Source organism: Podarcis gaigeae (genome assembly GCF_964106915.1).
Source record: "Podarcis gaigeae genome assembly, chromosome: 13".
NCBI lineage: Eukaryota > Metazoa > Chordata > Lepidosauria > Squamata > Lacertidae > Podarcis > Podarcis gaigeae.
This window is the reverse complement of record NC_139689.1, coordinates 56210845-56499202: the sequence shown is the minus strand read 5'-3', so window position 1 is coordinate 56499202 and position 288358 is coordinate 56210845. Positions and strand designations below refer to the sequence as shown.

General features: G+C 48.3%; 1 protein-coding gene and 1 pseudogene across 6 annotated transcripts; both read right to left on the bottom strand.

Moving 5' to 3' along the window:
• Positions 1–107808: 107808 nt before the first annotated feature.
• LOC310830577 (tubulin polyglutamylase complex subunit 2 pseudogene) lies at positions 107809–111969 on the bottom strand (annotated as a pseudogene). The gene is made up of 3 exons: positions 111955–111969; positions 108796–108906; positions 107809–108027 (listed from the first exon to the last, which is right to left on the bottom strand). The product of its transcript is annotated as a tubulin polyglutamylase complex subunit 2 pseudogene (transcript).
• Positions 111970–113508: 1539 nt separating this feature from the next.
• On the bottom strand, positions 113509–275020 carry GRK3 (G protein-coupled receptor kinase 3). 5 transcript variants are annotated; one of them, XM_083710120.1, is made up of 23 exons: positions 273777–273808; positions 244641–244717; positions 241979–242094; positions 203151–203224; positions 188284–188385; positions 187642–187716; positions 175575–175636; positions 174043–174094; positions 172578–172669; positions 170182–170281; positions 150971–151049; positions 139516–139646; positions 138452–138546; positions 136400–136507; positions 131369–131435; positions 128125–128225; positions 126989–127055; positions 126650–126745; positions 125882–126044; positions 121960–122096; positions 121760–121795; positions 119707–119820; positions 113509–117864 (listed from the first exon to the last, which is right to left on the bottom strand). In XM_083710120.1, the coding sequence occupies exons 4-23, from the start codon at positions 203193–203195 to the stop codon at positions 117703–117705; spliced, it is 1884 nt and encodes a 627-aa protein (XP_083566246.1). In that variant the 5' UTR covers positions 203196–203224; positions 241979–242094; positions 244641–244717; positions 273777–273808; the 3' UTR covers positions 113509–117702. The 5 variants fall into 5 exon arrangements, with proteins under 5 accessions (XP_083566246.1, XP_083566243.1, XP_083566244.1 ...); XM_083710117.1 differs by lacking the exon at positions 241979–242094 and having other exon boundaries at positions 273777–275020; XM_083710118.1 differs by lacking the exons at positions 121760–121795; positions 241979–242094 and having other exon boundaries at positions 273777–275020.
• Between the last annotated feature and the right edge of the window lie 13338 nt (positions 275021–288358).

The window sequence follows — 288358 nt, the reverse complement described above, 5'->3', positions numbered from 1 at the left end:
GAAAAGACGGTTTTGTGTTATTTGGGACTCATTACACATACTTTGCGATTTCTGGGTTAATGAGCATTAACACCACGGAACACGATCTGAAATAAGCCAAATCCAAAATTCTTCTTTCTACGTAGCTGGAACGCAAAACAACCTGTTTGGGGAGGTTTAGGCTCAGTACACTTCGCTTTGCTATTTGTGGGTGGAAAGAACATGGAAAGAACAATCCAAACTTTTTCGTCTGCCTTCTATTGACATGGAACCAAAACACCTATGCTTGATTACGGCTGTTAAGAAACATTTCACTCTGAGATTTTTCGGTGAATGTGCATTCTAACCCCAAAAACACCAATTTGCAACAAAACCAATCAGAGCTTTATCGTCTTTCTTTTTAAGTGGATGGAACCCAAAAGACCTTTTTCTTTGGTTGGTGATTCTGGTGCACACCCATAAAACACCATGCGAATTGAAATAAGCCCTATCAATGCTTATTCGTCTTCTTTCTACGCATATGGAAGCGAAAAGACGGTTTTGTGTTATTTGGGACTCATTACACATACTTTGCGATTTCTGGGTTAATGAGCATTAACACCACGGAACACGATCTGAAATAAGCGAAATCCAAAATTCTTCTTTCTATGTAGCTGGAACGCAAAACAACCTGTTTGGGGAGGTTTAGGCTCAGTACACTTCGCTTTGCTATTTGTGGGTGGAAAGAACATGGAAAGAACAATCCAAACTTTTTCGTCTGCTTTCTATTGACACGGAACCAAAACAGCTATGCTTGATTACGGCTGTTAAGAAACATTTCACTCTGAGATTTTTGGGTGAATGTGCATTCTAACCCCAAAAACACCAATTTGCAACAAAACCAATCAGAGCTTTATCGTCTTTCTTTTTAAGTGGATGGAACCCAAAACACCTTTTTGCTTTGGTTGGAGGTGATTCTGGTGCACACCCATAAAACACCATGCGAATTGAAATAAGCCCTATCAATGCTTATTCGTCTTCTTTCTACGCATATGGAAGCGAAAAGACGGTTTTGTGTTATTTGGGACTCATTACACATACTTTGCGATTTCTGCGTTAATGAGCATTAACACCACGGAACACGATCTGAAATAAGCGAAATCCAAAATTCTTCTTTCTATGTAGCTGGAACGCAAAACAACCTGGGGAGGTTTAGGCTCAGTACACTTCGCTTTGCTATATGTGGGTGGAAAGAACAGTCCAAACTTTTTCGTCTGCTTTCTATTGACATGGGACCAAAACACCTATGCTTGATTACGGCTGTTAAGAAACATTTCCCTCTGAGATTTTTGGGTGTTGTGCATTCTAATCCCCAAAACACCAATTTGCAACAAAACCAGTCAGAGCTTTATTGTCTTTCTTTTTAAGTGGATGGAACCCAAAACACCTTTTTGCTTTGGTTGGAGGTGATTCTGGTGCACACCCATAAAACACCATGCGAATTGAAATAAGCCCTATCAATGCTTATTCGTCTTCTTTCTACGCATATGGAAGCGAAAAGACGGTTTTGTGTTATTTGGGACTCATTACACATACTTTGCGATTTCTGGGTTAATGAGCATTAACACCACGGAACACGATCTGAAATAAGCCAAATCCAAAATTCTTCTTTCTATGTAGCTGGAACGCAAAACAACCTGTTTGGGGAGGTTTAGGCTCAGTACACTTCGCTTTGCTATATGTGGGTGGAAAGAACAATCCAAACCTTTTCGTCTGCTTTCTATTGACATGGAACCAAAACACCTATGCTTGATTACGGCTGTTAAGAAACATTTCACTCTGAGATTTTTGGGTGTTGTGCATTCTAATCCCCAAAACACCAATTTGCAACAAAACCAGTCAGAGCTTTATTGTCTATCTTTTTAAGTGGATGGAACCCAAAACACCTTTTTGCTTTGGTTGGAGGTGATTCTGGTGCACACCCATAAAACACCATGCGAATTGAAATAAGCCCTATCAATGCTTATTCGTCTTCTTTCTACGCATATGGAAGCGAAAAGACGGTTTTGTGTTATTTGGGACTCATTACACATACTTTGCGATTTCTGGGTTAATGAGCATTAGCACCACGGAACACGATCTGAAATAAGCGAAATCCAAAATTCTTCTTTCTATGTAGCTGGAACGCAAAACAACCTGTTTGGGGAGGTTTAGGCTCAGTACACTTCGCTTTGCTATTTGTGGGTGGAAAGAACATGGAAAGAACAATCCAAACCTTTTCGTCTGCTTTCTATTGACATGGAACCAAAACACCTATGCTTGATTACGGCTGTTAAGAAACATTTCACTCTGAGATTTTTGGGTGTTGTGCATTCTAATCCCCAAAACACCAGTTTGCAACAAAACCAGTCAGAGCTTTATTGTCTTTCTTTTTAAGTGGATGGAACCCAAAACACCTTTTTGCTTTGGTTGGAGGTGATTCTGGTGCACACCCATAAAACACCATGCGAATTGAAATAAGCCCTATCAATGCTTATTCGTCTTCTTTCTACGCATATGGAAGCGAAAAGACGGTTTTGTGTTATTTGGGACTCATTACACATACTTTGCGATTTCTGGGTTAATGAGCATTAACACCACGGAACACGATCTGAAATAAGCCAAATCCAAAATTCTTCTTTCTACGTAGCTGGAACGCAAAACAACCTGTTTGGGGAGGTTTAGGCTCAGTACACTTCGCTTTGCTATTTGTGGGTGGAAAGAACATGGAAAGAACAATCCAAACTTTTTCGTCTGCCTTCTATTGACATGGAACCAAAACACCTATGCTTGATTACGGCTGTTAAGAAACATTTCACTCTGAGATTTTTCGGTGAATGTGCATTCTAACCCCAAAAACACCAATTTGCAACAAAACCAATCAGAGCTTTATCGTCTTTCTTTTTAAGTGGATGGAACCCAAAACACCTTTTTGCTTTGGTTGGAGGTGATTCTGGTGCACACCCATAAAACACCATGCGAATTGAAATAAGCCCTATCAATGCTTATTCGTCTTCTTTCTACGCATATGGAAGCGAAAAGACGGTTTTGTGTTATTTGGGACTCATTACACATACTTTGCGATTTCTGGGTTAATGAGCATTAACACCACGGAACACGATCTGAAATAAGCGAAATCCAAAATTCTTCTTTCTATGTAGCTGGAACGCAAAACAACCTGTTTGGGGAGGTTTAGGCTCAGTACACTTCGCTTTGCTATTTGTGGGTGGAAAGAACATGGAAAGAACAATCCAAACTTTTTCGTCTGCTTTCTATTGACACGGAACCAAAACAGCTATGCTTGATTACGGCTGTTAAGAAACATTTCACTCTGAGATTTTTGGGTGAATGTGCATTCTAACCCCAAAAACACCAATTTGCAACAAAACCAATCAGAGCTTTATCGTCTTTCTTTTTAAGTGGATGGAACCCAAAACACCTTTTTGCTTTGGTTGGAGGTGATTCTGGTGCACACCCATAAAACACCATGCGAATTGAAATAAGCCCTATCAATGCTTATTCGTCTTCTTTCTACGCATATGGAAGCGAAAAGACGGTTTTGTGTTATTTGGGACTCATTACACATACTTTGCGATTTCTGCGTTAATGAGCATTAACACCACGGAACACGATCTGAAATAAGCGAAATCCAAAATTCTTCTTTCTATGTAGCTGGAACGCAAAACAACCTGGGGAGGTTTAGGCTCAGTACACTTCGCTTTGCTATATGTGGGTGGAAAGAACAGTCCAAACTTTTTCGTCTGCTTTCTATTGACATGGAACCAAAACACCTATGCTTGATTACGGCTGTTAAGAAACATTTCACTCTGAGATTTTTGGGTGTTGTGCATTCTAATCCCCAAAACACCAATTTGCAACAAAACCAGTCAGAGCTTTATTGTCTTTCTTTTTAAGTGGATGGAACCCAAAACACCTTTTTGCTTTGGTTGGAGGTGATTCTGGTGCACACCCATAAAACACCATGCGAATTGAAATAAGCCTAATCAATGCTTATTCTTCTTCCTACGCATATGGAAGCGAAAAGACGGTTTTGTGTTATTTGGGACTCATTACACATACTTTGCGATTTCTGGGTTAATGAGCATTAACACCACGGAACACGATCTGAAATAAGCGAAATCCAAAATTCTTCTTTCTATGTAGCTGGAACGCAAAACAACCTGTTTGGGGAGGTTTAGGCTCAGTACACTCCGCTTTGCTATTTGTGGGTGGAAAGAACATTCCAAACTTTTTCGTCTGCTTTCTATTGACATGGGACCAAAACACCTATGCTTGATTACGGCTGTTAAGAAACATTTCCCTCTGAGATTTTTGGGTGTTGTGCATTCTAATCCCCAAAACACCAATTTGCAACAAAACCAGTCAGAGCTTTATTGTCTTTCTTTTTAAGTGGATGGAACCCAAAACACCTTTTTGCTTTGGTTGGAGGTGATTCTGGTGCACACCCATAAAACACCATGCGAATTGAAATAAGCCCTATCAATGCTTATTCGTCTTCTTTCTACGCATATGGAAGCGAAAAGACGGTTTTGTGTTATTTGGGACTCATTACACATACTTTGCGATTTCTGGGTTAATGAGCATTAACACCACGGAACACGATCTGAAATAAGCCAAATCCAAAATTCTTCTTTCTATGTAGCTGGAACGCAAAACAACCTGTTTGGGGAGGTTTAGGCTCAGTACACTTCGCTTTGCTATATGTGGGTGGAAAGAACAATCCAAACCTTTTCGTCTGCTTTCTATTGACATGGAACCAAAACACCTATGCTTGATTACGGCTGTTAAGAAACATTTCACTCTGAGATTTTTGGGTGTTGTGCATTCTAATCCCCAAAACACCAATTTGCAACAAAACCAGTCAGAGCTTTATTGTCTATCTTTTTAAGTGGATGGAACCCAAAACACCTTTTTGCTTTGGTTGGAGGTGATTCTGGTGCACACCCATAAAACACCATGCGAATTGAAATAAGCCCTATCAATGCTTATTCGTCTTCTTTCTACGCATATGGAAGCGAAAAGACGGTTTTGTGTTATTTGGGACTCATTACACATACTTTGCGATTTCTGGGTTAATGAGCATTAGCACCACGGAACACGATCTGAAATAAGCGAAATCCAAAATTCTTCTTTCTATGTAGCTGGAACGCAAAACAACCTGTTTGGGGAGGTTTAGGCTCAGTACACTTCGCTTTGCTATTTGTGGGTGGAAAGAACATGGAAAGAACAATCCAAACCTTTTCGTCTGCTTTCTATTGACATGGAACCAAAACACCTATGCTTGATTACGGCTGTTAAGAAACATTTCACTCTGAGATTTTTGGGTGTTGTGCATTCTAATCCCCAAAACACCAGTTTGCAACAAAACCAGTCAGAGCTTTATTGTCTTTCTTTTTAAGTGGATGGAACCCAAAACACCTTTTTGCTTTGGTTGGAGGTGATTCTGGTGCACACCCATAAAACACCATGCGAATTGAAATAAGCCCTATCAATGCTTATTCGTCTTCTTTCTACGCATATGGAAGCGAAAAGACGGTTTTGTGTTATTTGGGACTCATTACACATACTTTGCGATTTCTGGGTTAATGAGCATTAACACCACGGAACACGATCTGAAATAAGCCAAATCCAAAATTCTTCTTTCTACGTAGCTGGAACGCAAAACAACCTGTTTGGGGAGGTTTAGGCTCAGTACACTTCGCTTTGCTATTTGTGGGTGGAAAGAACATGGAAAGAACAATCCAAACTTTTTCGTCTGCCTTCTATTGACATGGAACCAAAACACCTATGCTTGATTACGGCTGTTAAGAAACATTTCACTCTGAGATTTTTCGGTGAATGTGCATTCTAACCCCAAAAACACCAATTTGCAACAAAACCAATCAGAGCTTTATCGTCTTTCTTTTTAAGTGGATGGAACCCAAAACACCTTTTTGCTTTGGTTGGAGGTGATTCTGGTGCACACCCATAAAACACCATGCGAATTGAAATAAGCCCTATCAATGCTTATTCGTCTTCTTTCTACGCATATGGAAGCGAAAAGACGGTTTTGTGTTATTTGGGACTCATTACACATACTTTGCGATTTCTGGGTTAATGAGCATTAACACCACGGAACACGATCTGAAATAAGCGAAATCCAAAATTCTTCTTTCTATGTAGCTGGAACGCAAAACAACCTGTTTGGGGAGGTTTAGGCTCAGTACACTTCGCTTTGCTATTTGTGGGTGGAAAGAACATTCCAAACTTTTTCGTCTGCTTTCTATTGACATGGGACCAAAACACCTATGCTTGATTACGGCTGTTAAGAAACATTTCACTCTGAGATTTTTGGGTGTTGTGCATTCTAATCCCCAAAACACCAATTTGCAACAAAACCAGTCAGAGCTTTATTGTCTTTCTTTTTAAGTGGATGGAACCCAAAAGACCTTTTTGCTTTGGTTGGAGGTGATTCTGGTGCACACCCATAAAACACCATGCGAATTGAAATAAGCCCTATCAATGCTTATTCGTCTTCTTTCTACGCATATGGAAGCGAAAAGACGGTTTTGTGTTATTTGGGACTCATTACACATACTTTGCGATTTCTGGGTTAATGAGCATTAACACCACGGAACACGATCTGAAATAAGCCAAATCCAAAATTCTTCTTTCTATGTAGCTGGAACGCAAAACAACCTGTTTGGGAAGGTACACTTCGCTTTGCTATTTGTGGGTGGAAAGAACATGGAAAGAACAATCCAAACTTTTTCGTCTGCTTTCTATTGACATGGAACCAAAACAGCTATGCTTGATTACGGCTGTTAAGAAACATTTCACTCTGAGATTTTTGGGTGAATGTGCATTCTAACCCCAAAAACACCAATTTGCAACAAAACCAATCAGAGCTTTATCGTCTTTCTTTTTAAGTGGATGGAACCCAAAACACCTTTTTGCTTTGGTTGGAGGTGATTCTGGTGCACACCCATAAAACACCATGCGAATTGAAATAAGCCCTATCAATGCTTATTCGTCTTCTTTCTACGCATATGGAAGCGAAAAGACGGTTTTGTGTTATTTGGGACTCATTACACATACTTTGCGATTTCTGGGTTAATGAGCATTAACACCACGGAACACGATCTGAAATAAGCGAAATCCAAAATTCTTCTTTCTATGTAGCTGGAACGCAAAACAACCTGTTTGGGGAGGTTTAGGCTCAGTACACTTCGCTTTGCTATATGTGGGTGGAAAGAACATTCCAAACTTTTTCGTCTGCTTTCTATTGACATGGAACCAAAACACCTATGCTTGATTACGGCTGTTAAGAAACATTTCACTCTGAGATTTTTGGGTGTTGTGCATTCTAATCCCCAAAACACCAATTTGCAACAAAACCAGTCAGAGCTTTATTGTCTTTCTTTTTAAGTGGATGGAACCCAAAACACCTTTTTGCTTTGGTTGGAGGTGATTCTGGTGCACACCCATAAAACACCATGCGAATTGAAATAAGCCCTATGTCAGGGGTTCAGAAGGAGAGACACAGGAGGGGGAGCAAATGGAGAGTGAGGAGGAGGAGTACGAGGGGGGCGCAGGCAGTGACAGTGGCCAGAGTTATTCCACAAGCCTCTCTAGCGAATCGGAGGACTCACAGAAGGGAGCGCCGGTGGCCAGAGCAAGGGAGATTCCAAGGGAGAAACCTCAAGAGGGAGGGGCCAGCGGGGAGTCTCTGAACAGCAGCTGGAGATCAGGGCCAGCGTCTCCACCAGAGCGCAGTGGGGAGGGGGAGTCCCAGGAGTCGGGACCAGTGTCCTCACCACCAGAGGGAGGAGAGGAGTCAGGTTTGGCAACACCCACATCAGGAAGCGGGGAAACGGTCAGAAGGAAAGTCACCGGCTGGGCGCGCGCGCCAAGTTCAAATGTACAGGAGCGCGGCACAGCGGGGAGCCCGGGAAGGGAGCCAGGTCCTAAAGCCCGCCGGAGGGAGGGGCAAGACTCAGGAGGCTCCGCGTCAGAGGAGTCCAGGAAGGAGGGAACCCCAGAGGGCAGAAGGACCCAACGCAGGAAAGAGCAGCGCAAGAGGTGGAGCCGGGCTAGAATCTTAAACTGGTGTGGGTGGAGCAGTGAGTCAGAGGGGACTTAGCCGGTCTAGCGTTAAGACGTGGGCCTGCACGCCCAGAGCTTGGAAATGGAAACTAAACTTCAATAAAGACTTTTGTATATAATATCCACTGGGCGTTGGTCCTCTGTGAGCTGGGACCTAGCGGCAGTCCTGACAGTAAGTCCCCTCTGACCATTTTCACCAATTTTGCAACCTCGTGGAGTGCGGGAAAGCAGCGATGGGTGAAGATTGGTGCTTCGCGAGCTCACGAAAAACAGGGAAATGACTACCGAAGAGAGGATAGCGAGTTTGCAAAACGCAGTGACGCAGTTGACTGCAGAAATTGCGGCTTCCAGAAAGAAAGAACAGGAAGCAGCTGCTGCCTGCCAGGATCTGCGAACCAGGTTAGAAGTGCTAAGTACACAGAGGCTACCCGCCACCAGACCAGAAGGGATTGGGCTGGTGTCAGGGGTTCAGAAGGAGAGACACAGGAGGGGGAGCAAATGGAGAGTGAGGAGGAGGAGTACGAGGGGGGCGCAGGCAGTGACAGTGGCCAGAGTTATTCCACAAGCCTCTCTAGCGAATCGGAGGACTCACAGAAGGGAGCGCCGGTGGCCAGAGCAAGGGAGATTCCAAGGGAGAAACCTCAAGAGGGAGGGGCCAGCGGGGAGTCTCTGAACAGCAGCTGGAGATCAGGGCCAGCGTCTCCACCAGAGCGCAGTGGGGAGGGGGAGTCCCAGGAGTCGGGACCAGTGTCCTCACCACCAGAGGGAGGAGAGGAGTCAGGTTTGGCAACACCCACATCAGGAAGCGGGGAAACGGTCAGAAGGAAAGTCACCGGCTGGGCGCGCGCGCCAAGTTCAAATGTACAGGAGCGCGGCACAGCGGGGAGCCCGGGAAGGGAGCCAGGTCCTAAAGCCCGCCGGAGGGAGGGGCAAGACTCAGGAGGCTCCGCGTCAGAGGAGTCCAGGAAGGAGGGAACCCCAGAGGGCAGAAGGACCCAACGCAGGAAAGAGCAGCGCAAGAGGTGGAGCCGGGCTAGAATCTTAAACTGGTGTGGGTGGAGCAGTGAGTCAGAGGGGACTTAGCCGGTCTAGCGTTAAGACGTGGGCCTGCGCGCCCAGAGCTTGGAAATGGAAACTAAACTTCAATAAAGACTTTTGTATATAATATCCACTGGGCGTTGGTCCTCTGTGAGCTGGGACCTAGCGGCAGTCCTGACAGTAAGTCCCCTCTGACCATTTTCACCAATTTTGCAACCTCGTGGAGTGCGGGAAAGCAGCGAGGGGTGAAGATTGGTGCTTCGCGAGCTCACGAAAAACAGGGAAATGACTACCGAAGAGAGGATAGCGAGTTTGCAAAACGCAGTGACGCAGTTGACTGCAGAAATTGCGGCTTCCAGAAAGAAAGAACAGGAAGCAGCTGCTGCCTGCCAGGATCTGCGAACCAGGTTAGAAGTGCTAAGTACACAGAGGCTACCCGCCACCAGACCAGAAGGGATTGGGCTGGTGTCAGGGGTTCAGAAGGAGAGACACAGGAGGGGGAGCAAATGGAGAGTGAGGAGGAGGAGTACGAGGGGGGCGCAGGCAGTGACAGTGGCCAGAGTTATTCCACAAGCCTCTCTAGCGAATCGGAGGACTCACAGAAGGGAGCGCCGGTGGCCAGAGCAAGGGAGATTCCAAGGGAGAAACCTCAAGAGGGAGGGGCCAGCGGGGAGTCTCTGAACAGCAGCTGGAGATCAGGGCCAGCGTCTCCACCAGAGCACAGTGGGGAGGGGGAGTCCCAGGAGTCGGGACCAGTGTCCTCACCACCAGAGGGAGGAGAGGAGTCAGGTTTGGCAACACCCACATCAGGAAGCGGGGAAACGGTCAGAAGGAAAGTCACCGGCTGGGCGCGCGCGCCAAGTTCAAATGTACAGGAGCGCGGCACAGCGGGGAGCCCGGGAAGGGAGCCAGGTCCTAAAGCCCGCCGGAGGGAGGGGCAAGACTCAGGAGGCTCCGCGTCAGAGGAGTCCAGGAAGGAGGGAACCCCAGAGGGCAGAAGGACCCAACGCAGGAAAGAGCAGCGCAAGAGGTGGAGCCGGGCTAGAATCTTAAACTGGTGTGGGTGGAGCAGTGAGTCAGAGGGGACTTAGCCGGTCTAGCGTTAAGACGTGGGCCTGCGCGCCCAGAGCTTGGAAATGGAAACTAAACTTCAATAAAGACTTTTGTATATAATATCCACTGGGCGTTGGTCCTCTGTGAGCTGGGACCTAGCGGCAGTCCTGACAGTAAGTCCCCTCTCCATTTTCACCAATTTTGCAACCTCGTGGAGTGCGGGAAAGCAGCGAGGGGTGAAGATTGGTGCTTCGCGAGCTCACGAAAAACAGGGAAATGACTACCGAAGAGAGGATAGCGAGTTTGCAAAACGCAGTGACGCAGTTGACTGCAGAAATTGCGGCTTCCAGAAAGAAAGAACAGGAAGCAGCTGCTGCCTGCCAGGATCTGCGAACCAGGTTAGAAGTGCTAAGTACACAGAGGCTACCAGCCACCAGACCAGAAGGGATTGGGCTGGGAAACAGAGGAGGGAGCCTGGTATCTCACTTCAATGGGGACCTGCAGGAGTATCCTAACTTCAGAGCAGATGTGATTTATACATTGCAGCTGCTTGACAAAGACTTTAAAAATGAGGGAGAGAAAGTGGGATTTATTATTTCGCATTTGCGGGGGGAGGCAAAATCGTGGCTGCGCAATCTATGGAGAGACAAGGATCCAGCCCTCCAAAATGCGGCTGCCTTCATTAAAGTGATGGATGCGTGTTTTTTATCTGAGATTGATGTGGATATCGCTAGGAGGGAGATTCACGGACTAAGACAAGGTAAAGCCACTGTGAGGCAATATCATTCACGTTTTTTCGGATTGGTGAATGTACTAGCCTGGGAGAAAGAATCGCCTGCCGTCAGAGACCTGTTCTGGGAGGGGTTGAGCGGAGCTGTGAAAGATGAGATCGCAAGGGGGGGAAGACCCCAAACCACCAAGGAAGTGGTGGAACGGGCACTCTCCATTGGGGTTCGGTTGGAAGGACGCCCTTGGGACAGGGAGGAAGGGCATTTGGGACGCACGCCAGCGAGAGGACTGCCTCCCTTCCCCAAGGAGGCGGCGCGCGCTCGATCCATGCCTCCGCTGGGAGGGGGAGAGGAGCCGATGGAGATAGGTGGTGCTAAGGCTCACTCCACAGTCGGAGCCCTAACTCCGGGAGCAGTCAAGATGAAGCCTCCTAGAGGAACCAGGAAGTGCTACATCTGCGACAGTGCTCAGCATATGGCAAAAGAGTGTCCCCAGCGGTTTCACAAGCATACTGCAGCCGCAGCGACAGTAACAGACGCAATTCAGCAGAGGGAGTCGCAGCAGGAAAACTCCACTGTCTGGCTGGAGATGGCGTCTCTGGGGACCAGCCAGACAAGTCAGTGAAGCAATCCCCAGGGATCTTACAGCCCACCGACCCCCTCCCACCCAAACCAGTAGTGCAGCTCACCGCATCCCTTCAGCTCCCCAATGGGCTACTTGTGGAAATTCCCATCACCGTCGACTCGGGGAGCAATGCAGATTTTATAGACATGCAGTTCCTCCAGCAACATGGCATAGCCCTTCTGCCAGCGGCGGTACCTCTGAAAGTCGTCACAGTGGACGGCAGGGAGCTACTGGGAGGGCAAGTGCTACAGCAGACGCCACCAATGGTGATGCGCATTGGAAACCACCGTGAGGTCATCAGCTTCAACGTCACCCGCCTGTCAGACACGCCCATAGTGTTGGGAATGAGTTGGCTGGATAGGCACAGCCCGGCATTAGCTTGGTACCAGCGGCAACTGACCTTCGGCTCCTCTTACTGCGCAGAACACTGCATCCTGGCGGACTTGGAAGATGAGGGGCACGAGGATGGACCACAGCTGAACTTGGGCATGTTGCAAGCGGTGCCTAACAAATACAAGGAGTTTTTGGAGGTCTTCTGCGAGAAAGAGGCGGATAAGCTGCCACCCCACAGACCCTACGACTGCAAGATCGACCTCCTGCCCGGGGCGACGCTCCCGACGGGGAAACTGTACTCCATGTCTGAGGATGAATTGCAAGAGCTCAGGGAGTTCATAGATCACAACCTGAAGCGGGGATTCATCCGGGAGTCCAAGGCGGCAGGAGGCAGTCCCGTGTTCTTTGTAAAGAAGCGGGACACGCCCCAAAAGAGGCTGGTCGTTGATTTCCGCTTCTTGAACCTCAAGACCAAGCCCTCAGCCTTCCCTATGCCCAAGATCGATGACCTGCTGGCGACGGTGAGGAAGGGTCGCATCTTTACCAAGTTGGATCTGCGCGGAGCGTACAATCTCATTCGCGTACGGGAAGGCGACGAGTGGAAAACAACCATGTTTACGCCGCTGGGCACTTATGAATACAGAGTTATGCCTTTTGGATTAAAAAATGGTTCCCACTGCTTTCAAGCCTTCATGCATCATGTCTTGGCGGGTCTCCTCTACAAGAAGTGCGTCTGCTTCCTGGATGACATCCTAATCTTCTCGGAATCGCCGGAGGCTCACGAGAGAGATGTTAGGGAAGTTCTGCAGAGGCTGCGGGAGCACAGGCTGTACGCCAAGCTGGAGAAGTGCCAGTTCGACAAGACGGAGGTGGATTTCTTGGGCTACAAACTGTCCGACAAGGGACTGGCTATGGACGGTGCCAAGGTACGTGCAGTACTGGATTGGAAGAGCCCACGCAATAGGAAGGAAGTACAGAGGTTTGTCGGTTTTGCCAACTTTTATCGCAAGTTCATCAAGGGTTTCGCCATGCAGACAGCGGCCATCACCGACACCCTCAGTTCCAAGAAGAAGAGGTTCATCTGGACGGAGCAGGCAGAGCAGTCCTTTCAGAAGCTCAAGCAGCTCTTCGCTTCCGAAGAGAACCTACTGCACGTAAATCCCAGCAGGCCCATGAGAGTGGAGACGGACGCCTCAGACAGGGCCGTGGGAGCCGTTCTGTTGCAGCAAGACCACCAGGGGGACTGGAGGCCGTGCGCTTTCTACTCCAGAAAACTCAGCAAAGCGGAGCAGAACTACACCATTTGGGACTGGGAGTTGCTGGCCATACATGCAGCCTTCAAGGCGTGGCGGCACTTCCTCGTCGGAGCCAAGCACACGGTGCAGGTCCGCACAGACCATAAGAACTTGGAGTACTGGCGCACGGCGAGGTTCCTGAACCAGCGACACATCCGCTGGGCGGAGTTCTTTGCAGATTTCGACTTCAGAATTGAGTACATCCCAGGAAACAGCAACGTCTTGGCGGACGCGCTGTCCAGAAAACCGCAGTATCTGGAGGCAGAGGGACCGGCGGCGGCCAAGCACATTTTCACACCACAGGCGTGGGCATGCGCGTCAGCCACGGTGGACCTGGACGCGGTGCGCCGCGCGCTGCAAACGGACTCGTTCGCCCGAGCCAAGATGGAGGAGGTGTGCAGTGGCAAGGCGAGGGGCGACGAATTCCAAGTGCGCGACAGCCTGCTCCTACGCAAGGGAGTCCTCTACGTACCAGGAGACAGCCTCCGCGCGAAGGTCCTGCAACAGCTGCACAACGCGCCCAGCGCGGGGCACTTCGGCAAGGAGAAGACGGTGGACTTAGTAGCCAGAGACTTTTGGTGGCCTAAGATGCGGGGGGATGTCGCGGACTATGTCAATAGGTGCGACACCTGCCAAAGGGCTAAGCCTGTGCACCAGCCGCCGGCGGGCCTGTTGGAACCGCTACAGACACCGTTCGTACCGTGGGAGAGGGTAGCCCTGGACTTTGTCACAGATCTACCCAGCTCAAGGGGCAAGACGGCAGTGCTCGTGGTAGTGGACCTGTTCACCAAGATGGCCCACTTCATTCCGTGCGCTAAGGTGGCCACGGCCGAGCAGACCGCTAAGATGTTCATAGACCACGTGTTCAAGGTGCACGGCCTACCACGGTCTATTTTGTCCGACCGGGGGCGCCAGTTCATCTCCAACTTCTGGCAAAAGCTGATGGGATTCCTGAACGTCAAGGTCAGCCTGGCGTCGGCGAGACACCCGCAAACTAACGGGCAGGCGGAAAGGGTCAACGCCATCATGCAGCAGTACCTGAGATGCTACGCGAACCAGCAGCCATCGACCTGGGTGGACTATCTACCGTTGGCCGAGTTTGCCTACAACAACACGAAGCACGGGTCCACGGGGGTGACCCCATTTTTTGCCAACTACGGGAGGCATCCCAGAACCTTCCCGGGTCTGGACACAGTGCGGGAGGGGGAGCCACAGGGAGCAGAGGAAGTGGCAGCGGAGTTGCAGGAGATCCACGAGCAGCTCAGGAGGCAGTTAGAGTTGGCAAAACAGGCTTACAAAGTGCAGGCAGATCGACACAGGAGGGTTGGGGAGGACATCCAGGTGGGAGACTGGGTCTGGTTGGCAGCACAAGCAGTTCCAGCCAGATCGTTAGCCAAGAAGAAACTAGGGCACAAGCAGCTAGGGCCTTACCAAGTAGAGGCGCAGATCAACCCAGTGGCCTTCCGGTTGACACTCCCGGAGGGTTCCAGAATGCACCCGGTCTTTCATAGATCAGTGCTCACGCCCTACAGAGAGCCCCACAGGTTTCAAGCACCGGGGAAGGCGCCAGACCCGCTCAGAGAAGCGCCCAAGAAAGGGGGGTCGCCGAAAGGGGAGCCACTTAATGAAGCCACTGAGATTTTAGACTCAAGGTGGGGGGAGGACGGGATTGAATATCTTCTCGCCACGGAGGACACCCCGGCCAGCGCCAACAGGTGGGTGCCGGATTACGCAGTGGAAGAGCAGTTGCTCAAGGAAGAATTCCACACACTTTTCCCGCACAAGCCTATGCCGGCGGGCTTTTTCGAGGATTGTTTGTTCACACCCACACTCTCGGCCAGCACTTTCCGGGGTTTCTCGTCAGCTGAGGACTCGGCTCCGGGAGGCAGCTCTCCGGAGGGATCACTTTCAGGTTTTGGCACGGGGGGATCTTATTGGTGGGAGGACCAACCCGAAGTGGGCTGGCCCAGAGACATGCCGAAGGGGCCCTGGGAGGTGGACCCCCATCACACAACAGGGGGAGGAGGGCTCTTGGGTGATTTGGGGTCGAGCGCAGATTTCGAGCACACCGCGCAGGAGATGGAAGCGGAGGAGGTCGTCGTCGACGAGCCCATGGGGGACTTCCCGGACTTATCTCGATGGTTGCAAGCCTCAGGGGACGAGCTGTATCCTGGACTCACCCCTACAACAATGGAGCACCCGGAACCCGCACCGGAAGAGGGGGAGGGGGGAAGGGGGGGCTTCGAGGGAGGGATGGATGTCAGGGGTTCAGAAGGAGAGACACAGGAGGGGGAGCAAATGGAGAGTGAGGAGGAGGAGTACGAGGGGGGCGCAGGCAGTGACAGTGGCCAGAGTTATTCCACAAGCCTCTCTAGCGAATCGGAGGACTCACAGAAGGGAGCGCCGGTGGCCAGAGCAAGGGAGATTCCAAGGGAGAAACCTCAAGAGGGAGGGGCCAGCGGGGAGTCTCTGAACAGCAGCTGGAGATCAGGGCCAGCGTCTCCACGAGAGCGCAGTGGGGAGGGGGAGTCCCAGGAGTCGGGACCAGTGTCCTCACCACCAGAGGGAGGAGAGGAGTCAGGTTTGGCAACACCCACATCAGGAAGCGGGGAAACGGTCAGAAGGAAAGTCACCGGCTGGGCGCGCGCGCCAAGTTCAAATGTACAGGAGCGCGGCACAGCGGGGAGCCCGGGAAGGGAGCCAGGTCCTAAAGCCCGCCGGAGGGAGGGGCAAGACTCAGGATGCTCCGCGTCAGAGGAGTCCAGGAAGGAGGGAACCCCAGAGGGCAGAAGGACCCAACGCAGGAAAGAGCAGCGCAAGAGGTGGAGCCGGGCTAGAATCTTAAACTGGTGTGGGTGGAGCAGTGAGTCAGAGGGGACTTAGCCGGTCTAGCGTTAAGACGTGGGTCTGCGCGCCCAGAGCTTGGAAATGGAAACTAAACTTCAATAAAGACTTTTGTATATAATATCCACTGGGCGTTGGTCCTCTGTGAGCTGGGACCTAGCGGCAGTCCTGACACTTGATTACGGCTGTTAAGAAACATTTCACTCTGAGATTTTTGGGTGAATTTGCATTCTAACCCCAAAAACACCAATTTGCAACAAAACCAATCAGAGCTTTATCGTCTTTCTTTTTCAGTGGATGGAACCCAAAACACCTTTTTGCTTTGGATGGTGATTCTGGTGCACACCCATAAAACACCATGCGAATTGAAATAAGCCCTATCAATGCTTATTCGTCTTCTTTCTACGCATATGGAAGCGAAAAGACGGTTTTGTGTTATTTGCGACATTACACATACTTTGCGATTTCTGGGTTAATGAGCATTAACACCACGGAACACGATCTCAAATAAGCGAAATCCGAAATTCTTCTTTCTATGTAGCTGGAACGCAAAACAACCTGTTTGGGGAGGTTTCGGCTCAGTACACTTCGCTTTGCTATTTGTGGGTGGAAAGAACAATCCAAACTTTTTCGTCTGCTTTCTATTGACATGGAACCAAAACAGCCATGCTTGATTACGGCTGTTAAGAAACATTTCTGAGATTTTTGGGTGAATGTGCATTCTAACCCCAAAAATACCAATTTGCAACAAAACCAATCAGATCTTTATCGTCTTTCTTTTTAAGTGGATGGAACCCAAAACACCTTTTTGCTTTGGTTGGAGGTGATTCTGGTGCACACCCATAAAACACCATGCGAATTGAAATAAGCCCTATCAATGCTTATTCGTCTTCTTTCTACGCATGTGGAAGCGAAAAGACGGTTTTGTGTTATTTGGGACTCATTACACATACTTTGCGATTTCTGGGTTAATGAGCATTAACACCACGGAACACGATCTGAAATAAGCCAAATCCAAAATTCTTCTTTCTATGTAGCTGGAACGCAAAACAACCTGTTTGGGGAGGTTTAGGCTCAGTACACTTCGCTTTGCTATTTGTGGGTGGAAAGAACATGGAAAGAACAATCCAAACTTTTTCGTCTGGTTTCTATTGACATGGAACCAAAACAGCTATGCTTGATTACGGCTGTTAAGAAACATTTCACTCTGAGATTTTTGGGTGTTGTGCATTCTAATCCCCAAAACACCAGTTTGCAACAAAACCAGTCAGAGCTTTATTGTCTTTCTTTTTAAGTGGATGGAACCCAAAACACCTTTTTGCTTTGGTTGGAGGTGATTCTGGTGCACACCCATAAAACACCATGCGAATTGAAATAAGCCCTATCAATGCTTATTCGTCTTCTTTCTACGCATATGGAAGCGAAAAGACGGTTTTGTGTTATTTGGGACTCATTACACATACTTTGCGATTTCTGGGTTAATGAGCATTAACACCACGGAACACGATCTGAAATAAGCCAAATCCAAAATTCTTCTTTCTACGTAGCTGGAACGCAAAACAACCTGTTTGGGGAGGTTTAGGCTCAGTACACTTCGCTTTGCTATTTGTGGGTGGAAAGAACATGGAAAGAACAATCCAAACTTTTTCGTCTGCCTTCTATTGACATGGAACCAAAACACCTATGCTTGATTACGGCTGTTAAGAAACATTTCACTCTGAGATTTTTCGGTGAATGTGCATTCTAACCCCAAAAACACCAATTTGCAACAAAACCAATCAGAGCTTTATCGTCTTTCTTTTTAAGTGGATGGAACCCAAAACACCTTTTTGCTTTGGTTGGAGGTGATTCTGGTGCACACCCATAAAACACCATGCGAATTGAAATAAGCCCTATCAATGCTTATTCGTCTTCTTTCTACGCATATGGAAGCGAAAAGACGGTTTTGTGTTATTTGGGACTCATTACACATACTTTGCGATTTCTGGGTTAATGAGCATTAACACCACGGAACACGATCTGAAATAAGCGAAATCCAAAATTCTTCTTTCTATGTAGCTGGAACGCAAAACAACCTGTTTGGGGAGGTTTAGGCTCAGTACACTTCGCTTTGCTATTTGTGGGTGGAAAGAACATTCCAAACTTTTTCGTCTGCTTTCTATTGACATGGGACCAAAACACCTATGCTTGATTACGGCTGTTAAGAAACATTTCACTCTGAGATTTTTGGGTGTTGTGCATTCTAATCCCCAAAACACCAATTTGCAACAAAACCAGTCAGAGCTTTATTGTCTTTCTTTTTAAGTGGATGGAACCCAAAAGACCTTTTTGCTTTGGTTGGAGGTGATTCTGGTGCACACCCATAAAACACCATGCGAATTGAAATAAGCCCTATCAATGCTTATTCGTCTTCTTTCTACGCATATGGAAGCGAAAAGACGGTTTTGTGTTATTTGGGACTCATTACACATACTTTGCGATTTCTGGGTTAATGAGCATTAACACCACGGAACACGATCTGAAATAAGCCAAATCCAAAATTCTTCTTTCTACGTAGCTGGAACGCAAAACAACCTGTTTGGGGAGGTTTAGGCTCAGTACACTTCGCTTTGCTATTTGTGGGTGGAAAGAACATGGAAAGAACAATCCAAACTTTTTCGTCTGCCTTCTATTGACATGGAACCAAAACACCTATGCTTGATTACGGCTGTTAAGAAACATTTCACTCTGAGATTTTTCGGTGAATGTGCATTCTAACCCCAAAAACACCAATTTGCAACAAAACCAATCAGAGCTTTATCGTCTTTCTTTTTAAGTGGATGGAACCCAAAACACCTTTTTGCTTTGGTTGGAGGTGATTCTGGTGCACACCCATAAAACACCATGCGAATTGAAATAAGCCCTATCAATGCTTATTCGTCTTCTTTCTACGCATATGGAAGCGAAAAGACGGTTTTGTGTTATTTGGGACTCATTACACATACTTTGCGATTTCTGGGTTAATGAGCATTAACACCACGGAACACGATCTGAAATAAGCGAAATCCAAAATTCTTCTTTCTATGTAGCTGGAACGCAAAACAACCTGTTTGGGGAGGTTTAGGCTCAGTACACTTCGCTTTGCTATTTGTGGGTGGAAAGAACATTCCAAACTTTTTCGTCTGCTTTCTATTGACATGGGACCAAAACACCTATGCTTGATTACGGCTGTTAAGAAACATTTCACTCTGAGATTTTTGGGTGTTGTGCATTCTAATCCCCAAAACACCAATTTGCAACAAAACCAGTCAGAGCTTTATTGTCTTTCTTTTTAAGTGGATGGAACCCAAAAGACCTTTTTGCTTTGGTTGGAGGTGATTCTGGTGCACACCCATAAAACACCATGCGAATTGAAATAAGCCCTATCAATGCTTATTCGTCTTCTTTCTACGCATATGGAAGCGAAAAGACGGTTTTGTGTTATTTGGGACTCATTACACATACTTTGCGATTTCTGGGTTAATGAGCATTAACACCACGGAACACGATCTGAAATAAGCCAAATCCAAAATTCTTCTTTCTATGTAGCTGGAACGCAAAACAACCTGTTTGGGAAGGTACACTTCGCTTTGCTATTTGTGGGTGGAAAGAACATGGAAAGAACAATCCAAACTTTTTCGTCTGCTTTCTATTGACATGGAACCAAAACAGCTATGCTTGATTACGGCTGTTAAGAAACATTTCACTCTGAGATTTTTGGGTGAATGTGCATTCTAACCCCAAAAACACCAATTTGCAACAAAACCAATCAGAGCTTTATCGTCTTTCTTTTTAAGTGGATGGAACCCAAAACACCTTTTTGCTTTGGTTGGAGGTGATTCTGGTGCACACCCATAAAACACCATGCGAATTGAAATAAGCCCTATCAATGCTTATTCGTCTTCTTTCTACGCATATGGAAGCGAAAAGACGGTTTTGTGTTATTTGGGACTCATTACACATACTTTGCGATTTCTGGGTTAATGAGCATTAACACCACGGAACACGATCTGAAATAAGCGAAATCCAAAATTCTTCTTTCTATGTAGCTGGAACGCAAAACAACCTGTTTGGGGAGGTTTAGGCTCAGTACACTTCGCTTTGCTATATGTGGGTGGAAAGAACATTCCAAACTTTTTCGTCTGCTTTCTATTGACATGGAACCAAAACACCTATGCTTGATTACGGCTGTTAAGAAACATTTCACTCTGAGATTTTTGGGTGTTGTGCATTCTAATCCCCAAAACACCAATTTGCAACAAAACCAGTCAGAGCTTTATTGTCTTTCTTTTTAAGTGGATGGAACCCAAAACACCTTTTTGCTTTGGTTGGAGGTGATTCTGGTGCACACCCATAAAACACCATGCGAATTGAAATAAGCCCTATGTCAGGGGTTCAGAAGGAGAGACACAGGAGGGGGAGCAAATGGAGAGTGAGGAGGAGGAGTACGAGGGGGGCGCAGGCAGTGACAGTGGCCAGAGTTATTCCACAAGCCTCTCTAGCGAATCGGAGGACTCACAGAAGGGAGCGCCGGTGGCCAGAGCAAGGGAGATTCCAAGGGAGAAACCTCAAGAGGGAGGGGCCAGCGGGGAGTCTCTGAACAGCAGCTGGAGATCAGGGCCAGCGTCTCCACCAGAGCGCAGTGGGGAGGGGGAGTCCCAGGAGTCGGGACCAGTGTCCTCACCACCAGAGGGAGGAGAGGAGTCAGGTTTGGCAACACCCACATCAGGAAGCGGGGAAACGGTCAGAAGGAAAGTCACCGGCTGGGCGCGCGCGCCAAGTTCAAATGTACAGGAGCGCGGCACAGCGGGGAGCCCGGGAAGGGAGCCAGGTCCTAAAGCCCGCCGGAGGGAGGGGCAAGACTCAGGAGGCTCCGCGTCAGAGGAGTCCAGGAAGGAGGGAACCCCAGAGGGCAGAAGGACCCAACGCAGGAAAGAGCAGCGCAAGAGGTGGAGCCGGGCTAGAATCTTAAACTGGTGTGGGTGGAGCAGTGAGTCAGAGGGGACTTAGCCGGTCTAGCGTTAAGACGTGGGCCTGCACGCCCAGAGCTTGGAAATGGAAACTAAACTTCAATAAAGACTTTTGTATATAATATCCACTGGGCGTTGGTCCTCTGTGAGCTGGGACCTAGCGGCAGTCCTGACAGTAAGTCCCCTCTGACCATTTTCACCAATTTTGCAACCTCGTGGAGTGCGGGAAAGCAGCGATGGGTGAAGATTGGTGCTTCGCGAGCTCACGAAAAACAGGGAAATGACTACCGAAGAGAGGATAGCGAGTTTGCAAAACGCAGTGACGCAGTTGACTGCAGAAATTGCGGCTTCCAGAAAGAAAGAACAGGAAGCAGCTGCTGCCTGCCAGGATCTGCGAACCAGGTTAGAAGTGCTAAGTACACAGAGGCTACCCGCCACCAGACCAGAAGGGATTGGGCTGGTGTCAGGGGTTCAGAAGGAGAGACACAGGAGGGGGAGCAAATGGAGAGTGAGGAGGAGGAGTACGAGGGGGGCGCAGGCAGTGACAGTGGCCAGAGTTATTCCACAAGCCTCTCTAGCGAATCGGAGGACTCACAGAAGGGAGCGCCGGTGGCCAGAGCAAGGGAGATTCCAAGGGAGAAACCTCAAGAGGGAGGGGCCAGCGGGGAGTCTCTGAACAGCAGCTGGAGATCAGGGCCAGCGTCTCCACCAGAGCGCAGTGGGGAGGGGGAGTCCCAGGAGTCGGGACCAGTGTCCTCACCACCAGAGGGAGGAGAGGAGTCAGGTTTGGCAACACCCACATCAGGAAGCGGGGAAACGGTCAGAAGGAAAGTCACCGGCTGGGCGCGCGCGCCAAGTTCAAATGTACAGGAGCGCGGCACAGCGGGGAGCCCGGGAAGGGAGCCAGGTCCTAAAGCCCGCCGGAGGGAGGGGCAAGACTCAGGAGGCTCCGCGTCAGAGGAGTCCAGGAAGGAGGGAACCCCAGAGGGCAGAAGGACCCAACGCAGGAAAGAGCAGCGCAAGAGGTGGAGCCGGGCTAGAATCTTAAACTGGTGTGGGTGGAGCAGTGAGTCAGAGGGGACTTAGCCGGTCTAGCGTTAAGACGTGGGCCTGCGCGCCCAGAGCTTGGAAATGGAAACTAAACTTCAATAAAGACTTTTGTATATAATATCCACTGGGCGTTGGTCCTCTGTGAGCTGGGACCTAGCGGCAGTCCTGACAGTAAGTCCCCTCTGACCATTTTCACCAATTTTGCAACCTCGTGGAGTGCGGGAAAGCAGCGAGGGGTGAAGATTGGTGCTTCGCGAGCTCACGAAAAACAGGGAAATGACTACCGAAGAGAGGATAGCGAGTTTGCAAAACGCAGTGACGCAGTTGACTGCAGAAATTGCGGCTTCCAGAAAGAAAGAACAGGAAGCAGCTGCTGCCTGCCAGGATCTGCGAACCAGGTTAGAAGTGCTAAGTACACAGAGGCTACCCGCCACCAGACCAGAAGGGATTGGGCTGGTGTCAGGGGTTCAGAAGGAGAGACACAGGAGGGGGAGCAAATGGAGAGTGAGGAGGAGGAGTACGAGGGGGGCGCAGGCAGTGACAGTGGCCAGAGTTATTCCACAAGCCTCTCTAGCGAATCGGAGGACTCACAGAAGGGAGCGCCGGTGGCCAGAGCAAGGGAGATTCCAAGGGAGAAACCTCAAGAGGGAGGGGCCAGCGGGGAGTCTCTGAACAGCAGCTGGAGATCAGGGCCAGCGTCTCCACCAGAGCGCAGTGGGGAGGGGGAGTCCCAGGAGTCGGGACCAGTGTCCTCACCACCAGAGGGAGGAGAGGAGTCAGGTTTGGCAACACCCACATCAGGAAGCGGGGAAACGGTCAGAAGGAAAGTCACCGGCTGGGCGCGCGCGCCAAGTTCAAATGTACAGGAGCGCGGCACAGCGGGGAGCCCGGGAAGGGAGCCAGGTCCTAAAGCCCGCCGGAGGGAGGGGCAAGACTCAGGAGGCTCCGCGTCAGAGGAGTCCAGGAAGGAGGGAACCCCAGAGGGCAGAAGGACCCAACGCAGGAAAGAGCAGCGCAAGAGGTGGAGCCGGGCTAGAATCTTAAACTGGTGTGGGTGGAGCAGTGAGTCAGAGGGGACTTAGCCGGTCTAGCGTTAAGACGTGGGCCTGCGCGCCCAGAGCTTGGAAATGGAAACTAAACTTCAATAAAGACTTTTGTATATAATATCCACTGGGCGTTGGTCCTCTGTGAGCTGGGACCTAGCGGCAGTCCTGACAGTAAGTCCCCTCTCCATTTTCACCAATTTTGCAACCTCGTGGAGTGCGGGAAAGCAGCGAGGGGTGAAGATTGGTGCTTCGCGAGCTCACGAAAAACAGGGAAATGACTACCGAAGAGAGGATAGCGAGTTTGCAAAACGCAGTGACGCAGTTGACTGCAGAAATTGCGGCTTCCAGAAAGAAAGAACAGGAAGCAGCTGCTGCCTGCCAGGATCTGCGAACCAGGTTAGAAGTGCTAAGTACACAGAGGCTACCAGCCACCAGACCAGAAGGGATTGGGCTGGGAAACAGAGGAGGGAGCCTGGTATCTCACTTCAATGGGGACCTGCAGGAGTATCCTAACTTCAGAGCAGATGTGATTTATACATTGCAGCTGCTTGACAAAGACTTTAAAAATGAGGGAGAGAAAGTGGGATTTATTATTTCGCATTTGCGGGGGGAGGCAAAATCGTGGCTGCGCAATCTATGGAGAGACAAGGATCCAGCCCTCCAAAATGCGGCTGCCTTCATTAAAGTGATGGATGCGTGTTTTTTATCTGAGATTGATGTGGATATCGCTAGGAGGGAGATTCACGGACTAAGACAAGGTAAAGCCACTGTGAGGCAATATCATTCACGTTTTTTCGGATTGGTGAATGTACTAGCCTGGGAGAAAGAATCGCCTGCCGTCAGAGACCTGTTCTGGGAGGGGTTGAGCGGAGCTGTGAAAGATGAGATCGCAAGGGGGGGAAGACCCCAAACCACCAAGGAAGTGGTGGAACGGGCACTCTCCATTGGGGTTCGGTTGGAAGGACGCCCTTGGGACAGGGAGGAAGGGCATTTGGGACGCACGCCAGCGAGAGGACTGCCTCCCTTCCCCAAGGAGGCGGCGCGCGCTCGATCCATGCCTCCGCTGGGAGGGGGAGAGGAGCCGATGGAGATAGGTGGTGCTAAGGCTCACTCCACAGTCGGAGCCCTAACTCCGGGAGCAGTCAAGATGAAGCCTCCTAGAGGAACCAGGAAGTGCTACATCTGCGACAGTGCTCAGCATATGGCAAAAGAGTGTCCCCAGCGGTTTCACAAGCATACTGCAGCCGCAGCGACAGTAACAGACGCAATTCAGCAGAGGGAGTCGCAGCAGGAAAACTCCACTGTCTGGCTGGAGATGGCGTCTCTGGGGACCAGCCAGACAAGTCAGTGAAGCAATCCCCAGGGATCTTACAGCCCACCGACCCCCTCCCACCCAAACCAGTAGTGCAGCTCACCGCATCCCTTCAGCTCCCCAATGGGCTACTTGTGGAAATTCCCATCACCGTCGACTCGGGGAGCAATGCAGATTTTATAGACATGCAGTTCCTCCAGCAACATGGCATAGCCCTTCTGCCAGCGGCGGTACCTCTGAAAGTCGTCACAGTGGACGGCAGGGAGCTACTGGGAGGGCAAGTGCTACAGCAGACGCCGCCAATGGTGATGCGCATTGGAAACCACCGTGAGGTCATCAGCTTCAACGTCACCCGCCTGTCAGACACGCCCATAGTGTTGGGAATGAGTTGGCTGGATAGGCACAGCCCGGCATTAGCTTGGTACCAGCGGCAACTGACCTTCGGCTCCTCTTACTGCGCAGAACACTGCATCCTGGCGGACTTGGAAGATGAGGGGCACGAGGATGGACCACAGCTGAACTTGGGCATGTTGCAAGCGGTGCCTAACAAATACAAGGAGTTTTTGGAGGTCTTCTGCGAGAAAGAGGCGGATAAGCTGCCACCCCACAGACCCTACGACTGCAAGATCGACCTCCTGCCCGGGGCGACGCTCCCGACGGGGAAACTGTACTCCATGTCTGAGGATGAATTGCAAGAGCTCAGGGAGTTCATAGATCACAACCTGAAGCGGGGATTCATCCGGGAGTCCAAGGCGGCAGGAGGCAGTCCCGTGTTCTTTGTAAAGAAGCGGGACACGCCCCAAAAGAGGCTGGTCGTTGATTTCCGCTTCTTGAACCTCAAGACCAAGCCCTCAGCCTTCCCTATGCCCAAGATCGATGACCTGCTGGCGACGGTGAGGAAGGGTCGCATCTTTACCAAGTTGGATCTGCGCGGAGCGTACAATCTCATTCGCGTACGGGAAGGCGACGAGTGGAAAACAACCATGTTTACGCCGCTGGGCACTTATGAATACAGAGTTATGCCTTTTGGATTAAAAAATGGTTCCCACTGCTTTCAAGCCTTCATGCATCATGTCTTGGCGGGTCTCCTCTACAAGAAGTGCGTCTGCTTCCTGGATGACATCCTAATCTTCTCGGAATCGCCGGAGGCTCACGAGAGAGATGTTAGGGAAGTTCTGCAGAGGCTGCGGGAGCACAGGCTGTACGCCAAGCTGGAGAAGTGCCAGTTCGACAAGACGGAGGTGGATTTCTTGGGCTACAAACTGTCCGACAAGGGACTGGCTATGGACGGTGCCAAGGTACGTGCAGTACTGGATTGGAAGAGCCCACGCAATAGGAAGGAAGTACAGAGGTTTGTCGGTTTTGCCAACTTTTATCGCAAGTTCATCAAGGGTTTCGCCATGCAGACAGCGGCCATCACCGACACCCTCAGTTCCAAGAAGAAGAGGTTCATCTGGACGGAGCAGGCAGAGCAGTCCTTTCAGAAGCTCAAGCAGCTCTTCGCTTCCGAAGAGAACCTACTGCACGTAAATCCCAGCAGGCCCATGAGAGTGGAGACGGACGCCTCAGACAGGGCCGTGGGAGCCGTTCTGTTGCAGCAAGACCACCAGGGGGACTGGAGGCCGTGCGCTTTCTACTCCAGAAAACTCAGCAAAGCGGAGCAGAACTACACCATTTGGGACAGGGAGTTGCTGGCCATACATGCAGCCTTCAAGGCGTGGCGGCACTTCCTCGTCGGAGCCAAGCACACGGTGCAGGTCCGCACAGACCATAAGAACTTGGAGTACTGGCGCACGGCGAGGTTCCTGAACCAGCGACACATCCGCTGGGCGGAGTTCTTTGCAGATTTCGACTTCAGAATTGAGTACATCCCAGGAAACAGCAACGTCTTGGCGGACGCGCTGTCCAGAAAACCGCAGTATCTGGAGGCAGAGGGACCGGCGGCGGCCAAGCACATTTTCACACCACAGGCGTGGGCATGCGCGTCAGCCACGGTGGACCTGGACGCGGTGCGCCGCGCGCTGCAAACGGACTCGTTCGCCCGAGCCAAGATGGAGGAGGTGTGCAGTGGCAAGGCGAGGGGCGACGAATTCCAAGTGCGCGACAGCCTGCTCCTACGCAAGGGAGTCCTCTACGTACCAGGAGACAGCCTCCGCGCGAAGGTCCTGCAACAGCTGCACAACGCGCCCAGCGCGGGGCACTTCGGCAAGGAGAAGACGGTGGACTTAGTAGCCAGAGACTTTTGGTGGCCTAAGATGCGGGGGGATGTCGCGGACTATGTCAATAGGTGCGACACCTGCCAAAGGGCTAAGCCTGTGCACCAGCCGCCGGCGGGCCTGTTGGAACCGCTACAGACACCGTTCGTACCGTGGGAGAGGGTAGCCCTGGACTTTGTCACAGATCTACCCAGCTCAAGGGGCAAGACGGCAGTGCTCGTGGTAGTGGACCTGTTCACCAAGATGGCCCACTTCATTCCGTGCGCTAAGGTGGCCACGGCCGAGCAGACCGCTAAGATGTTCATAGACCACGTGTTCAAGGTGCACGGCCTACCACGGTCTATTTTGTCCGACCGGGGGCGCCAGTTCATCTCCAACTTCTGGCAAAAGCTGATGGGATTCCTGAACGTCAAGGTCAGCCTGGCGTCGGCGAGACACCCGCAAACTAACGGGCAGGCGGAAAGGGTCAACGCCATCATGCAGCAGTACCTGAGATGCTACGCGAACCAGCAGCCATCGACCTGGGTGGACTATCTACCGTTGGCCGAGTTTGCCTACAACAACACGAAGCACGGGTCCACGGGGGTGACCCCATTTTTTGCCAACTACGGGAGGCATCCCAGAACCTTCCCGGGTCTGGACACAGTGCGGGAGGGGGAGCCACAGGGAGCAGAGGAAGTGGCAGCGGAGTTGCAGGAGATCCACGAGCAGCTCAGGAGGCAGTTAGAGTTGGCAAAACAGGCTTACAAAGTGCAGGCAGATCGACACAGGAGGGTTGGGGAGGACATCCAGGTGGGAGACTGGGTCTGGTTGGCAGCACAAGCAGTTCCAGCCAGATCGTTAGCCAAGAAGAAACTAGGGCACAAGCAGCTAGGGCCTTACCAAGTAGAGGCGCAGATCAACCCAGTGGCCTTCCGGTTGACACTCCCGGAGGGTTCCAGAATGCACCCGGTCTTTCATAGATCAGTGCTCACGCCCTACAGAGAGCCCCACAGGTTTCAAGCACCGGGGAAGGCGCCAGACCCGCTCAGAGAAGCGCCCAAGAAAGGGGGGTCGCCGAAAGGGGAGCCACTTAATGAAGCCACTGAGATTTTAGACTCAAGGTGGGGGGAGGACGGGATTGAATATCTTCTCGCCACGGAGGACACCCCGGCCAGCGCCAACAGGTGGGTGCCGGATTACGCAGTGGAAGAGCAGTTGCTCAAGGAAGAATTCCACACACTTTTCCCGCACAAGCCTATGCCGGCGGGCTTTTTCGAGGATTGTTTGTTCACACCCACACTCTCGGCCAGCACTTTCCGGGGTTTCTCGTCAGCTGAGGACTCGGCTCCGGGAGGCAGCTCTCCGGAGGGATCACTTTCAGGTTTTGGCACGGGGGGATCTTATTGGTGGGAGGACCAACCCGAAGTGGGCTGGCCCAGAGACATGCCGAAGGGGCCCTGGGAGGTGGACCCCCATCACACAACAGGGGGAGGAGGGCTCTTGGGTGATTTGGGGTCGAGCGCAGATTTCGAGCACACCGCGCAGGAGATGGAAGCGGAGGAGGTCGTCGTCGACGAGCCCATGGGGGACTTCCCGGACTTATCTCGATGGTTGCAAGCCTCAGGGGACGAGCTGTATCCTGGACTCACCCCTACAACAATGGAGCACCCGGAACCCGCACCGGAAGAGGGGGAGGGGGGAAGGGGGGGCTTCGAGGGAGGGATGGATGTCAGGGGTTCAGAAGGAGAGACACAGGAGGGGGAGCAAATGGAGAGTGAGGAGGAGGAGTACGAGGGGGGCGCAGGCAGTGACAGTGGCCAGAGTTATTCCACAAGCCTCTCTAGCGAATCGGAGGACTCACAGAAGGGAGCGCCGGTGGCCAGAGCAAGGGAGATTCCAAGGGAGAAACCTCAAGAGGGAGGGGCCAGCGGGGAGTCTCTGAACAGCAGCTGGAGATCAGGGCCAGCGTCTCCACGAGAGCGCAGTGGGGAGGGGGAGTCCCAGGAGTCGGGACCAGTGTCCTCACCACCAGAGGGAGGAGAGGAGTCAGGTTTGGCAACACCCACATCAGGAAGCGGGGAAACGGTCAGAAGGAAAGTCACCGGCTGGGCGCGCGCGCCAAGTTCAAATGTACAGGAGCGCGGCACAGCGGGGAGCCCGGGAAGGGAGCCAGGTCCTAAAGCCCGCCGGAGGGAGGGGCAAGACTCAGGATGCTCCGCGTCAGAGGAGTCCAGGAAGGAGGGAACCCCAGAGGGCAGAAGGACCCAACGCAGGAAAGAGCAGCGCAAGAGGTGGAGCCGGGCTAGAATCTTAAACTGGTGTGGGTGGAGCAGTGAGTCAGAGGGGACTTAGCCGGTCTAGCGTTAAGACGTGGGTCTGCGCGCCCAGAGCTTGGAAATGGAAACTAAACTTCAATAAAGACTTTTGTATATAATATCCACTGGGCGTTGGTCCTCTGTGAGCTGGGACCTAGCGGCAGTCCTGACACTTGATTACGGCTGTTAAGAAACATTTCACTCTGAGATTTTTGGGTGAATTTGCATTCTAACCCCAAAAACACCAATTTGCAACAAAACCAATCAGAGCTTTATCGTCTTTCTTTTTCAGTGGATGGAACCCAAAACACCTTTTTGCTTTGGATGGTGATTCTGGTGCACACCCATAAAACACCATGCGAATTGAAATAAGCCCTATCAATGCTTATTCGTCTTCTTTCTACGCATATGGAAGCGAAAAGACGGTTTTGTGTTATTTGCGACATTACACATACTTTGCGATTTCTGGGTTAATGAGCATTAACACCACGGAACACGATCTCAAATAAGCGAAATCCGAAATTCTTCTTTCTATGTAGCTGGAACGCAAAACAACCTGTTTGGGGAGGTTTCGGCTCAGTACACTTCGCTTTGCTATTTGTGGGTGGAAAGAACAATCCAAACTTTTTCGTCTGCTTTCTATTGACATGGAACCAAAACAGCCATGCTTGATTACGGCTGTTAAGAAACATTTCTGAGATTTTTGGGTGAATGTCCATTCTAAGCCCAAAAATACCAATTTGCAACAAAACCAATCAGATCTTTATCGTCTTTCTTTTTAAGTGGATGGAACCCAAAACACCTTTTTGCTTTGGTTGGAGGTGATTCTGGTGCACACCCATAAAACACCATGCGAATTGAAATAAGCCCTATCAATGCTTATTCGTCTTCTTTCTACGCATGTGGAAGCGAAAAGACGGTTTTGTGTTATTTGGGACTCATTACACATACTTTGCGATTTCTGGGTTAATGAGCATTAACACCACGGAACACGATCTGAAATAAGCCAAATCCAAAATTCTTCTTTCTATGTAGCTGGAACGCAAAACAACCTGTTTGGGGAGGTTTAGGCTCAGTACACTTCGCTTTGCTATTTGTGGGTGGAAAGAACATGGAAAGAACAATCCAAACTTTTTCGTCTGGTTTCTATTGACATGGAACCAAAACAGCTATGCTTGATTACGGCTGTTAAGAAACATTTCTGAGATTTTTGGGTGAATGTGCATTCTAACCCCAAAAACAGCAATTTGCAACAAAACCAATCAGAGCTTTATCGTCTTTCTTTTTAAGTGGATGGAACCCAAAACACATTTTGGCTTTGGTTGGACGTGATTCTGGTGCAGAAACATTAAGAAACATTTCTGTCAGGACTGCCGCTAGGTCCCAGCTCACAGAGGACCCACGCCCAGTGGATATTATATATATACAAAAGTCTTTATTGAAGTTTATTTTCCATTTCCAAGCTCTGGGCGCGCAGACCCACGTCTTAACGCTAGACCGGCTAAGTCCCCTCTGACTCACTGCTCCACCCACACCAGTTTAAGATTCTAGCCCGGCTCCGCCTCTTGCGCTGCTCTTTCCTGCGCTGGGTCCTTCTGCCCTCTGGGGTTCCCTCCTTCCTGGACTCCTCTGACGCTGAGCCTCCTGAGTCTTGCCCCTCCCTCCGGCGGGCTTTAGGACCTGGCTCCCTTCCCGGGCTCCCCGCTGTGCCGCGCTCCTGTACATTTGAACTTGGCGCGCGCGCCCAGCCAGTGACTTTCCTTCTGACCGTTTCCCCGCTTCCTGATGTGGGTGTTGCCAAACCTGACTCCTCTCCTCCCTCCGGTGGTGAGGACACTGGTCCCGACTCCTGGGACTCCCCCTCCCCACTGTGCTCTGGTGGAGATGCTGGTCCTGATCTCCAGCTGCTGCTCAGGGACTCCCCGCTGGCCCCTCCCTCTTGAGGTTTCTCCCCTGGAATCTCCCTTGCTCTGGCCACCGGCGCTCCCTTCTGTGAGTCCTCCGATTCGCTAGAGAGGCTTGTGGAATAACTCTGGCCACTGTCACTGCCTGCGCCCCCCTCGTACTCCTCCTCCTCACTCTCCATTTGCTCCCCCTCCTGTGTCTCTCCTTCTGAACCCCTGACAACCAGAATGACCTCCAACCAAAGCAAAAAGGTCTTTTGGGTTCCATCCGCTTGAAAAGAAAGACGATAAAGCTCTGATTGGTTTTGTTGCAAATTGGTGTTTTTGGGGTTAGAATGCACATTCACCCAAAAATCTCAGAGTGAAATTGTTAGCGACACATCCGCTGGGCGGAGTTCTTTGCAGATTTCGACTTCAGAATTGAGTACATCCCAGGAAACAGCAACGTCTTGGCGGACGCGCTGTCCAGAAAACCGCAGTATCTGGAGGCAGAGGCACCGGCGGCGGCCAAGCACATTTTCACACCACAGGCGTGGGCATGCGCGTCAGCCACGGTGGACCTGGACGCGGTGCGCCGCGCGCTGCAAACGGACTCGTTCGCCCGAGCCAAGATGGAGGAGGTGTGCAGTGGCAAGGCGAGGGGCGACGAATTCCAAGTGCTGCACGACGCGCCCAGCGCGGGGCACTTCGGCAAGGAGAAGACGGTGGACTTAGCCAGAGACTTTTGGTGGCCTAAGATGCGGGGGGATGTCGCGGACTATGTCAATAGGTGCGACACCTGCCAAAGGGCTAAGCCTGTGCACCAGCTGCCGGCGGGCCTGTTGGAACCGCTACAGACACCGTTCGTACCGTGGGAGAGGGTGGCCCTGGACTTTGTCACAGATCTACCGAGCTCGAGGGGCAAGACGGCAGTGCTTGTGGTAGTAGACCTGTTCACCAAGATGGCCCACTTCATTCCGTGCGCGAAGGTGGCCACGGCCGAGCAGACCGCTAAGATGTTCATAGACCACGTGTTCAAGGTGCACGGCCTACCACGGTCTATTTTGTCCGACCGGGGGCGCCAGTTCATCTCCAACTTCTGGCAAAAGCTGATGGGATTCCTGAACGTCAAGGTCAGCCTGGCGTCGGCGAGACACCCGCAAACTAACGGGCAGGCAGAAAGGGTCAACGCCATCATGCAGCAGTACCTGAGATGCTACGCGAACCAGCAGCCATCGACCTGGGTGGACTATCTACCGTTGGCCGAGTTTGCCTACAACAACACGAAGCACGGGTCCACGGGGGTGACACCATTTTTCGCCAACTACGGGAGGCATCCCAGAACCTTCCCGGGTCTGGACACAGTGCGGGAGGGGGAGCCACAGGGAGCAGAGGACGTGGCAGCGGAGTTGCAGGAGATCCACGAGCAGCTCAGGAGGCAGTTAGAGTTGGCAAAACAGGCTTACAAAGTGCAGGCAGATCGACACAGGAGGGTTGGGGAGGACATCCAGGTGGGAGGCTGGGTCTGGTTGGCAGCACAAGCAGTTCCAGCCAGATCGTTAGCCAAGAAGAAACTAGGGCACAAGCAGCTAGGGCCTTACCAAGTAGAGGCGCAGATCAACCCAGTGGCCTTCCGGTTAACACTCCCGGAGGGGTCCAGAATGCACCCGGTCTTTCATAGATCAGTGCTCACGCCCTACAGAGAGCCCCACAGGTTTCAAGCACCGGGAAAGGCGCCAGACCCGCTCAGAGAAGCGCCCAAAAAAGGGGGGTCACCGAAAGGGGAGCCACTTAATGAAGCCACTGAGATTTTAGACTCAAGGTGGGGGGAGGACGGGATTGAATATCTTCTCGCCACAGAGGACACCCCGGCCAGCGCCAACAGGTGGGTGCCGGATTACGCAGTGGAAGAGCAGTTGCTCAAGGAAGAATTCCACACACTTTTCCCGCACAAGCCTATGCCGGCGGGCTTTTTCGAGGATTGTTTGTTCACACCCACACTCTCGGCCAGCACTTTCCGGGGTTTCTCGTCAGCTGAGGACTCGGCTCCGGGAGGCAGCTCCCCGGAGGGATCACTTTCAGGTTTTGGCACGCGGGGATCTTATTGGTGGGAGGACCAACCCGAAGTGGGCTGGCGCAGAGACATGCCGAAGGGGCCCTGGGAGGTGGACCCCCATCAAGCAACAGGGGGAGGAGGGCTCTTGGGTGATCTGGGGTCGAGCTCAGATTTCGAGCACACCGCGCAGGAGATGGAAGCGGAGGAGGTCGTCGTCGACGAGCCCATGGGGGACTTCCCGGACTTATCTCGATGGTTGCAAGCCTCAGGGGACGAGCTGTATCCTGGACTCACCCCTACAACAATGGAGCACCCGGAACCCGCACCGGAAGAGGGGGAGGGGGGAAGGGGGGGCTTCGAGGGGGGGATGGATGTCAGGGGTTCAGAAGGAGAGACACAGTAAGTCCCCTCTCTATTTTCACCAATTTTGCAACCTCGTGGAGTGCGGGAAAGCAGCGAGGGGTGAAGATTGGTGCTTCGCGAGCTCACGAAAAACAGGGAAATGACTACCGAAGAGAAGATAGCGAGTTTGCAAAACGCAGTGACGCAGTTGACTGCAGAAATTGCGGCTTCCAGAAAGAAAGAACAGGAAGCAGCTGCTGCCTGCCAGGATCTGCGAACCAGGTTAGAAGTGCTAACTACACAGAGGCTACCGGCCACCAGACCAGAAGGGATTGGGCTGGGGAACAGAGGAGGGAGCCTGGTATCTCACTTCAATGGGGACCTGCAGGAGTATCCTAACTTCAGAGCAGATGTAATTTATGCACTGCAGCTGCTTGACAAAGACTTTAAAAATGAGGAAGACAGAGTGGGATTTATTGTTTCGCATTTACGGGGGGAGGCGAAATCGTGGCTGCGCAATCTCTGGAGAGACAAGGCTGGAGATGGCGTCTCTGGGGACCAGCCAGACAAGTCAGTGAAGCAATCCCCAGGGATCTTACAGCCCACCGACCCCCTCCCACCCAAACCAGTAGTGCAGCTCACCGCATCCCTGCAGCTCCCCAATGGGCTACTTGTGGAAATTCCCATCACCATCGACTCGGGGAGCAATGCAGATTTTATAGACATGCAGTTCATCCAGCAACATGGCATAGCCCTTCTGCCAGCGGCGGTACCTCTGAAAGTCGTCACAGTGGACGGCAGGGAGCTACTGGGAGGGCAAGTGCTACAGCAGACGCCGCCAATGGTGATGCGCATTGGAAACCACCGTGAGGTCATCAGCTTCAACGTCACCCGCCTGTCAGACACGCCCATAGTGTTGGGAATGAGTTGGCTGGATAGGCACAGCCCGGCATTAGCTTGGTACCAGCGGCAACTGACCTTCGGCTCCTCTTACTGCGCAGAACACTGCATCCTGGCGGACTTGGAAGATGAGGGGCGCGAGGATGGACCACAGCTGAACTTGGGCATGTTGCAAGCGGTGCCTAACAAATACAAGGAGTTTTTGGAGGTCTTCTGCGAGAAAGAAGCGGATAAGCTGCCTCTCCACAGACCCTACGACTGCAAGATCGACCTCCTGCCCGGGGCGACGCTCCCGACGGGGAAACTGTACTCCATGTCTGAGGATGAATTGCAAGAGCTCAGGGAGTTCATAGATCACAACCTGAAGCGGGGATTCATCCGGGAGTCCAAGGCGGCAGGAGGCAGTCCCGTGTTCTTTGTAAAGAAGAGGGATACGCCCCAGAAGAGGCTGGTCGTTGATTTCCGCGTCTTGAACCTCAAGACCAAGCCCTCAGCCTTCCCTATGCCCAAGATCGATGACCTGCTGGCGACGGTGAGGAAGGGTCGCATCTTTACCAAGTTGGATCTACGCGGAGCGTACAATCTCATACGAGTGAGGGAGGGTGACGAGTGGAAGACGGCCATGTTTACGCCGCTGGGCACCTATGAATATAGAGTTATGCCTTTTGGATTACAAAATGGCTCCCACTGTTTTCAAGCATTCATGCATCATGTCTTGGCGGGTCTTCTCTACAAGAAGTGCGTCTGTTTCCTGGACGACATCCTCATCTTCTCGGAGTCGCCGGAGGCTCACGAGAGAGATGTCAGGGAAGTACTGCAGCGGCTGCGGGAGCACCGGCTTTACGCCAAGCTGGAGAAGTGCCAGTTCGACAAGACGGAGGTGGACTTCCTGGGCTACAAACTGTCCGACAAGGGACTCGCCATGGACAGTACCAAGGTACGGGCAGTGCTGGACTGGAAGAGCCCACGCAATCGAAAGGAAGTCCAGAGGTTTGTCGGCTTTGCCAACTTTTATCGCAAGTTCATCAAAGGTTTCGCCATGCAGACAGCGGCCATCACTGACACCCTCAGTTCCAAGAAGAAGAAGTTCATCTGGACGGAGCAGGCAGAGCAGTCCTTTCGGAAGCTCAAGCACCTCTTCGCGTCCGAGGAACACCTGCTACACGTGAACCCCAGCAGGCCCATGAGAGTGGAGACGGACGCGTCAGACAGGGCCGTGGGGGCCGTCCTGTTGCAGCAAGACCACCAGGGGGACTGGAGGCCGTGCGCTTTCTACTCCAGGAAACTCAGCAAGTCGGAGCAGAACTACACCATCTGGGACAGGGAGTTACTGGCCATACATGCAGCCTTCAAGGCGTGGCGACATTTCCTCGTCGGGGCCAAACACACGGTGCAGGTCCGCACGGACCATAAGAACTTGGAGTACTGGCGCACGGCGAGGTTCCTGAACCAGAGACACATCTGCTGGGCGGAGTTCTTTGCAGATTTCGACTTCAGAATAGAATACATCCCTGGAAACAACAACATCATGGCGGACGTGCTGTCCAGGAAACCGCAGTATCTCGAAGAAGAGGCGCCGGCGGCGGCCAAGCATATTTTCGCACCAAAGGCGTGGGCATGCGCATCAGCCACGGTGGACCTGGACGCGGTGCGTCGCGCGCTGCAGACGGACTCCTTCGCGCGAGCCAAGATGGAGGAGGTGCGTAGCGGCACGGCGAGGGACGACGACTTCCAAATACGCGACGGCCTGCTCATCCGAAAAGGAGCCCTCTACGTGCCGGGAGACAACCTCCGCGCGAGGGTCCTGCAACAGCTGCACGACGCGCCCAGCGCGGGACACTTCGGCAAGGAGAAGACGGTGGACCTGGTAGCCAGAGACTTTTGGTGGCCCAAGATGAGGGGGGATGTCGCGGAATACGTCAAGAGGTGCGACACCTGCCAAAGGGCCAAACCAGTACACCAGCCGCCGGCGGGCCTGTTGGAACCGCTACAGACACCGTTCGAACCGTGGGAGAGGGTGGCCCTAGACTTTGTCACGGATCTGCCCAGCTCGAGAGGCAAGACGGCAGTACTCGTGGTAGTAGACTTGTTCACCAAGATGGCCCACTTCATTCCTTGCGCGAAGGTGGCCACAGCCGAGCAGACCGCCAAGCTGTTTATAGACCACGTGTTCAAGGTGCACGGCCTACCACGGTCCATCCTGTCCGACCGGGGGCGCCAGTTCATATCCAACTTCTGGCAAAAGCTGATGGGTTTCCTGAACGTCAAGGTCAGCCTGGCGTCGGCGCGACACCCGCAGACTAACGGACAGGCGGAGAGAGTCAACGCCATCATGCAGCAGTACCTGAGATGCTACGCGAACCAGCAGCCCTCGACCTGGGTGGACTACCTACCGCTAGCCGAGTTTGCCTACAACAACACGAAACATGTGTCCACGGGGGTGACACCGTTTTTCGCCAACAATGGGCGGCATCCCAGATCCTTCCCGGGTTTAGAGAAAGTGAGGGAGGGGGAGCCGCAGGGAGCAGAGGCCGTGGCAGTGGAGTTGCAGGAGATCCACGAGCAGCTCAGGAGGCAGTTAGAGATGGCGAAACAGGCTTACAAAGTGCAGGCAGACCGACACAGGAGGGTTGGGGAAGACATCCGGGTAGGAGACTGGGTCTGGTTAGCAGCCCAGGCAGTTCCGGCCAGATCGTTGGCCAAGAAGAAGCTCGGGCACAAGCAGTTAGGGCCTTACCAAGTAGAGGCGCAGATCAACCCAGTGGCCTTCCGGTTAACACTCCCGGAGGGGTCCAGAATGCACCCGGTCTTTCATAGATCAGTGCTCACACCCTACAGAGAGTCCCACAGGTTTCAGGCAACAGGGACAGCGCCAGACCCGCTCAGGGAAGCGCCCAGAAAGGTGGGGTCGCCGAGAAGGGGGCCACTCAACGAAGCCACAGAGATTTTGGACTCAAGGTGGGGGGAGGACGGGATTGAATATCTTCTCGCCACAGAGGACACCCCGGCCAGCGCCAACAGGTGGGTGCCGGATTACGCAGTGGAGGAGCAGTTGCTCAAGGAAGAATTCCATACACTTTTCCCGCACAAGCCTATGCCGGCGGGCTTTTTCGATGATTGTCTGTTCACACCCACACTCTCGGCCAGCACTTTCCGGGGTTTCTCGTCAGCGGAGGACTCGGCTCCGGGAGGCAGCTCCCCAGAGGGCTCGCTCTCAGGTTTTGGCACGGGGGGATCTTATTGGTGGGAGGACCAACCCGAAGTGGGATGGCGCAGAGACATGCCGGAGGGACCCTGGGAAGTGGCGTCACCTCAGGCGACAGGGGGAAAAGGGGTCGTGAGTGATTTGGGGGCGGCCTCAGATTTCGAACACACCGCCCAGGAGATGGAAGCGGAGGGAATCGCAGTCGACGAGCCCATGGAGGACTTTCCGGACTTATCACGATGGCTGCACGCCTCGGGGGATGAACTGTATCCTGAACTCACCCCAACAACTCTAGAGCGCCCGGAACCCGCACCTGAAGAGGGGGAGGGGGGAAGGGGGGGCTTCGAGTGGGGGATGGATGTCAGGGGTTCAGAAGGAGAGACACAGGAGGGGGAGCAAATGGAGAGTGAGGAGGAGGAGTACGAGGGGGGCGCAGGCAGTGACAGTGGCCAGAGTTATTCCACAAGCCTCTCTAGCGAATCGGAGGATTCACAGAAGGGAGCGCCGGTGGCCAGAGCGAAGGGGGCTCCAGGGGGGAAGCCCCAGGAGGAAGCGGCTAGCGGGGAGTCCCTGAGCAGCAGTTGGAAATCAGGACCAGCTTCTCCACCAGAGCGCAGTGGGGAGGGGGAGTCCCAGGAGTCGGGACCAGTGTCCTCACCACCAGAGGGAGGAGAGGAGTCAGGTTTGGCAACGCCCACATCAGGAAGCGGGGAAAATCTTAAACTGGTGTGGGTGGAGCAGTGAGTCAGAGGGGACTTAGCCGGTCTAGCGTCGAGACGTGGGTCTGCGCGCCCAGAGCTTGGAAATGGAAACTAAACTTTAATAAAGGCTTTTGTATATAACATCCACTGGGCGTTGGTCCTCTGTGAGCAGGGACCTAGCGGCAGTCCTGACAACGGTTTTATGTTATTTTGGCCTCAATACACACACTTTGCGATTTCTGGGTGCATTAACACCTAAGAACACAACTTGAAATAAGCGAAATCCAAGATTCATCTTTCTATGTAGCTGGAACGCAAAACAACCTGTTTGGGGAGGTTTAGGATCATTACACTTCGCTTTGCTATTTGTGGGTGGAAAGAACATGGAAAGAACAATCCAAACTTTTTCGTCTGTTTCTATTGACATGGAAACAAAACTCCTCTGCTTGATTAGGGCTGTTAAGAAAAATTTCACTCTGAGATTTTTGAGCGAATGTGCATTCTAACCCCAAAAACACCAGTTTGCAACAAAACCAATCAGAGCTTTATCTTCTTTCTTTTTAAGTGGATGGAACCCAAAACACCTTTTTGTTTTGGTTGGTGATTCTGGTGCACACCCATAAAACACCATGCGAATTGAAATAAGCCCTATCAAAGCTTATTCGTCTTCTTTCTACGCATATGGAAGCGAAAAGACGGTTTTGTGTTATTTGGGACTCATTACACATATTTGCGATTTCTGGGTTAATGAGCATTAACACCACGGAACACGATTTGAAATAAGCCAAATCCAAAATTCATCTTTCTATGTAGCTGGAACGCAAAACAACCTGTTTGGGGAGGTTTAGGCTCATTACACTTCGCTTTGCTATTTGTGGGTGGAAAGAACATGGAAAGAACAATCCAAACTTTTTCGTCCGCTTTCTATTGACATGGAACCAAAACACCTGTCAGGGGTTCAGAAGGAGAGACACGGGAGGGGGAGCAAATGGAGAGTGAGGAGGAGGAGTACGAGGGGGGCACAGGCAGTGACAGTGGCCAGAGTTATTCCACAAGCCTCTCTAGCGAATCGGAGGACTCACAGAAGGGAGCGCCGGTGGCCAGAGCAAGGGAGATTCCAGGGGAGAAACCTCAAGAGGGAGGGGCCAGCGGGGAGTCCCTGAGCAGCAGCTGGAGATCAGGACCAGCGTCTCCACCAGAGCGCAGTGGGGAGGGGGAGTTCCAGGAGTCGGGACCAGTGTCCTCACCACCAGAGGGAGGAGAGGAGTCAGGTTTGGCAACACCCACATCAGGAAGCGAGGAAACGGTCAGAAGGAAAGTCACCGGCTGGGCGCGCGCGCCAAGTTCAAATGTACAGGAGCGCGGCACAGCGGGGAGCCCGGGAAGGGAGCCAGGTCCTAAAGCCCGCCGGAGGGAGGGGCAAGACTCAGGAGGTTCAGCGTCAGAGGAGTCCAGGAAGGAAGGAACCCCAGAGGGCAGAAGGACCCAGCGCAGGAAAGAGCAGCGCAAGAGGTGGAGCCGGGCTAGAATCTTAAACTGGTGTGGGTGGAGCAGTGAGTCAGAGGGGACTTAGCCGGTCTAGCGTTAAGACGTGGGTCTGCGCGCCCAGAGCTTGGAAATGGAAACTAAACTTCAATAAAGACTTTTGTATATAATATCCACTGGGCGTTGGTCCTCTGTGAGCTGGGACCTAGCGGCAGTCCTGACAGTAAGTCCCCTCTCATTTTCACCAATTTTGCAACCTCGTGGAGTGCGGGAAAGCAGCGAGGGGTGAAGATTGGTGCTTCGCGAGCTCACGAAAAACAGGGAAATGACTACCGAAGAGAAGATAGCGAGTTTGCAAAACTCAGTGACGCAGTTGACTGCAGAAATTGCGGCTTCCAGAAAGAAAGAACAGGAAGCAGCTGCTGCCTGCCAGGATCTGCGAACCAGGTTAGAAGTGCTAACTACACAGAGGCTACCGGCCACCAGACCAGAAGGGATTGGGCTGGGGAACAGAGGAGGGAGCCTGGTATCTCACTTCAATGGGGACCTGCAGGAGTATCCTAACTTCAGAGCAGATGTAATTTATGCACTGCAGCTGCTTGACAAAGACTTTAAAAATGAGGAAGAGAGAGTGGGATTTATTGTTTCGCATTTACGGGGGGAGGCGAAATCGTGGCTGCGCAATCTCTGGAGAGACAAGGATCCAGCCCTCCAAAATGCGGCTGCCTTCATTAAAGTGATGGATGCGTGTTTTTTATCTGAGATTGATGTGGATATCGCTAGGAAGGAGATTCACGGACTAAGACAAGGTAGAGCCACTGTGAGGCAATATCATTCACGTTTTTTCGCATTGGTGAATGTGCTAGCCTGGGAGAAAGAATCGCCTGCCGTCAGAGACCTGTTCTGTGAGGGGTTGAGCGGAGCTGTGAAAGACGAGATCGCAAGGGGGGGGAGACCCCAAACCACCAAGGACGTTGTGGAACGGGCACTCTCCATTGGGGTTCGGTTGGAAGGACGCCCTTGGGGCAAGGAGGAAGGGCATTTGGGACGCATGCCAGCGAGAGGACTGCCTCCCTTCCCCAAGGAGGCGGCGCGCGCTCGATCCATGCCTCCGCTGGGAGGGGGAGAGGAGCCGATGGAGATAGGTGGTGCTAAGGCTCACTCCACAGTCGGAGCCCTAACTCCGGGAGCAGTCAAGATGAAGCCTCCTAGAGGAACCAGGAAGTGCTACATCTGCGACAGTGCTCAGCATATGGCAAAAGAGTGTCCCCAGCGGTTTCACAAGCATACTGCAGCCGCAGCGACAGTAACAGACGCAATTCAGCAGAGGGAGTCGCAGCAGGAAAACTCCACTGTCTGGCTGGAGATGGCGTCTCTGGGGACCAGCCAGACAAGTCAGTGAAGCAATCCCCAGGGATCTTACAGCCCACCGACCCCCTCCCACCCAAACCAGTAGTGCAGCTCACCGCATCCCTGCAGCTCCCCAATGGGCTACTTGTGGAAATTCCCATCACCATCGACTCGGGGAGCAATGCAGACTTTATAGACATGCAGTTCATCCAGCAACATGGCATAGCCCTTCTGCCAGCGGCGGTACCTCTGAAAGTCGTCACAGTGGACGGCAGGGAGCTACTGGGAGGGCAAGTGCTACAGCAGACGCCGCCAATGGTGATGCGCATTGGAAACCACCGTGAGGTCATCAGCTTCAACGTCACCCGCCTGTCAGACACGCCCATAGTGTTGGGAATGAGTTGGCTGGATAGGCACAGCCCGGCATTAGCTTGGTACCAGCGGCAACTGACCTTCGGCTCCTCTTACTGCGCAGAACACTGCATCCTGGCGGACTTGGAAGATGAGGGGCGCGAGGATGGACCACAGCTGAACTTGGGCATGTTGCAAGCGGTGCCTAACAAATACAAGGAGTTTTTGGAGGTCTTCTGCGAGAAAGAAGCGGATAAGCTGCCTCCCCACAGACCCTACGACTGCAAGATCGACCTCCTGCCCGGGGCGACGCTCCCGACGGGGAAACTGTACTCCATGTCTGAGGATGAATTGCAAGAGCTCAGGGAGTTCATAGATCACAACCTGAAGCGGGGATTCATCCGGGAGTCCAAGGCGGCAGGAGGCAGTCCCGTGTTCTTTGTAAAGAAGAGGGATACGCCCCAGAAGAGGCTGGTCGTTGATTTCCGCGTCTTGAACCTCAAGACCAAGCCCTCAGCCTTCCCTATGCCCAAGATCGATGACCTGCTGGCGACGGTGAGAAAGGGTCGCATCTTTACCAAGTTGGATCTGCGCGGAGCGTACAATCTCATTCGCGTGCGGGAAGGCGACGAGTGGAAAACGACCATGTTTACGCCGCTGGGCACTTATGAATACAGAGTTATGCCTTTTGGATTAAAAAATGGTTCCCACTGCTTTCAAGCCTTCATGCATCATGTCTTGGCGGGTCTCCTCTACAAGAAGTGCGTCTGCTTCCTGGACGACATACTGATCTTCTCGGAATCGCCGGAGGCTCACGAGAGAGATGTCAGGGAAGTTCTGCAGAGGCTGCGGGAGCACAGGCTGTACGCCAAGCTGGAGAAGTGCCAGTTCAACAAGACGGAGGTGGATTTCTTGGGCTACAAACTGTCCGACAAGGGACTGGCTATGGACGGTGCCAAGGTACGTGCAGTACTGGACTGGAAGAGCCCACGCAATAGGAAGGAAGTACAGAGGTTTGTCGGTTTTGCCAACTTTTATCGCAAGTTCATCAAGGGTTTCGCCATGCAGACAGCGGCCATCACCGACACCCTCAGTTCCAAGAAGAAGAGGTTCATCTGGACGGAGCAGGCGGAGCAGTCCTTTCAGAAGCTCAAGCAGCTCTTCGCTTCTGAGGAGAACCTTCTGCACGTAAATCCCAGCAGGCCCATGACAGTGGAGACGGACGCCTCAGACAGGGCCGTGGGAGCCGTTCTGTTGCAGCAAGACCACCAGGGGGACTGGAGGCCGTGCGCTTTCTACTCCAGAAAACTCAGCAAAGCGGAGCAGAACTACACCATCTGGGACAGGGAGTTGCTGGCCATACATGCAGCCTTCAAGGCGTGGCGGCACTTCCTCGTCGGAGCCAAGCACACGGTGCAGGTCCGCACAGACCATAAGAACTTGGAGTACTGGCGCACGGCGAGGTTCCTGAACCAGCGACACATCCGCTGGGCGGAGTTCTTTGCAGATTTCGACTTCAGAATTGAGTACATCCCAGGAAACAGCAACGTCTTGGCGGACGCGCTGTCCAGAAAACCGCAGTATCTGGAGGCAGAGGCACCGGCGGCGGCCAAGCACATTTTCACACCACAGGCGTGGGCATGCGCGTCGGCCACGGTGGACCTGGACGCGGTGCGCCGCACGCTGCAAACGGACTCGTTCGCCCGAGCCAAGATGGAGGAGGTGTGCAGCGGCAAGGCGAGGGGTGACGAATTCCCAGTGCGCGACGGTCTGCTCCTACACAAGGGAGTCCTCTACGTACCAGGAGACAGCCTCCACGCGAAGGTCCTGCAATAGCTGCACGACGCGCCCAGCGCGGGGCACTTCGGCAAGGAGAAGACGGTGGACTTAGTAGCCAGAGACTTTTGGTGGCCTAAGATGCGGGGGGATGTCGCGGACTATGTCAATAGGTGCGACACCTGCCAAAGGGCTAAGCCTGTGCACCAGCCGCCGGCGGGCCTGTTGGAACCGCTACAGATACCGTTCGTACCGTGGGAGAGGGTGGCCCTGGACTTTGTCACAGATCTACCCAGCTCAAGGGGCAAGACGGCAGTGCTCGTGGTAGTGGACCTGTTCACCAAGATGGCCCACTTCATTCCGTGCGCGAAGGTGGCCACGGCCAAGCAGACCGCTAAGATGTTTATAGACCACGTGTTCAAGGTGCACGGCCTACCACGGTCTATTTTGTCCGACCGGGGGCGCCAGTTCATCTCCAACTTCTGGCAAAAGCTGATGGGATTCCTGAACGTCAAGGTCAGCCTGGCGTCGGCGAGACACCCGCAAACTAATGGGCAGGCGGAAAGGGTCAACGCCATCATGCAGCAGTACCTGAGATGCTACGCGAACCAGCAGCCATCGACCTGGGTGGACTATCTACCGTTGGCTGAGTTTGCCTACAACAACACGAAGCACGGGTCCACGGGGGTGACACCATTTATCGCCAACTACGGGAGGCATCCCAGAACCTTCCCGGGTTTGGACACAGTGCGGGAGGGGGAGCCACAGGAAGCAGAGGACGTGGCAGCGGAGTTGCAGGAGATCCACGAGCAGCTCAGGAGGCAGTTAGAGTTGGCAAAACAGGCTTACAAAGTGCAGGCAGATCGACACAGGAGGGTTGGGGAGGACATCCAGGTGGGAGACTGGGTCTGGTTGGCAGCACAAGCAGTTCCAGCCAGATCGTTAGCCAAGAAGAAACTAGGGCACAAGCAGCCAAGGCCTTACCAAGTAGAGGCGCAGATCAACCCAGTGGCCTTCCGGTTGACACTCCCGGAGGGTTCCAGAATGCACCCGGTCTTTCATAGATCAGTGCTCACGCCCTACAGAGAGCCCCACAGGTTTCAAGCACCGGGGAAGGCGCCAGACCCGCTCAGAGAAGCGCCCAAAAAAGGGGGGTCGCCGAAAGGGGAGCCACTTAATGAAGCCACTGAGATTTTAGACTCAAGGTGGGGGGAGGACGGGATTCAATATGTTCTCGCCACAGAGGACACCCTGGCCAGCGCCAACAGGTGGACGAGCAGTTGCTCAAGGAAGAATTCCACACACTTTTCCCGCACAAGCCTATGCCGGCGGGCTTTTTCGAGGATTGTTTGTTCACACCCACACTCTCGGCCAGCACTTTCCGGGGTTTCTCGTCAGCTGAGGACTCGGCTCCGGGAGGCAGCTCCCCGGAGGGATCGCTTTCAGGTTTTGGCACGGGGGGATCTTATTGGTGGGAGGACCAACCCGAAGTGGGCTGGCACAGAGACATGCCGAAGGGGCCCTGGGAGGTGGTCCCCCATCAAGCAACAGGGGGAGGAGGGCTCTTGGGTGATTTGGGGTCGAGCTCAGATTTCGAGCACACCGCGCAGGAGATGGAAGCGGAGGAGGTCGTCGTCGACGAGCCCATGGGGGACTTCCCGGACTTATCTCGATGGTTGCAAGCCTCAGGGGACGAGCTGTATCCTGGACTCACCCCTACAACAATGGAGCACCCGGAACCCGCACCGGAAGAGGGGGAGGGGGGAAGGGGGGCTTCGAGGGGGGGATGGATGTCAGGGGTTCAGAAGGAGAGACACAGGAGGGGGAGCAAATGGAGAGTGAGGAGGAGGAGTACAAGGGGTGCGCAGGCAGTGACAGTGGCCAGAGTTATTCCACAAGCCTCTCTAGCGAATCGGAGGACTCACAGAAGGGAGCGCCGGTGGCCAGAGCAAGGGAGATTCCAGGGGAGAAACCTCAAGAGGGAGGGGCCAGCGGGGAGTCCCTGAGCAGCAGCTGGAGATCAGGACCAGTGTCTCCACCAGAGCGCAGTGGGGAGGGGGAGTCCCAGGAGTCGGGACCAGTGTCCTCACCACCAGAGGGAGGAGAGGAGTCAGGTTTGGCAACACCCACATCAGGAAGCGAGGAAACGGTCAGAAGGAAAGTCACCGGCTGGGCGGGCGCGCCAAGTTCAAATGTACAGGAGCGCGGCACAGCGGGGAGCCCGGGAAGGGAGCCAGGTCCTAAAGCCCGCCGGAGGGAGGGGCAAGACTCAGGAGGCTCCGCGTCAGAGGAGTCCAGGAAGGAGGGAACCCCAGAGGGCAGAAGGACCCAGCGCAGGAAAGAGCAGCGCAAGAGGTGGAGCCGGGCTAGAATCCTAAACTGGTGTGGGTGGAGCAGTGAGTCAGAGGGGACTTAGCCGGTCTAGCGTTAAGACGTGGGTCTGCGCGCCCAGAGCTTGGAAATGGAAACTAAACTTCAATAAAGACTTTTGTATATAATATCCACTGGGCGTTGGTCCTCTGTGAACTGGGACCTAGCGGCAGTCCTGACAACACCTATGCTTGATTACGGCTGTTAAGAAACATTTGACTCTGAGATTTTTGATTGAATGTGCATTCTAACCCCAAAAACACCAATTTGCAACAAAACCAATCAGAGCTTTATCGTCTTTCTTTTTAAGTGGATGGAACCCAAAACACCTTTTTGCTTTGGTTGGAGGTGATTCTGGTGCACACCCATAAAACACCATGAGAATTGAAATAAAGCTTTTTCGTCGTCTTTCTACGCATGTGGAAGAAAAAAGACGGTTTTATGTTATTTTGGCCTCATTACACACACTTTGCGATTTCTGGGTTAATGTGCATTAACACCTAAGAACACAACTTGAAATAAGCGAAATCCAAGATTCTTCATTCTATGTAGCGTGAACGCAAAACAACCTGTTTGGGGAGGTTCAGGCTCATTACACTTCGCTTTGCTATTTGTGGGTGGAAAGAACATGGAAAGAACAATCCAAACTTTTTCGTCCGCTTTCTATTGACATGGAACCAAAACACCTGTCAGGGGTTCAGAAGGAGAGACACGGGAGGGGGAGCAAATGGAGAGTGAGGAGGAGGAGTACGAGGGGGGCACAGGCAGTGACAGTGGCCAGAGTTATTCCACAAGCCTCTCTAGCGAATCGGAGGACTCACAGAAGGGAGCGCCGGTGGCCAGAGCAAGGGAGATTCCAGGGGAGAAACCTCAAGAGGGAGGGGCCAGCGGGGAGTCCCTGAGCAGCAGCTGGAGATCAGGACCAGCGTCTCCACCAGAGCGCAGTGGGGAGGGGGAGTTCCAGGAGTCGGGACCAGTGTCCTCACCACCAGAGGGAGGAGAGGAGTCAGGTTTGGCAACACCCACATCAGGAAGCGAGGAAACGGTCAGAAGGAAAGTCACCGGCTGGGCGCGCGCGCCAAGTTCAAATGTACAGGAGCGCGGCACAGCGGGGAGCCCGGGAAGGGAGCCAGGTCCTAAAGCCCGCCGGAGGGAGGGGCAAGACTCAGGAGGTTCAGCGTCAGAGGAGTCCAGGAAGGAAGGAACCCCAGAGGGCAGAAGGACCCAGCGCAGGAAAGAGCAGCGCAAGAGGTGGAGCCGGGCTAGAATCTTAAACTGGTGTGGGTGGAGCAGTGAGTCAGAGGGGACTTAGCCGGTCTAGCGTTAAGACGTGGGTCTGCGCGCCCAGAGCTTGGAAATGGAAACTAAACTTCAATAAAGACTTTTGTATATAATATCCACTGGGCGTTGGTCCTCTGTGAGCTGGGACCTAGCGGCAGTCCTGACAGTAAGTCCCCTCTCATTTTCACCAATTTTGCAACCTCGTGGAGTGCGGGAAAGCAGCGAGGGGTGAAGATTGGTGCTTCGCGAGCTCACGAAAAACAGGGAAATGACTACCGAAGAGAAGATAGCGAGTTTGCAAAACTCAGTGACGCAGTTGACTGCAGAAATTGCGGCTTCCAGAAAGAAAGAACAGGAAGCAGCTGCTGCCTGCCAGGATCTGCGAACCAGGTTAGAAGTGCTAACTACACAGAGGCTACCGGCCACCAGACCAGAAGGGATTGGGCTGGGGAACAGAGGAGGGAGCCTGGTATCTCACTTCAATGGGGACCTGCAGGAGTATCCTAACTTCAGAGCAGATGTAATTTATGCACTGCAGCTGCTTGACAAAGACTTTAAAAATGAGGAAGAGAGAGTGGGATTTATTGTTTCGCATTTACGGGGGGAGGCGAAATCGTGGCTGCGCAATCTCTGGAGAGACAAGGATCCAGCCCTCCAAAATGCGGCTGCCTTCATTAAAGTGATGGATGCGTGTTTTTTATCTGAGATTGATGTGGATATCGCTAGGAAGGAGATTCACGGACTAAGACAAGGTAGAGCCACTGTGAGGCAATATCATTCACGTTTTTTCGCATTGGTGAATGTGCTAGCCTGGGAGAAAGAATCGCCTGCCGTCAGAGACCTGTTCTGTGAGGGGTTGAGCGGAGCTGTGAAAGACGAGATCGCAAGGGGGGGGAGACCCCAAACCACCAAGGACGTTGTGGAACGGGCACTCTCCATTGGGGTTCGGTTGGAAGGACGCCCTTGGGGCAAGGAGGAAGGGCATTTGGGACGCATGCCAGCGAGAGGACTGCCTCCCTTCCCCAAGGAGGCGGCGCGCGCTCGATCCATGCCTCCGCTGGGAGGGGGAGAGGAGCCGATGGAGATAGGTGGTGCTAAGGCTCACTCCACAGTCGGAGCCCTAACTCCGGGAGCAGTCAAGATGAAGCCTCCTAGAGGAACCAGGAAGTGCTACATCTGCGACAGTGCTCAGCATATGGCAAAAGAGTGTCCCCAGCGGTTTCACAAGCATACTGCAGCCGCAGCGACAGTAACAGACGCAATTCAGCAGAGGGAGTCGCAGCAGGAAAACTCCACTGTCTGGCTGGAGATGGCGTCTCTGGGGACCAGCCAGACAAGTCAGTGAAGCAATCCCCAGGGATCTTACAGCCCACCGACCCCCTCCCACCCAAACCAGTAGTGCAGCTCACCGCATCCCTGCAGCTCCCCAATGGGCTACTTGTGGAAATTCCCATCACCATCGACTCGGGGAGCAATGCAGACTTTATAGACATGCAGTTCATCCAGCAACATGGCATAGCCCTTCTGCCAGCGGCGGTACCTCTGAAAGTCGTCACAGTGGACGGCAGGGAGCTACTGGGAGGGCAAGTGCTACAGCAGACGCCGCCAATGGTGATGCGCATTGGAAACCACCGTGAGGTCATCAGCTTCAACGTCACCCGCCTGTCAGACACGCCCATAGTGTTGGGAATGAGTTGGCTGGATAGGCACAGCCCGGCATTAGCTTGGTACCAGCGGCAACTGACCTTCGGCTCCTCTTACTGCGCAGAACACTGCATCCTGGCGGACTTGGAAGATGAGGGGCGCGAGGATGGACCACAGCTGAACTTGGGCATGTTGCAAGCGGTGCCTAACAAATACAAGGAGTTTTTGGAGGTCTTCTGCGAGAAAGAAGCGGATAAGCTGCCTCCCCACAGACCCTACGACTGCAAGATCGACCTCCTGCCCGGGGCGACGCTCCCGACGGGGAAACTGTACTCCATGTCTGAGGATGAATTGCAAGAGCTCAGGGAGTTCATAGATCACAACCTGAAGCGGGGATTCATCCGGGAGTCCAAGGCGGCAGGAGGCAGTCCCGTGTTCTTTGTAAAGAAGAGGGATACGCCCCAGAAGAGGCTGGTCGTTGATTTCCGCGTCTTGAACCTCAAGACCAAGCCCTCAGCCTTCCCTATGCCCAAGATCGATGACCTGCTGGCGACGGTGAGAAAGGGTCGCATCTTTACCAAGTTGGATCTGCGCGGAGCGTACAATCTCATTCGCGTGCGGGAAGGCGACGAGTGGAAAACGACCATGTTTACGCCGCTGGGCACTTATGAATACAGAGTTATGCCTTTTGGATTAAAAAATGGTTCCCACTGCTTTCAAGCCTTCATGCATCATGTCTTGGCGGGTCTCCTCTACAAGAAGTGCGTCTGCTTCCTGGACGACATACTGATCTTCTCGGAATCGCCGGAGGCTCACGAGAGAGATGTCAGGGAAGTTCTGCAGAGGCTGCGGGAGCACAGGCTGTACGCCAAGCTGGAGAAGTGCCAGTTCAACAAGACGGAGGTGGATTTCTTGGGCTACAAACTGTCCGACAAGGGACTGGCTATGGACGGTGCCAAGGTACGTGCAGTACTGGACTGGAAGAGCCCACGCAATAGGAAGGAAGTACAGAGGTTTGTCGGTTTTGCCAACTTTTATCGCAAGTTCATCAAGGGTTTCGCCATGCAGACAGCGGCCATCACCGACACCCTCAGTTCCAAGAAGAAGAGGTTCATCTGGACGGAGCAGGCGGAGCAGTCCTTTCAGAAGCTCAAGCAGCTCTTCGCTTCTGAGGAGAACCTTCTGCACGTAAATCCCAGCAGGCCCATGACAGTGGAGACGGACGCCTCAGACAGGGCCGTGGGAGCCGTTCTGTTGCAGCAAGACCACCAGGGGGACTGGAGGCCGTGCGCTTTCTACTCCAGAAAACTCAGCAAAGCGGAGCAGAACTACACCATCTGGGACAGGGAGTTGCTGGCCATACATGCAGCCTTCAAGGCGTGGCGGCACTTCCTCGTCGGAGCCAAGCACACGGTGCAGGTCCGCACAGACCATAAGAACTTGGAGTACTGGCGCACGGCGAGGTTCCTGAACCAGCGACACATCCGCTGGGCGGAGTTCTTTGCAGATTTCGACTTCAGAATTGAGTACATCCCAGGAAACAGCAACGTCTTGGCGGACGCGCTGTCCAGAAAACCGCAGTATCTGGAGGCAGAGGCACCGGCGGCGGCCAAGCACATTTTCACACCACAGGCGTGGGCATGCGCGTCGGCCACGGTGGACCTGGACGCGGTGCGCCGCACGCTGCAAACGGACTCGTTCGCCCGAGCCAAGATGGAGGAGGTGTGCAGCGGCAAGGCGAGGGGTGACGAATTCCCAGTGCGCGACGGTCTGCTCCTACACAAGGGAGTCCTCTACGTACCAGGAGACAGCCTCCACGCGAAGGTCCTGCAATAGCTGCACGACGCGCCCAGCGCGGGGCACTTCGGCAAGGAGAAGACGGTGGACTTAGTAGCCAGAGACTTTTGGTGGCCTAAGATGCGGGGGGATGTCGCGGACTATGTCAATAGGTGCGACACCTGCCAAAGGGCTAAGCCTGTGCACCAGCCGCCGGCGGGCCTGTTGGAACCGCTACAGATACCGTTCGTACCGTGGGAGAGGGTGGCCCTGGACTTTGTCACAGATCTACCCAGCTCAAGGGGCAAGACGGCAGTGCTCGTGGTAGTGGACCTGTTCACCAAGATGGCCCACTTCATTCCGTGCGCGAAGGTGGCCACGGCCAAGCAGACCGCTAAGATGTTTATAGACCACGTGTTCAAGGTGCACGGCCTACCACGGTCTATTTTGTCCGACCGGGGGCGCCAGTTCATCTCCAACTTCTGGCAAAAGCTGATGGGATTCCTGAACGTCAAGGTCAGCCTGGCGTCGGCGAGACACCCGCAAACTAATGGGCAGGCGGAAAGGGTCAACGCCATCATGCAGCAGTACCTGAGATGCTACGCGAACCAGCAGCCATCGACCTGGGTGGACTATCTACCGTTGGCTGAGTTTGCCTACAACAACACGAAGCACGGGTCCACGGGGGTCACACCATTTATCGCCAACTACGGGAGGCATCCCAGAACCTTCCCGGGTTTGGACACAGTGCGGGAGGGGGAGCCACAGGAAGCAGAGGACGTGGCAGCGGAGTTGCAGGAGATCCACGAGCAGCTCAGGAGGCAGTTAGAGTTGGCAAAACAGGCTTACAAAGTGCAGGCAGATCGACACAGGAGGGTTGGGGAGGACATCCAGGTGGGAGACTGGGTCTGGTTGGCAGCACAAGCAGTTCCAGCCAGATCGTTAGCCAAGAAGAAACTAGGGCACAAGCAGCCAAGGCCTTACCAAGTAGAGGCGCAGATCAACCCAGTGGCCTTCCGGTTGACACTCCCGGAGGGTTCCAGAATGCACCCGGTCTTTCATAGATCAGTGCTCACGCCCTACAGAGAGCCCCACAGGTTTCAAGCACCGGGGAAGGCGCCAGACCCGCTCAGAGAAGCGCCCAAAAAAGGGGGGTCGCCGAAAGGGGAGCCACTTAATGAAGCCACTGAGATTTTAGACTCAAGGTGGGGGGAGGACGGGATTCAATATGTTCTCGCCACAGAGGACACCCTGGCCAGCGCCAACAGGTGGACGAGCAGTTGCTCAAGGAAGAATTCCACACACTTTTCCCGCACAAGCCTATGCCGGCGGGCTTTTTCGAGGATTGTTTGTTCACACCCACACTCTCGGCCAGCACTTTCCGGGGTTTCTCGTCAGCTGAGGACTCGGCTCCGGGAGGCAGCTCCCCGGAGGGATCGCTTTCAGGTTTTGGCACGGGGGGATCTTATTGGTGGGAGGACCAACCCGAAGTGGGCTGGCACAGAGACATGCCGAAGGGGCCCTGGGAGGTGGTCCCCCATCAAGCAACAGGGGGAGGAGGGCTCTTGGGTGATTTGGGGTCGAGCTCAGATTTCGAGCACACCGCGCAGGAGATGGAAGCGGAGGAGGTCGTCGTCGACGAGCCCATGGGGGACTTCCCGGACTTATCTCGATGGTTGCAAGCCTCAGGGGACGAGCTGTATCCTGGACTCACCCCTACAACAATGGAGCACCCGGAACCCGCACCGGAAGAGGGGGAGGGGGGAAGGGGGGCTTCGAGGGGGGGATGGATGTCAGGGGTTCAGAAGGAGAGACACAGGAGGGGGAGCAAATGGAGAGTGAGGAGGAGGAGTACGAGGGGTGCGCAGGCAGTGACAGTGGCCAGAGTTATTCCACAAGCCTCTCTAGCGAATCGGAGGACTCACAGAAGGGAGCGCCGGTGGCCAGAGCAAGGGAGATTCCAGGGGAGAAACCTCAAGAGGGAGGGGCCAGCGGGGAGTCCCTGAGCAGCAGCTGGAGATCAGGACCAGTGTCTCCACCAGAGCGCAGTGGGGAGGGGGAGTCCCAGGAGTCGGGACCAGTGTCCTCACCACCAGAGGGAGGAGAGGAGTCAGGTTTGGCAACACCCACATCAGGAAGCGAGGAAACGGTCAGAAGGAAAGTCACCGGCTGGGCGGGCGCGCCAAGTTCAAATGTACAGGAGCGCGGCACAGCGGGGAGCCCGGGAAGGGAGCCAGGTCCTAAAGCCCGCCGGAGGGAGGGGCAAGACTCAGGAGGCTCCGCGTCAGAGGAGTCCAGGAAGGAGGGAACCCCAGAGGGCAGAAGGACCCAGCGCAGGAAAGAGCAGCGCAAGAGGTGGAGCCGGGCTAGAATCCTAAACTGGTGTGGGTGGAGCAGTGAGTCAGAGGGGACTTAGCCGGTCTAGCGTTAAGACGTGGGTCTGCGCGCCCAGAGCTTGGAAATGGAAACTAAACTTCAATAAAGACTTTTGTATATAATATCCACTGGGCGTTGGTCCTCTGTGAACTGGGACCTAGCGGCAGTCCTGACAACACCTATGCTTGATTACGGCTGTTAAGAAACATTTGACTCTGAGATTTTTGATTGAATGTGCATTCTAACCCCAAAAACACCAATTTGCAACAAAACCAATCAGAGCTTTATCGTCTTTCTTTTTAAGTGGATGGAACCCAAAACACCTTTTTGCTTTGGTTGGAGGTGATTCTGGTGCACACCCATAAAACACCATGAGAATTGAAATAAAGCTTTTTCGTCGTCTTTCTACGCATGTGGAAGAAAAAAGACGGTTTTATGTTATTTTGGCCTCATTACACACACTTTGCGATTTCTGGGTTAATGTGCATTAACACCTAAGAACACAACTTGAAATAAGCGAAATCCAAGATTCTTCATTCTATGTAGCGTGAACGCAAAACAACCTGTTTGGGGAGGTTTAGGATCATTACACTTCGCTTTGCTATTTGTGGGTGGAAAGAACATGGAAAGAACAATCCAAACTTTTTCGTCTGCTTTCTATTGACTTGGAACCAAAACACCTATGCTTGATTAGGGCTGTTAAGAAAAATTTCACTGTGAGATTTTTGAGCGAATGTGCATTTTAACCCCAAAAACACCAATTTGCAACAAAACCAATCAGAGCTTTATCTTCTTTCTTTTTAAGTGGATGGAACCCAAAACACCTTTTTGTTTTGGTTGGTGATTCTGGTGCACACCCATAAAACACCATGTGAATTGAAATAAGCCCTATCAAAGCTTATTCGTCTTCTTTCTACGCATATGGAAGCGAAAAGACGGTTTTGTGTTATTTGGGACTCATTACACATATTTGCGATTTCTGGGTTAATGAGCATTAACACCACGGAACACGATTTGAAATAAGCCAAATCCAAAATTCATCTTTCTATGTAGCTGGAACGCAAAACAACCTGTTTGGGGAGGTTTAGGCTCATTACACTTCGCTTTGCTATTTGTGGGTGGAAAGAACATGGAAAGAACAATCCAAACTTTTTCGTCCGCTTTCTATTGACATGGAACCAATACACCTATGCTTGATTAGGGCTGTTAAGAAACATTTCACTCTGAGATTTTTGATTGAATGTGCATTCTATACCCAAAAACACCAATTTGCAACAAATCCAATCAGAGCTTTATCGTCTTTCTTTTTAAGTGGATGGAACCCAAAACACCTTTTTGCTTTGGTTGGAGGTGATTCTGGTGCACACCCATAAAACACCATGAGAATTGAAATAAGCCCTATCAAAGCTTATTCGTCTTCTTTCTACGCATATGGAAGCGAAAAGACGGTTTTGTGTTATTTGGGACTCATTACACATATTTGCGATTTCTGGGTTAATGAGCATTAACACCACGGAACACGATTTGAAATAAGCCAAATCCAAAATTCTTCTTTCTATGTAGCTGGAACGCAAAACAACCTGTTTGGGGAGGTTTAGGCTCATTACACTTCGCTTTGCTATTTGTGGGTGAAAAGAACATGGAAAGAACAATCCAAACTTTTCGTCCGCTTTCTATTGACATGGAACCAAAACACCTATGCTTGATTATGACTGTTAAGAAACATTTCACTCTGAGATTTTTGATTGAATGTGCATTCTAACCCCAAAAACACCAATTTGCAACAAAACCAATCAGAGCTTTATCGTCTTTCTTTTTAAGTGGATGGAACCCAAAACACCTTTTTGCTTTGGTTGGAGGTGATTCTGGTGCACACCCATAAAACACCATGAGAATTGAAATAAAGCTTTTTCGTCGTCTTTCTACGCATGTGGAAGAAAAAAGACGGTTTTATGTTTTTTTGGCCTCATTACACACACTTTGCGATTTCTGGGTTAATGTGCATTAACACCTAAGAACACAACTTGAAATAAGCGAAATCCAAGTGTCAGGACTGCCGCTAGGTCCCAGCTCACAGAGGACCAACGCCCAGTGGATGTTATATACAAAAGTCTTTATTAAAGTTTATTTTCCATTTCCAAGCTCTGGGCGCGCAGACCCACGTCTCGACGCTAGACCGGCTAAGTCCCCTCTGACTCACTGCTCCACCCACACCAGTTTAAGATTCTAGCCCGGCTCCACCTCCTACGCTGTTCTTTCCTTCGCTGGGTCCTTCTGCCCTCTGGGGTTCCCTCCTTCCTGGACTCCTCTGACGCTGACCCTCCTGAGTCTTGCCCCTCCCTCCGGCGGGCTTTAGGACCTGGCTCCCTTTCCGGGCTCCCTGCTGTGCCGCGCTCCTGTACATTTGAACTTGGCGCACGAGCCCAGCCGGTGACTTTCCTTCTGACCGTTTCCCCGCTTCCTGATGTGGGCGTTGCCAAACCTGACTCCTCTCCTCCCTCTGGTGGTGAGGACACTGGTCCCGACTCCTGGGACTCCCCCTCCCCACTGCGCTCTGGTGGAGAAGCTGGTCCTGATTTCCAACTGCTGCTCAGGGACTCCCCGCTAGCCCCTTCCTCCTGGGGCTTCCCCCCTGGAGCCCCCTTCGCTCTGGCCACCGGCGCTCCCTTCTGTGAGTCCTCCGATTTGCTAGAGAGGCTTGTGGAATAACTCTGGCCACTGTCACTGCCTGCGCCCCCCTCGTACTCCTCCTCCTCACTCTCCATTTGCTCCCCCTCCTGTGTCTCTCCTTCTGAACCCCTGATATCCATCCCCCCCTCGAAGCCCCCCTTCCCCCCTCCCCCTCTTCAGGTGCGGGTTCCGGGCGCTCTAGAGTTGTCGGCGTGAGTTCAGGATACATTTCGTCCCCCGAGGCGTGCAGCCATCATGATAAGTCCGGAAAGTCCTCCATGGGCTCGTCGACTGCGATTCCCTCCGCTTCCATCTCCTGGGCGGTGTGTTCGAAATCTGAGGCCGCCCCCAAATCACTCACGACCCCTTCTCCCCCTGTCGCCTGAGGTGACGCCACTTCCCAGGGTCCCTCCGGCATGTCTCTGCGCCATCCCACTTCGGGTTGGTCCTCCCACCAATAAGATCCCCCCGTGCCAAAACCTGAGAGCGAGCCCTCTGGGGAGCTGCCTCCCGGAGCCGAGTCCTCCGCTGACGAGAAACCCCGGAAAGTGCTGGCCGAGAGTGTGGGTGTGAACAGACAATCATCGAAAAAGCCCGCCGGCATAGGCTTGTGCGGGAAAAGTGTATGGAATTCTTCCTTGAGCAACTGCTCCTCCACTGCGTAATCCGGCACCCACCTGTTGGCGCTGGCCGGGGTGTCCTCTGTGGCGAGAAGATATTCAATCCCGTCCTCCCCCCACCTTGAGTCTAAAATCTCTGTGGCTTCGTTGAGTGGCCCCCTTCTCGGCGACCCCACCTTTCTGGGCGCTTCCCTGAGCGGGTCTGGCGCTGTCCCTGGTGCCTAAACCTGTGGGGCTCTTTGTAGGGTGTGAGCACTGATCTATGAAAGACCGGGTGCATTCTGGACCCCTCCGGGAGTGTTAACCGGAAGGCCACTGGGTTGATCTGCGCCTCTACTTGGTAAGGCCCTAGCTGCTTGTGCCCGAGCTTCTTCTTGGCCAACGATCTGGCCGGAACTGCCTGGGCTGCTAACCAGACCCAGTCTCCTACCCGGATATCTTCCCCAACCCTCCTGTGTCGGTCTGCCTGCACTTTGTAAGCCTGTTTCGCCATCTCTAACTGCCTCCTGAGCTGCTCGTGGATCTCCAGCAACTTCGCTGCCACTGCCTCTGCTCCCTGCGGCTCCCCCACCCTCACTTTCTCCAAACCCGGGAAGGTTCTGGGATGCCGCCCATTGTTGGCGAAAAACGGTGTCACCCCCGTGGACACGTGTTTCGTGTTGTTGTAGGCAAACTCGGCTAGCGGTAGGTAGTCCACCCAGGTCGAGGGCTGCTGGTTCGCGTAGCATCTCAGGTACTGCTGCATGATGGCGTTGACTCTCTCTGCCTGTCCGTTAGTCTGCGGGTGTCGCGCCGACGCCAGGCTGACCTTGACGTTCAGGAAACCCATCAGCTTTTGCCAGAAGTTGGATATGAACGGACCGTGTCGGACAGGATGGACCGTGGTAGGCCGTGCACCTTGAACACCTGGTCTATAAACAGCTTGGCGGTCTGCTCGGCTGTGGCCACCTTCGCGCAAGGAATGAAGTGGGCCATCTTGGTGAACAAGTCTACTACCACGAGTACTGCTGTCTTGCCTCTCGAGCTGGGCAGATCCGTGACAAAGTCCAGGGCCACCCTCTCCCACGGTTCCAACGGTGTCTGTAGCGGTTCCAAGAGGCCCGCCGGCAGCTGGTGTACTGGTTTGGCCCTTTGGCAGGTGTCGCACCTCCTGACGTATTCCGCGACATCCCCCCTCATCTTGGGCCACCAAAATTCTCTGGCTACTAGGTCCACCATCTTCTCCTTGCCGAAGTGTCCCGCGCTGGGCGCGTCGTGCAGCTGTTGCAGGACCCTCGCGTGTAGGTTTCCTCCCGGCACGTAGAGGGCTCCTTTGCGGATGAGCAGGCCGTCGCGTATTTGGAAGTCGTCGTCCCTCGCCGTGCCGCTACGCACCTCCTCCATCTTGGCTCGCGCGAAGGAGTCCGTCTGCAGCGCGCGACGCACCGCGTCCAGGTCCACCGTGGCTGACGCGCATGCCCACGCCTTGGGTGCGAAAATATGCTTGGCCGCCGCCGGCGCCTCTTCTTCGAGATACTGCGGTTTCCTGGACAGCGCGTCCGCCATGATGTTGTTGTTTCTAGGGATGTATTCTATTCTGAAGTCGAAATCTGCAAAGAACTCCGCCCAGCGGATGTGTCTCTGGTTCAGGAACCTCGCCGTGCGCCAGTACTCCAAGTTCTTATGGTCTGTACGGACCTGCACCGTGTGTTTGGCCCCGACGAGGAAATGCCGCCACGCCTTGAAGGCTGCATGTATGGCCAGTAACTCCCTGTCCCAGATGGTGTAGTTCTGCTCCGACTTGCTGAGTTTCCTGGAGTAGAAAGCGCACGGCCTCCAGTCCCCCTGGTGGTCTTGCTGCAACAGGACGGCCCCCACGGCCCTGTCTGACGCGTCCATCTCCACTCTCATGGGCCTGCTGGGGTTCACGTGTAGCAGGTGTTCCTCGGACGCGAAGAGGTGCTTGAGCTTCCGAAAGGACTGCTCTGCCTGCTCCGTCCAGATGAACTTCTTCTTCTTGGAACTGAGGGTGTCAGTGATGGCCGCTGTCTGCATGGCGAAACCTTTGATGAACTTGCGATAAAAGTTGGCAAAGCCGACAAACCTCTGGACTTCCTTTTGATTGCGTGGGCTTTTCCAGTCCAGCACTGCACGTACCTTGGTACTGTCCATGGCGAGTCCCTTGTCGGACAGTTTGTAGCCCAGGAAGTCCACCTCCGTCTTGTCGAACTGGCACTTCTCCAGCTTGGCGTAAAGCCGGTGCTCCCGCAGCCGCTGCAGTACTTCCCTGACATCTCTCTCGTGAGCCTCCGGCGACTCCGAGAAGATGAGGATGCCGTCCAGGAAGCAGACGCACTTCTTGTAGAGAAGACCCGCCAAGACATGATGCATGAATGCTTGAAAACAGTGGGAGCCATTTTGTAATCCAAAAGGCATAACTCTATATTCATAGGTGCCCAGCGGCGTAAACATGGCCGTCTTCCACTCGTCACCCTCCCTCACTCGTATGAGATTGTACGCTCCGCGTAGATCCAACTTGGTAAAGATGCGCCCCTTCCGCACCGTCGCCAGCAGGTCATCGATCTTGGGCATGGGGAAGGCTGTGGGCTTGGTTTTTGAATTCAAAATTCTGAAATCAACTACAAGCCTCTTTTGGGGCGTGTCCTGCTTCTTCACAAAAAACACAGGACTGCCCCCCCACTGCTTTGGATTCTCGGATGAACCCCCGCTTCAAGTTGTGATCTATGAACTCCCTGAGTTCCTGCAGTTCATCCTCAGACATGGAATACAGTTTCCCAGTCGGCAGCGTCGCCCCCGGCAGGAGCTCAATCTTGCAGTCGTAGGGTCTGTGGGTAGGCAGCTTGTCCGCTTCCTTCTCGCAGAAGACCTCCAAAAACTCTTTGTACTTGTTGGGTACCGCTTGCAACATGCCTAAGTGCAGCTGTGGTCCGTCTTCGTGCCCCTCATCTTCTTGGTTAGCGAGGATGCAGTGTTCTGCGCAGTAGGAGGAGCAGAAGGTCAGTTGACGCTGGTACCATGCCACTGCCGGGCTGTGCTTGTCCAGCCAACTCATGCCCAACACAATGGGCATGTCTGACAGGCGGGTGACGTTGAAGCTGATGACTTCGCGGTGATTACCAATGTGCATCACCATTGGCGGCGTCTGCTGCAACACTTGCCCTCCCAGTAGCTCCCTGCCGTCCACCGTGACGACGTTCAGAGGTACCGTCGCTGGCAGAAGGGCTATGCCATGTTGCTGGATGAAGTCCATGCCTATAAAATCTGCGTTGCTGCCAGAGTCAATCGTAATGGGGATTTCCACAGTGAGCCCATTGGGAAGTTGAAGGGATGCAGTGAGCTGCACTACTGGTTTGGGTGGGAGGGGGTCTGTGGGCTGTAACATTACTGGGGATTGCTTCACTGACTTGTCTGGCTGGCCCCCAGTGACTCCATTTCCAGCCAGACAGTGGAGTTTTCCTGCTGTGATTCACTCTGCTGAACTGCTTCTGTTACTGTCGCTGCGGCTGCAGTGTGCTTGTGAAACCGCTGGGGACACTCTTTCGCCATGTGCTGAGCACTGTCGCAGATGTAGCACTTCCTGGTCCCTCTAGGAGGCTTCATTTTGACTGCTCCCGGCGTTAGGGCTCCGGCTATGGACTGAGCCTTAGCACCACCTATCTCCATCGGCTCCTCTCCTCCTCCCAGCGGAGGCATGGATCAAGCGCGCACCGCTTCCTTGGGAAAGGGGGGTGGTGCTTTCGTTGGCGTGCGGCCCCAATGCCCTTCCTCTTTGTCCCAAGAGCGGCCTTCCAGCCTAACCCCAATGGTGAGTGCCCTCTCCACAATGTCCTTGGTGGTTTGGGTTCTCTCCCCCCTTGCAATTTCGTCTTTCACAGCTCCGTTCAGCCCCTCCCAGAACAGATCTCTGACGGCAGGCGATTCTCTCTCCCACCCCAGTGCGTGCACCAATGCGAAAAAACGTGAATGATATTGCCTTACAGTGGCTCTACCTTGTCTTAGTCCGTGAATCTGTTTCCTAGCGATATCCACATCAATATCAGACAAAAAACACGCATCCATCACTTTAAGGAAGGCACCCGCATCTTGGAGGGCTGGATCCTTATCTCTCCAGAGATTGCGCAGCCACGTTTTCGCCTCTCCCCGTAAATGCGAAACAATAAATCCCACTCTTTCTTCCTCATTTTTAAAGTCCTTGTCAAGCAGCTGCAGTGCATATAGTACATCTGCTCTGAAGTTAGGATACTCCTGCAGGTCCCCATTGAAGTGAGACACAAGGCTCCCTCCTCTGATCCCCAGCCCAATCCCTTCTGGTCTGGTGGCCGGTAGCCTCTGTGTAGTTAGCACTTCTAACCTGGTTCGCAGATCCTGGCAGGTAACAGCTGCTTCCTGCTCCTTCTTTCTGGACGCCGCAATTTCTGCAGTCAGCTGCGTCACTGCGTTTTGCAGAATCGCTATCTTCTCTTCGGTAGTCATTTCCCTGGTTTTTGTGAGCTCGCGAAGCACCAATCTTCACCCCTCGCTGCTTTCCCACACTCCACGAGGTTTTATAATTGCTGGAAAATGGTCAGAGGGGACTTACTGTCAGGACTGCCGCTAGGTCCCAGCTCACAGAGGACCAACGCCCAGTGGATGTTATATACAAAAGTCTTTATTAAAGTTTAGTTTCCATTTCCAAGCTCTGGGCGCGCAGACCCACGTCTCGACGCTATACCGGCTAAGTCCCCTCTGACTCACTGCTCCACCCACACCAGTTTAAGATTCTAGCCCGGCTCCACCTCCTACGCTGTTCTTTCCTTCGCTGGGTCCTTCTGCCCTCTGGGGTTCCCTCCTTCCTGGACTCCTCTGACGCTGAGCCTCCTGAGTCTTGCCCCTCCCTCCGGCGGGCTTTAGGACCTGGTTCCCTTTCCGGGCTACCTCCTGTACATTTGAACTTGGCGCGCGCACCCAGCCGGTGACTTTCCTTCTTACCGTTTCCCCGCTTCCTGATGTGGGCGTTGCCAAACCTGACTCCTCTCCTCCCTCTGGTGGTGAGGACACTGGTCCCGACTCCTGGGACTCCCCCTCCCCACTGCACTCTGGTGGAGAAGCTGGTCCTGATTTCCAACTGCTGCTCAGGGACTCCCCGCTAGCCGCTTCCTCCTGGGGCTTCCCCCCTGGAGCCCCCTTCGCTCTGGCCACCGGCGCTCCCTTCTGTGAGTCCTCCGATTCGCTAGAGAGGCTTGTGGAATAACTCTGGCCACTGTCACTGCCTGCGCCCCCCTCATATTCCTCCTCCTCACTCTCCATTTGCTCCCCCTCCTGTGTCTCTCCTTCTGAACCCCTGACACCAAGATTCTTCATTCTATGTAGCGTGAACGCAAAACAACCTGTTTGGGGAGGTTTAGGATCATTACACTTCACTTTGATATTTGTGGGTGGAAAGAACATGGAAAGAACAATCCAAACTTTTTCGTCTGCTTTCTATTGACATGGAACCAACACACCTATGCTTGATTAGGGCTGTTAAGAAAAATTTCACTCTGAGATTTTTAAGCGAATGTGCATTCTAACCCCAAAAACACTAATTTGCAACAAAACCAATCAGAGCTTTATCTTCTTTCTTTTTAAGTGGATGGAACCCAAAACACCTTTTTGTTTTGGTTGGTGATTCTGGTGCACACCCATATAACACCATGCGAATTGAAATAAGCCCTATCAAAGCTTATTCGTCTTCTTTCTACGCATATGGAAGCAAAAAGACGGTTTTGTGTTATTTGGGACTCATTACACATATTTGCGATTTCTGGGTTAATGAGCATTAACACCACGGAACACGATTTGAAATAAGCCAAATCCAAAATTCATCTTTCTATGTAGCTGGAACGCAAAACAACCTGTTTGGGGAGGTTTAGGCTCATTACACTTCGCTTTGCTATTTGTGGGTGGAAAGAACATGGAAAGAACAATCCAAACTTTTTCGTCCGCTTTCTATTGACATGGAACCAAAAAACATATGCTTGATTACGGCTGTTAAGAAACATTTCACTCTGAGATTTTTGATTGAATGTGCATTCTAACCCCAAAAACACCAATTTGCAACAAAACCAATCAGAGCTTTATCGTCTTTCTTTTTAAGTGGATGGAACCCAAAACACCTTTTTGCTTTGGTTGGAGGTGATTCTGGTGCACACCCATAAAACACCATGAGAATTGAAATAAAGCTTTTTCGTCGTCTTTCTACGCATGTGGAAGAAAAAAGACGGTTTTATGTTATTTTGGCATCATTCACACACTTTGCGATTTCTGGGTTAATGTACATTAACACCTAAGAACACAACTTCAAATAAGCGAAATCCAAGATTCTTCATTCTATGTAGCGTGAACGCAAAACAACCTGTTTGGGGAGGTTTAGGATCATTACATTTCGCTTTGCTATTTGTGGGTGGAAAGAACATGGAAAGAACAATACAAACTTTTTCGTCTGCTTTCTATTGACCTGGAACCAAAACACCTATTGTCAGGACTGCCGCTAGGTCCCAGCTCACAGAGGACCAACGCCCAGTGGATGTTATATACAAAAGTCTTTATTAAAGTTTAGTTTCCATTTCCAAGCTCTGGGCGCGCAGACCCATGTCTCAACGCTAGACCGGCTAAGTCCCCTCTGACTCAATGCTCCGCCCACACCAGTTTAGGATTCTAGCCCGACTCCACCTCTTACGCTGTTCTTTCCTTCGCTGGGTCCTTCTGCCCTCTGGGGTTCCCTCCTTCCTGGACTCCTCTGACGCTGAGCCTCCTGAGTCTTGCCCCTCCCTCCGGCGGGCTTTAGGACCCGGCTCCCTTCCCGGGCTCCCCGCTGTGCCGCGCTCCTGTACATTTGAACTTGGCGCGCGCGCCCAGCCGGTGACTTTCCTTCTGACCGTTTCCCCGCTTCCTGATGTGGGCGTTGCCAAACCTGACTCCTCTCCTCCCTCTGGTGGTGAGGACACTGGTCCCGACTCCTGGGACTCCCCCTCCCCACTGCACTCTGGTGGAGACGCTGGTCCTGATCTCCAACTGCTGCTCAGGGACTCCCCGCTGGCCCCTTCCTCCTGGGGCTTCCCCCCTGGAGCCCCCCTCGCTCTGGCCACCAGCGCTCCCTTCTGTGAGTCCTCCGATTCGCTATAGAGGCTTGTGGAATAACTCTGGCCACTGTCACTGCCTGCGCCCCCCTCGTACTCCTCCTCCTCACTCTCCATTTGCTCACCCTCCTGTGTCTCTCCTTCTGAACCCCTGACATCATTCTAACCCCAAAAACACCAATTTGCAACAAAACCAATCAGAGCTTTGTCTTCTTTCTTTTTAAGTGGATGGAACCCAAAACACCTTTTTGTTTTGGTTGGTGATTCTGGTGCACACCCATAAAACACCATGCGAATTGAAATAAGCCCTATCAAAGCTTATTCTTCTTTCTACGCATATGGAAGCGAAAAGACGGTTTTGTGTTATTTGGGACTCATTACACATATTTGTGATTTCTGGGTTAATTAGCATTAACACCTAAGAACACAACTTGAAATAAGCCAAATCCAAAATTCATCTTTCTATTTAGCTGGAACGCAAAACAACCTGTTTGGGGAGGTTTAGGCTCATTACACTTCTTTTTGCTATTTGTGGGTGGAAAGAACATGGAAAGAACAATCCAAACTTTTTCGTCTGTTTCTATTGACATGGAACCAAAACACCTATGCTTGATTACGGCTGTTAAGAAACATTTCACTCTGAGATTTTTGGGTGAATGTGCATTCTAACCCCAAAAACACCAATTTGCAACAAAACCAATCAGAGCTTTATCGTCTTTCTTTTTAAGTGGATGGAACCCAAAAGACCTTTTTGCTTTGGTTGGAGGTGATTCTGGTGCACACCCATAAAACACCATGTGAATTGAAATAAGCCCTATCAAAGCTTATTCATCTTCTTTCTACGCATATGGAAGCGAAAAGACGGTTTTATGTTATTTGGGACTCATTACACATATTTGGGATTTCTGGGTTAATGAGCATTAACACCACGGAACACGATTTGAAATAAGCCAAATCCAAAATTCATCTTTCTATGTAGCTGGAACGCAAAACAACCTGTTTGGGGAGGTTTAGGCTCATTACACTTCGCTTTGCTATTTGTGGGTGGAAAGAACATGGAAAGAACAATCCAAACTTTTTCGTCCGCTTTCTATTGACATGGAACCAAAACACCTATGCTTGATTAGGGCTGTTAAGAAAAAATTCACTCTGAGATTTTTGGGCGAATGTGCATTCTAACCCCAAAAACACCAATTTGCAACAAAACCAATCAGAGCTTTATCGTCTTTCTTTTTAAGTGGATGGAACCCAAAACACCTTTTTGCTTTGGTTGGAGGTGATTCTGGAGCACACCCATAAAACAACATCAGAATTGAAATAAAGCTTTTTCGTCGTCTTTCTACGCATATGGAAGCAAAAAGACGGTTTTGTGTTATTTGGGACTCATTACACATATTTGCGATTTCTGGGTTAATGAGCATTAACACCACGGAACACGATTTGAAATAAGCCAAATCCAAAATTCATCTTTCTATGTAGCTGGAACGCAAAACAACCTGTTTGGGGAGGTTTAGGATCATTACACTTCGCTTTGCTATTTGTGGGTGGAAAGAACATGGAAAGAACAATCCAAACTTTTTTCGTCTGTTTCTATTGACATGGAACCAAAACACCTATGCTTGATTAGGGCTGTTAAGACAAATTTCACTCTGAGATTTTTGAGCGAATGTGCATTCTAACCCCAAAAACACCAATTTGCAACAAAACCAATCAGAGCTTTATCTTCTTTCTTTTTAAGTGGATGGAACCCAAAACACCTTTTTGTTTTGGTTGGTGATTCTGGTGTACACCCATAAAACACCATGTGAATTGAAATAAGCCCTATCAAAGCTTATTCGTCTTCTTTCTACGCATATGGAAGCGAAAAGACGGTTTTGTGTTATTTGGGACTCATTACACATATTTGCGATTTCTGGGTTAATGAGCATTAACACCACGGAACACGATTTGAAATAAGCGAAATCCAAAATTCATCTTTCTATGTAGCTGGAACGCAAAACAACCTGTTTGGGGAGGTTTAGGCTCATTACACTTCGCTTTGCTATTTGTGGGTGGAAAGAACATGGAAAGAACAATCCAAACTTTTTCGTCCGCTTTCTATTGACATGGAACCAAAACACCTATGCTTGATTACGGCTGTTAAGAAACATTTCACTCTGAGATTTTTGATTGAATGTGCATTCTAACCCCCAAAACACAAATTTGCAACAAAACCAATCAGAGCTTTATTGTCTTTCTTTTTAAGTGGATGGAACCCAAAACACCTTTTTGCTTTGGTTGGAGGTGATTCTGGTGCACACCCATAAAACAACATGAGAATTGAAATAAAGCTTTTTCGTCGTTTTTCTACGAATGTGGAAGCAAAAAGACGGTTTTATGTTATTTTGGCCTCATTACACACACTTTGCGATTTCTGGGTTAATGAGCATTAACACCACGGAACACGATTTGAAATAAGCTGTCAGGGGTTCAGGAGCAGAGACACAGGAGATGGAGCAAATGGAGAGCGAGGAGGAGGAATCCGAGGGGGGTGTAGGCAGTGACAGTGGGCAGAGAGATTCCACCATTCTCTCCAGCGAATCGGAATATTCACAGAAAGGAGCACCGATGGCCAGGGCAAGGGGGGTGCCAAGGGGGAAACCCCAGAAGGAAGGGGCCAGCGGGGACTCCCTGAGCAGCAGTTGGAAATCAGGACCAGCTTCCCCACCAGAGCGCAGTGGGGGGGAGGAGTCCCAGGCATCGGGACCAGTGTTCTCACCACCAGAGAGAGGAGATGAGTCAGGATTGACCACGCCTCCATCGGAGAGCGGGCAAACGGTCAAGAGGAAAGTCACAGGCTGGGCGCGCGCGCCAAGTTCAAATGTACAGGCGAGCGGCACAGCAGGTAGCCCGGATAGGGAGCCAGGTCCTAAAGCCCGCCGGAAGGAAGGGCAAGACTCAGGGGGGTCAGCATCAGAAGAGTGCAGGAAGGAGGAAACCCCAGGGGGCAGAAGGACCCAGAGGAGGAAGGAACAGCGCAGGAGGTGGAGCCGGACTAGGATCTTAAACTGGTGCGGAAGGGATAGTGACTCAGAGGGGACTTCGCCGATCTAGAGTCAAGACGTAGGGCTGCACGCTCTGGGGTTTGAAATGGAAACTAAACATCAATAAAGACTTTTGTACATTACATCAACCGGGCGTTGGTCCTCTGTGAGCTGGGACCTAGAGGCAGCTCTGACAGTAAGTCCCCTCCACTCACTTTTTAAAACCTCGCAATGTGAGGGAACGCAGCGAGGGGCGAAGATTGGTGCTTCGCGAGCTCACGAAAAGGAGGCAAAATGACTACCGAAGAACACATAGCCAGTCTGCGGAACGAAGTATCACAACTGAACGCGGAAATTTTGGCATCCAGGAAAAAGGAGGCGGAAGCAGCGGCTGCCTGCCAGGATCTGTGAGCCAGGTTAGAAGCATTGACTACACAGGGGCTGCCGGGACCCAGACCAGAGGGGATTGGCCTGGGGAAGAGAGGAGCCTGGTGTCTCATTTCGATGGGAATCTGCAGCAGTATCCTAACTTCAGAGCAGACGTGATTTATGCGCTAAAGTTGCTGGAGAAGGACTTTAGAGATGAGGAGGAGAAAGTAGGCTTCCTAGTCAGTCATCTCCATGGAGAAGCTAAAGCATGGTTGCGCAATCTCTGGAGAGATAAGGATCCAGCCCTCCAGAAGGCGGATGCCTTCATTAAAGCGATGGATGCGTGTTTTTTGTCAGAGATTGATGTAGATATCGCCAGGAAAGAGGTGCATGGACTGAGACAAGGCAGAGCCACTGTGAGACAATATCACTCCCGTTTTTTCGCATTGGTCAACGCACTGGGGTGGGAGAAAGAGTCAGCTGCCGTCAGGGACCTGTTCTGGGAGGGGCTGAACGGTGCTGTGAAAGACGAAATTGCAAGGGGGGAGAGACCCCAGACCACCAAAGATGTGGTGCAGAGGGCGCTAACGATTGGGGTGCGCCTGGAGGAACGCCCTTGGAGCAAGGAGGAAGGGCATTGGGGACGCACGCCAGCAAGAGCACCGCCCTCCTTTCCCAGGGAAACAGCGCGCGCTCAATCCACGCCTCCGCTGGGATGGGGAGAAGAGCCGATGGAGATAGGCGGTGCTAAGGCTCAGTCAGCAGCCGGAGCCCTAACGCCGTGAGCAGTCAAAACGAAGCCTCCTAGAGGGAACAGGAAATGTTACATCTGCGACAGTGCTCAGCACATGGCGAAAGAGTGTCCCCGGAGGATTCACAAGCACACTGCAGCCTCAGCAACAGTAACAGAATCAGTTCAGCAGAATGCACCACAGCAGGGAAACGTCATGGTCTGGCTGGAATCGGAGGCACTGGGGCCCAGCCAGACAAGTCAGTGAAGCAGTCCCCAGGAATTTTACAGCCCACAGACCCCCTCCCACCCAAACCAGTGGTGCAGCTCAACGCATCATTCCAGCTTCCCAATGGGCTCACCATGGAAGTCCCCATTACCATTGACTCTGGCAGCAATGCAGACTTTATCGGAGTGGATTTTCTCAAGCAACACAACGTGGCGCTCCTGCCGGCCGCGATGCCCGTGAAAGTAGTCACGGTGGACGGCAGAGAGCTACTGGGAGGGCAAGTGCTGCAGCAGACACCTCCAATGGTGATGCGAATTGGTAATCACCGCGAAGTCATCAGCTTCAATGTCACCCACCTGTCAGACACGCCCATAGTGTTGGGCATGAGTTGGCTGGACAGGCACAGCCCGGCATTAGCATGGTACCTGCGTCAACTGACCTTCGGCTCCTCCTACTGCGCAGAACACTGCATCCTCGCTAACGCAGAAGAGGAGGGGCACGAGGATGGACCACAGCTACACTTAGGCATGTTGCATGCAATACCCAACAAGTACAAAGAGTTTTTGGAGGTTTTCTGCAAGAAGGAAGCGGACAAGCTGCCTCCCCACAGACCCTACGACTGCAAGATTGACCTCCTGCCGGGGGCGACGCTGCCGACGGGGAAACTGTATTCCATGTCTGAGGATGAGCTGCAGGAACTCAGGGAGTTCATAGATCACAATTTGAAGCGGGGATTCATCCGAGAATCCAAGGCGGTAGGGGGCAGTCCCGTGTTTTTTGTGAAGAAGCGGGACACGCCCCAAAAGAGGCTGGTAGTTGATTACAGAATCTTGAACTCGAAAACCAAGCCCTCAGCCTTCCCCATGCCCAAGATCGACGACCTGCTGGCGACGGTGAGGAAGGGTCACATCTTTACTAAGTTAGATCTACGCGGAGCGTACAATCTCATACGAGTGAGGGAAGGTGACGAGTGGAAAACGACCATGTTTACGCCGCTGGGCACCTATGAATATAGAGTTATGCCTTTTGGATTGCAGAATGGTTCCCACTGTTTTCAGGCCTTCTTGGACCACGTCTTAGCGGGCCTCCTCTACAAGAAGTGCGTCTGCTTCCTGGACGACATCCTGATCTTCTCGGAGTCGCAAGAGGCCCACGAAAGAGATGTCAGGGAAGTTCTGCAGCGGCTGAGGGACCACAGGCTTTATGCCAAGCTGGAGAAGTGCCAGTTCGACAGGACGGAGGTGGATTTCCTGGGCTACAAGCTGTCCGACAAGGGACTCGCCATGGACAGCGCCAAGGTCCGCTTAGTGCTGGACTGGAACAGCCCGCGCAATCGGAAGGAGGTCCAGAGGTTTGTCGGCTTTGCCAACTTCTATCGCAAATTCATCAAGGGTTTCGCTATGCAGACGGCGGCCATCACCGACACCCTCAGTTCCAAGAAGAAGAAGTTCATCTGGACTGAGCAGGTGGAGCAGTCCTTTCAGAAGCTCAAGCAGCTCTTCGCTTCCGAGGAGAACCTTCTGCACGTAAATCCCAGCAGGCCCATGAGAGTGGAGACAGACGCCTCAGACAGGGCCGTGGGAGCCGTTCTGTTGCAGCAAGACCACCAGGGGGACTGGAGGCCGTGCGCTTTCTACTCCAGGAAACTCAGCAAGTCGGAACAGAACTACACCATCTGGGACAGGGAGTTGCTGGCCATTCATGCAGCCTTCAAGGCGTGGCGGCACTTCCTCATCGGAGCCAAACACACGGTGCAGGTCTGCACGGACCATAAGAACTTGGAGTACTGGCGCACGGCGAGGTTCCTGAACCAGAGGCACATCCGCTGGGCGGAGTTCTTTGCAGATTTCGACTTCAGGATAGAATACATCCCGGGAGACAGCAACATCATGGCGGATGCGCTATCCAGGAAACCGCAGTATCTAGAGGAAGAGGCACCGGTGGCGGCCCAGCACATTTTCGCACCGGAAGCGTGGGCATGCGCCTCAGCCACGGTGGACCTGGACGCGGTACGTCGCGCGCTGCAGACGGACCCCTTCGCTCGAGCCAAGATGGAGGAGGTGCGCAGCGGCACAGCGAGGGGCGACGAGTTCCAGATAAGTGACGGACTGCTCATCCGCAAAGGGGCCCTCTACGTGCCGGGAGACGACCTCCGAGCGAGAGTACTGCAACAGTTGCACGACACGCCCAGTGCTGGGCACTTCAGCAAAGAGAAGACGGTGGAATTGGTAGCCAGAGACTTTTGGTGGCCCAAGATGCGGGGGGAAGTCGCGGATTATGTCAATAGGTGCGACACCTGCCAAAGGGCCAAGCCGGTACACAAGCCACCGGCGGGACTGTTGGAACCGCTACAGACACCGTTCGAACCGTGGGAGAGGGTGGCTCTGGACTTTGTCACGGATCTGCCCAGCTCGAGGGGGAAGACAGCGGTACTCGTGGTAGTAGACCTGTTCACCAAGATGGCCCACTTCATTCCTTGCACGAAGGTGGCCACAGCGGAACAGACAGCCAAGCTGTTCATAGACCACGTGTTCAAGGTGCACGGCCTACCACGGTCTATCCTGTCCGACCGGGGGCGCCAGTTCATCTCCAACTTCTGGCAGAAGCTGATGGGCATCCTGAACGTCAAGGTCAACCTGGCGTCGGCGAGACACCCGCAGACCAACGGACAGGCAGAAAGGGTCAACGCCGTCATGCAGCAGTACCTGAGATGCTACACGAACCAGCAGCCATCGACCTGGGTGGACTACCTACTGCTGGCCGAGTTTGCCTACAACAACACGAAGCACGTGTCCACGGGGGTGACACCGTTTTTCGCCAACAATGGGCGGCATCCCAGAACCTTCCCGGGTTTAGAGAAGGTGAGCGAGGGGGAGCCGCAGGAAGCAGAGGCCGTGGCAGCGGAGTTACAAGAGGTCCACGAGCAGCTCAGGAGGCAGTTGGAGTTAGCAAAACAAGCTTACAAAGTGCAGGTAGACCGACACAGGAGAGTTGGGGAGGACATCCGGGTGGGGGAATGGGTCTGGTTAGCAGCCCAGGCAGTCCCGGCCAGATCGTTAGCCAAGAAGAAGCTCGGACACAAGCAGCTAGGGCCTTACCAAGTCGAGGCACAGATCAACCCAGTGGCCTTCCGATTGACACTCCCGGAGGGATCCAGAATGCACCCGGTCTTTCATAGATCAGTGCTAATGCCCTACAAGGCACCTCACAGGTTTCAGGCGCTAGGGACAGCACCAGAACGGCTCAGGGGGGCACCTGAGAAGGGGGGGGGTCGCCGGGAAAGGAGCCACTCAATGAAGCCACAGAGATTTTAGACTTGAGGTGGGGGGAGGAAGGGATAGAATATCTCCTCGCCACAGAAGACACCCCAGCCAGCGCCAACAGGTGGGTGCCGGAGTATGCAGTGGAGGAGCAGTGGCTCAAGGAAGAATTCCATACCATTTTCCCGCACAAACCCATGCCAGCGGATTATTTCGATGAATATCTTTTCACGCCCACACTCTCAGCCAGCACTTTCCAGGGTTTCTCATCAGCGGAGGAGACGACTCCGGGGACTAGTTCCCCAGAGGGATCGTTCTCAGGGTTTGGCACGGGAGGGTCTTATTGGTGGGAGGATCAACCCGAAGTGGGCTGCCGAAGGGACCTTGGCACGCAGTGTCGTCCCAGGAACCAGGGGAAGAGGGGGTCTTGGGTGATTTGGGGTCGAGCTCAGATTTCGAGCACACCGCGCAGGAGATGGAAGCGGAGGAGATCGCCGTCGACGAGCCCATGCAGGACTTCCCGGACTTATCCCGATGGCGGCACGCCACGGGGGACGAACTGTATCCAGCGCTCACCCCCACAACACTGGAGCTCCCGGAACCCGCACCTGAAGAGGGGGAGGGGGGAAGGGGGGCTTCGAGGGGGGATGGATGTCAGGGGTTCAGGAGCAGAGACACAGGAGATGGAGCAAATGGAGAGCGAGGAGGAGGAATCCGAGGGGGGTGTAAGCAGTGACAGTGGGCAGAGAGATTCCACGAGTCTCTCCAGCGAATCGGAAGATTCACAGAAAGGAGCGCCGATGGCCAGGGTAAGGGGGGTGCCAAGGGGGAAACCCCAGAAGGAAGGGGCCAGCGGGGACTCCCTGAGCAGCAGTTGGAAATCAGGACCAGCTTCCCCACCAGAGCGCAGTGGGGGGGAGGAGTCCCAGGCATCGGGACCAGTGTTCTCACCACCAGAGAGAGGAGATGAGTCAGGTTTGACCACGCCTCCATCGGAGAGCGGGGAAACTGTCAAGAGGAAAGTCACAGGCTGGGCGCGCGCGCCAAGTTCAAATGTACAGGCGAGCGGCACAGCAGGGAGCCCGGATAGGGAGCCAGGTCCTAAAGCCCGCCGGAAGGAAGGGCAAGACTCAGGGGGGTCAGCATCATCAGAAGAGTCCAGGAAGGAGGAAACCCCAGGTGGCAGAAGGACCCAGAGGAGGAAGGAACAGCGCAGGAGGTGGAGCCGGGCTAGGATCTTGAACTTGTGCGGAAGGGATAGTGACTCAGAGGGGACTTCGCCGATCTAGAGTCAAGACATGGGGCGGCACGCCCAGAGCTTTGAAATGGAAACTAAACTTCAATAAAGACTTTTGTACATTACATCAACCGGGCGTTGGTCCTCTGTGAGCTGGGACCTAGAGGCAGTCCTGACAGTAAGTCCCCTCTCACTTTTACAACCTCGCGACGTGAGGGAACGCAGCGAGGGGCGAAGATTGGTGCTTCGCGAGCTCACGAATACCAGGCAAAATGACTACCGAAGAGCAAATAGCAAGCCTGCAAAATGCAGTGACACGACTGACCGCAGAAGTTTTGGCATCCAAAAAGAAGGAAGAGGAAGCAGCTGCTGCCTGCCAGGATATGCGAACCAGGTTAGACGTGTTGACTACACAGGGGCTACCGGCACCCAGACCAGAGGGCATTGGGCTGGGGAAGAGAGGAGGGATCCTTGTGTCTCATTTCGATGGGAACCTGCAGCAGTATCCTAACTTCAGAGCAGACGTGATTTATTCACTACAGTTGCTGGAGAAGGACTTTAGAAGGGAGGAGGAGAAAGTGGGCTTTATAGTATCTCATCTCCATGGAGAAGCTAAAGCATGGCTGCGCAATCTTTGGAGAGATAAGGATCCAGCCCTCCAAAATGCGGCTGCCTTCATTAAAGCGATGGATGCGTGTTTTTTGTCAGAGATTGATGTGGATATCGCCAGGAGGGAGGTTCACGGACTAAGACAAGGCAGAGCCACTGTAAGACAATATCACTCCCGCTTTTTTGCACTGGTGAACGCGCTGGGGTGGGAGAGAGAGTCAGCTGTCGTCAGAGACCTGTTCTGGGAGGGGCTGAACGGAGCTGTGAAAGACGAAATTGCAAGGGGGGAGAGACCCCAAACCACCGGAGACGTGGTGGAGAGGGCGCTCACAATTGGGGTGAGGCTGGAAGAACGCCCTTGGGGCAAGGAGGAAGGGCGTTGGGGACGCACGCCAGCAAGAGCACCGCCCCACTTTCCCAAGGAAGCGGCGCGCGCTCAATCCATGCCTCCGCTGGGAGGAGGTGAGGAGCCGATGGAGATAGGTGGTGCCAAGGCTCAGTCAGCAGCCAGAGCCCTAACGCCGGGAGCAGTCAAAATGAAGCCTCCTAGAGGGAACAGGAAGTGCTACATCTGCGACAGTGCTCAGCACATGGCGAAAGAGTGTCCCCAGAGGATTCACAAGCACACTGCAGCCTCAGCGACAGTAACAGGAGCAGTTCAGCAGAGTGCATCACAGCAGGGAAACGACAATGTCTGGCTGGAATCGGAGGCACTGGGGCCCAGCCAGACAAGTCAGTGAAGCAGTCCCCAGGAATATTGCAGCCCACGGACCCCCTCCCACCCAAACCAGTGGTGCAGCTCACCGCATCCCTCCAACTTCCCAATGGGCTCACCATGGAAGTCCCCATTACCATTGATTCTGGAAGCAATGCAGATTTTATAGGCGTGGATTTCATCCAGCAACATAGCATAGCGCTTCTGCCAGCGGCGGTGCCCCTGAACGTCGTCACGGTGGACGGCAAAGAGCTACTGGGAGGGCAGGTGCTGCAGCAGACGCCGCCAATGGTGATGCGAATTGGTAATCACCGCGAAGTCATCAGCTTCAACGTCACCCGCCTGTCAGACACGCCCATTGTGTTGGGCATGAGTTGGCTGGACAGGCACAGCCCGGCATTAGCATGGTACCAGCGTCAACTGACCTTCTGCTCCTCCTACTGCGCAGAACACTGCATCCTAGCTAACCAGGAAGATGAGGGGCGTGAGGATGGACCACAGCTAAACTTGGGCATGTTGCAAGCGGTACCCAACAAGTACAAAGAGTTTTTGGAGGTCTTCTGCGAGAAGGAAGCGGACAAGCTGCCTCCCCACAGACCCTACGACTGCAAGATTGACCTCCTGCCGGGGGCGACGCTGCCAATGGGGAAACTGTATTCCATGTCTGAGGATGAACTGCAGGAACTCAGGGAGTTCATAGATCACAACTTGAAGCGGGGTTTCATCTGAGAGTCCAAGGCGGTAGGGGGCAGTCCCGTGTTTTTTGTGAAGAAGCGGGACACGCCCCAGAAGAGGCTGGTGGTTGATTATAGAATTTTGAATTCGAAAACCAAGCCCTCAGCCTTCCCCATGCCCAAGATCGATGACCTGCTGGCGACGGTGAGGAAGGGTCGCATCTTTACCAAGTTGGATCTGCGCGGAGCGTACAATCTCATACGCGTGTGGGAAGGCGATGAGTGGAAGACGGCCATGTTTACGCCGCTAGGCACCTATGAATATAGAGTTATGCCTTTTGGATTACAAAATGGTTCCCACTGTTTTGAAGCCTTCATGCACCACGTCTTAGCGGGTCTCCTCTATAAGAAGTGCGTCTGCTTCCTGGATGACATCCTGATCTTCTCGGAGTCGCAAGAGGCCCACGAGAGAGCTGTCAAGGAAGTCCTGCAGAGGCTGAGAGAGCACAGGCTTTATGCCAAGCTGGAGAAGTGCCAGTTCGACATGACGGAGGTGGATTTCCTGGGCTACAAGCTGTCCGACAAGGGGCTCGCCATGGACAGCGCCAAAGTCCGCTCGGTGCTGGACTGGAAAAGTCCGCGCAATCGGAAGGAGGTCCAGAAGTTTGTCGGCTTTGCCAACTTCTATCGCAAGTTCATCAAGGGTTTCGCTATGCAGACGGCGGCCATCACCGACACCCTCAGCTCCAAGAAGAAGAGGTTCATCTGGATGGAGCAGGCGGAGCAGTCCTTTCAGAAGCTCAAGCGTCTCTTCGCGTCCGAAGAACAACTACTACATGTGAACCCCAGCAAACCCATGAGGGTTGAGACGGACGCCTCAGACAGAGCCGTGGGGGCGGTTCTGTTGCAGTGAGACCACCAAGGGGACTGGAGGCCGTGCACTTTCTACTCCAGGAAGCTCAGCAAATCGGAGCAGAACTACACCATCTGGGACAGGGAGTTGCTGGCCATTCATGCAGCCTTCAAGGCGTGGCGGCACTTTCTCATCGGAGCCAAACACACATTGCAGGTCCGCACGGACCATAAAAACTTGGAGTACTGGCGCACGGCGAGGTTCCTGAACCAGAGACACATCCGCTGGGCGGAGTTCTTTGCAGATTTCGACTTCAGGATAGAATACATCCCGGGAGAGAGCAACATAATGGCGGATGCGCTATCCAGGAAACTGCAGTATCTCGAGGAAGAGGCACCGGCGGCGGCCAAGCACATTTTCGCACCGAAAGCGTGGGCATGCGCCTTAGCCACGGTGGACCTGGACGCGGTGCGTCGCGCGCTGCAGACGGACCCCTTTGCGCGAGCCAAAATGGAGAAGGTACGCAGCGGCACAGCGAGGGACGACGAGTTCCAGATACGCGACGGACTGTTCATCCGCTAAGGGGCCCTCTACGTGCCGGGAGACGACCTCCGCGCGAGAGTACTGCAACAGTTACACGACGCGCCCAGCGCTGGGCACTTCGGCAAAGAGAAGAGGGTGGAATTAGTAGCCAGAGACTTTTGGTGGCCCAAGATGCGGGGGGTAGTCGCGGATTACGTCAATAGGTGCGACACCTGCCAAAGGGCCAAGCCAGTACACAGGCCGCCGGCGGGACTGTTGGAACCGCTACAGACCCCGCTCGAACCGTGGGAGAGGGTGGCCCTGGACTTTGTCACTGATCTGCCCAGCTCAAGGGGCAAAACAGCAGTACTCGTGGTAGTAGACTTGTTCACCAAGATGGCCCACTTCATTCCTTGCACGAAGGTGGCCACAGCGGAGCAGACCGCCAAGCTGTTCATAGACCATGTGTTCAAGGTGCACGGCTTACCACGGTCTATCCTGTCCGACCGGGGGCGCCAGTTCATCTCGAGTTTCTGGCAAAAGCTGATGGGCATCCTGAACGTCAAGGTCAACCTAGCGTCGGCAAGACATCCGCAGACCAACGGACAAGCGGAGACGGTCAACGCCATCATGCAGCAGTACCTGAGATGCTACGCGAACCAGCAGCCCTCGACCTGGGTGGACTACCTGCCGCTGGCCGAGTTTGCCTACAACAACACGAAACACATGTCCACGGGGGTGACACCGTTTTTTGCCAACAATGGCGGCATCCCAGAAACTTCCCGGGTTTAGAGAAAGTGGGGGAGGGGGAGCCGCAGGGAGCAGAGGCCTTGGCAGCGGAGTTACAGGAGGTCCACGAGCAGCTCCGAATGCAGTTAGAGCTAGCAAAACACGCCTACAAAGTGCAGGCAGACTGACACAGGAGAGTTGGGGAGGACATCCAGGTGGGGGACTGGGTCTGGTTAGCAGCCCAGGCAGTGCCGGCCAGATCGTTAGCTAAGAAGAAGCTCGGACACAAGCAGCTAAGTCCTTACCAAGTCGAGGCACAGATCAACCCAGTGGCCTTCAGGTTGACACTCCCAGAGGGATCTAGGATGCACCCGGTCTTTCATAGATCAGTGCTCACGCCCTACAAGGCACCTCAAGGTTCCAGGCGCCAGGGACAGCTCCTAGCCCGCTCAGAGACGCACCCACGAAGGGGGGCTCGCCGAGGTCACGGAGATTTTGGACTCGAGATGGGGGGAAGAGGGGGTTGAATATCTCCTCGCCAGGGAGGGTACCCCTGTCAGCACCAACAGCTGGGTACCGTACTATGCGGTGGAGGAGCACTTCCTCAAAGACGAGTTCCACGCTCTTTTCCCACACAGGCCCATGCCGGCAGATTATTTCGACGAATATCTTTTCACACCCACACTCTCAGCCGTTTCAGGGGTTCTCTTCAGCTGAGGACACGACGCTAGAGACTAGCTCTCCAGAGGGATCGCTCTCGGGATTTGGTACAGGGGGATCCTATTGGTGGGGGGATCAACCGGAAGTGGGGTGGCGCAGAGAACTGCCGAGCGGGCCACTGCACGCAGCATTACCCCAGGCGATAGGGGAAGAGGGGGTCACGGGCGAGTTGGGGGAAGATCCCGGGTTCGAACAGGTCGCCCAGGAGATGGACGTAGAGGAGATCGCCGTCGACGAGACCATGGAGGACCTCCCGGACTTATCCAGCTGGCTGCACGCCACGGGGGACGAACTGTATCCTGCACTCACCCCCACAACACTGGAGCACCCAGAACCCGCGCCTGAAGAGAGGAAGGGGGGAAGGGGGGCTTCGAGGGGGGATGGATGTCAGGGGTTCAGGAGCAGAGGCACAGGAGAGGGAGGAAATGGAGAGCGAGGGGGAGGAATCCGAGGGGGGCATAGGCAGTGACAGTGGTCAGAGGGATTCCACGAGCCTCTCCAGCGAATCGGAAGATTCACAGAAGGGAGCGCCGATGGCCAGGGCAAGGGGGGTGCCAAGGGGGAAACCCCAGAAGGAAGGGGCCAGCGGGGACTCCCAGAGCAGCAGTTGGAAATCAGGACCAGCTTCCCCACCAGAGCGCAGTGGGGGGGGAGGAGTCCCAGGAATCAGGACCAGTGTTCTCACTACCAGCGAGAGGAGATGAGTCAGGATTGACCACGCCTCCATTGGAGAGCGGGGAAACGGTCAAGAGGAAGGTTACCGGCTGGGCGCGCGCGCCAAGTTCAAATGTACAGGTGAGCGGCACAGCAGGCAGCCCGGATAGGGAGCCAGGTCCTAAAGCCCGCCGGAAGGAGGGGGAAGACTCAGGGGGGTGAGCGTCAGAAGAGTCCAGAAAGGAGGAAACCCCAGGGAGCAGAAGGACCCAGAGGAGGAAGGAACAACGGAAGAGGTGGAGTAAGGCTAGAGTCTTAAACTGGGGTCTAGGAGGCGGAGACTCAGATGGAGCTTCGCCGGTCTAAGGTCTAGGACGTAGAGTGGCACGCTGCAGTTTGGAAATGGAAACTAATCTTCAATAAAGACTTTTATATGTTATTACTGACGAGCGTTGGTCCTCTGTGAGCTGGGACCTGGAGGCAACTCTGACAATTGTATTAATATTGAAAATTCTAATAAATATCTTTAAAAAAAAACATACAGTGGTGCCTTGCAAGATGAAAAGAATCCGTTCCGCAAGTCTGTTCGTCTTGCGGTTTTTTTGTCTTGCGAAGCAAGCCCATTTGCGGCTTAGCGGATTAGCGCTCTTAGCGGGCTTAGCGGATCAGCTGTTAAGCGGCTTAGCGGATCAGCTGTTAAGCGGCTTAGCGGATCAGCTGTTAAGCGGCTTAGTGGCTTAGCGGATCAGCTGTTAAGCGGCTTAGCGGATCAGCTGTTAAGTGGCTTAGCGGCTTAGCGGATCAGCTGATAAGCGGCTTAGCGGCTTGGGGAAAAGGGGTGAAAAAGGAAAAAAAAACCCGCAGGAACTCGCAAGACATTTTCATCTTGCGAAGCAAGCCCATAGGAAATTAGTTTTGCGAAGTACCTCCAAAACGGAAAACCCTTTCGTCTAGCGGGTTTTCCGTCTTGCGAGGCATTCGTCTTGCGGGGCACCACTGTAATTCAAAAGCATCAATTCTTCGGCAATCAGCCTTTATTGTCCAGTTCTCACTTCCATACATCACTACTGGGAAAACCATAGCTCTTACTATACAGACCTTTGTTGGCAAGGTGATGTCTCTACTTTTTGAGATGCTGTCTAGGTTTGTCATTACTTTTCTCCCAAGAAGCAGGCGTCTTTTAATTTCGTGGCTGCTGTCACCATCTGCAGTAATCATGGAGCCCAAGAAAGTAACATCTCTCACTGCCTCCATTTCTTCCCCTTCTATTTGCCAGGAGGTGATGGGACCAGTGGCCATGATCTTCTTTTTTTGATGTTGAGCTTCAGACCATATTTTGCACTCTCCTCTTTCACCCTCAATAAAAGGTTTTTAATTCCTCCTCACTTTCTGCCATCAAGGTTGTGTCATCTGCATATCTGAGGTTGTTGATATTTCTTCCGCCAATCTTAATTCTGGTTTGGGATTCATCCAGCACCAGCCTTTGGCATGATGAATTCTGCAAATAAGTTAAATAAGCAGGGAGACAATATACAGCCTTGTCGTACTCCTTTCCCAATTTTGAACCATTCAGTTGTTCCATATCTAGTTCTTATTGTAACTTTTTGTCCCACATAGAGATTTCTCAGGAGACAGATGAGGTGATCAGGCACTCCCATTTCTTTAAGAACTTGCCATAGGCTTTTGCATAGTCAATGAAGCAGAAGTAGATGTCTTTCTGGAACTCTCTAGCTTTCTCCATAATCCAGTGCATGTTTGCAATTTGGTCTCTGGTTCTTCTGCCTCTTCTAAATCCAGCTTGCACTTCTGGGAGTTCTACTGCTTGAGCCTTCCTTGTAAAATATTAAGCATAACCTTGCTAGTGTGTGAAATGAGTGCAATTGTGCGGTAGTTGGAGCATTCTTTGGCACTGCCCTTCTTTGGGATTGGGATGTAGACTGATCTTCTCCAATCCTCTGGCCACTGTTGAGTTTTCCAAACTTGCTGGCATATTGAGTGTAGCACCTTAACAGCATCATCTTTTAAAATTTTGAATAGTTCGGACTTCCGGAGGCAATGGCTGCCCTCTTCTAGTTGTGAAGGGGGAGCTCCGCGGAAACGGGTCGTCCGCTACGGCGAAGCGGAGACCCGCATCAGAAACCCACAGACAGCGAAAGCCTGTGGTCGTGGGGACTCGGCGGGCACCAGAAGCGCCCCCCGAAACGGAGAAGAGACCCCGTAAGGGGTTTTGGAGCGTGGAAGGGCTGGCACGGTGCTGTGAGTCGATCGCTCTTTCTGCGGAGTGGAGCCGCATAGCCGCTGTCGGTGAGCGCTGACCTTTTTTCCTGGGAACATTCGATTCGAAAAGCAGCAACCCGTGAGTAAGAAAAGACAGAAAGAATTGGAGGCTAAATTACTGTTAATTCGGCTAAAAGCGGGAGATGCAACCAGGAAGTCCGTCTCCCGCCTCTGCTTAAGATCTAAAGCAAAGGACTTTGATGCTTGGAGCCTTTGAAGAGGCGTTAAAAGCAATCAATCTGTGCATCTACTGGAGCTCTTTCTATGGAGATTTAGGACTTAATTGTTTAAGTGATTTACTTTTTAGTATGGACTGTGCTCTACCTCTTCTTTTGGAATTACAACTCTACAGAGAAACCCAGGAAGTCGGACTGCCTGTTTAACAGAACTTTGACACTTTGTTACTTTGGTTTGCTACAAGCTGAGTGTTATTGGAACTGTTATATTGAATCATCTTTTCTGGCACTTGCTAGAGACATTGTTGTGCTTTTAAGACCAACTCTGCTAACTACAGGAAAACTGAAGGTTCTTTGGAAATTAATGGCTGTTTGGACACTGTTTTAGAAGTATTGGAACTTCGAAATGATTGGAGTTTTCAACAACTGATTTTAACAATTTGGCTTCTTCCCTCAAAATATATTCGAACTCCCTCTAGAGGATTTTGGATTTACAATTCTATGTGACTCTGCTTTCTCTTTCCTTTCCTCCTATTTGGTTGTTTACCCTCTGGGCTGGTGGATTCCCATGGGAACATACTCAGTTTGACCTTGACTAGTAGACAGAATTGGAATGAGTGGCACTGGGAAAACAAGAAGCGAAAGCTAAAGCGAAAGCTAAACAAACAACTTTGACTCTAACTTCACAGCCGCGTAGATCATCTGTCCCTGCTGTTTTGGAAGGGGAAGAAGGAATTGAGCAACCTTTGCTGGAAGATATGGCAGCAGGAGGATCCACCTCAGTATTAGATAAAATCTTTGAAAAACTGGAAGCTTTGGATAAAAAAGCGGATGAGCAAACGGCTAAGATTGACCAAAATACAGCCAGTGTTAATAAACTAACTGAACAAGTTACTTTGAATGCACAATCAATTGGCAAATTATTTGAAGCCACCGCAGAAAACCGAAAATTGGCAGAGGAAGCCAACCAAAAAGCTGAAGAATTAAAGCAGGAGGTAAAACCATTGCATAAGCAGATTGGAGAACAGCAGGCCTATCTGTCTATGATAGAATTACGGGCTCGGGAAAATAATTTGAGATTGAGGTCAATATTAGAACTTGAACAAGGGAATTTAATTGAGTTCCTGACAAAAGAATTTACCAAGTTTTGGCCTTTGGAGGAAGAAAAGGACTTTAAAATTGTGACTGCTTTTAGACTTGGAAAATTAACAAGGAAAGACAGGCCCAGAGACTGCTTGATTACCTTGAGATCGAAGGAGGAAAGAGACAAAATACTAGGCCTACATTACGAAAAGTCACTTGAAATTTTGGATAGAAGAGCAGAGATCTATAAAGATATCCCAAAACAACTTTTGGACCTCAGATCCACCTACACTGAGTTAGTAAGATTGCTGAGGAGCAACTCAATTGTCTTTAGGTGGGAATTTCCCCAAGGATTATCTTTTACATTCAGAGGGAAGAAGGTGAAAATTAAAACAGCCGAGGATAAAGAAATTTTTTTGAGTGCCTACGGAGAGGACCTTCAGAAAGGGATTGAAAGACCTTCAGGGTCTGGACCATCGCCTGCACCTATACCTACACCTTCGGGGTCTGAAGATCAGGAGAAAAAGACACCACCAGCAGAGGAATAACAGATTTGTCCAGGATGTTTCTGCAACTTCTGAGTTGGAACATCAATGGCGCCAACTCCCCGGAAAAAAGGAGAAGAATATTTCATGTATTGAAAAAAGAACAATTGGACATTATTTGCTTGCAAGAAACACATGTGACTAGGCTCCACAGAAAAGTGTTAATAAACAAAAGATTAGGCCAAGAATTTATCTCTTCGGACCGAGTTAAGAAAAGAGGAGTGGTGATATATGCAAAGGAGAGCCTGTCACCAAAATTTTTATTTAAAGATGAGCAAGGAAGAATTCTGGCAATTGAGATACAAAACCAAGGAGAAAAGTTTTTGATATTAGGAATCTATGCACCAAATGAGGGGAAATCGGAATTTTATAAGAAGCTGCATGAGATAATGCTGGACTATCTGAACTATGACAACATCATTATGATGGGAGACATGAATGGGGTGGCATCAACCAACATGGATAAGTCATATAGCCAAAACGTGACAAAAGATGGCAGACTACCTAAAACATTTTTTGAACTGACTGACAATATGGACTTGATTGATATTTGGAGGACAAAGAACCCCTTGGGAAGAGAAGGAACATTCTTTTCTGAAGCCCAACTGACATGGACAAGAATCGACCAAATATGGATAACTAGAGGTCTGGCACCCAAGACAAGAAAAGTGGAAATCTGCCCAAAGACCTGCTCCGACCATAATGCCGTAAAGATGGATCTGAGACTAACTCCAACCGGCTCCTTCAGATGGAAGATGAATGACAATTTGTTTAGAGATCAGGAGATTACTAAAAAGGCCCAAAAAGCTTTGAAGGACTGAGATAAACTTGAACACTACGGTGGAAAAAAGAATCATCTGGGACGCAGGTAAAGCGGTTATGAGGGGGTTTCTGATACAACAGAACACCATAAAGAAAAGAGCACAGAATGAGAAAAAAGACAAGATCTTGGAGAAAATTAAAGAATGTGAGAAGAAGTTAAGATCGAGACCGAAGTCAAAGGAGATTTTGAGAGAAATTAAACTTTATCAAGCACAATATTCTAAATTGATAAATCAGGAAGTGGAGTGGAAAGTTAAGCTAATGAAACAAAGATCATTTGAATCGGCAAATAAATGTGGAAAACTGTTAGCATGGCAGTTGAAAAAGAGACAAAAACTAAATACGGTCACAAACCCAGAGATTGAAGGAAGAAATATTCAGAATCCAGTGGAGATCAGAAAGTGTTTCCAGAGATACTTCAAACAATTATACACTCGAGGGCCGCAAAATGAGGTTGAGATAGAACAATTTTTGATAAAGAATGGTCTACCAAAGCTGTCTCAAGAAAATAGAACAATCCTGAATTATAAAATAACACAACAAGAGATTGAAGAAGCCATTCAGAATATGCAACTGGGCAAGTCTCCAGGGCCAGATGGGCTTACCTCCAAATATTATAAGACATTGAAAGACTACCTGATACATCCATTAATGGAGGTTTGCAATGAAATTATGGAGGGGAAGAAGGCACCGGAGTCGTGGAAAGAAGCTTTCATCACATTGATACCTAAACTAGAAACTGAAAAGACACAACTTAAGAACTACCGCCCCATCTCCCTCCTAAATGTGGATTATAAAATATTTGCAGACATTTTAGCAAGCAGGTTTAAAAATTTTTTAAATGAAGTAATTCATAAGGACCAGGCAGGCTTTCTCCCAGGTAGACATTTGTTTGCTAACACAAGGAACATTATTGATATTTTGGAACTTTTGCAAACAAATATTAATACAAAAGCAGTGTTAATATTTATAGATGCGGAGAAGGCCTTTGATAATATTTCATGGAAGTTTATGAAGAAAAACTTGGAAGGGATGCGAGTGGGACGGGATTTGAGAATGGGATAGATGCAATTTATTCAGAACAAAAGGCTAAATTGATAGTGAACAATGTGGTGACGGAAGAGTTCAAAATTGAAAAAGGAACACGACAAGGTTGCCCTATCTCTCCTTTGTTATTCATTTCGGTCCTGGAGGTGCTCTTGAACATGATTAGAGGGGACCGGTCGGTGGAAGGAATTCAGGTCGGAGCGAAACAGTATAAACTAAAAGCTTTTGCAGATGACCTGGTTTTGACCCTACAGGAGCCAGAATCTAGTACGAAAAGGGTATTACAATTGATTCAGGAGTTTGGTCAGGTGGCAGGATTTAAACTTAACAAGCAGAAAACTAAGGTATTGGAAAAAAATTTGACACCTTCAGAATCAGAAAGGTTTCAGAAAGAGACAGAGTTAAACGTGGTTAAAAAAGTAAGATACCTAGGGGTAAACATAACAGCTAAGAATTTGAGTCTATTTAAGGATAACTATGAAAAGTGTTGGTCAGAAATTAAAAGGGATTTAGAAGGTTGGTCAAGATTGAAGCTTTCCTTGTCGGGCCGAATTGCTGCTATAAAGATGAATGTATTGCCAAAAATGCTGTTTTTGTTTCAGACTTTACAGATTGTGGATAAAATGGAGTGTTTTGGGAGGTGGCAAAGAGACATTTCTAAATTTGTCTGGCAGGGCAAAAAGCCCAGAATTAAGTTTAAGATATTAATTGATGCTAAAGAAAGAGGGGGCTTTGCCCTGCCAGACTTAAAGTTGTACTATGAATCAGCAGCTTTCTGCTGGTTGAAAGATTGGCTGCTTCTTGAAAACACTGATATTTGGGATTTGGAAGGTTTTAACAATGCTTATGGATGGCATGCATATTTGTGGTATGACAAGGTTAAAAGTCACAAGGCTTTCAAGAACCATATTGTCAGAAAAGCAGTGTTTAATGTCTGGACAAAATATAAAGACTTATTGGAAAACAAGACCCCAAGGTGGTTATCACCAATGGAAGCTAAGGCCCGGAAAAGACTCAATATGGAGGCCAAATGGCCGAAATATTGGGAAATATTAGAAAAAGATGGAGATAATTGGAGGTTGCAGAGTTTGGAGAAACTAAAAGATAAAGTGCGAGATTGGTTACATTATGCTCAGATCAAAGAGGTTTTTAAGTTGGATAAAAAGATAGGATTCCAGGTGGAAAAATCAAAATTGGAAACGGAATTGCTAGAACCTAAGACTAAGGTACTTTCAAGAATGTATAATTTGCTGTTAAAATGGAATACACAAGATGAAACGGTCAAATCGGCTATGATAAAATGGGCACAGGACATTGGGTACAATATCATGTTTGCTGACTGGGAAAGGTTATGGACCACCGGTCTGAAATTCACGGCATGTAATGCCTTGAAAGAAAATATTATGAAAATGATATATAGGTGGTACATGACCCCAGTCAAGCTCACAAAAATATATCTGTCAGGGGCTCAGGAGCAGAGGCACAGGGAAGATGGGAGATGGAGAGCGAGGGGGAGGAATCCGAGGGGAGCGTAGGAGGGGACAGTGGTCCGAGGGATTCCATGAGCCTCTCCAGCGAATCAGAAGATTCACAGAAGGGGGCGCCAGTGGCCAGGGGCAGGGGGTTCCCAAGGGGAACGCCCCAGGAGCAAGGGGGCAGCAGGGACTCCCAGAGCAGTAGTTGGAAATCTGGACCAGCTTCCCCACCAGAGCAGATTGGGGGGGGGGGGAAGAGTCCCAGGTATTGGGGCCAGTGCTTTCCCCACCAGGGAGAGAAGACGAGGCAGAGCTGACCACGCCTCCATCGGAGAGTCGGACAACGGAGGGGAGGTCAGATCCGGCCAGTGTCACGGAAGAGGGAAGCAGTGATAGAAGTAGTGTAACGGTTAGGAGAAAGGTCACTGGGTTGGCGCGAGAAGCAAGTTCAAATGTACAGGAGCGCGGGACAGCAGAGAATGAGGATTGGGAACCGGGTCCTAAAGCCCGCCGGAGGCAGGGGGAGGAGCTAAGCGACTCAGCGTCGGAAGAGTCCAGAAAGGGCAATGCCCCAGCGGGCAGGAGGACCCAGAGGAGGAGAGAGCAACGCAGAAGGTGGAGCAGGGCTAGGATCTTAAACTGGTGCGGAAGGGGAGGAGATTCAGACGGGACTTCGCCGATCTAGGGTTTAAGACGTAGGGCTGCACGCTCTGGTTTTGAAATGGAAACTAAACTTCAATAAAGACTTTTGTACATTACATCAGCCTGGCGTTGGTCCTCTGTGAGCTGGGACCTAGAGGCAGCTCTGACAATATCATTTGCCTGACAACAAATGTTGGAAATGTAAAGAAACTGAAGGAACGTTCTTTCACCTCTGGTGGACCTGCCCTAGAGTCAAGGCTTTCTGGGAAATGATATATAATGAGTTGAAAAAGGTATTTAAGTATACCTTCCCTAAGAAACCAGAGGCCTTTCTTTTAGGCATCGTCGGCCAGAGGGTGTTAAAGAAGGACCGAACATTTTTTATGTATGCAACAACAGCAGCAAGGATATTTGTCGCCAAGCACTGGAAAACCCAAGATTTGCCCACACTGGAAGAATGGCAGATGCAACTGATAGATTATATGGAGCTAGCAGATCAGGCCGGAGCGAAACAATACAAACTTAAAGCATTTGCAGATGACCTAGTTTTGACACTGCAGGAGCCAGAATCTAGTACAAAAAGAGTATTGCAACTGATACAAAACTTTGGTCGGGTGGCGGGATTTAAACTAAATAAACAGAAAACTAAGGTGTTGGGGAAAAATTTGACAGATACAGAGTCAGAACGGTTTCAGAGAGAAACAGAACTAACTGTGGTTAAAAAAGTAAAGTACCTAGGGGTAAATATAACAGTAAAAAATCTGAGTCTTTTTAAGGATAACTATGAAAAATGTTGGTCTGAAATTAAGAGAGACTTGGACAGTTGGACAAAACTGAAGCTTTCTTTGTTAGGCCGAATTGCTGCTATTAAGATGAATGTATTACCAAAGATGTTGTTTTTGTTTCAAACACTACAGATTGTGGACAAGACGGAGTGCTTCCAGAAGTGGCAGAGAGATATCTCTAAATTTGTCTGGCAGGGCAAAAAGCCCAGAATTAAGTTTAAGATATTAACTGATGCGAAAGAAAGAGGGAGCTTTGCCCTGCCAGACCTAAAGCTGTACTATGAAGCCGCAGCTTTCTGCTGGCTAAAAGACTGGCTACTTCTGGAAGACACTGACGTACTGGACCTGGAAGGCTTTAACAATGCTTTTGGTTGGCATGCATACTTATGGTATGACAAGGTTAAGATCAATAAGGCCTTTAAGAACCATATTGTCAGGAAAGCAGTATTTAATGTCTGGACAAAATACAAAGACTTATTGGAAAACAAAACTCCGAGGTGGCTTTCACCTCTGGAAGCTAAGGCCCGAAAAAGACCCAATATGGAGGTCAAATGGCCAAAATATTGGGAAATATTAGAAAAAGATGGTGACAATTGGAAATTGCAGAGTTTGGAGAAAATGAAGGATAAAGTGCGAGACTGGTTACATTATGCTCAGATTAAAGAAGTCTTTAAAAACGACAAAAAGTTAGGGTTCCAGGTGGAGAAATCGAAGTTGGAAACAGAACTGTTAGAACCTAAGACTAAGGTACTTTCAAGAATGTATAACTTGCTGTTGAAATGGAATACACAAGACGAAATGGTTAAATCGGCTATGATAAAGTGGGCACAAGACATTGGGCATAATATTATGTTTGAGGAGTGGGAAAGGTTGTGGACCGCTGGGCTGAACTTCACTGCATGTAATGCTCTGAAGGAAAATGTAATGAAAATGATATATAGATGGTACATGACCCCAGTTAAACTTGCCAAAATATACCATTCGTCTGATAATAAATGTTGGAAATTGTCAGGGGTTCAGAAGGAGAGACACAGGAGGGGGAGCAAATGGAGAGTGAGGAGGAGGAGTACGAGGGGGGCGCAGGCAGTGACAGTGCCCAGAGTTATTCCACAAGCCTCTCTAGCGAATCGGAGGACTCACAGAAGGGAGCGCCGGTGGCCAGAGCAAGGGAGATTCCAAGGGAGAAACCTCAAGAGGGAGGGGCCAGCGGGGAGTCCCTGAACAGCAGCTGGAGATCAGGGCCAGCGTCTCCACCAGAGCGCAGTGGGGAGGGGGAGTCCCAGGAGTCGGGACCAGTGTCCTCACCACCAGAGGGAGGAGAGGAGTCAGGTTTGGCAACACCCACATCAGGAAGCGGGGAAACGGTCAGAAGGAAAGTCACCGGCTGGGCGCGCGCGCCAAGTTCAAATGTACAGGAGCGCGGCACAGCGGGGAGCCCGGGAAGGGAGCCAGGTCCTAAAGCCCGCCGGAGGGAGGGGCAAGACTCAGGAGGCTCCGCGTCAGAGGAGTCCAGGAAGGAGGGAACCCCAGAGGGCAGAAGGACCCAACGCAGGAAAGAGCAGCGCAAGAGGTGGAGCCGGGCTAGAATCTTAAACTGGTGTGGGTGGAGCAGTGAGTCAGAGGGGACTTAGCCGGTCTAGCGTTAAGACGTGGGCCTGCGCGCCCAGAGCTTGGAAATGGAAACTAAACTTCAATAAAGACTTTTGTATATAATATCCACTGGGCGTTGGTCCTCTGTGAGCTGGGACCTAGCGGCAGTCCTGACAGTAAGTCCCCTCTCCATTTCACCAATTTTGCAACCTCGTGGAGTGCGGGAAAGCAGCGAGGGGTGAAGATTGGTGCTTCGCGAGCTCACGAAAAACAGGGAAATGACTACCGAAGAGAGGATAGCGAGTTTGCAAAACGCAGTGACGCAGTTGACTGCAGAAATTGCGGCTTCCAGAAAGAAAGAACAGGAAGCAGCTGCTGCCTGCCAGGATCTGCGAACCAGGTTAGAAGTGCTAAGTACACAGAGGCTACCCGCCACCAGACCAGAAGGGATTGGGCTGGGAAACAGAGGAGGGAGCCTGGTATCTCACTTCAATGGGGACCTGCAGGAGTATCCTAACTTCAGAGCAGATGTGATTTATGCATTGCTGCTGCTTGACAAAGACTTTAAAAATGAGGAAGAGAGAGTGGGATTTATTATTTCGCATTTACGGGGGGAGGCAAAATCGTGGCTGCGCAATCTATGGAGAGACAAGGATCCAGCCCTCCAAAATGCGGCTGCCTTCATTAAAGTGATGGATGCGTGTTTTTTATCTGAGATTGATGTGGATATCGCTAGGAGGGAGATTCACGGACTAAGACAAGGTAAAGCCACTGTGAGGCAATATCATTCACGTTTTTTCGGATTGGTGAATGTACTAGCCTGGGAGAAAGAATCGCCTGCCGTCAGAGACCTGTTCTGGGAGGGGTTGAGCGGAGCTGTGAAAGACGAGATCGCAAGGGGGGGAAGACCCCAAACCACCAAGGAAGTGGTGGAACGGGCACTCTCCATTGGGGTTCGGTTGGAAGGACGCCCTTGGGGCAGGGAGGAAGGGCATTTGGGACGCACGCCAGCGAGAGGACTGCCTCCCTTCCCCAAGGAGGCGGCGCGCGCTCGATCCATGCCTCCGCTGGGAGGGGGAGAGGAGCCGATGGAGATAGGTGGTGCTAAGGCTCACTCCACAGTCGGAGCCCTAACTCCGGGAGCAGTCAAGATGAAGCCTCCTAGAGGAACCAGGAAGTGCTACATCTGCGACAGTGCTCAGCATATGGCAAAAGAGTGTCCCCAGCGGTTTCACAAGCATACTGCAGCCGCAGCGACAGTAACAGACGCAATTCAGCAGAGGGAGTCGCAGCAGGAAAACTCCACTGTCTGGCTGGAGATGGCGTCTCTGGGGACCAGCCAGACAAGTCAGTGAAGCAATCCCCAGGGATCTTACAGCCCACCGACCCCCTCCCACCCAAACCAGTAGTGCAGCTCACCGCATCCCTTCAGCTCCCCAATGGGCTACTTGTGGAAATTCCCATCACCATCGACTCGGGGAGCAATGCAGATTTTATAGACATGCAGTTCCTCCAGCAACAGTTCCTCCAGCGGCGGTACCTCTGAAAGTCGTCACAGTGGACGGCAGGGAGCTACTGGGAGGGCAAGTGCTACAGCAGACGCCGCCAATGGTGATGCGCATTGGAAACCACCGTGAGGTCATCAGCTTCAACGTCACCCGCCTGTCAGACACGCCCATAGTGTTGGGAATGAGTTGGCTGGATAGGCACAGCCCGGCATTAGCTTGGTACCAGCGGCAACTGACCTTCGGCTCCTCTTACTGCGCAGAACACTGCATCCTGGCGGACTTGGAAGATGAGGGGCACGAGGAGGGACCACAGCTGAACTTGGGCATGTTGCAAGCGGTGCCTAACAAATACAAGGAGTTTTTGGAGGTCTTCTGCGAGAAAGAGGCGGATAAGCTGCCACCCCACAGACCCTACGACTGCAAGATCGACCTCCTGCCCGGGGCGACGCTCCCGACGGGGAAACTGTACTCCATGTCTGAGGATGAATTGCAAGAGCTCAGGGAGTTCATAGATCACAACCTGAAGCGGGGATTCATCCGGGAGTCCAAGGCGGCAGGAGGCAGTCCCGTGTTCTTTGTAAAGAAGCGGGACACGCCCCAAAAGAGGCTGGTCGTTGATTTCCGCTTCTTGAACCTCAAGACCAAGCCCTCAGCATTCCCTATGCCCAAGATCGATGACCTGCTGGCGACGGTGAGGAAGGGTCGCATCTTTACCAAGTTGGATCTGCGCGGAGCGTACAATCTCATTCGCGTACGGGAAGGCGACGAGTGGAAAACAACCATGTTTACGCCGCTGGGCACTTATGAATACAGAGTTATGCCTTTTGGATTAAAAAATGGTTCCCACTGCTTTCAAGCCTTCATGCATCATGTCTTGGCGGGTCTCCTCTACAAGAAGTGCGTCTGCTTCCTGGATGACATCCTAATCTTCTCGGAATCGCCGGAGGCTCACGAGAGAGATGTTAGGGAAGTTCTGCAGAGGCTGCGGGAGCACAGGCTGTACGCCAAGCTGGCGAAGTGCCAGTTCGACAAGACGGAGGTGGATTTCTTGGGCTACAAACTGTCCGACAAGGGACTGGCTATGGACGGTGCCAAGGTACGTGCAGTACTGGATTGGAAGAGCCCACGCAATAGGAAGGAAGTACAGAGGTTTGTCGGTTTTGCCAACTTTTATCGCAAGTTCATCAAGGGTTTCGCCATGCAGACAGCGGCCATCACCGACACCCTCAGTTCCAAGAAGAAGAGGTTCATCTGGACGGAGCAGGCAGAGCAGTCCTTTCAGAAGCTCAAGCAGCTCTTCGCTTCCGAAGAGAACCTACTGCACGTAAATCCCAGCAGGCCCATGAGAGTGGAGACGGACGCCTCAGACAGGGCCGTGGGAGCCGTTCTGTTGCAGCAAGACCACCAGGGGGACTGGAGGCCGTGCGCTTTCTACTCCAGAAAACTCAGCAAAGCGGAGCAGAACTACACCATTTGGGACTGGGAGTTGCTGGCCATACATGCAGCCTTCAAGGCGTGGCGGCACTTCCTCGTCGGAGCCAAGCACACGGTGCAGGTCCGCACAGACCATAAGAACTTGGAGTACTGGCGCACGGCGAGGTTCCTGAACCAGCGACACATCCGCTGGGCGGAGTTCTTTGCAGATTTCGACTTCAGAATTGAGTACATCCCAGGAAACAGCAACGTCTTGGCGGACGCGCTGTCCAGAAAACCGCAGTATCTGGAGGCAGAGGGACCGGCGGCGGCCAAGCACATTTTCACACCACAGGCGTGGGCATGCGCGTCAGCCACGGTGGACCTGGACGCGGTGCGCCGCGCGCTGCAAACGGACTCGTTCGCCCGAGCCAAGATGGAGGAGGTGTGCAGTGGCAAGGCGAGGGGCGACGAATTCCAAGTGCGCGACAGCCTGCTCCTACGCAAGGGAGTCCTCTACGTACCAGGAGACAGCCTCCGCGCGAAGGTCCTGCAACAGCTGCACGACGCGCCCAGCGCGGGGCACTTCGGCAAGGAGAAGACGGTGGACTTAGTAGCCAGAGACTTTTGGTGGCCTAAGATGCGGGGGGATGTCGCGGACTATGTCAATAGGTGCGACACCTGCCAAAGGGCTAAGCCTGTGCACCAGCCGCCGGCGGGCCTGTTGGAACCGCTACAGACACCGTTCGTACCGTGGGAGAGGGTGGCCCTGGACTTTGTCACAGATCTACCCAGCTCAAGGGGCAAGACGGCAGTGCTCGTGGTAGTGGACCTGTTCACCAAGATGGCCCACTTCATTCCGTGCGCGAAGGTGGCCACGGCCGAGCAGACCGCTAAGATGTTCATAGACCACGTGTTCAAGGTGCACGGCCTACCACGGTCTATTTTGTCCGACCGGGGGCGCCAGTTCATCTCCAACTTCTGGCAAAAGCTGATGGGATTCCTGAACGTCAAGGTCAGCCTGGCGTCGGCGAGACACCCGCAAACTAACGGGCAGGCGGAAAGGGTCAACGCCATCATGCAGCAGTACCTGAGATGCTACGCGAACCAGCAGCCATCGACCTGGGTGGACTATCTACCGTTGGCCGAGTTTGCCTACAACAACACGAAGCATGGGTCCACGGGGGTGACACCATTTTTTGCCAACTACGGGAGGCATCCCAGAACCTTCCCGGGTCTGGACACAGTGCGGGAGGGGGAGCCACAGGGAGCAGAGGACGTGGCAGCGGAGTTGCAGGAGATCCACGAGCAGCTCAGGAGGCAGTTAGAGTTGGCAAAACAGGCTTACAAACTGCAGGCAGATCGACACAGGAGGGTTGGGGAGGACATCCAGGTGGGAGACTGGGTCTGGTTGGCAGCACAAGCAGTTCCAGCCAGATCGTTAGCCAAGAAGAAACTAGGGCACAAGCAGCTAGGGCCTTACCAAGTAGAGGCGCAGATCAACCCAGTGGCCTTCCGGTTGACACTCCCGGAGGGTTCCAGAATGCACCCGGTCTTTCATAGATCAGTGCTCACGCCCTACAGAGAGCCCCACAGGTTTCAAGCACCGGGGAAGGCGCCAGACCCGCTCAGAGAAGCGCCCAAAAAAGGGGGGTCGCCGAAAGGGGAGCCACTTAATGAAGCCACTGAGATTTTAGACTCAAGGTGGGGGGAGGACGGGATTGAATATCTTCTCGCCACAGAGGACACCCCGGCCAGCGCCAACAGGTGGGTGCCGGATTACGCAGTGGAAGAGCAGTTGCTCAAGGAAGAATTCCACACACTTTTCCCGCACAAGCCTATGCCGGCGGGCTTTTTCGAGGATTGTTTGTTCACACCCACACTCTCGGCCAGCACTTTCCGGGGTTTCTCGTCAGCTGAGGACTCGGCTCCGGGAGGCAGCTCTCCGGAGGGATCACTTTCAGGTTTTGGCACGGGGGGATCTTATTGGTGGGAGGACCAACCCGAAGTGGGCTGGCGCAGAGACATGCCGAAGGGGCCCTGGGAGGTGGACCCCCATCAAGCAACAGGGGGAGGAGGGCTCTTGGGTGATTTGGGGTCGAGCGCAGATTTCGAGCACACCGCGCAGGAGATGGAAGCGGAGGAGGTCGTCGTCGACGAGCCCATGGGGGACTTCCCGGACTTATCTCGATGGTTGCAAGCCTCAGGGGACGAGCTGTATCCTGGACTCACCCCTACAACAATGGAGCACCCGGAACCCGCACCGGAAGAGGGGGAGGGGGGACTTCGAGGGGGGATGGATGTCAGGGGTTCAGAAGGAGAGACACAGGAGGGGGAGCAAATGGAGAGTGAGGAGGAGGAGTACGAGGGGGGCGCAGGCAGTGACAGTGGCCAGAGTTATTCCACAAGCCTCTCTAGCGAATCGGAGGACTCACAGAAGGGAGCGCCGGTGGCCAGAGCAAGGGAGATTCCAAGGGAGAAACCTCAAGAGGGAGGGGCCAGCGGGGAGTCCCTGAACAGCAGCTGGAGATCAGGGCCAGCGTCTCCACCAGAGCGCAGTGGGGAGGGGGAGTCCCAGGAGTCGGGACCAGTGTCCTCACCACCAGAGGGAGGAGAGGAGTCAGGTTTGGCAACACCCCCATCAGGAAGCGGGGAAACGGTCAGAAGGAAAGTCACCGGCTGGGCGCGCGCGCCAAGTTCAAATGTACAGGAGCGTGGCACAGCGGGGAGCCCGGGAAGGGAGCCAGGTCCTAAAGCCCGCCGGAGGGAGGGGCAAGACTCAGGAGGCTCCGCGTCAGAGGAGTCCAGGAAGGAGGGAACCCCAGAGGGCAGAAGGACCCAACGCAGGAAAGAGCAGCGCAAGAGGTGGAGCCGGGCTAGAATCTTAAACTGGTGTGGGTGGAGCAGTGAGTCAGAGGGGAATTAGCCGGTCTAGCGTTAAGACGTGGGCCTGCGCGCCCAGAGCTTGGAAATGGAAACTAAACTTCAATAAAGACTTTTGTATATAATATCCACTGGGCGTTGGTCCTCTGTGAGCTGGGACCTAGCGGCAGTCCTGACAGAAATGTAAAGAAAATGAAGGAACATTCTTTCACCTCTGGTGGACTTGCCCTAAAGTGAAGGCCTTCTGGGAAATGATATATAATGAGTTGAAAAAGGTATTTAAGTATACTTTCACCAAGAAACCAGAGGCCTTCCTTCTGGGTATTGTCGGCCAGAAGGTGCTAAGGAAGGACCGAACATTTTTTATGTATGCAACAACGGCAGCAAGGATACTCATTGCTAAGAACTGGAAAACTCAAGATCTACCCACACTGGAAGAGTGGCAGATGCAGCTGATGGACTACATGGAACTGGCCGAGATGACTGGCAGAATCCGAGACCTGGGGGAAGAGAGGGTTGAAGAAGACTGGAAGAAATTTAAGATTTACTTACAAAAACATTTTAATCTGGTTGAATGATAAGAAGGATGCTAGATCATAAATAACTGCCTACAACTGAATTAGATTTGAACTTGATGATAAGTGAGACTAAGGAAAATATGAATTTTCTGGAGAACTGCTAGATTTTATTTAAATGAGTGGATATAAGGTTGTAAAGAAGATGATAATTTGCTTGAAAAAAATTTATAAAGATGTAAGTGGGAGCGGGAGACGCGAGGGAGTCCAAAGAAGTGATGAAACTATGTCATGATATAAGTAATGTTGTTTATTATTTATGCATTGTATTCAAAAAATTTCAATAAATATTTATAATAAAAAAAAAATATGGAGCTAGCAGAAATGACTGGCAGAATCCGAGACCTGGGAGAAGAGGCTGTGGAGGAGGACTGGAAGAAATTTAAGGACTATTTACAAAAATATTGTAAATTGTATGAGTGTTAAGAAAGATGCAAGATTATAAATAACATGGCACCATTAAGTTAGTCGAAAGGAATATGAAGATAAGTGAAAATATAAGAAAAGATAAATTTTGGATAAATATTATGCTAAAATTAAGCTTTTAAGGTTTGGGTAAAATTATCTAAAATTAGGGGCACAATATTGGAAAATTATAAAATAAGAATTGAAACAAGGTGATAAATTGCTGGGTAAAGTTTGATAAACTTGGAATGCAGGAACGAGAGACGCGAGGAAGTCCAATGAAGCGAAGAAAATATGGCTATTGTAAAGTTACATGTTATTTTGTTTGTTTTTTCTATTGTATTAAGAAAATCTTTAATAAATATCTTATAAAAAAATAAAAATAAAATTTTGAATAGTTCAGCTGGCCTTGTTATTAGCAGTGCTTTCTATTTGACTTCACTCTCCAGGATGACTGGCTCAAGATCAGCAACCACACTACCTGGGGTGTACGAGCCCTTCCATATCTTTCTGGTATAATTCCTCTGTGTATTATTGCCACCTCTTCTTGATGTCTTCTGCTTCTCTTAGGTCCTTACCACTTTTGTCCTTTACAGTGGTGCCTCGCAAGACGAAATTAATCCGTTCCGTGATTTTCTTCGTCTAGCGGTTTTTTCGTCTTGCGAAGCAAGCCCATTGACAGCTTAGCAGATTAGCGTTATTAGCGGTCTAGCGGCTTTTAGCGATCAGCTGAGAAGTGGCTTATCAGCGGAACAGCTGATAAGCGGCTTAGCGCTTAGGGAAAGGGCGGAAAAAAGCGGGGGGGAAAGCGGGAACTCGCAAGATTTTTTCGTCTTGCGAAGCAACCCCATAGAGAAATTCGTTTAGCGAAGCGCCTCCAAAAATGGAAAACCCTTTCGTCTAGCGGGTTTTTCGTCTTGCGAGGCGTTCGTCTTGCGGGGCACCACTGTATTATGGTAATCTTTGTACGAAATATTCCTTTCATATCTCCAATTTTCTTGAACAGATCTCTGGTTCTCCCCATTCTGTTGTTTTCCTCTATTTCTTTGCATTGCTCATTTAAGAAGGCCTTCTTGTCTCTCCTTGCTATTTTTTGCAAATCTGCATTCAATTTCCTCTATCTTTCACTATCTCCCTCGCATTTTGCTTGCCTTCTCTCCCCTGCTATTTGTAAGGCCTTATTGGACATTCACTTTGCTTTCTTGCATTTCCTTTTCATTGGGATGGTTTTTGTTGCTGCCTCCTGTATAATGTTGCGAGCCTCCATCCATAGTTCTTCAGGCATTCTGTCCACCAAATCTAAATCCTTAAACCTGTTCCTCACTTCCACTGTGTATTCATAAGGGATTTGGTTTAGATTGTATCTTACCGGCTCAATGGTTTTTCCTACTTTCTTCAGTTTAAGCTTAAATTTTGCTAGAAAAAGCTGATGATCTGAGCCACAGTCAGCTCCAGGTCTTGTTTTTGCTGACTGTATAGAGCTTCTCCATCTTTGGCTACAGAGAACATAATCAATCTGATTTTGATGCTGCCCATCTGGTGATGTCCATGTGTAGAGTCGTCTCTTGTGTTGTTGGAAAAGCGTGTTTGTGATGACCAGCTTGTTCTCTTAACAGAACTCTATTAGCCTTTGCCCTGCTTCGTTTTGATCTCCAAGGCCGAACTTGCCAGTTGTTCCTTTTATCTCTTGATTCCTTACTTTAGCATTCCAGTCCCCTATAATGAGAAGAACATCGGCTGTGGTGAGGACTGCAGGGCCTGCTCCCTTCCAGGGCCTTTTCCATCTGGCCCAGGGGGCGTGGCCCAGGCCCTCACTCTCCCAGCTACAAAGGGACCCCTGCTGTGGTGAGACATTGGACCATCAGCTGTGGTGAGGACTGCAGGGCCTGATCCATTCCAGGGCCTTTTCCACCTGGCCCAGGCCCTCACTCTCCTAGCTACAAAGGTGAGACCTTGGACCATCGGCTGTGGTCCCTGTAGGGCCTGCTCCCTTCCAAGGCCTTTCCAACTGGCTCAGGGGGCGAGGCCCAGGCCCTTATTTGGAACAAACTTTTGGGGAAGTGTGGGAAGTTGTTCTGCTATTGCTTCCCTGTTCCAAGTGGTTAATGTATTTTAAAATGTCCTCAAGTAGTCGGTGGCATTTTAAATTTTTATTTCCTTTTTTCCTTTTTTGCTTTATTGGGGGTGGGTGGGTGAGTGGGATGGATATTTGGTTGGGGATTAATTTGAGTATAATTGTTCTGTTTTTGTTTTTTGTTGTTTTATTGGTTGTGTATAGTTTGTGTTTTGTTTTTAAGGGGCGGGATCAGGGCTGCCTGGGAGTGGGGCCCCAGCCAACACAATGGCTGGAACAAGTTCCACGGGGGGGGGGGGAGCTCTGGGACATCCGATCTCGGTGATCATGGGCAGGAGGAGGAGTTACACTAAGACCAGACCATGTCATTACCGAGGAGGCAGGTTTAATCATTGTTTGAAGACTATCCCTGCCTCCGGGTCTGGCTGGAGGGATACTGGAATCAACAGGGGAAACCCACATGACCTGAAGGTGTTGCTGTGTAATGCCAGGTCAATGATAAATAAAACAACTGCCATCCACGACCTGATTGTGGATGGAGGATTTGACCTGGCACGTGTAACAGAGACTTGGTTGGATGAAGCAGATGGGCCTGTCCTTGCTGCTGCTTGTCCACCAGGTTTCTCTTATGCGCAGCAACCCAGGTCATGTGGATGGGGAGGGGGGGTTGCAGTGATTTTTAGGAAGTCATTAGCTTGCATGAGGCATCCTACTGGGAAGACCCAGTTCTCTGAGTGCATGTTCTGGAAGTTGGGCAATAGGGGCAGTACAGGATTCCTTTTGGTGTACCGACCTCCCCGCTGCACCAAGGATTCCCTGTCCGAGCTGCTTCAGGTCATGGCGGATGTTCTCCTGGAGACACCTAGTTTGGTTGTCCTAGTGGATTTTAACATCCATGCCAACACGACCTTATAAGGGGCCGCTTGGGACTTCGTGGAAAGCATGGCCTCCATGGGGCTGTACCTGAATAAGTTTGGTCATGGACATGCCTTAGACCTGGTGTTCACCTCTAGTGACGTGAGCGATCTGACACTAAGTAAAAGTGAAACAAAAGAAGTGCCATGGTCAGATCACTTCCTGGTGCAACTGGACTTCTCCGTGACCCTTCCCATCTGCAGGGAGGTAGAACCAATTCGGATGGTCTGCCCCCGCCACTTAATGGATCCAAATGGTTTCCAGAGAGTGGTAGGGGATGCTTTATCCCATGTTGATGGCCTTTCAGCTGATTCCCTGGTGGCCCGCTGGAATGCAGAGTTAACCAGGGCTATCGACTGTCTGGCTCCGAAGCGCCCTCTCTGATTGCATGGAGCCCAGACAGCCCTGTGGTTTTCTTTGAAGCTGAGGGCGATGAAACAATCGTGGAGATGGCTAGAGCGTCGGTGGCAGAAAACTCACTCCGAATCTGACCAGACATAGGTTAGAGCTCAACGTCAAGCCTACCAAGTAGCGATAGCAACAGCGAAAAAGACTTTCTTCACCCACCTCTATTGCATCTGCAGAAAATAGTAGCAGGAGACTCTTGCAGGTGGTCCACAATTTAACAGAACCACCTTTACCACCGGGGCCTTGTAAAGACCCCAAGATCTCCTGCAACGATTTTGCAAAGTTTTTTGCAGATAAAATCACTCATATTTGGAAGGAGCTAGATACCACCGTGGGCGAAGGGCTGGGCCGGGAGAGTGCTAGAGCCCTGTCTGGTCAAGTTGCATGGAATCAATTTCAATCCGTTACCCCCGAGGATGTGGACAGGCTGCTTGGACGAGTGAAACCAACCACCTGTCTCCTTGATCGTTGCCCATCCTGGCTAATAAAAGCAAGCTGGGAAGGGCTGGGCGATGGGCTCTGCGGGGTGGTGAATGCTTCCCTCTGTGAGGGAACATTCCCAGATCCGCTGAAAGAGGCGGTCATTAAACCGCTTCTTTAAAAAACATCTTTAGACCCAGCCACTATGGCCAACTATCGCCCAGTCTCAAATCTTCCATTCTTGGGCAAGGTGATTGAGCGGGTGGTTGCTGAACAACTCTAGGCATGCCTGGAGGATGCGGACCATTTGGATCCCTTCCAGTCGGGATTCAGGCCTCATCATGGGACTGAAACTGCCTTGGTCACAGTGGTTGATGATCTCCGGTGAGCTAGGGACAAAGGTAAGAGCTGTTTCCTAGTTCTACTGGATTTCTCAGCAGCCTTTGATACAATTGACCATAACATCCTTCTGGACCGTCTAGAGGGGCTGGGAGCTGGAGGCACTGTTATACAGTGATTTCACTGCTTCCTCCTGGGCCGTGTTCAGAAAGTGGTGGTGGGGGATGAGTGTTCAGATCCCTGGGCCCTCACTTGTGGGGTGCCTCAGTGTTCCGTCCTCTCCCCCATGCTTTTTAACATCTATATGAAGTCGCTGGGAGAGATCATCAGGGGATTTGGACTGGGTGTTCGTCAGTATGCAGATGACACCCAGCTCTACCTCCCTTTCAAATCAGAGCCAGTGAAGGCGGTGAAGGTCCTGTGTGAGTGCCTGGAGGCAGTTGGAGGATGGATGGCGGCTAATGGATTGAGGTTGAATCCTGACAAGACAGAAGTACTGTTTTGGGCTGGTGTGGAGGACTCCCTGGTCCTGAATGGGGTAACTGTGCCCCAGAAGGACCAGGTTTGTAGCCTGGGAGTCATTTTTGACTCACAGCTGTCCATGGAGGCGCAGGTCAATTTTGTATCCAGGGCAGCTGTCTACCAACACCTGGTATGCAGGCTGAGACCCTATCTGCCCGCGGACTGTCTCACCAGAGTGGTGCATGTAGTCCCGCTTGGACTACTGCAATGCGCTCTACGTGGGGCTACCTTTGAAGGTGACCCGGAAACTACAACTAATCCAGAATGTTCCCAGTACGTTTCCGAGCACAATTCAAAGTGTTGTTGTTGACCTTTAAAGCACTAAACGGCCTCGGCCCAGTATACCTGAAGGAGCATCTCCACCCCCATCGTTTTGCCTGGATGCTGAGGGCCAGCGCCGAGGGCCTTCTGGCGGTTCCCTCATTGTGAGAAGCAAAGCTACAGGGAACCAGGCAGAGGGCCTTCTTAGTAGTGGCATCCCTGTGGAATGCCCTCCCATCAGATGTCAAAGAGATAAACAACTACCTGACATTCAGAAGACATCTGAAGGCAGCCCTGTTCAGGGAAGTTTTTAATATGTGACATTTTAGTGTATTTTTAATCTTTGTTGGAAGCCGCCCAGAGTGGCTGGGGGAACCCAGCCAGATGGGTGGGGTATAAATAATAAATTATTATTGTCAGGGGTTCAGAAGGAGAGACACAGGAGGGGGAGCAAATGGAGAGTGAGGAGGAGGAGTACGAGGGGGGCGCAGGCAGTGACAGTGGCCAGAGTTATTCCACAAGCCTCTCTAGCGAATCGGAGGACTCACAGAAGGGAGCGCCGGTGGCCAGAGCGAGGGGGGCTCCAGGGGGGAAGCCCCAGGAGGAAGGGGCCAGCGGGGAGTCCCTGAGCAGCAGTTGGAGATCAGGACCAGCGTCTCCACCAGAGCGCAGTGGGGACGGGGAGTCCCAGGAGTCGGGACCAGTGTCCTCACCACCAGAGGGAGGAGAGGAGTCAGGTTTGGCAACACCCACATCAGGAAGCGGGGAAACGGTCAGAAGGAAAGTCACCGGCTGGGCGCGCGCGCCAAGTTCAAATGTACAGGAGCGCGGCACAGCGGGGAGCCCGGGAAGGGAGCCGGGTCCTAAAGCCCGCCGGAGGGAGGGGCAAGACTCAGGAGGCTCAGCGTCAGAGGAGTCCAGGAAGGAGGGAACCCCAGAGGGCAGAAGGACCCAGCGAAGGAAAGAACAGCGTAAGAGGTGGAGCCGGGCTAGAATCTTAAACTGGTGTGGGTGGAGCAGTGAGTCAGAGGGGACTTAGCCGGTCTAGCATCGAGACGTGGGTCTGCGCGCCCAGAGCTTGGAAATGGAAACTAAACTTTAATAAAGACTTTTGTATATAACATCCACTGGGCGTTGGTCCTCTGTGAGCTGGGACCTAGCGGCAGTCCTGACAGTAAGTCCCCTCTCCCATTTTCCACCAATTTTAAAACCTCGTGGAGTGTGGGAAAGCAGCGAGGGGTGAAGATTGGTGCTTCGCGAGCTCACGAAAACCAGGGAAATGACTACCGAAGAGAAGATAGCGAGTCTGCAAAACGCAGTGACGCAGCTGACTGCAGAAATTGCGGCGTCCAGAAAGAAGGAGCAGGAAGCAGCTGTTACCTGCCAGGATCTGCGAAGCAGGTTAGAAGTGCTAACTACACAGAGGCTACCGGCCACCAGACCAGAAGGGATTGGGCTGGGGAACAGAGGAGGGAGCCTTGTGTGTCACTTCAATGGGGACCTGCAGGAGTATCCTAACTTCAGAGCAGATGTACTATATGCACTGCAGCTGCTTGACAAGGACTTTAAAAATGAGGAAGAAAGAGTGGGATTTATTGTTTCGCATTTACGGGGAGAGGCGAAAACGTGGCTGCGCAATCTCTGGAGAGATAAGGATCCAGCCCTCCAAAATGCGGGTGCCTTCCTTAAAGTGATGGATGCGTGTTTTTTGTCTGAGATTGATGTGGATATCGCTAGGAAACAGATTCACGGACTAAGACAAGGTAGAGCCACTGTAAGGCAATATCATTCACGTTTTTTCGCATTGGTGAATGTATTGGGCTGGGAGAGAGAATCGCCTGCCGTCAGAGATCTGTTCTGGGAGGGGCTGAACGGAGCTGTGAAAGACGAAATTGCAAGGGGGGAGAGACCCCAGACCACCAAGGACATTGTGGAGAGGGCACTCACCATTGGGGTTAGGCTGGAAGGACGCTCTTGGGACAAAGAGGAAGGGCATTGGGGCCGCACGCCAACGAAAGCACCACCCCCCTTTCCCAAGGAAGCAGCGCGCGCTCGATCCATGCCTCCGCTGGGAGGAGGAGAGGAGCCGATGGAGATAGGTGGTGCTAAGGCTCAGTCCACAGCCGGAGCCCTAACGCCGGGAGCAGTCAAAATGAAGCCTCCTAGAGGGACCAGGAAGTGCTACATCTGCAACAGTGCTCAGCACATGGCGAAAGAGTGTCCCCAGCGGTTTCACAAGCACACTGCAGCCGCAGCGACAGTAACAGAAGCAGTTCAGCAGAGTGAATCACAGCAGGAAAACTCCACTGTCTGGCTGGAAATGGAGTCACTGGGGGCCAGCCAGACAAGTCAGTGAAGCAATCCCCAGTAAGGTTACAGCCCACAGACCCCCTCCCACCCAAACCAGTAGTGCAGCTCACCGCATCCCTTCAACTTCCCAATGGGCTCACTGTGGAAATCCCCATTACGATTGACTCTGGCAGCAACGCAGATTTTATAGGCATGGACTTCATCCAGCAACATGGCATAGCCCTTCTGCCAGCGACGGTACCTCTGAACGTCGTCACGGTGGACAGCAGGGAGCTACTGGGAGGGCAAGTGCTGCAGCAGACGCCGCCAATGGTGATGCACATTGGTAATCACCGCGAAGTCATCAGACACGCCCATTGTGTTGGGCATGAGTTGGCTGGACAAGCACAGCCCGGCATTGGCATGGTACCAGCGTCAACTGACCTTCTGCTCCTCCTACTGCGCAGAACACTGCATCCTCGCTAACCAAGAAGATGAGGGGCACGAAGACGGACCACAGCTGCACTTAGGCATGTTGCAAGCGGTACCCAACAAGTACAAAAAGTTTTTGGAGGTCTTCTGCGAGAAGGAAGCGGACAAGCTGCCTCCCCACAGACCCTACGACTGCAAGATTGACCTCCTGCCGGGGGCGACGCTGCCGACTGGGAAACTGTATTCCATGTCTGAGGATGAACTGCAGGAACTCAGGGAGTTCATAGATCACAACTTGAAGCGGGGGTTCATCCGAGAATCCAAAGCAGTGGGGGGCAGTCCCGTGTTTTTTGTGAAGAAGCGGGACACGCCCCAAAGGAGGCTTGTAGTTGATTTCAGAATTTTGAATTCAAAAACCAAGCCCACAGCCTTCCCCATGCCCAAGATCGATGACCTGCTGGCGACGGTGCGGAAGGGGCGCATCTTTACCAAGTTGGATCTACGCGGAGCGTACAATCTCATACGAGTGAGGGAGGGTGACGAGTGGAAGACGGCCATGTTTACGCCGCTGGGCACCTATGAATATAGAGTTATGCCTTTTGGATTACAAAATGGCTCCCACTGTTTTCAAGCATTCATGCATCATGTCTTGGCGGGTCTTCTCTACAAGAAGTGCGTCTGCTTCCTGGACGACATCCTCATCTTCTCGGAGTCGCCGGAGGCTCACAAGAGAGATGTCAGGGAAGTACTGCAGCGGCTGCGGGAGCACCGGCTTTACGCCAAGCTGGAGAAGTGCCAGTTCGACAAGACGGAGGTGGACTTCCTGGGCTACAAACTGTCCGACAAGGGACTCGCCATGGACAGTACCAAGGTACGTGCAGTGCTGGACTGGAAGAGCCCACGCAATCAAAAGGAAGTCCAGAGGTTTGTCGGCTTTGCCAACTTTTATCGCAAGTTCATCAAAGGTTTCGCCATGCAGACAGCGGCCATCACTGACACCCTCAGTTCCAAGAAGAAGAAGTTCATCTGGACGGAGCAGGCAGAGCAGTCCTTTCGGAAGCTCAAGCACCTCTTCGCGTCCGAGGAACACCTGCTACACGTGAACCCCAGCAGGCCCATGAGAGTGGAGATGGACGCGTCAGACAGGGCCGTGGGGGCCGTCCTGTTGCAGCAAGACCACCAGGGGGACTGGAGGCCGTGCGCTTTCTACTCCAGGAAACTCAGCAAGTCGGAGCAGAACTACACCATCTGGGACAGGGAGTTACTGGCCATACATGCAGCCTTCAAGGCGTGGCGGCATTTCCTCGTCGGGGCCAAACACACGGTGCAGGTCCGTACAGACCATAAGAACTTGGAGTACTGGCGCACGGCGAGGTTCCTGAACCAGAGACACATCCGCTGGGCGAAGTTCTTTGCAGATTTTGACTTCAGAATAGAATACATCCCTGGAAACAACAACATCATGGCGGACGCGCTGTCCAGGAAACCGCAGTATCTCGAAGAAGAGGCGCCGGCGGCGGCCAAGCATATTTTCGCACCCAAGGCGTGGGCATGCGCGTCAGCCACGGTGGACCTGGACGCGGTGCGTCGCGCGCTGCAGACGGACTCCTTCGCGCGAGCCATGATGGAGGAGGTGCGTAGCGGCACGGCGAGGGACGACGACTTCCAAATACGCGACGGCCTGCTCATCCGCAAAGGAGCCCTCTACGTGCCGGGAGGCAACCTACGCGTGAGGGTCCTGCAACAGCTGCACGACGCGCCCAGCGCGGGACACTTCGGCAAGGAGAAGACGGTGGACCTAGTAGCCAGAGACTTTTGGTGGCCCAAGATGAGGGGGGATGTCAGGAGGTGCGACACCTGCCAAAGGGCCAAACCAGTACACCAGCCGCCGGCGGGCCTCTTGGAACCGCTACAGACACCGTTGGAACCGTGGGAGAGGGTGGCCCTGGACTTTGTCACGGATCTGCCCAGCTCGAGAGGCAAGACGGCAGTACTCGTGGTAGTAGACTTGTTCACCAAGATGGCCCACTTCATTCCTTGCACGAAGGTGGCCACAGCCGAGCAGACCGCCAAGCTGTTTATAGACCACGTGTTCAAGGTGCACCGCCTACCACGGTCCATCCTGTCCGACAGGGGGCGCCAGTTCATATCCAACTTCTGGCAAAAGCTGATGGGTTTCCTGAACGTCAAGGTCAGCCTGGCGTCGGCACGACACCCGCAGACTAACGGACAGGCGGAGAGAGTCAACGCCATCATGCAGCAGTACCTGAGATGCTACGCGAACCAGCAGCCCTCGACCTGGGTGGACTACCTACCACTAGCCAAGTTTGCCTACAACAACACGAAACACGTGTCCACGGGGGTGACACCGTTTTTCGCCAACAATGGGCGGCATCCCAGAACCTTCCCGGGTTTAGAGAAAGTGAGGGAGGGGGAGCCGCAGGGAGCAGAGGCCGTGGCAGCGGAGTTGCAGGAGATCCACGAGCAGCTCAGGACGCAGTTAGAGATGGCGAAACAGGCTTACAAAGTGCAGGCAGACCGACACAGGAGGGTTGGGGAAGACATCCGGGTAGGAGACTGGGTCTGGTTAGCAGCCCAGGCAGTTCCGGCCAGATCGTTGGCCAAGAAGAAGCTCGGGCACAAGCAGCTAGGGCCTTACCAAGTAGAGGCGCAGATCAACCCAGTGGCCTTCCGGTTAACACTCCCGGAGGGGTCCAGAATGCACCCGGTCTTTCATAGATCAGTGCTCACACCCTACAAAGAACCCCACAGGTTTCAGGCACCAGGGACAGCGCCAGACCCGCTCAGGGAAGCGCCCAAAAAGGGGGGGTCACCGAGAAGGGGGCCACTCAACGAAGCCACAGAGATTTTAGACTCAAGGTGGGGGGAGGACGGGATTGAATATCTTCTCGCCACAGAGGACACCCCGGCCAGCGCCAACAGGTGGGTGCCGGATTACACATTGGAGGAGCAGTTGCTCAAGGAAGAATTCCATACACTTTTCCTGCACAAGCCTATGCCGGCGGGCTTTTTCGATGATTGTCTGTTCACACCCACACTCTCGGCCAGCACTTTCCAGGGTTTCTCGTCAGCGGAGGACTCGGCTCCGGGAGGCAGCTCCCCAGAGGGCTCGCTCTCAGGTTTTGGCACGGGGGGATCTTATTGGTGGGAGGACCAACCCGAAGTGGGATGGCGCAGAGACATGCCGGAGGGACCCTGGGAAGTGGCGTCACCTCAGGCGACAGGGGGAGAAGGGGTTGTGAGTGATTTGAGGGCGGCCTCAGATTTCGAACACACCGCCCAGGAGATGGAAGCGGAGGGAATCGCAGTCGACGAGCCCATGGAGGACTTTCCGGACTTCTCACGATGGCTGCACGCCTCGGGGGACGAACTGTATCCTGAACTCACCCCGACAACTCTAGAGCACCCGGAACCCGCCCCTGAAGAGGGGGAGGGGGGGCTTCGAGGGGGGGATGGATGTCAGGGGCTCAGAAGGAGAGACACAGGAGGGGGAGCAAATGGAGAGTGAGGAGGAGGAGTACGAGGGGGGCGCAGGCAGTGACAGTGGCCAGAGTTATTCCACAAGCCTCTCTAGCGAATCGGAGGACTCACAGAAGGGAGCGTCGGTGGCCAGAGCGAGGGGGGCTCCAGGGGGGAAGCCCCAGGAGGAAGGGGCCAGCGGGGAGTCCCTGAGCAGCAGTTGGAGATCAGGACCAGCGTCTCCACCAGAGCGCAGTGGGGAGGGGGAGTCCCAGGAGTCGGGACCAGTGTCCTCACCACCAGAGGGAGGAGAGGAGTCAGGTTTGGCAACGCCCACATCAGGAAGCGGGGAAACGGTCAGAAGGAAAGTCACCGGCTGGGCACGCGCGCCAAGTTCAAATGTACAGGAGCGCGGCACAGCGGGGAGCCCGGGAAGGGAGCCGGGTCCTAAAGCCCGCCGGAGGGAGGGGCAAGACTCAGGAGGCTCAGCGTCAGAGGAGTCCAGGAAGGAGGGAACCCCAGAGGGCAGAAGGATTCAGCGAAGGAAAGAACAGCGTAAGAGGTGGAGCCGGGCTAGAATCTTAAACTGGTGTGGGTGGAGCAGTGAGTCAGAGGGGACTTAGCCGGTCTAGCGTCGAGACGTGGGTCTGCGCGCCCAGAGCTTGGAAATGGAAACTAAACTTTAATAAAGACTTTTGTATATAACATCCACTGGGCGTTGGTCCTCTGTGAGCTGGGACCTAGCGGCAGTCCTGACAATTATTATTATTATTATTATTATTATTATTATTATTATTATTATTATTATTTGGTGTCACTTCTATAAGGTGTTGTAAGTCTTCATAGAATTGGTCAATTTCAGTTTCTTCAGCACCAGTAGTTGGTGCATAAACTTGGATTACTGTGATGTTAAAAGAGACCTTGGATTTGTATCGAGATCATTCTGTCATTTTTGAGATTGCATCCCAGTACAGCTTTCGCCACTCTTTTGTTGACTATGATGGCCACTCCATTTCTTTTATGGGTTTCTTGCCCACAGTAGAAGATATGATGGTCGTCCGAACTGAATTCGCCCATTCCCGTCCATTTTAGTTCACTGATGCCCAGGATGTCAATATTTATTCTTGCCATCTCATTTTTTACCACATCCAACTTGTACTTGAATCTACTTGTACTTGTCCTCCGCTCTTCCTTGTTGGACGCCTTCTGACCTGAGGGGCTCAGGTCCTCTGCTCTTCCATGTTGGACACCTTCCGACCTGAGGGGCCCATCTTCCAGCGTATCCTCCAGGTTATCCTCACACAATTCCCCCCCCTGCCGTTGTGCTATCAATGTTGTAAGTGTTTTATTGGTGTCATTTAGAGATTCCTATTTAACTTTGTTTTGTAAAACAAGATCATTATATACAGAAATACCATCTGCAAATTGCTACACTATTATATCTGTATAACTCATTGTACGATACACACGTTTTATCAGAGTTCAAATGTGCTGAATCTTCCCAGCATTCAAGAAACATCAACTGGCTCTGGAATTAAGTCTGAACGGACTTAATTTCGTTCTTTCCTTTTTATGCCATCTGTTCCCTTGGAGATCCCTGTCTAATCAGCTGGTTTGCTTCCCCATTCAGCCATGGCCAGGTCTGACATCACTTTCCAGGTAGTGGACATTGCAGGGCCACAATGGGATATGATACGATCTCCTGATAGAATCAAGCTCAGGGGTGACTTTTGAAAAGCTGGAGAACTTCCACCCACCGGAGGTCTAGAAATGTATGGATTCAGCCTTGACGCAACATTGAGGCCATTTCTATACTCATAGAACCACGGTTCTCAGGGTTAAAAAGCAGATCCCAACCCACATATCATGATGCCTAGAACAACTTTCATAATTTGGGGACCACCTTCCTGAGACTTTCCTGGCCTCCAGCAGCTGAGGGTGTGGAATAGAAGTGTGGAACCAGCTCTTTTTGCTTGTTTCATTGTTGTTTTTTATTGAAACTTTTCAGCATATGATACCATAAAAAAACAAACAAAAGGAAATAGGAAAACAGCCAAAAAAAGAGAAAGCTCTCCTTTTGCTTTTTCATCACTTATCATTTCTCTATGTTGTGTTTTTAGCAAATGCTCTCAGAATTAGTCTTTGTTGTGTTTCTCGTTTTTGCAAAGATGGCCCTTCTAAGAATTGGCGAGGTGGAGGGGTGGGTTGCAAATGCTATTCTTACTACTATTACAGTTACTATCATGATTTACAGTTATCATGATTTACTTTTGTATTCCTGCCATTTCTTTTGCCCCTGGAAGGTGCTCATATGGATGCAGCAGGGATTTTGTGACGACAGAATGGGCAGGAGCGGGGGCTGATGCCGTAGCTGGTGAAGGCATACTGCCAATGGAGCAGCCCCAGGTGGGTGATCAGGAGCCGGCAGTAAGCGGTGAAGGTTTTGGTGAGGAAATGCCAGTAGAGAGCTCGGTCCAGAAACCAGATCTCAGAATGCGGGGTGACAACTGGAAGAGAAAAGAGAGACTATTAGACCGCAGGATGAGAAGAACAGACCACCCCACCTTTCAAGGGGGTTTAATAAGGAACTCTGAGGCCTAGGGATGATGAACTGGGCCTCGGTGCTTTATACAAAGGTGTTTCCAAGGGAAATTCATCCTCTGAGGCCCTTCTTCGGGTGTCTCCTCCACGAGAGGAGGGTGACCACACAAGAATAGGCCATTTCTGCAGTGGCTCCCTATTTGTGGAAGGCTCTCTCCAGGGAGGCTCGCCTGGCACCTTCACTACCTATCTGTAGGCACCAGGCAAAAATGTTCCTCTTTAACCCAGCCTTTGGCTGATTGACATCTGACAGCTTTCTAAATGTGTTGGATGGGGGGATGCTTGTTTTTCTTCTTATTTTTATCATGCATTTTGTCTTTTTTATATTGCAGTTTTAGGTGGTAAACTGTCCTGAGATTTGTGGATTAAGAAAGGTATGCAAATTTTAATAATAATAATAATAATAATAATAATAATAATAATAATAATAATGAAAGATGAAAGATGAAAGCCAGGTATAGCTTGCTTCAGGAAGACCTCATCACAGGCCATGATAGATGTCAGCCTTTGTCAACCTGGTGCCCTCCAGATGTTTTGGACTACAAAGCCCATCACTCTCAGCCAGCACAACTGTATGGTGCTAAGAACAGTAGTCCAAAACATCTCCCACAAAGGCAAAAGCTAACTGGGGTTTGCAGACGGGGTCGATTACTGCAGGCAGCTCTTGGGCTTCTGGTGTTCTTGGTGTTCAACATACATGGTGTTCTTGTACACAAGGCAGACCTTCCCATTCCCTCTGCATGGGTTCAGCTCAAACACCAGGCTCCGCAAGTCCAAGTGAGGTTTCTCCAGCTGCCCCGTTATCTTTGGGGAGAAAGAAAAGGCTGGGTGAGGCTGAGTTTGGATGCAGGGCAAGGAAAACTCAAACCATGCAGTTTGGGAAGCTGGGAGTCGATGGGACTCATGTATAAGGTCACAGAAACTTTTGGTGGGGCAGCAAGTGGGGGCGGAGAGGGGGACTCCCATGGACAAAGGGGTGAGGTGCGGCAGTATCTCCTTCATCGTCAGTGTCCTCCAAGTCAGCCAGTATGGGGGCACTGGGCAAGGTGTAGACGGGCAAGAGAAAACATTTGGTCAGTTTGGGTGTCAAAATGGTTTTAGGGAGTCAAAATGGTTTCAGGAAGGTTTTCCTGTGCTGCTCCAGACATTGGTACATTTATGAACATTATATATATATATATATATATGCAGGTTTTGGTGTCCTCGGGTGTCTTCCCGTGTAAAAGTTGGGGTGTCTAGGCGACGTTTCGACGAGGTCTCACTCGTCATCTTCAGGCTGGTGCTTTCGGCTTCTTGTTACTGGAACAGAGCGGGATCTCAATGTTTGAGTTCCTATAAATACTGTAGAGGGGGTGTGGTGTCTAGCCTCCAATGTTCTGGGCAGAGAGGAAGTTCCCAGGCTAGTGTGCCTTTTCTTCTTTTGTTCCTTAATTACTTGAGAGATACCTTGAGTGATTTCTTGAGTGATATCCTGAGTACCACTTAGGTGGGTCATTAGGTGTGGATTAGTTGCTAAAGTCTTTGTGTCTTGACCTCTTGAACTTTGTGAAGAGTTTTCCTGAGAAGATGGCTGTATTGCACTTAGTTGTGCTTTGGCTTGGCTTCGTGTATAGGGGCGAGCTGTGGTTTTGTGGCTTGTGTCTATGAAATACCCTGCAAAGTCTGCCCAGCCACGTACATTGGACAAACAAACAGACGAATAAATGCACGTATCGCAGAACACAAGAATGCCGTCAAAAAAGAAGAAAAAACTTCCTCTCTTTTCCAACACATGAAAGAAACAGGACACGAAATTAATTTTGCAGATTCCAAATTGCTCTTTAACACGGAACATCACCACAAGAGAATAATCATGGAAGCCATCGAGATAGAGAAACACCCTCACAACATGAACAAGCGTGACGACACATCCCGCTTGCCAGACATCTGGAAATTAGCCCTCCCCACAAAAACTGACACCAGATCCAGAGGCACACAGAACGCCAACACCAATCAACCACACCAGACCCAAACCCAGACCCTCTCCACAGATGAATTACTGACACCATCCAGTAGCCAATCCATGGTGGCACCTCCAGATGCTGCACCCCCCTGCAATCCCTACACAGATCTGGCTGACACAAGCCACAAAACCACAGCTCGCCCCTATACACGAAGCCAAGCCAAAGCACAACTAAGTGCAATACAGCCATCTTCTCAGGAAAACTCTTCACAAAGTTCAAGAGGTCAAGACACAAAGACTTTAGCAACTAATCCACACCTAATGACCCACCTAAGTGGTACTCAGGATATCACTCAAGAAATCACTCAAGGTATCTCTCAAGTAATTAAGGAACAAAAGAAGAAAAGGCACACTAGCCTGGGAACTTCCTCTCTGCCCAGAACATTGGAGGCTAGACACCACACCCCCTCTACAGTATTTATAGGAACTCAAACATTGAGATCCCGCTCTGTTCCAGTAACAAGAAGCCGAAAGCACCAGCCTGAAGATGACGAGTGAGACCTCGTCGAAACGTCGCCTAGACACCCCAACTTTTACACGGGAAGACACCCGAGGACACCAAAACCTGCATTCCTGTACCCGTGAAAATCTACGAAAGCAAATATATATATATATATATATATATATATATATATATATATATATATATATATGACCCTAATTTTTATTACACTTGCTTTTTGCAAAAAGCAAGTGCCTAACTGTCATGGCCGCAGACATGAGTGCTGCTGCTGAAATAGGGATTTTTCTGCTGCTGAACAGCTCCCTTTTCATTGCCCCACTTCCCAAATTAAAGACAGAACACAATTTAAGCAGAGGAAATAGGTGTGTGGATGCAATTGTGATCAGATAAGAATGTCTTTATTTCTTGTGCATTTCATAGCATTTATATACTGTTCGACTATGAGAAAAACCCTCAGAGCGGATATCGATAAAATGATCAACAAAAAGTTAAAAAGAGCTATTTAAAAACATTCAAATCCCTGGCTGGTTCACAGCACAAAAACACAAGGGGCAAATGCAAAATACTCAATAGTGAAATAAAAAAATAAGGTCTTATATATATAATAAATGTTCATAAATGTACCAGGCAAACACGTACATAAATATATCAACCACATGGCTGAAGCAGCGCAGGAAAACACCCATGAAGCCATTTTGGATCCCAAACTGACCAAATGTTTTCTCTGCAGTCAAAGGAAAATGGAAAAGCCTCCCCATTGTCTTTTCCTTCACAAATCCTGTCTTAAGGGTATGTCTGTGTATGAATAGGGTGAGCTCAGGAACTAAGTATTTATCATTACGAAAGACTGGCCAGGCTCCCCAGGATATCCAATCAAGTAAGCATTAACAGCTAACAACTCAGATTTCTGGTAAACAACGCACTCAGATTTCTGTTGTAGACAACCCCTTTCTGTGATGTAGGTGTTTCTGGGGGGTGGTCTTGGACTCCAGGGCGGGCAATTTAAAATGTCAATATAAAGGCGGGCACACCTAGGTTCTGGGTCCTCCTTCTCCTGCGTGTGAAGGGGGCACCCTGTTGCAACAGTTCAATAAAGATCAGGCTTACTAGCAGCTTTGTATATTGTCTGGTTGGCCTCTGTTCCTTTCTCCAATTGATGGAGAACCTGCAAAGGACTCTATAAGGACTCTTGTGTATAAGGGAATAAGGGCAGATTTTCATTTATTAAGATAGAAACAGGAACAAAACAAAAGCCAGTCTACCTGACGGGAAGGGACCTGGGGGGGGAAGGGACTGGAAGCATTGTCTGGTCTACTCAACTACCTGGTCTACCTACTGCAGTGCTGGGAGATGCTGGTCTACCTGGTGGAGGGGTTGGCAGCGTTACCAGGTCTAGCCCCATTGTGACCCTGATCTACCAGCTGGAACTACCTAGCAGTGGGGACTGGAATGACTGCCCGGTCTACTCACTGGCGAGGTTCAGGCTTCCTGGTCCCCTTTGGAGGACCCCTTCCCGGTCTACCGGCACCTCCAGGTCTACCCAGTCACATGGGATGGGGAGACGAGTGCTCTCCGGCCTACTTGCTGCGGAGGCTGGAGCTGCTCGGTCTACCGGGTGCTGGGGGAGGCGTAGACTGCCCGGGGTAGTCGTGAAGCCTGCCAAAGGCGCCCGGAAAACATCCACATAATAATAATAATAATAATAATAATAATAATAATAATAAATTTATTTATTATTTATTATTTATTATTTATATCTGCCAGAGTTTCCCCAGCCACCATGGGGAAACCTTCATAAAGGGTTAGTTTCGTGGCGACAGCTGCCGTAGAACTCCGTGAATTTGTAGACTGCCGCTTTGCAGCGGAGCAGCAGGGAGGTGCTCTAACCCACATAATCCTCACATAAGGCTCACATAATCCTAATCCTAACCCCCTAACCCTCTAGTCCTATCCCTGGCCCTAACCCTAACCCTAACGGCATTGTGTCATTCATTCCGTGTTTTTTGGTGAATATGCTCTCATGTGTCTTTGGGTGTTGCGCCATTTTTGGACGGGGGAATGCAGGTCCCTGAGACTCTCACATCTTACTGAACATTTGGGTCTTCATGGAAAAGGCCAGTGGAGGTATGAAAAACAAAATGAAACAACTCTGTTTTTCTCTGTTTCTTTTATTAGAGACAAAATGGCAAACTTATTATTACTATAATTAATTTGTGAAAACTGTAATAATGCTGTTTCCAACTCAAGTAACTGTCACTTAAATAACACACAGGCAAAAAGAAGAAATTGTACAAGGAATTAAATAAGTTGAAAGAAATGTGCAGACTTAATAAATAACAAAAAAATGCCTTTCAGATAAAACAGAATTCTTGAGGTGTTGTTTTTTTTAAAATACTCCCTTAGATAAAAGTAACCTGGTACAGTAACAAAAACACAAAAATATTAAAAATTGATTTAACAAATGTATTAACATTCTCCAATATTCCGAAGTGCTTAGCCCATATAATATTTACATCATGGAATATTTTATCAGCAGGCAACACAGAAAGGGAAACCATTATCAATCACAGGAGATGTTTTGGATATACATATATTATCAATATAATAATAATAATTATTGATTTATTGCATTAGCCGTGTGGCCATAGCATAATATACATAGAAATGCAATAAATCGATTATTATTATTATTATTATCAATATATATAGACTAATTTCCTCCCATTACTTAAAATTATATTAATTAGGTTAATAATATACCTTCAATATATTTTTAAAAATATATTACTGTCAACTGGTTCTCTGCTGTTTAAAAACAACTGTAAGTCCTTAGTGTCTGCAGCACAGTCTTCCTACATTTTTATTGAAGAGTATGAATACACCATAGTTCCAAGATGGTAGATACCTTCAAAAATGGCTCCAACAAGATTGTGTTGCTCGGGGGGGGGGGGGGGGGAATATAGATTGCAACTGTGTACACTCACGGATACTGAACACATCACTAGGAGCCAGTCGAGAGATCAGAACACACCAGTCTCCCACCCCATAAAAACCTTTCATGAGGCAGTTTGGTAGCAACCAATGGCCCAGATCCTAATTCAAGTGCTGTTCTTTGCAGGATGTGATCTTACTCTTTCTAGCACCAGCTGCAAACAGGATATATTTCACAGATTCCACACACAGGACAGTTCAAATTTAACACTGCAATTTGAAATGTAACACTGCGATTTCCAAAACTCACCTCTGCGGCAAACTCAGTGTTTTGCATCCCTGCCAAAACTACAAGATTCCTTTTTACACCCACTTGGTACATGGTCAGAATAGTGCTTTTGCAACAGCTTAAGATTTATAGCAGCTTTGCACATGCACACAATCTTTTAAAAAATAAGATATAAAAAAATAAAATAAGCAGAGTCGGAGCACCCTTTGGGTGGGTGAGCACCCGATTCTACCTTCCCTTAAAGGGTCCTTTTAAAAAGCTCCCAGGATATTTGTGTCTCTTGTCTCAACAACCTGAGAAAGAGACAGGTGGTGGTGTGGGGATGGGTGGGTTGGAGACAGAGGACTCAAACTGCAGTTCAGTGCATGCACAGGGATTATTGGGAGACAGAGTTTTTCACACAACAGATCAACATGGTGCACAGTGTGAGCTGTCCCTATTCTCCCTCCCTATGTTGGAAGTATGGAGGCCCATAGCATTGCCTCAAGGGCAGTCCCCTCCTCTGCACACAGTCACAGCTCAACGATTGTCAAGTACTGGTGACCAGTTTTATGTCATTCAAACTGGATGGGTGACCAGAAACCACAACAAATTTCCTTCCAGTGATAAAGCAGTAAAGGTGGTCAGAGTGCAAGACCACCTCACTCATTCATTCATTCTCATGCCCAAACGAACACTAGATAAAAATATATATTATTATTATTTCAACATACTTCCAACGTCTTCTGATGTTCTTGCGATTCTTATAATGTCTTTTTGTGCTTGCAAAAACTATGAAGGAAATTACTTACCTAATTTCCTTATAATGGTTTCAAGTTCCTGACTTTATTACAGGTTAATTATCTTCCTATATAAAGATGCAATCACTTAGCTGTGTTGATTCCATTGCAGGCTCTTCTCCTCGCCTCCCCCACAGCTCTGCTGAATGAACTGCCAAGCCCTGAAGAGCATAGGAAGTCCAATATGGAACAATGGGCTGAACAGAAAAGCCTACAGTTTAATCACCATCCATGTCACTTTTACATGTATGCTTTAAATTCCCTCCTGGGGTGTGCAGAGGAGACAGAAGTCTCCAAAATTTAATTTAGCTTAAGGAGAAATTAAACAATGTGCAATCTAAAACAGCATCGCCACTAAAAATATATTTAGGGTTTTATAAGTCTCAATTTTCAGAAGCCCACGCATATATTTCACTAATGTTTCCAGTAGTGAAATGCCAAAACATTTCAGTCATTTTCCTTCCTGTTATTCATCTATTTTCCCCAACCATCCATGAGAGGTGAATGGCATTTGAGTCCCTTTGAAATATGAAATCATGGCTCATCTGTGTTTCAACAGGACTTAAATACAACAAATGCGTCCCTTGGATTCTTCTCTGCACACACAGCAGTTAAACTAAGACACTGATAACAGATTAAAAACAAACCTATAAAAATTTGAGAATATTCTAGAGCACAGCAGAACTGAAATCAAATGAGGTCATATTCATTTTTTTTTTTTTACTGCTATTGGGAATTTGCTAAAATGAAAATAGGAATTATTACATTACAGAGCGTTTTAGCTGCCTCTGAAAAAACAATAATCTAAACCTAGGCTATTTTAAATAATAGCTTACTCAATGTTTACAAAAATGAGGTCATTGCACAGCAGTTTTTAAAATTCACATCCCCTTCATAAGAGCGGATCCAAAAAAGAAAGCAACGCCCTGTTCCTTCCAATGATAAGTCTGAAACATAGCGCCAACACAAGGCTGTGGGTACCATGCTAAGAAGGCGTAGAACTAACTGAAGGAACTAAATGAACTAACAAAGGTAAGAAAGAAGGGGAAGTCCAAGTGGAATGTGCAGAGGCAGCCAGACACATTTGGCTCCAGGTCTAGCCAAACAGACTAGAGGACCCCAAGGAGTCATGTGGCCTCTTCCAGGCAGGAGGGCCAAGGGGCTTTCTGTGCATGCTCCGAGGATGCACCAACCCAAGGCAGCGGTTTCTCTTAGCAGGGACTCTGCAAGTATGATCTAAGAAACAAAGGATCTGAGCAGAATTTTAGGATACAGAGAACACAACTTAAAAGAATTTTGGTGCAAAGAATGCACCAAAGAATGCACAGGGGCACTTTAGCAACCCTAAAATGCAACCATGGTCAGCAGACATCCTTAATCCATAGTTGCTGTGGTTCCAAATTCCTTAACTCAGAAGCTACTTAGAAGAGGCAGAAAACATTTCAGGACTTCTTATTGTATGGAGCCAAAAGGATGCTTGCCTGGAACCTCAGAGTGCCATTTCCACAGGGGGGAAAAGCCAGGAGTTGGCCTGTGAATTGGTTGCCCAAGATTCATGTCCCAGAGGACAGTTTTCGAGGTTCAGGGCAACAGACTTAGCAGCACTCTCAAAAAACTGTAACCTGGAATGTATTAAAATGCAGATAATGAAGATAAGTTTAAGTGCAATTTGTCAAACAAAAGGAAAAAATGCATTCCATTCCATGGAGAAAGTGTCTAGATGGTTATCACAAATGAATGGGAAGCCCACTCAAAGCTGCTCCACCCCAGCTCCTTAACATGCAACTCCTTAACAAGCAAGAGGACAGAGAGTGATGCTCTACAACAAATTCTAGGACTGGGGGACTTTAGCTTGCTTTTCTCGGAGAACACAATTTTTGGGCTGCAGAAGCTGTGCACAACCAACCATACAAGATGAACCAAGCTCTTGACTTGTCCAATGGAAGGAACATGCACACAATAAATAATGATGGAGCCCTGGGGAGGAGAGCATCAATGCAGAATCATATGCTACAGAATGTCCTCCCTTCAAGATCCAGTCCAACTAAAGGCGACTTCCAATATTATTCTGCAAAAGTGATTAACTATTTGAAAATGTGGTGGTTAGCCAATGGTCATTTTTCCAGTCATTTCTGCATGACCCCCTGCATGACCCCCCAGGTGTCACTCTCTCTTCCTTTCTGCTGGTTCCCTCCGCAGTTGCCTGAGGCTGACAGCATCCCTTGCAAGACAAGATTGTCAGGGCGACACTTTGGGACAGCAAAGAATCCACATCCATCTGCAACCCAATCCAATAGGATCTTAAAATTGGATTTGTTTTAAACATTTTCAAAAGAAAGTGCCATTGGCCAGGAATGGAGAGAAGCTGATTTTGCATTCCCCGTAAACCTGTCTAACAGAACCAGCAGTAAAAAATATGTAAAAGGAAAAACCCAGGAAAAGCACACACAGAGACACTTACACAACTGAACAACACTAGCACACACACGCACACAAAAACAAACAAACAGTTTCTGCCCATAGCTCATCATCATCTGCTGTCAAGTACAGTCCAGCACGAAGTGTTTGTTCCCCTAGAAGCAGCAGCAGGAAACATTTAAAACCACAGGACACATAGTTCAGTCCATTCCAAGGACATGGGAAAAGGAGACATGTTGTTGGTGGCCAGCAGAACAGAATGTGGATATGGAAGTCACTGGTGATGTCATGGGAGGAGTCAGTCCACCCTGGAAGGTGGCAACTCTTTCCACAGGTCCAACACACAGCCCCATGGCATAAAAATGCAGTCATGAAAATCAGGTAGTTGCCCATTCAGATTGCAAGTCTACAGTATGCACCTGAAGAAGTTATTGCAAATAAGCAACATTTTCGGGGGCTGCCCTGTTGGGAGTGCAAGCTGCCTGGGAGTGCAAGACACTCCTTTTGTCTGCTCTGTTGTTGGCAACAACTCCCCTCCCCACCCCCTGGTTGCTGCATCGGCCTTCTCTGAGGCCTTGGTCCCTGTGCCACTATTTTTTGAGCTCAGCACTTGCCCCATAGCCCTTCACCCAACTCCGGGGAGTGGGCAAGGAACTAACAGCGATGCAGCGACAGACAGACATCCCCTTCAATGGCACAGCCTTTCCTTGCCTGGGTCCTAAAGGCCGTTGCTGTTCCTGTGGCTGAGGGGGGGCTTGGAGAGCTCCACAACTGCAGAGCGGGATTTATTCAGGAACTTGGGTGCCCGACGTAAGAGCAGCTGTGCTTCTGTGAATGTTTCGGTCAGTTCCTTCTTCCATTGTACAAACTCTGGGTCACTCTGGGGAAAAACAAATGCACACACACAAAAATCAGTTTTTTCTTCAGAATCCATTGTACCAGCAAGATAACTACAACTTGTCTCATACAGTTTTGAACTCATTGAGGAAAGACTCTTGATAGAGATAGAAACAAACACTACCGGAAGTTGGGAGCCCACAGCTCAGTGGAGCACCTGCAGAAGGTCCCTAATCTGACTCTTGGAATGCCTAGTAAAATGAAGAGTGGGGAAAAAGTAACTCTGTGCCTCAGATCCCAGAGTGTCACTGCCAGCCAGTGTAGGCATTATTGAGCTAAAGAGTCTGACTCCAGCAAGTTCAAAGTTGCTATTTGCAAATGCTCAAAGAGGTAAAGGGGCAGGGGCCAGGTGGAAGCATGCAACTATTTTATTGCACAGGGTGGTGGGGCATGTGCAAGACTGGTTGATCCTCTCCAAAGGAGTTGGGGCAGACACAAAGCTGCTTTCGTAAGCCGGACAGCAAATGTCTTGGGAATTCCTAGGAGGGCGGCTAAAGCAAACTTAAATGAGGGAATCACTTTCTCAAAAAAGTTTTACAGTCCTCAGAAACACAGAACTTTAACAGAACAAATCTGTTCCTACGGACATCTGAGTTGTGCTCTCAGTACCCAAGAGGGATGCAACATTGCATTAGCCAACAATGGTATCTTATGTGCTAAAATGGCTCAAAATATATTTAAGGAAGAAACATGCCCAAAGTCACTGCTGGTTCGGCACACCCGGCCTGTTGTTCTGCTATTTTAAAGGCCCCACCAGCTTTCTCCATGCCCACTGCATGCTCCTAAAAGAACTAGTGGACAGCAGAGCAGTGAAACCCTGCCCTCGGTGGCAGAAGAGCCCCAGGCAGAAGGCAGGTCGCTCTGGATGAGTGACCTGCTCCAGCGAGAGCCTAGAGGCTTTTCAAGCCTCTGCCTCCCAGCCTACCTCTCATAGGTGCCACACCTTTCTTAAAGGGCTATCCCTCTAGCCTCAGGATGGGCACTTTCCCTGTGTTTCATAAGATCTTGCCTTGTGCATCCCTGCACTGCTGAGCAGGCAAGGCAGTGGCTGAGGTGCTCCATTCCTCAGGCTCAGGGCAAGGTGCTCATGTGGGTCCAGTGTCCAAGTTCTACAAGCCCTGGTGCGGAAGAATCTGATTCATGGGGCTCCTGCCAGTCCCTTAGCACTGGCAGGAGCCCCATAAATCAGATAGGACTGGCTCCTAAGCAGCTGATGCTGCAGCCTCCAACACCATGCCTCAATCACTTATGGCTTCTGAGGTCGTGACAATCCCGACGGATGCGAGCTAGAAAAATTCACAGGCCCAAACCTTGTCACTCCAATAAACTCAGCAGACTGCTTTAGCAACCACGCTGTTCTATCAGTCTCAGTTCCCATATCTGCAAAATGGGAACATTTAGGAGCACAGAAAGCAGATCACTGGTCCACCAAGCTCTGTATTATTCACCAAGCTCATCTGGCAGCAGCTCCCTCTGATTTTGGATGAGGTCATCTTCCCAGCTCTAATTGGCTGGAGACTGAATCTGGGACCTTCTGCACAGCAAATGGGTGCTCTGGCTTTCAGCACCTCCCCAATAATACTGGTGGTGGTGGTGGTTAAGGATTACTGGGACAATGAGGGTATGCTCTCAGCACTTGAAAGGGCTTACTTAGATAATCAAAACATGCTCAACTTCCAGGTTGAGGCTATTTTCATGTGTGTGGAGGGAAGCATTTCCTACATTAACAGTTTTGGGTTTTGAACAGTTGGCCTTCCCCACCTCTAAAAAGACCTTTAAGCTTCAGGACCTCCCTCCCCTCATCCCTCAAAGACACACAGCCTACCTCACACTGCAGGACAAACTGCTTCCCCCCTTTAATTCTGAGCAAGATGCATTTTTTGTCCTTGATCTGAGTTTCTTCCACCGACAAAATCTGTTCCATAGTCAGCAAATTTTGCTAAGGAAGCAAAAAGGAAAGACAGGTTGAATTGAAGGCCCAGCTGCTACCACAGCCCTGAGAATGAAACTGGCCAAAACCCTAATCCAGCTTCCTTGGGTTTTCATAAATTGCTTACAGGGGGTGGGAGGTGGGACTTTGGAAAAGGAAGGAATCTTAGCAGCAGTACAGCTAGCTTCTCTCTACAGAAGTGGAACTTCCTCACAAGGCAACTCATAAATGTCACAACGTGTGCACAGCATCACAAGGGTTGTGGCTTTGTCAACCAAAGAAAAAGGTGATGTTTTGTTAAGCAAAGGACCCCAAAAGTCTTCATTTAAAAAATGCTACATGGGGGGGGGGAATCCCTTCCTTTCTTACACTTTTCTGAAAGCTGTTCATGCATGCCAAGCCCAAGTCCTCATCTCTCCTTGTGCCCCCCTCAAACTTGGATGGGAAAGATCTAAGAAGTAGATAAGGGCATTTTGCAGGGGGCTGGTCACCAGCGTGCTTCCTGTCCACCCATCCTGTCTTCTCCTGGGGTGGGAGAGAGGACATGCAGCAAGTGGGTTGAGATTTGATTCTGCTGGAGAATCAACAGGGTGGGCCTTTTCCCTTCCACAGGGCAATCTTTTCCCACAGGGCAGACCAGGGTGGGTGGGTGAAGGAGACCAAGCTGATGTTTCAGGTTTTGGCATCTAAGCCTAGAAGCAATGGCTACTTCTTCCTGCCTTCCCTACCAAGTCATTGCTTGGAAAATTTCTCAGATGCTGAATACTGAAGGCTCTACAATATTTATGGAGAGGGAAAAGGGGTGGCAATTATGCCTACCTTATGGAGGTAGACCAGGCATGGCCAAACTTGGCCCTCCAGATGTTTTGGGATTACAACTCCCGTCATCCCTAGCTAACAGGACCAGTGGTCAGGGATTAGACACACACATTTTTACCCCAGGTGGTTCATGAGTATTCAGACAGGAAGTGAATATGGTCTCCCCCCCCCCCCCAATGATTTACTTTAGGTGAACAGAGTCGGATCAGACGAAGGCTTCTAGTCCACCCTACTGCACTACTCCATACAGGAAATTCAGCAAGCGAGCCCCTCCAACAGATGATTGCACAGGCTTTGCAAGAAGACCTCTGGCTGGTGGAACAGCCCAGTACCCCTCTAGGCAACGTCTTCCAATGGCTCAGCTTTTCCTCATGTTCAGCCCCTGAGATCTAATCCTGCCCTCTGGAGCAAGTTTTTGCCTTTTTCTGTGACTAGCATGGGTGTATGTCCCAAAGCCCTTTCATGGATAGTTTACCATTTTTGATGGGGCCCAAGGATGCGGAAAGAAATCAGTCATAATTCTGTGAACAGCAGGAGTTAAAAGGGGAGCTCTGGGGGCCGCAAGGGAAGCAGGGATGTTCCCTGGTGATTTCCCCTAAAGCAGCAACAAAGATGCTCTCTTCTACAGCTGCTACAGGGCAAGTCTTGGGGTCATCCTTACAAAGCAGCAGTTCCCAAAGGCAAAGGACCTGTGACACACTTCACCTGAATCGAAAGTACAAGGAGCAGAGCTTCACTTTTGCAACCGAAAAAGGGCCACAAGCGAAGCCCACAACAGATCTGGGCACACTTCCTGCCTGGTGAAAAAAGTAACCCAGAGAAGCGCCAGATTTAGAGATGTTTTGGGGCAGCTCCCTTAGAGGGTGGTAATTCTTCAGCCTCAAGAGCAGAAGTGCTGGGTTCAGCCAAAATGGTGCTCTCCAGGTGTTTCAGGCAGCTAGTCCTAGCAGCCTTGGCCAGCCCAGCCCAGCAGAGCCAGACTGGGAAGAGAGGAGAAGGGCAAAAGAGCCACCCAGCCTCCCAGCTCTGTGGGTGGCCATTTGGGGTTCACAGGAGCTGGATTCACTTCCTCACAGCCTGTAGGGGCGGTGCTTTGGGAACTGCTGCTAGGCAGGTTTCATTGCCTTACCCGCTTGCGTCTTTTTGTGTAAGTGCGCCAGGTGTCCTAAACAGGAAAACAAGAAGATTACCTGGAGCACCTGGAGCTTGGCATATCCCCTCCTGCATTGGCCCCTCAAGCCTTAGCATACCGGAGAGGAGGCAGAGCACCCACCGCCACCACTGACAGCATGTGCTCCCTCCCCCTGCCAGCCCAGCTGCCCAACTCACCCGTGACTCTCCTTCTCCACGCCATTCAAGCCGGTTTGGAAAGAGGTAAAAATAGCGTCTCTGCCACTGAGTCAGGAAGGGGTTCCCCAGCTTCAGCATGTATCCGTGCATGATGCAGTCCTTCCCCAGAGCATAGTCTGTCACAAGGCAGAAAAAATCCACCGTTAAGGGGGGAGCTTTGCAGCTCTATAGTTCCATTGGCACAAGGAGCAATTTGCAGAGGAAGACGTGCCAGAAAGAGGTCCCTGGAGGCTACAGTCAGAGGGCCGCTCCATACGTGGCTTGTGGAATACTTATGCCTCAATTCCCCCTTGTCCATGTAGTAGCATTCTCCTCCAATGACTGCTATCATACATTTTAAGAGCATAAGGAGAGTTTGCTGGATTGGGCCAATGGTTCTTCTAATCTAGTTAATCACAGAGGCCAGTCAGTTACAATAACAGAAAACCCACCCAGCAGCACTCCCCCCTCCTGTGGTTTCTAACAGCTTCTATTCAGAAGCACTGCTGCCTCCAAGTGTGGAGGCAGAGCATCGCCATCTTAAAAAGATCCTCTCTTTCCATGAATTTGTGTAATCCTCTTTTAAGGCCTCTTTTGGTGGCCTCACTGCCTCCTGTGGGAGGGAGCTCCATAGTTTCCATGCACTGTGATTTGAAGGCCTTTTTTTCATCTGTCCTGCATCTTCCAACATTCAGCTTCACTGTGTTCTAAGAAAAGGAGAAAAACTTTTCTCTGCCCAATTCTTCATGCTATGCATAATTTTATAAACTTCTCTCATGTCACCTCTTCTCCCTAAAGCTGGAGATTCCCTATGCTTTGAAAATCCAAATAGAAAATCTAGGACAGCAGTAGTTGGAGGAAAACCAGGGGCGTAGGAAGGGGGTGAGGTCTGCCCTGGGTATCATCCTTGAGGGGGGTGACAAAATGGCACACTAGGGGTCAACACACCATGAGGCCTGGCCTGCAGCATGCCCAAGCCATGCGTCTCTCCTGGGAGTGATGCAGTAGCTCGCAGCCCCGTGCTGCCCAAAATGCCAGTGTGGGGTTTGCATCTGCCAGGCAGACTCCGTGGGCACCTTGCCACCCCACACCACCCCACCTCGCCACACCACCCCATGTGCCACAGTGCCCCCATGTGGTGCCCCGTGCGCAGATCACCTCACCACAATGCTCCTGTGGGCAGCTCTCCCCGCCCCCTCCGCTCCAGGTGCCGGAGCAGCCCCTGAGAAGAACTCTGTATGGAGGGGGAATAAAAGGAGGCACAAGAGGGGTTGACAATCCATATTAAACTGAGCTATGGACAGGCCCTAATTCTCTGTTCCAAAATATTTGGCTGAAGTGGCTTTCAAAGGGACAAGGCAAATTAAGGGAGAAAGAAGGGACCTGATGTCTCTGTGCCACCACTATGTTGAGAGTCATCCTGCCAACGGCCAGGGGCAACAGTGGGAGAAGATGCTTTCGTTTGTCTCCTGCTTTGGGGCTGCCTGGTCCAGCCTGGAGGCATCTGGACCCACTGGGCTAAATGGGTCCCCTCTAGTCCAATTCAACTGCTTCCTTCCTCCTTCTTTAGAGAAAGGAGAGAGGAAGGCAGAGGAAGCAGCAGAAGCAGTAGCACTAGTGGGCATCCAATCAGAGAATCTTAGAGATGGAGGGGTCCCCAGGGACATCTTGTCCAAGGCCCTGCAATCCCAGCTAAAGCATCCATGACAGATGGTCATCCAACCTCTGCTTAAAAACTTCCAAGGAAGGAGAGTCCACGCCTCCTGAGGGAGACCGTTCCACTGTCAAACAGTCAGAAAGTTTTTCTGAATGTTTAGTCGGAATTTCCTTTCTTGTAACTTGAGTCCTACCCTCTAGAGCAGGAGAAAACAAGCTTGTGCGCATGTCCATGGCACTAGAAATTGTTTGTGGGCATGTCAGTGCCACCGGAAATCGCTTGTGTGCATGCCCACATGCGCAGGCCCGATTTTCGGCATCTAATGAGTGCTCTTTGGATTCAGTCAGTAAACCAGCTACAAATCCACCTAACAGTTACCTCGTTCAACCCACATTTTACCAGCTTCCTTGTGAAAATATCATGTCAAAAGCCTTCCTGAAATCAGTATACTCTATGTCCACAGCATTTCCCTGATCCACCAAGTTTGTAATTCCATCCAAAAAAGAAATCAGATTGGTCTGGCATGACTTATTTTTGAGAAACCCATGCTGGGTTTTAGTAATCACAGCATCCTCTTCTAAATGCTTGCAGACCAACTGTTGAATTATCTATTCTAGGACCTTTTCCAGGTATTGATGTCAAGCTCACCAGTTGGTAGTTACCTGGGTCTGAATGTTACCTGAAGATGAATATTGGAAGATTTGGGACAAAGCCTCTCCTCCTCAGGGAGGGGAGGAGTTGTGAGCAGGAGCCGTTTTCCCCATTGGCAGGGGGTGCCCTGGCTGCTGTGGCACGCCCCCAGGTGGCCAGCCAATCAGCTGGAGGCTTGGGGGCAGGGTTTAGTTTCTCAGCCATTGTGCTGCCGGTGCACACATATGAATGGCCAAGTGGTCAGCATGCTGACATCCGGTTCAGCGAATGGTCTTTATTTCGTGATGATGGAGTTCACCTCTCAGACCTCTGCAATTATATTTGGCTGGCCGACATCATCAGAAGCCTTAGGGATTGGTTGCAGCTGTGAGGGTATTGGTGGCGAGCCTCTTTTGGCTCAGGTGGCGGTCAGGCATTGGAATATGGTTGTGTGTTGGAGGGCAGGGTGTGGCCATCGCCTACCCCACCCCTCCATTTTAAGGAATCCAGTGGTTGTGGATCCTGTCTGATGCCCTTGCTGGTGGCTAGGGCCATAGTACGACCCCCGGTGATATCAGGGGGGGCTTTCAGTTGTATTTGCATCAACAGGCTCCTCCCACTGGTGGTTAACCCTTGATAGACTCACCCCTCCCTGAGGGGGTGGAGTCATGCTCTGTTGTTTTATCCAATGCCTAAGCCAATACCTCTCACATGCTGTAATCATGATGTGGCCTTTTTTAGCCCATTAACCTAATATACTGTGCCCATGTGGCAGGTCCTTGAATCACAACAGAAAAGTCCTTCACATAGCACATAGTTAAACTATGGAACTCCTTCCCATAGAAGACAGTGATGACTACCAACTTGGGTGGCTTTAAAGGAGGATTGGCTAAATTCATGCAAGAGCTAATAGCCACGGCTAATAGCCAATCTTTACTGTGACAACTTTATTCTAGTGGCCGATCTGAGATCATAACAATAAAGTCTGATTCTCTGGATACTAGCCATGATAGCTATGCTCTGCCACCATGGTAAATGCTTTCACTGGAAGCTGCAGTGTTCTTATGCTTGAATACTGCCTGCAGGTTTCCCACAGGCATCTGCTTGGTGGGACTAGATTGGCCAATGGATCTTCCTATCCTCTCAGGATGGGAGGGCAAAAGGGATGAATGTGAGCAAAATGCAGTTACATGTACCAGAGGGACTTGAGAATCACCAGCTCACACATAGCAATAACCATCGGATAATGAGCCTCCTGCACAACATATGTGCTGGTGACATTCGCTCCTGCCGCTCCACCACCCTCCACTACCTGAAGCCTCCTCCGTGCACTGAATTATAGACTGAAAGCTTCCCTCTCCTCTTCTAAAGCACTGCCCACAATGAGGGTACATAAAGAAACTAACAAGGTCCCCAGTAGCCACAGTCAATCCTTATGCATCTGGGATTCAGCAGGAAGAACTTCCAGGCCCCTCTCCTTAAGAAGTCAAACAGAAGTGCAAGAGAGCACTAAAAGAATCCTAAAAAGTCCTTAATGATGGGAGAGCAGAAATCAGTCCCCAAAGACCCTCACACTCTCTGCCATGACTTAGCAAATCCCACCTCACATTCCAGAACCAGAGCTGCCTTTGCTACCTTCCTCGTGCCCCAGTTGCTTGTTCTTCGCTCGCTTCCTGGCTTCGATCTTGTCTGTGTCACTGTTCACTGCATCATAAACCGTTTCCACCACTTCTTGTTGCCAGCGCTCTGAGATGACCAGGGGAAAGTTCTTGTACAGTTCTTGGTCACTATCAAGCAACTGATAAAAAGTGGGCAGTACAAGGAAGCAGAGAGAGAGAAGAGACATCACCAAAAGGGCAAAGCCAGCTGCCTTCCATCATATCCATAAAACTGATTGGAATTATGCCTATGGATTAAAAATATATAATCAATCTGGAGAGGAGGGAGTAATCCTACTGGGAGAAATTGGTCCTCAAGTCCCAACCTTGTCTTGGACAAAGGCCTTTCCAAACCCAACAGTCATAAAACAATTCTTAACGTTGAATGTACAACTACAACTCCCATCATCCTTGACTGGCTAGGGCTGATGGGAATTGGAGTCCAACATGTCCCTATCATATTAGGGAAATCTTTGAATGGCCCTGCATGTATTCTCTCAGTAATCCTTGCACCAGCTGGTGCAAGGACACATCCTCAGCTACACTGCACCTTCCCCATCCATCACCCTCACTTGCCAACACTCTCCCATCTCATTATGGACCACTGGAAGCCAAGAAGACTGTTTAGAGTGGAACAGGAGGGTCAAACGAGAAGCACAAGAAGCTTCTGAGTGAGCATGGTGGAAATCACAAACAGCCCACCTCCTCTGGTCTCAATGGCTAAAGGAAAATGTCCCCCTCACACCTTGATGCCTTTTGTGTCTTCCTCATCGAAGGAGCCAATGTCAAAAGCATCCGCCGCATTCACTTCTCCCCGCGGAGGAATCAGAGGCGGTGTGTACTGCCAAAGCAAGAGTAGCAGTTACAAATCCACAGGCCATGGTGATACGGAGTCTTAGTAGTTATTTAAAAAGGTAGGTTGCCCTTCAGCTGAGCTATCAGGACAATGTGTGATAAGAATTAACAACAGGGCAAAAATTCAGCACAAAACTGCATCAAACGCCCCATTTGAACTTTTGGTGCCTCTAAGAAAAAATGTACAAGCGTGCATAAGGGGTGTGATTAAAAAATAGCAGCAGATCACCTTTTGCAAGTAGACGTACTGCCAGTCAATGCCTTTGAAGAAGGGGTGCTCCTTCACTTCCTGCGCCCTGAGGAATGAATTGCAACCAGATGGTGATTGTCTTAGGCAATAACGCTTTCAGGCAGACCAATTTGCTATGAACACAGAGGCGCTTTATATGGTGTCTGGCATATAGAGCTCAGTATTCTAGCTCAGTAGTATCTACATTGACTTGCACCAGGAGCCTGGGACCTCCTGCATGAAAAGCAGGTGCTCTGTCTCCTGAGTTACAGCCCTGCTGCTTTAAATATTTTAAAAGGTAGCTTAGGGCTATCTAGGTGCTATCTAAGACATCAGAGAATCAATCCATAGAAATGGAAAACAACGGATTTTCTCAGGGCTGCACTGCTATTTGCAAATTGATCAATTTTATTTGCATAAGTTCTGAAGCAAACAGCATGCTTCTTTTGCTTTTCTGTTCATTTTTAGACTATGCGCTTCTCTTGTGTTGTAGGGGGCATCATACAACGCATTCTGTCCTATGCGAGGAAAAGGGAAGGAATGCCTCTTTGAAGGCAGGGCTTGCAGTCTGTATTACTTGTGTTAGTGATTTTTTAAAAACAAAATCTGCAACCAATATATGAAGAGTGTCTTTTCACTGATTTAATTTATTCAGCAAGGGCAGCCCTAGATCTTTTGTTTAAGGCTGATGTAAAACAAAACTTCTGAAGGCTACTAACTTTAGCCATGATGGCTATGTTCCACCTCCCTTGCCAGAGACAGCACAACCCTGAACACTAGTTGCTAGAAATCACAATGGGGAGAGTGCTGCTGTTGCACTCATAGTAACATAATAAGAGCTGGCTGGATCAGGTCAGCGACCCTTCAGGTCCAGCATCCTCCACTCACAGTGGCCAACCAGATGCCTGTGGGAAACCCGCAAGCAGGATTTGAACACAAAACCCCTCCTGGCTTACAGCAACTGGTATTGCTGCCTCCAACTCTGGAAGGTCCTGCTTTCTGCCTTTCTGTGCTTCTGGCTGGCCACTGTGAGAAGAGGAGGCTGGGCCATCTTTAGCTTGCCATCTTTAGCCTACTGCCTGGCTCTTTTGATGTTCTTAAAGCATGCAACACTTCTTCTATCAGTGAGGACTTACCCACTACCCTGGCAGCCAAGCCTCTTGCTCACGTCTCGCTGGAGAAGACCTTCCAAAAGAGACTTGAGTTCAGGGGAAAATGACTCTGGTAATTCCACATTCTGAGAAGAAAACAGGGCTATAAGCTCAGTGAGAATTGAATGGAGTTGCTCATAAGTTAGGATCCTCCAGACAGGTATCAGTGCCCCCAACCCACAAAAAGTCAGTAGTGATGTATGGGAGTGAGAGCTGGGAGTAAAGAAGGCTGATCGCTGAAGAATTGATGCTTTTGAATTATGGTGCTGGAGGAGTCTCTTGAGTGTCCCATGGACTGCAAGAAGATCAAACCTATCCATTCTTAAGAAAATCAGCTCTGAGTGCTCACTGGAAGGACAGATCCTGAAGCTGAGGCTCCAATACTTTGGCCACCTCATGAGAAGAGAAGACACCCTGGAAAAGACCCTGATGTTGGGAAAGATGGAGGGCACAAGGAGAAGGGGACGACAGAGGATGAGATGGTTGGATAGTGTTCTCGAAGCTACCAGCATGAGTTTGACCAAACTGCGGGAAGCAGTGGAAGACAGGAGTGCCTGGCGTGCTCTGGTCCAGGGGGTCACGAAGAGTCGGACACGACTAAACGACTGAACAACAACAACAACAACACCCACAAAAGACCCCACAGAATCATCTGCAAGCAAAGATGGCAGCAAAAAAAGAAGCTACTTACTTCTGTACATTCAGCACGGAGGAAGCTATGGTGTAGGTGAGGCTGAGAGATGGTGACTGGCCTAAGGTCTCCAGAGCCCTTGTCTGATACTCTAACTCACGGGTGTCAAACACAAGGCCCGTGGGCCGAATCCGGCCCGCGAGACCTCGTCATGTGGCCCGTGTAGCCGCCGTTCTCGCTGCTGTTCTTGCCCGTCCAGTGCACCATCGCCTGGTTGTGTGCCGTGTCGCCTTTCAGCACGAAGGAGGTGGTGAGCAGAGAGGCCGCCTCTGGAGGTCCTCCGCCGGCGCGACTCCGCAGGCTGCCCGCCTCATCCCGCGGGCTGCCGCATCTCTGGCAGCCGCTCCGGCGGGCGTGCCGCCCAGGAGGCACCCAGCGCAAGCAACAGCAGCAAGCGGAACGGAGTTCCCGGCCGGACACTCCTCCGCTCGCCCCGGCAGCCGCTGCTGGCGCCATGCTCGGCCTCCGCTGCGCCGCCGGGCAGGGATGCAAGTCTGGCAGGCAAGGTGCGGAGGCGGAGGACGGGAGGGAGCAAGCCAAGATGGAGGCGGGAGCGCGGCGCGGGAAACAATGTGCCAGCAGGGCTTCCACGCCCAGGCGAAGCACAGCGCCGCCCTCTGCCGGCGGGCCCCACCGAGCCCCGGAGGCCGGCCGGCCGCCTTCCCCAACGGCTGCTGGCAGCAAGGCTGCAGCGGGCGCGCCAGAGCAAGTGGACGGGAGACCGGCACCTGGGCAAGCGAACGTCCCCCTCAGCCTCGGCTTGCCACGGAGGGCAAGGGGAGGCGGCTGCCTCAGACAGCAGGATCCACAGGGGCAGCTCGGCCCGTAGTGGAAATGTGCTTCCTCCACCAGCGCCAGATTTGGGGCCGTGCGGGCACCTAACCCTCCCCGAGCCAAGGGAGCACAAAATAATGATAACAATGCCTATTTATTCTATTGGGGGGGCACCAAATTTTGTCCTCACTCAGGGTGGTTGCCATATTACCAAAGTCCGCCCCTGCCCCCCCTCAATGGGATTTGAAATCCAGCGATTTGAAATCCAATAAATTCCTAGGAGTGCCCCTGTCCCCACTGAGTAAGCCCCTAAAAGCAGACGATACCAACTTTTCAATATAGTGATGTTGTGATACGGTAGCGATATATTGCAGTGTTGAAAAGCAGAGGGAGGAGCAAGCAGCATTGGCCCCCGTCAGAAACTGGGGTGCAACCGGCACATCTCCCCCCCCACCAGCGCCTGGCACAGGGAGGAGGCAGCAACAGGCGGAGAAGGAAGAGAAAGCGCAGACAAGCCCCAGCCACAAGACGCAGTCCGGTAAATGTGCTCTCAGACTGGGCGTGCACAATGTTATGATACATCACCACAGGGGCAGATTTTAGTAATCTTTCACAACAGGAGTGTCAGCCTGAATAAAATATTGAGGGGGGGGCAGGTAGGCCCCACCTCACATCACCATCATCATAATTTATTACTGGTCAAAGACCAGCTCGAACCTCACATAATTTATCACACGCCACACACACCCCATTTAAATTTCAAAGCCCATCAACTTCGGGGGTCTCAGCCTGCTCAAATATTTTAGGCCGATACAGCCGGCCCTATGAGGGTGACCAAACTGCTGATGCGGCCCCCAATGAATTTGAGTTCGACACCCCTGCTCTAACTGCTACTCTCAAGGCTGTCTGGGCCCTACCTTGCAGGGCTGATGTTATTTATTTAACAAATGCATATACTGCTTCATAGCCAAAGTTATCAAAGCGGCATAGCAAGATAAAATGAGACAAAATTCAAAAGCTACAGATTCCAAAAGCAATTAAAGCCATCACTACAACTACAGAATTAGTTTTCCATAAAACAGTTCAGCCTCCTTTTAAACAAAAAATGTCTTCCTGGTAGCTGTATGGGTACCTGAACTAAGAGCAGCCAAGCACTTTGCATGTCTTGAATAAGGAAAAGAGGCAGATTCAGTGGATGGCTGGATCAATGACCTTGAGGGCCTTCTCTGTGGTGGAAGCCCAACTTTGGAGCAGTCTCCCCAGGGAACTTCTCTTGTTGCTGCCAAAGGAAGAGTTTGGGATGCTCTAACTTTTAGTATTGCTTCATCAGGCTATTTATAGAATTTTTTTATAGGAAGAAGGCTATTGCTGCTCTTCATTAATTGTCTTCCAACTGATCTTTCATTTTAATATTATTGCAAACTGTTTTGAGTGATGGCTTGCCCCTGAAAAGAAGTATAGTTAGTGATTGAAAGGAACGAACAAAAGCAGAGACAGAACCACGTCTGGCCAAAGGGTATAACTACAGAGTAACAGTCATGATACAAAGCATAGAAACACTGGAAGCTGCCTTAGACCATTGACCCTTCTAGATCAGTAATATCTATGCTGGCTGGCACAGGCTCTCCAGAATTTCAGAAAGGTATCTCTCCCATCTCTAACTGGAGAGGTCAGTGGGGATGGAAGCAGGGACCTTCTGCTGCTCCTCTACCACTGAACGATGACCCTTCCCACAAACACAATGGCATCATTCAGAATCCTTACCGCTGTGAGTGTCATGCGGTCAATCTCATGCTTGTCTTTGGTCTTGTGCTGCCTGAAAGGGCTGTGCCTAGAGAAAGAAGAAAAATTAAAGCACTGATTTGGTGTGTGGGGAAGCAGGGAGAGAAGGGAATGGAAGGAAACAGGGACATGAGCACTAGGCAGCACATGGGAGAATGGGATTAATAAAATTAGCTGGTTACCTCTGGGTGTTTGGGATTAAAATCTCCCATCAACCCCAGTCACCACAGTTGTATGATCCTGCTGGGGCTGATGGAAGTTGTAGTCCAAAAAAAATCTCGAGGTCACCAGTTCGGCAAAGGCATGCATCCATGCACAGATAACTTTGCATCTGCTCCTTTGAATTGGGACATAGAAACACTTTCATACCGGGGGGAAAGTTTTATATCCTAAACTGTAGAAGAATAAAGCATGTTCCTCAGCTAGCTGCCTGAAGTTCTGTGCTATAACATTCAGGAAAATCCAAGATGTGGCATGGAACAGATAAACTGTGTGTGTGTGTGTGTTTCTCCAGCCAGTGGGCTACACTTGGCCTGCCGGGCCTCTCTAGCTAGTCCACAAGGTCACTTAGAGAAAGCCAGGCCCACCCAACCTACATCAGGTATGGTGCAAGTAAGGGTGGGGCTCCCCTTTATGGATCACTGCCTTGTCGTGGCGAAGGGGCTTGAATAACTCAGAGAAGCTATAAGCTATGCCATGCAGAGCCACCCAAGATGGACAGTTTTGACCAAACGTGATCCACCTGGAGCAGGAACCAGCAAGCCACTCCAGTATCCCTGCCAAGAAAACTCCATGGACAACAGGCATATAAAAGTTATGATGCTGGAAGATGAGCCCCTCAGGTCGGAAGGCATCCAACATGCTTCTGAGGAAGAGTGGAGGACAAGCACAAATAGATTCAGAGCTGATAAAGTGGCTGGGCCAAAGCCGAAAGGTCACTCAGTTGCGGATATGCCTGGAAGCGAAAGGAAAGTCCAATGCTGCAAAGAAAAATATTGCATAGGAACCTGGAATGTAAGAACCATGAACCAAGGTAAGTTGGATGTGGTCAAAAATGAGATGGCAAGAATAAATATTGACATCCTGAACTAAAATGGACAGGAATGGGCAAATTCATTGATGGGCAAGAATCCCCTAAAAGAAATGGCATGGCCCTCATAGTCAACAAAAGAGTGGCGAAAGCTGATCTCGATACGAATCCAAGGCAGACCTTTTAACATCACAGTAATCCAAGTTTATGCACCAACTACTGGTGCTGAAGAAACTGAAATTGACCAATTCTATGAAGACTTACAACACCTTATAGAAGTGACACCAAACAACAACAACAACAACAACACTTTACACCTTCTAGAAATGACACCAAAGAAGGATGTTCTTCTCATTATAGGGGATTGGAATGCTAAAGTAGGGAATCAAGAGATAAAAGGAACAACTGGCAAGTTTGGCCTTGGAGTTCAAAACGAAGCAGGGCAATGGCTAATAGAGTTCTGCCAAGAGAACAAGCTGGTCATCACAAACACTCTTTTCCAACAACACAAGAAACGACTCTACACATGGACATCACCAGATGGGCAGCATCGAATTCAGATTGATTATTCTCTGCAGCCAAAAATGGAGAAGCTCTATACAGTCAGCAAAAACAAGACCTGGAGCTGATTGTGGCTCAGATCATCAGCTTTTTCTAGCAAAATTCAAGCTTAGGAAAGTAGGAAAAACCACTGGGCCGGTAAGATACAATCTAAATCAAATCCCTTATGAATACACAGTGGAAATGAGGAACAGGTTTAAGGATTTAGATTTGGTGGACAGAGTGCCTGAAGAACTATGGATGGAGGCTCGCAACATTATACAGGAGGCAGCAACGAAAAACATCCCAACGAAAAGGAAATGCAAGAAAGCAAAGTGGCTGTCCAACGAGGCCTTGCAAATAGCGGGGGAGAGAAGGCAAGCAAAATGCAAGGGAGATAGTGAAAGATGGAGGAAATTGAATGCAGATTTCCAGAAAATAGCAAGGAGAGACAAGAAGGCCTTCTTAAACGAGCAATGCAAAGAAATAGAGGAAAACAACAGAATGGGGAGAACCAGAGATCTGGTCAAGAAAATTGGAGATATGAAAGGAACATTTCGTAAAAATATTACCATAATAAAGGACAGAAGTGGCAAGGACCTAACAGAAGCAGAACACATCAAGAAGAGGTGGCAAGAATACACAGAGGAATTATACCAGAAAGATACAGATGGCTCATACACCCCAGGTAGTGTGGTTGCTGACCTTGAGAGTGAAGTCAAATGGGCCTTAGAAAGCACTGCTAATTACAATGCCAGTGGAAGTGATGGTATTCCAGCTGAACTATTCACAATTTTAAAATATGATGCTGTTAAGGTGCTACACTCAATATGCCAGCAAATTTGGAAAACACAGCAGTGGCCAGAGGATTGGAGAAGATCAGTATACATCCCAATCCCAAAGAAGGGCAGTGCCAAAGAATGCTCCAACTACCGCACAATTGCACTAATTTCACACGCTAGCAAGGTTATGCTTAAAATTCTACAAGGAAGACTCAAGCAGTATGTGGACCGAGAACTCCCAGAAGTGCAAGCTGGATTTAGAAGAGGCAGAGGAACCAGAGACCAAATTGCAAACATGCGCTGGATTATGGAGAAAGCTAGAGAGTTCCAGAAAGACATCTACTTCTGCTTCATTGACTATGCAAAAGCCTTTGACTGTGTTGACCACAGCAAACCATGGCAAGTTCTTAAAGAAATGGGAGTGCCTGATCTGTCTCCTGAGAAATCTCTATGTGGGACAAGAAGCTACAGTTAGAACTGGATATGGAACAACGGATTGGTTCAAAATTGGGAAAGGAGTACGACAAGGCTGTATATTGTCTCCATGCTTATTTAACTTATATGCAAAATTCATCATGCAAAAGGCTGGGCTGGATGAATCCCAAACCGGAATTAAGATTGTCGGAAGAAATATCAACAACCTCAGATATGCAGATGACACAACCTTGATGGCAGAAAGTGAGGAGGAATTAAAAAACCTTTTAATGAGGGTGAAAGAGGAGAGCGCAAAATATGGTCTGAAGCTCAACATCAAAAAACGAAGATCATGGCCACTGGTTCCATCACCTCCTGGCAAATAGAAGGGGAAGAAATGGAGGCAGTGAGATATTTTACTTTCTTGGGCTCCTTGATCACTGCAGATGGTGACAGCAGTCACAAAATTAAGAGACGCCTGCTTCTTGGGAGAAAAGCAATGACAAACCTAGACAGCATCTTAAAAAGCAGAGAAATCACCTTGCCAACAAAGGTCCCTATAGTTAAAACCATGGTTTTCCCAGTATGTATGGAAGTGAGAGCTGGACCATAAAGAAGGCTAATCGCCAAAGAATTGATGCTTTTGAATTATGGTGCTGGAGGAGACTCTTGAGAGTCCCATGGACTGCATGCAAGGAGATCAAACCTATCCATTCTGAAGGAAATCAGCCCTGAGTGCTCACTGGAAGGACAGATCCTGAAGCTGAGGCTCCAATACTTTGGCCACCTCATGAGAAGAGAAGACTCCCTGGAAAAGACCCTGATGTTGGGGAAATGGAGGGCACAAGGAGAAGGGGACGACAGAGGATGAGATAGTTGGACAGTGTTCTTGAAGCTACCAGCATGAGTTTCACCAAATTGCAGGAGGCAGTGGAAGACAGGAGTGCCTGGCGTGCTCTGTTCCATGGGGTCACGAAGAGTCGGACACGACTAAACGACTAAACAACAAGGGTGGGGCTTGGCCAAAAGCCCCTGCACAGCTTCTGGAGCACTGCACAAAGTAGGCTTGCAGGCCAATCCTACTAGATGCGCATGTGAAAGACTTTCCTCATGCTCTTGAACCCAGCACTAAACAGCTGATGCAAAAGGAGGTCAAACTTGCTCAGTTCCAGTAAAGCAAGAGAACTCCCTGCAGGGAACTCTCTTGCACACCCAAACCCAGTGCTAAGCAGGATGGAAAGGCCCTGCTGAAACCAATGTTTTCCTGCTTTCCCCCCTGCTTTTTAGCAGCAGTTTCAATGAAAACTCAGTCTAGCAATGAAGCTCAGCTTAGCTGAGGCAGCAAAGTTTCAGCAGTTTCTGTTGCTTTAGAATCAGGAAAGAGTTTGCATTGGAACAGCTGCTAAAACAAAGGGTTACCCCCTCCTTCATTTTAGCAGTGCCTTGCTGCCTATGTGGTGCTTCAAAGTCCTATCCCTGGCACTTCAAAGTGCCAAATAATCTCATTTTTCCATAAACCTGCTAGGCTGGTTTTTATGTATTCTTTTGAAATGTTAGGTTAATCACAGTTACTATGGACCAAATTTTCTCAGTCCATTCAGCAGGAGATATGATTTTCCCTCAATTTTTGGTTATTATAATTTTAGCAGCAGTTATAAAGTTGAACACTATTTTTTTATCATTTTCCATAATAACATCTATAATAACATTATAGATAACCCAGCAGAAATATTTAAAGTTCCAGTGGGTATACACTAGCTAATATATCAAAGTCTGATCATTAGTCTGATCATTTGGATAAAGTAATTAATTCTAGCTATCTATGGATTAAACTTGGATTGGAACCAGGATACACGTATGAGAAAATGGGTGTCAGATTTGGATCAAAGAATAACCAGGAAAAAATGGAACTCAATTTGGGTTAACTTCCATTCTAATATAATTTCAGCAGACCTAAATGAGAACTGTTTTAAAAACCCCTATCAATGGTATTTAACAATACATTGAACTTAATTTATAAATTAGGATTGGATAAATGTTGGAGGTATGGATTAAATAAAGCAGATTACATACATATCTTTGGGAATTGTTCTCAAATTCTGGAAATCACTTTCTTTTTGCATCTCATCACAAAGCCCTGTTGCTCCAAGGAGCTCCAAGCACTTCTCACGTGCACAACAGAAGGCAGCAATGGCTTAGGAGGAACCCCCCCCCCAATTCTGCGCTCCCCAGGATGGCTGGGCTCACCCTCGGAGAAGCTTGAAGAGCATGCAGCCCAAGGAGAACCAGTCTGCGCTGCTGTCATAGGCTGTCCCTTTCTGGAGCACCTCGGGAGCCATGTAGCCATGGGTGCCGCTGTGATTAAGGGAGGCAAAAGGAGCGAGTCAGACAACTAGTGAATGCCTGGCTGCAATTTAGGATGCTATGGCTTGATGGAACACCTACAATGGTTCATTTCTAAAATCTGCAAGCAAGGGGCAGGGTTACGCGTGGACATCCAATGAAGCTGAAAATAGGCAGATTCAGGACAGATAAGAGAAAGTACTTATTCACATACTTAAAACTATGGAACTTACACCAATGGGAGGCAGCAATGGCTGCCAACCTAGATGGTTTTAAAAAAGGACTGCACAAGTTCATGGAGGACATGGCTATCAATAGCTACTAGCCAGGATGGCTCAGCTCTGCCTCCAACTATCCAACTATAGCATTAGAATACCAGTTGTAGAAAGAAGCCACAGGAAGGAAGGGGGCTCTTGTACTCAGGTCTGGGCTGGAGGGTTTTCCAAAAGAGGCATCTGCTTAGCCACTGTGGCAACAGGATGCTGGACTAGGTGAGCCATTGGCCTGATCCAGGAGCCTCTTTTGTTATTTTCTTGAAACTCCCACAACTACCATCTCTGAACTTAACAATCTTTTGATGCAGCAAAGGGGCACACACTTTTGGTGAGAAGGTTCTGTAACAATTTAGTGCCCAAATTATGAAAAATGCTGAGAACTTGGCTAAACTCCAAGAATGAGTTTCTTACTGAAGTAGGTGGCCTTGGAGAAATACTTTGCTGTGCATGTGCTGCCCACAGGGAGCTGAGATCAAACTGATTTGAGAAACAACCTCCTGGACATGCAAAGCACATTTCTCTAAAAATAAACTTAGTTTCTAGTCCTCATAGTTCTGAATTAAATAGTAAGATGGGAAGCTGTCTTGTACCAAATCAAACCACTGATCCATCTAGCACCATATTGTCTACATTGACTGACAGCAGTTTTCCAGGATTTCAGACCTGACTGAAACATGGAGTTGCTGGTGATCTTGTGTCCGAAAAGCAGGAACCATAACTCAGCATCAGAACATGTTCTATGCATATAGAGGGCCTTAGGTACAATCTAGCACCTCCAGGTGAAAAAAGGTCAGGTAGCAGTCCTTATTTATGTAAGTGCCACTTGTCACAAAATGCCTCCCGAGAACTTAACATTAAAGCAGTCTCAACACTTGAGGCCCTGGAGAGCTGCTGCCAGTCAGAGTTAGTGGCCCCATTCTGCCTGACTAGGTAGAAGACAGCTTTCTGCATTCCAATAAGAGCAAAACTGACACTGTTACAGGTGCCACATAATACATGTTCCACATTTGTAAGAAATCAATCTTTTAGTGTGGCACCACGGCACTTTGGAACTTGCTGCCTGTTGACATCAGACAAGTGCCTTTGCTGTACTCTTTTCAGTGCCTACTAAAAACATTTTGCTTGAACATGCCTACCCAGCCTCATAATGTTGATGGGCGTTCTAATCTGTTTTTAGCCAATCTCTGATTTTAATCATTTTTTGAATGTTTTAAATAATTTCCTTTACTGATAATTTTTTTGCTTTATTCTTTTTGAGGGTTTGGTTTGTGTATGTGTGCATGTATATGTGTGTGTGTGTGTTTTACAATCAAACAGCATATGAGCAATATATCAAGGTGAAACCTTTCCTCTTTCACTGGGTCTTTGGCCTCTATCTCTGGCCTTTTAGAGTGGGTGGGAGGGATATTTTAAATGTATTTCTTCCCCTTAGTTTTAATGTGTTTTAATGTATTGGTGGTTTGTTTGTTTGTTTGCTTGCTTGTTTGGTTGGTTATAAGTCATTCTGAGTTGCCTTGACCAAAAAAGTGGCTTATAAATTTAATAAATGGTAGCAATATAAATTTTACGAAATAAATAAATAAGTGATAAATTCCATGATAGTAATCATGGTGGTGTTGGCAAAGAGAAGGCAACAGCGGTGCAAAGTGTCAGCCAGAAGCTGTGTTTGCACAATACTTACACGCTGGCATGAGGCTTCTTTTTGGAGAAATCGCAAGCCAGCCCCAGGTCGGAAATCCTCACGTGGCCGTGTTCATCCAAGAGGATATTTGCTGGCTAGAAGCACATCAATAAGCACCTGTTACTTAGCAACTGAAACGAAGAAATGTTCGACCAACAGGGTCAGTTCACCAAACTGTGCACATGCTCAACCCAGAAAAAAAAGAAAATGGACTTGCTGAAAAACTAACACTGGCCTGTGTCTTTGGCACAGCTGACCCCCCCTTACCTTTCATCTGTTAGGGGCAGAGGGGGAAAGGTCAAAATGCTCACAAGCTATGCTAAGCACGGGCACAGACAGAAGATGAAGAGCATTTGAACCCCTGGAAGCATGCAATTTTTTGGGCCATCTTAAGCTAAACCACAGAAAGTGGAAAGCTTTACTCAAGCATCAGGGCAATCTAGAAATCCAAAGAGCGTGGAGGGGGTGGCACGGTGATGAAATGGTTCCTCCACCAGTCTGTGAGCTGTGGGCGAGAATCAGAAGCAGAGGCAGATCCTGGAAATCAAGGTGATTTTCCCGCTACTGCTATTCAGGAGCATCACTGCCTCTGACTTTAGAGGCAGAGCATTGATGGCCTTCTCTCCTCCATGAATTTTTCCAATGTGATTTTAAAGCCATCCAAGTTGGTGGTCATCACTGCTTCACTGGGGGAGCAAGTCCCATAGTTTAACTATGTGCTGTGTAAAGAAGGACTTCCTATTATGTGTCCTGAATTTTACTCTTCACAGTCGTCCTGCAACTCACAAAGCGGGGTGGGTGGTGAAATCCACCCACCTGTCATGTTGGACTCTGGGTTGCCCTGATGCCTGAACAGGGCTATAGGTTTTTCAGCCACTTTCTCTCTGCCCCATTCTGCTTTTGCCTCTCAGGCCAGTTACAGCAAGCACCTGTAATGAACATCCCTCACTCCTTCCAAAACCAGCCTGCAGTTCCCCATATCCATCTCTGGCACTCCTTTGGCACTCATCCCTCAAATCTGTGTGGCACCATGGTGGCATTTTCATCTCCTAGGTAAAAGTTACCTTCAAGTCTCTATAGACCACAAAGCGATTGTGCATGTGCTCAAGCCCAAGGATGATCTCAGTGGCGTAAAAGCGCATCTCCTTCTCCGAAAACACTCCATGCTGTGAGAGGTGGTAGTGAAGATCTCCACCTAGAGGTGAAGAGGAGGAGAGAAAGGGCCCAGAGGTCAGTTTCACAGGAAGAACAAGCCAGGCTCAATTTCCAGCACCTCCAGTTACAAGAATGGGAGCAGTGTCAGGACAGGCCTTTGCCGATGAGCCAGGAGAGCCTGCATTGAGCTAGGCAGTCTCCCCTGGGCCAGGAGAGCAAATGCCAGGACTTAAGTGGGAAGATGGTGTTCAGGTCGGTACTTAAGACCCACCCGCTTAGCTGGATCTTTAAATGACGTTGAAGCTACTTTTAAGAGTGCAATTATCTTATTTTTATCCATAATTTAACTGTGATGTTTTTTTATTTTTGATGTCTACGTCTTAAGAAGAGTTGCTTAACTACAGTGGTACCTTGGTTTAAGGACTAGCTTAGTTTGTGAACAACTTGGATTAAGAACGCTGCAAACCCGGAAGTAGGTGTTTCGGTTTGTGAACTTTGCCTTGGAAGCAGAACATGTTTCCTATTGAGTGTGTTCCATTTGTAAATTTCCCCACTGCTATGGGAAAGCACGCCTTGGTTTAAGAACGCTTTGGTTTAAGAACGATCTTCCGGAACGGATTAAGTTCGTAAACCAAGGTACCACTGTAGATTGTTACTCTGTTCAATATCAAACTACGGGGGAGGGAACAGGGTGTGAATATAGGGAAATCCATTAACAGCAAGAGGATGAAGAGGAGGCAAAGAAGAAGAAGGAAGAGATTTCAGGAGCAACCAGATTTGCTAGCCTTTCCTGGCCTCTACTTGCCCCCCTTTTCCAATCCACATCCAGATCTTCCTATTCCCAACCTCCACTCAACACTCCCCTTTCTTTCAAAGGTTTTCTTTGTCAACCATTGCAAGTGTTGAGTTGGAAAAATACTTTTAACATATCCAAATCCTGTGCCAGGAAAAAGCTGAATTCTGCTGCCTTCATTGATTCTGCAGCTTAAGCAAAGATGGGCAAGGCTATAGCGGAGCAAAGAGCGACACAGAACCCCCAGGCCTCACTCTTCCAAAGCAGAGTTTCCTCCTATGCTTGCCTCCAAATCTCCCCCAAGCAAATGAACACATTCCTCTACACTTAATTGCAGAGTTGCAAGTGCCAATTGGTTTCCCACAATGGAGTGCTGGGGAAAGGAAATGACTGCCCAATAACTGTAAGCAGTCAAAGCACATCTGGGACGACAAGGTCTTGAAACACTCAAGTCCCAGCTGCCTTCCTTGTAGACATTAATCAGTGTCTGAACCTGTCAGGGACTCCAGGACCTTCCCTAAAAACACTGCAGTCCAATGCTGAGAGTGAGTCCAGTGAGCTACTGCTGAGTTCCACCACCATCCTGGCAGTACAAGCCCAGTGTTGGACAAGTAAGAAGACCACCCTATTTCTAGCTCAAGCACTTAAGGGGGAAGTCAACAGACATCAGCATTTCTCCGGAGGCCACCACCCAGGAAGAAACCCCATGATAGGAAACCACAGGTTTAGGGAGAATCAATGGATGCTGGTCAGGCCAATGGCCCGACCCTCTTGTGTCAGAAAATCCCCAGCAGCACAGGAGGACGCCTGCCTGTGTGACAGCTTGAGGCCCCCTACTTCTGAGGGGGACCAAATCCTACTGATGAGGAAGAAGAAGGACTCCTCACATGCCCTGGATCTGGGACCGGGAGGAAAGGAGCAGCTAAACTAGCTCTGCTAGGGCCTTGCCAGTCCTGAAGCAACACAGCAACCTCTGGATGGCTCCCCAGAGGTTCCAGAGGCCCTCTTATGCAGGGGTGGTGGGAATGGAACAGTGACCAGGACTATGCAAGCTCAGGCTCTCTGGTCAATACAGTTTGCAATATACCGTATTTTTCGCACCATAAGACGTACCTGTCCATTAGACGCACCTAGTTTTTAGAGGAGAAAAACAAGAAAAAAACTATTCTGAATGAAACAGTGGGTGTATGATTTTTGTGGTTTATGCGGTGGCCACAGACATGTGATTTGACGGTGAGTTTGGCAAAAATCCTGAGAATCCATGTGGATCTGTGCTTTGTAACCACATTTTTGTGCCATTGCGGCCCCACACAACAGTGGGTGCGTGATTTTTTGGGTGCAGGCTTAGTCGTTGTTTGAGGACTATCCCTGCCTCCAGGTCTGGTCCTGACCGGAAGGATACTGGAATCAGCAAGAGAAACCCACATGACCTGAAAGTGTTGCTGTGCAATGCTTGGTCAATGATGAATAAAACCACTGCCAACCACGACCTGATTGTGGATGGAGGATTTGTCTTGGCATGTGTGACCTGGTTGGATGAAACAGATAGGCCTGTCCTTGCTGCTGCTTGTCCACCAGGTTTCTCTTATGCACAGCAACCCAGGTCATGTGGGCGGGGAGGGGGGGTTGCAGTGATTTTTAGGAAGTCATTAGTTTGCACCAGGCATCCTTTTGGGAAGACCCAGTTTTCTTAGTGCATGCTCTGGAAGTTGGGCAATAGGGGCAGTACAGGATTCCTTTTGGTGTACCGACCTCCCCTCTGCACCAAGGATTCCCTGCCGGAGCTGCTTCAGGTCATGGCGGATATGTTCCTGGAGACACCTAGTTTGGTTGTCCTGGGGGATTTTAACATCCACGCTGACACGACATTACAAGGACTTTGTGGAACGCTCAGGACTTTGTGGAACGCATGGCCTTCATGGGGCTGTCCCTGAAAAAGTTTGGCCCAACTCATAGCCATGGACATGCCTTAGACCTGGTGGTTACATCTATGGATGTTGGTGATCTGACACTAACTAAAAGCGAAACAAAAGAAGTGCCATGGTCAGATCATTTCCTGGTGCAACTGGACTTCTCTGCGACCCTTCCCCTCTGCAGGGAGGTGGGACCGATTCGGATGGTCCGCCCCCGCCACTTAATGGATCCTGTTGGCTTCCAGAGAGTGATAGGAGATGTTTTATTCCAAGATGATGGCCTTTCAGCTGGTCCGCTGGAATGCAGAGTTAACCAGGGCTATAGACTCTCTGGCTCCGAAGCGCCCTCTCTGATTGCATGGAGCCCGGACAGCCCCGTGGTTTCCCCCGGAGCTGAGGGTGATGAAACAGTCGTTGAGACGGCTAGAGCGCCGGTGGCGGAAAACTCATTCTGAATCAGGCCGGACAAGGGCTAGAGCTCAACGTCGAGCCTACCAAGTGGCAATGGTGACAGCGAAGAGGGCCTTCTTCATCGCCTCCATTGCATCTGCAGAAAACAGCAGCAGGAGACGCTTTCAGGTGGTTCACAATCTATCGGAACCACCTGCACCACCGGGGCCTGGTAGGGACCCCAAGATCTCCTGCAATGCTTTTGCAAAGTTTTTTTGCAGATAAAGTCGCTCAGATTCAGAAGGAGGTAGACTCCACCGTGGGAGCAGGGCCAGGGCAGGGGAGTGCTAGAGTCCTGTCTAGTGTTGTTACATGGGATCAATTCCAATCTGTTACTCCGAGGATGTGGACAGGCTGCTTGGACAAGTGAAACAGACTACCTGTCTCCTTGATCCTTACCCATCTTGGCTGATAAAAGTGAGCTGGGAAGGGCTGGGTGATGGGCTTTGCGATGTGAGGGAGCCTTCCCAGACCCGCTGAAAGAGGCGGTCATTAAACCACTTCTTTAAAAACATATTTAGACCCGGCCAATATGGCCAACTATTGCCCAGTCTCAAATCTACCATTCTTGGGCAAGGTGATTGAGCGGGTGGTTGCTGAACAACTCCAAGCACGCCTGGAGGATGCGGACCATTTGGATCCCTTTCCAATCGGGATTCAGGCCTCACAATGGGACTGAAACTGCCTTGGTCGTGCTGGTTGATGATCTAGGATAGGGACAAAGGTGAGAGCTGTTTCCTAGTTCTGCTGGATCTCTCAACGGCCTTTGACACCATGGACCATCCTTCTGGACTGTCTAGAGGGGCTGGGAGCTGGGGGCACTGTTATACGGTGGTTCCGCTCCTTTCTCCTGGGCCGTGTCCAGAAAGTGGTGTTGGGGGATGAGTGTTCAGACCCTGGGCTCTCACTTGTGGGGTGCCTCAGGGTTCCGTCCTCTCCCCTATGCTTTTTAAAATCTATATGAAGCCGCAGGGAGAGCTCATCAGGGGGTCTGGGCTGGGTGTTCGTCAGTATGCAGATGACACCCAGCTCTACCTCTCTTTCAAATCAGAACCAGTGAGGGCGATGAAGGTCCTGTATGAGTGCCTGGAGGCGGTTGGAGGATGAATGGCGGCTTACAGATTGAGGTTGAATCCTGACAAGACAGAAGTACTATTTTGGGGGGACAGGGGGCAGGCGGGTGGGGGGGATTCCCTGGTCCTGAATGGGGTAACTGTGCCGCTGAAGGACCAGATGTGCAGCCTGGGAGTCATTTTGGACTCACAGCTGTCCGTGGAGGCGCAGGTTAATTCTGTGTCCATGGCGGCTGTCTACCAGCTCCACCTGGCACGCAGGCTAAGACCCTACTTGCCCACAGACTGTCTCGCCAGAGTGGTGCATGCTCTAGTTATCTCCCGCTTGGACTACCACAATGCGCTTTACGTGGGGCTAACTTTGAAGGTGACCCAGAAACTTGAAAGACTTACATTGGTTCCCAGTACGTTTCTGAGCACAATTCAAAGTTTTGGTGTTGACCTTTAAAGCCCTAAACGGCCTCGGTCCTGTATATCTGAAGGAGCATCTCCACTCTCATTGTTCAGCCCGAACACTGAGATCCAGCACCGAGGGCCTTCTGGCGGTTTCCTCATTGCGAGAATTGAGGTTACAGGGAACCAGACAGTAGCGCCCACCCTGTGGAACACCATCCCTTCAGATGTGAAGGAAATAAGCAGCTATCCTATCTTGAAAAGACATCTGAAGGCAGCCCTGTTTAGGGAAGTTTTAAATATTTAATGCTGTATTGTTTTTAACACTCGATTGGGAGCCACCAGAGTGGCTGGGAAAACTCAGCCAGATGGGCAGGGTATAAATAAATAGTTTGTTGTTGTTGCTGTTGTTTGTAACAACATTTTTGCACCATTGCAGCCCCAGGAAATAGTGGATGCATGGTTTTTTAGGGGCAGGCTGTAGCCATGGACATGCGATGTGATCTGATGGTGAACATAGGCGCCGACTCCATGGGGCCTGAGGGGGCCCGAGCCCCCTCAAAAAATCGTTTGGGGGGGGCTCCGCCCCCCCAATAATTTAAGAAAATTATTACCGTAAATTTCGCTCTATAACACGCAGATTTTTTCTCCTAAAAAGTAAGGGGAAATGTCTGTGCGTGTTATTGAGCGAATGTGTGATCCCTGGAGCTGACTCGCCGGAGCGCAGGGGCAAAAATCAGGCAAAAATAAGATCGGGCGGGCGGGCGGAGGGAAGGCGGAAGCTGCTGCTTTCCTGCATTCTGCCTCAGGGTCTTACTGCCCACTCGCTTCTGTTGCTGCGTTTGCTCAAACTCAACAAAGAGCAGGGAATCCCCTGCCCTCTTGGCAAGCAGAGGGTTAAGGAAAGGATCGAGTCCTTCCTTCTAATTCTTTCCTAGTCACACTGCGTGCAGGCTCCAGCCCACCACCTCCTCCTCCTCTCCGTGCTCTAGGGACTCCAGCCCACCACCTCCTCTTCTCCGTGCTCTAGGGACTCGCAGGTGGGAGAGAGAGAGAGAGAGGGCTGGCTTGGGGGGGGACTTTTGCCTTCCTTTCCTCCCCCCCACCCCGTTAAACTCCTCCCTTGCATTCTTAGCCAGCTGCTTCTCCGCACACCCCTCTTGTGCTTCTTGTCCCTTCTGTGTTTTTCCTTCCCTCCCCATTTAAAACGTGGTTACAAAGCACGGATCCACATGGATCCTCAGGATTTTTGCATTGGGTCACTCCAAATTCACCATCAGATCACATTATATGTCCATGGCTACAGTCTGTACCAAAAAAATCACGCACCCACTGTTGCCTGGGGCTGCAATGGTGCAAAAACGTGGTTACAAAGCATGGATCGACAGGATCTTTGCACTGGGTCACCCCAAATTCACCATCAGATCACATTATATGTCCATGGTTACAGCCTGCACCAAAAAAATCACACACCCACTGTGGCCTGGGGCCACAATGGTGCAAAAACGTGGTTACAAAGCACGGATCCACATGGATCCTCAGGATTTTTGCATTGGGTCACCCCAAATTCACCATCAGATCACATAGCATGTTCATGGCTACATCTTGCACCAAAAAAATCACGCACCCACTGTTGCCTAGGGTCACAGTGGTGCAAAAACGTGGTTGCAAAGCACAGATCCACATGGATCCTCAGGATTTTTGCATTGGGTCACCCCAAATTTACCATCAGATCACATAGCATGTCCATGGCTACATCTTGCACCAAAAAAATCACGCACCCACTGTTGCCTAGGGTCACAGTGGTGCAAAAACGTGGTTACAAAGCACGGATCCACATGGATCCTCAGGATTTTTGCATTGGGCTACTCCAAACTCACTGTCAGATATTAAAAATCTTTATAAAATAGAGAATTAAAAACATAAAGAATGTTAAATTTTCAGTTTTGAAATATTAGTACTAGTTTAGTACTGTATTTCTATATTACTATAGTACTATATTAGTTATTTTCAAATACTTAAATATTTTTAGGGTGTAAGACCCAATTAAAGCCCGTTATTTACATACAGTATTAGGCATACTGTATTAACTTTATTAACTGTATTAAAGCATTAACTTTGAGATATTATTTTTATTTAATGAACCCTCAGCCTTATTCAAAGTAAGCTTAAATTAGCTATTTCACTTATTAATAAAAGTGCTATTGCTGTGCGACAGCAATATTTTATGTTTTATTCTTTTAATGATAGTTTAGGATTTATTTAAATATCATTTCAGTCTTTTCAGAGCTATATATTCACTGCTCTGTAATAGTCTATAAGCATAATTGTTACTGTAAATTAAATTAGCTTTTTACGAAAATACCGTGCGTGTTTATGTTTTGTTTCTTTTTTCAAAGCCAAAAAGTGTTTCAGGCTTGTGGAGTTTCCCGGAGTGTGGAGTTATAGAGAGTCGAGTTTTCGGGGTTCTAATGTTGATCATATGACTCTAAAATTCTTTTAAAAAACTTTAAAACTCACTAATTTTCATCTAAAATTTAGAAAACTTCCCGAGGCAGGACCCCGGTATGGGCCCCCCCAATATTTTTTATAAGTCGGCGCCCCTGATGGTGAATTTGGGGTGACCCAATGTAAAACTCCTGAGGATCCATGGACTTTACCTCCCCCCTCCCAGGCAGCCTCCACTAGCGTCCCTTATCTCTCCCCCCCCCCCGATCCCACCAATCAGCTGCTTCCTCTCCCTCTTGTTTGCCTTAGTGTCTTTTAGGGTGGAGCAGTTTTTTGCTCCTCCTTTTCTTCTAATTTCTCTCCTCATTTATTTAGTCTTCCTGTCTCCTCTCCTTGCAGGTTTGCTGTCTTTACCTCCCCCCTCCCAGGCAGCCTCCTTTCTTGCTAGCATCCCTTATCTCACTTCCGATTGCTTGCTATCAGTGACTTTGTTTCAACACCCACTTCCCTCTTTCAAAAAAAAAGAGCATGATCTTCTTTTTGCCCCTGGGCAATTCAGCTCCAGGGACCACAAATTTGCTCCATAAGATGCACAGAGATTTCCCCTCATTTTTTAGGAAGAAAAAAGTGTGTCTTATGGAGCCAAAAATATGGTATATTCCTCTTGGCATTCCAAAGGTCATCAAAGTGGTTCACAAAACAATTTAAAAATGGAACACAACAGAGGGAAGGGACCACACCAGCCTCCCAAGAAAGAGAACTTCATCCTAGCAAAAGCCACTTAAGAGAATGCATGATTGAGGAGAGAAATCTAAAAATTTCAAGCAATGATTCAGTGTTGGTGGAGAACCCAAAGGGAGCAACCTGCCCATCCTTGGGATGCTCTGAAGGACCATCCCCAAACTGTGCTGAAGACTCGCTTGATATACATCAAGATCAGGCAGGATTCCTTCCAGGTAGACAAATGAACGAGAATATAAGAAATATTCTGAATGTAATTGAATACCTAGAGGTTAAAAATGAAAAGAAAGCAGCAGTGATGTTTATGGATGCTGAAAAAGCTTTTGACAACGTCTCTTGGAATTTTATTATAAAACTACTTGAAGAAATTAATTGTGGATCCAATTTTTTTAAAGGAATGCAAGCAATATATTCAGAACAAAAGGCCAAATTAATTGTAAATCAGGTGATAACAGAAGACTGTAAGATACAAAAAGGAACTAGACAAGGTTGTCCACTATCACCGCTTTTGTTTATTCTGGTCCTGGAAGTACTTACCAGAAACATAAGAAGATCACTGGGATAAAACAGGGGAAAGTGAGTTTAAATTTAGTGATTACAGTGGAAGATCCAAAAAATTCTCTACTCAGAGTTATAGAAAAGATTCATAAATTTGGGGAAGTGGAAGGATTTAAATTAAATAGAAATAAAACTAAGTTATTAGTTAAGAATTTGAAAGAAGAAGAGCTGGAGCAAAGTATTGAGATAGAAGTCCATATCTAAGGATATGGTTAACATCAAAAAATATAAATATCTATAAAGACAACTATGAAAAAGTGCAGCTTGAGATAAAAAGAAATAAGGAGTAGAATGAACCTTTCCCTACTAGGAAAAATTACAGCGGTAAAAATGAATGTTTTGCCAAAAATGCTCTTACTTTTCCCGACAGTCCCAGTAATGGTGAAAGATGACTGCCTCAAAAGATGACAGAAGGAAATTTCCAAGTTTATCGGGGGGGGGGGGGGCAAAAGGCCAAGGATAAAGCATAAGATACTTACAGATGTAAAAGAAAGAGGCAGTTTTGGTATGGATTAGGGACTGGATAAAACTGGAAAAGGAAGAAGCATTGGACTTAGAAGGTCACGATAACAGATTTGGATGGAATGCATACTTATGGTATGGGAAAGGAAAAGTACATAAAGGATTCTATAATCATATACCGTACTTTTCTCTCTATAACATGCAGATTTTTTATCCTAAAAAGTAAGGGGAAATGTCTGTGCATGTGACTGAGCGAATGTGTGGTCCCTGGAGCTGACTGGCCGGAGCGCAGAGGCAAAAATCCGGCAAAAATCCAATCATGTCAGGGAGGAGGGAGCTCCGTGAGAGAGGAAGCGGCTACTTTCCTGCATTCTGCCTCAGGGTCTTACTGCCCACCCTGTTCTGTTTTGGTTCCTGTTTGCTCAAACGGAACAAAGAGCAGGCAAATCCCCTCCCCTCCAGGCAAGCAGAGGGGAAAGGAAAGGATCGTCCTTCCTTCTAATTCCTCTCCATGCTCCGGTGCTGTTGTGTCCAGGGAAGCATTTTAGGGACTCGCAGGCAGCCGGAAAACATGCAGGTGGGAGAGAGAGAGAGAGAGGGGGGGGGGCTGGCTTGGGTGACTGGGTGGGGGAAAACTTTTGCCTTCGTTTTCTCCCTCCCGTTAAACCCCTCTCCTGCATTCTTAGCCAGCTGCTTCTCTGCACACCCCTCTCGTGCTCCTTGTCCCTTCTGTGTTTTTCCTTCCCTCCCCACTTAAAACGTGGTTACAAAGCACGGATCCACATGGATCCTCAGGATCTTTGCATTGGGTCACCCCAAATTCACCATCAAATCACATAGCATGTCCATGGCTACAGCCTGCACCAAAAAAATCACGCACCCACTGTTGCCTGGGGCCGCAATGGTGCAAAAACGTGGTTACAAAGCACAGATCCATAGGGATTCTCAGGACTTTTGCATTGGGGTATTTTGCATACCCCAAACTCACCATCAGATCACATGTCTGTGGCCACAGCATGAGGCACAAAAATGATACATCCACTGTTTCATTCAGAATTTCCCCCCCTTGTTTTCCTCCTCTAAAAACGATGTGCGTGTTATGGTCAGGTGCGTGTTATAGAGCAAAAAATACGGTAATTAGGAAATAATTAATGAGGGTGTGGGAGAGATATAAAGATTTAATAGAACAAAAGACACCTTGGTGGCTCTCACCAATTGAAGCTTTGCTGCTCAAGCCACTTGGCAAGAAAGGGAAGTGGCTTACATAGTGATTTACTGAAAGAACAAGAAGGAAAATGGAAATTAAAAGAGTATGAGGAAATAAAAGATCATTTTCAGAGTTGGCTACACTATAGCCAATTACATAATATGTATAAAGAAGATAACAAGAAAGGATTTAGTTATACTACTTCTAGATTTCAAAAGGAAGTCATAGAAGGGAAAATGAAGTTGCTGAAGGATGCATACAGTATTCTGCTAGAATGGGAAACAAAAGATGAAGATGGGCACAAGATATAGGGCATAATATACAATTTGAAGACTGGGAAAAATTGTGGAAAACAGATGTAAAATTTACAGACTGTTCTCTTTTGAAAGAAAATTCTATGAAAATGATATACATGATGTATCACACCAGTACAGATAGCAAAAATGTATAAAACTGGGTCAAATATATGTTGGAAACGTAAAGGAAAGGAAGGTACCTTTTACCATATGTGGTGGGAATGCAGAGAAATTAATTTTTGGGGGGGAAATGATATACAACGAGTTGAAGAAAATGTTTAAAATGACATTTGTAAAAAAACCAGAAGCATTTTTGTTAGGGATTGTTAGACAAGACCTGCCAAGAAAAATAAAGAATTTTTTTAAGTATGCAGTGACGGCGGCAAGAGTCTTGAGAGCACAAGGATGGACGAATGAGGAAACCCCAACAAAAGAACAGTGGCAAGAGAAATTAATGAACTATGCAGAACTGGCGAAACTGACATGTAAATTGCGAGATAAAGACAACTGTGACTTTAAAGAAGAATGGGAACCTTTTACAGTCTATTTAAAAAAAACAACCAAATGAACTGGACTCCTTGGTAGGTTTTGAATAAACATACACAAATTTATTGGGTTAATATGGAGGGTAGATAATATAAGGATGTATAGAATTTTATAATATGCAGAGAACAATATGAGATGAGAAATCAGAGAGAGGAGCTGAGGGAAGTCCTGGGGGGGAGGGAGGGGGGTTTGTTGGGGAGGTGGGAGGGAGAAAAATGGGAGGGGGAAAAACAATGAAGATGATTTGTATTGTTGGTTTGTTATGTTGAATTTGTTAATAATTTTGTTTTAAAAAAGAACACTGCAATGGCCTTGCTGGATCTGACCCTGTTTCCAACATTGGCAAGCAGAGCGGGGAGGTGAAAGCCCATGACTGTCCTCCATTTGCAAATGGAGGGACTGGCCTCCATTTGCAAAGCTCAGAACTTGGCATAGCAATCTGTGCATATTCCCACCCCAAGATCTCCCACTTGATCTTCCTTACCATTCATCAGGTCCAGAATGAAGCACAGCTTGTCAGGGGTGTGGAAGGCGTAAGTCATGCACACAATGAAAGGGCAGTCCTGGGGCGGGAGAGAAAGCAAAGGGTTTCTGTCAAGCAAGATACTGCCTTCCTGGCCCCTCCTGGATCCATCAGGTAGGCACAAGGTACAAGTTTATGGTTTGCTTTTGGTACTAAGAAGCAGCAAACCTTTGCAAGACCAAACAGCCTCTGAAAGAGTTGGATGCTGTGCTGCCTTGTCCTGATTCTTGCCTAGAAGCATCCTTAGTTCACAGAACCATAGGACTGTAGAGTTGGGAGGGACCCTGAGGGTCATCTAGTCCAAACTCCTGCATTACAGGAACCACAGCTAAAGCATCTAGGACAGGTAGTCATCCAATCTGTTTAAAAACCTCTAAGGAAAGGGAGTCCACCACCTTCTCAGTCTGTTCCACTGTCAAATGGCTCTTACCCACAGTAAGTTATTCCTTAAGTTCAGCTGGAATCTTCTTTCTTGTCATTTGAATCCCTTGGTATGCTTCCTGCCCTCTGGAGCAGCAGAAAACAAGCTTGCTCCATCTTCCATATGACAACCCTTTAGATATTTGAAGATCAAGACCTCCCAGTCTTCTCCTCTCCAGGCCAACTTCCCCCTAAGTTCAAGTGGGAAGAAGAGCTGGCCAGACCTGGGACCTGCCACCAACTGACATCCTCCAGTCCTAGTCCCAGCCCCCTGATCATCCTACATGTGCCCCCAAGTTTGCCGCATAACTGCTTTGAAAAGGAGGTGGAGGCCAAAGGGCTGAGACCCCGCCCTTTACAGGCAAGCCATACTTTGACCATCACCTCTAGGCAGGCCAGGTTGCAGCCTCATGGGAACCAGCTGCTGACTCCCAGTAGATGCCTGCTCATCGTGGCTGTCTGCTGTGGGAAGACCGCGTCGTGATTCCCCAAAGACTCCGTCAACGCGTCCTGGAGGCTCTGCACGCTAGCCACCCGGGAATCATCAAAATGAAGGTGTTGGCTCGGTGTTACGTCTGGCGCCCTAACATGGACAATGCCATTACTGCCTGGGTTTCCGCCTGTCAAGCGTGCCAAGAATCGAGGCCTGTGCCACTGGCAGCTAAGGGACACACCTGGGAGACGCCCAAGACACCCTGGTTGAGGGTGCACATCGATCTGGCCTGATGACAGGTGCCCTCCAGCTTCCATAATCCCTGGTCGTTGGCCATGCTGGCTGCTGGGGATGCTTGCTGGGAACTGGAATCCAAAATCAACTGGTGGGTACCAGGCTGGTAAAAGATGCCATAGGAGACACAGATGCCTGCACTGAGGGAGGACAACCAGGCAAAAGCATTTGAGAGGGGGCAGGTAGCGGGGCTTGGTGGCTCTTGCAAGGCTCCTGGGCAGCTTCTGGACAACTATATCCCAGCAAGGAAATCCAAGTTCACAAGATTTTTTGAATTATTAGCTGGCTCTCAACAAACTCTCAGTCTTTGTTTTTCCTCATGGAACGACAAGACCAGCAGTGGAATATGAGAAGCTTGGCTCAGACCCATGACCTACTGTCCATTTAGTTTTCAGATGTACAGTCCACCTCAGAAAGCCTGGCTTATGGATTCATAGAATCAAAGAATTGTAGAGTTGGAAGGGACCTGACGGTCATCTAGACCAACCCCCTGCAACGCAGGAATCTCAACTGCAGGTTTGCATCATAACACACACCTTAGTCCACTGTTTCACACAGTAACTAACCAGCAACTGGTGTTCAGAGATAGCTGGAGGTTCCACTTAGTCATCATTGTTATTAGACTTTTCCACCATGAATTGGTCTAACAATCCCCTCCCCGTTTTAAAATTCCTCTAAGCTGGCAGCCATCATGACATCTTTTGGCAGTGAGTCTCATCAATCAATTATACATTCAACCTCTTTCACAGGATCATTGTGAGGATAAAATTATGTGAAACGAAATAGAGATGCCCACCCTGGTGCCTAGGGATAAGAGGGGACAGAAATATAAATGAAGCATAAAGTAAAAGTCTCCACACATTCCCTCAACTTCCCAATACAAATATAGGTCTGAAGTTTCTCTGAAGGGCTTGTGTACTCCTATATAAGATCATAACTCTCCTGAAACTCAGTGGATCCCTTAAAGTAAGGACTCAGTGGCAGAGAACATCAGAAGAGCCTGGCCTGGCTGTTGGATCGGTCCAATGGCCCGTGTAGGCCAGCATCTTGATCTCATAGTGGCCGATCAGATGGCCTAATAGGAAGCCCGCAAGCAGGACCCAAACACAAGGGCACCCTCCCCTCCTGCGGTTCCCATCATTTGATATCAGAAGCATTACTGCTTCAACCAGTGGAGGTCCATCATGGCCACCATGGCTACTAGCCATGATAGCCCCCTCCTCCTCCATGAATGTATCTAATGCTCTTTCAAAGCCATCCAAGTTGGTGGCCACCTCTGCCTCCTGTGGGAGTGAGTACGTTTTCAGAGCTGCCCTGAATCTTCCAATAATCTGCTTCATTGGATGTCCCTGAGTTCTAGTGTTATAAGAGAAGGAGAAAAACTTTTCTGTATCCACTGTCTCTTCTTACTCAGCTCTTCTCTAAACTAAAAAGTCCCAAATGCTGCAACTTTTGCACACAGTGGAGATGCTCCATCCCCTTGATGATTCCTGTTGCCCCTTTCTGAACCTTTCTCTGGAATCTCCAGATAGGGTTGAGAGAGACCTGGAACGCTGCTGCCAGAGTGGCAAACACTGAGCTGAATGGGTCAGTGGCCTGACAGTATCAGGCAGCTTCCTAAGTTTCTGGCCCAGATAAATAACGTGCTATGAATTAGGGTACCAAAGTGACAGTAGGCCCATCTGCCCACGAACCTCATTTGTTTCGCTCAGCAGGCCTTCTCTGGGACCTCTTTGCTGGGCTGGGGGACGGGTAGTGCTTCATCTGTGCACACAAAGACTTCTCTCCACCATTCAATATTTTTTCTCTTTCTTTCCCCCTTTGGTCAAATCACCCCACTGCAAACCTCTCCTTTCCAAGGAGTGATATATTTGGCAACTGAGGCCCAGGTGTTGGGCTCCCCCCACCCCTTCACCAGCATTGTGAGGAACAGAGGAGCCTGTAACAAGGCACCTGGTGGGTCCTGGACTTATTTCTCAGCTTGCTCAGATAAGCCCCACTGCATGGACAGGGGAATGAAAGTCAGGAGAGAGTAGCTGAACAAAGGCTGGTAGGCCTGGCAAAGGAGCTGAGCCACTAAACAATACATGGCATGACCCCAGGAGCCAGACAGAGCATCTGGAGGGCACAAACCGGCTCTAAAGCATTGCAAAGGAAGACACCCCAGCCAAGGTCAATATCATTATTGTTTCTTCAATTTATTAGTTTCCCAACAACTTGCACTTAAAAACACAGACATAAACATGTTACACCATAGTAAGGTGAATCATAGAATCATAGAGTTGGAAGAGACCACAAGGGCTATCGACTCCAACCCCCTGCCAAGCAGGAAACACCATCAGAGCATTCCTGACATATGGTTGTCAAGCCTCTGCTTAAAGACCTCCAAAGAAGGAGACTCCACAACACTCCTTGGCAGCAAATTCCACTGTCGAACAGCTCTTACTGTCAGGAAGTTCTTCCTAATGTTTAGGTGGAATCTTCTTTCTTGTAGTTTGGATCCATTGCTCCGTGTCCGCTTCTCTGGAGCAGCAGAAAACAACCTTTCTCCCTCCTCTATGTGACATCCTTTTATATATTTGAACATGGCTATCATATCACCCCTTAACCTCCTCTTCTCCAGGCTAAACATGCCCAGCTCCCTTAGCCGTTCCTCATAAGGCATCGTTTCCAGGCCTTTGACCATTTTGGTTGCCCTCCTCTGGACACGTTCCAGTTTGTCAGTGTCCTTCTTGAACTGTGGTGCCCAGAACTGGACACAGTCCTCCAGGTGAGGTCTGACCAGAGCAGAATACAGTGGCACTATTACTTCCCTTGATCTAGATGCTATACTCCTATTGATGCAGCCCAGAATTGCATTGGCTTTTTTAGCTGCCGCGTCACACTGTTGGCTCATGTCAAGTTTGTGGTCAACCAAGACTCCTAGATCCTTTTCACATGTACTGCTCTCAAGCCAGGTGTCACCCACCTTGTATTTGTGCCTCTCATTTTTTTGGCCCAAGTGCAATACTTTACATTTCTCCGTGTTAAAATTCATCTTGTTTGTTTTGGCCCAGTTCTCTAATCTGTCAAGGTCGTTTTGAAGTGTGATCCTGTCCTCTGGGGTGTTAGCCACCCCTCCCAGTTTGGTGTCATCTGCAAATTTGATCAGGATGTCCTTGAGTCCATCATCCAAGTCGTTGATAAAAATAAAAAAAAATCCTTCCAGTAGCACCTTAAAGACCAACTAAGTTAGTTCTTGGTATGAGCTTTCGTGTGCATGCACACTTCTTCAGATACACACATAAAGATGTTGAATAAGACCGGGCCCAAGACAGAACCCTGTGGCACCCCACTAGTCACTCTTCTCCAGGATGAAGAGGAACCATTGATGAGCACCCTCTGGGTTCGGTCAGTCAGCCAGTTACAAATCCACTGAGTGGTAGCATAGTCAAGTCCGCATTTTACCAGCTTCTCCTCTGAGTGACCCCACTGTTTCTTTGTTCTTCCTTTTGCTACGAACATACCCATAAAAGCCTTTTTTGTTTCTTTTAACCTCTCTAGCAAGCCTGAGTTCATTGTGTGCTTTAGCTTTTCTGACTTTGTGTCTACACGTGCTGGCTATTTGTTTGAATTCCTCTTTGGTGCCCCCCCCCCCATTTCCATTTTTTTGTACACATCCTTTTTTAATCTTAACTCAGTTAAAAGTTCTTTAGATAGCCACCCTGGCTTCTTTAGGCACCTTCCATGTTTCCGTCTCATTGGTATTGCCTGGAATTGTGCTTTTACTATCTCCCTCTTAACAAACTCCCAGCCATCATGAACTCCCTTTCCTTTTAGTATTACTGTCCATGGGATCTCACCCAGCACTTCCCTAAGTTTTATGAAGTCGGCTTTCTTAAAAGTCAAGAAATTGAGTCCTAGTATGCTTGGCTGCTCCTTTCCGCTGTATAGTAAACTTCAGAAGAGCATGATCACTCGCTCCTAATGATCCTTCCACTTTTGCCCCACTAACCAGGTCATCAACATTGGTTAGGACCAGATCTAAAATGGCTGTTCCTCTTGTTGCTTCTCCCACTTTCTGGACAACGAAGTTGTCTGCAAGGCCAGTGAGGAATCTGTTTGACCTTATGCTCTTGGCTGAGTTTGACATCCAGCAAATATCCGGGTAATTGAAGTCCCCCATTACTACTATCTCCCTTCCTTTTGCATGCTTGGCCATTTGTTCCAGGAACGCATCATCTATGTCCTCCGTTTGGCTTGGGGATCTATAGTAAACTCCCACAATGAGGTCACTGTTATTCTTCTCTCCCTTAATTTTGACCCAAATGCTCTCACTTTGGCTTTGAGGATCTAAATCTTGGATCTCTTCACAGGTATACACATCCCTGACATATAACACCACTCCTCCTCCTTTCTTGTCTGGTCTGTTTATCTGAAATAGATTGTATCCCTCCATTATTACATTCCAATCGTGGGACTTATCCCACCAGGTTTCAGTGATGCCTATTATGTCATATTTAGTTTGCTGTACCAAGAGCTGAAGCTCATCTTGTTTATTTCCCATGCTTTGCGCATTAGTGTACAGACATTGAATCATTCCCCTGTGTCTCTTATTTAAGGATTTTTTCCTCCCACCACTAGGTCTGTGTGCTGTTTGCTCCATTTGGTCTATGACATTTGGATAATAATAATAATAATAATAATAATAATAATAATAATAATAATTTATTATTTATACCCCGCCCATCTGGCTGGGCCTCCCCAGCCACTCTGGGCGGCTTCCATAGAAACCAAAAATACAGTAAAATATCACATGTTAAAAACTTCCCTGAACAGGGCTGCCTTAAGATGTCTTCTGAATGTCAGGTAGTTGTTTATCGCTTTGACATCTGCTGGAAGGGCGTTCCACAGGGCGGGCGCCACTACTCTGCCTGGTTCCCTGTAGCTTTGCTTCTCGCAATGAGGGAACCGCCAGAAGGCCCTCGGCGCTGGACCTCAGCGTCCGGGCAGAATGATGGGGGTGGAGACGCTCCTTCAGATATACTGGACCGAGGCCGTTTAGGGCTTTAAAGGTCAGCACCAACACTTTGAATTGTGCTCGGAAACGTACTGGGAGCCAATGTAGGTCTTTCAAGACCGGTGTTATATGGTCTCGGCGGCCGCTCCCAGTCACCAGTCTAGCTGCCGCATTCTGGATTAGTTGTAGTTTCCGGGTCACCTTCAAAGGTAGCCCCACGTAGAGTGCATTGCAGTAGTCCAAGCGGGAGATAACCAGAGCATGCACCACTCTGGCGAGACAGTCCGCAGGCAGATAAGGGTCTCAGCCTACGTACCAGATGGAGCTGGTAAACAGCTGCCCTGGACACAGATTTGACCTGTGCCTCCATGGACAGCTGTGAGTCCAAAATGACTCCCAGGCTGCGCACCTGGTCCTTCAGGGGCACAGTTACCCCATTCAGGACCAGGGAATCCTCCACACCTGCCCGCCTCCTGTCCCCCAAAAACAGTACTTCTGTCTTGTCAGGATTCAACCTCAATCCGTTAGCCGCCATCCATCCTCCAACCGCCTCCAGACACTCACACAGGACCTTCACCGCCCTCACTGGTTCTGATTTAAAAGAGAGGTAGAGCTGGGTATCATCCGCATACTGATGAAGACCCAGCCCAAACCTCCTGATGATCTCTCCCAGCGGCTGCATGTAAATGTTGAAAAGCATGGGGGAGAGGACAGAACCCTGAGGCACCCCACAAGTGAGAGCCCAGGGGTCTGAACACTCATCCCCCCCACTTTCTGAACACGGCCCAGGAGGAAGGAGTGGAACCACTGTATGACAGTGCCCCCAGCTCCCAGCCCCTCCAGACGGTCCAGAAGGATGTTATGGTCGATGGTATCAAACGCCGCTGAGAGATCCAGCAGAACTAGGAAACAGCTCTCACCTTTGTCCCTAGCCCGCCGGAGATCATCAACCAGTGCGACCAAGGCAGTTTCAGTCCCATGATGAGGTCTGAATCCTGACTGGAAGGGATCCAAATGGTCCGCTTCTTCCAGGCGTGCCTGGAGTTGTTCGGCAACCACTCGCTCAATCACCTTGCCCAAGAATGGAAGATTTGAGACTGGGCGATAGTTGGCCATCGTGGCCGCATCTAAAGATGGTTTTTTAAGAAGTGGTTTAATAACCGCCTCTTTCAGCGGGTCTGGGAAGGCTCCCTCACGGAGGGAAGCATTCACCACCCCACGAAGCCCATCGCCCAGTCCTTCCCGGCTAGCTTTTATAAGCCAGGATGGGCAAGGATCCAGGAGACAGGTGGTTGGTTTCACTCGTCCAAGCAGCCTGTCCACATCCTTGGAGGTAACAGATTGGAATTGATCCAACTCAACTTGACTAGACAGAACTCTAGCACTCTCCCGCCCCGGCCCTGCTCCCATGGTGGAGTCTACTTCTTCCCAAATCTGAGCGATTTTATCTGCAAAATCATCTTCATCAATTGATAGACTCCTACCTTCAGGAGCACTGTCTCCCTCCCCCACATTAGTCAGTTTAAAGCCCTCCTGATGAGGTTTCTGAGGTTTTTGGCAAAAGCATTCCTCCCAACCATTGTGAGGTGCAGCCCATTGCTTGCCAGAAGTCCATCTTCAAGAAACTGCAGTCCGTGATCTAAGAATCCAAACCGTTCCTGTTTACACCATTTGCAAAGCCAGCTGTTCACTTCCACTATTTTCCCCTCTCTCCCTGGGCCACGTCGTTCAGCTGGGAGGACAGATGAGATCACAATTTGTGCATTTAATTGCTTCAATTTCCTGCCCAGAGCCTCATAGTCTCTTTTGATCTTCTGGAGGCTATTGCTTGCAGTGTCATTGGTTCCCACATGAACCAAGAGGAAGGGGTATTTGTCAGTGGGTTTTATGATTCCCCGCAGTCGTTTTATGATTCCTTGCAGGTGGGGTGAGGGGAATCAAATAAAACATGAACATTTTGTACAACACACAAAAAGTGAATTTCAGAAATAGACTTGAAAGAGAAGTTGCTGAATTACAACTTATTAATTAACTGAAAACTATTGGATTCTTGTCTCATGACATATGCTAAAGCTATTTTTTGTTTCATCTGCATACTATCCCTTGCTTTTTCCTGTAGCACTAATTGCAGTCATTTACAGTCGTCAACAGGTTTATCATACCCATTAAGTCAATCACCCATCTCCTACAACCCTTCTGAGAAAACCCCCACCCCACCCTATCACTATATATAAGGGTCTAGTGACTTCTGTTTCAGTGTATCTGAAGAAGTGTGCATGCACACGAAAGCTTATACCAAGAACAAACTTTAGTTGGTCTCTAAAGTGCTACTGGATTTTTTATTTATTTATTTCAACTGTGTCAGACCAACACGGTTATTTACCTTACAGGGTTCTTGGGATGAAAGGAGTGGGGGGGAACCATGTATGCCAGCTTGAAGCTCCTTGAAGGAAAAGGTGGGATAGAAGTGCAATACATACATACATACATACATGCATACATACATACATAATGAACACATACATACAAAATCATTACATACCGTATTTTTCGCTCCATAAGATGCACTTTTTTCTTCCTAAAAAGTAAGGGGAAATATCTGTGCGTCTTATGGAACGGATGCGTGGTCCCTGGAGCCGAATTGCCCAGGGGGAAAAGCAGATCATGCTTTTTTTTTTTTTTTTTGAAAGAGGGAAGTGGGTGTTGAAACAAAGCCGCTGATTGCAAGCGATCAAGCGATTGGTAGCGAGATAAGGGACGCTAGCAAGAAAGGAGGCTGCCTGGGAGGGGGGAGGTAAAGACAGCAAACTTGCAAGGAGAGGAGACAGGAAGACTAAATAAATGAGGAGAGAAATTAGAAGAAAAGGAGGAGCAAAAAACTGTTCCAGCTAAGAAAAAGACACTAAGGCAAACAAGAGGGAAAGGAAGCAGCTGATTGGTAGGATCCGAGAGAGATAAGGGATGCTAGTGAAGGTAAAAGCCCATGGATCCACAAGATTTTTACATTGGGTCACCCCCAAATCATGCATCCACTGTTTCCTGGAGCTGCAATGGTGCAAAAATGTGGTTACAAAGCACGGATCCGCATGGATCCTCAGAATTTTTACATTGGGTCAGCCCAAATTCACCATCAGATCACAAAGCATGTACATGGCTACAGCCTGCACCAAAAACATCACGCACCCACTGTTGCCTGGGGCTGCAATGGCGCAAAAACGTGGTTACAAAGCACAGATCCCCATGGATTCTCAGGATTTTTGCATTGGGCTACCCCAAACTCACCGTCATATCACATGTCTGTGGCCACAGCATGAACCACAAAAATCATACATCCACTGTTTTGTTCAGAATAGTTTTTTTTATTGTTTTCCTCCTCTAAAAACTAGGTGTGTCTTATGGTCAGGTGCGTCTTATGGAGCAAAAATACGGTACATTCTATCAAGCAGTGGCAAAGCAGCTTTGGCAACCATACAAGAGTGTGCTCTCACATAAAATGGTCAAAGGCTGCCTCTTGCCAGCAGGAAGCTGCCCTCATAGTTCTTAAGGAGGGTGACAAAGCAAATGATGGACTCTCCCCACATGGACACTTAGAGCCTTGCTACAGGGCGCACACACCTCTAGCTGAAGTGCTCTTTTTTCCTTTTCTTTTTTGCCTGCAAAAGCTCAAAGGACAGTCGGGCCATTTCAGTCCTTAGGCCATCTGGAGGAAACCAGGCCCTGGGGATCCCAGTAAGGTCCACTCCTTCCCTTGGGATGCTATTTGCTTTGCCATATTCAACCCCCACATGACGGCATTCTTCATCCACTGTCAGAGCCAGCATGCCTCTCTCTGTATACCAGTTGCAAAGAACCACCACTGGGGAGGCTTGTGTCCCACTTGCAGGCTTCCCAGAAGAAGTATCTGGGTGGCCTCTGCGAGAACAGGATGCGGGATCTCGTGTTTTGCACAATTTGTATACGGTGTTTGTTTGATAATGTGTGGTTTGCTATGCCTAATAAAGGATTGACTTTAAAAAAAAAACAGGATGCTTGACTAGATTTGGCCTGATCCAACTACAGGGCTCTTCTTACGTTCTTATTCACTATCCTAGTTTCATTTTCCAGCAGACTCATTTTTATAGATCAGGAAATCATGAATTCATTTGGAACAGAGACACTGAGAACAAAAAAATAATAATCAACTTCTCTGCCAGCATCCCCAGTAACTATGGCAATCAGAGCTACTTTTGGCTTGACGTAACAAGGTTATTTTTCTCTGAAGATGCTGCCACTTTTATGTGTGTTTCCTAATCAGCCCAGAAAGGAGAATTTGGAGTTGTGTGCTGTGTGTGCACTTGACATGTATACCTTTTTAGCTTTGTTATGTGACAGGAGAAACACTGGGTCACAACCACAGGAAAGGACGGAGCTGATGTAAAACAAGAAATTCGCCTCTCCAAATGCTGGTAAGCCAACTGGATCCTGAAGATAAATGGAAAGATCTCTATCCGCTGTTGCATATCATGGCTGTAGAGTCATTCAGTGTATAAAGTCCTTTATTATAGCACTGAGGAGTTGAAGAAGAGTCCTGCTGGATCAAAGCAACCAGATCATAATGTCATAAAACTTTAAAGTTGGAAGGGACAGCAAGGGTCATTGAGACTAACTCCATGCAATGCAGAAATCACAGGAGGACATCCAACCTTTGTTTAAAAATCTCCAAAGAAGGAGAGTCCACCAACTTCCAAGAGAATCGGTTCCACTGTCAAAATGGCTCTTACCATCAGAACGTTCTTCCTAATGTTCAGTCGGAATCTCCTCTCTTCTAATTTGAATCCATTGGTTCAAGTCCTACCTCTTGGAGCAGCAGAAAACAAGCTTGTTCCGTCTTCCATGTGATAGTCCTCCAGGTATTTCAGATGCCTCCACGAAACCCACAAGCAAGGTCAGAAAGCAACTCCCTGGCCACTGGTGTGCAGAAACACACTGCCTCTGCGTAGGGAGGTGCCATATGGACAGCATTTCATAGATTGGCCTAAAGTCATCTAAGCTACTACATAGTGTGGTGCTGGCTGTGCTGGAATTTGCCTTATACCTAGTCAAATGATTGGTCCAGTGAGCTCAGTACTGTTAACGATGATTGGCCAGGATTTCAGGCAGGAATCATTCCCAGCACTACCTCAGCTCTGGAAATTCAAGGGGCTGGGATTTGTATCCAAATCAGATTCCCTCTGCCACTGAGCTATGTGCAGCCCTTCCCCAAAGCCACCAACTTAGATAGTTTTGAAAGGGGTGCAAGGCAAATCCACAGAGGAGGATAAGGCTGCCTGGCGGCAGCATCTTACCTCCAGTATGGGTGGGAAGCTCCAGTTCCAGGTGGGAAGTCTCTGGGTCCCAAGTGCTGGGGAGAACAAATAAGGGGAATGCTGTTGCAGTTATGTCTTGCCTGCACACTTCTTGGAGGCATGTAGGTGACTCCTGGGAAGATAGGCCTAGATGGGCCTTTGGTCTGATCCAGCTGCAGGACTCTGATGTACGCTGGTGGCCATCACTACAACTCATGACAATCAATTCCACAAATTTATTAGGTGCTGTCTGAGTACCATTCTTCATTTCCTCCTGAATCTCCCACCAAACTACTTTTTGGATGACCTCTTGGGGGACAGAGAAAAGCTTTCCACTTTTTTTAAAATAATAATATTTATTAAGAGTTTAAAGATTACAGAATAAAAAGAAGAAGAATTAAAGAAAACAAAACAATACAGAAACAAAAAGACTACATATACATAACAAAACAAAATAAAAACAATTAAAATCCAATACTTTCAATATCTTATCTTTTCATTTACTTGTTTCAGCGACCTCCTCGCACCTCCCTTTTTAAAATTCCACTTCAATTAACTGTTTCAGCAAATCCTTTCCATCTTCCTCAATTTTCTGTCCTATAATTTATCTTAACACATTCTGACCTTATTTTTCCCTTTGATCCATTAACAATCTATTTGTACTTAATTCTTTATAACATTTCTGCTAAAGCCATATAACTTCATTCCAACATATTTCTAACATTCATTAATTTTACAATATTTCTGTAGATAATCTTTAAATTTCTTCCAATCTTCTTCCACCGACTCTTCTCCCCGGTCTCGGATTCTGCCAGTCATTTCCGCCAGTTACATGTAGTCCATCAACTTCATCTGCTATTCTTCCCGGGTGGGTAAATCTTGTGTCTTCCAATACTTTGCGATGAGTATTTTTGCTGCTGTTGTTGCATACATAAAGAAAGTTCTGTCCTTCTTTGGCACCAGTTGGCTGACCATGCCCAGGAGAAAGGCCTCTGGTTTCTTCAGGAAGGTATATTTAAATACCTTTTTCATTTCATTATAAATCATCTCCCAGAATGTCTTAATCCTTGGGCATGTCCACCAAAGGTGAAAGAATGTACCTTCAGTCTCATTACATTTCCAACACTTATTGTCAGGTAAATTATAAATTTTTGCAAGCTTGACTGGTGTCATGTACCACCTGTAAATCATTTTCATTAAATTCTCTCTTAAGGCATTACATGCCGTAAATTTCATACCTGTGGTCCATAACTGTTCCCAGTCAGCCATCATAATGTTGTGTCCAACATCTTGTGCCCATTTAATCATAACAGATTTCACCGTTTCATCCTGAGTGTTCCATTTCAACAGCAAGTTATACATTCTTGACAAATTCTTAGTTTTGGGATCTAACAATTCTGTTTCCAATTTTGATTTTTCCACCTGGAGGCCAAGTTTTTTGTCCAAATTATATGCCTCCATTATTTGGTAGTAGTGGAGCCAGTCTCGCACTCTATTTTTTAATTTTTCAAAGCTCTGCAGTTTTATTCTGTCTCCATCTTGTTCCAGAATTTCCCAATATTTCGGCCATTTGGCCTCCATATTGAGTTTTTTCTGAGCCTTCGCTTCCATTGGTGACAACCATCTTGGGGTTTTATTTTCTAACAAATCCTTGTATCTCATCCAGACATTAAACAGTGCTTTTCTAACAATATGGTTTTTAAACGCTTTGTGTGCTTTAACCTTGTCATACCACAGATATGCATGCCAACCAAATACATTGTTGAAACCTTCTAAGTCCAGCACATCAGTGTTTTCAAGAAGCAGCCATTCTCTCAGCCAGCAAAAAGCGGCTGATTCATAATAAAGTTTAAGGTCTGGCAGGGCAAATCCACCTCTTTCTTTAGCATCAGTTAATATCTTAAATTTTATTCGAGGCTTCTTGCCCTGCCAGACAAATCTGGAGATATCTCTCTGCCACTTCTTGAAACAGTCCATTTTGTCCAAAATTTGCAATGTTTGAAACAGAAACAGCATCCTTGGCAATACGTTCATTTTTATCACAGCAATTCGGCCTAACAATGATAACTTCAAATTTGACCTTATTTCTAAGTCCTTTTTCACTTCAATCCAGCATTTTTCATAGTTATCCTTAAATAAATTCACATTCTTGGCAGTCATGTTAACCCCTAAATATTTCACTTTCTTAACCAATGTTAATCCTGTCTCCTTCTGAAACTTGTCTTTCTCAATCACAGTTAGATTTTTCTCTAAAACCTTAGTTTTCATCTTGTTCAACTTAAAACCTGCAACCTGACCAAATTCTTGAATCAATTCCAATACCCTTTTAGTACTAGATTCTGGGTCCTGTAAAGTCAATACCAAATCATCAGCAAAAGCTTTCAGTTAGTACTGTTTAGCTCCCACTTGTATAGCTTCAACCAATTGGTCCTTTCTAATCCTCCGGGACCAATATAAAAAGCAATGGAGAGATTGGGCAACCTTGTCGTGTTCCTTTCTCAATCTTAAATTCTTCTGTCACTACATTGTTCACAATTAATTTTGCCTTTTGTTCTGAGTAAATTGCACCTATACCATTTTCAAAACCTTGACCTACCCCCATCCCCTGTAAATTCTTCTTCATAAAACTCCAAGAAATATTATCAAAGGCTTTCTCCGCATCCACAAATATCAGAACTGCTTTAGTATTAATATTCACTTGTAGCTTTTCTAAGATATTAATTATGTTCCTCGTATTGTCAGACAAATATCTGCCCGGGAGAAAGCCTGCTTGATCTTTATGGATGTCTTCTACAAACACCTTTTTTAATCTTTTAGCCAAAATGTCTGCAAAAATTTTATAATCCACATTAAGCAGCGATATGGGGCGGTAATTCTTAAGCTGTGTCTTTTCAGTCTCTGTTTTCGGTATAAGTGTAATATAGGCTTCCTTCCACGACTCTGGTGCCCTTTTCCCTTCCAGTATTTCATTGCAGACTTCCTTCAGTGGTTGTATTAACCATTCTTTCAAAGATCTGTAGTATCTTGAAGTCAAACCATCCGGTCCTGGAGATTTACCCAATTGCATGTTCTGTATGGCCCCTTCCACTTCCTGATCCGTTATTTTATAATTTAACATTAACTTGTTTTCCTGAGAGATTTTCTGTAATCCATTTATTTTCAGAAATCGATCAATGTCCATTTCTTTCTGCTTCTCCTGTGTATATAGTTGTTTAAAGTACCTCTGGAAGCACTTTCTGATCTCCACTGGGTTTTGTATATTCTTTCCTTCCACTTCCAAATTCGTAATAGTGTTAAATTTTTGTCTTTTTTTCATTTGCCAAGCCAACAATTTTCCACACTTATTTGCTGAATCAAATGTCTTTTGTCTCATCTGTTTAATCTTCCATTCTATTTCCTGATTCATCATTTTCATATATTGTACTTGATATAACTTTATCTCTTTCAGGATCTCCTGTGACTTTGGTTTTGCTCTCAGTTTCTTCTCTCCTTCCTTTATTTTCTCCAGAATTTTATCTTTTTTTCATTTTGAATTCTCTTCTTAATTGCATTCTGTTATATCAGAAATTCTCACATAACCGCTTTATTTGCGTCCCAAATTACTCTTTTTTCCACTGTAGTATTCATATTTATCTCAAAATAGTCTCTCAAGGTTTTTTGGGCCTTCTTGGTCACTTCTTCATTCCTAAACAGAGTATCATTCATCCTCCATCTAAAGGAACCAATTGGCGTCAATTTCATTTCCATCTTCACAGCATTATGGTCAGAACAAGTTTTGGGGCAAATTTCCACTTTACTGGTCTTCGGAACCAGTCCTCTAGTTACCCAAATTTGGTCAATTCTTGTCCATGTCATTTTGGCCTCAGAGAAGAAAGTTCCCTCTCTTCCCAGAGGGTTCTTCATTCTCCAGATGTCAACTAAATCCATATTTTCAGTCACGTCAAAGAAGGTTTTTGGTAGTCTACCATCTTTGGTGACTACCTGTCTCTGTGCCTTGTCCATGTTTGTAGACACCACTCCATTCATATCTCCCATCAAAATCATATTGTAATCCATGTAGTCCATCAGAGTCTCATGTAGCTTCTTAGAAAATTCCGATTTCCCTTCATTTGGTGCATAAATGCCTACTATCAAAAATTTCTCTCCTTGTGATTGAATTCCAATTGTGACAAATCTTCCTTGGTCATCTTTAAATATAAATTTCGGTGATAGGCTCTCCTTTGCATAAAGGACTACTCCTCTTTTTTTAACTTTATCTGATGAGATAAATTCTTGGCCCAATCTTTTATTACTCAATATCTTCCTGTGTAGCCTTATCACATGTGTTTCTTGTAGACAAATCAAGTCCAATTGTTCTTTTTTCAATAAATGAAAGACTCTCCGCCTTTTTTCCGGGGAGTTCAGTCCATTCACATTCCAGCTTAATACTTGCAGTGCCATGATGTAATTACTCTGATTTTCCTCCAACTGCACCCGATGCTTGCTCTTCTTCTGTTGGTGGTGTTGGTGTCACATTCACTGGGCGGTCCAGTCCAAAGGATAATGTTGCTCCCTTCCACTATTCCTCTATTTGCTGATCTTCTGTCCAATGCTCTTTGCTCTAGTCCTCTGTCTGGTGATCTTCTATCTGATGCTCTTGGCTCTTTTCCAAGTTCCTTCCGCAGACCTTCTTCGTAGTTATTCAAAAACTTTGCTTTATCTTCTACTGATCTTATTTTTATTTTCCTTCCTTTGAAGCTGAAGGATAGACCTTGGGGAAATTCCCACCTGAAGATGATTTTGTTCCTTCTCGGCAGGGCAACCAAATCTCCATAATTAGACCTAAGGTCCAAAAGATGTTTTGGGATGTCTTTAAATATTTCCACTCTTGACTGTTGTACTTCCAAAGTCTTCTGGTAATGCAGCCCAAAATTCTGTCTCTCTCTTCTTTAGTTCGGAGGGTAATCAAACAGTCTCTTATTCTGTTCTTCTCTTTCTTCCCTCCTCTTCCAAGTCTAAAGGCCCTCACAATTCTGAATTCCTCTTGCTCCAAGTCCCAAAAATCTGCAAACTCCTGCGTGAGAAAGTCTATCAAACTATCCTCCTCTAGTTCAGGTAAAGCTCTGATCCTCAAATCCGTCTGTTTTTCCTTGAGCTCAATCATAGAAAGCATCAGCTTGTGGTCCTCAAGTTGCCTCTGTAGGGCTGGGACTCTCTCTCTCTTTCCAAATGTGTTATTTTACCTTCCACAGCAGCTATTTTTTCCCTAGCTTCCTCTGCGGTCTGCCATATCGAAGTAGATTCCTGTATCAATTTCTCGATGGTTTCTGTATTAGTATTCACCTTTTGTCCTAAATTATTTAAACTTTCTGTATTTAAATCAATTTTAGTAGTTGCAGCATCCACTTTCGCATTTGTCGCGTCTGCTTTCTTATTAAGCTGTTCCAATGAGTCATTTATCTTACTCAATGCAAGCGCTAAGGCCTCTTCTGATAGTATTCCTCTTGGTTTAGGATGTGCTGGTACAGCCGCAGAGGAAACAGGGGGACCAGATGTTGAGGCTCTCCTAGGTTGCTGCCAGGTCTTCCCAGACCTTGTTGTTTTTTCTGGGATTGACGAATCTATTTTTTCCTTTCCATCTGCCATAACACTTAAAAAATTCAAGGTCAGTCCCACAGTCACACAGTTTTTATCTTGCAGCTGGAAATTCCCCTAATCCAGCTCTTGTAACCGTTTCAAAAGCTTCCTCTAGGGGGAAACAGTTGCTATTTGTATTAATCCGTAATGTCGCCTTTTAAAATACAGTTCAAACAGTAAAGTTAGTTTCAGTTTTCAGCTACTTTTACTCCTTTTTAAAATCAGACGGAGACAGTTATAGCAATGTATCTCTCTTATTTTGCTAGCTGTCAGCGAACGTTCTGTTCACAGTCAATGAACGTTCCAATGCACGTCAGTCTTATTAGCAGCCCGTTTCCAGGTTCTGAGCGGTGGTATTATAACTTCCCTCACTCCCTCCTGCAGGCATATACAGTCCAAATCTTCCCCCCTCTTCTCCTGCTTCCAAGGGGGGTTTAATATTTTTTACTGATGGAAGTTTAGTCCTTTACTGTAGGCTTTCCAAGACTTTAGCTTGCAGCCTCTTTGCTTCAGTCTATTTACAAAAGGGGAAGGCGGACTTCCTGTTTTGAGCCTCCCCGTTTCGGTGCCAAATTAAGACTTTTAAAATTCCAATTCTTCACTCTACTCACGGGTAGTTGCTTTTAGATCAAATTGTCCACAGGAAAAAGTCAGCGCTCTCCGGCAACGGCTATGCGGCTTCGCTCCGTGGAAAAAGCAGTCGATTCGAAGCACCGCGCCGCTCACCCTACCTCACTCTGGATCCCCGAAACCGGGTTTCCCCGTGAGTAGGGGAGGCGCAAAAGGTGCCCGCCGAATCCCACGTTCACAGGCTTCACCCGCCTGTGATTTTTGAAGGGTCTCCGCCTTCGCTGTGACGGCCAGACCCAGATTTCCACGAGGCAAATTCCTCCTGGTCAGAGGAATTCCGCCATTACCCAAGGCACTAACCCGGAAGTGCCCCAAAAGCTTTCCACTTTCTTTACCCCATGCCTACTTTCACAAACCTCCTTAATGACCTTCCTCAGGAACCTTTTTCCTTAAGTGCTTTAGTTTTTTTGCATCAGGAAGGTGTTCCTGCTCCAACAACCATTTTGGTTGCCATTTTCTGTACTTCTTCTTCCAGCTCTATAATATCCTTGCTTGAGACAGGCTGGCCAAAGCTGAGCATCAGGAACATGAACATCATCATCATAATCATTATTATTATTATTATTATTATTATTATTATTATTATTATTATTTATATACCACCCTATACCGGGAGGTCTCAGGGCAGTTCATGCCCTCCAGATGCTGTTGAACTCCAATTCCCATCAGTCCCAAAAGCCAGAGGTCAAGGGCAGTGGGCAGGAGAGCGCATCCTGTTTCACCGCCTGAGGCAAAATGGGAAGGGGCTGCCCTGCCAATCCCTCTTTTACCTGGGTGATGTGGCAGTGACTGCAAAGCAATGATGGCTAATTCTGGTGAGATCTCATGGGGCAAATGAGTGCTCACACAGCTCTCGATGGAAGGTGCCACTCCTGATGTTCTGCCACCCAAGGCTTTGGCCCACCGCATGGGCAAGCCGGCCCTGGCATTGAGAGTTGGAGCCCACTAGTATCTGGGGCTTCAGGTTGGGGAAGACTGCTGTACACCACAATTCAAATGTGGCCACACAACAGACTATTGTAGCCAGACTGACTTTGGCTTAACATGACAAGGACTTCCTCATACTTTCATGTCTTGTTCTGTTCATCCATTTAGTCACCAACCCAATTTCAAGGGCCTCTGGAAAGCACCTGCTGGTATCTTTCAGCTGAAGGTTGACCCCTATTTTGGCAGTGACAACTCACAACACAAGGGAGCATTTGTTTATATGGCTGCAGAATACCTCCGGGAATCCACTGGTTGAATTTATATCCCAAACCTCATTGGGTAGTGATCCTAGAGTGAGTTACAGTAAAACCAAAATGCCACTGTTAAAGCAACAAATACAAATGTAAAAATTAAAAGCATGCAACACCCAGTCTGCCCTGTGGTGAAATTTCCCAAGATGATGATGATGATGATGATGATGATGATTATTAACGTTAAGAGAATGAGCAAAGAGTCAGAACATACTTACGCCTGTACTGACGAGCGACAGCATGATCCTTTCATTCAAGGCTAAAGTCTCCCCTTGCTTCATCTTAATCCTCTTCTTATCCAAGCATTTCATTGCATACCTGAAAATTGTAACTTGTTGAGAAAGGGGCTTTAACAGCATTCAATTTTCATCACTTTCAACTGGTAGTTTGAAGGCAGAAAAGTAGGTAAACTGGGAGTTCAGGAGAGGTTCAGGGAATGCTGCCATAGGCAAGATCCACCTTTCTGTTTTTTTAAAAAAATATTTTTTATTAACAATTTTTTGTTTGAATCACAATGCCAATAAAACAATACAATATCACATCTCTTAACATAGATCTTTTCACTTCTTTGGACTCCCTCACATCTCCCGCTCCTGCGTTCCTGGTTATAATTTTATTCAGCAAATTTATCCCCTTATTTTTAATCTTCATAACTAATTTTCCAATGTTATATCTCTAATTTTGACTATCATTTTATTCAAATCTTAAAAAGTTTAGACATAACCAACGTATTCCAAAATTTTTATCATTTCTTAAATTTATCTTATCTTCATAATTCACTTCCTTGAGCTCAATGGTGCCAAGTTGTTTATACTCTAGCATCCTTCTTAACATTCATACAATTTACAATATTTTTGTAAATAAGTCTTAAATTTCTTCCAATCTTCTTCCACCGTCTCCTCTCCCAGGTCTCGGATTCTGCCGGTCATCTCAGCCAGTTCCATGTAGTCTATCAGTTGCATCTGCCACTCTTCCAGTGTGGGTAGATCTTGTGTTTTCCAATGCCTGGCAACAAGTATCCGTGCTGCTGTTGTTGCATACATAAAAAATGTTCGATCCTTCTTTAACACATTCTGGCCGACAATACCCAAAAGAAAGGCCTCTGGTTTCTTAGGGAAGGTATACTTAAATACCTTTTTCAACTCATTATATATCATTTCCCAGAAAGCCTTCACTCTAGGGCAAGTCCACCAGAGGTGAAAGAATGTTCCTTCATTTTCCTTACACTTCCAACATTTGTTATCAGACAAGTGGTATATTTTTGCAAGTTTGACTGGGGTCAAATACCATCTATATATCATTTTCATAACATTTTCTTTCAAAACATTACATGCAGTAAACTTCAGCCCAGTAGTCCACAACCTCTCCCAGTCTTCAAACATAATGTTATATCCAATGTCCTGTGCCCACTTTATCATAACCGATTTAACAGTTTCATCTTGTGTATTCCACTTCAGCAGCAAGTTATACATTTTTGAAAGTACTTTAGTCTTAGGCTCTAACAATTCCGTTTCTAGCTTCGATTTTTCCACCTGGAATCCTAGCTTAAGATCCACCTTTCTGGTCCCTCAAGAAGAGATGCTGCTCCACTGAGTTACAATTCCTCTGCTTCAATTATCCCACCTCTATTGCTTGTGAGTTTTGGTTTATGTCACTCTACAGTAGCCTTCCCCAATCTGGTGTAATTCTCATCACCTAAGGGATGCTTTCTCAAGAGGCCATTGTTCTCGCCCAACAACAGTCTGGAAAACGGAAATGCATTTTGCAAGAGGTGATCCAGCCCCTTTGGAAAGGGACCAGAGCCCATAGCAAAATCCAGACTGCCTAAGCAGCAAGGACAGTTTGGGGTGGGGGTACCTGCTCAGACAAAACTGGACATTCACATATACATATGCTGCACCCATACACTGGGTGAAGGGTGAAAATAGCATTCACTGGCACAATTTAGAAGGAAATTGTTTAGATGAATAAAGCAGTGGATAAAAGCATGTTAACTGTACCTCAGTTAAAATGTGATAAGCCCACTGGGGGCCAATGAAACTTCAATGGGTCATCACTCCCCACTCCTCAGACACACCTTGCTGCTGGCTTTTTCAGGTGGAAAGGGCATCCCACTTCCCAGCCAAAGTGGAGAACCACAGCAATTAAACACACAGCACTGCAATGCCCCTCACGTTGATTGTTCTGTTACGTGGGGATTTTATATGGATGCATTACAAATACGGGGACGCGGGTGGCGCTGTGGGTTAAAGCCTCAGCGCCTAGGGCTTGCCGATCGAAAGGTCGGTGGTTCGAATCCCCGCTGCGGGGTGCGCTCCCGTTGCTCAGTCCCAGCGCCTGCCAACCTAGCAGTTCGAAAGCACCCCCGGGTGCAAGTAGATAAATAGGGACCGCTTACTGGCGGGAAGGTAAACGGCGTTTCCGTGTGCAGCTCTGGCTCGCCAGAGCAGCGATGTCATGCTGGCCACGTGACCCGGAAGTGTCTTCGGACAGCGCTGGCCCCTGGCCTCTTGAGTGAGATGGGCGCACAACCCCAGAGTCTGTCAAGACTGGCCCGTACGGGCAGGGGTACCTTTACCTTTACTTTATTACAAATACAAACAAAGCTACTTACATCTTCCCTGTGTCTGCTTTCCGGCAGCCATAAACTTCTCCGAAGCCCCCTCGCCCGATGATCCGGTGGACACTGAAGTCATTCATGGTCAGCTGGTGATGGAAGAGGTGAAAATGGACATTTGCTTGTACTGACCAGCACACATGCCTCCTTGCAAGCACCCACCTGCCTCCAAAAACAACTCAGGCTAATGTGTCACAACAAACTGGTTGCCTCCTTTTGCTTTTCAGGGATTTGGTGCAATTTAAGGATGAAATGGATTCCTATTCCTTGCAAAGCAGTGGTGCACTCTGGAAATCAGGGAATCAATAGGGGACACATGAAAGGAGACAATGCCCAAATTATAAGGAATTGAAGGCAGAAGAGATTTTGTGGGTTTCAGGGCAAATGTGAGGGCACTACTGAGGAATGTTCATTTAAACTAGGGGCCTGCAGAATAAGTGCTCCAAATGAAACCTTGAGACAAAGTCAGCTAATTAGAGCTTGGTGCTAATAGCACTAAGGTTTGATCCTCGTGTGGGATAGCTGCATATTCCTGCATTGAAGGGGCTTGGACTGGATGATCCTCAGGGTCCCTTCCAACTCTACGATTCTGATTCTATGAAATAAGTCCAAATCAGAGCTTAAATCAAACTGTCAAGGATAGTCTCAAAATCTCAGAATGCTTTCATTGCACACTTGAAGCAACAGGCTGCCTCTGAGCATGTGCCAAGTGCCTTTCTTCACCACGGAGAAACCACATCATGCAGAACCCAGAATGCCAACCTTTGTATTGGGCCTTGTGCCAGCAGGACCCCTAGACCCATCTATAAAGAAATACAGGTGGCCTTTTTGGGACGAAGGGTGGAACATAAATTCAATCAATCAAAGTTAGAAATCAAACTGTGAAGGCAATGTTCTAAAAGCAAAAACAGAAAAGCTGCTTTTGCTAAGAACACCCAATCTCAGTGTTGTTAAGGAAACAGCAGAGTGAATACTGACCATGCCCATCTGGGATTTGGGAGGGGGGCTTCCCAGAGGTGGGGGCGGGGCAGGGAGAGGGAAGATTGTTGTTGCTGCTAGCCTGAAGCTGGGTGGAGAAAGATAGTCTGCTTATTCATGGGGGCACTCAAAAGTAAGTCTCTTGAAATAAATTAGACTTCCTTCCTTTTGAGAAAAAAGTTGACATTGCAATGCCTTCCTCTACTCAATTTTCTATATCCTCCACTCAGTCACTATAGGTGTATGTGTTTCATCATGGGGCTGTTATCTATTAACACACTGTAAACATAAAACAAAAATGTGTTCCTGCTCAAGACAAGTGCCTTTGTCTTGCTCATATCAAAATACATATAAGCCCAGTGTTCTCTGAAAGAATTTCACCAATTGCTTGGAGGTCCCCCAGGAACTAGGCAGTGCTCCAGATCCACCTCATCCCTGCCCCTATTTTTAGAAAATGCACACACCCACCCCTGCAATTACTTACATGAATGTTTAGCTCTACATTTTTCCACTGACAAAATCTAGTAAACTTATCACTGCAAAAGAGAAAAGAAAGAAAAAAGAATGTGCATTACGGTGATGAAAACTGTGCACTTGATGATTTATGAAAAGTAAAAACTATATTTAAAATTTTTAAAGCTCTGTTGAAGAGCAAACCTTCAGTGAGCAGATGTTAATTAAAGACAGTTCTATAGCAATACATGGTTTACGATGCTTCTGACAGCATTCCAGTAAAAATTTATTTAAAAAATCTCCAATCATATCCTGAGAAAAGTAATCAATCTCTGCATTTTAGAGCTCTATAAAATAATTAAGGAATCACATAGGTGTCATTATCATATGCTGCCAGGGAATTTTGTTTTTTTCTAAAAGTTAAATGACTGTTTATTTCCAAAGTAGACCCCTGAAAGATCACATTGTATAATGATCTTTGTTCTCATATATAATTTAGTGATTTCATCTGCTACATTTGGGAGTAAAATCTCTGAGGTGCAAGTCCTTTTGTTAAAGCAAACAGAATTAAGAACATAGGAAAGGATCTTTTAGCATCTACCTTCCAGCACACCAAAGGCCAGTACTCAGAAGCTCATTTTGCAAGACCTTAGGTCTAATCCAGTGATGGCCAAACTTGGCCCTCCAGCTGTTTTGGGACTACAATTCCCATTATCCCTGACCACTGGTCCTGTTGGCTAGGGATGATGGGAGCTGTAGTCCCAAAACAGCTGGAGGGCCAAGTTTGGCCATCACTGGAATCTATCAACACAGCTCAGGTTCAACAAAATTGTCTCAGCTGGCAACCAGAACCAGGCATGTGGTGTGCTGTTCAGCAGCAGCACCTGCCTGTTGGAACTCTTTCTTAGGTAGCTCTGCCAAGCCATTTGCTCACCAAAGCTTTCCCTAACTAGGCATGTCCCTGCTGCTTTCCTGTTTATTAAAAACAGTAAAACTCCAGTGAGAACATTTTCATACTACTTCTTATGGCAGTTGTTTTGCAGGGGCAGAGCTGGGTTTGCTGCACTGCAAAGAATTTCGTAATGCGGCTCAGCTCTTCTGCAAGATTTGCAGCTCTTTTTATTTACTAATAAAAATAGAAAATGAAAATAAAGCAACTTAATTAACCAAGTAGATAAAATCAGCTGTAAATCTTGCAGAAGAGCTGAGCCACATTATAAAATGCTTGCTGAGTGAAAATCCAGCTCAGCTCCTGCAAAGCGTATCTAATTGCCAAGCACAGCAGAGTGAAGAACACCTTCCATGATCAGAGGAAACATCAGGAGAATAGACTTTGAAGCTGGATGGAAGGAAGATAGCTGCCTTCTGCTTAGACTAGAAGAGTGGGCAGGTCCATGTACAAGGCACAGACTCTTAAAAGCACAGATTCATTACCATTCTAGCACATTCAATGCACCTGGATGCAGTTTGCAAAATGGCTTGTGTCTGCTCCTTCCTACTATCCATCCCAATGCCAATCCTTCAGCAACTGGTCATGTGACAAACATGCAATCAGATTCATACCTTTCTAGAAACATTTGGAAGGTTTTTCCTCTGAGGCTGTCACAAATTTCTTCTATGTAGGGCTAGAGGGGAAAACAAACATTTATTGTATTTGAGGCAGTGGCCTTTACTTGTAATAATACTTGCAAAGTGCCCAATGAAACATTTAAAAATCCCTAACAGGAGTGAAAAAGCTTCAATAAACTAAGCAGTAGAAACAAGAAAAAGGTGGTAACAAAATTCAGCAGAAGGCATCGTCTGCAAATAAAGTCCCTAAAGCAAAAACCTTCCTAAGGATGTAAGAGCCCAGCTGCCAGATGAGGCCAATGGGGGCCCCTCTAGTCCAGCCTGTCCTCACAGTGCCCAACCAGGTGCCCACCGGCAGGACTCCAGCACAAGAGTGATCCCTGCTCCTGTGGTTCCCAGATTGTTTTCAAGAAGCCATTTCCTGTAGGGTCAGTAGTTAGGAGGCATATTGGGGAACAGCACGTTTCAACTTGACATAAGGAAAATGTCACCACATTCCTTGCTTTGAACAAAGTGGCAATACTTGATCACAGAATTGTAGAGTCTAACCCCTGCAATGCACAAATCTCAACTACAGCATCCAGGACAGATGGCCAGTCCACCTCTGCTTAAAAGCTCCAAGGAAGGAAAGTCTACAACCTGCCAAGGGCAACCGTTCCTGCCAAACAGCTCTTACTGTCAGAAAGTTTTTTCTGAATGTTTATTTGAAATCTCCTTTCTTGTAACTAGAAGCCACTGGTTTGAGTCCTACCCTCTAGAGCAGGAGAAAACAAGCTTGCTCCCTCTTCCATGCGACAACCCTTAAGATACATGAAGATGGCCATTAGATCTCCCCTCAGTCTCCTCTTTTCCAGGTTAGAAAACCCAGCTTCCTCAACCCTTCCTCATAAGTTTTTGTGTGCACACCCTCCTCCCCAGGTGCCAGGCCCAGATAAATAAGACACAGTACAGCATAGGTATGGGATTAAAATAGGCCACAACTTTATTAATTTCAGATGTAGGAAAACCTTGGCTTGTATCCCTCTCAGCCCCCAGTTGGGGTCTGAGGCAAAGCAGGGACAGACAGGAATTTAGGGGGACACTGCAAAATGTGCGTTTACGCAGCTTGTCCCCCTTTCTGTTCTGGGAGTTTGATCATACAGCAAGCGCTGGTGGTCAGTGACTCACCTCACAAACCCCTCTAAAGAGGCCCTGTTAACACCATTGCATGAGGGGTGTGTTACGCTACCCTCCCATTCTGTTGATGGACTAAAGGATTCTACCCAAGGCCTAAAACAGTGAAATTGCGGTCTCGCCACAAGATCCCTACAGCTGAAAAAACCTAACAAATGTCCGCAATCCAGCCTTCAAGACCCTGCCTCACGTCCCACAACAACAGGTCGTTCCCTGTCGAGGTCAAATGCATGCCATCAGGAAGGAACAAATCTGGACTGTCAGCCTTAATGTCCATGTGTTTGATGGAGTGACCACCAATACACCAAATAGCATTGCGGATTGCCCTGTTAATTTTAGCATCGCGTAGTTGATGCATGAAGACTTTGCTGCCCCTCTCTATTGTAAAAAATAAAAAAAAATAATTATTGAGGAGAATCGATGCCATTTGGGTATCAAAAGATTAAAGATTAGGAAAGTGGAAATTCATTCAAAAAAAATCTGATCATAATCCAATTACGTTAAAACAAAAACAGAGAATAATAGAGAAAATAATACAAGAAGGGAAGATAACAGGAGAACCCAAAGAAATATTATTAGAAGTTATATCAAGCAGAAGAGAAGAGATGAAAAAAATATTTAGCACAGAATTATAACAAGGGAACAAAATCAACCAATTAAATCTGCCAATAACTATGATGGAGGTGCAACAATCAATTTCAAAAGCAAAGACAGGGAAATCTCCAGGAACAGACAGTTTATCTGCAGCATATTATAAGAAATAAGAAGATATACTGTCAGAACCAATGAAAGCAGTCATGAATGGAATTTTTTAAAAAGGGGAAATATCAAAATCATGGGAAGAAGCCTTCATCACTTTGATACCCAAACAAGGAACGGTTCCAACATCAACCAAAAATTATAACCTATAATCATTATTAATTATTATTATCATCATCATCATCATCATCATTATAACCTATATCATTATTAAATAATGATTAAAAAATATTTACTGGCATAGAATCATAGAGTTGGAAGAGACCACAAGGGCCATCGACTCCAACCCCCTGCCAAGCAGGAAACACCATCAGAGCACTCCTGACATATGGTTGTCAAGCCTCTGCTTAAAGACCTCCAAAGAAGGAGACTCCACCACACTCCTTGGCAGCAAATTCCACTGTTGAACAACTCTTACTGTCAGGAAGTTCTTCCTAATGTTTAGGTGGAATCTTCTTTCTTGTAGTTTGGATCCATTGCTCCGTGTCCGCTTCTCTGGAGCAGCAGAAAACAACCTTTCTCCCTCCTCTATGTGACATCCTTTTATATATTTGAACATGGCTATCATATCACCCCTGGAGAAGAAGTTCATCCTCTTCTCCAGGCTAAACATGCCCAACTCCCTTAACCGTTCCTCATAAGGCATCGTTTCCAGGCCTTTGACCATTTTGGTTGCCCTCCTCTGGACACGTTCCAGTTTTCAGTGTCCTTCTTGAACTGTGGTGCCCAGAACTGGACACAGTACTCCAGGTGAGGTCTGACCAGAGCAGAATACAGTGGCACTATTACTTCCCTTGATCTAGATGCTATACTCCTATTGATGCAGCCCAGAATTGCATTGGCTTTTTTAGCTGCCGCGTCACACTGTTGGCTCATGTCAAGTTTGTGGTCAACCAAGACTCCTAGATCCTTTTCACATGTACTGCTCTCAAGCCAGGTGTCACCCATCTTGTATTTGTGCCTCTCATTTTTTTGGCCCAAGTGCAATACTCTACATTTCTCCCTGTTAAAATTCATCTTGTTTGTTTTGGCCCAGTTCTCTAATCTGCCAAGGTCGTTTTGAAGTGTGATCCTGTCCTCTGGGGTTTGAGGATCTGAGTGGTTCTGAGATCACATCTGCCAGTTCTTTTAATACTTTTGGATGCAGTTCATCTGGCCCTGGAGACTTGAATACATCTAAACTAGCCAAGTATTCTTGTACTTTCTCCTTAGTTATTATGGGCTGTGTTTCCTCTGCTGAATCATTTGCTCCAAATTCTTCAGGTCGGGCATTGTTTTCTTTATCGGAGAAGACTGAGGCAAAGAAGGCACCTCCCACCACTAGGTCTGCGTGCTGTTTGCTCCATTTGGTCTATGACATTTGGATGATCATCTTCATCAATTGATAGACTCCTTCCTTCAGGAGCACTGTCTCCCTCCCCCACATTAGTCAGTTTAAAGCCCTCCTGATGAGGTTTCTGAGATTTTTGGCAAAAACATTCCTCCCAACCGTTGTGAGGTGCAGCCCATCGCTTGCCAGAAGTCCATCTTCAAGAAACTGTGCAGTCCGTGATCTAAGAATCCAAACTGTTCCTGTTTACACCATTTGCGAAGCCAGCTGTTCACTTCCACTATTTTCCCCTCTCTCCCTGGGCCACGTCGTTCAACTGGGAGGACAGATGAGATGACAATTTGTGCATTTAATTGCTTCAATTTCCTGCCCAGAGCCTCATAGTCTCTTTTGATCTTCTGGAGGCTATTGCTTGCAGTGTCATTGGTTCCCACATGAACCACGAGGAAGGGATATTTGTCAGTGGGTTAATTCCTTACAGTCGTTCAGTTACATCTTTGATCTTAGCCCCGGGGAGACAGCACACTTCCCGAGACATCTTGTCAGGCCCACAGATCACTGCTTCTGTTCCCCTCAGTAGGGAATCCCCTATCACCACTACACGCCTCCTCTTAGGTTTGATCGGGGTTCTTCCGTTCCAAGGACGCCTGCACATTCCCTGAGGACTGACTTTGCTGCTCGTCTTCATATACCTGATCGACTGTAATGAAGGAGAGATCCTCAAATGGAGTCTGCTCTTCATCTTCCATGTTAGGGGAGAGGACCTCAAAGCGATTGTGTATTTCTAAACAATCAGAGCGAACCCTGGGCCTCCTACTTCTTTGAGTCACGTTTCTCCATATATCTGGCTCCTGTGTTGGTGAACTAGCCTCCTTCTCAGGGGAGTCCCCTGTCTCCTCCTTGGTGGAGACGGTGTGCTCTGTTGCTTCCAAGAACATCTCCAGCTCTCTAATTCTTTGGAGCATAGCTACACATTTCTCCAGTTGCTGGACTTTGTCTTCTAAGAGGGCAATCAACATGCGATTGCTGCAGGTAAAGCTGCCTGCAACCTTTGGCAAGATGGCAAACATTGCGCAGGAACCGCAGGCGACTGCAGCTGTTCCCTCACCCTCCATCTTGAGAACGTGTCGTTGGGGGTGGCTACAGCGGTCCTCCATCATAAAAAGCGTGAAGACACGACAAATAACTCCCCCCCAAAAAAACCTAGGTCTCCCCCAACAAACGTTTGAGACTAGCTCCCCTAAATCTAAAGGATGGATCAAACTGTGCGTGCCGCTAGGGGCGCGCCGCTGCCCTGCAAGCTCTGATAAGCTCCTCCCACAGCTAATCACTTGCCTCAACAGAAACCCTGCCCCCTCTGACCTTTGCACAGGGAGAACAGCTAATCAGCCACAAAGAAACACACACACCAGAAAACCCTTTTTGCTCCTTCTTCAGCTGCTGCCCTGCAAGCTCTGATAAGCTCCTCCCACAGCTAATCACCGGCTAATAATCTATTACTGGCTAATAGATTACAAAGAGTACTTAATGAAATTATACACAAGGATCAAGCTGGCTTTCTACCAGGCAGGCATATGTACAATAATATGAGAAATATAATAGATATTTTAGAATATTTGGAAGTCAGAACAGACCAAAAAGCAATTCTGATGCTGGTAGATGCCAAAAAGGCTTTTGACAACATCTCCTGGATTTTTATTGGGTGGGTGGGGGGAGAATAGAAGCTATGGGATTCGGGGGAAATTACAACAGGGGCATTTAGGCAATATATAGAGATCAGAGAGCAAAGCTGTTATTGAACAACAAAATAACAGAGGAATTTAAGATAAGTAAGGGGAGCAGAGAATGATGCCCCCTTCACCCTTATTGTTCATCATGGTGCTAGAATTGCTAGCGATCGCTATAAGAAAAGACCAAGATGTAAAAGTATAACAGTGGGGGGGGGGGGGATCACATAAGATAAAGACTTCTGCGGATGACCTGATACTAACTACCGAAAACCCGGAGGAAAGTGTACCAAAAATAATAGAAAGAATCCTCGAATTTGGAAAGGCGAACTAATATCAGTGTACTGGAAGAAGCAAAGATCACCAGTGTTGAAGCAATGATTCTTCAACATCAGCTTCGTTGCACTGGTCATGTTGTGCGGATGCCTGATGATCATCTTCCAAAGCAACCACTTTATTCCGAACTTAAAAATGGAAAGTGTAATGCTGGTGGTGAACAAAAGAGGTTTAAAGACTGTCTCAAGGCAAATCTAAAAAAATGCTGTATAAACACTGACAACTGGGAAACACTGGCCTACGAGCACTCCAGTTGGAGAACAGCCTTTACCAAAGTGGTCTTGGGCTTTGAAGACACTCGAACTCAGAATGCAAGAGAGAAACGTGCTAAGAAGAAGGCATGCTTGGCAAATCCACACAGTGATCAACTCCTGCCCGGAAACCAATCTCCCCACTGTGGAATCACATGTGGATCCAGAATTGGCCTCCACAGTCATCTACGGACTCATTGTTAAAACCGTGTTTATGGAAGACAATCTTATTCGGCTACGAGTGATCACCAAAGAAGAAGTTAGTAAAGAATATGTCTATACAAGAAAAAGAAGAATTACAAACAATTCCAGGACTAAAGATAGTAAATAAGGCTAAATATCTGGGAATTTGATTGACAAACAAAAATACTAATCTATTTAATGATAATAATTTGGAAATTTGGAAAGAAATTAAAAAGGATCTGCATATTTGGAATAGGTTAAAATTATCATTCAGTGGTATCAGTAGTAAAAATGAACATGCTTCCCAAAATGATGTTCTTATTTCAAATGATACCAGTAATTGGAGGGATAGGTTGTTTTAAACTATGGCAAAAAGATTTATCAAGATTCATTTGGCAGTATAAAAACCAAGAATCAAACACAAATTATTAATGGATAGTAAAAATAGAGGTGGATTGGCATTACCTGATTTGAATTTGTATTATGATTTGGTCTGTCTAAATTGGCTAAATGTGTGGATTGTATTACAGACTGCAGACATTGGATTTAGAAGGATTTGATAACCGATATGGGTGGCACTGTGGGTTAAACCACAGAGCCTAGGACTTGCCGATCAGAAGGTTGGCGGTTCGAATCCCCGTAACGGGGTGAGCTCCCATTGTTCGGTCCCTGCTCCTGCCAACCTAGCAGTTCGAAAGCACCTCAAAGTGCAAGTAGATAAATAGGTAAAGGTTTACCTTCCAGCGGGAAGGTAAAAGGCGTTTCCATGCGCTGCTCTGGTTCGCCAGAAGCAGCTTAGTCATTCTGGCCACATGACCTGGAAGCTGTACGCTGACTCCCTCGGCCAATAAAACGAGATGAGCGCCACAACCCCAGAGTCAGCCATGACTGGACCTAATGGTCAGGGGTCCCTTTACCTTTATGGGTGGCATGCATATTTAGGACATGAGAAGGTCCACAGAGGATTCCTTAAGCATATTGTAAGAAAATCACTATGCAGAGCGTGGGAAAAAATAAAGATCTTTTAGAACCCAAAACACGCTGGTGGCTCTCACCATTGGAGGTGATAGCAGTGAAAAGGAAGAATACGGAACCAAAATGGGTTACATATAAGGATTTGTTAGAAGAAGAAAATAGCAAATTGAAGCTGAAAAAATATGCGGAAATAAAACATCACCTGACAGGGTGCATTCAATATGATAAATTAAATGAGGTGTTCAAAATACTGTAGATAACTAAAAAGGTTTTGCAAAAGAAGTCCCAATATTAGATAAAGAATTATTACAAAATAAGAAAAAAGTAATATCTAGAATATATGGAATTTTATTAGAATGGAAGGTTAAAGATGAGCAAGTAAAGGAAGTAATGATTAAATGGCAATGGATATAGGTAAACCTATTCAATTATCATCATGGGAAAAATTATGGAATGCGAATTGGCGATGCTGTCAGGGAACTGCCATTGGAGCCTGAGGCAGAGGGAAGGCTCCAGAGGGATGCCGGAGAGGGTCCCAGTAGGGAGAGAGGCAGCCCATCTGCTGGGGAAGGAAATCAGCGTAGCACCAGTGGAGAAGGGGGGCAGAAGGGGGAATCGGCGAGGGGGCTCCAGGACTCCTCGCCAGAGACCAGCGGGGAGAGCACGGGTCCTCCGCTGCCCACACCCTCCCTGCGCAGAAGACTTCCGCGCAGGGAGAGTAGGAGGCGACTAGGCGTCAAAGAACTTCTTTGCTGGAAGAAGTTCAAGAAACGCCCACTGACGGATTCTGCCAGCGATTGAGACAGCCACGGATGGGTGGCTGTCCGGACAGAAAAGGTTCACCCAGGTAACCTAGCCAGGAGTGGAGACAACTTACCCACGAGCAACCCCTAGAACCATTACAGATGCCATAAAGGAAAATTTTCTAAAGATGTTTTATAGATGGTACATAACACCAAGCAAAATATTCAAAATGTATAAAACAAAAGCCAAAATGTGTTGGAGGTGTAACCAAGCAGAGGGGACGCTGTGGACTTATAATAAAATTAAGAGCTTCTGGGATATGGTATATGAAGAGCTGAAGAAAATATTTAAACAAACCTTTATTAAAAAAAACCCAGAAGCTTTTCTGCTCAGCATATTAGACTCCAACTTTGCAATAGAATATTCCTGTATGCAACATTGGCAGTGAGAATCTGAATTGCAAAAAATTGGAAAAAGATAGTACCAATAAAAGAAGAGTGGCAAGATAAATTATTTGATTACCTTGAATTGGCCAAAATGACGAATTCAATTAGGGCACAATCTAAACAAAAATTCAAAAAAGAATGGGGAATATATAGAGATTATCTAAAAAAGCAGTGTCCTAAAATCAATACCTGGACTTGCTTTGAGTAATTTTTGCAAAACAAAATATGGTGTAAAAGAATAAAATATAGAGAAAACTAGGGAAAAGGAAATGGGAAAAAAACAGTTTACCAAATATGAAATTTGACCTGCGCTGAGGACGAAAGAAGTCCATTAGAAAAGAATAAGAATTGAAATATGGATGTACGTTTATTATTTGTTTTGTATCTGTATCTGTATCTGTATTTTTTAAATTAAAAAGTCTGTTTGTGTTGTAATAAAAAGCTAATGAAAAGCATATAATTCATTTTGTAAGCTTGCACCTAGTTTTCCAATCTGTTAAGGTGATTGTGAATTCTGATTCTGCCTTCTGCGGCAATTGCTCCCCCTCCCTGTTGGGTGTCACCTGCAAATTGGATAAGCAACCCTTCAATTCTACAGCACCCCACTTATCCCTTGCTTCCAGGAGGAACCATTAATGAGTACTCTTTGGATTCAGTCAGTCAACCAGCTACAAATCCACCTAACAGTTACCTCGTTCAACCCACATTTTACCAGCTTCCTTGCAAGAATATCATGGGGAACACTGTCAAAAGCCTTACTCAAATCAAAATACAGGTGGTGGTTCACGGGGCTCCAGGCACTCATCCAAGGTCTGTTTTCCTTTGGAGAATTGAGACATGGTAGAGAATGTCGCACCTTTAAAAAATATAGTTTATTCACATATTTACACCTTCAATCTGCACAGAGGGAATCTAGATCTTACAGCATGGTCATTTCAAGCAGGGATTGTCCCATACAGCTGTGCAGCACTGGAATCAAAGGCATCTCTCCCAGCCAGCCTTCAGTCAGCCTGCCCAAGAGGGATACCAGTTTTTTCCTGTCTCTTCTTCTTCCCAGCACATCTTGCTCCAAAGACTCCATTTTCCTGTCATTTCGAACCCACACCATGACATGTCATGTTAGTGCCGCTATCCCAGGTGAGGCCCTGGTTTGGAGAGAAAGCTTAGCCTGTGCTTTTCCACTAGCCTTCAATCTTCCCTCCAATACTCCAAATAATCAAAATACTATCATTTATTACTTTCTAGGGTTTAGGGCCCCTGCTCCCCCACAATACTACCACCCCTTTTAGCAAAAGGGGCAGCTTTCCACAGCTGTGCAGAACAAACAACGGAACAGTTACTGACAGCATTCAGAGCAATACATCAAAACAGATGATAGCACAGCGACACATTTTAAAACACAGTAACAGTTCATCTCCAAGTGACCTCCAGTTTCCCTCGAATCCTTCAGGCCTTCTCTTTCCTCTTGGGGTACATTTTGGTCACCAGTCTGCATCCCAATGCAGCTTCTCAGTAACCCACACTTGACAGTCAAGGTGATAAATTTCCAATAAATCTCCAATGTTTAAGCCAGGATGTCAGCCTCAGTATGGATGTCAGCCTCAGATGTCTCACCCAACATTGTTAACAGTTTTTGTCATTACAGGCATGGAAAAAGTAAACAAAACAATTATTAGCCCCCCACCCCACCCAAACACATCACAGCATTTCAAAACCAGTGTTGAACTTGCAGGCAGAGTCCCCTCATAAATTAGTTCAGAGTCCCAAGAAAAACCCTCTTGTTGTAATAGCCTGCCTGGGTTTTCTAAAGAATTCTTACTCTTGAGTAAACACAGTTCTCAGTCAACCCAATTCCTTCTGGGTTGCGGGTCAGGGCCTCCAAATTCACACCCAAGTCCCATAACCATTTCTGTAACTGGTTCAAACGCAATCCCAAGATCCCAGCTGCTCCCTCTCTGGCACATGGGGGATCTCTTCTCTGGGGCCCATTCCACCCCATCTACTGACCCATATTCAAAATCAAAATCTTGCCACCATACTTTATCTGGAGCACTTTATTCAGAATCTCCAGGCCTGGCCCACCCACATGGGTAGCCAGAACTCACCCCCCCCTTTGCTTACTCCTGGGGCTAAACAAAAACAAGTAACTTCCCCAGTGGCTTCCTTCCCCACTTGTAGCATTGAGGCCTTTCCCCACCTGTCAAGGACACTTGAGTCACCCAAGGGCCAAATCACTGGTGTTTGAAACCTCACCAAATCCAGCAGGTACACAAGCTTCACATTTCTCTTGCACTTCTGGCCATGCAGACACACCTCCTCCTGAAGATTTCCTTGCATGTTCTCCATGAAGGAAAACTCTGCCAGCTCACTTTTCATCTTCCATCACAGATTCAGCAGGAGTCATCTGCTTCTCCTTCCACCCCCGAATACACCAATCCAGCAGCCGTCTGCTGCTCCTCTGGCTTCTCTCTGAGTGCACTGGAAGTTGCCTCCCTTACAGGTGCTGGCTCCTCTCCCATTTTCTCGGGCACAACTTCCAACTCAGTGGGAGCCAACTGCTCCCCCACTCCAGCCAGCTCATCCTTAGCTCCATTGCATCCAGCTACAGACTGCAACTTTCCACAGTCCAAGCCTTTCAATTGCCCATCCACATTCTGGATCTCTCCAGCCAACCTTTCCTCTTGGGTGCTTGGCAGTAGGACTCCAGGGTCACTCCCAGACTCCCATAGCATCTCACTCTCTTCGCATGTGGTACCATGCTCTCTGGCTCCATTTTCTTTTCCTTTCTTCCTCATCCTCAACAGGTTTCCAGGGTCAACTAGAAGCAGCTCTGCCAGCCAGCCTTCCTCCAGGGCACTTTCTTTTGGCACCCTGGGAGGAGTTCAGCAGCCTCTCCTCAGCTCCAGCCAATGCAGGAGCACTTCCACTACCCTCTATCCTCTGATCAGCACCTCGTAACTGGGCTTCCACATCAGCCCTCACCACCTGCAGCTGTTGGTCTATCCAGAGGCGTAGGAAGGTCAGGTGGTACCTGGTGCGGAAAATTTCTTGTCACCCCCTCCCCAAATTGTTGTTTGGTTTTTTTGCCTGCAAAAATGGTTTTACGTTATTTCATATTTTCTTAGACAGGAATGTGGATTCTGAGCCTCTGATAACAAGTAGGACAGATACTTAAATCTACAGGATGGGTTGTGTTTTGGCTTGTGTTATTCTATTTATATTTATTGTTTATTTATTTAATAAAATTTATTTTTAAAAAACCTGCAAAGTGGTTTACCAAAACAAAAAACAAAAAAATCACAGCAGTAAAATCAAGAAAAATTAACAATCCTACTTTAAAACATACAAAAGCTAAAATATTAAGACTTAAATTACTTCAACTTCCTAAGCATCTAGGTATGCTTGCCTAAAAAAGAATACCTTTAGCAGGTGCCTGAAAAGAGTCTAGTAAGGCATGTGCTTTGTTGAAATTTCAGCCTTCACGACATATGAAAACAGCCAAGTAAACAGCTATTTTCGTGGATGAGGGTCAAGATATTAACTGATATGCATGAAATTTCATATTTAGCTATATAATCCCTAGTGTAGTAAGATGCCTTTGGAGCAGGCATTTTTTTTAAAGAAGTTTTTTATGAACCACCCTAGTAGGGCAGTAATTGTTCCTTGATAATTTGTCACCCCCCCCTACATAATGGCACCTGGGGTGACCCACCCCCCGCCCCCTCTCCTTCCCCCCTGGGTCTATCAGGTGTTTTATATCTTGTGGAGAGGCCCTCCCTTCAGCAAACTGCTGGCTTTGGCACTCCTCCATCAGCTTCATTTTGCTCAAGGAGTACTGCTATTCCTCCCTCCATTTTGACTTCAGGCGTATGTTGCTCCTAGGCCTTCTCTCCAGGAAACACAGATTCCACTTTTGACATCAGTGTTACAAACATTGGGTGCCACTCCTGCTCTCTGCCAAGCAGTAGCAAGATTCCAGGGGGTTCCAGGCACTCACCCAGGATCTGTGTTCCTTTGGAGAATTGAGACACAGCGAAGACACATATCTGCCCATTGTAAGCTGCTTCAAGATCTTTCAGGTAGTAAGCAGTATATAAAAGGAAATAATAATAACAACAACAAGGATTCCAGAATCACCTGAAAAAGGGTTGGTGGGACCTGCTTCTTGGCAAGATGAGTTTGCACGTGATCAACTGTTGGCTTCGAAAAAGGCTGTGGGAGGGGGAAAAGGATTTTTTAAATTAATTTTCCCCCCAAGACTTTATTATGAAGTTAAAATAACAATCCAGTAAGAAATACAAAGAAGGGAGGGATAATTATTTTTAATGGGCTAAAGATGGTTTGAGGCGGTGGGGGGGGAGCCAGCAAAGTGCTTTCATTTATTAATTAAAATACGTATATACTACTGTTTCTCATATAGATAAATAGATAAACAGCTGTTTGCTGTCCTCACCAGCTTATGCTAAATATTTTCATGGGCGGAAGAAGAAAATTGGTCTATAGCACTCAAAAGAGGCATTACAGCTGAAACAGAGGAAGCCACGACTTCTGTGTAAGTGTTAAGAGGACCACAGTAACAAATCAACGATACGTTTCTTCCTGGCTTCCAATCCTTTTAACAAAAGCACTGCTTTAAGTGGCTTTTAAAGGGTGCCTGTCCCTCACTGCGTTTAAAGAAGTGCTGCATTCCAGTCCCTGGCTAGGCCTCCACATTTAGACATCTCTGTCTGGTTTTAAGTCCTGGCTTTTAACTAATCCCGGGAGGATGTGCTTACGTACGTGTGAGCAGGAGAGCAGCTCTTTCATTATATAGGTGTCGTAGATCTGCCGGCTCCTGCTGAGACGATCCTCCTCTGAGTCCAGTTTTTCATATTCTTTAATCTGCAATACACAAATATGGTGATTCAGCACACTGAGCCTTTGAGCTCCTCGATACCTCCTTTGATGGCTCTTCTCTTGGCTTTCCCACTGCCAGACAACTGAATAACTGGAGAAACTGCCCAAAACCCAACAACAGCAAGGTTGAGCTCAGCGGCAGAACATCTGCCTTGCATGCAGGAGGTACCAGGATCAACCCCCAATGGTAGGGCTGGGAGACACCACAAACTTGACATGAGCCAACAGTGTGTCGCGGCAGCTAAAAAAGCCAATGCAATTCTGGGCTGCATCAATAGGAGTATAGCATCTAGATCAAGGGAAGTAATAGTGCCACTGTATTCTGCTCTGGTCAGACTTCACCTGGAGTACTGTGTCCAGTTCTGGGCACCACAGTTCAAGAAGGACACTGACAAACTGGAACGGGTTGGCGCCATCGCCAAATGGCGGACTCCCTCCGAGCTCCGGAGGGAGCCTGCTCGGCAGGGGCTGGGTCCCGTTGCGCCGCGACGCGGGGACCCTCAAAAACCATGGGCGCAGATGCCCATGGACCTGGTGACTCGGCGGGCACTGTTTGCGCCCCCCAATCCGCGAAGGAGACTTTTTAAAGGCTTCGGAGCGGGGGATGGGGGGTGGTGTGGTGCTATGAGTCCTCCGCTTCTCCTGCCGAGCGAAGCCGCATGCCATTTGGCGGAGAGCGCTGACTTCTTCCATTGAAAATTCGGACTAAAAACAACAACCCGTGAGTAATTGGGAAATTGGACTTAAAAGGAAAAAAATTTAAATTCGGAACGAGCGGGGGAGGTGCAAAAAGGAAGTCCGTCTCCCCCCTGTTGTAGAGGATTTAAAGCAAGGATCTGACAACTAAGATCGAGAGAAGGGTCTGATTTTTTTATTGATAAAAGTTATTAATTTCACGATGGAAAATTACAAGATAGTGCTGGAGGAGAAAAGTGGATCGTGCGAGATAAAGTAGAACCCCCCCCCCGGGAACCGGGAGTGATCCGGGAGAGAGCCTGGTGAGGAGATATAAAGATTTTGACAGCTGTCAAAGTAGCTGTCAAAGTTAGAGAACAAAAAAAGAACTTTGTTACGATGACTTTGCCGGTTAGATTCGTTACAATTTGGATATAAATTGTTGAAAACAAGGGATAACAACTTAGTCTGAGTTTTGGGTGTGATCTGGAAGGAAACAAAGTTACCATAATCCCTCTAGAGGGGGCTTTGGGACACTACAAGAATCGCTGTAAGTGGAAAAATACTCATGGATTTGAACAGGACTTTTTATCTCCTGGGAAAGCTGCAAAAATGAAACACTATTTTGTCTACAGAGGTCTCTACACTAAAGGAGACAATAGATATATCTATTGAAGAACGGAAGGGACTGGACGTAAGTTTTTGTTCCTGAATAAATAAAGCCTCTGTAGTGGAACTAGAAGTTTCTGGAACTAGAATGTTTTTGCAACGGAACAGGAAAAGAAACCTGAGGAAAGTGAGGAAAAAGAACAACAAGAATTGGATAAAGCTGGAACTGAGAGCATTTGGGACATTCAGATTTACAAAGGACTAAGAAACAAAATTTGAGTTTTACTCTTAAATATAGAGATCTGGATGTAAGAAAAAATGGACCTTCTTGAGATAGAGCTTTTCCAAGACTGGGTGTTTGAAAATAAAGTACTAAAAAGATGGCAAAGACTACTAAAAAGACGGCAAAGTGGAGCTGAGCGAGATTTGGACATGGAAGTGGGGTCTCCAGGCTGACAACAGATAGATTGATGGACATTGGGGATCGAAACCGGGAAAGGGGGGAGGGAAATTTGGAATCCAAAGGGTGTAAAATTATATTTTGTTCTTTACTTTGTCATTTCATTCTGTACTGTGTGTTAAAGAGGGGAATTCGTGGAAGGGAACAGGGGTCGATCTTAGGGGAAAAAATATTTTTAAGTGGAAGGACGGTGGAATATATAGGGAAAGTGGTTATATAAGATGAATTAAATTGAACATTGGGTCAATGATAATAACGATAATAAGCTTAAAATTTGGGTTAAGAACTTGTGGAACTAATTTGATGGAAATGGAATACAAGAGGGAGTGGGGTGGGGAAGTCCTGGGAAGATGTTAATGAAAGTAAGGCCTAAATGCAAATGTTTTCTTTTTCTTTCTTTTTCTTTTTTCTTTTTTTTTCTTTTATAGTTTGTATTTTTCTGGAAATTTCAATAAATATTATTTTTAAAAAAAATAGATCAAGGGAAGTGTCAGGGGTTCAGAAGGAGAGACACAGGAGGGGGAGCAAATGGAGAGTGAGGAGGAGGAGTACAAGGGGGGCGCAGGCAGTGACAGTGGCCAGAGTTATTCCACAAGCCTCTCTAGCGAATCGGAGGACTCACAGAAGGGAGCGCCGGTGGCCAGAGCGAAGGGGGGTCCAGGGGGGAAGCCCCAGGAGGAAGGGGCCAGCGGGGAATCCCTGAGCAGCAGCTGGAGATCAGGACCAGCGTCTCCACCAGAGCGCAGTGGGGAGGGGGAGTCCCAGGAGTCAGGACCAGTGTCCTCACCACCAGAGGGAGGAGAGGAGTCAGGTTTGGCAACACCCACATCAGGAAGCGGGGAAACGGTCAGAAGGAAAGTCACCGGCTGGGCGCGCGCGCCAAGTTCAAATGTACAGGAGGGCGGCACAGCGGGGAGCCCGGGAAGGGAGCCAGGTCCTAAAGCCCGCCGGAGGGAGGGGCAAGACTCAGGAGGCTCAGCGTCAGAGGAGTCCAGGAAGGAGGGAACCCCAGAGGGCAGAAGGACCCAGCGCAGGAAAGAGCAGCGCAAGAGGTGGAGCCGGGCTAGAATCTTAAACTGGTGTGGGTGGAGCAGTGAGTCAGAGGGGACTTAGCCGGTCTAGCGTCAAGACGTGGGTCTGCGCGCCCAGAGCTTGGAAATGGAAACTAAACTTTAATAAAGACTTTTGTATATAACATCCACTGGGCGTTGGTCCTCTGTGAGCTGGGACCTAGCGGCAGTCCTGACAGTAAGTCCCCTCTCACCATTTTCCACCAATTTTAAAACCTCGTGGAGTGTGGGAAAGCAGCGAGGGGTGAAGATTGGTGCTTCGCGAGCTCACGAAAACCAGGGAAATGACTACCGAAGAGAAGATAGCGAGTCTGCAAAACGCAGTGACACAGCTGAACGCAGAAATTTTGGCGTCCAGAAAGAAGGAACAGGAAGCAGCTGCTGCCTGCCAGGATCTGCGAACCAGGTTAGAAGTGCTAACTACACAGAGGCTACCGGCCACCAGACCAGAAGGGATTGGGCTGGGGAACAGAGGAGGGAGCCTTGTGTCTCACTTCAATGGGGACCTGCAGGAGTATCCTAACTTCAGAGCAGATGTACTATATGCACTGCAGCTGCTTGACAAGGACTTTAAAAATGAGGAAGAAAGAGTGGGATTTATTGTTTCGCATTTACGGGGAGAGGCGAAAACGTGGCTGCGCAATCTCTGGAGAGATAAGGATCCAGCCCTCCAAGATGCGGGTGCCTTCCTTAAAGTGATGGATGCGTGTTTTTTGTCTGAGATTGATGTGGATATCGCTAGGAAACAGATTCACGGACTAAGACAAGGTAGAGCCAATGTAAGGCAATATCATTCACGTTTTTTCGCATTGGTGAACGCATTGGGGTGGGAGAGAGAATCGCCTGCCGTCAGAGATCTGTTCTGGGAGGGGCTGAACGGAGCTGTGAAAGACGAAATTGCAAGGGGGGAGAGACCCCAAACCACCAAGGACATTGTGGAGAGGGCACTCACCATTGGGGTTAGGCTGGAAGGACGCTCTTGGGACAAAGAGGAAGTGCATTGGGGCCGCACGCCAACGAAAGCACCACCCCCCTTTCCGAAGGAAGCGGCGCGCGCTCGATCCATGCCTCCGTTGGGAGGAGGAGAGGAGCCGATGGAGATAGGTGGTGCTAAGGCTCAGTCCACAGCCGGAGCCCTAACGCCGGGAGCAGTCAAAATGAAGCCTCCTAGAGGGACCAGGAAGTGCTACATCTGCGACAGTGCTCAGCACATGGCGAAAGAGTGTCCCCAGCGGTTTCACAAGCACACTGCAGCCGCAGCGACAGTAACAGAAGCAGTTCAGCAGAGTGAATCACAGCAGGAAAACTCCACTGTCTGGCTGGAAATGGAGTCACTGGGGGCCAGCCAGACAAGTCAGTGAAGCAATCCCCAGTAAGGTTACAGCCCACAGACCCCCTCCCACCCAAACCAGTAGTGCAGCTCACCGCATCCCTTCAACTTCCCAATGGGCTCACTGTGGAAATCCCCATTACGATTGACTCTGGGAGCAATGCAGATTTTATAGGCATGGACTTCATCCAGCAACATGGCATAGCCCTTCTGCCAGCGACGGTACCTCTGAACGTCGTCACGGTGGACGGCAGGGAGCTACTGGGAGGGCAAGTGCTGCAGCAGACGCCGCCAATGGTGATGCGCATTGGTAATCACCGCGAAGTCATCAGCTTCAACGTCACCCGCCTGTCAGACACGCCCATTGTGTTGGGCATGAGTTGGCTGGATAGGCACAGCCCGGCATTGGCATGGTACCAGCGTCAACTGACCTTCTGCTCCTCCTACTGCGCAGAACACTGCATCCTAGCTAACCAGGAAGATGAGGGGCGTGAGGATGGACCACAGCTGAACTTGGGCATGTTGCAAGCTGTACCCAACAAGTACAAAGAGTTTTTGGAGGTCTTCTGCGAGAAGGAAGCGGACAAGCTGCCTCCCCACAGACCCTACGACTGCAAGATTGACCTCCTGCCGGGGGCGATGCTCCCGACGGGGAAGCTGTATTCCATGTCTGAGGATGAATTGCAGGAGCTCAGGGAGTTCATAGATCACAACTTGAAGCGGGGATTCCTCCGAGAGTCCAAGGCGGTGGGGGGCAGTCCTGTATTCTTTGTAAAGAAGCGGGACACGCCCCAAAAGAGGCTTGTAGTTGATTACCGCGTCTTAAATGCGAAAACCAAGCCCTCAGCCTTCCCCATGCCCAAGATCGATGACCTGCTGGCGACGGTGCGGAAGGGGCGCATCTTTACCAAGTTGGATCTACGCGGAGCGTACAATCTCATACGAGTGAGGGAGGGTGACGAGTGGAAGACGGCCATGTTTACGCCGCTGGGCACCTATGAATATAGAGTTATGCCTTTTGGATTACAAAATGGCTCCCACTGTTTTCAAGCATTCATGCATCATGTCTTGGCGGGTCTTCTCTACAAGAAGTGCGTCTGCTTCCTGGACGACATCCTCATCTTCTCGGAGTCGCCGGAGGCTCACGAGAGGGATGTCAGGGAAGTACTGCAGCGGCTGCGGGAGCACCGGCTTTACGCCAAGCTGGAGAAGTGCCAGTTCGACAAGACGGAGGTGGACTTCCTGGGCTACAAACTGTCCGACAAGGGACTCGCCATGGACAGTACCAAGGTACGGGCAGTGCTGGACTGGAAGAGCCCACGCAATCGAAAGGAAGTCCAGAGGTTTGTCGGCTTTGCCAACTTTTATCGCAAGTTCATCAAAGGTTTCGCCATGCAGACAGCGGCCATCACTGACACCCTCAGTTCCAAGAAGAAGAAGTTCATCTGGACGGAGCAGGCAGAGCAGTCCTTTCGGAAGCTCAAGCACCTCTTCGCGTCCGAGGAACACCTGCTACACGTGAACCCCAGCAGGCCCATGAGAGTGGAGACGGACGCGTCAGACAGGGCCGTGGGGGCCGTCCTGTTGCAGCAAGACCACCAGGGGGACTGGAGGCCGTGCGCTTTCTACTCCAGGAAACTCAGCAAGTCGGAACAGAACTACACTATCTGGGACAGGGAGTTACTGGCCATACATGCAGCCTTCAAGGCGTGGCGGCATTTCCTCGTCGGGGCCAAACACACGGTGCAGGTCCGTACGGACCATAAGAACTTGGAGTACTGGCGCACGGCGAGGTTCCTGAACCAGAGACACATCCGCTGGGCGGAGTTCTTTGCAGATTTTGACTTCAGAATAGAATACATGCCTGGAAACAACAACATCATGGCGGACGCGCTGTCCAGGAAACCGCAGTATCTCGAAGAAGAGGCGCCGGCGGCGGCCAAGCATATTTTCGCACCAAAGGCGTGGGCATGCGCGTCAGCCACGGTGGACCTGGACGCGGTGCGTCGCGCGCTGCAGACGGACTCCTTCGCGCGAGCCAAGATGGAGGAGGTGCGTAGCGGCACGGCGAGGGACGACGACTTCCAAATACGCGACGGCCTGCTCATCCGCAAAGGAGCCCTCTACGTGCCGGGAGACAACCTCCGCGCGAGGGTCCTGCAACAGCTGCACGACGCGCCCAGCGCGGGACACTTCGGCAAGGAGAAGACGGTGGACCTAGTAGCCAGAGACTTTTGGTGGCCCAAGATGAGGGGGGATGTCGCGGAATACGTCAGGAGGTGCGACACCTGCCAAAGGGCCAAACCAGTACACCAGCCGCCGGCGGGCCTGTTGGAACCGCTACAGACACCGTTCGAGCCATGGGAGAGGGTGGCCCTGGACTTTGTCACAGATCTGCCCAGCTCGAGAGGCAAGACGGCAGTACTCGTGGTAGTAGACTTGTTCACCAAGATGGCCCACTTCATTCCTTGCGCGAAGGTGGCCACAGCCGAGCAGACCGCCAAGCTGTTTATAGACCACGTGTTCAAGGTGCACGGCCTACCACGGTCCATCCTGTCCGACAGGGGGCGCCAGTTCATATCCAACTTCTGGCAAAAGCTGATGGGTTTCCTGAACGTCAAGGTCAGCCTGGCGTCGGCGCGACACCCGCAGACTAACGGACAGGCGGAGAGAGTCAACGCCATCATGCAGCAGTACCTGAGATGCTACGCGAACCAGCAGCCCTCGACCTGGGTGGACTACCTACCGCCAGCCGAGTTTGCCTACAACAACACGAAACACGTGTCCATGGGGGTGACACCGTTTTTCGCCAACAATGGGCGGCATCCCAGAACCTTCCCGGGTTTAGAGAAAGTGAGGGAGGGGGAGCCGCAGGGAGCAGAGGCCGTGGCAGCGGAGTTGCAGGAGATCCACGAGCAGCTCAGGAGGCAGTTAGAGATGGCGAAACAGGCTTACAAAGTGCAGGCAGACCGACACAGGAGGGTTGGGGAAGACATCTGGGTAGGAGACTGGGTCTGGTTCTGGCCCAGGCAGTTCCGGCCAGATCGTTGGCCAAGAAGAAGCTCGGGCACAAGCAGCTAGGGCCTTACCAAGTAGAGGCGCAGATCAACCCAGTGGCCTTCCGGTTAACACTCCCGGAGGGGTCCAGAATGCACCCGGTCTTTCATAGATCAGTGCTCACACCCTACAAAGAGCCCCACAGGTTTCAGGCACCAGGGACAGCGCCAGACCCGCTCAGGGAAGCGCCCAAAAAGGGGGGGGTCGCCGAGGAGGGGGCCACTCGACGAAGCCACTGAGATTTTAGACTCAAGGTGGGGGGAGGACGGGATTGAATATCTTCTCGCCACAGAGGACACCCCGGCCAGCACCAACAGGTGGGTGCCGGATTACGCATTGGAGGAGCAGTTGCTCAAGGAAGAATTCCATACACTTTTCCCGCACAAGCCTATGCCGGCGGGCTTTTTCGATGATTGTCTGTTCACACCCACACTCTCGGCCAGCACTTTCCGGGGTTTCTCGTCAGCGGAGGACTCGGCTCCGGGAGGCAGCTCCCCAGAGGGATCGCTCTCAGGTTTTGGCACGGGGGGATCTTATTGGTGGGAGGACCAACCCGAAGTGGGATGGCGCAGAGACGTGCCGGAGGGACCCTGCGAAGTGGCGGCACCTCAGGCGACAGGGGGAGAAGGGGTTGTGAGTGATTTGGGGGCGGCCTCAGATTTCGAACACACCGCCCAGGAGATGGAAGCGGAGGGAATCGCAGTCGACGAGCCCATGGAGGACTTTCCGGACTTCTCACGATGGCTGCACGCCTCGGGGGACGAACTGTATCCTGAACTCACCCCGACAACTCTAGAGCACCCGGAACCCGCACCTGAAGAGGGGGAGGGGGGAAGGGGGGCTTCGAGGGGGGGATGGATGTCAGGGGTTCAGAAGGAGAGACACAGGAGGGGGAGCAAATGGAGAGTGAGGAGGAGGAGTACGAGGGAGGCGCAGGCAGTGACAGTGGCCAGAGTTATTCCACAAGCCTCTCTAGCGAATCGGAGGACTCACAGAAGGGAGCGCCGGTGGCCAGAGCGAAGGGGGGTCCAGGGGGGAAGCCCCAGGAGGAAGGGGCCAGCGAGGAATCCCTGAGCAGCAGCTGGAGATCAGGACCAGCGTCTCCACCAGAGCGCAGTGGGGAGGGGGAGTCCCAGGAGTCGGGACCAGTGTCCTCACCACCAGAGGGAGGAGAGGTTTGGCAACACCCACATCAGGAAGCGGGGAAACGGTCAGAAGGAAAGTCACCGGCTGGGCGCGCGCGCCAAGTTCAAATGTACAGGAGGGCGGCACAGCGGGGAGCCCGGGAAGGGAGCCAGGTCCTAAAGCCCGCCGGAGGGAGGGGCAAGACTCAGGAGGCTCAGCGTCAGAGGAGTCCAGGAAGGAGGGAACCCCAGAGGGCAGAAGGACCCAGCGCAGGAAAGAGCAGCGCAAGAGATGGAGCCGGGCTAGAATCTTAAACTGGTGTGGGTGGAGAAGTGAGTCAGAGGGGACTTAGCCGGTCTAGCGTCAAGACGTGGGTCTGCGCGCCCAGAGCTTGGAAATGGAAACTAAACTTTAATAAAGACTTTTGTATATAACATCCACTGGGCATTGGTCCTCTGTGAGCTGGGACCTAGCGGCAGTCCTGACAGGAAGTAATAGTGCCACTGTATTCTGCTCTGGTCAGACCTCACCTGGAGTACTGTGTCCAGTTCTGGGCACCACAGTTCAAGAAGGACACTGACAAACTGGAACGTGTCCAGAGGAGGGCAACCAAAATGGTCAAAGACCTGGAAACGATGCCTAATGAGGAACAGCTAAGGGAGCTGGGTATATTTACCCTGGAGAAGAGGAGGTTCAGGGGTGATATGGTAGCCATGTTCAAATATATAAAAGGATGTCACATAGAGGAGGGAGAAAGGTTGTTTTCTGCTGCTCCAGAGAAGCGGACACGGAGCAATGGATCCAAACTACAAGAAAGAAGATTCCACCTAAACATTTCCTGACAGTAAGAGCTGTTCGACAGTGGAATTTGCTGCCAAGGAGTGTGGTGGAGTCTCCTTCTTTGGAGGTCTTTAAGCAGAGGCTTGACAACCATATGTCAGGAGTGCTCTGATGGTGTTTCCTGCTTGGCAGGGGGTTGGACTTGATGGCCCTTGTGGTCTCTTCCAACTCTATGATTCTATGATTCTATGACACTCCTGCCTGCAATGCTGGAGAGCTGCTGCCGGTCAGTGTAGAGATGGAACAACTCAGTGTAAGGCAATGTCCTAAGCTCAACACTCCAGGCCACTTTGCCTACATCTGGAGGCAGCGAAAACCATTCTTTGTGCGGCTGATAGAGCGGCAAAGAGCTTGATCATAAAATCATAGTTGGAATGAACCCAAAGGGTCATCTAGCCCAATGCAGGTATCACAGCTTGAGAAACCTTGTCTTTCAAAGCAGATTAGTGCCACATTTTAGCTACATTGGCAAATGCATGCCACTCTCCCCTTTTTACAATGCTCTTCCAGAAAAGGGGAGCTCTCCTAAGATTTCTCTCCCCAGGTGACCAGTACACAGTCCAAGCAGGGCTGCTACGGCCAGCATCAGGCGCTCTCTTCCTTCCCTGCCTCTCAGACCCTGGGCTATTTTGGGAAAGGCCAGAGCAGCCTTCCTGGTGCTGGAAAGCAGGCCAGGGGTTCACAAGCTGCAATCAAGCCTCTTACCCTAACTGACTCAGCTCCATCCGTTAATTCCTCTAATCAGTTTCCATGGAAAAGAGACTTCTGCATTTACATCAGGCCTGCAGCGGCATTGTCACCAGGAAAGGATTTGCGGGGGAATGGAACAGCTGCTTAAGCCTCATTAACAGGCAGCTCTGGGTTGCGTGTAGATGCTGGTTGATTGTGGTTGCCCCATATTCAGGATGTGTTGGCACCAGAGCCCCTTGGTGTGATCCTCAGCATAAGGGCCAAGAGCCTCAGAGGAGCCATGGGTCCACCCAGCCCAGCATCCTGTCTCCAGGAGCCACTGCCTCTGGGAAGCCTACCAACAGGGCATGAAGGCAATTCCCAATCTGTGTGCCACCAGAAATTAAATGAGCGGCTTCTGTGAGCCCCCAATGCTCCTTCAACCAAGGAGGGCAGTCTGCTGCATCCCTTGTGTGGGCAGTGCTTGGCCCCATCTCCTCCCACTCCACCTGAAGGCCGGCAGTTCTGTTGCATCTCTACACAGAGCAGGGCATTCAATCATGCCAGGCTCCCAGGCCTGCCTCCAGAGGAGGGCTTTTGATGGATCTCTGCATGATACACTGCTCCTTGGTTAGCCTCCCACATGGCTGTGTAAGCCTGTCGCATTTCCATATTGAGCAAGATGAAATAAACCTATCACTCTGAGACATCACCTTGCCAACAAAGTTCCGTATAGTAAAAGCTATGGTTTTCCCAGTAGTGATGTATGGAAGTGAAAACTGGACCATAAAGAAGGTAAAGGTAAAGGTACCCCTGCCCGTACGGGCCAGTCTTGCCAGACTCTGGGGTTGTGCGCCCATCTCACTCAAGAGGCCAGGGGCCAGCGCTGTCCGGAGACACTTCCGGGTCACGTGGCCAGCGTGACATCGCTGCTCTGGCGAGCCAGAGCCGCACACGGAAACGCCGTTTACCTTCCCGCTGGTAAGCGGTCCCTATTTATCTACTTGCACCCGGAGGTGCTTTCGAACTGCTAGGTTGGCAGGCGCTGGGACCGAGCAGCGGGAGCGCACCCCGCCGCAGGGATTCGAACCGCCGGCCGACCTTTCGTTCGGCAAGTCCTAGGCGCTGAGGCTTTAACCCACAGCGCCACCTGCGTCCCCCACCATAAAGAAGGCTGAACGCCAAAGAATTGATGCTTTTGAATTATGGTGCTGCAGGAGAGTCTGGAGAGTCCCATGGACTGCATGAAGATCAAATGTATCCATTCTTAAGGAAATCAGCCCTGAGTGCTCACTGGAAGGACAGGTTGTGAAGCTGAGGTTCCAATACTTTGGCCACCTCATGAGAAGAGAAGACTCCCTGGAAAAGACCCTGATGCTGGGAAAGATGGAGGGCACAAGGAGAAGGGGACGACAGAGGACGAGATGGTCGGATAGTGTTCTCGAAGCTACGAACATGAGTCTGACCAAACTGCGGGAGGCAGTGGGAGACAGGAGGGCCTGGTGTGCTCTGCTCCATGGGGTCACGAAGAGTTGGACACGACTAAACAACTAAACAACAACAACAATAAAAAATGTTTGTTTACACAAGCCTGTCCAGATATAGAGGGTGCAGATATGTTTTTAGTTTATTGCTGGTTTTAATTTTAATTTTTTTTTAAATTGTTCTTACTAATAATTTTATTGTTTATTCTTTTTGTAACCTGCTTTGAGAGTTTTGAGAGTTTTAAATGTATTATTATTATTATTATACCACCCTATACCTGGGGCTCTCAGTGCACAGAATAAAATCAAGATATAAAACCACAAAATACATAATAAAAACAACCCAATCTCCCCCCCCCAAAAGGTCATAGGATGTAAATCGGATCAACCAAAGGCCTAGTTAAAAAGGAATGTTTCTGCCTGGTGCCTAAAGGTGTATAATGAAGGTGCTGAGCGAACTTCCCTGGGGAGAGCTTTCCACAGACAGGGAGCCACTGCAGAGAAGGCCCATTCTTATGTTGCCACCCTCTGAACCTCTTGAGGAGGGGGCACATGAAGGAGGGCCTCAGAAGCTGATCTCAGGGTTCGAGTGGGTTCATATGGGAAGAGGCAGTCCTTGAGGTATTGTGGTCCTGAGTCGTTTAAGCCTTTATAGGTTAAAATCAGCACTTTGAATTGGGCCCAGAAACTAACTGGTAACCAGTGCAGTCAGACCAGGATTGGTGTAATATGCTCAAACTGTCTTGCTCTGGTGAGCAACCTGGCTGAATTCTGCACCAGATGAAGTTTCCGAGGCAGCCCTATGTATAATGCATTGCAGTAATCTAATTAAATGACATACAAATTTTATGAAATAAATAAATGTAAGTCACTGGGTGAGGGGTCCCAAACCAGGGGCCCCAAACCAGGACTTTCAGCAGCCACTCTCAACAGCTCTGTTCGTCTCCTTTGCTGCAATGTCTCTAAAAGCTATCGTGTACTGAGTCAGACCCTTGGTCTATCCATCTTGCTCAATGCTGTCTACTGACTGGCAGCAATAGCAGGGGACTTTCCCAGTCGTACCTGGAGATGCTGCCAGGGACTGAACCTGCAACAAGGCGGCGGCTCTGTCCCCTGGGCTACAGCCCTACCATGGAAGAAAGGGGAGGAAGAAACACTCTGGCCTGCAGTTCCAGCCTGGACAGAATCAGCTGACTTCCCAGTGTGAAGACTGTCAGCTTGAATCAGCCCTCACCAACAGGACACCCTCCAGATGTTTTGGACTACGCAACCCCCATCAGCTCCAGTCAAGCATGACAGCGCTGGCTGCTAGGAGTTGTAGTCCACATCATCTGGAAGGGACTACGTTGGCAAAGGTTTCTCTACATACACATACCATATTTTTTGCTCTATAACACGCACCTGACCATAAAACACACATCGTTTTTAGAGGAGGAAAACAAGGAAAAAACCATTCTGAATGAAACAGTGGATGTATCATTTTTGTGCTTCATGCTGTGGCCACAGACATGTGATCTGATGGTGAATTTGGGGTGACCCAATGCAAAAATCCTGAGAATCCCTGTGGATCCATGCTTTGTAACCACGTTTTTGCACCATTGCAGCCCCAGGCAACACTGGGTGCGTGATTTTTGGGGGGCAGGATGTAGCCATGGACATGCTATGTGCTCTGATGGTGAATTTGGGCTGACCCAATGCAAAGATCCTGAGGATCCATGTGGATCCATGTTTTGTAACCACGTTTTTGCACCATTGCAGCCCCAGGCAACAGTGGGTGCATGATTTTTGGGGGGCAGGCTGTAGCCATGGACATGCTATGTGATCTGATGGTGAATTTGGGGTGACCCAATGCAAAAATCTTGAGGATCCATGTGGATCCATGCTTTTTAACCACGTTTTTGCACCATTGCAGCCCCAGGCAACAGTGGGTGCGTGGTTTTTGGGGGGCAGGCTGTAGCCATGGACATGCTATGTGATCTGATGGTGAATTTGGGCTGACCCAATGCAAAGATACTGAGGATCCATGTGGATCCATGTTTTTTAACCACATTTTAAGTGGGGAGGGAAGGAAAAACACAGAACAGACAAGGAGCACGAGAGGGGTGTGCAGAGAAGCAGCTGGCTAAGAATGCAGGAGAGGGGTATAATGGGGAGGGAGGAAAGGAAGGCAAAAGTTTTCCCTCACCTACCCACCCAAGCCAGCCAGCTCGCGCGCGGCTCTCTCTCTCCCCCCCCCCCCCGCATGTTTTCACTCTGCTTGCCTGGAGGGGAGGGGCTTTCCCTGCTCTTTGTTCCGTTTGAGCAAACACAGCAAGGAAACAGAGGAGGGTGGGCAGTAAGACCCTGAGGCAGAATGCAGGAAAGCAGCCGCTTCCTCTTTTCAAGTTTCCCTTCTAGGAGACTCGCGATTTGATTTTTGCCTGCTTTTTTTTGCCTCCCCTCGCACCATTTGGCTCCAAGGACCACACATTCGCTCTATAACACGCACAGACATTTCCCCTTCCTTTTTAGGAGAAAAAATCTGCGTGTTATAGAAGGAAAAATACGGTATATTACCCCCCTCTAATAAACACCCATTTGACAGCTATGGCCGAATCATTCCCAATAAATCCTTAATCGTGACTCCCACAGCAACAGGTGAGATTCTATTTCTGCATTTAAGGATGCGTTGATGTGCCTGGATTTCTTCTGCTCTCGTTGAGAATAAGAAAGGGATCAAATGTAGCATAATTCCATGAAGGACATGTGATTAATCAGCCAGGGTTTGTTTTTTTAAAAAAAAGATTCTAATACTTATTTTTTAAAAACTGAAGGTGGCAACCACCACCTTATATATTTATTTATGACTTCTATTAGCTTGCTATTTTGCCCAAAAGGCTGCTGTTGTTTACCTTTGGAAGGAAGGAAGAAACCCTCACCACCAGCCATGCTGCTGGGGCTGATGGGAGTTGCAGTCCAGCAACATCTGGAGAACACCAGGTTGGGGAAGAGGAGAGGAGGCAATATCCAGATCCCAATATAAGCCTATTTCGTATGTTCTTATAACAGAGTATCTTTTCATATTTTCTTATTTATTCCCTATTGCACAACAAATACACCAGAACCAAAAACAAACTCAATTCCTTTGCCTTTTCTTCCTAGAATTTATTGTGGTTGTAGAGAAACACTGAAAAGTCCAAGGGAAAGAGGGAGATCCTTTCTTGGACATTTAAGAATGGAGAGGGAGGGGCTGAATGGTTCTGAACTCAAAAAGGGAAGTTTGCAAAAGAGCTGTTTTATCACCATCCATGTAGTGTCAAAAATTTTCCCTGAACCTAGCTCTTTAAAAAAAGAAGAAGGGTGGGGTGGGGGAAGAGATTCCTTTACCATGTTGAAGAAAGATCCAGACACGATTCACCAGATTTGAATCGCATAGAGGACAGATCTCTTACCTCTTCATAGAACTTCAGCTGAGGAACCCCTTCCTCCATGTTCATTTGGCATAACTCTTTGAAGAGCAGAAACCCTAGTAAAGACAGAAGAGTGTTGTCAATGTAATAGGAATGTAATGTAATAGGAAACGGAATCCCATATAAAGGAATCCCACATGCAAGTCCTTATCTACCTCAGTGTACTGGGATAAACTGAGGTCTGAACAGGAATTTGGAAATGCAGAAAGATATAGGTTTGCATGATATAACACTGTTTTCAGTTGGTGCTAAATGGCTAGAACCATTTACCAAGGAACCTGCTGCTGAACTTTGACCAGACGATCTTTTAAAGGGTCCACACTTAACACCAGCACAACAATACATTTTCTACCTTCGTAAACATTTTCCTTACTTGCAAAAGTGCATGATATACGGGCTGTCTCACATGTCCATCATGCAGAATTTGACTTGATAAAAATAATTTCATGATCAATTAAAACTGGGAGCAAGTAGGAAAGAAGGAGCACTCAATATTAGCCTTGTGATCACTGGTGGAGGAAGAGGAGTGCGGGGGGAGTGCACTGCCCCCAGCAGCGTGATCCCGGTAGGGTGCCATCGCGGCTGCCCCCCCCCGCCCGTGCTGGGTGCCATGCCCCCGGAGGAGGCGTGCCAGTCCTGCCCCCGCCGGGCTCTCCGCCCCCTGGTGCCGGAGCATGAAGCTCTGCCACTGCTTGGGATGAGAAGCCCACTTTACTCAGGCACAATCAAGTTCCACTCAAACCACACGCACTCAAACCAGATAACGTTGTTGTTGTTGTTATTATATATTTATTTGTGCCCACCTTTCTTCCTGACAGGAACTCAAGGCAGATTACAGACAGAATTAGAACCGCTAAAAACATGGGGAAAGAACAATCCTTAGCAATTAGACATTAATAGAATTAAAACACACACAGGAGGTGTGCCAGCCCTGTCCCCGCCTGTTCTCCGCCCCCTGGTGCTGGAGCATGGAGCTCCGCCACTGCTTGGGATGAGAAGCCCACTTTACTCAGGCACAATCAAGTTCCACTCAAATCACACGCACTGACTTAGCCTTTTGCACAATTACACAAAATTGCTTTCCAAACATTTCTGCTGACTCAAGCAATGGTTTCAAACAAAGGAGCATTACAATCTAGTGACAGGAAACCTGCTGACTCAAGCAATGGTTTCAAACAAAGGAGCATTACAATCTAGTGACAGGAAACCTGCTTGGGCTGTGGCACCTTGCCACAGCAGCTGATTTTCTCTCACCCCACAAGAAACAAGAGGCAAGCCAGGAGTCTCTAGGCCAGCAGGCCTTGCACAGCTGGAGGACTAGAGTCTGACTGCAACTCTCATCAGCCCCAGATAACGTTGTTGTTGTTATATATTTAGTTGTGCCCACCTTTCTTCCGGACAGGAACTCAAGGCAGATTACAGACAGAATTAGAACCGCTAAAAACATGGGGAAAGAACAATCCTTAACAATTAGACATTAATAGAATTAAAACACACACACTCTCCCAGATCTATTAAAAACATACAAACATACAAAAACCAAAAACAGAATGGCACCAACCCTTTCCTTAAAAGCAGTCAATTCCCAAAACCATGTTGGAATGCGAAGGTCTTCATTTGCCAGCAGGACAGCAAGGAAGGAGCCAGTCTAATTCCTCTAGGGAGGGAGTTCCAAAATTGTATGGGAGCAGCTACCACCAAGAAGGCCCTCTCCCAAAGATCTCAGAGCCCAGGCAGGTTCATACGGAGGAATATGGTATTTCAGATGGACTAGGCCTAAGCCATATAGGGATCTACAGGTCATAACCAGGACTTGGAACTGTGCCAGGAAACAGACCAGTAGCCAGTGGAGCTGTTCTAGCAAGGGAGTCGTCTGCTCCCTATAACCAGCCCCAGTCCACAATCTGGCTGCAGGTCTTTGAACCAGCTGACGTTTCTGAGCACTTTCCAAAGGCAGCCCCACATGGATAGTACAGCCATATGATGCTGGAGCTGAAGGAAGAAATGCTACATTTTAGTCCAAAAGATATGGAGGGCACCAGGTTGGCAAAGACTGCTCTGTGCAATGCAAGGTAGAAAAATCTTATGTCTAACACAGAGGTGGGGAACAGCCAGCCCGCCAGCCCTATCTGGTCCTGATTAGAGCCACACCACCCACAGCTGCCCAACAGCTGGCCACAATACATGTCAACAGGTGTGAGGCAGTTAAGGGCACAGCTACTAAGGAACCATCAGGAGCTTAAAGGCCCCTCCCAGAGTTCCTCCCTGGGAATTCCCGGGTGCAGCCAGAGCACTGACCGGAGCACTTAAAGCAGGGGTCACCAACCTAAGGCCCCGGGGCCGAATGCAGCCCAATCGCCTTCTCAATCCAGCCCGCGGACGGTCTGGGAATCAGTGTGATTTTACATGAGTAGAATGTGTTCTTTTATTTAAAATGCACCTCTGGGGTATTTGTGGGGCATAGGAATTCATTCATCCCCCCTCAAATATATAGTCCGGCCCACCACATGGTCTGAAGGATGGTGGATTGGCCCGCAGCTGAAAAAGGTTGCTGACCCTTGACTTAAAGCGTGTAAGAAGCCCTCCTTGTAAGTGTAGGGGAAGGGAAGAAAAGCTTGTTCATTATAAGACACAGGAAAGAGGCCCTAATCCTATTTAACTAAGATGGACATGCAAAGGAGATGTGCCTGCTATTTCAGTCTCTGCAGAAGAGGTAAGGAAGTTAGAAGAAAGTTGTTCTGCCTCATGATTAAACCAGCATAAGCTTGTAGAAGGAAGTATTGCCAAAGATGGACATAACTGCCCCTTTGCTTGGAAGTGTATGGATGATGCAGTTTTCATATTTGGTGTGCCACCCCAAACTCCTTGCTGGTTGAGGTGTTGCACCAGTCTTGCAATGCTTCAGTAAATGTCAGGATTTTATTGACTGTCCAGACTAAACCCTCAGGGTATTGGATACAGAACCCTAATATTTTGCCCACCCTGCCATGGGGCAGGGGGGAACAGGAAGCTAGATAGGGGCCCTAAGAACAGCAGCCTAGCAATTCAGGAGAGATCAGCACAGGTTAGGTTAGAAAGACTGTCTAGGAAGTCTGGCAATTCCTCTACTTTATACCCATACAAACCTCCTCAGTATGCCAGTGACGCTCAGCTCTATTTCTCCATGACATCTGAATCGGGAGAGGCTGCAATGCCCCTGGGCCACTGCTGGGATGCAGCGCTGAGAAGGATGAGGATGGATCCTGAGGTTGGACTGAGCTTGGATCCTGGCAAGACAGAGGGACTGTGGGTCAGTAGCTCCCATGTCCAGGAAATTGGCCAGGTGCCTCCCTGGGATGGGGTTGCCCTTCCCTTGAAGAAGCAGGTTTGCAGCTTGGAGGTGCTCTGTCCCTGGAGGCTCATGCAGCCACAGTGACTCAAAGTGCCTTTGACCAACTGCAGCTGCTTTGGCAGCTATGGCCATTCCTGGAACAGGAAAGCCTTGTTGCAGTAGTTAATGTGTTGGTTACTTCAAGGCTGGATTACTGCAATGAGCTCTTGATCTAGAAGCTTGCACTTGATGCAGAACTCAAAACAAAAAAGATTCCTTCCAGTAGCACCTTAAAGACCAACTAAGTTAGTTCTTGGTATGAGCTTTCGTGTGCATGCACACTTCTTCAGATACCATTTCGTGTGCACGCACACTTCTTCAGATACCATGCATGCACACGAAAGCTCATACCAAGAACTAACTTAGTTGGTCTTTAAGGTGCTACTGGAAGGAATTTTTTTTTTGTTTTGACTATGGCAGACCAACACGGCTACCTATCTGTAATTGATGCAGAACTGTACTCTTTTCAGCACCTGTTAAAAATATTTTTGTTTAAACAAGTCTACCCAGTTATGTGGAATGTGATGTGTGGTTTAATCTGTCTTTAGTATAAAGTAAAGGGACCCCTGACCATTAGGTCCAGTCATGACCGACTCTGGGGTTGCGGCACTCATTTCGCTTTATTGGCTGAGGGAGCCAGCATACAGCTTCCGGGTCATGTGGCCAGCATGACCAAGCTGCTTCTGGCGAACCAGAGCAGCGCACGGAAATGCCGTTTACCTTCCCGCTGGAAAGTAATTTATCTACTTGCACTTTGACGTGCTTCCGAACTGCTAGGTTGGCAGGAGCAGGGACCGAGCAACGGGAGCTCACCCCGTTGCGGGGATTCGAACCGCCGACCTTCAGATCAGCAAGTCCTAGGCTCTGTGGTTTAACCCACAGTGCCACCCGCATCCCTGTCTTTAGTATACTGCCAATTGAATAGTTTAAATAGTTGTTTTTACTAATACTTTTATTGATTTTCTTCATTTTGTGAAATGCTTTAAGGTTTTTTTACAATCAAGCTGTGCATAAATTTAACAAAATAAATAAATAAAATTTCATCTGCATTGTTTTCCCCCTGCAGATGCCAGTGCTGGCCCACCAATCATTGTTGGCCCGGTATCGGGCACAGAAAACTTATTTTGGGTGGATACATACTTAGGCAAGGAAGCTGCCAAACCTGAAGCACAAAACATTCCCACACAAGACCATTTGCACAAGGAAATTTTTGCATAGAGTGATGTTTGGATACTCTACAATAAAGGCAGCAATGCGGTAAATTTATTTCTACGGAAGAAAATTCCCAACAGGCCCAGATAAAGCCCAGTGGCAAGGAATGTAGATCTAAAGCAAACATATGTGCATCTGAGAGAATTAGAAAGCCACTGGCTTAATCCCCTTGGGAAACACTGCAAAAGGGTTTACCCAAGAACTTTTGCCTTCTGTCAAACTGTTTGGCTAACCAGTTACCCAAAAGCATACTGGTAGAACAGGTCTCCATCATATAGATGAAAAATAACACATACCTTAAAATTAGCTTTTAAAATCAGTTCCACAACTATTTTAAACTCTCACACACAGGAGAGGAGGGACTTCTCAATATATTCTTTACCACCACATTTTTGTGAGGAAAGCCTCTGTGGCCAGACCCTGAGCCTGATGAGGCCTGTTCTAAGTGGAATTTCTACCACTGGGAAAATATATTTTACCAGTACTGTAAGCCCAGTGACAATACCTTGATGGAAATCCTGCTCATGGAAAGTCCCCAGTACTCTGCTTTTATGTAGCAGCAAAGAGACCCCACCTGCACACAAACACACTTTTGCTCCACAGCCTGCCCAACTGCCTCAGGCTCACATCCCAGAGACCTAAGTATCCCACTTCTCATCCTTCCCAAGGCCCAGCATCCTACTAAATGAATAAACTGGGTTATGCTAAATGTGGCGAGGTGGACTATGGGCTGTGCACCTGTGTCTTACTGTGACTTACAAAACCCCTCACAAAACTCCAACAAGGAGCTACACTGACTCCATTTATTGTAGGAATACATTTACTCCCCTTGCAACAATTGTTTCTGGAGGCAACCCTGTTTCACATAATTTCCCCCAGAGTTCTTGTCTTTAGGAGACATTGAACAGCCTCAGAAAGAGTTCCTTTTCTAAGTCAGCAAATACTGTTAGCGTTCTCCAGCCGGCTGACTCACACATTCAATGGGTGGAGGTGGATCTCCCTTGCAAGTCACAAAAGCAGGACAACCTAATCCATAAGACACCATCAGTATGCAACCACTTTTTAAAAATAACCACAGCCTGAAAACACAAAGCACATACTATTAGTTTTGTGAAGTGTCAAAGAAGAAATAAGCCTGTAGGAATATTGTACATACTAGGAGAGGATATACTGATTAAATATTACCCTTCCTAACTCATGCTAGTGAGTCATACAGCAGAGTTCATTCCCCAATATATAGTAGGAAGCTACTTGGTAGATTTGTTTGAATCTCTATATTTAAGCAATCCAATCTGGCTTTGTTCAGATTGGATTTTGTTCCTGGTAAGACCCCTTTTATCCCTTCTAAAAAGAATAAAGACACAAGAAGCTTCTTTTAAAAGTAACAAGAAGTTTACCCACATTCAGTTCACAGTTGGATCCCTGAAGGCAGGCTTTACAGTGTGGCTTACATCCTTGTAAGGATGGTCCCATGTGCCGCTGGCAGAGAGCCAGCAATGCAGTCCAAGAGAAGAAATGGCATAAGAAGAGAGTCAAAAAGAGAAAGATGACTGCATGACTGGACCTTTTGTAGGGTCTGCAAGGGTCACACCCACCTACCTGGTCACATGCAAGGGGAGGATGCTCCAGACCAGGTGGAACAGGAAGTTCAGCTGGCTGGATCAACACCCCCCTGTCTGTGTCCACTCTAGGCAAACAGGAAGTGATGTACTTAACTGCTTATGTTACATCCCATAAAGCCGACACAACCTTAAAATATATTTGGCATTTGCTGATGGATTTATGGACAGACTTGGCTTTATTTGCTACGAAATACAAATATTTGTTGGGGGAATAGTGTGATTTCCCCCTCTGGATCTTATCAAGATAGTTTCCTAGGGCAGAATCATCAGGAGATGATGCTTGTGTTGACACAGTCACCATAAAACTCTGCTTTATCTTTCATTTACTGGGATCCTTTCTATACTGCAATCCACCCCAATTCAGTTCTTTCACATAACCACCTTTATGGGCTGAAACTTGGCCTGTTGTTGTTGTTGTTTAGTCGTTTAGTCGTGTCCGACTCTTCGTGATCCCATGGACCAGAGCACACCAGGCACTCCTGTCTTCCACTGCCTCCCGAAGTTTGGTCAGACTCATGTTTGTAGCTTCAAAAACACTGTCCCACCATCTTGTCCTCTGTCGTCCTCTTCTCTTTGTGCCCTCCATCTTTCCCAGCATCAGGGTCTTTTCCAGGGAGTCTTCTCTTCTCATGAGGTGGCCAAAGTATTGGAACCTCAGCTTCACAATCTGTCCTTCCAGTGAGCACTCAAGGTTGATTTCCTTCAGAATGGAGAGGTTTGATCTTCTTGCAGTCCATGGGACTCTCAAGAGTCTCCTGCAGCACCATAGTCCAAAAGTATCAATTCTTCAGCGATCAGCCTTCTTTATGGTCCAGCTCTCATTTCCATACATCACTACTGGGAAAACCATAGCTTTTACTATACGGACCTTTGTTGGCAAGGTGATGTCTCTACTTTTCAAGATGCTGTCTAGGTTTGTCATTGCTTTTCTCCCAAGAAGCAGGCATCTCTTAATTTTGTGACTGCTGTCACCATCTGCAGTGATCATGGAGCCCAAGAAAGTAAAAATCTCTTACTGCCTCCATTTCTTCCCCTTCTATTTACCAGGAGGTGAAGGGAACAGTGGCCATGATATTCGTTTTTTTGATGTTGAGCTTCAGACCATATTTTGCGCTCTCCTCTTTCACCCTCAATAAAAGGTTCTTTAATTCCTCCTCACTTTCTGCCATATCTGCATATCTGAGGTTGTTGCTATTTCTTCTGGCAATCTTAATTCCGGCTTCGGATTCATCCAGCCCAGCCTTTCGCATGATGAATTTTGCATATAAGTTAAATAAGCAGGGAGACAATATACAGCTTTGTCGTACTCCTTTCCCAATTTTGAACCAATCAGTTGTTCCATATCCAGTTCTAACTGTAGCTTCTTGTCCCACATAGAGATTTCTCAGGAGACAGATGAGGTGATCAGGCACTCCCATTTCTTTAAGAACTTGCCATAGTTTGCTGTGGTCGACACAGTCAAAGGCTTTTGCATAGTCAATGAAGCAGAAGTAGATGTCTTTCTGGAACACTCTAGCTTTCTCCATAATCCAGCACATGTTTGCAATTTGGTCTCTGGTTCCTCTGCCTCTACGAAATCCAGCTTGAACTTCTGGGAGTTCTCGGTCCACATACTGCTTGAGTCTTCCTTGTAGAATTTTAAGCATAACCTTGCTAGCGTGTGAAATTAGTGCAATTGTGCGGTAGTTGAAGCATTCTTTGGCACTGCCCTTCTTTGGGATTGGGATGTAGACTGATCTTCTCCAATCCTCTGGCCACTGTTGAGTTTTCCAAACTTGCTGGCATATTGAGTGTAGCACCTTAACAGCATCATATTTTAAAATTGTGAATAGTTCAGCTGGAATACCATCACTTCCACTGGCATTGTTATTTGCAGTGCTTTCTAAGGCCCATTTGACTTCACTCTGCAGGATGTCTGGCTCAAGGTCAGCAACCACACTACCTGGGGTGTACGAGACATCCATATCTTTCTGGTATAATTCCTCTGTGTATTCTTGCCCCCTCTTCTTGATGTATTCTGCTTCTGTTAGGTCCTTACCACTTTTGTCCTTTATTATGGTAATCTTTGTACGAAATGTTCCTTTCATATTTCCGATTTTCTTGAACAGATCTCTGGTTCTTCCCATTCTGTTGTTTTCCTCTATTTCTTTGCATTGCTCGTTTAAGAAGGCCTTTTTGTCTCTCCTTGCTATTCTTTGGAAATCTGCATTCAATTTCCTCTATCTTTCACTATCTGCCTTGCATTTTGCTTGCCTTCTCTCCCCCCCCCCCCTATTTGTAAGGCATCGTTGGACAGCCACTTTGCTTTCTTGCATTTCTTTTTCAGTGGGATGGTTTTTGTTGCTGCCTCCTGTGTAATGTTGCGAGCCTCCACCCATAGTTCTTCAGGCACTCTGTCCAGCAAATCTAAATCCTTAAACCTGTTCCTCACTTCCACTGTGTATTCATAAGGGATTTGGTTTAGATTGTATCTTACCGGCTCAATGGTTTTTCCTACTTTCTTCAGTTTAAGCTTGAATTTTGCTAGAAAAAGCTGATGATCTGAGCCACAGTCAGCTCCAGGTCTTGTTTTTGCTGACTGTATAGAGCTTCTCCATCTTTGGCTACAGAGAACATAATCAATCTGATTTTGATGCTGCCCATCTGGTGATGTCCATGTGTAGAGTCGTCTCTTGTGTTGTTGGAAAAGCGTGTTTGTGATGACCAGCTTGTTCTCTTGACAGAACTCTATTAGCCTTTGCCCTGCTTCGTTTTGATCTCCAAGGCCGAACTTGCCAGTTGTTCCTTTTATCTCTTGACTCCCTACTTTAGCATTCCAAACCCGTATAATGAGAAGAACATCCTTCTTTGGTGTCATTTCTATATGGTCTTGTAAGTCTTCATAGAATTGGTCAATTTCAGTTTCTTCAGCACCAGTAGTTGGTGCATAAACTTGGATTACTGTGATGTTAAAAGGTCTGCCTTGGATTCGTATCGAGATCATTCTATCATTTTTGAGATTGCATCCCAGTACAGCTTTTGCCACTCTTTTGTTGACTATGAGGGCCACTCCATTTCTTTTACGGGTTTCTTGCCCACAGTAGCAGATATGATAGTCATCCGAACTGAATTCGCCCATTCCCGTCCATTTTAGTTACTGATGCCCAGGATGTCAATATTTATTCTTGCCATCTCATTTTTGGCCTACCATCCTGTAAAGCCAGCCAGGATTTTGTCATCACTGCTCCTTGCAACTAGAGCTAATTTGGAAGGAGCAACTCAATTAACTGCCAACTATGACACCCTAAGCTTTCCTCCTCCTGGCTCTTCCCTTGAAGCCCCACAGAGAATTCCCACAGCACACGGCAACCTGTAAACCCCAAAGTCCTTGAGTGGCCTTGTCTGGACATAATGCTTAAAAAACCACTGTTTACCACCACTGGAATGAATCTGAGCAAGTCCCGCACCACAGTCCAGTGCAGCCAAAAAGAGAAGAGCAGAAAGATTCATTTCCTGTTTTAGAGTAACCATGGTTTGTCATTATGTCCAAGGCAGGATAAACTGCAGGATAAACTATGGTTTGTTCAAACAAGCCAGCTTCAAATTGTGAGTTACGATACACATGGCTTCAGTGGAGAGGGGAACACACAAGCCTGGGGCTTATTTACTTAATGTTAAATCAGCATTCACCCACCTAGTACCCTTAATGGTAAAGCAACATTCACAAGTAGTGCTGGCTGGAGCTGTGGTCCAAAACATCTGGAAGGCAGCAGGTTGTTGAAGCCTGTGCTAACCATAGTTCAGCATTGTCATCCAAATGAGGTCAGTGTGTGAGGAAGCAGGAAGAGGACAACTGCCTCCATGCATCTTGTTGGTGGCTGTGGGAAGCAGGATGCTGACCTAGAAAGTCCACCATGGTCTGCCCAGCGTGACACACTTGGTATATGTCTATTAGCAGTGATAGGACCAGAAACTCCACATTAAATGTAAACTGTCTCCAAGTGCCTTGTGGGTTGTCCCTTCTAGGCTTCCTAAGGCCATCTGGTTGGCCACTGCGGCAAGCAGGAGGCTGGGCTACGTAGATCCACATTAGGGTACTGAAGCAGAGCTCTTAAGATGTTTTCAAGCTACAAAAGTCAATTGAAGTCTGTAGTATCCACTCCTCCAAGCTGTTAGCCAAAAACTTGGTTGAGAAAGGCACGAGGCACTGTTCCTCCACCAATGGCCACGGTCAGCCAACCTCCAGGTGTCACTGGACTCCACCTCTCACCATTGGGCTCATTTAATGCCTTTCACTGCAGTGCTGACTGGGACTGTTGTCAGGGCACCATGTTAGCTGCCCTTGGCGCCTGACATGAACTGTGCCAGGTCCACAAAGCCTCTGTTTTTCCCCTTCATGTATCTGTTCCAAATAGCTTCCATATATTTCTCTGCTGCTCACAGGCACTTGCAGGAGCCCAGATATTTTATTATTTCAACAATGGGTACTTCAAGACTGGATTACAGTGGTACCTCGGGTTACAGATGCTTCAGGTTATAGACTCCACTAATCCAGAAATAGTACCTCGGATTAAGAACTTTGCTTCAGGATGAGAACAGAAATCGCGTACCAGCAGCACGGCAGCAGTGGTAGGCCCCATTAGCTAAAGTGGTACCTCAGGTTAAGAACAGTTTCAGGTTAAGAACAGACCTTAAGCACGAATTAAGTTCTTAACCCGAGGTACCACTGTACTGCAATGCAACAAAATGTGGGACTTTACAGGTGCTGGATCCAGAAGCTGTCATTAGTGCAGAATGTTGCAGCACGGTTGCTGACAGGCGTAAGCCCCTCAGACCCTCTGATAAGAGATTTTCACTGGTTACCAATTTGCCATCAGGCCATGTTCAAGGTGTTACTATTAGTATATAAAGCCCTTAACAGGTGCAACTGGACTTCTCCGCGACCCTTCCCCTCTGAGGGAGGTGGGATCAACTTGGATAATCCGCCCCCACCACTTGGACCATTGGATCCAAATGGTTTCCAGAGAGTGGTAGGGGATGTTTTATCCCAAATTGATGGCCTTTCAGCTGATTCCCTGGTGGCCCACTGGAATGCGGAGTTAACCAGGGCTATCAACTGTCTGGCTCCGAAGCACCTTCTCCAGTTGCATAGAGCCCAGCCAATCCCATAGTTTCCCCCAAAGCTGAGAATGATGAAAGAATCACTGAGATGGCTAGAGCGCCGGTGGAGCAAATCTCATTCTGAATCAGACCAGACATGGGTTAGAGCTCAATGTTGAGCCTACAAAGTGGTGACAATGATGGCGAAGAGGACTTTCTTCACTGCCCCTACTGCATTTGCAGAAAACAGCAGCAGGAGACTCTTTCAGGTGGTTCACAATGTAATGGAATCTTCTTTGCCATCAGGGTCTGGAAAGGACCCCAAAATATCCTGCAATGATTTTGCAAAGTTTTTTGCAGATAAAGTTGCTCAGATTCGGAAAGAGGTAGACTTTACCATGGGAACAGGGCTGGGGCAGGAGAGTGCTAGAGTCCTGTGTAGTCAAGTTGCATGGGATCAATTCCGAGCACAATTCAAAGTGCTGGTGCTGACCTTTAAAGCCTTAAATGGCCTTGACCCAGTATACCTGAAGGAACGTCTCCACCCCCATCGTTCTGCCTGGACACTGAGGTCCAGCTCTGAGGGTCTTCTGGTGGTTCCTTCACTGCGAGAAGTGAGGCTACAGGGAAACAGGCAAAGGGCCTTTTCGGTAGTGGCACCTGCCCTATGGAACATTCTCCCATCAGATGTCAAGGAAATAAACAACTATCTGACTTTTAGAAGATATTCGAAGGCAGACCTGTTTTGAGAAGTTTTTAATGTTTGATGTTTTATCATATTTTCAACATTCTATTGTAAGCCGCCCAGAGTGGCTGGGGAAACCCAGCCATTTTACTATTAAACACAGTTTTATTTTCACATATGCTTCCTTTATTTAACAGCAGAGTTTCAACTGTAATTCTTGCGAACTTGCACATTGTCTTGGGCCCGTTTGCTTTAATGATAAAAATTCCTGCTGGAAGATCAGGCAGGGAGGGAAACCCAGCCATTTTACTATTAAACACAGTTTTATTTTCACATATGCTTCCTTTATTTAACAGCAGAGTTTCAACTGTAATTCTTGCGAACTTGCACATTGTCTTGGGCCCGTTTGCTTTAATGATAAAAATTCCTGCTGGAAGATCAGGCAGGGAGGGAAACCCAGCCATTTTACTATTAAACACAGTTTTATTTTCACATATGCTTCCTTTATTTAACAGCAGAGTTTCAACTGTAATTCTTGCGAACTTGCACATTGTCTTGGGCCCGTTTGCTTTAATGATAAAAATTCCTGCTGGAAGATCAGGCAGGGAGGGAAGAGAGAAAAGTAAAGCAGGCTCTACTTAGGGATGCAGAAGATCCTGCTGGAGCAGCATGCAGCAGCTCGAGGCAAACAATGCTGAACTAATTGGGTATTTATTTGGCCAGTGAACTGGGGCAGCCCCTGATTACTACAATTACTGACCTACTGCAAGAGGGGCTGAAGCTGTGGTGAATGGGACCCCTCTGAAACACACACATACCCTCTAACTGATCTCCAGAAACTGGAGGAGAGGGAGAAATGGCAACACATCGCAAAGGGAGAAAATTATTCTGGGCCATCCTTTCCAAAGCTTTGAGACCACAGATAAGCAAACCAGCTAACAAGACACAGAGACTAACCCGGGGGTCGGCAACCAAAGACCCATGGGCCACAAGCAGCCCACAGGGGTTGTTTTACCAGCCTATGAGCCGTCCCTGAACTGAGTCGCCTGCTTGGCGAGCCCCCATGTGCTGCGCTAAACTGGTGCAGCATGGCGCGGGGGCTCGCTTCCGCAGTGCCGGAAATCACGTCTGCGCAGACGCCGGTAATAGCAGGCATGCGCACTCACGCGTGCCCGCGGTCCAGCCCACAGAGAGGGCTCCACAGCAGTGAACCAGCTCAGGCAAGGTAAGCCTTGCTGACCCCTGGACTAACCCATCTCACTGGCTTATCAGCATTCCCCTCTTAGGAGCCCTTGATCAAGGAATACCATTTGTATCGCTTGATGTTTTCAACATGGCAAATATCATTCCTGCTGCCTAATTTTAAACTGCTTAGAAACTCAATATGGGTCAAGGAGTTCAAATAAGACTTTTTTTAAATGAGGACAGGCAAAAGAAAACAACGCTTCAAAACCAGAAGCCCCGTGCCATCCGGCTCATCCTGTGGCAAACAGAAAGTGGAGAAGAGCAACAAGTTAAAGGTGGTTCATTGACTCAAGATAGAACTGCATGCTCATCCCAGAGCCGGGGGCCTCAGAGGAAGCAGAATGCACTGGGACATAATAAACAGAAGCTTAATTGCAGATAAAAATAGGGTTTTAGATAAATGCACTGACTTCAAATTTTCCCACTTCCTATTTTATTTAACAAGGGACTCCTCCCACCCCCAAGGAGGCAAGGAGAGCAGGTTGATTTTGGCTGGCATCAAAATACAGCAGAGAGGGGTGAAGAATGATCCAGCGATCTGACCCAATGGGTGCACAATAATCCCCCAGGAAGTTCTGCTGCAGTGTCACCACTGAAATCAACCTATGCAAGAGCCCTCCTGTTCATTTTCAGTTGTGCAGAAGAGCATCAGGGGCAACTGGTGCATGTTTTAAAAAGATATAAACTAGACCTCAGGAAGCACCAGTCTGAGGCATTGATAACTGTCTCCTCCTCGTTTAAGCAGCAATTTCTTATCAATTTTCTTTTTATGTTTGTCCTTATAACAGTGGTGACTGGCACCCATTAGGATTGGCAGAGTACGGTGGGACTTCTGGGGAGTGTCATGGTCTTGGGATTTCAGTTCCCACAAACTGCGGAGAAGCAGCTACATTGTTTACATAATGTGATGTTACTCAGCGTGAGAAAGGAAGTCTGAGCCAGTTCTCAGACAGTCCTGAGTGTAACCGGGGTGGAGTTTCAGTGAGTTCTTCCGCTTCTGGATTGAAGCAGTGTTGAGTCGCAGACTCTGATGCTGGACTGCTCAGGGAGAGCAGACATGTGTGTTTGTGTGTACAGTCGAATAAAGTAGCTGGAGACTACAGACTGCAATGACATCACCTTGCCGACAAAGGTCTGTATAGTTAAAGCTATTGTTTTCCCAGTAGTGATGTATGGAAGTGAGAGCTGAACCATAAAGAAGGCTAATTGTCGAAGAATTGATGCTTTTGAATTATGGTGCTGGAGGAGACTCTTGAGAGTCTCACAGACTGTAAGAAGATCAAACCTATCCATTCAGGAAATCAGCCCTGCGTGCTCACTGGAAGGACAGATCCTGAAGCTGAGGCTCCAATATTTTGGCCACCTCATGAGAAGAGAAGACTCCCTGGAAAAGACCCTGATGTTGGGAAAGATGGAGTGTACAAGGAGAAGGGGATGACAGAGGACAAGATGGTTGGACAAGTGTTCTCGAAGCTACTAACATGAGTTTGACAAAACTGCAGGAGGCAGTGGAAGACAGGAGTGCCTGGCGTGCTCCGGTCCATGGGGTCATGAAGAGTCGGACACGACTAAACAACTAAACAACAACAACAGACATTCTTCTAGAAAGGTCTACCTGAACAAGAACGTCAAATACATGGGGTAGGCTTTGCTATTAAAAACCATCTTGTGAAGCTCTTGTCAGAAATCCCTACCGACATTAATGAACGACTTGCGCACCAACACTGGATGCTGATGAAGACATTAAAGATTTTTTTTTACTCTTGGCTGGATATCATCCTATCAGAGACACCTAAGGAGGAATCCTGGGTGAATTTAATGCAGGAGTTGGGCAAGATTTCTATCTGTGGCCTGGGACTATTAGGAAAGAAGGAATTGGCAACAGCAACCAGAATGGAATCTTACTTTTGACGATATGTGCAGTGCACAATTTTGTAATTACCAACACACTCTTTTGACAAAGAAATAAATTTAAAACATCTTAGAGGCACCCTTGGTCAAACCACTGGCGCCTCTTCATAGAATCATAGAGTTGGAAGAAACCACAAGGGCCATCGAGTCCAACCCCCTGCCAAGCAGGAAACACCATCAGAGCACTCCTGACATATGGCTGTCAAGCCTCTGCTTAAAGATTATGTAATCGTCCTAGCTGAAGATGGCCATGATGTGCTCCTTACCAGTACTATGACGAATGCCAACAACTGCTGGACAGATCACTGATTAATACGTTCCATGTTGGCCATCAAGATTTTACCTCAATGCAGGCTTCAAGGAAGGAAACCATGGCGCAAAATGAACACTCAAGCCCTTTAAGATCCTATTAAGCAGGATTGCTTCCAAACGACTCTTAAGGTCCATCTGCTTTCGGAGTTCCCCTGATAACATTGAGGAACACTGGACCAAGTTAAAAACATCCATTACTGCAGCCTGTGAACAAACTATTGGATACCAAACCAAGAAACACCAGAACCTCAACCCTAACTCATTACAGTGGTACCTCAGGTTACATACGCCTCAGGTTACAGACTCCGCTAACCCAGAAATATTACCTCAGGTTAAGAACTCTGCTTCAGGATGAGAACAGAAAACGTGCTCTGGCGGCGCAGCAGGAGCAAGAGGCCCCATTAGCTAAAGTGGTGCTTCAGGTTAAGAACAGTTTCAGGTTAAGTACGGACCTCTGGAACGAATTAAGTACTTAACCTGAGGTACCACTGTATTGACAAGAAAAGGAAGGCCTTTCAGGTCTGGCAAAGAGATAGAAACTGTGCCCCCCTAAGAAAAAAACCTATGCCAACGCTAAGGCTGAGGTTCAAAGAAGAACAAGAGAACTAAAGAACACCTGCGGTTTTTTTATAAAAAAGGTCAAGAGATCCAGCACTTATTCGACACTCATGATGCACAGAGTTTCTTTGTGGCTACAAAGTCCATCTATGGGCCAATAAATCATGGCATATGCCCCCTACAATCAACAGATGGTACCACACTTCTAAAAGATAAAGAATCTACAGTGGTGCCCCGCAAGACGAATGCCTCGTAAGACAAAAAACTCGCTAGATGAAAGAGATTTTCATTTTTTGAGGTGCTTCGCAAGACGAATTTCCCTATGGGCTTGCTTCGCAAGACGAAAATGTCTTGCAAGTTTGTTTCCTTTTTCATAAAACCGTTAATACCCAGGGTGAGGTGCAGTTGCGACTTGACTTCAAGGAGCAACACATAGCACGCGGTGTGGTAGCCTTTTTTGAGGTTTTTGAGGACTTTGCTGATTTTTGAACCTTTTCCAAAACTTCTTTTGCATCCATTTGGTAAGTTAAACTTTTAAAACTTTTTTTGGGTTTTTTGGATTTTGGGTTGGGGTGTTTGGAATTAAAGGACTTGGTGTTGGGGAGAGGTTTGCAAGAATCTGGGAGCTTGTGTGGTTTTTTCCTGCATTTTTATGATTTTCTGTGACCATTGGGCCAAGTGGTTTTTTTTAAAAAAAAATCTGGGTTTGAATTTCTGTGTGGTGGCTGGCTGGGGGAACAGTTGGGGAGAGGTTTGAAAGAATCTGGGAGCTTGTGTAGGGTTTTTTTTTTTTTGAATTTTTATGATTTTCTGTGACCATTGGGCCATGTTGTTGTTTTTTTTAAAAAAATCTGGATTTGAATTTCTGTGTGGTGGCTGGCTGGGGGAACAGTTGAGGAGGGGTTTGAAAGAATCTGGGAGCTTGTGTGGGGTTTCCTGCATTTTTATGATTTTCTGTGACCATTGGGCAATGTTGTTTTTTTTAAAAAAAAAAAATTCTTTTTCTGAGTTTACGAAAGAGCTGTGCTGCCATGGGACCCAAGAAGACTGCTGCTGCAGAGGCCGGCGAGAGGAAGAAGGTAGGTAGGTAGATAGATAGATAGATAGATAGATAGATAATACTTTATTCGGCTATAAGCCCAACAAGGTAAAACAAATCAATAGATAAAATAGCATTTTACAATCTAAAATATCAACTAAAATATTTCAACGCATAATCTCCTTCACATTACTTACAATCTCTAGATGTACCGTGTTATGGCCTTGAAGATAAAGATGGTGCATAGAGTTTACTGGATTTTTAATAGTCATGCAGCATTCCATGAAGTCTTTTGTATGAAAGAACTGAAATCAGGAATCTAGCAACCTGTAATGTTCTACAAGAATCAATGTCCTGGGGTAGATAAGCTAGATGTAATTCAGGTGGTTTAGCAGCAATTTCCAGAATGATTGAACTCAGAATCCTTGATCGGGGAACAATATATAAGGGGCAATTAAACAAGATATGATAGAGGGATTCTATTGATTTGTTGTCACATGCGCATAAAACAGAGGTTTTACCGTTAGAAAATCTATTGCTCAGAACATTTGAGGGGAACACATTAAATCTGGCTCTAACAAATGTGAATCTATGCGACGCAGCTGATAAAGTAGACAGATATTGAGGTATCTGGGACATAGATGTAATGCCCTGATTTATCGGGGAACATGTACCTCTACCTGTAGTAAGATTTTGTTGCAAATCTACCTCCTCCAATCTTTGTTTGATGACCTTTTTAGCTGTAACTAGATCTAAATTAAGTATATCGGAAGGAGAGATTCCATAAGACAACAGTTTGGAATGGATTTTTGTTGCCCATGGGCTGGTGAATTCGTCTCTCCAAAGGCACTGAATAAGATGGTAGTTTGGCAATTTATGCCAAAGGGACAGCCAATAATTAAAGGCATGTCTCCACATCAGAATCTCTAGGGAGGGGGTCTTAAGTTCTAAGCGAATGGCAGAGTTGCTTACACAGGAGGGTAGTTTCAAAAGGCGTCTTAGAAAAATATTTTGCAATGTCACCAGAGGCAAGAGGTTTACAAAGGCGCCCCATAAAGGGACCGCATAGGCCATAGTTGCAACCACTTTCGCACTATAAACTTTTAAGGCGGATGGAACATGCATAGCCCCCTCAGTAAAGAAGAAGCGTAATAGAGCATAGATAAGGGCTTTAACCTTATTTCGTTAATATGTGATATGCGCTTTCCATCCCATATTATACTGGAAGTAAATTCCTAGATATTGAAATTTGTAAACTTGTTCGATTGGCTTCCCCTCGAGTTCCCATCTATACAGTTTACGACTCCTGGAAAAAATTAGGACTTTAGATTTGGAATGGTTAATAGTAAGTAAATTTGTTTGACAGTATAACGCAAAAATCTTAAGGGCCCTCCTCAAACCGATTCGAGAATAAGAGAGGATCACCGCATCGTCAGCGTACAATAATAAGGGGCAGCGATAGTCTGCAAGCCTGGGTGCATGAATGGAGGTTTGGGCCTCAGCTAGGGGCGTTCTCATGTCACTAATATAGAGGTTAAAAAGATAGGGGGCAAGGATGCACCCTTGTCGTACCCCCTTATTTATTGGTACAGAGTTTGTGAGATCGCCCTCAGGTGTTAACCTCACCCAGTGGCCGTCCCTTCATGTAATTTAATCATAAGCCACAACAGCCTTTTATCTATGCTCCACTTTGCCAGTTTTTCCCATAACAGCTCTCTAAAGATACTGTCAAAAGCCGCCTTCAGGTCTATAAAAGCGGCACATAGAAGACCATGAGTAGGGGAAGAATACTTCCGCGCTAAATGATACAGAATTATAGCATGGTCAATAGAAGCGCAATTTGGTCTAAACCCGACCTGTTCATGGCCTATCAGATTGGAATCTTCGGCCCATTGGGTTAGTCTGGTTAGCAGGAAGCGAGTATAGATTTTCTCGATGATTGATAATAAACTGATGTTACAATAGTTTCCTGGGTCCTCTGGTAGTCCTTTTATATATATAGGAATTATGATGGACTCCTTCCATGATCTAGGTATCTGGCCCGTGGCATTGATTGCATCAAAGATTTTTGCAAGAATTTTAGCCCACCATGTTGGGTGTTGTTTAATAGCTTCCGCCGGGATCAGATCAGGCCCTGGGGCTTTATCAGTTTTCAGTTTAGCAATTAAATCTACTATTTCCTCCGGGTCAGTATCTGGCCATATGGGCAAGTGACTTGAAAGAGTATCAGATTGAATGTTAGAGATATCTGTCTGGGAGAAATATTTTCTTAGAAATTGTTCCCATGTCGGGGCTGGGATAACCATCAATGGGTATTTCCTCGATCTTTTGTTGATTAAATTCCAAAAACCGCGAGAGCTGCGAGGCTTAGAGGCAGCAATCAGCGCTTGCCAACGTCTTAGCTGCCACTCGTGCTTGGCTGACTTCTGTGCCTGTTTGTAAGCAATTTTGGCCTGCAAGTACTCTGGGGGGAGAGTTTCAGCTCCAGAAGATTTATATCTGTTGTAGATACAACAGAGAGAGAGTCTAGCTTGCTTACATTTGGCATCAAACCAAGGTGCACCGAACCTGGGTTGATCTCGGTTAACCAGATGAGCCGTCATCATAAAGAAGCTAGTTAAATCTGCAGAGAAGTGGGAGAACCACTCCAGTATCCTATTTGGTTCAGACAACTCCGCCAATGAAACAATAAGGGATTCGGAGATATTCCTCTGGAAGAATTCTGCATATTTTTGGGCCTGTTTCATAGACCATTTAAAGCCACTTACTTGAGCTGTGGCATTTAAACCTACATGAATTGGGTGTGTACCGCTAACCGGGAGCCAGCCAAGCGTTAGCTTGGCTGCTAGAGGTAGGTGGTCACTGGAATGTACATTTTCTACTTTGAAATAAAAGAAGTTTGAAAATAGGTCTTCTGAAACTAGAAGATAGTCTAGGACACTATTTGATGATGTGCCCAAGTGAGTGAATTCACCTGGCACGTCCGGGGGGCAGTTGCCATTTAAAATGTTCAAATTCATACGAATGGCCAATTGATAAAGAAGGACTCCCGCCTCATTCACTCTGATGTCCTTAGATCTTCTTGATGTAAAAGAGATTAAGTCAGATTTTGGGTAGGGGGGAGATACCCACCACTTGGCCTTAATTATCCCATTCCAGTTGGCGGCTGTACGTGCATTAAAGTCACCACCCATTATCGATGGAATATTAGGGTACATAACATAGCATGCCAATAAATGATCTTCCAGAGAATCCCATCTATAATGGAGGTCTGATATAAGACCACCTGGAGGAAGATAAACATTGGTGATTAATAGTGAGAATTTTTCACTTGAAATCAGACCAGTAAAAGCAAAAGGAGGAAAAGTCTGAACTAGCGAGAGTTTAGCTCTCATTTTAAGCGATATGGCGATTGCAAGACCGCCTCTGGACCGGCCACCTTTCTGGGAGGGGATAGCTGGAAGTGATATCAGTTCAAAGCCATTTATATCTATTTTATCTTCTTCCCATGTTTCTTGCAAAAGGATTATCTGAAAAGAGTTTATATAGGATAGAAATTCGGGATCTAATCTTTTCCTTTTCCAGCCAGCAATGTTCCAACTTAGGACTGCTAGCTGGGGACTTCTGTGTTGTTCTTTTAACAGTCAAAACGGAGGGGGGGCAGACTCTCTGTTAGAGACAGAAGATGTAACAAAAAAGTCAGTTATTTTACTTCGGGAAGATGGTAACTGTGAGGAGCCCTCCAAATTAAAGTTTTTAACAATTTGGTTCGACTGTTGGCACACCGTGGATGATCCACTGAAAGTAGATCCCTGTACAGGAAGTCTCTTCATTTCGAAATTCTTGGTACAACTTGACAGAGAAATACCCAGGGAGGGAGAAATTGAGTCCGTAGGAGGAAACCCTCTCACAGATTTATCATCCGACATTCGGATGATTTTATTGATGCATCCCATTGGGTCTTCAATCGTTTCTGACGGCGGGTCCCGAGGTGTAACATTCGCAGTTTCCTTTGAGGAAGGTAATTGAGGGGGCATCACGGGGGCGGGAATTGCGGAAGGCTCTCTCAGGGGCATCACTTGTGGACTACTTCTCTGGTCGAAATTGGAGAAGATTCTAGCTCTGGCATAGATGAGTGAGTTAAAGAGGGATTTGAGTCAAGCAGGGAAATCAGAATTTCATCCTTAGGTATATTGGTCGATGAATATAGATGAAGGTTCAGTGAGGATGGCAGAGCCTGGTCGTCTCGTGATGTAGCGCACGGGGCAGAAACAACTTGAAGATTTGAGTCTTGTCGGGTGGTTTTTGTTTTCAGAGTGGGGCTGAGCTGAAGAAGGTCAACCACTTCTGTCCAGTGAGCCCAAGTGGGATTATTTGAGACATCATTAGTATCTTCCCCTCTATGTTGGACTTGCAAAAGCTGAGATTTAAGCGTGTCAAATCTTTGCATCATCACCGACTGTTCTTTCGGAGGGAGGGCTCTGAACGAATCAATAAGTTCCCTTTCGTCAAGGGCAGTCTGCAGATTATCGTCCTCATATATGGCTGTTTGAGAGGGTATCGAGATTGGTCGAGGATGGCACGCTGCAGAGTCATCGCGGTGGGGCCTGACAGTATTTTGAAGTAAGGCAGAGTCGACTTCCGGGACGCCGCGGCCGCAGAAAAGGAGTGCGAGATAACTCCTCCGGGGGAGTCTCGAACAGCATGGAGATTTAGAGGGGTCGCGAAGGCTACGTGAACCCTGAAACCACAGGAGGGAATCCTGTGGGACAAGGTACCCTGCGACGCTGCCTGTGCTCGCCTGTGTTGCCGGCGTTTAACAAGGCTGGAGCTGCAGTGTAAAGGGGAGGCAACAGACTCCGTGCTGTGAAGCCTCAAGCTCCGAGGGAAAGCGGCGGACCTCCAACAACAGCGGAGAAGCTGGGAAGTAGTTATAAATCACTGTGGAAAAAGCAGTGGGGATAAAAGAAATATTGGAAATTACTTAGATAAGATTAAAGGAACGTTTTGATAAGAACCCAGCGGAGAAGAAATAATTGGTGAAAAGGAGGAGGAGTCCATTCCTGGCGGTAAGGTGAAAAGAAAGTATAGCAAGACGCTGGCAGAGAGGAAACAAAAGAGGAAAAGAGGAAACAAGCTGCCAATGAGTGTGTGGTGGAAAGACCTCAGACACAAAGTATAAAGTGTCAGAGGCAAGGCAACAGTTGAACTACTACATCGACTAGGGAGAGGGGAAAAAGACTTTTCTGTTTCATCGGGACGGAGAGCACTTTAGCCAGCACGGGTTTCGGTGGAGGACTTTTGCTTTTAAACCTCAGGATTGGGGAGAATTGGGACTTAAACAGAGTGTGGAATATAGGTGCCTTAGCAGCACTCTGTGTTTAAAGACAGGGACTGTGAGACTGTGTTTAAAGTTTGTTTAAAGTCTGCTTAAAGATGGTGAGACTGAGAAAGGACTGCCATATTGAGTGAGTTAAAGGGGACCCGCCTTCTTCATCCCCAACCGGATACGTTCTTGAGCTTCAGAGACAGCTGTGATTCTCTTGATTCTTCGGGATTTAAAGAGACATACACCCCGGGATGCAAAGTTAAAGAATACATTTTCGCAGGACCTTGCTCATGAGTTTGAGAACCCCCTGAATCTGGAAGTGTTTCTGGAGGTTCAGGTGTTTACTACATTTAATTATAAGACTCTGAGGATTCAAATACGTGTCTGAATTTAGGTACAGTTAAAACTGTATTATTAATATCTGATCTTAATTAAGGGTTAATTTTGGTGCTGTACCAATTTAGTCAATTTTGGAATCCTGTTGTAATATCTGAGAGACGTTAACCTTGTTAACCTTGTTACCTCTATATCTTACCCACATAGTATATTACATTATACAGTATACTAGGAAGAACTAAACTTAAATATACAAATGCCGAACGGTTCTAAGAAGGGGGTGGCAACACCAGCAGAAAGGAGGCCTTCAAGACAAGAAGAGGGGAAGGAGGCAAGAGAAATTAGAGATTATGATAGCTTGATGGCCGAAATAAGAAAGGAATTTAAAAATAATGAACAGTATATTGAGAGAAAATTGATGGAGGTACAAGATACTCTAGACAAAAAATTGGAGGAAGTGGTAGGGGAACTGAAAGGGAAAGGTAAGGATCTCTCGGTAAAAGCTAAGGTTTTGGAGGATTCAGTGAAAAGGGTTCAAAAGGACACGAAAGACAGTAGGAAAGAGATGGACAGGATTAGATTAGAAGTTAAAGAAATAGGAGCAACACAGGAAGAGTTGTTGGACAACATGGCTATGACGCAGTTGCGACAAAACCAATCTAACCTAAAACTTAGAGGAATACCAGATGATTTAAATGAGAATATTAGAGCTAAAGTGGTGAAAGAGCTGGCAATATGGCTAGATAGAAAAGAAGAAGAGATAAACCATTGCTTGGTAAACATATTTCGAATAAGAACAAAATCGGCCAAGGCCAGAGGGAAAAAATTGCCAGGAGATGTAATAGCCATGTTTAACTCATTGGAGATAAGAAACAAAATTTTGAAACAGAACTATGTCAAAAGGTTATATATTGAAGAAAACCCAATTATTATTTACAAAGAGATTCCTTCGAGATTTCTTCGAAGGAGGGACCCATATAAAAAATTAACAAATCAACTGAAGAAAAATGGGATCTTGTATAGATGGGAGTTTCCGGAAGGTATTTCATTCTATTTCAAAGAAAAAAAGTTTAAACTGTCCACTAACTCAGAACTTCAAAAATTTGCAAGGAGATACGAGAAGGACCTGGGGAAAATGATGGGGGAGGAGGAGGTAGAGAACCAGCAAGGAGAAGAAAAAGGAGGGAGTGAAGAAGAAGAAAGAGAGGAGAGTTACAGATAGGTAGCCGTGTTGGTCTGCCATAGTCAAAACAAAAAAAAATTCCTTCCAGTAGCACCTTAAAGACCAACTAAGTCAGTTCTTGGTATGAGCTTTCGTGTGCATGCACACTTCTGTATCTGAAGAAGTGTGCATGCACACGAAAGCTCATGCCAAGAACTGACTTAGTTGGTCTTTAAGGTGCTACTGGAAGGAATTTTTTTTTGTTTTAAAGAGAGGAGAGTTCAATAGGAGAAAGAGAAGAACTAGAGGAAGGAGACAAAGAACACTAAATTGTATATAGGTTTAATAAGTTAATTAAATAGTATATTACAGATGGCATTAAAAATACTAAACTGGAATGTGGATGGATTGAACAATAAAAATAAAAGGAATCAGATTACACACATATTATTGAAAAAGAACTGTGACTTAATATGTCTCCAAGAGACGCACATAATAAATAAGCATAAGAGATTACTAAGCAATAAGAGATTGGGAATAGATTTTGTGACATCAGATAGAGTGAAGAAAAGAGGGGTGGTAATATACATAAAGGAAAAATATGATCCACAATTATTATACAAAGATGACCAAGGGAGAGTAGTCATTGTTCAAATGGTGTTTCAGGGAGGAAAAATAATTGTTGTGGGAATATATGCTCCAAATGATAAAAAATCAGCCTTTTATTTGGAATTAGGAGACAAATTGATGGAATGGACGGACCAAAAAATGATATTGATGGGTGACTTTAACGGGGTGGTGTCCCCAAACCTAGATAAGTCAACAAAAAAACATGAGAAGAAGGAAGGTAAATTACCGAGATCCTTCTTTGATATGGTAAACAATCTGGGACTGATTGATGCGTGGAGACTTAAAAACCCCACTACAAAACAATATACTTTCTTCTCAAACCCAAATCAGAGTTGGGGGAGAATAGACAGCATTTGGATTTCGAAGGAACTAACTCAAAATCTAACTAAATCGGAAATTCTCCCAAGAACTATATCTGATCATAATGCGGTCTCCATTGAGCTAAAAGGTAGGGATATCCGAACGGTTAGATGGAGAATGAATGAATTTTTACTTAATGATCAGAAGATCGTAAATAAGGCAATAGAGACAATAGAAGACTATTTTAAATGGAATCTAAATGGGGAAACTGCTATAGAGACTGTGTGGGACGCAGGAAAGGCAGTTATGAGGGGCTTCTTAATACAGAAAAATAGTCAAGTAAGAAAAGAAAAAGAGACAAAGAAGGAACAGATCCTAACACAGATTATGGAAAATGAAAGAAAGTTGACTATCAACCCCAATGAGGAGATCACAAAACAGAATATAAAGATATTACAAGCTAAATTTTCTACAATAATCGACCAAGAGGTAGAATGGAAAATTAAAATGATGAATCAGAGAACGTTTGAGTCAGCAAATAAGATAGGAAAATACCTGGCGTGGCAAATAAGAGAAAGAAGAAAACAAAATACGATTAGTAGGATAAGGGAAGGAGAAAGGATTGTGGAAGAGCCAAAAGAGATAAGAAAGGTATTTCAAACATATTACAAGGATTTATATAAAAGAGGAAAGGAAACAAAGCAAGAAATAGACCACTTTTTGCAAATGCATCACCTAAAACGAATTTCAAAAGAAGAAAATGAGATATTAGACCAGACAATTACTCAAGAAGAGATAAAAAAGGCTATTAAAAGGATGAAAAGTGGGAAAGTCCCAGGGCCAGATGGCCTTTCGGCCAAATACTATAAAACACTAAGTAACCAAATATCCCCAGTGCTAGGAGAAGTGATGAATAATATATTAAAGGAAGGAAGGATCCCGAACACCTGGAAGGAAGCATATATTACCTTGATTCCTAAAAAAGATGCAGATACCCTGGAAGTGAAAAACTATAGGCCAATTTCATTATTAAATAATGATTATAAACTATTCACAGACATAATGGCAGAAAGACTAAAAAAGGTTTTGAACAACAAAATACATAAAGATCAAACGGGTTTCCTTCCAGGGAGGCAATTAAGGGAAAATGTAAGGAATCTGATAGATATTATTGAGTATTTGGATATGAGTATAGACAGACAAGCGGCCTTGGTATTTATAGATTAAAAGATAAGAAATGCTGGAAATGTGGGGAGGTGGAGGGTGACCTATATCATCTATGGTGGACATGCAAAAAGGTGAAAGGCTTAAAAGAATATTTAAATACACCTTTCCCAAAAGACCCGAAGCCTTTTTGCTGGGAATGACGGGTAAAGATATTAAGAAAGAAGATAGAACGATATTCCTCTATGCCACCACAGCAGCGAGAATTTTATTGGCACAATATTGGAAAGTGGAAACTATCCCCAATATAAATGATTGGCAAATTAAAATGACAAAATATGCTGAGCTTGATAAATTAACAGGTAAATTAAGAGACCACGATGAACAGAAATCTCTGAAAAATTGGAGTAAATACTGGAACTATATTGGAATAAATGCTTAATGTGATTGGCGGTGTCAGAACAAATACTACCAGCGTGTGAATTTAGGTCTATAGATTAAAAATCAAATACGTAATGGAAGCAGATATTTGATACTTACCAAAAGGATGGAAGGAAGTCCAGGAGGTGGTTTTTGTGTGTGTGTGTGTGTGTGTGTGTGTGTGTGTGTGTGTGTTTTATCTTTTACTGTTTTGCGAAATAGCCAGATTAATCTATCTTTGTATAGTTAGAGAGAGGAAAAAGTTGGCTTGTATCTCTTGACTCTTTTTTTTTGTTACAATTTTTTCTTTTGTATTTGGTTGTATGTTTGTTATGTGCATAACCTTAATAAAAATGTATTTGGAAAAAAATGAAGTAAGGCAGAGTCTCTTGTCCTAATGTCCTCACCGCCAGGGCACCTATTTAGAAGGGGTTTGATCTTGGTGTCTGTAAAAACCCTCGTTGCTACGATGTCGGCCATGGACAAAAGCGTTTTCCTCCTAACAATAATAGATGGTATCTTTTCAGAGTGGAACGCAAGTATCACCTTTCAAGAAGTTGGTCTGCCAGGGAAGGGGCATCACAGCATATAGGTCAATCTGATTTTCTTAATTTTTAAAAGTTTGCTTAAACAGTCTTTAGCCCCTTCTAGCGTTGACCATCTTCCTATTTCCGACCTGACAGAAAGGCAACTTTTCTTGGGTTGCAGAGTTAATATCTGATTGTTCAATTGGGAATTTAAGATATATTTAATTTTTGTCTCCTTTATTTTATCTGAATTGGGGTGAGGCAGTAAGTTTTTGACCTCACAAACTGAGGATTGTTTTTCGATTTTCAGCAGGATATTGGATAATTGTGAAGATACCTTGTCCAGCCTTTTAAAAATACAGTGAAGGGTCTTAATTACTAAGTGTAACTGCTCACAACCGGGGAACTCCCCCATGTCAGATGCCAAACCATCTTCCTGTGCTGAGAGTTTTTCTTTCGTATTCTCCTTTACAGGCTTTACTTTTGAAACATTTTGAGTCATCGAAATTGGAGTAGCTTCTAAATCAATTAGAGGTAGGAATCGATTTTGGGTTTCCACTGCAAAGCACTGCTCGGCATGGTCACTCCCTCCTCTATTCCGGTGTGGCACCAACCTTGATAGTTTTGGTTTAGGGGATGATACGGGCTCGTCAAAGTCTCTCAAGCATTTTTTCTGACCCATATTTTCCTCAGGCCAGGGATTATACGATTTTTAAAATAACATAGCACTTGACACACAATTAAGATAATGGCGAATCTCAACTCTTTTAGCAGCTAAGGCCGGCCCGCTGATAAGAGAGAAACAAAGAGCAGCCTGCAGCAGTCTGGAGCAGGGCCAAATCTCTCAGAGAGTTTCCATAGCATGCGGCTGCAGCAATTATAAAATACTTTAAAAACTGACTGGGTCAGTTAAGATAAAATATAAAAGATTAAAAGAAGATTAAAAGAAGTCCGAAGAGCACCGGTAAGCGCGTCTTACCTCGGCGCCATGTTGGCAAGAGGAAGAAGGAGAAGGTGATGCTGGAAATGAAGGAGGAGATCATCCGGAAGCACGACGGTGGAATGCATGTGACAGACCTCGCCAGGGAGCACGGCAGGAATTCATCGACGATCGGGACCATCCTGAAGATGAGGGAGAAGATCCTTGCGACGGATGCAGCCAAGGGAGTCACCAGGATCATAAAGAACCGCCCAGCTGTTCTGGAGGAGGTCGAGAAGTTGCTGCTCATCTGGCTAGAAGAGAAGCAGCGTGCAGGAGACACAGTGACTGAGGCCGTCATTTGCGAGAAGGCCAAGGCCTTGCACGCAGACCTCGTCCGGGAACAGCTAGGAACCTCAGGCGAGCCAGAAGTCTTCAAGGAAAGCAGAGGTTGGTTTGACCGGTTCCAGACAAGATCTGGAATCCACAGCATGGTCAGGCATGGAGAGGCTGCCAGTTCTGATGTTCCTGCGGCTGAAGACTTTGCAGCGGAGTTCCTGGAGGTTGTGAAGATGGAGGGCTACTGTCAGGGGTTCAGAAGGAGAGACACAGGAGGGGGAGCAAATGGAGAGTGAGGAGGAGGAGTACAAGGGGGGCGCAGGCAGTGACAGTGGCCAGAGTTATTCCACAAGCCTCTCTAGCGAATCGGAGGACTCACAGAAGGGAGCGCCGGTGGCCAGAGCGAGGGGGGCTCCAGGGGGGAAGCCCCAGGAGGAAGGGGCCAGCGGGGAGTCCCTGAGCAGCAGTTGGAGATCAGGACCAGCGTCTCCACCAGAGCGCAGTGGGGAGGGGGAGTCCCAGGAGTCGGGACCAGTGTCCTCACCACCAGAGGGAGGAGAGGAGTCAGGTTTGGCAACGCCCACATCAGGAAGCGGGGAAACGGTCAGAAGGAAAGTAACCGGCTGGGCGCGCGCGCCAAGTTCAAATGTACAGGAGCGCGGCACAGCGGGGAGCCCGGGAAGAGAGCCAGGTCCTAAAGCCCGCCGGAGGGAGGGGCAAGACTCAGGAGGCTCAGCGTCAGAGGAGTCCAGGAAGGAGGGAACCCCAGAGGGCAGAAGGACCCAGCGAAGGAAAGAACAGCGCAAGAGGTGGAGCCGGGCTAGAATCTTAAACTGGTGTGGGTGGAGCAGTGAGTCAGAGGGGACTTAGCCGGTCTAGCGTCGAGACGTGGGTCTGCGCGCCCAGAGCTTGGAAATGGAAACTAAACTTTAATAAAGACTTTTGTATATAACATCCACTGGGCGTTGGTCCTCTGTGAGCTGGGACCTAGCGGCAGTCCTGACAGCTACGTTCCACAGCAGGTCTTCAACTGCGACGAGGCCGGGCTGTTTTGGAAGAGGATGCCCAAAAGGACTTTCATCACACAGGAGGAGGCCAAGATGCCTGGCCACAAGACCATGAAGGACCGTCTGACCCTGCTCTTCTGTGCCAATGCAAGCGGCGACCTGAAGATCAAGCCCCTGCTGGTGTACCACTCGGAGAATCGGAGAATCATAGAATCATAGAGTTGGAAGAGACCACAAGGGCCATTGAGTCCAACCCCCTGCCAAGCAGGAAACACCATCAGAGCACTCCTGACATATGGTTGTCAAGCCTCTGCTTAAAGACCTCCAAAGAAGGAGACTCCACCACACTCCTTGGCAGCAAATTCCACTGTTGAACAACTCTTACTGTCAAAAAGTTCTTCCTAATGTTTAGCTGGAATCTTCTTTCTTGTAGTTTGGATCCATTGCTCCGTGTAGGCTTCTCTGGAGCAGCAGAAAACAACCTTTCTCCCTCCTCTATGTGACATCCTTTTATATATTTGAACATGGCTATCATATCACCCCTGAACCTTCTCTTCTCCAAGCTAAACATGCCCAGCTCCCTTAGCCGTTCCTCATAAGGCATCGTTTCCAGGCCTTTGACCATTTTGGTTGCCCTCCTCTGGACACGTTCCAGTTTGTCAGTGTCCTTCTTGAACTGTGGTGCCCAGAACTGGACACAGTACTCCAGGTGAGGTCTGACCAGAGCAGAAGACAGTGGCACTATTACTTCCCTTGATCTAGATGCTATACTCCTATTGATGCAGCCCAGAATTGCTTTGGCTTTTTTAGCTGCCGTGTCACACTGTTGGCTCATGTCAAGTTTGTGGTCAACCAAGACTCCTAGATCCTTTTCACATGTACTGCTCTCAAGCCAGGTGTTACCCATCTTGTATTTGTGCCTCTCATTTTTTTGGCCCAAGTGCAATACTTTACATTTCTCCCTGTTAAAATTCATCTTGTTTGTTTTGGCCCAGTTCTCTAATCTGTCAAGGTCGTTTTGAAGTGTGATCCTGTCCTCTGGGGTGTTAGCCACCCCTCCCAGTTTGGTGTCATCTGCAAATTTGATCAGGATGCCCTTGAGTCCATCATCCGAGTTGTTGATAAAGATGTTGAATAAGACTGGGCCCAAGACAGAACCCTGTGGCACCCCACTAGTCACTCTTCTCCAGGATGAAGAGGAACCATTGATGAGCACCCTTTGGGTTCGGTCAGTCAGCCAGTTACAAATCCACTGAGTGGTAGCATAGTCAAGTCCGCATTTTACCAGCTTCTTTACAAGAATATCATGGGGCACCTTGTCAAATGCCTTGCTGAAATCAAGGTAGGCTACATCCACTGTGTTCCCTTCATCTACCAGGCTTGTAATTCTGTCAAAAAACGAGATCAGGTTAGTCTGACATGACTTATTTTTCAGAAATCCATGCTGAGTATTGGTGATCACAGCATTCCTTTCTAGAAACACAAGGTCGATAAGGAGCAGCTGAGTGTCATGTGGCGATCCAACAGCAAGGCTTGGGTCACATGTGTGCTGTTTGTGGACTGGGTCAATCTTGCTTTTGGCCCTGCTGTCAAACAGTACCTGCTGGACAACGACCTGCCGCTGAAGGCTTTGCTTCTGATGGACAATGCTCCTGCTCATCCTAAAGGCCTTGAGGAGGACTTGTTGGAGGAGTTCAGCTTCATCAACATCATGTTCCTGCCGCCTAACACCACCCCACTGCTCCAGCCGATGGATCAGCAGGTCATCACCAATTTCAAAAAACTCTACACCAAGGAGCTTTTCAGGCGATGCTTCGAGGTGACTGACTGACTGCACCACCATCACCCTGTGGGAATTCTGGAAGGACCACTTCGACATCGTCACCTGCTTGATGATGATCACCACGGCCTGGGACGGGATCAGCCAGAGAAATTTGAATTGCGCTTGGCGCAGCCTGTGGCCGGACTGTGTGGCACCAAGTGACTCTGATGCACCAGAGTCAACAGTGGTGCAGGACATTGTTTCCTTGGGGAGGACCATGGGCCTGGAGGTCACAGAGGAGGACGTCAGCGAGCTGGTGGAGGAGCACGACCACGAGCTGACCACCCAGGAGCTGGTCGAACTGCAGGCAGAGGCTGCGCAGGAGCAGGCCTCGCTGGAAGAGGAGGAAGCAACTGAGGAACCGCTGTCCTCCAAAGAACTGAGGGACATTTGCCAAAAGTGGAAGGATGTGCAGGCTTTTGTACAGCGGCACCACCCTAACACGGGACGCAGGTGGCGCTGTGGGTTAAAGACTCAGCACCTAGGACTTGCCGATCGAAAGGTCGGCGGTTCGAATCCCTGCGGCGGAGTGCGCTCCCGCTGCTCGGTCCCAGCGCCTGCCAACCTAGCAGTTTGAAAGCACCTCCGGGTGCAAGTAGATAAATAGGGACCGCTTACCAGCGGGAAGGTAAACGGCGTTTCCGTGTGCGGCTCTGGCTCGCCAGAGCAGCGATGTCACGCTGGCCACGTGACCCGGAAGTGTCTCCGGACAGCGCTGGCCCCTGGCCTCCTAAGTGAGATGGGCGCACAACCCCAGAGTCTGTCAAGACTGGCCCGTACGGGCAGGGGTACCTTTACCTTTTTTACCACCCTAACAAGCACGTGATACATGACCTTGCGAACACTTTTGATATGACGGTCATGTCGCCTTTCAGGGAGGTGCTGAAAAGGCGGATGAAGCAGCAGACCATGGACAGGTTCTTCAGCAAGAAGCAAAGAGTGGAAGAGGAACCTTCTTCGAGTGGTCCCCCAGCGTCTTAGAAAATGTACGGTACACTTTGTTGATTTTTAAATGTTTTTCTGTCATGTTTAGAAACTTATTGTTCCTTCAATTTTTGAACTGCACTTTACAGTATGTGTGACTTTAAACTCTTCTTGTACCAAATTTGGCTTTGTTAGGACTTTTTTTGACCATAGGAACGCATTAATTGAATTTCAATGCATTCCTATGGGATTTCGTGCTTCGCAAGACGAAAAATTTGCTAGACAAAAAAACTCGCAGAATGAATTAATTTCGTCTTGCGAGGCACCACTGTATTGCACTGCTCTGGAAAGAACATTACCAGCAACTCCTTAACCGCAACTCCCCTGTAGCTGTTGATGTCCTCTCACAAATCCCACAAAAACAAATTAGAGATGAGCTTGCAGTATCTCCAAATCTGGGTGAGTTGTGAACAGCTGTTAACCAAATGAAAAACACCAAAGCCAGCAGACCTGACGGGATACCTGCCAAAGTCTTCAAAGTGGGAGGAATAGAACTTGCACAACAACTTCACAAGCTCATCGAAAAAATCTGGGAGAGAGAGGAGATCCCAGCAGACTTTAGGGATGCCAAATTATCAATCTCTTTAAAAAAGGTGACAGAATGGATTGCAGAAACTATTGAGGCATCTCTTTATTAGCTGCGGCTGGCAAATTTCTTGCAAGCATCTTAGCAAACCATCTCTTAACAATATCCAATGCGATCATCCCTGAATCCCCAAATGGTTTTAGACCTTCTAGGAGGACAGTGGACATGATTTTCACTGCTCAACAGCTTCAAGAAAAGTGCAGAGAGCAAAACCAACCCCTGTATGTGGCATTTATTTACCTAACTAAGGCCTTCGACACTGTAAATCATAATGCCCTGTGGACTGTCCTTCTGAAAATTTGCTGCCCAGATAAATTTGAGAACATCATTTGGTTCCTCCATGATAATATGATGGCAACAATAACAGATAACAATGGCTCTCAAAGTGAACCATTTGTAGTGGGATCAGGTGTTAAACAGGGTTGTGTTATTGCCCCAACACTATTCATTATTTTCATTGCTACGATCCTACACTTTGTTGAAGGGAAACTCCGCTCCTGTGTAGAAATCATATATCGAACAGATGGAAAGCTCTTTAATCGAGGAGGCTGAAAGCAAAGAGTAAGGTTACTGTAACTTTAGTCCTAGAGCTTCAGTATGCTGATGACAATATAGTGTGTGCACACTCAGAGGAAGACCTCCAAACCGTCCTAAATATCTTTGCAGAAGCTTATGAAAAGCTTGGCCTATTGCTCAATATCCAAAAAACCAAAGTGCTGCACCAACAAGCACAAAACAATCCCTCTGCAGCACCACAAATCCAACTCAATGGTGCAATGCTGGAAAATGTCAATCACTTCTATCTGGGCAGTTATCCTTCCACAAGGGCCCACATTGATGCCAAAATCCAGCATCGCCTGAGCTCTGCGAGTGCAGCTTTCACCCAATTGAAGTGCAGAGTGTTTGAGCACTGGGACATTCACAGGGAAACCAAACTGCTTGTTTACAAAGCTATTGTACTACCAACCTTACTGTACACTTGTGAAACATGGACCATTTATAAACGCGATCTCCAACTCCTCAAAAGATTCCATCAACGGTGTCTCCGAAAAATTTTACACAGCACTTGGGAAGACAGGTGAACTAAAGCCAGTGTACTGGAAGCAAAGATCACCAGGGTCGAAACGTTGATTTTTCAACATCAACTTCATTATATTGGTCATGTTGTTCAGATGCCTGATTATTGTCTTCCAAAGCAACTACTCTATTCAGAACTTAAAAATGGAAAGTGTAATGCTGGTGGTCAACAAAAGAAGTTTAAAGGCTCTCTCAAGGCAAATCTAAAAAAAAAAAATGTAGTATAAATACTGACAACTGGGAAACTCTGGCCTGCAAGTGCTCCAATTGGAGAACAGCTTTTACCAAAGGTGTGCTTGGTAAACTCTCACCATGATCAAGTCCCACCCGGAAATCTATGTCCCCACTGTGGAAGGACATGTGGATTCAGAATTGGCCTCCACAGTCACTTACGAACCCACTGTTAAAACTGTGTTTATGGAAAACAATCTTACTCGGCTATGAGTGATTGCAAAAGAAGACGACAGGGAACAAGGCAGAGGGCCTTCTCGGTAGTGGCGCCTGCCCTGTGGAATACCCTCCCATCAGATGTCAAGGAAATAAAAAGCTATCTGACTTTTAGAAGATATTTGAAGGCAACCCTGTATCGGGAAATTTTTAATGTTTGATACTATTTTTAATATTCTGTTGGCAGCTGCCCAGAGTGGCTGGGGAAACCCAGCAGGTGGGAGGGGTATAAATAATAAATTATTATTAAACACAATGAAGAAACTTTTGAGTGAATAAGGAACAAGGACTGAATGTTTCTTAACATTGGAGATAAAGTTGTGATGTGGGACTGAAGGAACGCTATGGTTGATGTTTATCTATAACAATTACCGGAGAACCTCTTTTGGGCTTTTTGTTCTGAAAGAAAAATGAATGAACTTGAAATGCCTGAACTGAAGACTGAAAGCACATTGCCTAGCAGAGGGAGAAACAACTGGGTATTACTCTGGATTGAACATTTGACTATCTTGAAGAACGCTTGAAGAACACTTTTATACAGTATAGCCAACAGAGGGATAGTAGGAAGTCCTTTTTCTGATTTGTTTCTTCTTTTTTAATTTTTGTTATTATCTCCTTTAATATCCTTATCTCTTGCCTCTCTTTCCTTTCATCTTCCTTTTTCCTTTTCTTGATTTCTCTTTTTTGCTGAGTTTCCATTTCTGTCTTGTTCTGTTCTGTCTTTTTGCATTTTGCGTTGTCCCCTACTTAGATCTAAGGAGGGGTTAACATGCAGATTGCTGTTTAGATATTGAAGGACTCTGTGTGAGAGGCTCGGAAGTGAGTATCTCCCAGGTGGGAGGATGAGAGAAGAAAGGGAAGTTCCCAGGTGAGAGTTGGGAGGGAGCACCTTTCTCTGTGTGGGACAAGATTTACACGTGAAAGAGGACTGTGTATTTTCTCTCTCTCTCACTTAGTTTGTTCTTTTATTACAATGTATTATCAAAAGTCTTAATGAAAGTCTTTTAAAAAAAAGTACTGGCAGGGTAGAGGACAAGGAGGTCAACAGCAAGTGGAGCCACAACCAATGAGGGGCAGAGCCAACACCTTTTTTTGTCCCCCTCTGCTGAGTTCTTCAAAGGCAACCCTAAGATGGAAGAAGCTAAGCCAGGCACTTAAAGTGAAGATGCCAGGTAAAGGTAAAGGGACCCCTGATCATTAGGTCCAGTCATGACCGACTCTGGGGTTGCGGCGCTCATCTCGCTTTATTGGCCAAGGGAGCCGGCATACAGCTTCCGGGTCATGTGGCCAGCATGACTAAGCCGCTTCTGGCGAACCAGAGCAGCGCACGGAAACGCCGTTTACCTTCCCGCCGGAGCAGTACCTATTTATCTACTTGCACTTTGACGTGCTTTTGAACTGCTAGGTTGGCGGGAAAAGTTAAGATGCCAACTACTTTTCAATTCTTTAACTGGGAAAGCTACAGAAATTAAATTTTTTCTATGCCATCTTGAGCAGCTTCAAAGACAGTTGACAATTGTTATAATTGCAGAATTTTGGCAATACACATGCTAACATTTTGATGGCAAAATTTTGGTTACCAGGCTCTGATGAGATTTCTCGCGGCAGCCTCCTTTGTCAGAGCAGATTCTATCAGACAAAAGACACTGAAGAGCTCAAGGTCACCAAGGACAGACCAAGAGCAGCCTCCGCGAGGCCTCCCGGCTGCTGCTGCACAATAGCTCTTTATTTGGTGGTGTTTCTGTGCATATTTGACCAATACTAGGCAACAATGCATGGATTATTCAGAAGGTGTGCTGCGTCAGGGAGACAGAAACACTAACAAGAGTTTTGCTTTGACAGGGCAGGATGGGCTCGTTCTCCAGAGCAACGCATCTGGCATTCTGATCCAACAATCAGTCATGGAGCTGGGCAAGGAAGGAGGGTGCTTTATGGGCCTGCTAGCCAAGTGCCTGAGGCAAGGAATGTTCCCTTCAACTTTCCGTGTGCAAAACCTGGCCTGCTTGGTGGGAAGGGCTACACCTCTGTGGCAGAGCACATCCTAGTCAGGCAATGGGCCTCCAGGTTCAATCTCCATATCCAGAGAGGCTTCAGGAGTCCCAGGTTTCTTGAGCTCAGTCTGCCCTGCAGGGCTTCGCTTGCACGCTCTCTCTCTCCCTTTCTTGCTCTGTGAATGAGCCCCAATTCGCCTTCCCTGCTTCTCTGTGTGTGTTTTCAGATGTCTCTTCAGAATAAAAGGGGGGAAACCCAGTGTTTGTTGTGTACGCGCCTTTCTTTGGGGAAGAAGCAGCCCACAGGTTTCTTACTAACCCAGCCTACGCTGCCAGTCTCAGGTTAACTGCCAGTCTTCAGCTCTCCCCTCCCCTGACGCAAACAGGAGGGAAATACGCTCTTGAGATGCTTGTTGGCTTGCAAGTTGCTTCAGAGTAAAAGACACACCCCCCCCCGCTTTGCGTTTGAGCCTCTTCTGGGTCTCCCCCCACCTCCTTATGCTGCCCATTTTCTCCAAGATGGCTACGCCAAGAGTGGACACTTACAAATGCCCTTGGATGGGGTGGAAGGAGCATTAGGCATCCTTCCCAATCTTGAAGGAGCTTGCAAATAAGTTTATGGCTATTACAAGAACAAGTGTGCAATCTGAAAGTATGTTCAGCTCGGCTGGCAATGTTCTTCAAATACAAAGGGCATCTCTATTGCCAGAAAACGCCAAAATGCAAATTTCCCTTGCAAAAAATATAAATTGCGTTTAATAGTTTTTGTTCTGTAAAATTTTATCCATGCTTTCCGGTTTGGCCTGGTTTATAAAAGAAATGCAAATTTTCTTGGCAATAAAAATATAAATTTTGTTTATATTTTTGTTCTGTTAAAATTTATCCATTCCATTCTTTCTATTTTGGCCTTGTTTAGAAAAGAAAATTAACAAACAATCAAATAACTGGTGTTATGCGATGTATACATTCAACTAAGACTTGAAAGTGAATTATATTTGAATATCTAAAAGTTTGACATTGAATTTGCTTTTTTCTTGTTTAGTAATGTAATTAAATGTTTAGGGAACCTTTGGTATCAAGCTTCTAATTACTTCCACAACTTTAATTTTAGAGAAAATGTGCTATTATTGGTACAGTAGTACTATAACATAACAATTGTAACAATACGTTAAGTAAAATTTTATCAGTTTTAGAGTTAGACCCATAAGTAATAGCAGTTGCCAGGACCATGTTCACCTCTACATAGCTCCAGCCTTATTTCAGATATTGTGATATACTAAAATATCACAATATTTAACTGGTTACATATCGTGATGTTGAAAACCAGGTATCACCCAGCCCTAGTGGATGTAGCCTACCTTGATTTCAGCAAGGCATTTGACAAGGTGCCCCATGATATTCTTGTAAAGAAGCTGGTAAAATGCGGTCTTGACTATGCTACCACTCAGTGGATTTGTAACTGGCTGACTGACCGAACCCAGGGCTGTCTTCAGAAGTCTTCTAAAAGTCATGTAGTTGTTTATTTCCTCGACATCTGATGTGAGGGCGTTCCACAGGGTGGGTGCCACTACTGAGAAGGCCCTCTGCCTGGTTCCTTGTAACCTCAATTCTCACAGTGAGGGAACAGCCAGAATAGTGCTTAAAAACATAATGGGAGCCAATGTAGGTCTTTCAGGATTAGTTGTAGTTTCTGGATCACCTTCAAAGGTAGCCCCAGGTAGAGCGCATTGCAGTAGTCCAAGCGGGAGATAACTTCTGACAAGAGCCTCACAAGATCATTTTTAATAGCAAAGCCTACCTGTGCTGGTCCCGGGGGGGGGGGTGTTACCATGCGGCGAGGTCTGAGTCCGGTCCTGGGTCGAGGGTCTGGAGGCTGTCCATCAAGGGCAAGGTAGGGTCCAAGGCAAGAAGCCGGGCGTGGTCAGGAACTCCGGAAGAGCAGGTCTGGGTGCTGGTAGGAACAGGTTTCCAACGACGTTGCTCCCGCAACCTGGGACTAGGCTGACTGGCCTTTATCTGCTCTGAGGCATAGGGTGGCCCTGGGTGACTCGCCTCTCCTGGCCTGGAGGCGAGCACTCCTCCTGAGAGAACTTAGTTCCCTCAGCCTCTGCAGCTCAGGAGAGGCTGGAGGGTTAGTGGACCCAGGGGCAGCTTCACCTTCCCTTGACAGGGCTGGGAGAGGAGAAGCTGCAGGCAATGGGTCCTCAATCACCTCCGGAGCCAGAGTGGATTCATCTGGTGTCTGCTCCTGAGGATCCGGCACAGGTGCGGGCCCTTCAGATTCAAGCCCCTGCCCTGGCTCAGCCGGCCCTGGAGGCGGGGACTCCTGTGCAGGCTGGGATTCCTCAGGTTCAGCCTCTGAATCAGATTCCCAGGCCATCACACTACCACATCTAAGGGACATGGGTGGCGCTGTGGTCTAAAACCACAAAGCCTAGGGCTTGCCAATCAGAAGGTCGGCGGTTTGAATCCCTGCGATGGGTTGAGCTCCCGTTGCTTGGTCCCTGCTCCTGCCAACCTAGCCATTCGAAAGCACAAAGTGCAAGTAGATAAATAGGTACCGCTCCGGCAGGAAGGTAAACGACATTTCCATGCGCTGCTCTGGTTTCGCCAGAAGCAACTTAGTCATGCTGGCCACATGACCCGGAAGCTGTATGCCGGCTCCCTCAGCCAGTAAAGCAAGATGAGTACCCCAGAGTCGTCCGCGATTGAACTTAACGGTCAGAGGTTCCTTTACCTTTTTACCCCATGTATTTGATTGTTCTTGTTCAGGTACATCTTTCTAGAAAAATGTGTAGCCTCCTTTTTCTTTCTTCAGTAGTCCCTCACTTGATCTTCGAGTTTCTTGAAGCGCTGCATGATCAATGTTAAAACGTCACAGCTGTCTTGCAATGATGGCAAGTTAGGCGTTCGGGATGCTTATTATCTGTGTTATCCGACAAAGTCCATATATTCCCTGTTCTAAACTTCAATTTTCTTTTACGACTACTGGGTGGTCAGGGGGAAAGGGAGGCAGACTAGGTTTAGTGCACCTAGGTTTAGGGCACCACTCACCACGACAATGTGAGTGATCCGATGTGATCCAGCGAGCGAGTGCTTCCCTGTAACCTCGCTTCTCGCAGTGAGGGAACCAGCAGAAGGCCCTCAGAACTGGACCTCATTGTCTGGGCTGAACGATGAGGGTGGAGACACTCCTTCAGGTATACTGGGCCGAGGCCGTTTAGGGCTTTAAAGGGCAGCACCAACACTTTGAATTGTGCTTGGAAATGTACTGGGAGATCTTTCAGGACCAGTGTTATATGGTCTTGGTGGCTACTCCCAGTCACCAGTCTAGCTGCCACATTCTGGATTAGTTGTAGTTTTTGGCTCACCTTGAAAGGTAGCCCCACGTAGAGTGCATTGCAGTAGTCCAAGCAGGAGATAACTAGAGCATGCACCACTCTGGCAAGACAGTCTTTGGCAGATAGGATCTCAGCCTGCGTACCAGATGGAACTGGTAGATAGCTTCCCTGGACACAGAATTGACCTGCGCTTCCATGGACAGCTGTGAGTCCAATATGACTCCCAGGCTGCACACCTGGTCCTTCAGGGGCACAGATACCCCATTCAGGACCAAGGAGTCCCCCACAGCTGCCTGCCCCCTGTCCCCCCAAAACAGCACTTCTGCTTTGTCAGGAATCAACCTCAGTCCATTAGCTGCCATCCATCTTCCAATTGCCTCCAGACACTCACACAGGACCTTCACTACCCTCACTGGTTCTGACTTAAAAGAGAGGTAGAGCTGGGTATCATCCACACACTGATGAACACTCAACCCAAACCCCCTAATGATCACTCCCAGCGGCTTCATATAGATGTTAAAAAACATGGGGGAGAGGACGAAACCCTAAGACACCCCACAAGTGAGAGCCTGGGGTCTGAACACTCATCCCCCCCCCCACTTTCTGGACACAGCCTAGGAGGAAGGAGCGGAACCACTGTATAACAGTGCCGCCAGCTCTTCTAGACAGTCCAGAAGGGTGTTATGGTTGATGGTGTCAAAGGCCATTGAGAGATCCAGCAAAACTAGGAAACAGCTCTCACTTTTGTCCCTAGCCCACCGGAGATCAACAACCAGCACAACCAAGGCAGTTTCAGTCCCATGATGAGGCTTGAATCCCAATTAGAAGGGATCAAATGGTCTGCATCCTCCAGGAGTACCTGGAGTTGTTCAGGAACCACCTGCTCAATCAGCTTGCCCAAGAATGGAAGATTTGAGACTGCAATCCCAACCACTTGCACTGCTAAGCCACAGTTAGAACTATGGTTCCACAAAAATAGACAAGGCAAACATTTCCAAACTGTATGATGTTGTGGTGGTGAGAGAGACTAAGGCATGCCTTGAGCAATCAAGTTACCATCCTGGACATGAGCCACCTTACTGGATGCATCCATCAGTCTATGTTCCTCAGACTGGGGAGGCCCCATGGAAGACTGACACCCCTTCTCACACACACAAGGGAGGTGTTAGAGCACAGGCCCAGGCTTCAGCTGAACCTTCCCCCTACCTGGAGCCCTCCAGAGGTCAACTCCCATCAGCCCCAAGCAGCACAGCCAATTGTCATGGATGATGGAAGTTGTAGCCCAAAGCATCTCGAGGGCACCAGGTTGGGGAAAGCTGCTACACATAGCTGATCCAGTGGGAAATGTCAAAAGCCCCACCCTTGCCAAGAAAGCACAATCCTATCCCTGAGCCAAGAGGACAGATTTATTGGGAGTCTGTTGTTACGCACCGTGTGCAGAGTATGGCTTGTGAGTCTGGTTTGAGAGCAGACTTTACCTGTTGCCATCACACAGACAGAGATGCTTGCAGAGTAAGAAAAATAACAAAGTTGCTTATCATAGGAAGTACATAACTTGGAAATAAATGTTTCTAAACTAACTAACTAGTCTAGAAAAGACAAAGACAGTGATAATTTTTTCTCTGTGGTCCAAGAGAGAAGTGTAAGGAGGAGGAGGGAGCTCTAAACAGGCTGCAACCTAAGCTGTATCAGTCCAAACTTTGAAGGATAGGGAGGTCAGCACAGAGGTCAAAGGTACAGGGATAGTCAGGAGGTCTCTTGCTGTTTTAAGCCCATGCAAATCCTTTTCTGCCAGCTGAGTTGCACCCCAAATTCCAACAAAAATCCCAGAATCAAACACCAACTGGGCTCTTAACTCGCAGCCCATTGTTCTGTCACATTATCAAAAATATATCTCACATCTTGCTTTGTAGGTGAAGCACCATTTGCCTCCCAATTTCCTCTCAGGACAGCACACAACTCTGCCCCAGATATCCATATTTTGGAAAACACCAATTTATAGCATGCAGTTCTGAACATCAGCGTGGGAGGAGTAAAAAAAAGCACACGGCGGCTTACCAATCTTCTGACTAAAAATCTTGTCAAAGGTTAATTCACCTCTCTCCTCCAAATACTTCTGCATCACGCTGCGGATACTGAAAGAGAAATCACAGACACACATTACTCCTTGCAACCACACACACAACAAGGAAATGAGGAAAGAGAGGTATAAAAAGGTACCTTTAAAAGATAGTGTCAGGGGTTCAGAAGGAGAGACACAGGAGGGGGAGCAAATGGAGAGTGAGGAGGAGGAGTACGAGGGGGGCGCAGGCAGTGACAGTGGCCAGAGTTATTCCACAAGCCTCTCTAGTGAATCGGAGGACTCACAGAAGGGAGCGCTGGTGGCCAGAGCAAGGGAGATTCCAAGGGAGAAACCTCAAGAGGGAGGGGCCAGCGGGGAGTCCCTGAACAGCAGCTGGAGATCAGGGCCAGCGTCTCCACCAGAGCGCAGTGGGGAGGGGGAGTCCCAGGAGTCGGGACCAGTGTCCTCACCACCAGAGGGAGGAGAGGAGTCAGGTTTGGCAACACCCACATCAGGAAGCGGGGAAACGGTCAGAAGGAAAGTCACCGGCTGGGCGCGCGCGCCAAGTTCAAATGTACAGGAGCGCGGCACAGCGGGGAGCCCGGGAAGGGAGCCAGGTCCTAAAGCCCGCCGGAGGGAGGGGCAAGACTCAGGAGGCTCCGCGTCAGAGGAGTCCAGGAAGGAGGGAACCCCAGAGGGCAGAAGGACCCAACGCAGGAAAGAGCAGCGCAAGAGGTGGAGCCGGGCTAGAATCTTAAACTGGTGTGGGTGGAGCAGTGAGTCAGAGGGGACTTAGCCGGTCTAGCGTTAAGACGTGGGTCTGCGCGCCCAGAGCTTGGAAATGGAAACTAAACTTCAATAAAGACTTTTGTATATAATATCCACTGGGCGTTGGTCCTCTGTGAGCTGGGACCTAGCGGCAGTCCTGACAGTAAGTCCCCTCACAATTTTCACCAATTTTGCAACCTCGTGGAGTGCGGGAAAGCAGCGAGGGGTGAAGATTGGTGCTTCGCGAGCTCACGAAAAACAGGGAAATGACTACCGAAGAGAGGATAGCGAGTTTGCAAAACGCAGTGACGCAGTTGACTGCAGAAATTGCGGCTTCCAGAAAGAAAGAACAGGAAGCAGCTGCTGCCTGCCAGGATCTGCGAACCAGGTTAGAAGTGCTAAGTACACAGAGGCTACCGGCCACCAGACCAGAAGGGATTGGGCTGGGAAACAGAGGAGGGAGCCTGGTATCTCACTTCAATGGGGACCTGCAGGAGTATCCTAACTTCAGAGCAGATGTAATTTATGCATTGCAGCTGCTTGACAAAGACTTTAAAAATGAGGAAGAGAGAGTGGGATTTATTATTTCGCATTTACGGGGGGAGGCAAAATCGTGGCTGCGCAATCTATGGAGAGACAAGGATCCAGCCCTCCAAAATGCGGCTGCCTTCATTAAAGTGATGGATGCGTGTTTTTTATCTGAGATTGATGTGGATATCGCTAGGAGGGAGATTCACGGACTAAGACAAGGTAAAGCCACTGTGAGGCAATATCATTCACGTTTTTTCGGATTGGTGAATGTACTAGCCTGGGAGAAAGAATCGCCTGCCGTCAGAGACCTGTTCTGGGAGGGGTTGAGCGGAGCTGTGAAAGACGAGATCGCAAGGGGGGGAAGACCCCAAACCACCAAGGACGTGGTGGAACGGGCACTCTCCATTGGGGTTCGGTTGGAAGGACGCCCTTGGGGCAAGGAGGAAGGGCATTTGGGATGCACGCCAGCGAGAGGACTGCCTCCCTTCCCCAAGGAGGCGGCGCGCGCTCGATCCATGCCTCCGCTGGGAGGGGGAGAGGAGCCGATGGAGATAGGTGGTGCTAAGGCTCACTCCACAGTCGGAGCCCTAACTCCGGGAGCAGTCAAGATGAAGCCTCCTAGAGGAACCAGGAAGTGCTACATCTGCGACAGTGCTCAGCATATGGCAAAAGAGTGTCCCCAGCGGTTTCACAAGCATACTGCAGCCGCAGCGACAGTAACAGATGCAATTCAGCAGAGGGAGTCGCAGCAGGAAAACTCCACTGTCTGGCTGGAGATGGCGTCTCTGGGGACCAGCCAGACAAGTCAGTGAAGCAATCCCCAGGGATCTTACAGCCCACCGACCCCCTCCCACCCAAACCAGTAGTGCAGCTCACCGCATCCCTTCAGCTCCCCAATGGGCTACTTGTGGAAATTCCCATCACCATCGACTCGGGGAGCAATGCAGATTTTATAGACATGCAGTTCATCCAGCAACATGGCATAGCCCTTCTGCCAGCGGCGGTACCTCTGAAAGTCGTCACAGTGGACGGCAGGGAGCTACTGGGAGGGCAAGTGCTACAGCAGACGCCGCCAATGGTGATGCGCATTGGAAACCACCGTGAGGTCATCAGCTTCAACGTCACCCGCCTGTCAGACACGCCCATAGTGTTGGGAATGAGTTGGCTGGATAGGCACAGCCCGGCATTAGCTTGGTACCAGCGGCAACTGACCTTCGGCTCCTCTTACTGCGCAGAACACTGCATCCTGGCGGACTTGGAAGATGAGGGGCACGAGGATGGACCACAGCTGAACTTGGGCATGTTGCAAGCGGTGCCTAACAAATACAAGGAGTTTTTGGAGGTCTTCTGCGAGAAAGAGGCGGATAAGCTGCCTCCCCACAGACCCTACGACTGCAAGATCGACCTCCTGCCCGGGGCGACGCTCCCGACGGGGAAACTGTACTCCATGTCTGAGGATGAATTGCAAGAGCTCAGGGAGTTCATAGATCACAACCTGAAGCGGGGATTCATCCGGGAGTCCAAGGCGGCAGGAGGCAGTCCCGTGTTCTTTGTAAAGAAGAGGGATACGCCCCAGAAGAGGCTGGTCGTTGATTTCCGCTTCTTGAACCTCAAGACCAAGCCCTCAGCCTTCCCTATGCCCAAGATCGATGACCTGCTGGCGACGGTGAGGAAGGGTCGCATCTTTACCAAGTTGGATCTGCGCGGAGCGTACAATCTCATTCGCGTACGGGAAGGCGACGAGTGGAAAACAACCATGTTTACGCCGCTGGGCACTTATGAATACAGAGTTATGCCTTTTGGATTAAAAAATGGTTCCCACTGCTTTCAAGCCTTCATGCATCATGTCTTGGCGGGTCTCCTCTACAAGAAGTGCGTCTGCTTCCTGGATGACATCCTAATCTTCTCGGAATCGCCGGAGGCTCACGAGAGAGATGTTAGGGAAGTTCTGCAGAGGCTGCGGGAGCACAGACTGTACGCCAAGCTGGAGAAGTGCCAGTTCGACAAGACGGAGGTGGATTTCTTGGGCTACAAACTGTCCGACAAGGGACTGGCTATGGACGGTGCCAAGGTACGTGCAGTACTGGACTGGAAGAGCCCACGCAATAGGAAGGAAGTACAGAGGTTTGTCGGTTTTGCCAACTTTTATCGCAAGTTCATCAAGGGTTTCGCCATGCAGACAGCGGCCATCACCGACACCCTCAGTTCCAAGAAGAAGAGGTTCATCTGGACGGAGCAGGCAGAGCAGTCCTTTCAGAAGCTCAAGCAGCTCTTCGCTTCCGAAGAGAACCTACTGCACGTAAATCCCAGCAGGCCCATGAGAGTGGAGACGGACGCCTCAGACAGGGCCGTGGGAGCCGTTCTGTTGCAGCAAGACCACCAGGGGGACTGGAGGCCGTGCGCTTTCTACTCCAGAAAACTCAGCAAAGCGGAGAAGAACTACACCATTTGGGACAGGGAGTTGCTGGCCATACATGCAGCCTTCAAGGCGTGGCGGCACTTCCTCGTCGGAGCCAAGCACACGGTGCAGGTCCGCACAGACCATAAGAACTTGGAGTACTGGCGCACGGCGAGGTTCCTGAACCAGCGACACATCCGCTGGGCGGAGTTCTTTGCAGATTTCGACTTCAGAATTGAGTACATCCCAGGAAACAGCAACGTCTTGGCGGACGCGCTGTCCAGAAAACCGCAGTATCTGGAGGCAGAGGCACCGGCGGCGGCCAAGCACATTTTCACACCACAGGCGTGGGCATGCGCGTCAGCCACGGTGGACCTGGACGCGGTGCGCCGCGCGCTGCAAACGGACTCATTCGCCCGAGCCAAGATGGAGGAGGTGTGCAGTGGCAAGGCGAGGGGCGACGAATTCCAAGTGCGCGACGGCCTGCTCCTACGCAAGGGAGTCCTCTACGTACCAGGAGACAGCCTCCGCGCGAAGGTCCTGCAACAGCTGCACGACGCGCCCAGCGCGGGGCACTTCGGCAAGGAGAAGACGGTGGACTTAGTAGCCAGAGACTTTTGGTGGCCTAAGATGCGGGGGGATGTCGCGGACTATGTCAATAGGTGCGACACCTGCCAAAGGGCTAAGCCTGTGCACCAGCCGCCGGCGGGCCTGTTGGAACCGCTACAGACACCGTTCGTACCGTGGGAGAGGGTAGCCCTGGACTTTGTCACAGATCTACCCAGCTCAAGGGGCAAGACGGCAGTGCTCGTGGTAGTGGACCTGTTCACCAAGATGGCCCACTTCATTCCGTGCGCGAAGGTGGCCACGGCCGAGCAGACCGCTAAGATGTTCATAGACCACGTGTTCAAGGTGCACGGCCTACCACGGTCTATTTTGTCCGACCGGGGGCGCCAGTTCATCTCCAACTTCTGGCAAAAGCTGATGGGATTCCTGAACGTCAAGGTCAGCCTGGCGTCGGCGAGACACCCGCAAACTAACGGGCAGGCGGAAAGGGTCAACGCCATCATGCAGCAGTACCTGAGATGCTACGCGAACCAGCAGCCATCGACCTGGGTGGACTATCTACCGTTGGCCGAGTTTGCCTACAACAACACGAAGCACGGGTCCACGGGGGTGACACCATTTTTCGCCAACTACGGGAGGCATCCCAGAACCTTCCCGGGTCTGGACACAGTGCGGGAGGGGGAGCCACAGGGAGCAGAGGACGTGGCAGCGGAGTTGCAGGAGATCCACGAGCAGCTCAGGAGGCAGTTAGAGTTGGCAAAACAGGCTTACAAAGTGCAGGCAGATCGACACAGGAGGGTTGGGGAGGACATCCAGGTGGGAGACTGGGTCTGGTTGGCAGCACAAGCAGTTCCAGCCAGATCGTTAGCCAAGAAGAAACTAGGGCACAAGCAGCTAGGGCCTTACCAAGTAGAGGCGCAGATCAACCCAGTGGCCTTCCGGTTGACACTCCCGGAGGGTTCCAGAATGCACCCGGTCTTTCATAGATCAGTGCTCACGCCCTACAGAGAGCCCCACAGGTTTCAAGCACCGGGGAAGGCGCCAGACCCACTCAGAGAAGCGCCCAAAAAAGGGGGGTCGCCGAAAGGGGAGCCACTTAATGAAGCCACTGAGATTTTAGACTCAAGGTGGGGGGAGGACGGGATTGAATATCTTCTCGCCACGGAGGACACCCCGGCCAGCGCCAACAGGTGGGTGCCGGATTACGCAGTGGAAGAGCAGTTGCTCAAGGATGAATTCCACACACTTTTCCCGCACAAGCCTATGCCGGCGGGCTTTTTCGAGGATTGTTTGTTCACACCCACACTCTCGGCCAGCACTTTCCGGGGTTTCTCGTCAGCTGAGGACTCGGCTCCGGGAGGCAGCTCCCCGGAGGGATCACTTTCAGGTTTTGGCACGGGGGGATCTTATTGGTGGGAGGACCAACCCGAAGTGGGCTGGCGCAGAGACATGCCGAAGGGGCCCTGGGAGGTGGACCCCCATCAAGCAACAGGGGGAGGAGGGCTCTTGGGTGATTTGGGGTCGAGCTCAGATTTCGAGCACACCGCGCAGGAGATGGAAGCGGAGGAGGTCGTCGTCGACGAGCCCATGGGGGACTTCCCGGACTTATCTCGATGGTTGCAAGCCTCAGGGGACGAGCTGTATCCTGGACTCACCCCTACAACAATGGAGCACCCGGAACCCGCACCGGAAGAGGGGGAGGGGGGAAGGGGGGGCTTCGAGGGGGGGATGGATGTCAGGGGTTCAGAAGGAGAGACACAGGAGGGGGAGCAAATGGAGAGTGAGGAGGAGGAGTACGAGGGGGGCGCAGGCAGTGACAGTGGCCAGAGTTATTCCACAAGCCTCTCTAGCGAATCGGAGGACTCACAGAAGGGAGCGCCGGTGGCCAGAGCAAGGGAGATTCCAAGGGAGAAACCTCAAGAGGGAGGGGCCAGCGGGGAGTCCCTGAACAGCAGCTGGAGATCAGGGCCAGCGTCTCCACCAGAGCGCAGTGGGGAGGGGGAGTCCCAGGAGTCGGGACCAGTGTCCTCACCACCAGAGGGAGGAGAGGAGTCAGGTTTGGCAACACCCACATCAGGAAGCGGGGAAACGGTCAGAAGGAAAGTCACCGGCTGGGCGCGCGCGCCAAGTTCAAATGTACAGGAGCGCGGCACAGCGGGGAGCCCGGGAAGGGAGCCAGGTCCTAAAGCCCGCCGGAGGGAGGGGCAAGACTCAGGAGGCTCCGCGTCAGAGGAGTCCAGGAAGGAGGGAACCCCAGAGGGCAGAAGGACCCAACGCAGGAAAGAGCAGCGCAAGAGGTGGAGCCGGGCTAGAATCTTAAACTGGTGTGGGTGGAGCAGTGAGTCAGAGGGGACTTAGCCGGTCTAGCGTTAAGACGTGGGCCTGCGCGCCCAGAGCTTGGAAATGGAAACTAAACTTCAATAAAGACTTTTGTATATAATATCCACTGGGCGTTGGTCCTCTGTGAGCTGGGACCTAGCGGCAGTCCTGACAGATAGATATGGTGAACAACAGGTCAAATCAACTACAAAACCCTGAAGATGTCATCCTGAAGGATTTGGGGTTTTGGTTTTCAATCAGAAATGCATAAATTAAACAGACAATGTCTGCATGGGATTCACTTTCACATGCATGTATGTGAGTATTAGTGGTTGCTACCTTTTGGAGGCCAGTAGACATATTTGGGATTTTGAGAGAGGGCCGTGGGCACCACCCACTTTGCTTGCTCCTCTCCCAACAGATTTGTTGGTGGTTTGGAGGGGATCCCTTTTAAATAATTGTGAGGATCCCTAAGGATCTGTGCCTCAATTCTATGTTTTTGTACCACAGCAGTACTGGAAACCACCAGATCAGTGAATTCAGATCAGTTATGTCAGTGGAAAAATACATGATTGGTGATTTGATGGCAGTTGGAGGGGAGACTGTAGGCAAAAATAATTTGCAAATTTCAAATTTCATTGCATATGGCCTTCTCTGGCCTCCCCCACATATCCTGCATTATTCTGACGCCATCTCTCTAACTCCTGTTTTGCTCCACTTTCTCCCACCAGGCCATTCAGCTTTACTCCTGAAATCCCCCCCCCCTTTCCCCATCTCTAACCTCCATGGTCGGAGGCAGTATGCCTCTGAATATCAGTTGCTGAGAATCGCAATTGTGTAGAGTGCTGTGGGGCTTGCATCCTGCCTGTGGGCTTCCCACTGGGGTATCTGGTTGGCACTGTGAGAACAGGATGCTGGACTAGATGGACACCCACTGGCCTGATCCAGCAGGGCTCTTCTTCTGTAAACATGACTCTGAGAAGCCCACAAACACACACAGCATTAGCAACTGCCCCTTCCTGCTGTTGTTCCGCAGCAACTGGTTTTGAGGCACACTGTCTCCAGTACCAGAGGCAGAATATAACCATCATGACTAGTAGCTGTGAGGAATGGCAGGACCCAGACGAGTGTGCACCAGGGGAAGGGGGCTGCTGGCTGACTCGGGAGAGGGGCCCTGTGAACCAGCCAGGAGGCAAGAGGCAGAGGCAGGAAAACCTTCAGAGTTGGAGGGTAGAGTTCAAGATGGGTTGGTAGATGAGGAGGAAGAGGCAGGTCAGACAAGTGAAGGGCCAAATGCTTCCCCACCCTCTCCCAGAACCAGGAGGAGATTGAAGAGGGAAGAACAGAGCCATTTCTTATGCAGCTGTAGTCTCCACCTGTGTGCATGCAGCCCAACAGGGAAGGTGCATGTGATGGACAGCAGAGTGAGACCAGGATCTGGGGATGGAGTGCCTCAGAATTCCACCAGGGGGCTGGAGCCTCTCTCTGATTGGCCACCAAGCCAGAGGGGGTGGGGAGGGAGAATAAAAGGAGTTGTTTCTGAGAGATGGAGATGGAGAGATTTGGTTCTGATCAGTGTGTGGAACATCTACCCTAAGGAAAATATCTACAGCTAGAGAAAAGAGCCTCTGAGCTTAGGCTAGAAGACAATGTTGTGTGTATTGGGAGAGTATTCAGAGAGGAGTGAATTGGAGGGCTGAGCATGAGCCAGGAGAAGTAGAAGCTGTCTCCTTCTAGTCAGGAGAGGAGACATATTCTAGAAAGAAAAGAAGAACTTAAGTCCAGTTAAGAGGGGTGTGGGGATCCCCTGGGTCTGTTGTATTATTTGAAGCACCTCAGGGGTGTGACTGTTAAAAGGTTGGGTAACTGACAGAAAGTACCACCTGGTTTAAGAACCAAAGTATTAAGATGTAACACTATGACAAACACACAGTGTCCCCGGACGTTTGACAGTCTATTGATCCCTGTGCCAGCACTGTGCTCACTTCCCCGCTGCCACCAACCCGTTACTCTCGGGTACACACTGAGTCCAGACAGTTTTTAAAATTGAACCAAATAACCAAGTTTATTTTATAAGCATTAACAAGTTTATGGTTTCAGATATTTTTTCTTGTCAGTCTCTTAACCTTAGTTTCTTTACAGCCTATACCTTCCTAATACCTTCTGACTTATTATCCCAACTGTTTAACTGACTCCTCTTAACAGATTCTCTCTCTCTCTCACATCAGACTTGCCCAACCCACCGACTTATCCTCCCTCTCTCTTCTCTAACTCCAGACTCACTTCTTAACAACTCTAACTCTAACACCTCCCCTTGGGTTCCTATTGGTTAATCATTTTACACTTAGTTAACCCTTTCCTTATGACCCAGTACGATGTCACACACCTACAGGAGGGCAAACGCCACAAACACAACAACTGAGTTAAGGAACTGAAGTGAAATAACTGAAAATAAGCTGAGCATTTACCATCTAGTCTAGAAACCTGTAACATCTACCTGAAACGTAATAACTGAACATAAGCAACTGAAGTTTAAAAGGATATTCCAAAAGTATTATAAGGACTTATATAAAAGAGGAAAGGAAACAGAACAAGAAATAGATCGCTTTTTGCAAAAACATCACCTGAAGCAAATCTTAAAAGAAGAAATAGAGGCATTAGATCAGACAATTACACAAGAAGAGATAAAGAGGGCTATAAAAAAGGTGAAAACTGGGAAAGCGCCGGGGCCGGATGGCCTTTCGGCCAAATATTACAAAACACTAAGTAACCAAGTATCCCCAGTGCTAGGCGAAGTGATGAATAATATACTAAAAGAAGGAAGGATCCCGAATACCTGGAAGGAAGCATATATCACATTGATTCCTAAAAAAGATGTAGATACTTTGGAAGTGAAGAACTACAGGCCAATTTCATAATGACTATAAGTTATTTGCAGACGTAATGGCAGAAAGATTAAAAAAGGTTTTGAATAATAAAATACATAAAGATCAAACAGGCTTCCTTCCAGGGAGACAACTAAGGGATAATGTAAGGAATCTGATAGATATCATTGAATACTTGGATACTAGAATAGATAGACAGGCGGCCCTGGTATTTATAGATGCCGAAAAGGCATTTGATAATATTTCGTGGGAAAAGTTTGGAAATGATGGGAATGGGAGAAAAATTTAGAAGAGGCATAGAAGCAATATACAAGGAACAGAAGGCAAAACTGGTAATAAATAACACCACAACAGAATACTTTAATATACATAAAGGAACTAGACAATGTTGCCCCCTGTCTCCTCTATTATTTATAACAGTATTGGAAATACTCAATGAGAGATTGAGGGAAGCAACAGAGGTTAAAGGAGTTAAGGTAGGAAAGAGGGAATATAAAATCAAAGCTTTTGCGGATGACATTGTATTAACCCTAGAAGATCCAAAGTATAGTGTAAAAGAAGCTCTACAAAAATTTGAAGAATTTGGAGTTGTGGCAGGACTAAAGGTAAACAAAAATAAAACCAAAATGTTGGTTAAAAATTTAACTAAGGAAGAAACGATAGATTTAGAACAAAGGGCGGAAATTACGGCAGTTAAGAAAGTGAAATACCTCGGAGTGTGGATTACGGCTAAAAATTTAAACCTATACAAGGATAATTATGAGGTCACCTGGAGGAATATAAAGAAAGACTTGGAAATTTGGGGGAGGATGAAACTCTCCTTTTTGGGGAGGATAGCAGTTGTCAAAATGAACATTCTGCCCAGAATGTTGTTTTTATTTCAAACTATTCCTGTACTTAAAGGCTTAAAACAGTGTAAAGAGTGGCAGAGAGCCCTGGCGAAATACATCTGGCAGGGGAAAAGACCATGAATAAAAATGAAAATACTGGTAGATAAAAAGGAAAGAGGGGGCTTCTCCCTTCCGGACCTGAGCTTATATTATGAAGCGGCGTGTCTACTTTGGTTAAAAGATTGGATAAAATTGGAAAATAGGGATATACTGGACCTGGAAGGCTTTAATAACAGGTACGGGTGGCACTCATACCTGTGGTATGAAAAGGTGAAGGTCCACAGGAGCTTCCTAAACCATATTTTCAGGGGACCAATATACCAGGTATGGGAGAGAAATAAAAATCTTCTCGAAAGGAAGACCCCCAGGTGGATCTCACCAATAGAGGTCTTAACGATTAGGAAAACCAATATGGAAGAGAAGAACACCACCTATGAAGAACTTGTAAGAAAAACAGAACAAGGGCCCAAACTTAGACCTTATGAAGAGATAAAAAATTTATTCACTGGTTGGTTGCAATATCACCAGGTAAATGACTTGTTAAAAGAAGACAAAAAGAAACTAGGTTTTGAAGACAAAAAATCTAAGTTTAACGTAGAGGTAGTAGAAGGCAAGAACAAAACATTGTCTAGAATATATGATATGTTATTAGAGTGGCATACAAAAGATGAGGAGGTGAAGGAGGCAATGATTAAATGGGCAATTGACTTCGGCTATATCGACTTTGAAAGGTGGTTGGAACTGTGGAATAGTAATATAAAGTTTACGGCGTGTATGGCACTGAGAGAAAATATCTGGAAAATGATATACAGGTGGTATCATACGCCGGTGAAATTGGCCAAAATGTACAGGTTAAAGAATAAGAGATGTTGGAAATGTGGTGAAGCGGAAGGAGATCTTTACCATATGTGGTGACTATGCAACAAAGTGAAAGGCTTTTGGGAATCAATATATAATGAGCTTAAAAAAATATTTAAATATACCTTTCCCAAAAGACCTGAAGCTTTTTTGTTAGGAATGATGGGCAAAGAAATTAAAAAAGAAGATAAGACAATATTTCTTTACGCCACCACAGCCGCAAGAACTATGCTGGCACAAAATTAGAAATCGGAAACTATACCCAGCATAAGTGACTGGCAGGTCAAAATGGTAAACTACGCCGAGCTTGATAGACTAACAGGTAGAATACGAGACCAATATGAACAGAAATTTCTGAAAAATTGGAGTAAATATTGGAAATATAATGGAACAAATTTGTAAAGTGAACTGGCGGGGTTAGAATAATTCTAACAGCGATTGGTTCTAAGATTAAAAATCAAATACGTGATTGCGGAATTTATTTGACACTTACCAAAAGGGTGGAGGGGAGTCCAAGGCTCGGTAGAGCCTAAAACATTATGATTTTCTTTTATGATTTTTTTTGTATAGTTTGGGGAAGGGAAATAATAAATTGTGTAAATGAATTATATTTATACTTATATGTATACTGATATAGCTATTGGTATGTTTATGCTTATTTCTAGTTTTTATATGTATTTATATTGTTATATTTTTTGTTTTTGCACAACTTGAATAAAAATGTATTGGCAAAAAAAAAAAGGAAGGCATCCCAAAAGGGGGGGGCAGGAGGGGAGAAGCGATTTTCCACCCAAAGAACCCCAGCAGCTGGAAATGAGTGTCGCTTTACAAGCTTCCTGCCCTTTCTTTTGAGCAACATCCACTTTCTTCTGTCACCTTGTGACTGCAGTTATTTTGGCATCTGCTGTGCTCTGTGCATCAGGACAAATAAAGCACATTGGGGTTAGGTGTGCCAGGCTTTTAATGAGTGAGGTGCAAGTTGGCACTGGTGCCCTGCCTTGCAAATTAGCATCACAAAAGTATAACCGGATCACAAAACATTTTATTCAGGTTGTTTACCCAGGTATTCCTTTGGTCACTTATTAGTAGCATGTCAAAGGAACCAGGTCTCTTTCTGTTTACACATGCTTCCGAGCTGGTTGCCTAAACAGATGATCAGGCAAGAGATGGTTTGTAAGTCTGGCTCCACCTCCTTCTCGGTAGTGGCGCCTGCCCTGTGGAACGCCCTCCCATCAGATGTCAAAGCAATAAATAACTACCTGACATTCAGAAGACATCTTAAGGCAGCCCTGTTCAGGGAAGTTTTTAATCTGTGATATTTTAGTGTATTTTTCATCTTTGTTGGAAGCCGCCCAGAGTGGCTGGGGAAACCCAGCCAGATGGGCGGGGTACAAATAATAAATTATTATTATTATTGACAATGCCTGCTCATAGCGCAACCTCCAACACAACCTCCAAGCTAGATACACCAAAGGCCATCCAGTTCAACACATCCAGTTCATACCAGAAACAAGCCAGTTTCTTTGAAACAAGAAGAAATTGCTGAGCCTTTTGTAAATGTGTCCACCTATAAAATGCTCTATACTCATAGCTGAAAGCATTTCTCTGGGAAAGGCCTTCCAAAACTCTCATTTTAGGTAATTAGTCTCATAAAGTTCATTCATTATTTTGAAGTGAAAATAAGTAATGTCAACACTGCTAGCAACAGCTTTCCAGAGATTCTGGAAGAGAAGGAGTGGGGCGAGTGACTTTTCTTTCTTTTTTTTAAGCAACCCTTTAACCACAGGTTAAAGGTTGACAGGAACCCAACAGCTGTAGCTCCTATCCCAAACACCAGCAATTTTAAACCAAGAAGGCCTGCCCTGCAGATTTATATATTTTGAAAGTGTTCACCTTCCGTTCTCACTGACCAGGCAAACTCTCCCATCTTTCAAAGCCTGTGACTGTTCTTGTTTTCCTCCAAACCATCCTCTGATCAACAAGTTGTGCCCCGTCCTCATTCATAATGCATGAGAGAGTCAATTAATATATCTACTCTTCTTTAAAACAGCAAAGAGTCAGCGCAGAAGAGCTCTTAAGTGCTTAAGCCTGAGATCATGAGGTGCCCCAGGAGAACGTGATGGAGGCTGTGTCTGTGGAAAAGAGGCTCACACTATTGATGTTAAATTCTTGAGAATAATCTTTTGGAGAACATTCTCGAGAATATTCTCAATTAATGAGAATATTAGATAATTTTCATTTAAAATAGGAGAATATTCATTTAATGCATTTAATGCTTCTAATAGGTCTAACACTTAATAACTGTTTTGGTGACTAAAACACAGCTTGATAAACAAAACTATATGCATACGTAGAAAAAAGAAGTCATTAACATTAAATATATTATCGTTATATGATAATATATTTCAGTATGTCAAATATAAATGGCACCTTGTACCAATGAATGGCACTGCAAAAATCAGTTACTGGCACTATATAAAAATATAGAAATGTAATGACTTCCTAAAAATCCCTGCAACCCTCTCTCCCTGCCCACTTGACCCGGGTTGCTGTGCATAAGAGCAGCCTGGCAGACAAGCAGCAGCAAGAATAGGCCCACCTGCCATGACCATCCAAGTATCTGTTATACATGCCTGGTCAATTCTACTATCCACAATCAGGTTATGGATGGCACTGGTCTTACTGGTCATTTACCTGGTATTACACAGCACCACCTTGAGGTCCTGTAGGCCTTGTTGATACCTGCATCCTTCTGGTCAGGACCAGACCTGGAGGCAGGGACAGCCTTAAGACAATGACTAAACTGGCCTACTTGGTAATGACGTGGTCTAGTTTTAGTGTAACTCCTCCTCCTGCCCATGATCACTGAGATTGGATGTCCCAATGCCTCTACCCTAGTGTTGGCTGGGGCTCACTCCTGGGCAGGCCTGTCTCACTCCCCCTAAAACAAATTAACTTATGCAAATTAGCTAGCTTAACTAAAATCAAATCCAGGACAAGTCATTCAGAAGGAATCATGAAATCACAGAACTGTAGAGTCAGAATGTGCCCTCAAGGGTCATCTAGTGCAACCCCTGCAATGCAGGAATCACAACTCAAGAATATCCCTGACAGATGACCACCCATCCTTCATTTCAAAACCTCCAAGGAAGGAGAGTCTACTGCCTACTGAGAGAGATCGTTCCACTGTCAAACGGCTCTTACTCTCAGGAAGTTCTTCTGAATGGTTTGTCCCCTGGCATTCCACCCACAACCCAAGGGATGGCAGGGGTGGGGGGGAGGACCAGGGTGCTACGTGTTGTGTTGTAATCTGTCAAGCCCTGAATATGGAAGTCTCTCACCAAGACCCATGACCCCAGCTGATGCCTTTGGGGTGGTGCCCTTGACCATGGAATCTTCCTGGACCAGTTCTCTGGAGAGAGGGAGGAACTTCTGGAGATCTGATACAGGTTGCTATACAGGGTGGGTACTTCCTAAACTCTGCTGGCTCAATTTGAAATTGCTAAATGGTGATTTCTCACCTCCTCTAATAAGAGTCAACTCTGCCTCTTAGTTTTTGATTTATCACCAGAATCCTCCTGCGCCCCTGTTCACACTTCCCCCAAGAAAGTTTCAGAATTTCTACTACCAATGAACAATGCATCTTGGGTTAGCAGAGTCTGTAACCTGAAGCGTCTGTAACCCGAGGTACCACTGTAGTCTGTTTACAAGAAATCTGGTCATTACGTCACATCAAACTTGCAGGTTTTAATGCCTTTTCAGTTCCAGCAACCAAAAGCCACAAGAAAGGTAGGCCTTCGGGTGGATTGTTAACCCTGGTGGCTCCCCATATAAAAAGTGAACACATCCTGTCGACAAATGCATAGCTGTCAATGTTTCCCTTTTTTTAAGGGAAATTCCCTTATTCCGAATAGGATTCCTTGCAAGAAAAGAGAAAAGTTGACAGCTGTGCAAATGCTAGCTGTATATTACTAGTAACAAAGATAGAGCTAGTATGCCAGGAAATGTTACTGATCAATGTGTATATCCCTCCACTCCTACTGTCACAGCCAAGAACCTTCAATGGGAATTTATTGCACATGTGCTCAAGAATCTGGACTTCATCTGCCCTGACCTACCTATTACATTGACTGGAGACTTTAATGCCCGCCTAGGCCAAGGGTAAGAAGTGTATACAAAAGCATGGGAAATCTTGGATACCTCTGTTCTCCCAGACTTCTGTTTTTGGGAACGTAGATCCCAGGATCCAGTAATCAGTCTGGCTGGTCTGTGACTCACCAAGCTGACCACCACCAGGGCCCTGACGTGGCTCAATGGGCTAACTGACTGGGAAGGCTCTGGGAATTTTACCTATATCTCCCTGCAGGGAAATAGTGTGGTGGACTATATTCTGATACCCACTAATTTGATGCCCTATGTGGCTGAGTTCTACATAGGTGATCCTATGCTCAATGACCATCTCCCTCTACATTGCAAACTTGTCTTTCCATTGAGGAACCGAGTCTCCAACACACAAGGAAAGGTGAACTTTCCATGTTGTTGGAGTCTCTCGGTTTGAAGAACTTATTGACACTTTAACAACTGAACTGTCCCATTTACACTCGTACAGGCCACCTAAGAAGAGGGGGATTCGCGATTGGACTGACAAAGAAACCATAGCAATTAAAACTGAGGTTAGGAGAATCTATAGGGAGTTCAGAGAGACGGGCAGCTCTCCAGCCCGACATTTACTTCTCCAGATCTCAACAACTTAGGGAAACTATCCAGCTCAGCAGTATAAGATATAATCAGGCATGGTGGGATACGCTACTCTCAGCCATCCTAATGAAAGATCATAAGAAATTTTGGAAGGCTGTAGCAGTCTCCCCACAGACACAGGATGATTCGCTGACATTGATTCCATCTTTGTCATGGGTAGAGCATTTTAAGGCGGTTTTCTTTGATGACTGTATTCTACCAGATAGTCATGACCGTGCCACTTTTACTTCCACGGATGAGTGGCCCCCTGTCTCCATCACTGAAGTTATAACTTTAACTGACCAGATGAAAGCAGGAAAGGCTGCCGGCCCTGATGCTATTCCATCTGAACTGATCAATGCCAAGCCAGAGTGGTGGGCTCTGATACTAGCGGAACTATTCACTATGATAGATAGATCTGGTATCATACCTAACTCATGGCAGCAATCTATAATTATCCCAATCTTTAAAAAGAGTGACAAAAAGCTGTCATTAAATTATCGGCCAATTAGTCTACTGTCAAACATGGGGAAATTGTATGCTAAACATCTGTTAAATAAACTAACTACTTGGCTTGATGAGAATAACATCATAGGTCCAGAGCAGGCAGGGTTCAGGCCAGGGAAATCTGAACAGAATGAACAGATTTGGACAATAAACAGACATGGGACTGGACCGAAGAAGCTTAAGAAAAAACCTGCAGAAGATCCTTCAAACCTCCTATGGGGAAGCTTTTCCCATTTTCGGGAATGGTGGAAGGAGAAAGAATTTGCCCATGTGAAGTCCATCAGGTGGAAACTCTTACACATATGGTTCTTAAATGTAAACTATATGTGGATCTCCACCAGCAGTTCCTAGAATAACTCTGCATCCCCAAATGGAAACCAGAGTCAGAGGTCATATATTTTCTATTATTGGGGAATAATCAGGAGCTCACCAAGTTAGTGGCTAAATATCTTTATCTGTTTTTTTGTCATTGAAACACATTGCAGACGTCTGATCTCCCTGGAGACCTAGAGATGTAATGTTAGACTGCTTTGCCTCTTTCATTTGACAAATGTTTTGTGCCACTGGGAAGGTGGTAATTCTGTATTGATTTGCTATGGATGTTTGTATGTGATGCCAATAAAAGGTTTGATGATACATTAGTAAACAGCCTTGAAATCAACCTTCTGCAACTCCCCTAAGCACGGCCAATAAACTACTCATGTTTGCCTTTCATGCTACAAAGGCCACAGCACAAAAAAGATTTGTGTGTGTAGGGGTCAGTTGAGCCAACAGTTCAGTCATGCCACAATAAAACAAGAAAGGAGCTTCAAAATTTCCATTCCATCAAGTCCTCTCCTTCCTTTAGGACCCAACTTTCCTATGGAAGGCAGGTGCCGTAGCTTTAGACAGCTGACAAACCATGAAGGAGCAACCAAACTGCACTTGGTGTATTTCTTTCAAGTGATAATGTAACTGGAACAAAGCACAGTCGCTAGTCACCTGCTCCAGATAAACAGCTACACAATTTGCCGCCTCTTGGTTTAAAGGAACAACCCAACCCAACATCATGTTGTACAGAGATCAGTTTCCTTCAACCAAACAGCTAGCATAGGCTACACTTGAGGGCTAATCTGGATTCAGCTGTGATCCCCCCTGGACAGACCTACAAAGGTCACATGCTTTCACCCTGGAAACACAACACAGGATAGTCAAATGTGCACCATCCTGTCCTGCTCAGAGTTAGGGAGACAAATATACCAGCAACAACTTGGAACGGGGGAGACAAACTTTTTAATGGAGCCATCCAGCTGTCTAAAACAGAAAATGATTCTCTGCTTTAAAAACTATTTTATTTCTACTAAGGATTATTGAAAAATGGTTAGGCTCAGATCTCAAACAAGGCTAAGGTACAAGTCTCTTGGGCACATAAAGCTCTCTGATAACCAAGACAAAACACTTGTCCCTATGGCTTAATACTGATGGGCAGTGACTCTTCAAAGGAGGCACCTCTTTCTTTCTTTCTTTCTTTCTTTTGTAAATAACTTATTATTTTTTCCAAAAATAATAATCAATAAAATAAGGATACAAAAATCAAACCACCATTAACATTTATACTTCTAATAAAAAATTCTACTATTTTACAAACCTTCTTTTGAGGTTATTAAAACCTCAAGACTTCCTTCCACCCCCTTCTACTGGTTCTTTACATCTTACATCATTCTCTGCATTTTGTTATCATTTTTATCCACTTGTTACACCTTTACATTATCTAATTATTTACGACTTACAAGTGCTTAATCTAAACCTGCCAATGTAGCAACTTTACAGTATTTCTGCATGTACACAATAAATTTCCCCCATTCTTTTTTAAACTTCTCATTGTCAGAGTCTCTGAATTTTGCCGTCAGTTTTGCTATTTCTGCATAGTCCATAAGTTTTATTTGCCATTCTTCTATTGTTGGCAACTGTTATTCTTTCCATCTTTGGGCCAACAGGAGCCGGGCTGCTGTTGTGGCGTACATAAGTAATTTCTTCAGTTCCTTGGGAATTACTGTTCCTATTTCTGGTTTCTTTGCAAAGGTTAGTTTAAACATTTTTTTCAATTCATTATATATCATTTCCCAGAAGCTTTTAATAACCTTGAATTCCCACCACATATGATAAAATGTACCCTCTTTTTCTCTGCATTTCCAGCATTTATTTAGCAAGTTTTACCAGTGTTATATACAGTACCACCGAAACATCATTTTCATATAGTTCTCTTTCAGTGTGGTACATGCAGTAAATTTGAGATCCACCTTCCAAAGTTTTTCCCAATCATTCATTTGTATGTTATGTCCCAGATCCTTTGCCCACTTTATCATTACACACTTAACCTCTTTGTCTTTTGTTTCCCATTCCAACAGCAATGGGAATTTTTGACAATAATTTTATATTATCCTCCACTATTTCTCTTTGAAATCTTGATATGGTGTAACTAAATCCTTTCTTTTTATCATTTTTAAAGGTTTCATTTTGTTGAAAGTATTGTAACCAATCTATTACTTTCTCGCTGATTTCCTCAAAATCTTTCAACTTTAATTGATTATCCACTTCTGTTAACAGCTCATGTTCACTTTTTTTACTGATATTACTTCTGTCAGTGAGATCCACCATGGTGTCTTTTGTTCTAGTAAATCCTTGCATCTCTCCCATACTTTTAAAATTGCATTTCTTATTATGTAGTTCTGGAATCCTTTGTGGACTTTGGCTTTATTATACCATAAATACACATGCCAACCAAATCTATTGTCATGCCCTTCCAAATCTAGAAGGTCCGTGTTTTCTAATTTAATCCCGAATCCAACATATACAAGATACTTCATAATATAAATCTGGTAGGGAGAAATTTCCTCTATCTTCAACATAAATAAGGAGTTTATATTTTATTCTCAGTATCCTCCATTTCCAGATAAATCTCGCGATATCTTTCTGCCATTCTTTGAAGCATCTCATATTGCTTATCACTGGGACTGACTGAAATAGAAATAACATTTTTGGCAATACGTTCATTTTAATCACCAGTATCAAGGCAGACCTTTTAAAATCACAGTAATCCAAGTTTATGCACCAACTACTGGTGCTGAAGAAAGGAAAGTCAAATGCTGTAAAGAAAAATATTACTTAGGAACCTAAAATGTAAGATCCATGAACCTGGGTAAGTTGGATGTGGTCAAAAAATGAGATGGCAAGAATAAATATTGATATCCTGGGCATCAGTGAACTAAAATGGACGGGAATGGGCAAAATCAGTTCGGATGACCATCATATCTACTACTGTGGGCAAGAATCCTGTAAAAGGATAGTCAACAAAAGAGTGGCGAGAGCTGTAATGGGATGTAATCTCAAAAACGATAGAATGATCTTGATACGAATCCAAGGCAGACCGTTTAACATCACAGTAATCCAAGTTTATGCACCAACTACTGGTGCTGAAGAAACTGAAATTGACCAATTCTATGAAGACTTACAACACCTTATATAGAAATGACACCAAAGAAGGATGTTATTCTCATTATAAGGGATTGGAATGCTAAAGTAGGGAATCAAGAGATAAAAGGAACAACTGGCAAATTTGGCCTTGGAGTTCAAAACGAAGCAGGGCAAAGGCTAATAGAGTTCTGCCAAGAGAACAAGCTGGTCATCACAAACACTCTTTTCCAACAACACAAGAGACGACTCTACACGTGGACATCACCAGATGGGCAGCATCGAAATCAGATTTATTATATTCTCTGCAGCCAAAGACGGAGAAGCTCTATACAGTCAGCAAAAACAAGACCTGAAGCTGACTGTGGCTCAGATCATCAGCTTCTTATAGCAAAATTCAAGCTTAAACTGAAGAAAGTAGGAAAAACCACTGGGCCGGTAAGATACAATCTAAATTAAATCCCTTATGAATACACCGTGGAAGTGAGGAACAGTCTTAAGGATTTAGATTTGCTGGGCAGAGTGCCTGAAGAACTATGAATGGAGGCTCACAACATTATACAGGAGGCAGCAACTAAAACCATCCCAATGAAAAAGAAATGCAAGAAAGCAAAGTGGCTGTCCAACTAGGCCTTACAAATGGGGGGGGGGGGGAGAAGGCAAGCAAAATGCGAGGGAGATCGTGAAAGATAGAGGAAATTGACTGCAGATTTCCAAAAAAATGCAAGGAGAGACAAGAAGGCCTTCTTAAAGGAGCAATGCAAGGAATTCTTTCAGGTCATTTTCACCCTCCTCAGGGACTGTTCTGTTTCATTTCAAGGACCGCTAGAGAATCCGCAAATGACTCCTGTCTGCCAGGACACATCCTCCTTTGGCGGTTCCTGAAAGTTTTTTAAATCTTTGGTTTCAGTCTCCAGTTTCCCTGATTTTTCCTCCAAGCCTTTCAGAGAGACATCAAACGCTTCTGTTTTCTTAGTCGGTGAGTCAAGCAGTACCTCGGGTTACAGACGCTTCAGGTTACAGACGCTTCAGGTTACAGACTGCGCTAACCCAAAAATAGTACCTCGGGTCAAGAACTTTGCTTCAGGATGAGAACAGAAATCGTGCAGCGGTGGCGCAGTGGCAGCGGTAGGCCCCATTAGCTAAAGTGGTACCTCAGGTTAAGAACAGTTTCAGGTTAAGAACAGACCTCCAGAACGAATTAATTTCTTAACCCGAGGTACTGCTGTACTTGAAAATTGTGTCACCATTTCTGTATTTTTATCAATTTGGGCTAGTAAGTTATCTGCTAATTCGTCTGAGTGCTGTGTTATCTCCTTGGCCAAATCTGAATTCATCTCAGAAATCATATCAAATAATTCAGAGTGGGACTCTTTAACCGAGGCCCTCCTAGTCATCATTGGTGTTGTCTGCTCCTTGGTTGCCATCTTACTCAAATACAATTACCGTATCAATTACAATTGTTACAACCTATAGAAAAAATTCAGCTCCTTTTTCAATCGCCTGTGCCCTGCTCCTTTCCCCCCCTTAATTGAACCAGGAACCTTTTGCATGCAAGTGGGATGCTTTAACACTGGGCTGTGGGCCCTCCTCCATCTTGTTTAATCCATGTCTGACATCTAGCTCACTGCAGACAATCCTGGCTAGCAGAAACATCCCAGCACAGGGCCAGGCTGAGATTTGCAACCTTAGGCACTCTAGCCCTGAGCTGCAGGCCCTCCCATCTAACTAAATTCTTCCAGAAGGACACAAGTGAAGCAAAACCTACCAATGAACCCTGTGTGAGACAAGATGGATAAATGGCAGATTGAATTAAGTTGCTGGGAACTGTTGCTAAGCCCAGGGTGAGTGGCCAATTACAAGATGTTTAAATTTACTACTGCAGTAGCTCAGTATGAGGACCATGTCACCTACCTCATGCACAGGCTGCCTTCATGGCTGCCAGCATTTCAAGAAAATCCCCTACATGTGCACATGAAGACTGATCATGAGGAAAGATGGCCAACTCCACGGCTAACAGTCACTGAGACACACAAAGTCAATGGCAATGGTGGGACAGAGGTTGGCTGCTGAACAGCAAAAGTTAGGAGGCAAAAGAACCCCCCCCCCCCCAAGCTCCTTGCACAAGTCCCACTGAAGTGAGTGCAACTTCTGATCCCATCAGAATCTGCCTCACCAATCCCAAGTCAGACCATTAAAGCAGCTGGCTCAGTATTACCTTCACTGGCCAGCAGCAGCTCTCGAGGGTTTCAGGCAAGGATAGTTTCTCAACCTTACCTGGAGATGTTGCCAGGGATTGAACCTGGGACACGCAAAGCATGAGCTCTGCCATTTGAGCCATTCATTTTTCTCAGGTTTGTGCAGGAGTGAACATCCAGGCAACTGTCCTGGGAGTGCACATCTGAAAATTTCTGTTTTCCTTGGTTTTAAGAGATCTGTATGACTCAAAAGCTCACTGCCAGCATATTAAACATCAGGTGAGACATGGAAGGAAACACCTGGGGTTCTCATCATCCTGTTGTCATTTGCCATTTGTTGTGCTCTGAAGGATTCAGGACACCTAAGCTCTCAGCCATTTCCTAGGACAAAGATTGTTACCTGTAATCTAATTAGGAAAGCCTGCTCTCACCTCTTTGATCCTACAAGCAGTGGAGCTAACATACATAAAAACCAAATAGACTTCGTTGCTTTGAAATCTATGTTTAAGCTAAAGAATTTGATTTAAACACATCCTGAGCTACGTGATTTGAGGGCAGGAGGGGATCACTGCAGGTGTGCCTGCCCCTAATCACTCAGCAGTTACCACTCAGGAATATTTTGTATTGAGCAGGGAGCTACCTGGCTCACAAACATAAATACACACACACACACACTTAAAACTGCTCTCTCCTTGCCCTGTTCCCTGCCACGCCAGCCAACCAGACTGGAGCTGACAAGAGCACCTACAAGGCCAATCCATTTGTTTGCACCAACATCATCTTAATGTTGCTTCTTCACTAGATTCTTTTGCAGAAAACACCAATGTCAGGATTTTAAAAAACCTATATGCTACACTTGGGAACCAACCCTAACTTTGAAGGACAGGAGAGTAGACCTTTTTCTCCTTGCCTCATACTCTTTCTAAAAAAAGGAAAAAAAATGTTCTCCTGAAAGAAAAGGAAAAACCTCCAGTGCTGCTCAGCACTTGATCTAAATCACACTGCAGCTGTTCCATCCCTTTCAACAGCAAGTATCACATGGGGGTGTTTCTTTCTTGTCTGGGTATCAGTCTAGGATTGCATCAGCACAGTCATCTCTCTCTCTTTCTGAGCAGACAAGCACCGCATCCCTCCACAACCACCTAGGCCAGAAGCATTGACATTCAGTGCATGCGTAAGACTCAGCCCTGCCTGTCTAGTACATGGGTAGGCAAACTAAGGCCCGGGGGCCAGATCCAGCCAAATCGCCTTCTAAATCTGGCCTGTGGATGGTCCAGGAATCAGCATGTTTTACATGAGTAGAATGTGTGCTTTTATTTAAAATGCATCTCTGAGTTATTTGTGGGGCATAGGAATTTGTTCATTTCCCCCCCAAAAAGAAAAAATATAGTCCAGCCCCCCACAAGGTCTGAGGGACAATGGACCGGCCTCCTGCTGCAAATGTAAATGTACACACACTGATGGTGCACATAAAACCATGTGAAATGACCCCAACAGTGCCCACCTTAAAGGGGCGAGGAGAGATTTCCTCCCTCTAGCTATACACCAGTTCTTGATCTCCTGGCTAGCCTAAAAAACAGGAGCAGGAACATCATTCACCATCAGTTCAGGGAGGGAACATTTACGTGTCCTCTAAGAGACAAATGGGAGGCAGGTGGCGCTGTGGGTTAAACCACAGAGCCTAGGACTTGCCGATCAGAAGGTTAGTGGTTCGAATCCCCGCAACGGGTTGAGCTCCCGTTGCTCGGTCCCTGCTCTTGCCAACCTAGCAGTTCGAAAGCACATCAAAGTGCAAGTAGATAATTAATAATAATAATAATAATAATAATAATAATAATAATAATAATTTATTATTTGTACCCCGCCCATCTGGCTGGGTTTCCCCAGCCACTCTGGGCGGCTTCCAACAAAGATGAAAAATACACTAAAATGTCACATATTAAAAACTTCCCTGAACAGGGCTGCCTTCAGATGTCTTCTGAATGTCAGGTAGATGTTTATCGCTTTGACATCTGATGGGAGGGCGTTCCACAGGGTGGGCGCCACTACCGAGAAGGCCCTCTGCCTGGTTCCCTGTAACTTGGCCTCTCGCAGTGAGGGAACCGTCAGAAGGCCCTCGAAGCTGGGCAGAACGATGGGGGAGGAGACGCTCCTTCAGATATACCGGACCGAGGCCGTTTAGGGCTTTAAAGGTCAGCACCAACTCTTTGAATTGTGCTCGGAAACGTACTGGGAGCCAATGTAGGTCTTTCAAGACCAGTGTTACGGGCTCCACGGGCTCCATGCAATCGGAGAGGGCGCTTCGGATCCAAACAGTCAATAGCCCTGGTTAACTCCGCATTCCAGCAGGCCACCAGGGAATCGGCTGAAAGGCCATCAACATGGGGTAAAGCATCCCCTACCACTCTCTGGAAACCATTTGGATCCATTAAGTGGCGGGGGCGGACCATCCGAATCAGTCCCACCTCCCTGCAGAGGGGATGGGTTGCAGAGAAGTCCAGTTGCACCAGGAAGTGATCTGACCATGGCACTTATTTCGTTTCGCTTTTACTTAGTGTCAGATCACCAACATCCATAGAGGTAAACACCAGGTCCAAGGCATGTCCGCGGCTATGCGTTGGGCCAGACTTATTCAGGTACAGCCCCATGGAGGCCATGCTTTCCACGAAGTCCCAAGCGGCCCCTTGTAAGGTCGTGTCGGCATGGATGTTAAAATCCCCTAGGACAACCAAGCTAGGTGTCTCCAGGAGAACATCTGCCACGACCTGAAGCAGCTCGGGCAGGGAATCCTTGGTGCAGCGGGGAGGTCGGTACACCAAAAGGAATCCTGTACTGCCCCTATTGCCCAACTTCCAGAACATGCACTCGGAAAACTGGGTCTTCCCAATAGGACGCCTGGTGCAAACTAATGACTTCCTAAAAATCACTGCAACCCCCCCTCCCCGCCCACATGACCTGGCTTGCTGTGCGTAAGAGAAACCTGGTGGACAAGCAGCGGCAAGGACAGGCCCATCTGGTTCATCCAACCAAGTCTCTGTTACACATGCCGGGTCAAGTCCTCCATCCATGATCAAGTCATGGATGGCAGTGGTCTTATGAATCATTGACCTGGCATTGCACAGCAACACTTTCAGGTCATGTGGGTATCCCTTGCTGATTCTAGTATCCATCCGGTCAGGACCAGACCCGGAGGCAGGGATAGTCCTCAGACAACAACTAAACCTGCCTCCTCTGTAATGACATAATAGGTACCGCTCCAGCGGGAAGGTAAACGGCGTTTCAGTGCGCTGCTCTGGTTCGCCAGAAGCAGCTTAGTCATGCTGGCCACATGACCCGGAAGCTGTACGCCAGCTCCCTCGGCCAATAAAGCGAGATGAGCGCCATAACCCCAGAGTCGGCCACGACTGGACCTAATGGTCAGGGGTCCCTTTACCTTTCAAGAGAGAAATGCATCTACATTTATCCCAAAAAGGATGAGCTCTTTCCCCCTTACAAGGCAACCCAGACTTGCACGAACAAGGCCAAAAAACAAGGTAGAAAACAGGAACTTTGACCACGAAGGGCTCCATGGAAGTCAAGCACATGGAGATACGGAGCTGCAGGAAGCCAGTATTATTGCTGGTTCAGCACCCTGTCTAAAGATAACTGGAGAAATATGGTCTCTTCCTGGGAAAGAATGTTTTCCCTCACAACACACTTCCTCATTTGATCAGAAACATTTCAATCTCACAGTCCACATGTCCTTTTAGGATTCCCAAATTCTGAAGTCCATGTCTTGGGCAATTTGAAGCCTTCCAACGCAAGTCCATGGGCAAGGGCAGTTTCTGCTTTGTATAAAAAAAGGTCCCAAGTTCAATCCCTGACAGCTGCCTGGAACCCTGGAAAACTGCTGCCAGTCAGTGCAGACAATACTAAGATAGGTGGTCTGATGTGGGCATATACAAAACTCCCAATTACCACTCCCACTCCCCTTTTTGCCTGTACTTTTTCCAAACAGCAATCAGGAAAGTGTTTGTTGTACCTGTCCTTTGACATGGAGTCAAATGAGGGTGCAGAACATCCCACATGGCTGGGATAGTGATTTGTAGCAGAAGACACAGAGGTGCTAATAGAAGAAGAGTTTGGATTTGATATCCCGCTTTATCACAACCTGAAGGAGTAAGCAGCTAACATTCTCCTTTCCCTTCCTCCCCACAACAAACACTCAGTGAGGTGACTGGGGCTGAGAGACTTCTGAGAAATGTGACTAGCCCAAATTCACCCAGCAGCTGCGTGTGGAGGAGCGGAGACGCAAACCCGGTACACCAGATTACAAGTCTACCGCTCTTAACCACTACACCATCAAGGTTGATGAGCTCAGGAGGGGCGGGGGGGGGGGATCAGTGACAGAAATATCTCCCAAAGGGATAAGAGTAGCTGGATGAAAATAGGGAGGGAGGGAGGCTTTTAAATCCCTGGAAGCAGAGAGGAGGCTTTTGGTTCCCCATCCAATCACAGGGAGGACCATTCCAGGAAGAAGTAGCAGCCCAATGAAAAGGACCAACACAGTTCAGTGGTAGAGCATCAGGTTTACATGTAAATGGTTCTGGGTTCAAGCCCTGACATCTCTAGCTAAAAGGAGGAAGGAAGGGGGATGCACAAACCTGGGAAAGTCCTGAAGCCTTTAAGAGCCGCCACTGGTCAGAGCAGAGAAAGCTGGGCATAAATGGGCCAATGGCACCTTTGTATATTTACATCAGCTCCCATGAAACAGAATAAGATGTCTGGGTGTCCCATCTCTAAGGGGACTTTGGGGGGCAGGGGAAAAACCTTGGCCACTCAAGATTTTAGACAACTGGAGGCCAAGGAGAATGGTACCAAGGTAGCTAAGAGTAGCAGGTAGAGGAAGAAGACCAAGATGTGAATTCCCACTAAAGCGCTGCAGCAAAGGTGCTTGCCAACGTTTACGCTGACTTTGGTGACACTGGAGAAAGACAGTTGCTACCAGGGACAGCAGTTCTGAAAAGCCTTGCAAAAGCCCAGCTATTTTCATAATTTCTTTGTCAAACTTTAAGTTGAGGGGGTCAGGGGAAGGGTCTGACATGGAAAGGATCAATTTGATTATTTATATGACCCAGGTGTCTGGTTGTGGGCACCAACAAAGGACACAAAACATCCACCAACCATAAGTGGAGGTTTACTATGGTCACTTAATAACAGTATCATTTTAATTTTAATAATAGTAAAAAGAGTAGTAGGATGAAGGACAACTGAAGCCAAAGAAGCATCATTGGAACAACTTGCCAGGGTGGGGGTGGTAATCCTTTTATGTAGAGGAGGGGGGTCATTATAAACTTTTTTATTTATTCTATTTATTTTTCACATTTTTGGACTCATGTACCTCAAAGCTACTTAAGAAGGAAAAAAATAAAATGACAAAGGCATTAGATGAAAAGAGCAGCAAACATCTGACAATAAATTTAAAATGAACAGACCATCCCCACTTCACCTAAAGGTCATCCTCAGTGGCTAAGCAAAGGCCATTGGCATAACTAACTACCCTTGCAATTAAAAACCAGAAGCCTAAATAAGGGTGGTTTTGCCTGGCACCTAAAATTGTGCTTGCCTGGGGAGAGCATTCTGCCAACAGGGAACCCCCTCTGAAAAGGCCCACTCTCATGTTGACATCCTCTCTGCCTCCCTCACAAAGACCACAAGGAAGGGCAGAGTTCACGTTGGTTCATGTGGGTAAAGGCGGTCCTTGAAGTAGCAGGATCTTGAGTCACTTAAGGCTTTATAGGTCAAAAGCCAGTCCCCAAACTAATCAGTAGTAGCCAGTGCAGTCAAACCAGATATGCTCAGACCCTCTTGGGTTATGCTCTTGGATGGTCTTGTGACTGTGATTTAAGCACCAGTGTCATGTAATGCTTAAAGGTGTTAGATTCTGACCTTGGGAGACAAGGGTTCGAATCCTCACACAGCCACCAAGCTCACTGGGTGGCCTTTGGCCAGTCACTACCTCTCAGCCTAACCTACTTCAGAGTTGTAGTAGGGATTAAATGAAATGAGGAAGGGAGAACCATGCATGCCACCTTGAGTTCCACAGGGGGAAAGTTAGGATATAAAATGTAATAAATAAATCAAACATAACTTAAGAGCAGTCAAAGGCCAGGGTCAGGGGAATGCAAAGACCTGAAGCGGCTTCCACCTCCTGAAGGGAATCAAAGCGGACCACATGCAAAAGAAAAAGGGGGGTGGATTGCAATCCTTCATTTGGTTCACATTCACTGTACCCCAACTCTCACAGAGTGCTGGTTTGGGGGGAAATTTGGGGGAGACAAGGGTGAGGGGTTTATAAAAGTATGGTGCTGGGAAAGAGCAAAGAGGGATCTATCCTGGCTGACCCTTCAGTCAGCCGTCATGGTGGAGGAGTTGTATCTGGGATATTGGAGAGGGGTATCTGGATAGGAGAAGCAGACTCTAGAAGATATTCATAGGAAGGGGAGACTCATAATTGGAGCCAGGGTGGTGCAGGAGTTAGTGTCTGACAAGGACCTTGGAGGGACAGAAATGCAGTAATAATATTGATGATAACAAGGATGATGGGGAGTACTAATCCTGGCTCATCCTCCTTGGCCTGCTTTTGGCCTGCAGGTGTTGGCGGTGGGGGTGGTGGAGATAGCCTGCGTGGCACAGTGGTTTGAGTTCAAATCCCTCCACTCAGCCATGAAGCTCTCTGGGTGTGATCTTGGGCCAGGCACTGCCTTTCAGCTTGGCCTACCTCTCAGGATTGTGGTGGTTGCTGTCAGGATAAAAAAGGATTAGGACTTGGGAAAGACCAGCCAGCCTAGCCCACCCCACAAGGTTGTCATGGGGGTATCAAACGGGGAGGGGCAAGGACCATTTACACCCATGTGGAACTCCTTGGAAAGAGAAAAGGTTGGGACAGAAATGAAGCAAATAAGTAATAAATGAAATAAAGTACTGGCGGGGAGGAGGAGCACACTGCAAGCCCCCCCCCCCACCTCCTGCCAGCCACTCTCACCTGGGCTCGGGGAGGGTGATCTTCTTGCTGGCGCGAGCGGCAGGCGAACTCTTGCTCTTCTCCATGGCCATGAGGTAGCTGACGTCTGCCAACACGGCCTCCAGGTCCGCCATCTTGGCTGCCCACAGGCCTGGGCCTTTGGCCTGGGACTCTGGCCAGGGCCCGCACTTGGCAAAAAACACCTGTCAGGTGAGGGTGGGGTGTCCCTCCTTCTCTCCCCAGGAGGGCCCCTTCTCAGCTGGCTAGCCCCTCCTCCTCCCTAAAAACAAAGGACCCCCCCATGTAAGCAAGCCCTTCTCTCCTGCTAACTGGCACACCCCTTAACCCAGGATCCTATGATTGACCCCCAATACCCTCACTTTATGTCCCCATTTCCCAATAGGGGCTAAAATGAACACTGTCCCCCTATCACCCACAAAATGACCAACAGACTCCTCCCCCGGCCCCTCCTTTTATATATAGACTACCCCCTCACCTTGGCTCTTCTAAATGAACCCCCTCAACTCTCTCACACGAAATTCCCCTGCTCTGGAGAGACCGCTCCCATCCATTTACGGCCTAACCCCCCCCCCGAAAAACCCCTTTGGGCCCCGCTTTCCCCTCCTCCAGGTCCCCCGAAGCCTTGCCAGTTCCCACCCTATATATCTGGGGTGGGGAGGGGGCTCGGAGTTCTGCTAGTCCTGGGGGGCCATCCCCCCGTGGCCTGGGAGGCTATCGGGGACCCCCCCCCCTCCTCGCCAAGCCGAGACCCTCAAAGAAGAAGCAGCTGCTGCCACCGCCGCCTTCCCATCGCGAGGGAGCAAAAGATGGGAAAGGCCCCCGAGCTGCTCCCCCCGCCCTCAGCGCCCCTCTTTCGGCAGGGGCAGCGAGGGAGAGCGGCTGGGGGGGGCCCGCTGCAAAGAAGGAAAAAGCAGCCTATGCCCGGAGAGGGCAATGCACGCCGGGGGCGCAGAGAGCTGTGCCGCCCCCCAAAGCGGCTCCTTTCCTATTGCCCGGGGGGGGGGCGAAGAAGGGTCGCTGGCGCTGGGCAATCCGGCGCAAACGCCCCGACGCAGCTTCCTTGCAGCCGCGGCCGCCGCCTTCGCGCGCCGCCCCCCGCTCCTCCTTTGCGGGCTTCTGCTGCTTCTGCCCGCCGAGGCTGAACTTCCTCTCCCGGCCCAGGAGGAGGAGAAGGACTGCAAGGACGAGGCGGCGGCGCCTTCCAAACTCCGGCGCTGGATCGATTTCCCCGCCGCTCCGGACGGCAGTAAGAAGCCGAGCCGCTGCGGAATAGTGGGGCGGGGGCGCTGGAGGGGGCAGACTGCCGGCAGGCACCGCGCGTGGTTGCCTCCAAGCGGCCTCCTGCGAGGCGCTGCCCTTCTCACACGAAGCGATTTGCTGATCCGCAGTATGGACCGTGGGCTTCTGAATCCGATTAGAAGTTCTGCTTCATCCAGGAGCATAAGAGGAAGCTGCTTTAGGCCAGCAGTCGGGCCCCTGGTTCATCTCCTAGCCCACCAGGGAAGAGAAAAGCCTCTCCTCATAGCTGAGGCCTAATCCTTCCTTTTGAACTGGAGGTGCTGCAGACTGAAGCTCCGACCTGCCTGGAAAGCTGCTGCTCTCCTGCTGACCTGTGAGCCTGGACGCCTCAGTGGGAGGCAATTATTATTAAAAACAGTATATAACAGCTGCAGCCTTGAATATATAGAGCAAAGGGGTTTCAACTAAAGGGGCACCTCAGATCAGCCAGGTAAGCTTTATAAAGGTCATTATTTTAAATAAAAGTGGAAACTTGGGGTTGGAAGAGACCTCAGGAATCATCTTGTCTAGTCCCCTACTAGCAGTAGCCATTCAGCCCCTGCTCAAAAACTGCCAGTGAAGGAGAGGCCACCGGTTCCCCTGTCCAAAAGCTCAAACCACCAGGGACTTCTTCCTAACATTTAGGCTAAATCCTTTTCCTTCTGATTTGTATCCACTGCTTCAATAGCTACCCTCTGGGAGCAACATAAAATGAATTTGAGCCATTGTGTGTGCAACAGCCCTGCACATAGTTGAAGGTGGCCATCATATTGCCTCTTAATAGTCTCTTCTCCAGGCCAGCCAACTCCAAGGACTTGTTTTCCACTACAGTGGTACCTCGGGTTACATAAGCTTCAGGTTACAGACTCCGCTAACCCAAAAATATTACCTCGGGTTAAGAACTTTGCTTCAGGAAGAGAACAGAAATTGTGCTCTGGCAGCGCGGCAGCAGCAGGTGGCCCCATTAGCTAAAGTGGTGCTTCAGGTTAAGAACAGTTTCAGATTAAGAACGGATCTCCAGAACGGATTAAGTTCTTAACCTGAGGTACCACTGTACTTCATCATCTTTGCCACTCTCCCCTACAGGCACCCCAGTTGCAGTGTCCAGAACAGGACATAGTTAATAATAAAGTCCTTATAAAAGTTGCAGGTGGCAAGCACCATTTTAGCCCAGGGCCTTCTCTCTTGGAAACTTGTACGCTGGATTACTCCCCCCCCCCCTTTAATTATTAAATTGCAGCAAACATTTTGCTTTTTCCTGCATCTGGAGCTGGCACAGCAAATCCAAATCAAGTTATCCAACGTACCCTAACTAATTTTCATTTTCCACAAGCCCAACTGTATCCTTGGATCTCCTTGATGTACATGAAGGCATTCGTTAGAAAATATACCAAGTCAGCAAAGGATTTTGGGCAGCAAGTATCCTCCACTCTTTAATAATAATAATAATAATAATAATAATTTATTTGTACCCCACCCATCTGGCTGGGTTTCCCCAGCCACTCTGGGCAGCTTCCAAAATAAATTAAAAATACATTTTAGTCACACAGCAAACTTAAATTAAATTAAAAATACATTTTAGTCACACAGCAAAAACTTCCCTAAACAGAGCTGCCTTCAGATGTCTTATAAATGTCAGGTACTTGTTTTTCTCTTTGACATCTGATGGGAGGGCATTCCACAAGGTGGGTGCCACTACCGAGAAGGCCCTCTGCCTGGTTCCCTGTAGCTTTGCTTCTCGCAGTGAGGTAACCGCCAGAAGGCCCTCAGTGCTGGACCTCAGCATCCAGGCTGAACGATGGGGGTGGAGATGCTCCTTCAGGTATACTGGGCCGAGGCCATTTAGGGCTTTAAAGGTCAGCACCAACACTTTGAATTGTGCTCAGAAGCGTACTGGGAGCCAATGTAGGTCTTTCAAGACCGGTGTTATATGGTCTCGGTGGCCGCTCCCAGTCACCAGTCTAGCTGCCGCATTCTGGATTAGTTGTAGTTTCTGGGTCACCTTCAAAGGTAGCCCCACGTAGAGCGCATTGCAGTAGTCCAAGCGGGAGATAACTAGAGCATGCACCACTGGTGAGACAGTCTGTGGGCAGGGAGGGTCTGAGCCTGCGTATCAGATGGAGCTGGTAGACAGCTGCCCTGGATACAGAATTAACCTGCGCCTCCATGGACAGCTGCGAGTCCAAAATGACTCCCAGGCTGTGTACCTGGTCCTGGCACAGTTACCCTATTCAGGACCACGGAGTCTTCCACACCTGCCCACCTCCTGTCCCCCAAAAACAGTACTTCTGTCTTGTCACCATCCATCCTCCAACCGCCTCCAGACACTCAGACAGGACCTTCACTGCCTTCACTGGTTCTAATTTGAAAGAGAAGTAGAGCTCGTTATCATCTGCATATTGATGGACACCCAGCTCAAAGCCCCTGATGATCTCCCAGCGCCTTCATGTAGATGTTAAAAAGCATAGGGGAGAAGATGCAACCCTAAGGCACCCCACAAGTGAGAGCCCAGGGGTCTAAACACTCATCCCCCCACTACCACTTTCTGGACATGGCCCAGGAAGAAGGAGCGGAACCACTGTATAACAGTTGTGATGGCCTGGGAATCTGATTCAGAAGCTGAACCTGAGGAGTCCCCGCCTCCAGGGCCAGCTGAGCTGGGGCAGGGGCTTGAATCTGAAGGGCCTGCACCTGTGCCGGATCCTTAGGAGCAGACACCAGATGTATCCACTCTGGCTCCGGAGGTGATTGAGGACCCATTGCCTGCAGGTGCGCCTCTCCCAGCCCTGTCAGGTGAAGCTGCCCCTGGGTCCAGTAACCCTCCAGCCTCTCCTGAGCTGCAGAGGCTCAGGGCAGAGAGGCAGAGGGAACTAAGTTCTCGCAGGAGGAGTGCTCACCTTAAGGCCAGGAGAGGAGGGTCACCTGTGGGGCCGGGACTGCCCCTGGCCTCAGATGAGATAAAGGCCAGTCAGCCCAGTCCCAGGTTGCGGGAGCAACGTTGTTGGAAACCTGTTTCTGCCAGCACCCAGACCTGTTCTTCCGGAGTTCCTGACCACACCCGGCTTCTTGCTTTGGACCCCGCTTTGCCCTTGGTGGACAGTCTCCAGACCCTTGACCCAGGACCGGACTCTGACCACGCCTCTCGGTAACACCCCCCCCCCGGGTCCAGCACAACAGTGCTCCCAGCTCCTCTAAATGGTCCAGAAGGATGTTATGATTGATAGTATCAAAAGCCGCTGATCCAGCAAAACTAGGAAACAGCTCTCACCTTTGTCCCTAGCCTGCTGGAGATCATCAACCAGCACGACCAAGGCAGTTTCAGTCCCATGGTGAGGCCTGAATCCCAATTGGAAAGGGATCCGAATAGTCCGCATCCTCCAGGCGTGCCTAGAGTTGTTCAGCAACCACCCGCTCAATCACCTTGCCCAAGAATGGAAGATTTGAGGCTGGGTAGTAGATGGCCATACTGGCCGGGTCTAAAGATGTTTTTTTAAGAAGCTGCTTAATGATCACCTCTTTCAGTGGGTCTGGGAACGCTCCCTCACAGAAGGAAGCATTCACCACCCCACAGAGTCCATCGCCCAGCCCTTCCCGGCTTGCTTTTATTAGCCAGGATGGGCAAGGATCAAGGAGACAGGTGATTGGTTTCACGAGTCCAAGCAGCCTGTCCACATCCGTGGGGGTAATGGATTGAAATTGATTCCTTTCAAGTCGACCAGACAGGGCTCTAGCACTCTCCCGACCTGGCCCTGCTCCCATGGTGGTGCCTACCTCCTTCCGAATCTGCAAAAAAACTTTGTGAAATCTTTGCAGGAGATCTTGGGGTCTTTACAAGGCCCCACAAAGGTGGTTCCGTTAAATTGTGAACTACCTGAAAGAGTTTCCTGCTACTATTTTCTGCAGATGCAATAGAGGCGGTGAAGAAAGTCTTCTTCGCTGTCACTGTCGCCGTTTGGTAGGCTCAATGTTGAGCTCTAACCTATGTCCAGTCCAATTCAGAATGAGTTTTCTGCCAGCGGTGCTCTAGCTGTCTCAGCGATTGTTTCCTCACCCCCAGCTCCAGGGGAAACCATGGGGCTGTCCGGGCTCCATGCAATCAGAGAGGGCGCTTCGGAGCCAGACAGTCGATAGACAGATGCGATTAACTCCGCATTCCAATGGGCTACCAGGGAATCAGCTGGAAGACCATCAACATGGAATAAAGCATCCCCTACCACTTTCTGGAAGCCAAATGGATCCATTAAGTTGTGGGGGCGGATCATCCGAAATGGTCCCACCTCCCTGCAGATGGGAAGGGTCGCGGAGAAGTCCAGTTGCACCAGGAAGTGATCTGACCATGGCACTTCTTTTGTGTCAGATCACCCACGTCACTAGAGGTGAACACCAGGTCTAAGGCATGTCCATGACTATGAGTTGGGTCAAACTTATTCATGGAGCCCATGCTTTCCACGAAGTTCCAAGCAGCCCCTTGTAAGGTCGTGTCAGCATGGATGTTAAAATCCCCTAGGACAACCAAACTAGGTGTCTCCAGGAGAACATCCGCCACAACCTGAAGCAGCTTGGGAAGGGAATCCTTGGTGCAGCAGGGAGGTATAGGCTGGTATACACATTTAATAAATAATAAATAATAAATAATAATAAACAAGAAACAAAGAGGCAAGAGAGAGAGAAAATAAACAAACCAATAACCCTTTTATCACAATTCAGTAAATTCTTTCCAAAAATTCCATCAGATCTTAATATTAAAGTCCTTTCTATGCTTTTTCCAATTCTTACACCAGCCATCAATGGCCTAGAAGCTTCTTGTATTGCAGCCATCTCTTTATGTTTAAGCTCCACCACTTGTAGACGTCTTCCATCTTCTCTGACCCTAGCTTCATTTAGTTCTTCCGTAAGCAAAACAGCTTTCCTTTCCGATTTTTCCAGTAGCTGTTGGGATTTGCCTTCCATAGCAATTTCCTGCACTGGCTCCCTGCATTCCAGCTTCTTTCCAACAGGTCCTGTATGTTCCATAAATTCTCCCATTTTTGATATCTCCAAAGCAAATTTTGTTTGAGATTCTGTTCATTTCAGCTTTCAAATCCAAAAGCTGTTGTTAAAGCAGAAGTCATGTGCACATTTTGACAAATGAATGAATGAATAAATAAATAAATAATCCTTGCTATATTTTACATTATTCACTGCCATGCCCATAAAATGGGCTATATATCAGATCTTGATCTCTGTAACCTTCTGTGGTTATGACTTCAAATGAACTTTTTCTTTCTTTTTCCAAGGAAAAGGAACTGTTCCCTTCTGAAACACTTTCGGCATGAAACATTCATGACAAGAACATCAGCTGAAATGATCTTCCACACTTGTTGCTAAATATCCAGACAACCATCTAATTGGGAGGCAAAGAGAAAAGCCAACATCAGCCCATTAGCAGCATTGCCTTAATAGTTCTGCTTTATACAAATTTATTTCCCCACCCCCTCACAAAAATAGAATTAATGACTTTCTGAGATCGATTGGGATCATGGGGGATAGTGGACAACATCAGTTATACACCATATTGCATCCATTCACTGACTTTCTCGGAATAATTGACTGTTGTTTCAGTAGAAAGCAGTCCTGTGTGAAAATTCTAAATGGAATCATTTATGAGAAGAGGCACATTAAACTAGCACTGTAGGAGGTTAAAAAGCAACAAAAAAGGCTTTTATGGGTATGTTCGTAGCAAAAGGAAGAACAAAGAAACAATGGGGTCACTCAGAGGAGAAGATGGTGAAACAGGGGAGACAGAAAGGGCTGAACTCCTCAATGCCTTCTTTGCCTCAGTCTTCTCCAATAAAGAAAATAATGCCCGACCTGAAGAATTTGAAGGAAATGATTCAGCAGAGGAAAAACAGCCCAGAATAACTAAGGAGATAGTACAAGAATACTTGGCTAGTCTAGATGTATTCAAGTCTCCAGGGCCAGATGAACTGCATCCAAGAGTATTACCGTATTTTTCCCTCTATAACATGCAGATTTTTTCTCCTTAAAAGGAAGGGGAAATGTCTGTGTGTGTTATAGAGCGAATGTGTGGTCCCTGGAGCCGAAAAATCAAGCAAAAATCAAATCGCGGCACTGCACGCTGCACGGAGAAGCGAAACCTGAAAAGAGGAAGCGGCTGCTTTCCTGCATTCTGCCTCAGGGTCTTACTGCCCACCCTCCTCTGTTTCGTTGCTGTGTTTGCTGAAACGGAACAAAGAGCAGGGAAAGCCCCTCCCCTCCAGGCAAGCAGAGGGGAATTCCTCTCTGTGCTGCTGGGGGAGAGGGAGAGAGAGGGGGGAAGGGAGATAGAGGGGGGAGGGGAGGGAGAGAGAGGGGGGAGGGAGAGGGAGGGAGGGAGGGAGAGAGAGAGATGGCTGGCTTGGGTGGGGGAAAACTTTTGCCTTTCTTTCCTCCCTCCCGTTAAATCCCTCTCCTGCATTCTTAGCCAGCTGCTTCTCTGCACACCCCTCTCATGTCCCTTCTTTGTTTTTCCTCCGCTCCCCACTTAAAATGTGGTTACAAAGCATAGATCCACATGGATCCTCAGGATCTTTGCATTGGGTCACCCCAAATTCACCATCAGATCGCATACCATGTCCATGGCTACAGCCTGCCCCCCCCCAAATCACGCACCCACGGTTGCCTGGGGCTGCAATGGTGCAAAAATGTGGTTACAAAGCATGGATGCACAGGGATTCTCAGGATCTTTGCACTGGGTCACCCCAAATTCACCATCAGATCACATGTCTGTGGCCACAGCATGAAGCCCAAAAATGATACATCCACTGTTTCATTCAGAATGTTTTTTCCCTTGTTTTCCTCCTCTAAAAACGATGTGTGTGTTATGGTCAGGTGCGTGTTATAGAGCGAAAAATACGGTAAAAGAACTGGCAGATGTGATCTCAGAACCACTGGCAGTCATCTTTGAGAATTCCTGGAGAACAGGCGAAGTCCCGGCAGACTGGAGGAGGGCAAATGTTGTCCCTATTTTCAAAAAGGGGAAAAGAGAGGACCCAAATAATTACCGCCCAGTCAGTCTGACATCAATACCAGGGAAGATTCTGGAGCAGATCATTAAGCAAACAGTCTGTGAGCACCTAGAAAGGAATGCTGTGATCACCAATAGTCAGCATGGATTTCTGAAAAATAAGTCATGTCAGACTAACCTGATCTCGTTTTTTGACAGAATTACAAGCCTGGTAGATGAAGGGAACGCAGTGGATGTAGCCTACTTTGATTTCAGCAAGGCATTTGACAAGGTGCCCCATGGTATTCTTGTAAAGAAGCTGGTAAAATGCGGCCTTGACTTTGCTACCACTCAGTGGATTTGTAACTGGCTGACTGACCGAACCCAAAGGGTGCTCATCAATGGTTCCTCTTCATCCTGGAGAAGAGTGACTAGTGGGGTGCCACAGGGTTCTGTCTTGGGCCCGGTCTTATTCAACATCTTTATCAACGACTTGGATGATGGACTCAAGGGCATCCTGATCAAATTTGCAGATGACACCAAACTGGGAGGGGTGGCTAACACCCCAGAGGACAGGATCACACTTCAAAACGACCTTGACAGATTAGAGAACTGGGCCAAAACAAACAAGATGAATTTTAACAGGGAGATAGGTAGCCGTGTTGGTCTGCCATAGTCAAAACAAAAAAATTCCTTCCAGTAGCACCTTAAAGACCAACTAAGTCAGTTCTTGGTATGAGCTTTCGTGTGTGTGCATGCACACGTATCTGAAGAAGTGTGCATGCACACGAAAGTGTAAAGTATTGCACTTGGGCCAAAAAAATGAGAGGCACAAATACAAGATGGGTGACACCTGGCTTGAGAGCAGTACATGTGAAAAGGATCTAGGAGTCTTGGTTGACCACAAACTTGACATGAGCCAACAGTGTGACACGGCAGCTAAAAAAGCCAATGCAATTCTGGGCTGCATCAATAGGAGTATAGCATCTAGATCAAGGGAAGTAATAGTGCCACTGTATTCTGCTCTGGTCAGACCTCACCTGGAGTACTATGTCCAGTTCTGGGCACCACAGTTCAAGAAGGACACTGACAAACTGGAACGTGTCCAGAGGAGGGCAACCAAAATGGTCAAAGGCCTGGAAACGATGCCTTATGAGGAATGACTAAGGGAGCTGGGCATTCTTAGCCTGGAGAAGAGGAGGTTAAGGGGTGATATGATAGCCATGTTCAAATATATAAAAGGATGTCACATAGAGGAGGGAGAATGGTTGTTTTCTGCTGCTCCAGAGAAGCAGACACAGAGCAATGGATCCAAACTACAAGAAAGAAGATTCCACTTAAACATTAGGAAGAACTTCCTGACAGTAAGAGCTGTTCGACAGTGGAATTTGCTGCCAAGGAGTGTGGTGGAGTCTCCTTCTTTGGAGGTCTTTAAGCAGAGGCTTGACAACCATATGTCAGGAGTGCTCTGATGGTGTTTCCTGCTTGGCAGGGGGTTGGACTCGATGGCCCTTGTGGTCTCTTCCAACTCTATGATTCTATGAAAAAGAAAAAAGCCAGCGGTTTTGAGGCTTTGAAAAGTGCTGGCATTGTTATCAAAGGAAACGTTCTAAGTTCATATTGGCAGGGCAAATATATAAATTGGAGCAAGGTATTCAGGACTTAGTGGGACGCAGGTGGCGCTGTGGGTTAAAGCCTCAAGCACCTAGGACTTGCCAATCGAAAGGTCGGCGGTTCGAATCCCTGCGGCGGGGTGCGCTCCCGCTGCTCGGTCCCAGCGCCTGCCAACCTAGCAGTTCGAAAGCACCTCCGGGTGCAAGTAGATAGATAGGGACCGCTTAACAGCGGGAAGGTAAACGGCGTTTCCGTGTGCGGCTCTGGCTCGCCAGAGCAGCGATGTCACGCTGGCCACGTGACCCGGAAGTGTCTCCAGACAGCGCTGGCCCCTGGCCTCTTGAGTGAGATGGGCGCACAACCCCAGAGTCTGTCAAGACTGGCCCGTACGGGCAGGGGTACCTTTACCTTTACCTTTTATTCAGGACTTGGTGTGACACATCTTGGTTCGACCTCTGGGGTGATTTTGTGCAGCGTGGCATCAGGAGGAAGATCTCAGGATTAGCTAGTAGATATCTGGGCAATCTGCAGTAAAGCAGGAAGGATTTCTGATTCCCAATTATTTAACAAAAGCAGCAGCAGAATGACTTATTTCCACTTTAATTAGGCTTCTGAAATGAAGAAAGCTAACCAGGAGCAGACTTTTATGTGAAAAAAGCAAGAAGGCCTGTTGGGAAGCAATTGAGCGTCTGCTTTGCATGCAGAAGATGCCAGGTTCAATCCTCAGAGGCATTTCCAGGTAGGGTTGGGAGCAGTCTCACCAAGTAGGGGCGGCGGGCAGGCCAGGCCCACTCAAATATTTTCAGTGAAGGGGCCAGGCCCCCTCAAGGCAATGTCAGCACGCTATGGGGCGTGTGCGCATGGCATGAGCATGACGTGGGGCGTGTGGATGTCATGTGCACAGGCTGTAGGGTGTACTGATATCGCGCAGCCTTGGCCCCCTCAATTGTGGAGGCAAATTGGCACATGTGGTTGGGAGAGTCTCCTTGCCTGAAATCCTGGAGAACCACAACTAGCCCATGGAGACGATGCAAAGCTAGATGGGCCACAGTGAAGTGAAGGCCCAAGACAGGTGTTGATCATCATGTGAGCTGCGCACAGGTGGTCTGAAGCGAGCGAGCTACCACCATTCCTGTGGAGCCTCCTTTTATTGAGACAAACATGCAAGCTAGGCAAATGCCTTTTTGGGCTGTGACCTTTACACATCTTCCGTCCCGAAATTGTGGGGTGGTACAAAGCTATTTTGGCACCTGTTCCACAGCGTCATTTTCCCCTTGCACAGTGTATGACGTAGGAAACAAAAGGTCTCAGGGAAAAAACTTACAGACAGGACACCGCTGACTTCTGAGACCGCAAAAGGTCAGACATAGGTGGAACGATGTACCAGACATCTGTGGCTTGTCTGGGGGGGGGGGTTCCCTGCACCCCTCCGGACCCCACTGTCCACTCGGCGATATCCCTACACCACAGTTTAACCATTTCTTTTGCTCCTGCACTTGCATAAATGCCATGCACCTTAATGAGTATTGCAAAAACATCCTACCGTGGCTGTGTGCAAACAATTCATTTAACACGCATGCGTGCAAACACACACTGCCCCCCCCCCAATGTTTTGGGAAATGTGTCTGTTAAGGGTGATGGGAAATGTAGTTCTGTGAGAGGTGAACTACAATTCGAAATATTATTGGGGCAGAGATGCTTAAATGTCTGATAAGCATGTGCTTGGGAGTGCTTTATAGCCTGGAGAGCTCCATGTTCAAGTTTCTGCCCAGCTGGTTCAGCAGTTTTGAAAGCCCCAGTTTTGAAAGCCACAGTGGCACTGATTTCTGCAAGGCTGGTGGAAGACAAGGAATTGCAACCTGCCATCTGTTCCTCCTCCTCTCCTCCCAAGGAGCTGCATCTCCCCTGCCAACACCCCCCCCATAACATTTATTAAATTTCATACAAAGACATAACTTTAACATAACAGAAAAAAGAAGACAATAATAAAAGAAAAAGATAAAATAAAGTAAACAAAGTATTACAGACCTCACCTATACCGCCACATACATAAATACAATAAGACTTAGTTAATTAATTAAAATCCAACTTCATAAACTATTACTTGACTTCCTCTAATCTCTTCCAACTGAATTTCCTTGTAATTGAATGTAGCAGTTTCCAATATCATTATTCCATATAATATTCTGGTCATAATCAAATTTCCTAACTTTTCTTATCGTACTGTTTCTTATTTGTTTATTTAATCCTAATTTAATTCTAGGCCTAATTAGTTCTTTAAAGTAGTTACAAATCTTTAATATTACAATATTTATTCAAATAGTCTTTCAATTTCTTCCAATCTTCTTGATATTCCTCTTCTTTCCGGTTATGGATTCTCCCATTGAGATCAGCCAACTCCATAAAGTCCATCATCTTCATCTGCCATTCTTCTACCGTTGGTAATTCTTGTGGCTAATAAAATCCGTGCAGCAGTTGTGGCGTACAAAAATACTTTTACATCTTTTTTGGGCAATTCAGAACCTGTTATTCCAAGGAGAAAGGCCTCTGGTTTCTTCGTAAATGTATATTTCATCATTTTTTTAAAATTCATTATAATTCTTTCCCCAGAAGTCTTTCACCTTGGGACAGGTCCACCACATATGATAGAAGGTACTTTCCTTTTCTTTACATTTCCAACATAGATTATCACAGTTATGGTAAATCGTCGCCAGTTTAACAGGGGTTAAGTACCATCTACACATCATTTTCACAATATTTTCCTTTAACATTGTACATGCAGTAAACTTAACCCCTTTCCTCCAAAGTTTCTCCCAGTGCTCCGTCATTATGTTATGTCTCCCTTGAGTGCTTCGTATTTCATCCTTTGTTGGCCCAGCCCCACCGCAGACAAGGACAAGCAATTGGAGTGATATTAGCCAGGCGGGGCAGTTCATCGGGCTCTTTGTCTCCTGATACCCTGCTGCTAAACTGTCAGCCAGTGGTGCAAACCTTGAGTGTATTAGCTCCTTCCCTGCCCAGGGCACTCTCTTTCTCCAGATGCCTCCACTTCTTTGGCCTGAAATCAGCTTGTGGTGCCAGCAAGCCTATGCTACAAATATGGAAACTTGGAAACCTAATTAACATTCATTCATTGAAACAGAGAGTTTTTTCATGCAGAGAGAGAGAGAGCGCGCAGGTCTGGTGTCCAGGGTCAGCCTGTTCAAAAAGCCCACAGCCCAGAAGGGAGGGGATCATTTACAAGGCCCAACCAGGGCGTGCACCATTCATGCTTGAACTGCAGGTCACCCTATGCACTGGAATGGGGCAGTTTTGGTATGCAACAATGGTACTGAATACCAGTGTTGGTAGTGTTTTTATATATGTTGGAAACCACACAGAGTGGCTGGGGCAACCGTCAGATGGGCGGGATACAAATAATAAATTATTATGAATGAATGAATAATAATAATAGTGACCCCCACTTGAGAAAACAGGGTCTTATAAGTAACACCCCCCATTGCCATGTGTTATGCAATGAGACACCAAGGAGTTTTGTGTCCGTTTTTCAGGGGGTCCTCAACAGACCAGTCAATGGGGGGGGGCCTCTGTGGTGGAACTGATGCTGATGCTCTGCATGCAGAAGGCACCATGTGGGCTCTGTTTCCAGGCAAGGGGCTCTTGAATTGATACTGATATTATACAAAAAAATGGGGTTGGCTTTTACAGCCCAACTCCCCATCATGGGATTCCGTGTCCCCTAAGCCCATCATTTAATCAGATAAGAAGGGATGGAGGTAGGAACCAATCAAAGCAAGGCAGATCTTTATTTTTCTGTTGCAACAGAGTCCCCCCTGCCTCCCTGCAACTTGCAAGGAGGTGATGTCCCAGTTGACAAAGACTTTTGAAATTACCCAAGCCACTGACCGCTGGTCCTGTTAGCTAGGGATGATGGGAGTTGTAGTCACAAAACATCTGGTGGGCCGAGTTTGCCTATGCCTACCTTAGTCAAAGACCACGTAAAAACATCATACCTCATAGAAAGAGGTATCTACAACAGATAATATGCCAGTAAGATAGGATTTGAAGGATTTGTAAGTGAAAAGAACTATTGGGAAAGGTTTTTCCAAGATACTTCCTTCTGCAGAGAAATATTTGGGGTCATTAAGAGTCAAAATGGCTTCAGGATTGCTCTCCTGTACTATTTCAGACATGTGGTTTATATACTTATGGATGTGTGCTTACCTTGTGCACTTATGAATATTCATTTTGTTAATGACACCTTAGAATTCTTATAACACCAGGGACCACCTATAGCCCTCTGCCAGGGACCATCACCCCACTTGATGATGGTGCTGAGTTCCATAAGGCATAGTGTGAAGACTTTTGGTTTGTCCTGAGTCTACTGCGCATCAATTTCATTTGTGGAGCCCAAGTTCTATTTGCATGTGAAACTCTCCAACCACTTTCTGCACTGTACCATGTAACTGACAGGCTTCAGTATTGGTCCCACCTTAGTATTGGTGACCCGTGGAGCTTGTCCAGCTATTGCTGCCCTCCAACTCCCACCAGCCCCAGCCTGCAGGGAAGAGTGCAGCCGGAATCCAATAACACATTCCAGAGGACACCAAGTTCCTCATCCCTGTTCTGAACTAAGAGGTCCCCAATGCCCTTTGAGCATTTCCTCTCCCCCCCCCCATTGCTTTAGTTGCCCCTCTCTGTCATA

Excerpts from the sequence above, each read along its gene's own strand:
- GRK3 (XM_083710117.1), bottom strand. The coding sequence starts at position 273,889 with ATGGCGGACCTGGAGGCCGTGTTGGCAGACGTCAGCTACCTCATGGCC. Across the intron at positions 188,386-203,150 it reads AGCTGAAGTTCTATGAAGAG|ATTAAAGAATATGAAAAACT; the intron begins GTAAGAGATCTG and ends TGTGTATTGCAG. Across the intron at positions 117,865-119,706 it reads AGTTTGTCCTGCAGTGTGAG|AGTGACCCAGAGTTTGTACA; the intron begins GTAGGCTGTGTG and ends GTTTTTCCCCAG.